The sequence below is a fragment of the Dromaius novaehollandiae genome, chromosome 4 (assembly GCF_036370855.1).
Source record: "Dromaius novaehollandiae isolate bDroNov1 chromosome 4, bDroNov1.hap1, whole genome shotgun sequence".
NCBI lineage: Eukaryota > Metazoa > Chordata > Aves > Casuariiformes > Dromaiidae > Dromaius > Dromaius novaehollandiae.
In genome coordinates, this window is record NC_088101.1 from 20636316 (window position 1) to 20924673 (window position 288358).

At 44.7% G+C, this 288358-nt stretch overlaps 1 protein-coding gene and 1 long non-coding RNA gene across 3 annotated transcripts; one reads left to right on the forward strand and one right to left on the reverse strand.

Moving 5' to 3' along the window:
* The first annotated feature begins 19410 nt into the window (after window positions 1–19410).
* LOC112988340 (uncharacterized) lies at window positions 19411–118811 on the forward strand. The gene is made up of 10 exons (XR_010388914.1): window positions 19411–19498; window positions 42792–42893; window positions 53900–54013; window positions 54384–54519; window positions 57533–57569; window positions 59540–59581; window positions 73307–74529; window positions 96246–103718; window positions 115522–115895; window positions 115981–118811. It is a non-coding gene; the product is annotated as an uncharacterized LOC112988340 (long non-coding RNA).
* Window positions 58891–106681, reverse strand: DKK2 (dickkopf WNT signaling pathway inhibitor 2). 2 transcript variants are annotated; one of them, XR_003260504.2, is made up of 5 exons: window positions 105711–106681; window positions 64167–64317; window positions 62775–62924; window positions 61931–62231; window positions 58891–60912 (listed from the first exon to the last, which is right to left on the reverse strand). XR_003260504.2 is itself a non-coding variant. In XM_026108718.2 (4 exons), exons 1-4 carry the CDS (start codon window positions 105966–105968, stop codon window positions 61981–61983), a joined length of 810 nt encoding a protein of 269 aa, XP_025964503.2. In that variant the 5' UTR covers window positions 105969–106680; the 3' UTR covers window positions 58891–61980. The 2 variants fall into 2 exon arrangements, 1 of the variants encoding a protein (XP_025964503.2); XM_026108718.2 differs by having other exon boundaries at window positions 58891–62231; window positions 105711–106680.
* Window positions 118812–288358: the final 169547 nt, after the last annotated feature.

The window sequence follows — 288358 nt, forward strand, 5'->3', positions numbered from 1 at the left end:
GAATGCATGCTAAACTTCTGCACCATATTTGCTATTTTTAAATATTTCTCCAAAATTCCCATAAAGGAGTACATAAAAGATTTTAACTTTTTCTTGAGCAAATTTCTAAGGACGTTTTGTTGGTTTTCCTGAGCAGGCTTGTAGGCAGAGTTCAGGACTTTACCTTGCATTAAAGTTATAGCATCAAGCATTGACATGATACTGCATTTTTGAAAAATAGAGGAAGTGTGCCAAATATAGTGGTGCAGAACAGAAATCTCTGCAATATGAATTCACCAGTTGGAAACTAAACTGCATTTGTGCAGCTCTGATGGAGAAACAATCCTTAAAAATGGAAAATAGTCTTTGTTCTTTTATTGCATTTAGTTTACAAGATGAACAAGAACCAACAGGGCAAATAGCGGTTCTTAAGTGATTCCATTTGCTTTTTATTCTACGAAAATACAAATCCTTTCCTTTGGGAGGATTTATACAGCCTCTTACCATTCCTAGAGCAGCTATATTGCACAGGATCTTACCTTGGCAAAATTTGCTGTGTCTTAGTCCAACAAGAAAATACAGGGTAAAGGCAAAATGAGTGATCTTTAGAGAATTTGATTCTGCAATTAATAGTCTTAATCTAAAAAACCCCAAATTTAGGACTTCTACTCTGAAATGAGAAGTTAAACTCATGTTAGGTGAGGGATTGTAGATCCACATTTTCTTTTTCTTTTCTTCGACAAACTTCCTTATTTAGGGGCCCAGCTTCTTTATTCTTTCTGCCAATCACATAACTGCAGGAATTCCACTGTTTTGAGACTTTTTAATTGGGAGCATCTGATGTGTGGTGTAAAATTCAGGCAAAATGGCAAATCTCCTTTGAATTACTGACCAGGATTTCACTTTTGAGGTGCTAAGTCTGGCCAGATTCTGTTGCTGATGTAAATTGCCCGCCCTGTTTAAAGGTTACTGGGGGATGGAAAAGCTAATAATGATATCTAGTCCAAACAAAACAAAGCTGATGCAAAAAAGCCACAGGTAGGGGATGAGGCTGATCTCTTCCTTTGAGGCTGTGCCACTTGTTTGGACATGCTGCCTTGAGGAATTATTGGGGCCTTTTCTGCTGTACCTTGAATGTATCGGAAAGACTATTATTTCTTTACCATTGTTCAGAATTGAAGCTGGCCAGGAGGCTGATGGTTTCTCTTAGGTGTGGATCTTGTTACTGTGATCCATGTGTATGATACCTTAAGACAAGATAACTCCGTGTAGAACATATCATAAACCTCTCCAAATGTAAGCTGGTAGTAGTATAGTTTATGAATAACATATGTTAATGGTGCTCTGTGATACATGTCATCTGCTTAAGGTTTGGGTGCTGTTTGAGTTGATGCTTTGTATTGGTTTGAAATCCGTTTCTTTAGAAATTTGATCATTTTTGAGGCCGTAAAGTAGCAAAGAGGTGGGTGTCAACAGAGTTTTACTCCTGTAAGTGTTATGTTCTTTGCAAAGTTCCCTATTAAACTCTTTTTTGAAGATGTTCTCAGCTCTTCTACAAGGAGCAATTTATCTGAGTTTGAAGAACCAGTGAGCATGTTACTGTTATTTATTTGTTGTATCCCAGTTGCAGAATAGGTTTTTTGAATTTCCACCAATTTGCTACACTCAAAATCTTGTTACAGGCAAAAAGAGCACACCTCATATGCAAAGTCAAGAATTTGCTGTTAGTACAATTAAAGTCATAATAATTTAATCAAAATATTATTATTCCATTTACAATAATACTGATACTTACCATTCAGATTACATACAGCAAAAATGATGTATACACAAATTTTCTAGTATCTACCCCTTTCACTAATGTTATACGTACCCTTCTAGTGGCCCTCTGGGTCCTAAGGTCACTGGTTTCAGTCTTGGCAGAAAGGCAGGTGTATGGTGAGTTGTCAGCATCCCAAGTATCCTGAGCCTTTCTTTGGGAGGAATATGATGTTGATATTGATGGTTTCTTCCTCCTCACTTTAGGATCCACTTGCAGTCATACTTATGTTTGCTAACATGATCTACACCTTACTCTTTTTTCATTGGTCTGTAACTCCATATTACATCTAAATTTACTGTATATGGTGGTCTTGGCATATGCTGGAGACTTGTACTTTGTTCTCTTGGTTACCCCTACAGCTGGTTTTACTCAGCTTCCAAGCTTGCATCCCTCTCGCCAGTAACGGACCTCTGGTTGCCAGTCACTTATAGCCCTGGGGCCTCTGGGGTCATCTTGTGCCAGTACTGTCAAGGCCTCTGCTGCCATCCCGTGCTGTGTTTTGTTTTAGGATCCAGGATAATTTATGCGTCACACAATAACTACTTGTTATTGCTATTTACTACATAAACATAAGCCTTACATCACACAATTATACAAAGCCAAGAAAAAAATAAAACCGGGTAGGTAATAGTCACCTTGTAGTCATTAGATAATTGCTGCTACAGCTAAACAAGCTAAATCACAGGCAGGCCAAGGCAACTCCGGAGAAAGACTGACAAGTCCTGAGGCCCACACTGTTAGTGCAATGCAAAACCTGTGGGCTGCTGCAAGCGGTGACAACTCCATTTTATTGGGCAGCAAGGCTACAATACAGAGTTGGCAAATGGCAGAAGACGGTGTCTGGGGTCTCTGAGAGGCAAAGCTGGGGAAAGTGCAGTGGGGGACTACTTGGGCGTGCGAGGGGTCAACACAGCATGAGGAAAGAAGGAAGGTGTTCTGCTTTAGTTTGCTTTTTGTATCTTCAGGCATGAAAGCATTAAGGATGTGAGTGTCGTCTTAACTGCAGAGGCTTTGCAGGTATGACTTCAGTTTTAGAGAGGAGGGTATTTGACATTCCTCAGTTTTTGGGATCTGGGTTAGCGGGATGCAGACCAAGGTGGGCAGCTTGGTTATGCGAATTACCAAAGGACAGCCAATTCCAGATGTTTTTAGAGGTTGTCTTTGGCGCACCTTGCTGACCCTGCCGCTAGCCACCACTTCTCGGAGTGCAAACCTCCTGTGTTTTCTGTAGGAGACAGCAGCAGCCCTGTGATCTGCTTGAGACTTCCTCACAGTGGAGGAGGGTGAGTGATCCCCACTGATCCTGTCCCACAGAACCAGTTTCACCAAGAAACGTGCTCTGTTGGGGTGGAATACTTCAAAGTTAAGCGAAGCAATCACTGATGGGAGAAGTGAGACTTGCAAAATACCACAAGTCTGTATGACCTCCGAGTATTATTGCTCTTTATCTGTTTTTTCATTTTGTATTTTGAACACAACATTGACACCATTGAAAACCTGATTAATATTTGCAGCACAGTGGAATACTCCTTCAAACACATGCCCCCTGCCACACACAGAGAGGACATTAACTGAGTAGGCCTTTTGCCAGATGATGCTACTTCATTGTGCTTAGCAGTAGTTCATGCTACATGATAGCACAAAGATGCAGCTCATTAAATGGAAATCCTGATTCCTGTTTCCTACTGATGATGGCAGAAAGATAAAATAACTAGAAGAGTTAGTGTTTCAGCTGCTAACAGAACTAAAGAAATCTGCCCTGAAATGGAAGATGAGAAGCTGTTTTGGGAACACAGCTGAAACGGGAGTTTCAAATTGAGTAGGAATGACAGCCTCTCCTGAAAATGCCCTTTTGGGAATGGTGAGAACGCATGCCTACTTGGTCAAACAAGTAGCTCTTGTAGGAAAACCTTTCAGGCTAAAGAATCTCCTTTTGTGTGCTAGGATCCCCTCTACTTCACATAAAAGAAAAAGATTGAGTAGAACATGAAGAGGCATTGATAGCAAAACAAAAGAAACTAGGTGTTATTAAGGCTTTGGGGATTGGCTTTAGAGAAAAAGCCCACTTGGAAATCTCTTCTGAACACCGCAAGCACATTCCTGAGCCAGCATGGAGAAACCAGTGCACAGAAAGGGCTCATAAATCTCTGTGCATGTTGCATGGGATTCTGAATGCTCCTTTTCTGTACTCCATGCTCACAAGGTGTGCAAGAGAGAAGCTGCATATCACATACATTTTTTCCATATGTTGTCCAGCATCTCTCTCAGGGGAAAAAAATCCCCTGAAAACTAGCTGACCATGTTGGTTAGAAAAATCACTTCAGCAACATTTCCATTGGTTTAATTAATCTGGTTTCCAGCACAACTTCAGCCAGAAGGTGGTTAGCCTGGAGTTATTGCAGCTGCTGTTAGAGGACAGCAATAGGAAAAGATTGTCGGTAGTTTGAACGCTAGCTTGGTATTTTGGAGACCTGGCTGAAACGACCTGTTCTGCCACAGACTTCTATGTGCCTCTATTCCCTGTCCGTAGAATGTGAACAATAGTACTTTTTTCGCGTCTGAGTTTTTGTGAGGAAAGATAAAGTTATTAAATATCCTGAAAATTTTGTTTGGAAAAGAAACCATAAAATAGGTTTGACTGGAAAATCTTTCCTTTATTATCTGGAAAAAAAATCTTTTTTTTTTTAACTTAGCAATGCTATTTTGTTTTGTTTTGTCTCCCTTCATCCTCCCCTCTCAACCAGCCGTTATATTGATAGAGTTACATCCAAAGTTTGTCTCACTACAAAGAACCTAGTAGGGCAGTGGGAGTCAAAAGTGTTAAGAAATCCAAGACATGGAATTCATCACCACTAAATTATAACCCTTTCAAGAATTACTTTGAGAAACATGGGAACTGATTAGACCCTTCTTTAATGAAGCAAATCAAAGATGATGAATTTTATAGGCGGTATTGAGCTAGTTGTCACTAATAATTAGATTCAGATAAGACTCTCGTCTTTAATGTTTCTTGACTATACTTGGATGAGTTGGGACATACAATGAAAGTGTAATTACAGTCTTTGATATTTTGGTAGGTGTCTCAATGCTTCCTGGAAGTAGTCCAACAGGTTGTTTGGCCAAGCGATTTGTGGGTTATTCAATTGCCTGTACAAATAAAGGAAGAAGGAGAAAACTTTAATTGTTCATGCAGTAAAAGGTCTCCTCACATGCATTTTATGATGTGATATTTTAAATGCATCTAAGGAAAAGTCAGTCTAATGAAAGAACAAATGCTTTTTTCCTTTTATGTGGATTGTGTTAGTTGCATGCTTATTGTATTTTGTAAAGTTGAGACTTTTTAATGCTAACTATTAAAGCATAAAGTCCAGTGGGTCTTGGGGGGGTGGGTCTGAACCCTTTAAGGAATACAGTCTGTGAAAATACATTCTGAGGGGATGTATGTTGTTGTTGTGCTGGTGTTAGTACTACTACCCTGGGATTGTACCACTGTACAGCAAATGTGAATCAGGCCTTTAGTGTCTTTAAAACAAGCATGCATAATTTTGGTCTGAATGTTTACGGTTTAGCAAGGTCATAAGCAGTCTTAAAACAAGGTATTGAATTTAGAGACACTTATAATTTCAGATTTCTCTATCATATTCACAATTAATAAAACTTCAAACTGAGAGGTGTGAACTAGGTCTGGTAAGCTGCAGAAAGGGAAAAAAGTGTTTTGGAGACTGGGAAGGACAAGGGCAAATATGAAACAGAAGTAGCCTTATACTTGCTGGGATCAGTAGAAAGGAGCAGAAAGTGTTGTCCCAGTCTCTTCTGTGGAAGTGCTATGAAGGAAGGGAAAGGGGAAGAAATTTCTCCCGTGGGTGAACTACCTTAGAATAGCACCAACGTACCTGGGAGGCAGAAGTCCCTGCTGACGCACTGAGTCAGTAGCTGTGACCATGTTGGGAAGGGCAGCGTCAGCTCTTTGGGGGTCACTAGATGGAGAGCTGGAGGGAAAACCCAGACTTAGTTACTGTTCATGTAGTTGCTGTAGTAGGTGGGAACTTGATCCACCTGAGTCCACCAAGTGTGAAACAATGTTCCAGAGACCTTTGTCCCTACCTTATTTTCCGTATACCTTGCTGAATAACCAGAGAGGAGGATGGAGCGAAGGCTCTCTGCTGCAAGGTGTTCTAGGGCTGCTTGTGATAGCTAGCATGCATGGATGAGAGCGGAGGAGTAAGGGTGCCGTGCACGTTGATCTCTCCTTTCCTTCTGATTGCCGTACCTCTCCCATATTGTCACTTGTACTGAAAGAGTAGTCAAATGCTGAAGTAGCTTGTTCAGTCAGGGTCATTTAATATGAATTTCTGCTCCTTGTTACAAGAAGCAGCTTAATCTGTCCGGTAAGTCCACTGATAGTAGAGTTAGTGCTGTTGTTCTGAATTACACCTGTTGAAAGCAGTTGCCCCATAATACTTAAACTCTAGGTTAGTAAGTTCTGGAGGTATTTCAGAATGATGTTTTACATTATCAAAATTAGATAATTTGTCAATTTAAACAAAATTGAATGACTTCATGGAAATCGGTCATAAACCTTCATTTGATCTCTGATTCACTGGATTTTTTTTATAGTAATTTTTGATAATTGACATGCCTGAGCTGTTCAGAACAACAGATACTTTCCCGCAGCAACTACAACATCAGTCTTGCAGTTTGGTGAGAGAATACAGCCTTGTACATTCCCCGCCTTAGGTTCGTCAGCAGCAGTTTGTAGCTTCAGGGGGCATGAACCATGCATCTGGGGCATTTGGTTACATTTTCATTCCAAAAGTCAGGAAATTTTCCAGATATGTTTGGTAAGAGAGCTAACCCTGGGTGGGTCTGTGCTAATGATGATTATTTTGATCTTTCCAGGGATTACTGATGCCTTTCAAAAGCCTAATGATACTATTTTAACTGGGGAACGTCTTGTTTTTTGCAATAATTGCCAGAGGATGGGAGGAAAGAAAGGGAAAGGAGGAGTGCCATTTGGAAATCTTCACAAATACTAAATTTCATATGGACTTAAGCTCAGTACACTAGAAGATCTTTTAAGTATTAGCACACAAAATTCAACCATCTGTTATGCAACTACAGCTTTAGTCTAATGAATTATCTATGGATTCAAACCATCCCTGGTTAATTAAAGTTACCAGCTTTAATTAAGATACATTAAAGCTAAAATTTTGTTCCCTGTCCTTAGCTAAAAATTCACGGCCTTCTCTTTCTCTTCCTCCCTGTCCCCGTTCTCCCTCTCCCATTCTACGTCTCCTATTTCAAATAAGTTTCAGATACAGTATTTGGAAAATCCATACACATTAAGTGAACTATCCTTGGGGTCATCCTCCTTCGATACTTCAAATTACTGTTATCTCAAACAGAGCCCAGATTTGAAGCTTTTTCTCCGTGGGTGGTGACGATGACAAATGTAAAGCATTCAGCTAAGATGCAGAGGGAAGAATTAGGAAGAGCAATATAAGAGTCAGTTGTGTCTGTAGAAATCACATCACTGGAAGGTATGTCAAATGTCAGTTATATAAGAAGAAAGTTACAAAGCTTCAAAAGGCTCTTAGATGTGAGAAACACAATCATTTTCAAGCATTGCATTTCAGTCAGTGTGTGTGGGGGGGGTTCGCATGAAAGACTAAAAATGAAATTAGTAGTTGTGTCATTTTTGTATGCATCACAGCTGATAAAAACAGGAACCCTTACAAAATTGCTACTGTTTTGCTGAATAAACTTATTAGGCCTTTTGTTAAATAAGATTGTGTAGTTAAGGAAAACCGCGTCTGCTATCATATTTTTATTTTGCTCATAACAATACTCTTGCTGTGCATAGTAACAGGATGACCTGAAACTGTTCGTTTGTGTGCACAAATGAGATGGCTGACGGGCAAGAAAAGCTCAACATTCAAACCAGTAATGCGGTCAAACAGAAAATGCAATTTCAAAGACAAGGCATTAACAGAGTGCTTATGGTATATAAAATAATTGAACTCGTAACAAAAAGAAAATATTATAGTAGGTGCAGTCACTAGCATTGTTTGCCTGTGTATGGGACTAGGGGTCTAATAAATGAGTAACTTTTTCTGTTTTCTCTTAACTGTGTATACAGTGCTGTCTATGCCAAATGCTTTTTATTTTCCTTCCCTTGTTGACTGGAAAATGGTAAATAATGCACCCTCTGGTAGGAGTTTCTGTTCACATGGATTTGCATAGCTCAGGAATCTTAGAAGTGAGCAAACATTCCTCTCACATCTGGAACGACTCTGAATTATCACCAGTAACGTCCCCGCTACAAATGGCTGGACAAGACAGCAAGGCACTGTGTCAGATTTAGTCCAATTCCTTCCGCATTTGAATGAACATGAACTAAAATACTGAGGTGGTTGCTGTTCCTTGAGCCCTATTTAAAACAAAAGCAGCCAGATTTGTAATAATGGCTAGTTTTTAGCTATGAGTTGGCTTGATTTTAGACTAGTTTCAAGAGAGCCTTATCCCCTGTGTTTATTCCCATACTTGATAGATAACGTATTCTGTAATAACAATGGTATTTACACTCTGGTGATGTTGTGCTAAAATGTGCCGGAGATCCCACGGCAGTGCTCGGTCGCAGTCGTTCAGTCGACAGGCTGAATGTGCTCCTTTCCAGATGAATACAAAATGTTCTCCTTTGGAGATGACTGCAGCCATGTCTAGCTTGTCTCCTAGCAGCTCTCCTGCCCTGCGAACAGGTGGCCAGCACATTGGTGCAAAATGTCCAGCCACGCTGCTGTCTTCAATTAGGAGCCAGCCGAAGCTGACTCACCCGTTCCTATGGAGCTCTTGTCAACCTGGCCGCTTGCAGCCCAAAGTGTTAATGTGTATTTACCGCAGTGCGGTTGTCAATCACTCACACCAACACCCTCATGGTAAGTATCTGCTCTTAAAGGGTTAGCGGCGGGGCTGTGGGGATGCGACTGCTTCCTCCAACCTGCGAAACTGGGGACTGCGATTTCGTTTCTTTGCATCTGTTCCTTTTATTTTCCATGGGCTGAGTAACAATTTACCACCCAAAGAGATGAAGGGGTATATCCCATGCTTGTTGTGTTTGGATACCAGCACAAAGATGAGATGGTCTGTGGTGAAGTCTTGTGGTTTAGGAAATCGTACTGCCTATTTTATTTTTCCAGCAGGGTAAATCAAAGAAATAAATAGAAAATAAGTAATTTTTTTAAATTTCATTTTCCATAACCAAGGTCATACTCGGAGTAGTTTATGAGCGTGCCTTAATACTGTGCCCCCCCGGCCCATGCGGTCTGCTGTTCTGTCCCGTTTCCAAGGGGCAGAGGAGTGAGGACTGGTTAGTTTTGAGGACTTTAAGCAATTCTCAGGCAGCCTCTCTACTACTGCTGCAACCCCTCGTTCCTGCGTAGATTCATCACAGCTGTTTGTGGCACAGCATTGGCCGCTGTTCGGGCCCTGTAGTGGAAAGCATGCCCATCTGCAGCCCAAAGGCAGCTTGGTCCCTCAACCTAATTCTTACGGGATTGTGGCTCTTGATTGCTGGGCTCCTGCCACAGAGGTGATTTAATACCTTTTGGGTCTTTGTGGACCAGGGTTGATGGAAGGTCAGATCCCAGCTCAGTGAGAAACATGCAAGTTTTTGCTTTGTTTTTTTCCCAGTTTAGGCTCTGGCAACCCTGATGCAATCCTCACCTTTTTTTTCCTCTCCTGTTCCCCACTTCTGGCTCTTACAGCCTTGTCTAGACTACAGATATGGATGGTGTGGGAATACTGGGCAAGTGTGCATGCACGTACATGCACACACACATTTTATGTCTTATAAACTTCATATTACCTATGTGGAGTACTCCTGCCTGAATGAATAGCGTTAAATCAAAACAGGCTGTGAGAGGGGAACAACAGGAAATGAAAGAATGGCTAAGATAAGGTATTCAGCTACCTCAACTGGTTTAATAAAAATGTTGCTGGTACCTCTCTCTTGGTATGCTTTGCCTTGCTTGTGTCCTTAGCTCGTGACACTGTTGCGACTGCAAAGCTCACTGGGAGGTGGATTTTTTGGGAGAGGGGTGCACAGAGACCGAAATGGTACCTGAGCGAGTGTCCTAACCCACTGACCCAGCCGGTACCACCACAGCCCGTAGACGGGCTGATTGCACATCATGCCTTCGTTCACAAGTGTCGTTTTTGCACAAGTGCTCACGCGGCTGTTGAGGTTGGAGGCGCTTGGGTCATCACCGCGTGCGCTGTGCTGCCGCCGGGGTTGCTCAGAGCGCAGGTGCTGGTCTACGGGTGCAGCAGTGTGCTTGTCTGCTGGGAGCAACCGTCAGTGTTTCTGCTAGCTTTGAGGTCCTGTCTACAGCACTGGTTGCACTTCTATGACACCTTTCCATTACTGGCTGCATGAGGAACAGAATTCGGATATTTTTTTGGTCTTGTCAGACCACTTAGCGCGTATGAACACAGAAGATACCGTCTTGTGGTTGTTTTACTTGATTAGTGTCTGCTCTTGTTATATCCCTGTAGATCTAAGTCTCTCAAAGATATAAAGGGTGAGATAATTTAGTGAATCTTAATTAAACAACCAGCGCATTTTCAAAAACAGATTTTTTTTTTCTTTAGTGATTTGTGCTTATGGTAAGGCTTGTGTCTCAGAGATGCTCCCACAGGAATGTAAGACTTTAGTAAGCCTCTGCATTTTCTGCTGCAAATGTAAAATGTGTTTCTTCAACTGACTTTGTCTTCTACAGAAGTTAAGCATGTTCTGTGCAAGGGTGGGAAAACCCAAATCCCGCTAACACAAAACATACCCTGCACACTCACTTGTTCCCCTGGCAGCACGAGGAGAGAGAGGGAGAATGAGCTGCATGTGACTGGTATTAGTCACACTCATTAACGTCCTGCTGGAAGGTGTATTGCTCTGAAGAGGCTGTTACAGGGAATTACACCCTCCCGCAGCAGGGCCGCTCACCCAAATACAGGGAGCTAGCTCTGCCCCATTGAGAGAAATAGTAGCAGAGCTAAACTAAGTAGTTGCAGAGTATTTAGGAGTAATGGACAAAAGTCAAAACGTTTGGAAGTCTTACTAGGTGCTAATTCTAGGCTTCCCCTTGGGTCCCGTTCTCCTCCTCTTGTGTTCTCCTTTTAGTAGAGCGTTTTTCTTTCTACGACCTCTTCTTTGCTTGGTCTTTTCCTTAATATCATTCGAGAGTCTCTGTCTCTCCCCTCCTTTGGATCTGCTTCATCCCAGTGTAAATTATTATTTTTTAGCTGCCCTCTTTGGTTTTCTGCAGAGCGCTGTTCTTTGTCTGGAGGTGTTTTTCCTCGGTTAGTAGGATGCCTTGCACAGTGGGGTCCTCTCCAGTGGTGGGGCTCCTGGGCTCAGCAGTAATGAAAATAATGAAGGCATGATACTTCATCACCATTTGCTTTTATGCTGTTGTCAGTAATTGGGTTGGTGTAATAGGCAAAATAGTAGACTAATTGCCATGTTTTGATACTTTGAGTCTGGTTTGTTACAATTATCTGGCAGAAGAGCTTGATTAATGCAGGTTATTTGGAAACCGCTTGGCTGGCAATAGAATCAGACCCGAAGAAGCCATCCTAATGGCACCCAGATGCTTCACAAAATCACTGGGCGATCTGAGTGTGCTTATGCAATCGTTTCTTCCATCTTAACTAGCCTGCGACTGAATACGTTCCTTAGTGAGCTGCGTCACTACGCAGCTATGTAAAAATTCTTGGAGCCGCAAAAGCCTTTTCCCTTGGTGTAATGAAAAATCACATGCACGTACAGCATAACCATGCTATAGGAAGGGCTGCTGGGCTGGATTCTCTAGTATGCTATGCTTGATTTGCCCCAAGTCAGGAAGGCAAAACTTGCTCTTTGCTTTGCCGTAGCCGGGTGAGCTGTGAGAGCTTTACAGCTGCTTTGCGTTCCCCAAGTGGTGTAAATTGGGCAGAGTGCATTAGTGTACTAATGAATCTAAATTTTTCAAGTGAATATAAAAGCAATTTTGTTGTGTTGGTTGTTTTGTGAAACATAAGCATGTTATTTGTTTTCAGCTGACAGGTTATAATCATCCAATAGGCTTGATTAGCACCTACTGTGGTGTAAGCATAGTAGTCTTTGGCAAGTAGGTGGAGCAGAAGATGAACTGATTTTAACTATATGGCTTTTCAGCTTGGTTTATATGCCACCATTCAGTATTTATTTGCTGTCCTTTAATGTGTATTTTGACTTGTAAGCAATTAATCTAGGTAATTAGTCAGAGGTCTAAATTTAATTCAGATTCACTTTCAATATTTTAAAATCTCTTGATCTGTGTGGCACTGCTCTCTGGAGTACCTCTGATTTTAAAGTTCATTTGTATGTTACAGCTGGGTTAAAATAAAGTTCAGTTCAGATAACTATGAAAATGTCTGAGCATGTCAGTGACATTGGTTTGCCATACCTTCCTGTCCTTCAGCACTGGCAGCACCCGAAGACTTCAGTGAGAAATTCATCTATGAAATATTGGTACGTTGGGGTTCAGAGTGACTGACTAGATTTATGTTCTCACGAGGGCTTAAACTGTCAGCGTGTATGTTGAGACTGTTCATTTATTTATTCATCTGGGTAAAGGCACCAAAACTATTTTGTTCTTGTTGTTCTGTTCTGAAAATAAGGGAAAAATCCCAGTGTGTTAGGATCTCACTTGGAAAAACAAGTATATACTATTGAACTGTTTCTGCATCCTTTGGGACTCTGAAGCCGCTACTAACCAAGCAGAATATTGTATGAGAAAGGGCTGCAAAATCAAACTCCATGTATGTGGGCTAGATACATATAGTATGAATAAAACAGAATGAACGTAAAAAGAAATGAAAGAGGGTAATGGTGAAGAAAAAAAAATGCCTGTACTTGCTAGGCTTGGCAGCGTAATTTTTGCAGAAGTTAAGAAGTGGAATGATAGAAAAGCTGTGATAGTAGGGCTGCTCTGTGGCTTTGTCCACAGACCGTGCTAGCTAGGTGTGAAAAGGCTTGACAGATCCCTGGAGATTTCCTGAGGACTCTCGGTTTTCTCAGCAGGAACACTACCGCTTTCTTACCCGGACCATGACTACATTTTTTTTGCAACTGTAAATATCAGCCAGCGCAAGAGTAAGTAACAGAGACAAGACGCAGGTCTCTTCAGGAGCCTGCTCCGCGGGGGGACTGCGAAAGTACGTCTTTTCCCTTTCTTTTTTGGCAAGCCCTTCTTAGCGTTCAGTAGTTTGCAGATGATGGGAGCAGAGGAGGTCCCCGCTGTGCTCGAAGGGTGTGGGCGACGGGGCCAAGTCTGGCGGGTCAGCGCGGTGCTGGGCCTCTGGGGGCTGGAGGAGGGCTGCTCACGTGGCGGTGGGCGGAAACACGCCTGTACCCCTTTGTGCCTGTGCCAACAACGTCCTCAAAAACTTTCCTCCTCCGCCGGTGTTAACTGTTTTGACTGCTTGCAGGAAAAAAATGAAGTCCCTTTAAACCTTTTTCTTTTTTCTTCTTTTCGAACGAGGCTGAGGAAGCCAAGTTGTTTTAACCTCCTAACTGTCTGTTCTTTTATTTGTTCTGGTAGCTCTGTTTTGGTTTAAATAAATGTTTTATGAGCTTGGCTGACCATGAGTGTACACAGGGTTCCAGATGAGGCCTTGCTGGTGTCTTGTACAAGGACACTAATGCTTGTCCCTGCTGGAAATACCTCAAGATGCATCCAGGGATTCCTTCTGCCATGTCCATAGTTAGATGGGATAAATGGCTGAGGGTCACCCTCTGTTTGGAAGATGTAACTAGCTCTTTCTATCCTCTGTTGTCTTCTTCTGAGGAGCTGTCGTAGTAGAAATATGTATTAATCCCCTTCCTGATTTTCTGCTCCTTTACATCCTCTTTATTACACCTATCCTTAAGATCACCCAATTCTTTTCCTGTAGGATACGCCAGCCCACTGCTGCATTAACGCTGTTGGCAATCTCGCTAGCATATTGTTCCTGTTTGTGAAAATGTCACTAAATGAAATCGGTGCGCTCCAAGACTGAGCCCTTGAGGAGCTGCACTAGTAATCTCCTTCTAGCCTGATAGTTTCAATACTTCCACAGTATTAGAAGTCCTCTTTGCTATCTCCTTTACAGTCCTGTTGCTAATCTCTGTCTTTACCAGTTGAATTAATAACTTCCGATATGGCACAATATCACATGCTTCAGTGAAGTCCAGCAGATTAGATTTTCTGTGTTCCTTTTATCTAGAAAATGAATTACCTTATCAGATAAGATAAGTACGCTAGCTGTTTGAAACACGTTTATGAGCTTGGCCGAGGAGCCAAAGGGACAGCATTACCATCTGTGGGATTATGACATACTGTCGTTAGAAAGTTCGTATTGATTTTTGGATAAGAACTGTGCTAATAAGCACCTTGAATAGAATACTATGAATTTTTTTTGTTGCTGGTGCCTAAACATTACCTGGAAACTGCTTTTATTATATTGTTAGATTTTATTCTTGCTAACACTGTTTAGCCACCTGAATTTCATTTTCATGGAGTTTTGCCTACTCCGTATTAAACCGGGATATCCAGTGGCAATCTGATAGTATCTACTGTGTGGGTGGAGGAGAAAAGTATGCAAAATGTTTAGAAGAGTTCTGTTTAGTTTACTGTGCAGCAGGAAAAAGTCTCTACTATTATTACTTGGACTATAAAATAACTACTAAAACCACTCAGCTGTATTCTTCTGATTTAGTTTCTCTGATACCCTTTATAAAAAAAGAAGGCCTGCAGCATACCTTTTGCATCATCTGGTCTAGTCATCACACCCTACAATTTACTACTTAAGTGGTTATTAACAGGCAGAGCAGTTACTTCTCATAAGGCTGCACAGTTTTTGCTGCTCAGTCTTTAAACAGGGAACATCAGTCTGTTTCTAAAGTCTCAGTAGGAGAAGTAAACTTATATAGAAGAATTGGAAGAAACAATTTCTACTGTGAATTTGGAATTCTTTAGTAGTTGCTTGCAGTTGTCAGCTTGGCAGTGACTGGGTATCTTACTGCACAGTCTAGGAAAACAAGTGTTTGTTCACATAGGTCTCAACACAGTTGTGTCAGTGTAATGCATGCAAATAAAGAAAATACTAAAAATATATTAATCCTTCTAGGGGTTTATAAAAAAAAAATGGAGAACATCCTGTCGCACTTCAAGTGAACAACATAAGAATCCCTGCAAATAAATGGCCACCAGGTATATTATGTGTCATAGCAGTAAAACCACAAATTAAAGTCACCTCTGTCGCCGTAAACCTTACATTTTTCTGTGACAAATATAATTATGCTTTGGCTTCTTAATGTCATTGTGATACTGCTAATGTCTAAGACTCAACAATGATTCTTCTTAAGAAGAGTAGTGCCAGTTATTACACTGGTGAAGATTAGTCTAGATAAATCAGGTTCAGTGATCATCTTTCACTTCTTCATCCATGATGAAGTGGTATAGTGTTGTCCAAGTTGCGGAATCCCTTTTCAAAAGACTGTCAGATTTCGCAACAACTTTCCAAGTTGTTTGAGTAGCATTCTCATTTTCATGGGAAAACACTAACAGTTTGTACAGAGAGCTTGGATGGGATGCAATAACATTATTCTTCCGAGTACAGCACTTACACTCTGTGTGCATCAGCTTCACCAGTGGGAGCATGGAAAGCTTCTTGTACAGGTGTTAAGTGTGAAACCCTATTTGGCTTTTACAGAAGTTCCCCCCACACCCACCTCCTGAGATTCAGAAGCTGACATCTGTTTTGGTTCCTTGACTGAGTGTTTGGTTGAGACAGAACCAGTCAAGAGTACCATTCTGTATCGTTTATTCCTAGTGATGGTTTATTGACTACAAAAGCACGTGCACTTGTCCGTGTGACTAAATGATAAAGTAATTAAATATCAAGCCATAGAAAACCATTAAACATGAGAAGATGTTTGTGGTAGACCTGCGTATCTGAGCTGCAAGGTATCTTTCTGTGCGTGTGTGTATGTATGCTTGTTACGGGGAATGGGGGGAAATTGTTCTTCTCTGGACAGGTTCCTTACCAGATGTTTCTTACTACATCAGATGATTGAGGCACCAAAGTACATCTGGCTATTAAAGTATCTTTATATGGTTGCATGATTTATTCAGGCAGCATGGTTGAAACTAGTGAGTTTAGAAAAATGTAAATAGCCCTTACTGATACCTGGATAGAGACAGTAAGCTTTGGAACTTTAATTAGACAACAGTGCTGTGCTGAACTATGTGGCTTGTTTGTTTATTTTTAAGGCTACTATATTCAAGCAGCCTTCTATTTACTTTCTGCTATTTTGGTATTTTTGCTTAGAGTCAAGGGACTTAAATAAACCCAGAGTCTCTGTGGGTTATAGTTATGTACTGTTTTATACATGCTGGAAAGCTATAAGCCTTCAGGCTGAGATAACTGCATAATAAACATATATTTTATGAAATAATACATTTTACACATGTTACTTTAAAAAAAAAAAAAAAAAAAAAAAAGCCAAAGTGTTCATCTCTGTCTGCCACAGCAGACCTCTATCAAAAATAAATTTAGACGATCTCCAGTTGTTTTCTCAGTTTTGGAAAAAGTATGGTTTTACTTAAGGTTTCCATAGGGCAGCGAGGACCACATTTAAATATGTTCAGTGAGTCTAATGACGCTATGAAATCCAACTCAAACAAATTGGCATTTAGGGGGAACAAAGGAGGTGTCATTGACAACACAGAAAGATCCTTAAAATTTAAGGCTTTGCTATTATGCCCGTCAGTTCATTGCTACTGATGAAATATTAGGTACAACGTTGTTTGGTGTATGCAAGGATGCAATGTACTACAATATTCTAGTACAATTATTGGGCATGTATTTAATCAGTAGAAAATACCTGTTTACAAAATGGCCCAAAAGTTGGTTCAATGTTCCTTTCAGTCTAAAACTTCTACCACGTCAGAGACCAAGTCCAGACTTGCAGGCATTCAAGTTCTTCAGCTTTGGTTAGCTGGTTAGAAGGCAAAATGCCAAGTCGTTGTCATCTCCTCTGAGTAATTTCTGGATACTGTTCCCTTTTTAATTTCTGGATAGTATCAATAAAATATCCTAATGACACAGTAATTACGTATGGCATATAACAGCATGCATGGCCTCTTTTATAGCACTGTTCCAGCTACAAGGGTGTTATTTTGCCTTGCTCTAGTAAAGGATTAAGTAGCAATGTAAACTTTTTATGTTACTGGGCATCTTAGCTAAAAATCATAGAAATGAGTAGCTGAAGTTTGTTCGTCTGAGCTAAGTTTCTCCTGTAGGTTCAGGTAAACCTCAGTGCAGCCGTTCAAATACAGATTTTGCTTGAAAGTACTTCTTTATAACCATAAATGGCTTGCAACTTTTTCTCTCCTAGCTGGTGGCTTAATATTGAAGAAGAAGAAATCTTTTCGATCCTAGTTGCTTTTGATATGATCTTTAGCCTTTGACATTAGTACTCACTTCTATTTCATTTCTCCTCCTCCTTTTTCTTCAATATGATTCTAAGAAAATCTGAGTTTTGAAAAGGATTTCCTGTCCTGCAGATTAAATTCTAATGAATAACTTGGAAGGTAATCTTTCCCTTAAAGAATGGTGCAATTTTACTCTTCAGAATTAAAATTTCGTTCCTCTCACACATCCTGGCCTCCAGTGCAGTCAATCTAGAACTATAAAAAGTAATTCAGACTGTCCAGAAAATTATGTTTGTCATTTTATGGCCAAAAGAGAAAAATAAAGTAACAACTGCAGAATATTTCATATTTTGACTAACATACTGTTCTGAAATAATGCCCAGTTCACAAATGGCAAAATGTATTTTGGCTGTCTCGTGCTGTCATTCTCTATGGATTGGGTTTCCTGGTTGTACTACTGTATTCACAATAAATCACCGCCTCCCTCTCGGTGAGGAGAACAGAGCTATTGTGAGAGATGCAGCCCAGCCTAGAGAGGAGAACATGGTTGGTAACTTCCACAAGGTGTAGTTAATGTTCATATGAACAAAATTAATATTTTACCAATATGAATTTGCTTCTAGGTTTTCATTCGTTATGCTTTTCACTGACCTATCGGTATTTTCCCATGGAAAGCTGATAGTTTTTGCAGGAATATATCCATTAGTTGGAAAAACAAACTTCTGTGAGAAAGAGTTTTAAGGCTGAATGAATGGTTTTGCATTGGAAATGTTGGTCTTTGTGAGTCAGTGACCAGAGTAGAAAGGTACGTTTTATGCGTTTTATGGTAGCTGTAGCTTCTGTACAAAGGTGGTCCCAACTTAAAGCAAAAGGATGACGAATACTCAGACAAAGCCATCTTGATCTATAGCCCACACAGTCCTTACAACAAGCATGATGTTACACTGACTACAGCATATGGCTTCATTAATTTTACTGAATGTTAGCATTCCCTGTTTTTTTTTTAATGCGACTTTCATGGTCCTTTTATTTTATTTGGATATACAAGTTTTCTCTGTTACTTCAGGTGAACAAATCAGTATGAACGTTTTAACAAAATAGAGCCAGAGATTCTTACAAAATCTGTGGCCAGATGGTATTGAGAAATCCAGAACTGTGCACATCACGGTTGCATCATAGCGTGCCACTGTGGTTTTGGGGCAAGTTCATTTCAGGGTGGAAACACCCTTAGGCTGAAATCCAAGCTTTGTAGTGTTTGTATTTCTTTTAAAAATATACTTTTATTTATACATGGAAAATAAACACCAAAACCTGTTAGTTTCTACTCATGTCAGTGTACTATTTAGTCTCTCTCTTCCTTTGCTCTTTAAATGATTTTTATTGCAACGTTATTTATCTCAACTGTTCTCATGTCATCCTGATTCCTGGGATAGCAGCTCTGGATGATCGTACTGTAAATCTGCATGCATGAAATCACTGAAAAAAACATTTTCCCAGCATATTGTTACTACAGAAGCATGCATATCCATTCCGTGCTTTTACTGTGGGACATCCAACGCTTGACTTTTTTTTCTTAATTCTGTAGCAATGTGATGAGTTTAGATTTGGTTCCTTTTACAGGAGGACTAGATGGCCTTGCACAAACATCTGTGCAGGAAAGCAGCATAGAAGTCGCTCTCCAAATTTGTATAGCTGTGTAAATCCCAACTCCCCTGATGTGCGACTATATTTATGCATGCAAATTGAGTATTTGGCCTTTTTTTGCACAGGAGCAAGCATTTGCTGCTGTAGCCAGTGCCGTATCTTAAAAAGTTATTTCAATCACACTGCTGAAAAGGGATGTGATCACCAGTATATTTACCTGCTGGCGTAATACGTCCCTAAGCTCATTAACTTTGCTGGTAAAATGTTTTAATGTAGACCAAGTTTCAGACAGGTAGACAGTTAGTGGTTGCTTTTAAACCACAGAAAGCACACAATCCTTCAGGTTAAAATCTATTCAAATGGCTTTGAAAATGCAAAATATGAATTAGTTCTAAGTAATTTATAGAATGTTCAATTTTGTTGAGGATGGTACAAATCCTGTAACGCTGATTTTGTTCTTTTTACAGTATTTATGTACACCTGGGATGGTTACTTACTCAAACGCTTGTGCTTTGGACTGAAAAAGTGACAGGCCAACAATGATTCGCGAAAGGCACAGGTAGGAAGTATTTGCACAGTCGTCCTGTACTGATGGCATTGCCGCGCCGGCCTAGATCATGACGGCTGATTTTCTCCTCCCTGGTCGTATCCTGCTAGAAAGGACCCTAGCTTGCAGTGTCCAACGACTGCCTTTGCGAGTGCAGCTTTGTCCTCTCCACTCTGAGTTTTAATCTTTCAGAAATGGAGAAACAGCACACTGCGCACAGGCGTGGGCTCAGTTTAAACAGTTCATTCATTTCATTTTGTAATAACCTGCTCGTGCCCTTGACATTTCCAGTGAATAGAGAATTGGGACATTATCAGTGACTAGCGAGGATGAAAGGAAATACTTCACCTCGGCTGTGGAAGCACCAACAGCTGTTATATTTTAGCTGTTATCTTTGGCCAGGGACCTATAACTGATCTCACAGCTGAGACAGGAACCATATGCATAAAGAAACTAGTTTTTAACCCTCTTGTAGCCAGTTACTCATGGGCGATTGCTGCATGTGCTAATGTGAGAGGCATTAACACTCCCTCATCAGGAAATGCCACCTGATGGGCAAAGGGTTAGTGACTAGATACCTTCAGTGTTTCTGATGATGGTGTGGGAAGAGATGCTTTCTTTGTGTGGTAACAAAAGATCTTATTCCAATTAACCAAATACCCGACATATGCTATATGTAGCTATACCTGCTTCTTTCTAGCTCTGTCTTTGGGTTCACCCAATGTTTCTTCTACTCTGTGGAGATTTATATGCAACAATAATATCAGATGAATTGACATCTTTAAATGAAATGAGGGGGAAAGGCAGTTATTTTAGTTATGATGTTACTTGGTGGATTAGCAGGTGCCTGGCATATTTGAGGTTGATAAATTGGTGATGTCAGGGTTTTAAAAATAAGAAAGTCATATGCAGAAGCCGTGAAACCTGTCACATTGATGTTGCTAGTAATTTCTGAGTGCTGACTGTCCGGTTGGCTGTGGAATTAAAAAAACGACAAGACTCCAATTTCAGAGACCCAGAGGAATGTTTTGTGTTTTTGTATGTTTTTGTGCTCCTATTGGGTGTTGATGATTTCCCACACCATTGAATTAAACAAACAAAATCTACACATCTTAAAATCATCCCCGTAACTGTCAGTCAAGGAGTTTTCCTTAGCTTTAACTTTTTAATGTCTAGCTGATGCTGTCAACCAACTGTACCATAAGAGCTCCCAGGAATTGATTAGGAAAAACAGAAACAAATGGAAAAAAAGAAAGCATTTGACAAGGCAAACATAATTATCATTGATGGGGTTTTTTGGTTACAGTTTAAGACCAGCATTGCATGCTGTCTTGAGGTGATTCCATACAAGCCTGGCTTAAATGGTCAGAGAAAAAATAAAAGCAAAAGCTTAAGGCAGGCCAAAGTAAATATTAATTTTGAAACTATGAGCTGATATCCACAATGAAATAAATTCTTTGGCAAGCAGCTGCAGTTTTGCTTTTAGCGTTCATGCTTATAGTGAATAGGGAAAGAAAGGATTTTTGGTAATTGGGATGAGAAGCAATGATATGAAACACACTCTAAAGAGATTTCGCGTGCAGTGAATTAAAAAGTAAACTTGCTGTACTTCTAGTGATATGATTGACACATTTTTTGGCTTGACCGTCTAATCTCTGTTTGCACAAATGCCAGATCAGATGCCTTATTTTTGGATGTTTGAAGCCCTTTGCTAGCTCTCATAGCTTCGAGAAAAAATTGAAATGCCAATGGATAATGTTGTTTCACTTGGAAGCTAATACAGAGTGTTCATAATATATTATTCCTTCATGTGCCTCTAGAAAATACCTTCTGCATTAAAATTTTACTCATTATATGCCCTGCGAAACTAGTGCTAGATAAAGCCTTAGCTTATGTAAAACTTGAAAAAAAACTTAAGGAAAAATGTGCTTCCCAGGTGTGTCCCTAGTAAAGCAATAAAACACATTAGTTGGCATGCTGAATTGCTTTTTGATGATCAAAATTCCTCCCTGGTTCCTAGTTTTCAGGAAATAAAGTAGACAATTTTAAATGATACAAGAGAATTCTGCTCCTGACATTCCTAGTGTAATGTCAACAGTAGTAGGGAGATGTGCTGGCCTTTCAAGTGGGCTGTTCATAGCCAGGTTCTGCTGACAGGACAATAACCAGATGAGAAAATGATTGCTTTAAAGTTGTATTTCAGTATCAGCCATCTATGCAATTTAATGCATCAAAGAAAATGGCATTTCTGTGGATCCTGGAAGTATTGAGGGCTCATGGGAAGGAAAGAAACAGAATCTGAGAAGAGGAAAAAAAAATGCAAAGAGCCTAAACGGTCAGTTTCCTGCTCCTCCATTTTGTTTTGTAGAGGTAAAGCAGAAATAACCTGTTCTGCTTAATGTTTCCTAACACTTCCTATTAGAAGACACTTTTAGTAGAAAATCTTTACTAAACTTCAGATTTCTGAGTTGAAGTTCCTGTCTTTTCTTCTTTTCTTCCCTTCCATCCGCCTTGCTCAAGAAGAAAATATCAGGAAAATTAATTCAATTCTTTTTCAAGATTGAATTAAGGTGAAAAAGCATTATTTGCTGAATTTGTTGAAATAACCAATACAGCTGTCTCACTGAAGTCTTTGAGGGCTTCCAGATCTTTGCAAGATGTCTAAAAATTTGTCCGGGCGGTTGCTTGTTGCCAAAGATAGACAGTTGTGAAAATTCCCTCAAATTTGGCAAAATCTCTGAAAATTTCAGTCAATGCACAGATTCTAGATGGATATATTCTTGTTAAAAATCTTCTGGAGTTTGCATGAAACATTTGGAAGCTGCTGAGTAGGGTTTTCCTAAAAGTGATCTTTTGGGATGCCCCTGGACATAGGAAACGAAAGCAGAACCGTCAGACGACTTCTCTGCTGATGCCCAGGCAGCCTGGCAGAGAAGGGGCAAAGTGCTGTATTTGAGCTCAGACAAGTACAGGAGGGCGGACAGAGACAGAGTCTCTGAACGGTAGGAATATTCTTTCTATTCCTACTAATGGCTGTATTTAAATGGCAGCAAATCTGTAATGCAAATGCAGTGTAAATGCAAATGTATGCATTTATAATTCAGCAAGGGGAGGGGACCCCTATGTAGAGGTATCGGTGTGGCAACATGTTCCTGCAAACCTTTGCTACCCTTGTAGTTGTAAATGCCTTTTATAAATGGATCTTACATAATTTAAAAGGTACTCTCATATACTGAGCAAGAAGTCTAGGGCTGAATTGTAAAGGGTACCTAAATCAATGGGAGTTAGGTTTTTTCGATTTTTTGCAATTCGCAATTTTCCCCCACCCTGATTAGTCCTAAATTTATGTTCAAGGAAGAGACAAGAATGTAATTTCAGCTTATGTTAAAACTAAATAAACAGTGTAACTGCTATTTCCAGTCTAGATTGTTCCCTTTTTTCACTGTGCCAATACGTCACTCAGCTAAGCTTTAGGATGGAAATAAGTAATCCATGATTCTAATTAACAGATTTATAAATCATTCTGTATGATGAAGCCGTTTGTAATTTTCCTGTCATATGCAGGAAGGTGTGCACAGTTGCCAGAAATGTATTACAAGCATAATGAAAACAAATATTCCAAAATGCTGAGAAATCAAACAATCTTATTAAAAATAACTTCAGTCACAGATCCAAAAAAGTAATTATTTGCACAGTTCTTACACCCCACAACACCTGAAAATTAGGTAATGTTTAACATATGTCAGATCGTAGGCCCAAAACCAAAGTCAATTGTTGAAGTCTTTGCCCTGGAGGAAAACGATAAATCAGACAGGATATTAAAAATGGCGACCGACTAAAGCTACTCAGAGATCAGGACCAGCAGAGGTACTTCTAGCTGATAAGGACTACTTGGCAAAGTGCACGTGAGTTGGCCAAAAGCACGTGGTAGAAGGACAGTTCATCATCTGGCTCCACCGCTCATGGAGCGCCTGTCGTTGTGCGCGTGCCGCTGTGTGTACAGAGGAAGCAGGCTTTGGAGAGAGGGGTGGGGTTTTATTTTTTTTCAGTTTATTAACTCCAAATAATCTCTTGCTGCAGTTCAGCCTATTGACTTTGAAACTGTTCTCCAGAAGTAAGTTCGTTAGAGGGCTGAAATATTTCCAGACTCTTTTGCTGCTGTTCTCTGTGATTCTCACTTTGAAGCTAGTGACCATCTATGTTGGAAACGTTAGATTGCTTTGCAAGAGAAGAATGAAAGAGAAAACGTGACTCAGCAGTCATTAGACCACATCTGGAGTACTGCGGCCCCTTTGGGGGCTCCAGGACAAGAGAGAGGGTGTTAAACTGGAGCGAGTTCAGCAGAGGGCCACCAAGGTGGTCAGCGGGGCACTGGAGCACGTGCCCTGGGAGGAGCAGTGGAGAGAGCTGGGCTTGCCGAGCCTCACAGCACCCCTGGTGCCTGCAAGGAAGCTACTGAGGAGATGCCGTCAGGCTCCTTAAGGAGGTGCATGGCAGGAGGGTGAGCGACAGCAGACATAAATTGAAATGGGGGGGAGGTTCCTACCTGACATAGCAAAAATGTTGTGACTGGGAGGACAGTCAGGCATTGGGCCAGGTTGCCCAAAGAGGTTTCTGAAGGAAACAAGACTGGAGAAAGCCTTGGGCAGCGGTGGGCCTGCTTTGAGCAGGAGGTTGCACTGGGTGGCTGACCTCCCAAAGTCCTTTCCAGCCTGAATGGCTCTCTGATCTTTAATGAGGACAGCAAGTAATGAGTGAGCAAAATGACGAGTAAAACTTACGTACCTTGCTAAATAGAAGTGGTTTTATTTGTTCATTTTACTTAGTAACCAAAAGTACAGAGTGACATAATTGAGTCTGACCATGGCAATTCCCAGGATACCACAAAAATTGTAGCTTGACAAAGTTTTACAGCATGTAACGTCCTGATGCCTTGCACTTGTGCAGAACTCCTATGCAGTGATCTCTAGCCCCACGCAGACTTGACTAATGAAGACTCAGGGCAGTCCTTTGAGGCAAGGATATATTGCTGCTAATTTCATTTTTGCAGATGCAGCCTGCAGAAAGTTATCTTGACTGAAGTTGTACTGGGTTAGGCTGTAAATTTTTTCAGGATCAGGGGAGCTGAAACGGATCAGGTGTACAGAGAGCACGAAACAGTGGTGCTCTCCACTGAACAAGCATGGAGAGTACTTTTTTTCTGCCTGTCTTGCAGCAGCTTATGCATTTGCTTTGTGCCTTTTTTACTGATGAATGAGTAGCGGATACAAAGCACGGGTGTCTCTGCTTCCTGCCCACTTTCCTTGCAGTTGGAAATAACAGGTATAACCTCTGCTCATTTCCCGCTGATACTTGGCACAGCCTGACCAGTACTGCGTGGAGGAAGGAGGAAAAATCAAGTCTCTCTGTCCTTTGGAGTCTCACATAGGAACTATTACAGGTTAGTCTAGAGTAGGTTAATGGCAGACCAGAGTCTTGTTTCCCAGTTGTGGGCTTTTGTTGCAAGAACAACTCGCATGTTATTGCTTGAGCAGCTACAGGTGTACATTTTTGTCTTTGCCTTAACACAATTTTGCTCTTACTCACTTGTAGCATAGATCTACTTTGGGCATAACATAGAAATGTGCCTCAGATACCAGTAGTGTAAGGATTTATAGGCTTATAATCTGTTTAGGTTATTTTGTTTCTATGGAATTGCTATCGCATGATATAGCATCATTATGGCATGACAGATTGTTTTGCCACTTTGGGAATTTTTTTGGTTGAATAGATCTGAGACTGGCATACTCATCTCTACACAAAAAAAGCTATTACCATAATAAAAACCTTAGCTACTTATCAGCCATCCTCTATGCCGTTAGATAATTTATTAACATGTGCCTCATAATACACAGCAATTTGAAACTCCTCTCACTTAGTTTTCTGATTAACTTTAAAGGGAGGAGTCAAGAAAGAGTTATTCCTGATTCATCCTCTGCATAAGCAACAGATATATCATTGCGGGTTTTTTCTACTCTGGCAGGCTTAGCCCCAGTATAATCTACCAGAAGTAAAAGAAGCACAACTCAAGCAGATGCTCCCATGCCGGTTCCCACAGACAAGCATGTGAGTCCACCTAAGACAGCATTCAAGGTGGTTTTTGGTTTGATTTGTTTTTTTAGCAAGTCCAGCACTGCAGGGAGAGGTAACATTAGATGAGCTTCTGTGGTTGGAAGAAACAGCTAGATCTTCTGGGAGACCGTAGTTGAGGGTATGGGTCAAGGTTAAAGCAGGAAAGTGAAAAGTGACTGGCTGAGAAATATTTTTCAGTCCTGATTTAGAGCACACAGAAGGCAAAATCAGCCTTGGCACTTGCTTGGGTAAAGGGCTACCACTATTTGCCTCTTCTCTTACCACTGGCAGGAAATGTGGGCTGTGTTCTGGCTTAGGTATCGTGGGCAGAATTGCTAACATGATTTTGGAGTCTGGATGATTCTGAGCTCATTAAAATAAACCTTGTGTTCAAATTTCAGCTTTGTTGGCCATTAAAATTATCTCAAGACATGGCCTGGAAATGACTTAAAAATCAAAAATAAACACGAAATTAATTCACAGGCTTAATTTTTTGAAGAACAAAATTGACTTTAAATGTGTAGATTTCTATTTGCAATCTGAGTGTCTTAATTTAAAGTGGATGGGTTCTTTGAAGCCTAATGGTTACAGCACAGGCTTTGGTCTCCAAATGCCTGCTTAGGCTAGTAGCAAGCAGATTGTTTCTTCTGCAGCTGGATCAACCCAAAACAGGCAGCACATGGAGCTGAATTTCACTCTTCCATGTCTCAAGTTAGTGTCCAAACCACCAGCTTATGTATATATTAAAAAAACTATACTGCAAAATAAAACCTCAAATGAACAACGTCCAATTAGGCAATGACTAAATGAAATGTAATTAGAAATGTTCCAGCTAGCTCTATTCACCAAAAGGTAATGCTGTGGTAGCGCTTTGTGAAATTATTAAACTCTTGCTGTGTTCCTAAACTGACCATAGAAAAGTGAACAAAATCTGTTAATTTCTCTCTGATTTCCTCAGTCAACTTCCTTTCCCTAAAAACAGCCAAATAATTTGCCTAGGGAGGTTTGGGGTTTTTTTTTTTTTTTTTTTTTTTTTAAAGATTTGCAACTACCTTTTTAAAGCGTAGCTTGTATGCTTGCTTATTGTCTGAGTTATTTTGGTAGTGCTTCTTGAGCAGGGGAAGAAATTGAGCAGATACCTTATACCTTATACTTTTTAAAATTCCACGTATTTTATAGATGTGTCGTGATTTGCATCAGTTTACTTTTTTGCGGTGAGGCAGGTAATCCATTGAAGTCAACGTAACAGCCCTGAAGTCTTATAAAATAGGCTTAGCCCCAGGTAGAATCAGGCCGGTGGTTTCTGTGGGTGGGCTGGCTGGAGTCAGGTGCGACCAGAGCAGAAGTCTGTGGGACTGCACCAGCCGAGCACTGTAGCTGTGTTCCCATCTCATCCTTTCCTTCCTCTTCTTTTCCTGATTATTCGGCTTAGCCTCAGGCTCTCGAGAAAAACCCTCATTCTCAGCACCAGATCTTGGTGCAGTGCTCTCACGGGGAATGTTACCATCTGGCGTCAGCAATTCGTGCAGTCCCAACTCTTGGAGCAGTTCGTATTTTCCAGAGACATGGGTGGCGGGATTTTCTGTGGCTGATTTCTTTTGTCTCTTTAAACGCTCATTCTTCATCGCGAGCCTCATGGGCAGCGGACTCTCCAGCCAAAGCGTGTAAACATGGAGGGGGGCTTTTCCACTAGTAAGCTTTTTACAATAGATGTCTATTATTCAAAATAAGGAAGGCAGTTTTATAAGGCCTGCGAGTGCACGTTTCCCAGCCTGCTTCTTCTTAAATTACCAGGAATGCAAAAATAACCAATAGTTTGACCTCTTAAATCACAAATTGGATAGGCTTACCATTAAAGTACATTGTAAATGTGTTTCCCATTATTTAGTTCATTTAGTTTGTTCTGCAGTGAGCTTGTGGATGTTTGGATTTTTTTTTTTTCATTCTTTACAGAAATCATTTGATAACTTTCCTTCCTGAAGTTTGATTAGGTCCTCTGGACCTACAATAAGAGAAACTGAAGACTGTTTAAAATGAAGGTTGGGTGAAGCTGTATTGTTAATACACTTTGTATAAAAACTAATGGCTGCTTACTGTAAGTAGGGGTATAATGAATAAATAAGATCTATCCATCTTTTGTATTCTGTGACTGGAGACAAAGATGACAATAGAAAACTGTCCCAAACTGCGACGTGCTGTATACAGTTTACCAGAGATCATTCTTCTGTAAAGGAAGGAAGTAATTTTCCTTGAAATTTCTGCAGAAGGTGGGATTTGTAAAAATTCTGAATATCAGTCTGATCCTGTTCCCATTTAAATCAATGCTAACGTTACACTCTTCTTGGAAATCCTCTCTGAGCAATGTAAGCCTGCATCTATTTTTATTGCATCCTGTAAAATATGTATTTCTCATCCTTGTACCTCTTCTTGATTTTTCTTCATTGTCTTTGTCTTTTAGTAGATCTCCATAACTCGTGATTAGCTTTTTAGGAAGCAGAGGTCCATCTGTTGCAGACATTTCTGTATAGGAGTAGTAGTGGAAGTGAAGGCAATACTCTGGTTTTACAAAGAGTTTGTAAAAAGCTTTGTACAAAGTATATACAAAACATTGCTGACTGACATTGGGTTTGTTTGAAAATGTTTTAGTACTCTTGTGCTTGGATCTTGGTTGAGGGCATAGCTACGAGGCTCCCCATTGATAAGGACAGTCATCACTTACTGACCATCTCACCTCTCATCCGGAGGAGTTTGGCTTTAGAAGGAGATAGGTGACTTCACCATAGCTATGATGTACTTAAAAAATACCTAACTCATGTAGCATAATACTGCCCAGTTGGCTAGAAGGGCATCACTGCAAAAGGCGACCCTCTGTTAGCCAACAGGGCTGTGCTTTGAAAGTTCAATGCATAAGACTGTACATAAAATTAAGTCCTGATTTCAAAGGATGAGAATAGTTTAGCTTTATTTTTCATCTGGGGGGGATATAAAGTGGCCTACAGTCAGGCAGAGGAAATGAAAGAGGGATGAGATAGACAACTGGAAGTGCAGGTGGTTTTACTGCTTTTGTGACGAAAATGTCTTCTGCCTTTGATTCCTTTAAGGGGAGTGTGCAGTACAGCAAACTTCTACTTTATTTCAGTGCAAGCAAAGGTAAAATGTGTTTCATTAAAATGATCTTCTAAATGTGTTTCATTAAAATAAGATTTTGAAAAATACCTAGATGATGACTAGATTCTTAAAGATAGTTTAAAGAAATGTGCGTAGCATTCTGTGAACAGATACAATGTCATCTGTAATTCTTTGGATATATTGCTTGTAATAGGCAATGTCATCCTCTTTTTAAAGTCTTATCAGTAAAGTCTATAGAATAACATTGTTATCAGCAACAGAACATTGTTCTAAAATGACTTTGTCAGTTGAATGAAAGGCATGACCAGAAATAGATGATATTTAACTACACAGCTGCTTTTAATGGAGATGTGCAAACAAAACTCACACAATTAATGTTCCCAAAATTTTGTTGGACTGCGTTTCTAACTTTTTTTAAGTTAACGTATTTATAGAAATTATAGAGCAGATAAACGTAAAAGGTTCAGAATTCCATTTAAAGTGGTTTCATAGGTTGAAAGGCTACTGGTATCTCGTGGAGCAGACCTTTTCCATGTGATCAGTCTGTGTCCCACTCAGTCTGAGATACTGGACTCAGGAGGCAAATCTCTGAGGTAGGTTGAGGAAAAAAACAGGTTGCGTACCTATACAGCACTGAAAGCTGGTTTGCCTTCACAGCCTTTTCATGGGGTTTTCTCTGTGTGCTTTTAGGCAAGTTGATTGATTTTTCTGTTTATCAGTAATTAGTGTTTGGCCTGTGAGCCCTTGTTACTCATTGTGATCCCACTGCTTGAGGTAGAGCAGTATACAGAACGGAAAGGCAATCTGTGAACCTCAGAATTTATCAACTTTGTGTAAGGCAGGGGAAAATGTATGAATACAGTAGAGGAGAGTAATAAAAGAATATTTGTCCGCAGGACAGCAAGTGGTCTCAGCATGCAAGCAACTTAACCCTTGTCAAATTGTTTTGGGAGAGCCATCTGTAAAAGAGGGATGTGAGCTGTGTGATACACATATACCGACATGCTGTGGAAAAAAAAGACTTTAGTGCAGCCTGGCTGTTCGCATAGTAAATCTTACTGGAGCACCCTTTTTGGTCTGTAACAGCTCAGACAAGAAGTAGAACTAGAGCTTGGTGGCAGCTGCTGAGGACGCGGTGTGTTGTACGCAAGCTTACGGCATACCTGTCTGTAGCCGTTTGTACAGCGTTCCAAGAACGCGGACAGTTGCCCACCTGTGTCCTCGCCAGACTTGCTCCCACGCTGAAAGAAAATGGTAAGTAGTGGAAAACCAAACGTGCACACAAGTACATGAATAGGTGGGTTAAACAAAGTCAGAAGTCATGAGGGTGTTGACTAAATACCTACACATACGTTAAAAAAAACCCCAACACACTAGGGCAAATGCTGCAAAAAGAAGTAAGGGCGTGGGAGAAGGGACGAGGTGGAATTTGCAGTGGGGAGCCCTAACTAAAGGCTTCAGGAATTAGGTTATTGCAGCATCTGAAGAAAAGAACAACTGGAAATGAGTTTTTAGATTTGCAGTGGGTAAGTGCCCTTCAAAGCATGGCACTGACTACATGGAAAGAGTAAAATAGGCAGACTGAGGGTTATCTGGTGAACTCGTGGACTCCTGTTTCAGCCCGACCAAATCAGTTTTGATAATGTCCCCGGTGAGCTCTGAAGTTTCTCTGTCAGTGGAAACGACAAGAGGAGGTGAGGGACCCTACAGCATCACCTGCCTTTACTTCCAGTGACGTATGCTGGTACACAGGGTCTTGCTGGACGGAGGGAGGCACAACCCACACTTTTGTCTCCCAAAGTGGTTCTAGCCAAATGTCTATCATTATCAATACAGCTGTCAGGCTGATCCTTATGGGTAAGCGCTGATGGTGGGTGTTCGTTTACTTTATGGAACTTGTGGGGGTTTTATTGCTGTTGGTTTTTTTTAAAGAAACTACTCAACAATTCCCTTTATAGCCAAGCAGCACATTAATGCATAGAGTAATAGTGCAATCAAATCCTTCTATGAGGCAGAGGAAAGCAATGCTTCTTTTTTCTAGGAATTTAGCAGCATCCACTAATCACGGTGATATATGCTAGGTTCATACGTCCTCCCAGAGAGAGGAGGCGAGGGAATAATAACAGATGCTAGGCTGGGTATCGGCCTCTTGTGATAATAAAAACAACATTGAAGGTTTCAAGCGGGGAAGGCCTAAATGCAGAAAGTGTTGGAAGATCTGCTTGAAGATTAGTCTTAAACCTCACATGGGGGAAAGGGAGGTGAACTCTTTTCCATAAATCATCCAGATAGTTAATTTGATATCAAACATGAACCTTAACATGTGTCATATAATCTGGTTTAATACACATGGGTCTTATTAAAATGGTGTGAGCCAAGGACTGTGCTGATTTAGACAAGTTCGAGCAAGGCAGAAAATGTACCTTACTTTAGAGTGCTCTCATTTACAAGCAGAGCGTAGGAAGTTTTTTGCAATTCTACTGGTTTTCCTCATCGAGGAGCTGACCCAGTGCCTGCTAGTGGTGTTGGAAAGACGCCTGTTGCTTTGCGAAGGGAGATGCATCCCCTCAGACGTTAGGAGTTACCTGGGGCCCGGCGATCAGGTGCCGAGGCTCCCGGCCTCGTCAGCGGGGAGAGGCACCCCCGGAGCTGCCACCGCGCTGCGTCCCTCCGGCCACCGGGCCCGAAGCCGGAGCCACCCGGCAGCGCGGCGCGGCTGCTTTGCCTTGGGGTGCAGCTGGGTGCTGGGAGCCCCCCTCTTTTCTTACGACAGGTCTCTCTCAAAGGGCTGGCACTTCAGGGCAGACGTAAGAGTACACTTAGGAGGTGCCAGCAGTTGCAGTGCCCTTGACAAGTTGACACAGGGAGGAAGAATCTTATTAAAATGCACAACAATTTATATCAGTGCCACTCCAGCAATTTTGGTGTCATTGCACCTGATTTGCAGTGCGTAAGTTGGGGTAAACTCTAGCACATCATGTTGGTTATTTTTTTTTTTTTCCCAATTAAGTAATTTGAAAATATAATTGGGGAACTAAAACAAAATAGATATGCCGGAAGTTGTGAGAAAGTGCTGAGTGAAAGAGGAGGACTCAATCTGCAAAATACTCTGAAGCGTGAAATGCACGTAAAAAAAATTCTAAAGATGTATCAGTTTGAAAAAATCACAACTGTAGCAGCTTAAAATGAGGTGAAATTGCAGAATACAGGAACTGCGGGAATCTTTGCGGGAAGAGAATTGCTGGTTGCAGTTGAATTGAGGAATGTTCAAGCTACCCTGCTCAAGTCAAAGGACAGACATAAACTTTTTTATACTTTGACATTTTACGGAATTCCTACGGGGATGCTCATTTAAACAAACAAAAAAAGTTGATGATTCTGGCACACTAGAAACGTCTTAATCTGACCTATGAGAAAAGATTCCTCAAGGAAGCTGGAAATGACAAAGATCTTAATTTAAATGCAGGAAAATTCTGAACTTCTGTGACCGAGGCACAGGGAACTCAACACTTTTAAAAACCATTTCTGTGTTAAAAATATGGATGATTTATTGCCATTGTTTAAACATAAGGAAACTTTAATCTTCTGGGATACCAAATAGTATTTCTGATTAATCAAAATTATTTTGAGGAATACAAATGCACAAAAAATACGGTTATGTCTGTAGGATATCCTTGATCAATAGTATCTTTGTACTGTTTGAAACTTATTATTATTTTTTTTTACTTCTCACATCTTTAAAATGTTTCGGTTGTTTCTATGATTTTTTTGTGGCATCTGCAAGACTGTTTCAGAAACGCTAATCACAGTGAATAAGCCTTTGTCTGGTGACAGCGTATGGTCCGAAACCTAGCTGAAGGAAGGGGTAGGCTTGCGTGGAGTTTAGCTGGAACTGAATCAGGCCCAAGGTATTGCAAAACTGAACCTTCAGCAAACACTCGATGGTGGTTTTGAACTGGGAGAAAAAATAAGAGCTATGTGGTGATATGTTTACTCAGGCAGAGTGGTTTGCTTTAGTCCGCAAAAGCAACTGTAACAGGAGTTTTCATGAAGCAAGGTATTAACATCAGGATTGTAACAATGCCTCATAAGTTTGTTGAAAGCTTGCATAAAAATCAGTTGTTTTGGGGGGGTTTTTTGTTTTTTGTTTTTTGTTTTTTGTTTTTTTTTTTGCAGAGTTATGAATAAGGGTTTAACTGTCCTACAAAAGGATTTGGATTTGCTTCAGTCTCATGATTTGCTTATCGCAGATAGTCTCACTAACATCATTCAGAGACCTTGCACAGTAAAAACTTAGTGTGGCCAAAGCTGCCAAAGACTGTCTGGGTCAAAAGACCTGAATGGCAGTGTTTGTATGAAGCAAATTTTTCATAATTTACATCTCTTCAAGTATTTTCACTGAAATGGAAACAAAAATAAGCCAAAGAGTTTATTCGAAGTTTATTGTACTTAGCCGGAGGGAAGGTCGCTGTCTGCAATAGCCGATTCAACAACCTGCATTTTCCTTAGAAGGGTCTGAATATGAAAACGTCAGAGCACGAGCAAATATATTAGGACATGTTAATTTTAGAAACTTTATTTCTTTGAAGTTATTAAAAAAATGGGAAAATTTACAAGTTGTCCTAGGTAGGAGAGAAAATTCATGTAGGAGATTAGTTTTTGAGGGAACATTGATGATTTAAAACAAACACGGGATGCTTAGTTTCCCTGAACGAAGGGGAAATCAAAGAGGAAACTCCTTTCCTTAGCTCTGTGGATCTTCGTTCAGCGTCATGAGCCTGCCTGCTGCCTCTCTCCACGTGTGCATGGTCTCTTTCTCTCTGCTTTCCTCATGGCCTGTCCAAAAAATATGCAGTCTTGGTCTCTTTAATTCTCTCTCAAATATTCTATTCAACAGTACCATATGCAACTCCCCCTCTAAATCAGTTTATCTGAGTGGCTTTGCAGATAATTTTTGTTTTTGAAAGAAGGGACATCTGCCTGTATTTTGGTTGAGAGATCTTTATTTCCTGAAAAAGCTTAATTCTTTTCCTTACCTGAAACCAAAGCAATGATTACACACAGCAAGGACAACAGAATTTTGACCAAAGCATGGAAAGCACAAAAGGTTGCAAAAATTAAACTAATGTGAAAAAGCAAAAAGTAGATTGAGAAGTTATAAGAATATATAAAACTTGCATAGAAATTCTTTCTTTTTAATGGAAGTGCTGTAGTATAAATTATTTCCAGTACCTCTAATTCAGCTTCTGGGAAATGTCTTTGGCTTGGAGAGCAGTGTTAAAATTCTTTGTAGTAAATTTTTAGTAATTAATGTCCCTATTATATGAAGCTCAGCAATTGTTAAAGTCATGTGTAGTGAAGATTTTATATGAACATAAAATTATAAAGTCATATGATATCTAGCAGTTGTAATTAATGTCCAGTATTTTTTGCTTTCTTACATGCTGCAGATATTTTATTTTACAGTGGCTGTTTGAGAAAATGAGCTGTGCAAATTTCACAACATGAGAAAAGTCTAAAACAGTAGTAGCCTGTTTGCAGAAAGTCTGTTCAGATGGTGGCTTTGGATTCTTATTTCATGTTGGTTGTCTACCAATGTAAGGCTATTAAGCAGAATAATTCTTACTATTTTTAGATGCGTAAGCATCTGGAGAAACAGATACACTGGATGAAATTCTGTCTCCCCTAGAATTAATCGCAAAATTCCCATTGATTTCACTGATGACAGGGTTTAGCTTATCTATCTTGTGCATGCTCTGTAGTTGACTAACTACATTGAACTAGAAAAAGAATGTGCATATTGCTGATTGGGAGAGAGAAAACCTCTATATGAGAAAAGTACAATTATAAGTTGATTTCATTAGAGCTGGCTACGGTGGGTTCTTGTTCCAGAGTACCTTACACAGGAGTTTGATTTGTATAGAAATTACATATTTTCCTGATTGTGCAAAACGGGCAATTAACTTCTAAATACATACCTTGTTCTTTGTATTTTGAAAGGAGTAATTATGTGCTTAACGTAATGCCCATGCTTAGTTGCACTAAGCCCATGTGCTTCAATTGAGTATAATTTTGAGCAATCAGAAATACTGCTCCAAAGTCCTTTATTTCAGTATCTTACTGAAAATGTGAGCTATATAGGAAAAGAATTTAAGTAGTTTACGTATGTGGTTTCTGTAAGTTTGTTACAGCGTGACTGTTGCTTACCACCCTAAAATACTTGCTTTTACTAGCAACTTGATAAAAAATAGCTGACTACATGCAGCTCAGTCGTTAAAAATGCTAATTGTCGTGAATGTCAAGATTTTCTGTTTGTAAATCCACACAAGAGCCATTTTGCAGTTATTTCGTAGGAGCAGTCAGTTCAAATATAAAAGCTTCAGGTCTGCAATCCTTAGGCAAATTAAAAATCATAGACTACGAAGTACATTAAATGCAAATGCAAAGTGTAAGGATTATTTTTATACAGAGTTTTATTCTTGCTTTTTTAAGTCGCAGTGGATAGGCTGTATTTTCAGGCATTCTTATATCAGCATCTTCCTTTCTGCACATTTTCCATGACTGTATTGAAAGAACTGTTCATACATTGCTCTTTTTTTTTTTTTAATGTGTAAAAACTGCTTTTAACACGCACACGCTTGTATGAACAGGCTAGTGCACAATTTGGGGGAGTCACGCTGCAGAAGCCATTCAAAAACTGTACCTCCTTTTGGAAAAGAGTTACTCAGGTACAATGTTTGCTTAAATGTGAAGAAAATCAACTCTGCAAGTCTAAGTTGATGATAGGGAGGGCAGAGAGACTGCTGCTTGTTAATTACTTCTAAATTTGGATTCACAGTGTTTAAAGATTTATCAAGTATTTCTTCTAAAATCGGGATAATTCAGTACTTTTATAGCAGGCTACTAACCTCATTGCATTTTCTTTCATACAGTTTCTTGCTAGTGCTGAAAAAAGGCATCTTAATATTTGACTTAATTACAGTAAAGTCTTGCATAAGACATTTTAACTGAGTTAATTCATTCTAAATGCAAATCTAAACAATCTGGGTAATTTCCTTTTAATATTTTTTAGTTACATATAATCAAAACAATGATTTCCCCCTCATAATTATGCTAGTGAACAATGCTGCTCTTGTATATACTTAAATATTTACTAGTTAGAGAGATTTAGACTTTTGTTATTTATACTGCACATGCTTTGTCTGAATTGTTTGTCTAAATGGCATGTGCATACAATTTTATATTTTTAAAGGGGTAAGCTGTGGCATACATATATCAGCATTTCAGTAAAGTTAACAGTTACTGGGTTCAAATTTGTTCAGCATGCAGAATAGGGAACGCTAGATTAATGCACAATTTTACTGTGGAAGTGAATGGCTAAGGTCTTTATCGAGTAAATCTGTTTCACACATTTCAACGCAGTGGCTCATTCTCTTTCCCCATCCCACCAACAATTTTATTCCTATTTCTAATCCTACATAGAATCTCCATTTATAACTTTTTGAACTTTGTTGATGACTCATAACTGATGGAAATTTTATTTAGCCTAAAATTATCATGTTGAGGGAATATCGTCAGCTTCCATCAGCTTAAGGCATAAAACTGCAGACCAGAAAGGCCTCAGCTGGGGAAGAAAACGTTCCTGTACTAATGTGGACAAATAACGTGTTCATATTTCTGCTTCTCTGATTTAACTGCAAAATGGGATTGATAACACTTACCTATCCCAAACTTTTTTTCAAATAGCACTGTATTAGAATATTAAAAGAAAAACACAACATTTAGTCCATTTGGCTTCAGGGTGTAGGCCCAGGTGGCAGCTCTGCAGACAGCACTTTGTTATGAAGCCCTCCTTTATGTGTGTTATGCTAAAGCACAAATGAGGCTTAGCAAAATCATCCGCTGGCCTACACAGTCAGCTCTCATTGCAGCACAGAGAACTGAAATCATCCCTTTTCTCTAGTTTTGGTAGTGCAATAACAAATAGCCTTTTCCTGTAGTTGTTTCTGCGTTGGGGTTGTTTGCAAATTTGGAACAAAAAGCTCTTTTTAGGATTTGGTCCAAACAGATACCAGATTATAATGTTGCTTTAAAAAAAAGGTATGTGTATATATATATATATTAAAATATATATATATATATATATTTTTTATATATATATATATATATATATAAATAAACAGTTGCCAAGTTTGAGAAAGAGCCTGGTTAAACCTACTTAAGTCCTCTCTCATATATCATTAGAGATTTCCCATTCAAAATCTCTCCATTAATGTTATTTATGGACCATTCAAAGTAATATTATTTTATGTTTGGGAGAAATAAAACTTTGGGGATTAAATATTTTACTTGTCAGTGTTCATTCCAGTAGATGTATTTTTCCCTGGCTAAATCCTGGAGTTCTTAAGATAATAGCTTGCACTTGTAAATGCTTGTATCTGTGGCCCTGATCTCTCTTTTCTCATCAAAAATGAAGTAATTATATTTCACAAACAGGTCAGCCAGGCAATCTTGGCTACATTGTCCCACCAGTTCTGCTTCAGTTTTGCTGTAACTTGGAACAGACTTTGTATGGTAAAGTGCAGGACACGGCTATGAAGAACTGACCCCTACCAGCGGGATACTGGCTGCGACTTCGTGAAAGCGAGGGTGGATTCTGCTCCGTTGCCTGCCAGTCGCTCTTGACCAAATCCTGTGAGAGCTCAGGTTCAGCTATGGGTGGGATGGTAGCGCTGAACACAATTCCTCCTGGTCTTCACAGATTTTAGAGTAACGATGGCAGGCCTAATTCCGGGAATCATCCTCCAGCTTGATACTGTTGTAGGAAAATCAGTTCTTCCAGCTCCAGCCCTTTCAATTACTTGCACCTTTGCCAGGGATTAACTTAGTGACAGTTTTGGTTGTGTTTTTTCCTCTCTCTGTGTTGCATAATGATTCTGTATTTCTGTCAGAGACTTCCTGAGCAGAAATGTGCATGCGTGTGGTACACAGCACAGGAACAGCAAACTTCTGGTATCTGACGTACACCGAACGCCTTGCACGTGCATGACACAACCTTTGCACGCGTAATCAAGGCGGTGCTCGTGAGCTAGCAAATCCAGCAAGGCGTTGAATCTATTGCATGCTCTGTGTGGTTGATTTTTGCATACCGGGGAAGCTTAGCACACCAGGCATGCCTCGGGCTCCCTGCACGTTGCAGAATACCTGCACGTGAGCCGTAATGCTCATCTGTACGTGAGCAGTGATGGTTTCTCTAGGACTTTGAGTCCAGCAGCCAATGTGCAGTAGTTCAGACTGGCTTGCCAGACATCTGCAAGCCCCAGAGAAGGAAGTCCTCCATCTGGGCAGTGAAAGGCTACCTCCAGGGAAGCCCAGGCAGAAGATAGCTCTGTCCCACACACACATCCACTAAGTAGGAAGCAGATAACGTGTGTCTTTTCTGTATGCGTACTGCCGTGGCACTGTATCATTGTTAGTTATGGTTGTGTCGAGTACCAGACCGGAGAGCGTGATGTCCGCCCGGCTTTTGGAACATGTGCACTTTTGGTCATGGATAAGGGCAAAATCATTTCTGGCAGCAAGAACATGCAGAAGTCTTTCTGCTTTGATGGTGTGCTGGTACGTTAACGCATTTGTTCACAACGGGAGTTAGGGAATCATTTGTCTCTTAGTCGAAGTAGGTTATGAAAATAATTAATTTCCCCTTCTCAATGTTTTTGAATGAAGTGGAAGTATCTCTACATGTGTACCAAAACCAGAAAACGAAGCAGACTGTATAAACAAGAACTTGTTAAAATTATAGCTCAGGAGAAGGAATATTGTTATTCTGCACTGGTGCCTTGTATTCTCATAAAGCTGTTTGTAGTGGAGGTAGCATTTGAGCCAGCAGCACTTCTCAGATACCTGGTCTGCAAAGCTGCAGATGACATCGGACTGTGGAGCAGTGCTGTCAGGCAGGATCTGGTTGAAATACACTACTAGAAGTTAGTGCAACTTGAAGAGGAAATCAGAAATATGTTGTCTCAAACTGGAGAGAACATCTGATCGGCAGTTATGTGCTGGAAATACCTTATACATGAACAATGAAGAGTCTTTCATATTGTATTAAACTTTTCATGGAAGACAAGTAGAGCAATTAGGGAAAAACTCTTTTTCAGAAACTCAAACATACACTCTTTCTTTGATTTTTTTTTTCTTTTTTTTCCTGAAAGGATTCAATAATGCCTTCTCTAAATAAATTCCTTCCAGGCTCCTTGATCCTAGAAGGGGAGCAACAGTACGCCTCCAATTTCAAGTTTAATCTCTTGTCCATTCTGTAGTACTACACATTTATCAAATAACAAGTAATGAGCAGGGCAGAAAAGCATTTCCAAGCCACATGTGTAAGCAGAGGAAGAAGGCAGTTTCTGGTTGATACCCATGATTAATCATGTAGTGCAAAGCACCTATATTCAAACTCCAAGAAAGTGTAGGTTACTGCACTGAAATGAAGTAAATCCGTGACAGAGCACTGTGCAGGGACAGACAAGTATAAATTCTAGGTTGATTCTATATTATGCAGGTTCCTGGGAGGAAAAACCATGCTTGAGCTGGATTGGGATCTTTCATCTGTATTTTTACTATATATAAAGCTTTTTTTTTTTTTCTGTGCATGCTGTGAATGTATTTTGCATCATGACATAATACATTTGCGTTGCTGTGGAAACACAATAATGTTATTTTCGTTGTCCTAGGAAACACAGAAACAACACCTGATAGTGACTGTCATACCAGTTTGGATGGATAATCATCTTCTCTTCTGTCCAACAAAAATCTTCTACTGTACCTGAAATAGCAGAGGTGGTTGTGATTACTATCATTTGGTTTAAGTATCCATTCACCCAAAATGGGCTAGGTACTCCATGCACAAAAATAATCAGTCTCTGCTGTAAGGGCTTTTCAGTCTATGGCACTGATCCAGCAAGTCACTTTTGCCCTTGCTTAACATCAAACCTGTGAGAAGTCCCACTGAAATCAAGGGGGCTGCTTATGTGCTTAACATTAACTACATGCGAAAGTGCTTTGCTGGACTGGTGCCGAACAAAAAGTAAACGAACACGGTCCTTGGTTCAGAATGTGCATTTGAGAACTTGAGAGAGCTCGTTGCTATCGATACTGCTTTTGAAATGGGAAGGGATGTATTAGCTGTTCGCGAGCTTCCATCTTTCCACCAACTCAATCGTGAAGGAAAGTATGATCATTTGGAGGAAAAAGAAATGCAAGGTGACAGGAGAAGACCTGAGGGGCAGCTGCACCTCGGGGAACGGAAGGCCTTGCACAACGGGCTTGTGCTTGTGGAAGCTGCTTTCTGGGTATTTTAGCAAATGTTCAGCTGCTGTCTCTTCTGCTCTTCTGTGAAAAAGAAAGCAACGGGCTAATGTCATTACTGCGTTACTTCATTATTAATGAAGCCCCTTGTGTAAATTCTAGCTTTTTGACCACATGCACAGTTACAGACAGAGCTTTGACTCTTTTTCCCTGTCTCTGTGAAATTTTGTTTTCAGAGAATCCTATGGGTGAATGATAAATATCTTTATTTTATAAAGCAACTTGCAGAGAGTAATTTTATAATACTGAATGCAAATGTCAAAGGCATAAACATAATTGTTCAGTAAGAACAACTTTATGCTCTATTATGCGTGGTTAAAAAAAAATTTCTTAGAACATAGATTTGTCCCTTATGCACACTTGCTCATATGTCTGTACATACGTAGCCATGTTCATTCTCATGTGAGCATATTTGAATGCCTGTGGCAAAAACAAAAACCAAGCATTTCAGCATGTAGGAATATTTGTAGTCTACATTTTTATATGGACCAAAAAAGTTGATAGGTTCAAGCGTTAGTCCAGTGCAATGATAAATTTTGACTCTCTGTAGATTGCTTAGCGCTGAAAGAAAAAATACTCTGGAATCCTCCTGGCCTTTTCCCCTAAGGACTTGACCCCAGTTACTCCCAGTTACTGGCTCCATATAGTACTGTCAGTAAGAATAACTGCTCTTTATTCTGTGTGAAGCTTTGCAGTTTACCCAAAGTGCAGTGCATGTGTGTGAGACAGGCAGCCAGGGAGGGAGAGGCAGCAAAGAGGAGTGGGTGGACTTGCACCTCAAGAAGTGGTTTCTTTTTCTTTCTGAAAGTCGCTTCCATTATTTTTTTTAGTGTTCCTTTCCCCACAACTGTTGTCATTTTTTTGCCTACTGTAAGACGAGCAAAGTGTGAAACTTGGGACTATGCAGTACCCAAGTATAATACTTGGGAAAAAATGTAAAGTGTCTCCGAGAGGAAATATTTCTCATTAGAAACAATATTATGGGGGGATTTGATTCAGGTAAGCCAGTTGATGTGGGAGAAGGAAGATAAAATGGAGAAAGCAGTTAATAAAGCCGGTAATTCTTACGTGTTTTATTTGGTGGAAGAAGGGCACAGTTGCCTAATTCTTCAGAGACGACGTGGGTGTGGTGGACATTTCTGGCTTCATGCTCGGTGGACGCAGCGTTGGGTGTCAACAGCACGCAGAACAGCACATCTGCATTTTCTGGCCTGGGATAGTTCATTTCATTACTACATCCGTTTGGGGGGAATAGAGAGAGAGTGAATCTGCTCCTTAGGGGATGAAATCCAATGAAACGCTTGTGCCAGAGTTGTTCTCTGTTCCGCATGTAAACTACATAACGCTCAAACCATCTAATCGAGAGCTGACTTCAGTTCTCCTCAGTATTAAGTCAATTTATGTAGATTTGTTCAATGATACATTTTAATTTTATGGTGTGAGGGTGAGAAAGTAATCTTCAGAGAAAAAGAGAAGGCGTTCAGTAAAAGCTGAGGATGTGTACCTCTCCTGTTATTTAAAGAGCGCTCCGAGGACACAGCAGCGGGGCCGTCGAGCCTCGGTGCCGGTGCTTCCTGCAGAGCCGGGGGACCGTCCAGGGGATGATTCAGACCATCTGAACCGAGGGCTTAGCTTCCTCCCAGCACTGTCAGGAGCCCGGCTTCCTAATGTGAGCACTTGGTTTAGATGCTTTAGAGGAAGCATGAATTCCTCTGCTGTTTCCAGACTGACGGCTCGCATCTGAAACTGGTGGATTTGCACATGTTGTAAATCAGTATAGCTCAGTATCAGGTTTGATTCTGGATGATGATTCGTAGTGCAGACTGATCAGTTTACCACTAAGCCTAAATTTATTGTTGGGCTTATAATGCATGCACAGAAGAGGAAATCCTGGCAGCCTTGAAGCTAAGGACAAAATTTGTGTTGACCTAATGGACTGTGTCCGTGGTGTGTAAGTTATGGGGCTTTAGTGAATGCTTCAGTTCCACAGAGATGAATTGAATCTCCTGTTGACTTCAGGGGGCTTGGGGGCTTGTGGCCCTAGAAGGTATTCACTCACTTTTCTCTCCTGACTTTCCTCAGTAGCTGCTGTCTGATTTGCTTTCTCTCTTTCATAGCTTAGCAACTTTAGTGTGCCATCCCACACGCTTCCTACGGCTTTCAGTTTGTCAAGCACCAAGGAGCTCTCTTTCTGTCAGTCAAATCTCTCTTAGAAGAGAGGTTTGCGTTTCTTCTGTGCAAAACTTTCCCAGTAAAACTGTTTCTATCTGAGCTATTATGCTCCTATCTCTTTGTTTTTCTGCATATCTGTCTAGCGTATGAAATGTGACTGTGACTTTGATTTCAGTGTCTCGACGCATAAATTTTTATCTTACATCTTTGTGAAATTAGGTATAGTTACATTTCCCTACACTCGTTATTTCTTGTTTCCTTGATTTTTAATGAGCAGCTACCAGTGAAGAGTCATAATGAACACAAACGTATCATCTGTAAAGAAATATTCTTCTCAAACAGGATTGATTGCCATTGCAGTCAAAGGAAATTATTGCTGTGATGTATTGGCACAGATCAAGATCCAAAGATTTTTATAATCTATCACTTTTATAATAGTGATAGATGGAGTCAAAACTAATGTTTAATATGGTAAGGCCTAATCTTCTCTATGACAGCTCTCTTTCTGCTTTGTGTTCTTTTCTAGACATTTCACCAGCAAAAAAGTTACTGACTAACCAAAACAAACTCAAGAACGCAGAGCCAAAAAGTGAGAGAAGAAAGAAAAAGTTTAGTCCCTAATAATAAGGTGAGATGGAAATACTTATGGATTCAATGATGATGACAGGATGATATGCCTATAGCCTACAGATCTTTCTGGCATACAACAGTGTAAGCTAGAATACAGAAATATAGCTAAAAAAAAAATTAGGTAAAAAAAAAGCATCTTGAGGAAACTGCCTTACAGGAAGATCTATTGATTCTTCCATATAAATGGAAAAAAGCACCCTACACTATTTAAGTATATGCTAAAGAAAATATAGAAACAAGTGAGGGATTAGAAGACCAGAAAACTCCTTTCTATCACAGAATTGAATTCTCCTTGCAGGTGATGCCTAACTCTGAATAAGCAGTCACATAAGGTTGCCTTTTTTCCTCCGTCTATGATTTAAGTTAGTTTTCCTGAAACAAAAGGTACTGCTTAGGCTTGTCATTACGGTTTTTCTCTGTGTATCAATAAAGTTTCCTTGTTTCCTTCATAGATCTGTTCCAGAAAACTGGTTCTCTAAAGGTTATTAAATATGGGGAAATTGCCAAGGATCATGGCATTACCATTTGATAACTTTATATCACTTCCATTTATGTTTAAAATTTTCCTCTCTTATTCCCAGCATTTCTTGAAATAATCTGTCTTAGCCAAACAATGTGTGTTCCTTGCAGTGGTCAGCTACTACTGCTGCAGTTGTTTTAATTAAGCACTATGTAATGTAGTTCATAAAATGCCTTTATTTCAAAGTAATTTAGTATAAACACTCTGGATGAAGTTCTGACCCCATTAAAGTCAGTGGCAAAACTCCCGCTGACTTCAGTAGGGTTAGGATTTCACCCTCTGTAATATTTTGCTTTTGTTTATCCTTTCAAGTAGATGGCAAGGACTTAAACACTGAAAACAGTCTAAGCACAACCCCCCCCCCCCAAAAATCTATTTTTAACGGATAAGCAAAGTGTGATACACAGTTCTGAGCTGCTGCCTAGGAGATTCAGGTCAGAAAAGTTTGGTACTTGTACTTTGTTCACCAGAATGACTGTACATCAACGTCACACTTGAGTACGTGCTGAAATTTTCTTTGGCCTCATGGAAGGATGCACATCCTTTGGGGGTATGTATATGCCCTTGAATTAAGGAAAATGACAAGTGTCTCTTGGGTAACTCACTTGAACTGAACAGTTGCCTCAGTTGCTTGCAAGGTTTCATAGCTTCTTTCTACACTGCCAAGTAGCACATCCATCCAATAGGAGTGGACCTGCAGAGCAGAACAGGCCTGAGGATCTGATGGCCACATTTTAGGGGGAGAGCAGTTACTCTGGGTAAGCTCTAGTTTGCTCCTGTAGACTGAATGAGCCCATTAGCAGTTGGAGTACATCCAACACCTTAGTTTCGTCCAAGAGGAATACAGTTTGTACCCTCCGAGGTTGTTTTCGGGCATGAACCAAAGCACAGAAAGTGCTTGAAAAGAACACTCCTGATCCAGACTATGTGATATACCTGTGTAGGAACACTAGTGTAAATTCATTCTTTTGCCTTAAAGAAGTATTTTCTGGTAGGATTTCTTTACTTCTATCTCGTCTTTCTTTTCTCATCAAATTACTGTTATCTTAGCCTCCCTTTCTGCTCTGTGAAATCTTTTCTTTGCCACTGCTGCATTATTCCACTGTTGTTCTTTGCTCAAACCATTTGTTTTAGTGTCTTATCCTTTCTTATAGAGCAAAAAAGGAGACATTTGTTCATACCATATGGCAGAAGATACGTGAGCTGTTTCATCATTGTTGATCATGCAAACAAATATTTTCAGTGTGTAGATTAGTCTTCTCTCTTCCTGTTATTAGAAAAGCATATTTTTGCACATGTTCACTGATTTGGGGGGATGATCGTCGCTAATGTGTACCAGAATGTGGTTAGATATAGATGAGACTTACTGATGAACTGTAACCAATTTGCAGACTTAAGTCTCACTAGCCCTTGTTGAGGACCAGGTTTTGTTTTAAAAATAAAGAAGGCGGATGGCTGCGCTAGGTAAACAGATATGAATGCAAGAGACCCTAGAACTCTACCGGATATTTGTTAAAATTTATATGGTTCGAATCTAAATGTGAGCACAACACAGAACAAAAAAGTGGATTTGTCATAAATTTTATTGGTGGTAAGCAAAGACAGCAAAGTAAAATGGAGGAAAAGATTATGCTTTGCACATATAAAAGCAAAGTTGTATGACAGATGATCGGAGAATATAAAAGACACTTTAGGAAGGATCTGCTGCTGAGAGAGAAGTTAAGCAGACAAACAGACCCTGGTATCTCAAGCGTGAAGACTGACAGGAGAGCCGTAGTCTTGGAGTTTCCCTGACTATCTCTGTCTTTTACAAGCTCGTGTTGTCTTCTGTCTTCCCACAAACTGCGAGTTAGTAAACCAAGTATTATATCACCCAAGGGAGAAGAAGTCTGAGATTATCTAAAATGAAGAAGAGAAGGGCCTGAATGAATTAACAGTGATGAGTTGAAGGCACAGTACTTACAGATGAGTTTTACAGTTGGGCTACTTAACAGCATAGACATGTATTTATGGCAATGCAACTAAAGGCATGATCACTTGGGGGTTCAGTGGGGTATTACTAATGGAAGTGTGCAGTGACAGTAAGTTGGCTTGGATCAAGTATTTCTCTTGCAGGTAATACAGACTGACATAGGTAACTCATTAGAATGATAACAAGCTTGTTAATTGGAGAGAAAGTTCAGAATATGGTGAAGTGCTGAAGGCAGAGGTCTACCATCTGCCCTTTCCCTCATGTTTTTTGGTACCTCAGTGTGCTCCAGCCCTCATGTTTTTTGGTACCTCAGTGTGCTCCAGCTAATAGCCAGGAAGCAGCTATTAGCTTATCATTATAGCTAAAATTAATATGGGATGAGGATAAACAATACACTGGGGGACTCATTATTTGTCTTCCAGATGCAGGGGGTGAAGAAAGTATGGATGTAACTGTGTGCCTCATAATACTCATATGCTGATGGCCATGATCCAGGCCCTGACTAATGGTTTTGAAATGCTGAGGACAGAAGTTAAACAGGCATCTAGAGCCAGGACCCCGCTAGGGAACCCCTGATTAGCACACAGAGGGCGAAAAGCAAGGGAAGCGCTGAAACTTGAAACCAGGCCAAGAGCATAAAACCCACAGGGCTTGTGGCTATTGCAGGTAATAACAAAGGGACTGTGTCCATGTGAGGGTAAAAGAGACCGTCCAAGGAAGGATAAATCAAGACACTGGAAGACTGGGAAAGCAGATTGAAGGGACTGGCAGGAGAGGGCTCTGCTACATGTTTTAGTAATGACTTGGGCATGGCACGGTGGCTGAGTAATGGATCTGCGCTGAGATTTGCCGATACAGGCGCCGTGGTCGTTGCTGCAGGGGAACGTGTAGAAGAGCGATGGCCGGTGCAAATGGAAGACCTGAAAAGCCATAAGTGCGTTTTCAGAAATTTAATGGGTAAGAACATTACAAAACCTGGCAAACACTGTTGGGAGTTAATTTTGTATCTTTATCGAAGGAAATTTCCCAGGTTTCCAGAATGTTGTGCTCTTCTCATACTGTCTAATTTTTCATTATGCATCTTTCTTTTTTTAACTTATAAGCAACTGAACGTAAATCAAAGATCTGTCCAACAATCTGGCAAATTCTGCTGTGGGGGACAAAAGCTCTGTTGCATTCTAATGATCTTTACCCCACAGAGCTCTAAAAAATAGGTTATTTTTAAGTTTCTGTAGTAGAAGTGTATGTGGATGAGCGCATCCCTGGCACAGCTGAGATCATCTGCTGTATTGCTATAATAATGTTACAAAGACTATCTAGATCTTGGTGTAACTATTCATTTTAAACGCTTCTGAGCATTGCAATTTGGGAGTTTGGGACAAATGGAAATCTGTGTTGTCTTCTGTTTTCTCGGGTTGTAAGAAAGTAAATATTGCAGCTGTACTTTCCAAGTAGAAGAAACTTTAGAAATAGAAGCATCTGATTAGGCCACGAGTGAAGACTTCTAGCCCGTGCTAGTATAGAAATCTGTCCCAGTTAAGTCAAATGACTGATCCAATGTTTCTACATGGCGAGACCGTGGTACTTTCTATTGGAATTCAGCTTGAGAAAGTGTCTCATCACAGTCAAACGCCCTTGGAGAGGAAGTTTCCCTGCTTTTCTTCTTGCAGAGATTTCGCTGTTGGTGTTATTTATGAGAGACCAACCAAAGCCAGGCCTGATCTGCTGGACAGTGTACAAATGATACAGTAAGAGACAATTTCCCTGCCTTGAAGAGAGATTATATACATAGACAAAATGGAAAGGAAAGGGAAAGGGGTAGAACATAGCGATCAATGTTGTGATGATAAATGACATGTTAATTCTACATTTTTGGCAGGGGAATATTACTTAGGGGATTAGATAGAAGGAAAAGGGGAGATTTGTGGGAAACAGAGCAGGCAAGGAGAGGAAGATAAGAAGGGCAGATGTGGAGTAAAGCAGAGGTGAAGGGACTTTGAGATGAGACTGGAACAACTTGGATCAAGCAGCCAATTGTCAAGGGCAGTTTAAGTCCAGTCAGAATCGAGAAAAATCTTTTTGCTATTGGCAGTCCCTGGTTTAGTTTTTTACAGCTGCTCTGCTGGCTTCAGTGTCTGGCTGTTGCCTCCTTGCAGCTTCTTTTCCAAAGCTTGTGTGGCTAAAGTCGGAGGAGAAATCCTCTGCGGGTCCCACATTGCCTCGGCAACGGGTTGTCCGAGTGCCTGGCTCTGGCACGCTGAAGGGCAGGGAAAGGGCTGGCTGCACCTGGGCTCCTTATGCTCCTTTTTCCTCAGGACAGGAGTCCTTGAGAAGCTGTTCTGATAGCTTGTGTGCCTTGCTTTTAAGTATATGGCAAGCATCTTGCACTTGAGTAAGCAGCGTGGCGTGGCATGGCATGCAGGATTTATGAGCGTTACAAAAGGAAATGGACTGTATGTCTGTTAATGATATGACAGGTACAAGTGTCACAACAACAGCATAGCTAATGTAAATGTCACAAGAAGAATATACTTAATGAAAACTTTTGAAAAGTTTAACTAAAGGGACAGGGGGAAAAGAAGGTAAGAGGTCAGCCTCTCTGAAAAGCTCACTTCTGATAAGTCCTCAGACGTTTCAGTCAAATGACAGATCAAAAGTGCCTGATATTTCAGGACTAAGCACTTCTGCATACATATCCCCAGCTGAAGTGTTTTGTCTCTGCCAAACATTTATTGTGTAGAAAAGAATACAGGGAAGTTTATTTTTCTAGAATTGTAATTTGAAATAGATTGTTGCAGTCATCTTACTGTGATCTCATTCAGATTCAAGATGAATTCAGTTTACTGTTCTATTGGAAGAAGTAGAGTAGAGGTCTAGCCCGTGACATTTCATGTGCAAGCTCTAATTCATTTAACTGTTTAAGAATTTTTTGATAAGTTCAAAATACAGATATTATTAGATTCTTATATCTGTATTCTTAGGTTTTAGCTAAGAACATGCCTTGCCTGAAAGCTTCTAAATACTGTAAAAATCTCTCCTTATCCTCCCTGTTGTCTAATATATTCCAGAAATTTTTAAATATATTGAAGTGGCCATCATGCCCTTCACCAGCCAGAACTGATTCCAAAATAATGTTTCACGCTTTGCGTCATTACAGATTTTTGAAACTTTCCTTTGGTTTTCCTAGGTCAGATACATTTGAAAAAGACAATGATGTGTGTTCTGAAGGGTGAAAATGTTGCAAGTATGGCCATACTTCTGTGTTAGAAAGATGATGTCAATGTTTGACAACGTTCAAAACAGTTGAAAGTTGTTTTGATGATGTAGGAACATGTCCTTAAGACCTCTCCTTGAAGAAGGAAATAATGAGGGAATAATGCTTTTTAATAGAAGTGAATAAAAAAGGAAAGTGATTTCTTGTTTTTGTTCAGTGGAAAGAGTGGTATAAATAGGAGTATGATGGTATGGCTGATTGAAAAACAAAATACAAAAGTTAATTCTACATGATATTCTTATCCCAAGAGGTAGGTAAATTGCCTCAGGAAATGAAATGAACTGTAGATTTTGTCCCTCTGTATGTGTCTAGTATTTTTAGGATTATTTTGAAGAAGGGTGAAAGTAATAGACATATGGCTTGGCTGCAAACGGTAAGGGACACTTCCAAATGAACTCTGTTACTGAATCTGTGAATCTGAATCGGTGACCTTGCAGCGCTCTGATGCAAGGGTCTGCTAAATGGACTTAAAGAAGGAAAGTTCTGTAAACTCAAGAGTATGTAAAGGATAATATACAAGAGTTTAGTCTCACGTTACTGCCCCAGCATGGCTTGGTCCAGCATTTGTCCTGGAGCTCTGGACTCTGTCAGCATATACCAGAAAATGACAAAAGCCTGTAGGCAGATGCAGTCCAACTTCCTCGAGGAAACACCTGAAAGGTCCTTCCATCATGAGGGCAGTGTTCCCAGCTCACGAATCTAAACATCCCTTCCGTCTTCACTTGAAAATCAACTGAACACCAGGAGGAAAACTGTCCTGAGGCAAAGCAACTCGCCAAAAATTAAGGATAAAGCAAATTCAAGTAGAAAGATCCCGAAAGTTTATCCTAAGCAGAAATCTTGCCCCTTAAAGGGAAGGAATGAAGTGGTAGTTCTGGGAGACTTCACTATTTGTAGTGGGCTGGTGTTCAGTAGCATAAGAAGGGAGAGGGGAGGGCTGCTTTTTCTGAGCAAAAGCATGACAGTCATATGCAAAAGATGTTTCTGTGTCTGATTTCCCAGGTTATGCTCCAAAGCAATGTAGTATTCACTGAATTTTTATGGGTGGCAAGTATTGGCTTCTTTGAGACCTCAATATATTTGCTATAATTTAATGAGTTCCCATATTATGAAGCGTACTTGTACCAATTTCTGTTTTCTGAGCTGGTAGATGAATGGCTCTTAATAAACATGTAGATCAGCCTGGCTTGAAGGGCACCAAATAGGTGTCATGTCATAGATTAATAGCTGTCATGGCGTAGGATAGTAAGGCCCTGTGTGCCCAGCGGGCTTGGGCAGGACTGAGACCCGTCTGCATTTGACACGGTTGCAGTTGCCTCTTTGACTGGTGAGACACGTGCCTGGTTTCTACTAAATGTTGCAAGCATTCGCTCTTCTTCCCCCAGGAGGAGGCAACGGGGTCTGTTGGACTGAATGTCTGAGCTTATTCATCACATCTCCTTGCGGGCTGTGTTGCCTTGGCTGTTAGTGAAATCACTCTGCTTTTCCAAGTGGGACGTGTTGCGCTCTGGAGCACCTGATCAGGGTCTTGGTAAGCATTGGAGTGCAAAGCTGGTTCCCTTCGCACGGAGACCACTCGCTGTGCGCCTTGCCTTCAGCAAGCTATGCCACCTTGCTCAGTGTGACCTGGCTTGAGCTGCAGGCCGTGGTCACAGCGTAAGCCAACGCACTGGTGCACAACCAGCTCCTTGGAGAGCCTACTTGTCAGGAGGAGAGGAGGAATGCATCTCTCCAGCTTATTTCCACGTTGGGCCTCCTTATAGCAAAACGAGGATTGCCAGTTGGACCAGAGCTGATCTGTGCTGGGAACTCTATTTCTCCGGGATTAGATCCAAGACCACCAACCACCGTGTGCGCAGAGCGTTTTACCATCACATCATCAGAATGAGCTGGAGGCCCTTTGCTCGCGGCTGGCCTCGGACCAGGGTGCTTCAGGTGAAAGGTCAGGGATTTTAAAATTACCTTGACAAAATGCCCTGTTCTTTCCCCCTTCCTAATTAATAGGCCTGTCTAGACCCTTTCCACAATCAACTCCTCCACCTTCTTAGCTGGCCAAAGCCTCCACCTGTCCTCGCTCCCTTCTCGCAGGCTGTTTTTAATTCACAGCCCTGCAGTCTCCGTTCCGTAGGCCTGGGCTTGGGTTGCTGCCTTTTCCAGGCAATGGATAAAAAAAAGAGATTGAAAAATGATTCCAGCATATGACTGTCACGCATCATTTATTTAGGCAAGGAAAAAAAAAAAAAAAAAAAAAAAAGAAGCTGACTGGAAGGTCCATCTACTGCTTGTTTGCCTTGTCTATCTGGGAAATGGAATTTAAATTACCGCATCGCTTTAGGAAGAGCTTGTAATCCCAGTATACTGAAGTCATCTGTTTTTCATGGGATGGGAACAGCAGATAATAAGAGTTTCTGCAGTAAACATGATGTCAAGTATGATGGCAAGATGTACTTTAAAGTATTGTTGTTATAGGTGGAAACGTACAGCCACAGAAGCAGCAGGTCTACCTTTCTGAGAGAAGACACTGAAGGCCTGTCATCAGCTTGCTTGCATTTGCGGGGTGCATTCCTACCAAGATACTCACAGCTTGAGTCATATTCTCACTGAGAAGAAGGGAAAACTTTCCAGAGCCCGTAGCGGGCTCACTTTTACCAAGAGTGTGAGATTTTTCACTATTGTTTTAGCACAGTATTTTCTTAGCCTCTTTTTGATCTGCATACTCCTAAAAAAAATGTTGCTGGGAAACTGCTGACCCTTCTGTTAAAAACTTCAACTTGCTGACAACGGGCTTGGGCTTTTTAGCTTTTGTCAACCGCTGAACAAAGCTCTCCAAACGTGGGGGTTTCGCGGACCACAAGTTTAATCTGTTGTAGTGTGAGGCAGGGTGGAGCCGTGTTCTCGTTTTGTTTTAAGAATCATTAGCAGAATGATCCCATCTGATGCTTGTGTTTCCAATTATGTATGGTAGTAAAAACAGTAAAGATAATAGAGCCCCAGTTGTGAAGTAGGATGCTGTTGTGCTAAGTGCTGTACCAATGCAGAACAAGTCAGTGCCAGCACCAAAGAGTTTACATTTTAAGTATAGGCAGATGGCTAGAGACAGACAGGCCGAGGGGGGAGAAGGGGTAAACAAAAACAAAAGGACAATGCTGGTGGTTTAACTGCTGTCAAAGATGCCTGTGGGTGTCCTGGTTGCTCACAGGGAGTCCCGTCCAAAAACGAAGGGTTCATGAGAGTGAAAACTCTGGTTGAAAATTTAATGAGCGCTCGGTGGGGGCTGGCATCGCCCGCCCGCGAGCAGGAGCTAGCGCGAGGCAGAAGGGCTGGGGAGGGCGCGGGAGGCCTCACGGGGACGGACGGCTTTCTGTGCCCTGCGTGAGGAACAGGACAAGTACCGGGCGCGATGAGAGGCACTTTGCGAAGGGCTCACTGGCGGGGTGCAAAAAACTACGCTGTGCTCGGGGTAGCTATGTGAAGCTTCAGTTAGGAATAGGGATCCTGCTCAGTCCTTGCTCTCTGGCTCTAGTTCTTCAAATAGTGCTCTTAGGCAGTAGTTGTTGACCTGCTCTTCTCTTCCTGTCTTCCATATGCTGCTTAAATCCCTCCCTTCTGTGCACCAAGGATACAACTCATCTGCCCTAGCTTCAGCCAGCTAAAAGTTATAGGTCTGTTGTAAACTCACGGTCTGGGCTCTCCCTTTAATCAGTGGCAAAACAGAGACAAGCAGCAGACAGACCTCTGCAGGAGCAGTTTCTAACATAAGTGGGTGAATTATTTTCTCAAAATATCTTGTCTAGATGACTAATTTCGTCAAGATGTCTAACTTTCAGACAGTTCAAATTAGCCAAAAGGAATCCTGGGCCAGGTCTTTAACTAAATCCCTCATTAAGTACCGGTACATTTGTGAGGCATTAAAAATAACATCTTTAAAAATGTAGTAAAGCTTCAGATTCCTAGAGATACCCAAAACTGCTATTTCAAGAGAGAATGTATTTTCTGCTTCTTGTACCAAATAGAAGAAGGAGAGTTACACTCCATTTCCCATTGCCAAGGCTGCTTTTATAAGCCTTGGAAATTATTTCTGTGTTGCAAACCTAGACAGGGAGAACCAGAGCCTACAGCTCTCAACACAACCTGAGGACATTTTATAAATGTTAAGGTTGCAAGGTTTTTTTGAGTTTTTTTTTTTTTTTTGGGGGGGGGGGCAGGGGTAAAGAAGGTGCAGCACAGAGAATGAACATTTTTTAGTAGAAAATGTATTTTTATCTAGAGCTGACAAAACATTTAATTCCACAATCAAAAACATCTTCTATTGCTAAATGGAAAGAGTGAAAGAAAAAAAATTTAAAACATCTTTTGCACAGGTTTTCTCACCAGCTCTAGTTCTGATGAGCTTTAAACTACAGCATTTATCTGAGTGTCTCCACAGATGCTAATCTGAATGTCAACAATGCTGATATGAGCGTTTAACTGCTAATCATTTCAGCATTTAACATGCATGTCCCAAAACCCCAAACTGTCTCACTGATTTCCCTAGATGCCCGCAGTCTCAAATGTCCTCAGTACAGCTGTCAAAAAACTCCTGGTACCTCTCTTCAGCTATTCTTTAATGCTAATATGTGCTTTCAGCAGAAAGTACCATGACACAAAGATTGTTGAGAAGATTGAAAAATGAGTGGTTTGCAGTGTAAAGTACCTTGATGAGGGGAAAATAGTAGGTACTAGATGTCTCTTACCTCTGGCAGAAAAACATCCAGATAAAAACCAATGGGGAAAAGCCAGATGCATGTAAATGGTGAACAAGCCATCTCCTCCCTCTTTTCTGGGTGACTTCAAATTGAGATGACTTTGAGGAGAATATTATTTGAGCTCATGCACAAAGCGTGCTTTAGTAAAATATTTATTACTGTTTAAAATGCATAACTGGGTGAAATATAGCAGCGTATCATGCACAGGAGTAACATGATGACCTAATGTTTCTTCATGACATGAAGATCTCTTAAGTTCTTCGATTAGGTTACCTTTTCTCAACCTTTCATTATTTTACAGCATTTCATCATCATCTTCATAACTATTTTCTTTCTAAAACAGCTAGTGAACATCCTCCCCAAGCCCAAATGTCCTCATCATGAATCTCTTTTCCTGCAACTGTTTTCCACTCCTATGGTATTCTTACTGCTGCTCTCCAGATTCTTCCCAACTCTGCAGTGAGCATTTTCTGGTTTTGCTCTTATTTTTCAGGAGAGCTGACCTGTGCTACATGGTGACACACGGACATTTGACAACATTACAGAAGGTCTGTGCCTCAGCTGTTCCCATCGACTTCTACAGGACGTTCTGTCTATCGGATCTTTGGTAAATCAGGCTCTATGTACCCAAAATGTCTATGTTTCAGACAGGTATTTTATGAAATATTCAGACTGTACTGAACCAAACAGGAATTTTAACATTTATCTCAACCTGTTCCAAAGTTCATCTCACATTCCCTTGACAGTTGGTCTACTTAATTTGTCAATGATCAATAGGTAATAGAAACAACTAATCAATACTGCTTTCTTCTACATTTTCTGCAGTTACTTTGGTTAAAATTCCTGAAAGATTCTGAAAATTCTAGCAGTCTGAATTATTAAAAATGGGGGGGAGGGCAAAAAAGCGACTTGGTAGCTAAACATGTAAATTAGTTTTGAACAGCTGGGTGAAAAACATCTTCCTATGTCGTTTCTAGGACATGTAAAATTACTGTAACGACACTTGCATATTCCAGCTGAGGATCTCAGTAAATACAAGATTGGTCAGTTATAAACAAACTTCTTTGCTCAGAGAGAGGAAGAGAATGCAAGGGAAGATGATGGTTATTAAAGGTAAGAAGTAATTTAAATAATTCAGTTTTCTGTTAAAATGTTCGTATGCAAAGCAAGATTTCTTCATATGAGCAGTTTCCTGTTTGCTTATTCAAAGAAATGGTTTCACCAACAGTGATAATGACCCTCAGTACAGAAATTATATGACCACAAGCTCAAATCTATCGTCTTGTGATGGGAAGTGCCCGTTTCTAACTGCTTATTTTCAAGAAATAATTATCATAACACAAACATGGTGAAATTCTATTACTGTAAATGCTGAAAGATGTACAGTAGTAGAATGTGTACCTTGGTGACAATTTTATAGTCTTGGTGTCACGCAAATATTTAGTTGAGTTGTATTAAAGTGTTTATGTATTTTTTAGTTTGAATCATTAAGGTAGTCACTGTTGAAACAATACAAGACAAGTGCTAGATGATTGCACTCAGTCAGTGGATAATTTTTAGTCTTTAGTGTTAAACCTTAGAGAGAAACTTTCTTTGATTTCTTTTGCTTTTTGAAGACGCACCACAGCTCTGTGCATTGCGTAATATGGTACATAATTGCAATTGTATAATGATACTTTTCTACAAGAGGTTTTAATAAATGAATCTCAAAATGTTTGAAAGCTGGTATTTGAATAAGCAGAGAATTCTGGATTCTGCTCTGAAGTGATCAAACCTTTTGAGTATAGGTTTTGAGCTACAAATTTCATGAAAACAGGCTCTGTAATGGGCATTATTGTTCTAAGATTCTGCTCATTGTCAGGCTGGAAATACTATGAGGATTGTATTTGGCATTTCCACATCTGACTGTGCTAGAAGTCCAGAGGTGCAGAGAAATCAAAAAGAATCTGACAAATCCATAGGTTATGGTACACGGAGGTCCTACTGGACTCTGTGGTAGCAGAGGGGAGGCCTTTGATTTTCTGCCTAGCTGCACTGTGGAAATAGGTAGGATAGGGCACACACTAGTCCTCGCAATTTTATGCCAGCACAAACTGAAAAACATTTAATATTTATAGTTATCCAGACAAATTTCTAATGGAGATCGTTTTTGACTTGCGGACTATTTCTCATATAAACACTGATCTCCACACAGATTAGAAGGAAGCTCCAGGATAAACAGCCCTAGCTTCCAAGTAATTCTAAAATTTTAATAGCTTAATCCAACAGTACCTCAAATTTAATATGATATTGACACTTAACAGTGTGCTGCGTTGAGAAAGACAGTATCACCCTCTTTTGAAGATATCTCAATAGAACAGGCGATCTTTAAGAGCACGTACATACAGATTTTTTTCGCCATCCGTTGTTCTAGGGAATTATTGCTATAAACAACCATAACTGCTCAGACAATGGGACAGGGATGTTCACCCAATCATTCTGAGGTGGAATTTTGTAAAGCTTTATGCAGTTATTGGAGTCATTAACATGGCGCAACCCAAAATACCTGGCAAATTGCTTCCAGAACTACATTATTCATTATTTTGTGTGTGTGTGTGTGTGTGTGTGTGTGTGTATACATATACATATATATTACATAGTTTTTAACTGCTTCATTAAAAATTTCAGTCATTCAGTTAAGGAAAAAAGTAGTGTCTCTGAGCTCTAGGCTTACAACTGTATTGAATTATTGCACGATCATTAGTTGATTAAAAAAAATTTGCAAATAATCTACAAAAATTTGCAAAAAATTAAAAATCCCTTGTGCAAACTATTGAGTGAATATCGATGAATGATATACCTATTCTCAGAAATCAGGAACAGTTTATAAGGAATAGCTTATAAGGAATAGAAAACAGGAATACCCATGCCGTAGCAATCAGACAGGTATGCTTTCCTAATTTGCTGACTACTGTTTGACCAACTTTGGTAACGGCAGTGGAGAGTTACCGTATGAGTCCTGCCAAGGACTCAAAGACTAAGGTGTGTGTCAGAAAGTCTTTCTGTGTTATTTATGTGTTCCTTCCTACTCTTTTTTTCTTTTTAGGAAAATGCTATTTAGAAACAGAAAAATGCCCGTGCTTTTTAAAATACTGATTTCCTCTAAAGGATTATTTCCTCTGCTTCAGGAGGTTGGCTTGCAGCAAGCCACCTCTAAATCAAGCCGGTACTCTAAAATAACAGAGTTCATTGGCAACAGACATTTGTAAATAAGTAATTGACCCTCATGCTATAACAATAAGCAGTTCCAAAAAATCCCAGGGAGCTGCCAGAATAAACAAGTTTGCAATGCTGTGTATCCATCATGGTCAGTCAGATCAGTGGTGCTCAGCATACTAGCTCTGGGACCAGCTGGAGTTCTGCAACAGCCGGCCCCTGCCTTCTTCTTTTCCGCCCTTCTCCGCAATCTTCCAGTAGGATCCTTAGTCCTGGGCGGACTGCTAGCTATGCTATAGTGCTGTTGGCTGCAGTTGTCGGGGGGGGGGGGGGGGGCATAGGTTTAACACCGATTTGGGGTTTTTGAGAGACCAGAAGCACTCATTCAGGCCTCCCTCTTTTGGGTGAGCGCTCCAAGGGTAACGTTTGGGAACGGCACAGACCATGGGCTCCCTTGCTCAGTCTCAGTTAATCAGGTGGGGTATAGCAAAAACAATACATCGGGGTTTCACAGTAGCATCTCTGTCCTTTGTAATTAAGTTTTGCAGTAGACCATTCCCCCCCTTTCCCCCCCATCCCCCATTTCAAGCTTCTTTTTCTCTGCTTTCTTCTTAATGCGTGCACTACTGCCTTAAGCAGGTCTGTAGCAGTAAGGTAAGAAGGGCCACAGCAGACCTTTGCCCCATTTCAGCAACTGGCAATAGGCATACTAAAGCTGAAGGCAAAACGACTGAGCATAAGGTAAGAATGGGCAAAGGCTCTCTGTTGAACTGTAAGCACACTTAGTTAGCAGTGGACGTGTTAAACACTGTATTAGACGACAAGGTGCCTGAGCAGAAAGTTTCTGTTAACTCAGTTTTAAGTAACATCTAATGATTTAAATGCGGGAGCACAGACCTCTAGACTAATGCTGGTCTTCTGTCTACTGCAGACTCTGAAAGATGCCATATGTCAGACTGATGGGCCAGGTAAGAGACTATAACTTTTTTTTATTAGTGTGAGTTAAAAACAAATTAAAATAGTTTTATTAATGATGGCTGTGTGTGGAGTGAGAGTGTCCAAAGCAACACTAACTGTATTCACTTTTCCTGGAACTACAGATGAGGTTGTTTGTTTTTCATTGTGGACAGTTATTTTCAGAACACATAGCTAAGATTTTTATTTTTTAATGCAGTCTTTTCTTCTACATAATTCTCTTAGAGATTAGTCAAATTTTTTGGAGGCTAGAGGCTAGTTCTCAAGACTCCTAAAAGCCTTGTAGTCATCCATCCCAGAGGCATGGCTTAAGAGTATTTGCTGCACAAGTTTCTGCTGGCTTTGACCTTGTGCATATCTTGTTTTAAAAATTTCATTTTTAAAATGGATTTCCTAAAAGGGAAGAAGACTTGAAAGGATGAAAAATACAGATTTGCTTTGATAAATTTAATTTTTCATTTGGAAGTGAGGATACAGGCCTCTAAAGCTGAAACAGAGAGCAGGTGTGTTGGTGACCACCTCTTCACCCCCCCCCCCCCCCCCACACACACACACACCCCAGTTTCTGCCCAAGAAGGGTCATAGTTTTTGCATTGAGACAAAGAGCAGAAAAGTCAGAAAATGCAGTAGATGACAGATAAGATTCCAGTGAACTGTGTTTTAGGTGTCTGGTACTGGCTGCAGGCTATTGAAAATGTAGTTATACAAGTAAGGGCATACATCTATTTTAATTGCTTTCATTAAAAAAAAATGTTTAAAATCATAAATACTAGGGGTAGCAAAAAACATAAACAGGACAAAGCAAATAGTATAGTAATAGATACACATCCATATATACTGTAAAGCAAATATATGCTGTTATAGAGTAGAAAGCCATTATTTTTATGAAAAGTGGTAAGTATTTCCAAAGAGATGTTGCACTGCTGAGTCTATTCCAGGTTAATAGCAAGAGTATTTTAATTGCTTAGCAATCTCTTTAGTACTTCTGCAATGACAGCAGATTTCTGACATGTCACTGAGCCCCCCCCCAAAAAAATCACTTCTTTGATGAATGAAACAGTGAGTAAAAGCAGTTATCCCCAAATTTAGCTGTTCTTTACCTTCAAATATTCACAAACTAATGTATATTTCTCCAAAATACTGAGTGGTGTCTATACAATCAAACTTCAGGCTTGTGAACTGCTTGCATGCTATTCAGTTCAGCTACATTGCTTAGTATTTGTGGTGCGTAAAGAATTGTCTGTAGGGTTTTTTTTCCAGAGTAAATCTCTGAAGACTTTGGCAGGCTCAAGCCCTGTTGAAGTCATTGGGAGCTGAAGTGCTCACAAATTTATTAGTGTCATTTAAAAGTGTTACACTCTTCAAAAAGGACTACACACCAAATATTGTAAATAATGGTAGCAAAACCTTTTCATTTTGTACAAACACTTGTGCTAAGGGGGGGCCCTTCCATTCTCCAACTGCGCATCTGTTTGGGCAGAGGCTTCCCAGAAGCAAGCAACGAACACACTGAGACCGTTGCTCAATAACCACAAATGTTATTTTGCAATATTCATCGAGATCTGCATGGGTTTTATTGGGATCAGAACTCAGCTGTTTTTATTAGCAATTTCTAGTGGTAATAGGTTCAGTTGTAACAAAATGCCATGCAATTTAAATACTAGCTTTGCCAAGTGTTGCGCATCCAGGGAATGTGTCCCAATTTCTTTCTTATTTAAGTTACTAGACTGAACATTATGCATCCAGCTGTGTTATTTTCAAAACTTATTCTTGAAAGCTTGGATGTAAATTCTCCCAAGAGATGCAAAGAGATAGTTGCCACTTAAGTCAGCTTTGTAGAAATGACACATAGAGATTTTTGAGATGAGCTTCATGTGTTTTTACCAAAACTCAGCTTACATAGTTCTTTGAAACACAAGTATGATCTTGTACAACTAAAGTATATGTGTGTTTTTTTCCATAGATGTGCATATCCTTCCAGGAAAAACTTACTCTTAAGCAGCAGGTAAGAAATATGGGTAAAATATTTAGGGAGGAATAGGAAGCAACATTTAATATATTTAATCTTATTATACATTTTTCTACATTAAAGTAAACAGGCTGCAAATATATTCTGCTACAAAGCTTTTTGTAAGAAATATCTCTATAAGAAAATACATCTTGTTAAACATTTCCTGTAAATAAATTATCCCAAATAACTAAGCTTTGTGAGAGGAGAAGGCAGGTAGGCTGAGGACAGGAAGAGCTAAAAATTGCTGAGAGGCCATTTCTGCAACCCTTCCACCCACCTGCTCACGCTGGGTATCATTTACTTGAATGCACAGTCCCAATGAAGACAATCAAGCTACTCTGCTGAGTATGTACTGTATCAGTGTAAATAACACTTGCAGAATTGACTCCTGTGGGTTTTTTTGTTTGTTTGTTTGAAGTATCTTGAGTTATGCTATTTCTGAGCCTTATTCCTGCTTCAGTTACTCTGGAAAAGCTCCTGTGAAATAACCAGAGTTGCACCGATAGGACTCTGAGATTAAAGTCTGACTGAGACCATTAAAGAATAGAGGACCCGCTCTGAGCAGTCCCTTTAAAACAGTAAAAACCAATTCCAATAGGGAAGAAGGCTTGTGAATTTCTCTTATTTAGACTCCTATGAAAGGTAAAGCCAGTATAGCTCAGGTCCGTGTTCTACTTAGGAAATCTAAGTCAGGTGGTATATAAAACCTATAGTTTTAAAACAACCACTGATGGAAACATATATCAGGGGGAAAAGGTGTCTTAGGTATGGGTGATCTGGCCTTAAAAACTACATACTGCTGTACCCAGCTCGCTCAGAGCTGATTAAACAGAAAAGTCTCTTGTATTACAAAACATGAAAATGGGTAATTATAAATGAGTAATTATAGGTTAGCAGGAGGTCAGTCATAGAATCAGACTTCTTTAAAGAAATAGCAATCTGTTTACCAATGTCTGTACAAAGGAGTATTTGCAAATAAGTAAAGTGAAAAAAATTTTAGAAGACCTGTGTGAGAAGTCAAAGGATGGAGACTGTCCTTTTTTTTTTTTTTTTTTTAAATCAGTACATGAACAACGTAGATTCGTTAACTGTTTCGTAGTCAATGTAATTCCATCATTCCTGGCAGAATAGCCCAGTCTGAGAAGGGACCAAGTTCAGGTTGCATACATGCTGGAGGCTAGTACACTGAGACATCACAGGATGTTTATGCCAAGTCGTTTGTGGTTGTACTGTCTTCTTGCATCCTTTTGTGCAGGAGAGGAGGTGCTCACAAGAGCCAGCGCCTCTTTCTTTGCTGCCTCTAAGGGACAAATCCATTTATGCTTCTGTGAAGTGCAATCATATTTGGCAGTATCAGCAAACGCTAGCCAATTGCTACTATTAGAAAGTAAAACTTCTGAGTTTGTAGCAGTACAGTCTAAACCCCCCAATGGGTGCCTACATCACCTGTTACAACAGCAACAGTGGTACAACTTTATAGCTCTTCAAGTATTTCATCAACACTCCACTCTCTCTTTTGGAAATATCTATAATGCAAGTATGTTTTGACAAAGAAAGTATATTTAGGACTAATGAGCAACTGCCTGTATATAATTCTGGATTCAGCATTCGCATATTTGCCTCATCTGTTCAAGCCAATGTATGCTAGCAGTAAACCAAGACAAATACAAGCGATTAAGTGCCATACTATGACATTGAACTACATAAAGCATTTCAGTTTACCTATATATAGGAAACAAAACCCTGTTTAAATGCTCCTGATTAGAGAAACGGCTGCTCTCTTGAAATCAGGAGATGGCAACTTTTCATCTCTTCCATGAGGGCCTGCAAAATTTAGCACTCTTGTCCTGCAGGAGTGCTCTCTTGCTGAAGTATCAGCCCTGAACAACAAAGGTGTGTGGACATTCACAGTAACTTTATTTCCATCTCTCACACCTGCAATGTGTAGTATTTTAGTAACCGATAATGTGTTGACAGACAAGTCTTCCTGGCAAGCACTGCTTCATTTGGGAGTACAATGTAGCAATGTATATAATTTATTGAGCAGTCATTGCCATGCTGGAAACACACCGCAGCCCTAACACTGAACCCCTGAAACATCACGGGACAACACTGCAAGGTAAGTGGCACTAATTTCCACTGTACTTGTTTGCATACTAGCATTTCCCACAAACTGCTGACATTATTTACAGAAGAGCTGCATAATGAGAAAACTTCAGCTGCACTTGCATTTACCACAGGCTTGAAAAGAAATGCATTTGGTGTGACTTCTACTCCTACCTAATTGTTACTTTAGCATTCTGTTTTCATTTGCAGTCCTCATTTCCCACCATGCTGTAATACCTGAAATACATAAAACCGCAGTCACTTAGTAACATCTTCCCAAACCTCATTCAGATTTTCTGACACACGTGAAGTCTTGATTTAGAAGAGGAGGTTGCATCCTTCCATACTTTGCAAGACAGCCCTTTAGCACAGTCACATCGTTGGAAGATCTCCAGTCCATGGGAGCCTTTCTTGCGCTGTTTGGTGCATACCTCTCCCTGATGCAATACAGGCTTGCAGATTTTGGTCCAGAAATGGCGAGCACAGCAGTGTCCCTCAATACAATCCGATGACCGTAGGCAGGGGTCTCCTTCGTGTCCTAAAAAGAGCAACCAAACTATTTCAGCTCATGGGAAAGAGTGAAAGCACAGATTCAGTGCAAAGGGATGCAAATGAAGCTCAGAAAAAACAGAGATGACATGCCCATCTGTAGCTATTTGAAGGACGTAAACGCAATGGAAGAGATGAATGTAGGAAGGTTCAAGAGGGAAACTGATAAGACCTGCCATAAGACTTAATAAGAAGCATTTCAGTTACAGGTTTGTAAGTAAAACGACAAGTGCATAACTACATGATTGCTACAAGGGGAGGATGGGTGTAATTTTGCACAATTGAAAAATAAATTTTCACTCCACCTTTACTACAGAAAAGAAAGCAAACACTAGTCCAAGCACAGGAATTGTTGGCAGATGTTACACCAGTTTTGAGCCATGCTCTGAACTCTCAAGATGGATTCATGAGCATGGCCATTCACAACCTCCCTAAATTCCCATGAAATTACTGTGTATTTCTGGTTTGCATTGCTGTATCTTGGCTTCATAACATGAAGGAACAAAGCAGTATACTGCAAAGATGATCTTACCTTTTATGTGCGACAGCTTGGACTGCGGCCTCCCTAAATTTTGCCATCCCAAATCCTTGCTAGCGTAATGACCATTCTTCTTGTTGCGTGGCCCTTCTAGAGCAGGGATGTGAGGTGTGAGGATGCTTTCAGTTACTGGTATGCAAATACCTGCAAGGAAAAGTCAGTCAGTCATAGATTTGAACAAGAGGAAAAGCAGCTGAAAGGCACACTCAGATGAGGATGGGGACCATGAAAGTGCGAGGGTGCTGGACTCAGCCCTCAGGTCCTCTCATTTCTAATTACAGCTCGGTCACTGATCCCAGGCACCTAACTGCACCATAACTGTGCTTCTCCTCAGATTCCCTGTTGTGCTGCTTTTAAAGTCTAAGCAGCTGGAGACTGCCTCTGAAATGTCCTGCTCCAGTCTCCACATGCGACTTCCTTATACAGTATGGGAATACAAACAGTAAGGTTATAAATCGCCAAGGAGTGATTTCAGTAGTTCACGGATTCATTAAGTCTCTTTTGCTTCCTGAAAAATATGGGTTCTCTGTGGTCTATCAGCAGATCAAACAACATTTAATGTAGTGCTTGAAAAGATACGTGATTTCAGTTGGTGACATCAGATGCTTCCCAGTCCCAACAGAAGAGGAAATCTAGTGGTACATATGACTTAGACAGTAATACACTTAAAGAAAATGAAGTGGGAAAATGTGTTAAAGATACACAAGAAAATACTACCTACAGTGCAAGACACTGGAGTAGTTTAAACCATAATTTCATGTATTCAGACATGGAATTACTTCAGGGAGGAAAAGGAGGAGGAGGGGGGAACAGGGGAACACAAGAGATTCAATAGCCTTTCACCTGGCATGGCTGTCAGATTCTGACTTCTGCGGGACCGTTGCAGCTCTTTCTCTCTTTTCCCCCTCTTTTCTCTCCTCGCCTTCCGTCCCCTCCCATCCCGTGCCAAGTATGGCACCCCCAATCCTGTATTAATACACTCATGAATCCAGTCAGTCTGATTTTACTCTCAAATGGCTTTTATTTCTGTTTGGCTAGGTCAGCATACAGCTGCCTGTTTTCAGCTACATACAGACATACAGTCTAAAATGGAGTCACAGATTAGACTGCTTTCCTATGCAGTTTTGAAAACCAGGCTTTATCTTCTTCTAGGAGTGTAAGTTCATCCAGAATCTTTTCTGCTTCAAGGAAAAAGTGCCAGGACAGGTGACACATATAGCTAATACTGTTTTCAGTATTTGAATGGTTTTTCACTTGATTTAGAAAAGGAAGTACAGTCACCCAGGAATAAATACCTTTGCTAAGAACATACAGAGAAATAAATGTATTTTCAGTAATATTAAATTGCTCATTTTACGGAGAGAAAGCAAGAAAAGGCTGAAGTACCGTTATTGCAGCGATTCCCAGGGCAGCACATGCCATCTCTGTGGCAACGCTTCTTCCTCCTCCTGCATATCATGCACGCAGATGTTGCTTGATGAGGACTGTGACAGTATCGCCCAACTTCACATTCTTTATCGTTGGTGCAAGGATAGGCCTGGTGGGTAAAAGGAAAGGTTTACAGTGAAGCGGTCCTTTGTACACAGCACATTTCTAAGAAACCAAACAAAGAAAACCTACAGGTGAGAGACCATTCATTGGGGCCAGGAGATGCAGGTAGGAATGCCTCACAGCACTTCCGAGCCAGCAGATAACAGTAACTTTAGCCAGCCCTGATGCCATAGAGCAGCCCTTAGGCTCAAGTTGCTGGCAAAGCTGTATCAGCCTAAAGAATCAGGGAGATAAAACCATGAGAGAGGTGGTTGTATCTATCTTTCCTTGCCTCAAACATATTTTGGCACAAGAGAACTTGTATTTTTGTGGACTCCAAGATATGTAGGCCTCTGGTTCACAGTCGAGAGCTTAAAAGTATGAAGTGAAGAACAAACGGAGGCAGAAAACTTTTCGCAGTCCATAAAAAGTCCTGAAACACACTCTGCAATAGGTAGCATTTAAATTTGCGTCCGAACTCCAAGCAGGCCTTTTTCTTTGAGAGCTGTCGAACACATTGATGGATAGTAAGTTCTGGTCATATAGTGAACGTTTATACCATATTGCTACAAGCTCCTTTGCAGTTGCGCCCCACTGACCTGCACCAGTTGGACTCTCTGAAAGCAACCAAACATCACTGATCAGCAGTTCCCCTGAATAACTTTTACTTCACTTACGGCCTTAGCATAATTTGCCACCTGCTAAGCAACATTCCCATGATATGTGGCACAGAGCATAGTGTACAGCGCAAACTCTCTTGCTTATTTACTCCCTGCAAGCAAAGAGACACTTGTACAGTTCTCCTATATTAATCAAAACCAGCATTATCTTACAGGAAAACCAACTTTAAAAAAAAAGGGGGTGGGGGGATTGGTGAAAACACTATACTCTCCCCTAAGGGGAGATTAAGAGAAGTTCATTCTTTAAAGACAACAAGACATGATGGTTTGGAGCAACATAATGACACGGCCATATTCCAGGATCCTTTTGCTGACTCCCACAGAGTTACAACCATGTTCCCTGTCTGCATCTAATTTTAGTGCCTACTAAATTAATCATAGATTTTTTCCATTCCTCAAAATTATACTTGAGGAATTTGTTTAGATAAAAAGATGAAAATAAATTTAGAGTGCTCTCTGGAAAATGTTGTTTACACTTTCTCAACTAATTTTATCCAGCAATTTTAATGAATCAAAGCATTGCTTTTACTGTTTTCAAAGCAACTCTTAAAATTATTTGCTTACCACAAACAAAAGCTCAATTGACTAATTTTCAATTTAGAATGATTAGTTTTTTAGTATCTTAAAAATCAAGCCTTGATTATATTGTTCTCAGAAAAGAAAAGCTTTGAGTTGAGAATCTGTTATAAAAATGTTGTTCTGGATGAAGAACTTGTTTCTTTTTTGTGCCATTCTGTTGAGAACTGCAGAAGAAACAAGAGACCTGATAATAAAAACAAGCAATCTCAACTTCCTTCTCAATCATCCAAGAAAGGCAGATCTTTTAGGTAGGAGCAGTGATAAGAGAAAAATGCAAACACTCACCTGTGTGGTACTCTTAAGGAATAAGTGTATTCTGGCACATCAGAACTAGATGAACTGCTCTCCCTCAACCTCACCACTGCTTTCACTCATTCTTTATAGCAAGAAATAATTAATAATGAGTAACAAAATATAATTATAAAGGGTAAGTTTCCTCTGACTTAAATGGGACCTCACTCAACTAGATACCTTGCAACAGAGAAAAGGACTTTATATAGACTTGTACATAGTTATACTGAGGGGAATGCAAATAAAAAACAGATGAACTAGCTAAAACCTGGAGATGAAGGCAGCTTAGACCCTTGTCTGTCATCAAGACCTTCACAAGCACATCTTTTTTTCCCAATATGGGCATGTGGTATACACCTGCAACTCGTCAGAAAAAGCCTACCTGCAGTTTTCTTTCAGTCCTGCAAATAGCTTAAGAAGAAGAGTTCTCTGATCCAGAGTGGTGCTAATGAATGCACTCACATACCACATGTAATCTCCATTTTATTTTTGGCTTTTTAGGCTGAATGATATTTAAAAGATACTTAAGATATGCACCTAATCGCCAACTCTCACCTCTGTCTCTAAAAATGAAAGTAGCAAAAGACTTTTTGACATTAAAAATCACCAAGGCAAGCGACATAACTCAGCCTCTAGTCCTACCCTAGAGCCCCATCCCAAATAGAGATGATGCTTTTGAAATGCAAAAATAAGCCAAAACATTCAGCTACTTCAGACAAATGACTGCAGCATATCCACAACTCAGGCTGTCTTGTGTGTAGCTCTGACAAGAACTGGCAAATCCGTGTGAAACCTCAAAAGACCACAGCTACCAGCCAGCTACATGAAAAGCCTCTTGTGAATACCTGATGCCATCAATTGCCTTGATGTTTCTTCTAAAACCACCATCCACTTGATACCCTAGTTACCAATCACAGGCAGCTTGAAGCAAAAATGTATATATATCCTTCTATCTGTCTCTGAGTCACAAGATATTCATTGGAATAACTCCTGCCTCCAGCAAAGTAATTTTATCTCTACACCGTGTTCAGTATTAAAACAGAAAAAAGAAAAAAAAAAAGGTTAGTGTTTACATAGCTTCAGCTAACAGAAGGGGAAAAAAATATATAAGTACATGATGTCCTGATGTCAGCAGTAGCTGACCCAATCTCTCTCTCTCTCTCTCTCTATATATATATATACACACACATACTTTAAAATACAGGATAAAGAAGACATGCATATAAAAATGTATGCTATCCACATAATAAATAAGGCTAGACTGTATTTCCTAGCGATTGGCTATGCATGACTTAAGGTGTTCAGAACCTCCTGCACCACGGAGTGCCTAAAACACAGTCTTTACGTTTAGAGAATTGCAGAGAACATCTCCTACATACAACATACAGATACAAATCAGTCCCAGATGGATAAGGAAAAAGCAAGCTGTAAATCAGCCTCTACTTCCCCAGCAACAATAACCAGTTCTACAAGGCAAATCATCCTTTCACATTCTTCAGCTATATGTATCACTGTCTGGTCGTAAATCTCTATCCACTAAACACAGCTTTGGTATTATGGGAAACCAGATGAAATTGAGATAAAATATGTAGCACTCCCTGAAGCTGCATTTAAGCAATCTTATTTAATTTTTTCACCCCCACATTACAGGCCATCAGATCACTAGTAGCATGGAGTAAACTAGCTTTGCCCATGATAATGAGCTGCATTTGCAGACTGTGTTGTCCAGTTCCAAGCATTGTTTGCTGAGCGCTTTTCTCTCAAGTCATTCCATTCTGTGGATTGTGAGGGCCCAAAAAATGTACAGCAAAAATGTATTTGATTTTATGCAATATTGGAAGATTCAAACTAGATATTTAAATAAGCGTTGGGCATTCTATGCCATGGTGTTCCCTGGGTCAGTCCACCAAGACTAACCTTTGCCAGTCAAGTCACAGAAACATGTAAATGTTAACTTTTTTTGAGCGAGAGAGAATATGACTCTCCATTCCTACCCTTCCTGAATTTATACTCAGAATGCCAAGAGCGTTTCTATAAAATACTCAAGGAAAATGATGAAGACACTAAGGAGGAAAGTTGTTGTTGGTGGGGTTTTTTTGTTTTTGTTTTTTAAGTAGTTGAACAAGTCCTTCTGGACTACTACTGGGTCTTTCACCTTGCCTTAACTTTGCAGACTAAGGAGGGGACCAACTGTTTAATGGCTAAGTCACTCACTTGATTTTAGCAGTGCACAGGCATAAGGTTTTATTTCTAGCTTTGTCAACCCCTGTTGGCAGAGGAGATCTATGCAGCACTTTTTTTTTTATGGCTTTCTGGATATTTTTGCTGGAGTGATTTACTCTCTTGCATATTTTGTATGATACTCTGAACCAAGGAGTCGCACCGCAGGCTGGAATACCAAGCAGACCATCATGCTATGGAGTCAATCAGCCCAAATCTCTCTGCCTGGCACTATAAAACACAGTGCAGAAGCACGCCAGCAGGGCAATGAGAAAGATGCTCTAATGCGCTGTAGAGTGAATAATCTGATGGCAGGCACACTTTACTGAGCGGTGGCAGATAAGGGTTTAAACTTCAGCTTCACCTCAAGCAGATGCTTGAAGACCATACTCCCAGCCAGTATCTCAGTCACTCGGCTTTCATTTACTCGTATTATGATGTCTCTCTTGATTTTATGTTGGAGCTGCTCCACACTCTACTAGCTAACTCTGCCAGAGGGAAGCAGAAAGAGCAACCGGCATTTTTACCTTAGCTGTGTCAGCACTCATCCAGCACATGCAGTCCTAGCCACTAGTTCAGTTGCTCTGATGATCTTTGTTACAGTCGCCTGCACCTAAGCCGTCACGGTGGGACACAGAGGAGCATCGCTGCTAGCTGAGCCCCCAGGCTGACGTGGTGTTCCCTCACCTCCTTGCTTTTGCCCCCAGAAGAGTCCTCCCACCGGCTGGCTTGCCAGAAGGCCAAGCTGAGCATACAGCTTGCTGCAGCAGCCCTCTGCAAGCACGCTAGGAGGTGAGCTCTGGCCCGCTCTTTGCCCTCAGCTGACAGCAGCTGCTTCTCCTGCCTCTTCCCTCTCATCCCACCCAGTTGTTCAGAGGAATTACGTGCTGATTTTACATTCTCCATCAGGATTCCTTCTCTCTTTGCATAAAGGATTAATCTATGGCCTGTAAAAGCTAAGGTTATGGGACTCCCTCACATAAGGCCTCCCAGAATTAATTATACACCACACACACCAGCAGGAGATTAAGCAACTGCTTGGGGCTGCCTTGCACTAGTTCTGTCATGTAGCTACTGGGCACCAACAGTCTCTTCAGCTTATATCCTGGTTTCTAATGCTCCAGAAGAATGATGGCAACAGCCAAAGGTGACACAAGTGTCATCAGTTCCCATGTCTCTCCTTTGCTTTGCATTAGCTGAGCAGGCCACACTGCTCACAATAAAAAAAAGAATTGAACCATAACACATTGAGGGATACCCAAACCTACATACCGTAGCCTACCGCCCATTAGAGAAGCTCAGCACCACCAGACATATGCTATACATGCTACCTGCCTTCCGCTGGCTCATGCAGCAGAGACCAGCTACAATGAAAAAGAAAGAATTCCATACTGGCCATACTGACTAAAGTAATTTTAAGAAAATGCAGGTTTTTTTTACATGCCAGGCAAGCAAGCATGCCTCAGGCTGTTTCTCCTTCAGCAGATTACCTATTTTTCCTATCCTGTTGGAGCACTTCCAGTTGCAACAACACTGCAAAGTACTAAGTAACACCTATACAAAAGGAATTCAGCAAATGGTAAGAAGTCAGGTTGTTCCCAGCACTGTCAGAAGGCCTCAAGTAATTGCTCCTTCACAGCCACAAGAAGGATCACAGAGAAGAAAAAAACATCACTGATGGACAGCATCACAGATTAGAAGAGTATTTTCCTTTACAAAATGTGAAGGAACACTACTCCAGACTCTACTACCAGTCTCTTACCAAATCTTGGAAAAGTTGATTAATAAAAATTCACAATTCCTACATATGAGTGAGAGAAACTGGACATCACACCCTATTTGGCTGGGTTCAAACAAGGTCCCTGCACCCAAAAAGAAAGCATCAACAACAGAACATCTAGATTAATGCTTAGATGGCCAGTAGCTCCCATGGCAATTTGTATAAAGAATTGACGGGAGGGACCACCTAAAATGCGAGTCCTCACATACAACAGGAGTAACAGGTCTACACTTACTAAGTCAACTGTTTCACTGCCCTTTCAACCTTACAAGCACATTTCATATTGCAAAGCTGAATCTGCAAGAAAAGGAGCACATGAGAGGTTGCTTAACCTGTGCAGGTCGCTTAATGTTTCACAGCTACCAGGCCCAATGAAGCAACCAACTGCCTCGACCATGGTGAGAGCTTCTACTTCCATCCTGCTGTGGACAGGACAGATCTGTCTTTCTGAGAAAGGAGTTGGTTCCCATAGAGCAAACATATGAAATAGCCACAGGGGTGCCAGGTCTGTTTTTGCTCTTCTCTCTCTCTGAAGAATTAGTTAATCCAAAGTAAAAGCATGCCAACAAATTAGGAAATGCAAACATACGCTTTAACCAAATAGCCCAATGTCAAGAATAATTACAAAGAATGCAAGTCATTGTTTGACTCCTCAGTTGGGCCTGATGCTGAGCTGGGACCTCAAAATTGTTTTGGTCTTTAGCAGAGCAACATTGATAGGACAGCTGAATGCAACGTGTGGCCTGTAGAGCTAGATGACTGTATCACACATGGGATTTCTCCTGCTTGCCTCTTTTGGAGATAGAACGAAGATCCTCTCTGTGAAGCTCAATGAGAAGCCCTAACGTGACCTCGCAGGACAGAGACTGTTGCAGCAATGGGTGTAAGAGCCCTTCATTCAGTACCACATGAATTAGACAAAACAAAGCAAACAAAAAGAAAAAAAGGCAAAGTTGCTTTTTCTTTAACTGTTCCTGAAAAGATGCTGCTTTTTTCCTGCAAGGTAGTTAAAAGGTTAGACCAATTTCTCATAGTTTCCCAAATGTTTTCAGACAAACCCATGGCTAACTGACAGATTTTGCCTAGCTTTGTTTTAGCTGCTAAGTAAACATGTAAAATAAGATGTGAATGGGAAATGACTATCATTTACTACTATTTTGTTTTTAATCCCAAATGAGAAAAGAGCTTATCAGGAGCCATCTGGAGCAATGCAGTTTTCCCACAGCACTGCTGATGTTGCTTTTTTCTATTCTTAGCTCAACACAAGCACAGATGATAGCGAGGGCTCTCACTGTGTGCAAGCAGAAAGCCCTAGTTAATTTATCCCACGGAGGAAATCATGCTGTGCTCCCAAACAGCTCCAGACAGGGATTCTGTCTCAGCCTGATCTCATCAGAAACTCTCAACTCTCAGCGACTGCTGCAGCACAGACCCTTCCTGAAAGCAAAACTCTCAGTAGTTACAACGAAGCAGATATATTCCATTCCGCTGCCATGTCAAGCTTAACAATTTAAAATTTTCTTACTGAGCCTCCTCCTTGTTAAAATAATACATCTCTGACCCACTTCACTGCCAGACTTGGTGAGAAAAGCATCATTTTCTGCCACTAGATTAGGCACAGGTACTTTCTTCTAGCAATAACTTACCTTTAGCTCTTCAACTTAAAACACTACAGCTGTTCATGAGGTCAGATTTGCAGAGTCACATAGCGCTACATTGTGGATACGTATATTGTAACCTCCAAAGAATATGCCTCTAAAATGTGTGGCTAATGGCCCCAGAAGCCTGCATTATTAAGACAATAAATACTCATGTTTGAAAGTAATACTCAATCCACTGCTAGACCACCAGGGGAAAAACATTTTTAAAACATGCAGTAGTCCAGCTTTCATGGTTTGCTAGAGCCAAAGAAAACTCAGATCTTAACAACCAAAAAACAAATCTTAGTGAGGTCTCTCTGAACCGACAGCCTGCAGGAACCACATGGGTACTGACTCAGGCTTTCCTCATCCTAACAAAAATGCTGTGAAAAACAACTTCCTATCCTCCAAATGACATGGCCTTGCCCTGGGCACCTGCACTCAAAGGGGGCGTGTGGCTGCAGGACCTAGAGGAGCTGCTGGCTGCGCAGAGCCTCCGCAGGGTCCGAGGGAGGAAGAAGAATCAAATGCCAGAAAATAAACAGAACTAGCTACCCTGTGTGATCTCCTGGCCACACTGTGGGTTTTGACTAGTATTTTAGGTTTCCAGCACAACTGTATCTCCTCTTATTCAGTAGCTTATAATTCAACACCTTTTCTTACAGAGCTACCTCCACTTTGTGTCCTCTTGGAAGGAGGTAAAATAGGGTTTGTTCAAATAGAACTCGGCTTCTGGAGGACACCTGGAGAAGGTAATCTGAGCGACTGCAAGCCTAACTTAAATTACTCTAAATTCACAGAAATGTAAATTTAAAGTGGATCAGTTACATTCCTATGCAGATACATTTGAATTAAATTACCCTTAATTTAGTGCATTTTACATCAGCTATGAAGTGTTCACTCATAGGTATAAGGCAGCTAATTTAACACACTTTATAAATTAATTCAGATTAATTCTCTCTACATCCCCACCCAGGTAAGACCCAGAATGAATTATATTTCCAAATGACTTGAAGGCCAGCACACTATGCCCAAAATACAGGCAGCCATGTATTGCCACCAAATAGTGTAAAACCATCACCCGGACTTAGTATATATCTATCTCATAGCTTCCCAGGAAGCACAGCTACAGATCTCCCTTTTTTACATCACACATTTATGGCAAATTATCAACCTTAGATTCAAACTGGCATCACTCTGCTGAATCCTGCCATTTCGAAGGAAACTGTTTCCTGCGCTGTGCATATTCTGCTTACATAGGTGCCCCTTCTTTACGTCGTGACCATGGGATTACATAGCAGTGCTTCCTTTTCAACACTCGGAGAAACCATGAGCCTCCTACACTCCAAACACCAACCTTGATTTTGAAGGAGACTTCCTGCTCCATAAAACTTATACCTTAAAAAAGACATTATTAAAGAAGGTTCAGAAGTTTGGGGAACAGTCATTTTGACCCCAGATTTTATGGGCTTTGTCTCAATACGTATGATTCACATTGTCTGGTGATCTATCAGCAGCAGCATTACAACAGAGAGCATCAAAACAACGTTAGGTCATCTTTGAAGTCAACAATGTAGTACTAAATGAATGTGACAGGAAGCCTCTAGGTCTTGATTTTATGTCATTTTTGAATGCGTCACCAAAGACTGCTCGAAGAATAAAGGTCTGTTAACATGCACTTTGTTCTATGTCCAGCCTTTTCAGCAGACTGCTCTTGTCCTTTTATCTCTGCCTTTTCCCCACCCCTTTTCTGATGGTTTTGCTTTTTAGTTTTGCCTCTAATTGGCTATTTATCATCTGTTCCAGAGTAAGATCCTTCTGGCTTTTTGATCAGCATGTTTACTGCGATGGATGAACAGTGGGTTGCCAAAAACAGTTTTCCCTCTGGATCTATTAACTCTAGAAGTATGTCTTTTTTATTCATCTAAGAATATTACCCAGATGGAAACAACTAGCAGATCCTATGGCACACAAAGCACCAGACATTAAACCACAGGTAGATACTCACACATTGTGGTTAGGAGTTTAATAACATTGCTGGGAACTGGCAATAAGTCACTGCTCTAACACCTGGGTGTGAACGTCCCCAAATCATGATGCATTTTCAGTATGTAGCTTTTATTTGGAACAATGTCTGCAAGCATGCATTCAGCAAGAAAGCTGAGATGACAGCTTCACCTTCTGTAACACAGCTACCAAAGAAATAATCTTCCTTCCAAACTTTCACATAATCTAGAGAAAGCAAACCAACTGGGTGAAATCCTGCCCTGTTGAAGTCAGTGCAAAAACTCCCTTTGTCCACTACAGTGCCTGGATTTCACACACTGAGAACGCTTCCAGGTTATAAAAATTCGTGCAGTGTTTGCAGTCCTCACCCTGGAAATGACTCCTTGCCATTCCTCACAGAACACACTTCGCATAGCAAAATGCACAGCATACCAGACATCATTTTTCAAAATGCAATTTCTCTGGCCCTCGTTTGTTAAAGGATCGCCCTGAAAACATGAATTAATGTCAGCTGGAGACAGCCAGATGCAGTATGCCTGAGAGGGAGGAACTGCACTCTACCTCAGCAGACTGCTGCCCGCAATCTTACGTTGTTACTGAACATCAGCATTATTGTCTGTCTCCCTGATGGTCATTTATTTGAGAACACCTGGTTAATAGGCCTCTTTCGATCCCCAGTTTTTTTCTGTGCATCAGAAACCACCACTGTCACCTCCAATTCGAAACACCTTCCCCTCTGTCCCCTCCTGCTCTACACGGCGCTCTCTGCGACGTAACGCGTGCGACTGTAACACTGCTGGCGAATTAAGAGGGGCGAGTCCTGAATCTCAAGCTCCAAAGCACCTACGGAGAATGGAAAGCACACGTCAGTAATGAGTCTGCCTAGCTTTAGTATCCGACCAAGCAACCAGCGCTGGCGCCTGCGCAGGCTCTCACTCTCCTGTTGCGTGAACCACAGAATTCAGACACCTGGCCACAAATGCTCATGGGTTTTAAAAAAAAAGGAAGAAGAAAAAAATATGGTGAGGTTTCTTCAGTTCTTACATTTGGGTCTGCGTGAGTGAGCCTGAAAAACAGGACAAGTCAATAATGCTTGATAATGCAGTGTGGAGTTTTCATCTGCGTAACGACAGGAAGAATTGCAATACAGGATCACTGCTTGTAATCCCCACTCACTGTAGGAGTAGATCTGCTTGTGTGAGAAGCACACAGTGCTCATCTAGTGGGACCACCTGTAAAAGCAGCTGTCCTGGGGGAAGGGCTTGGGTAACAGCCCCTGGAGGGCACAGGCAGCCTCTGCAAAGTGGTTAGTCATACTGCTTTCTGCTCAGCTAATTCCTCAGTGACAGTAAAAGCAAAATTGTAACAGTAGGCTATTAAGGAAAATCATCACACTTTACTTGAAGGAGGCTGAAGATGACAGGGAAGGGACCCTAACTGTGTCATTAAAAAATCATCATGCTCTTATTACACGATTAAGTGGAGCTGCCTACCCAACTTCCCCCTGTGGTAAATAGCCTAGCAATCAAGGTTTCAACACTGTTTACCCTTTTTTCTTTTAAAATGTTCCTAGCTCATTTTGCACAAACAAGAAAACACGAACGACACAGCAAGGCAAGAATAACTTATGAGTAAAACCAGATGAACACTAACATATTTACATAGTGTAATGACTTCACTATTAATTCAAACAAACCCAGGCCCCAATTCTCAGAAGAGCACGCTGAGCACATGCAGTCCAGGAGGCAAGAAGAGGGTGGCTTCAGACTACATTTCAGTCTGCAGCCCTTGAGTTAGTAGGGACTGATCCTAGCTTCAGTCTGCAATAGCCACCGAGGGACCATCTTTCATTCCAGAGCAGACCTTGTACTCCGACTACACCCTCTTCTCGCTCTTACAGGCCCCTTTCCATGCTCAGGCGAGACCGACAGAGTCAGAGGGGACAGGACAGTAGGTTTCCCAAAAACTTCTAATTCCCTTCATGCCGTAGAAATAGCAGAAAGAGGGGGGGGGAAAACCCCTCCAAATCTAAACCAGAGCCAGGTGCTCTACCTAGAGCAAAAACATGACAGTCATCTCTTGATGAAAGTACGAAAATAGAAAAATGTCCAGAGAGACAGGACTACCCCATGCAGTTTCTAGATGAAGCCAAAAAGAACATTATCCTATTCTGGTAGCTGTCAGCATACAATTACCTAGGATTCTGGCAGTTAAGGCTGAATTAGCTGTAATTCCGTTCTCCATCCTTACAATAAGTTGATTCTGCAGCTGAGGCTTGTATTTATCCTCTTTCCTGCTACATTTTAAGATATATGCTGGACTTATGCTTGCAAGCACGCTTTTCTTGTTTGAAAAATAATATTCTTTATGTGGAGTAATGGAATCTAGTCTTTGTTCTTGGATGTCTTGGACATTAATCAACATAAGTCGTTAAAAAGTTTAATCCCCTGTGCTTGGCACAACATCAGTCTGAGAGCAGTTTCTTTGTAACAGCCTTTGGAATAAATATCCATTAAAGATTTGTTTTCTCCTTATACTGGTCACCCACATTTTATAGCGGGTGGCCCTTTCGTCTATCCCGTTACTGTATTTCCACTTCTGAAGCTAAGCCAGATGCAGCAACGTGATACTAGTTTTTATTTCACGCATCTTTATTGTAACAAAACTTCCACGTATATCTGATACTCGTTAGGAAAGCTAAAGAAACAGGAACCATGGTAATATTGCACCACCTTCTTGACAACTTTTATTCTGCATATGTTGGATTCTCCAGGGTACTGCATGCTTCATTAGCAAGTATTTTTCACATTTAGGTGCCTCAGTGGGCAAACACAACAGTCAGCCCATATCTGAACTCCTCTTGTTGGTATTATTTGCATTATAACCATGCCCAGAAGCAATGTCTAGGTGCTGTGTTTTCCTGTAATACTGTATGATCACTACTTCAACTGCTATGTAGTCTACATAAGCAAGACCAAACAAGGGCAGAAAAGACTGTGTGTGTTTTGGGGGGAATTTTTTTTTTTTTTTTTTTTAAACACAGCACCAAGGTAGAGGAGATTAAATAGCTTGGCTATGCCAAGGCCACATAAGAAGTCCACAGTACAAGTAATTTTCTCCAGCCCCTGTCCAGCTAACTGTACAATTCTTCAAAATTTGTACCCTTCTTTTCAGATGTGCTAAATATACTTGAGTCTATACCTTTGACAATTACACCCTTTATACAGGGATAAAAATATGAATCAAGGTGACCACACTCACCAGCCAAGTGTGAAAAAAATGTAGACCTACTTTCTGATCTTACACATGGAAACAGAGCCTATAGTATTTAACAGTTCAGACATTTCTTAGACTATGGATGTGTCCCTTCACCATAATCACACAACCATGGTTTCCTTAAACACCACACTAAAAACAGCTGTTGACCATGGCATGTGATTATGGTGAAAGATGATTTCCTAGCTTATGTTTTGCTAGAATGTTTGCTGGAAAATACAGGAGGAGATCCTTATTATTTTCCTTGTATTTCACATGCTACAGAAAAAAAAAAGTAATAATAATAATAATTAGTTTAATTAAGGCTCTACCACCAAGGCAGATAAAAGTATCTATAACTAAGTCTTGGGTAGCTTAACTAGCAGCAATGGAACTATTCAAGTGCTTAATGTTATTTATATGTTTATGATCAGATCAGAACATGAGCATATTTGTAATGACTTGCTGTACATAACACATGATTCCCCTTTTAGGCGATGGATTATTTCCCTCCAGTTACATTGCAAAGAGGCAGAAAAGTAGACTAGACTGACATGAAGGAAAACACTTCATCATTATAAAGTAATGAAGTAACTCTAGATGGCTTTCCTCACTAGTTCCCACATCAACTAATTCCCTGTCATTTACCTGCTCTTCAAAATCTCCAGGAGACAAACCTGCACAAAACACTCTGCACTCAAAACAAATGAGATGATGCAAAATGGATAGATGAATAACTTCAAGCAGTAGACAGATAGAGATAGATGCTCTTTCAAACTCATCCATGGAAACAAGCACTTTAGCACTATACTTTGAAGAGCTCTCAGGCTCAAGGATTTCCCTTGCACAGAAGTGACAGTCAGGTCAGCAGTGATTAGACACCTACTCTGCTTAAAGAGTTGCAAAATCCACTAGCCAGCTCTTTGCATTTCCAGGTGTCTAAACACACCTGAGTCTTTACATGTTTTGAGAAAAATGCAACCTGTCACATCAGCCACTCAGTTCTGACACTTCAGACATTCCGATTTTCCTAAGTAGGAAATCTCCCTACAAACTGAGGCACTGACACAGCCTTGCAGCTACCTGTTGATTGCATCATTAATTCAGGAATTTTAGCTTCTTGGGAATCATGCAAAATTGTCACCAGGGTACAGTGAAGAGGGTCTTCCTTTGATAAACTGGTCTCTTGCTAACATTTCTAAATGTGTTACCAGTTTTTACTAGGGAGAGGAAGGAGAGGAGAAAGCACAAGACTGCTATAGCGCTCTGCTGCTACAGTTTAGTATTTTGATTCCTGTACAGACAAGTATGACTGGTAATGCCCCTCCCAAGAAACACTAAAATGTCATTTTCATTGCTATTAATTTTCACTAGTATCAGTGATAGCAAAAGGTATCAGCTACAGGTGCTAATTCAACCCATGCTGAGTGTGAATACCAAGGCTAACACACGCAGGCATAACCCCCTGCAAGCCCCCCATCCCTGCGGGGAAGGACGAGCTTCTGCAGCATCACACAGCTCCTCTTATGGGATGCTGCTGCTCTGAACACTCCCATTAATCTCAGAGTTTCTGCAGCCATGCTAAAGTTCTGTTATTACAAGTTAATCTTTTTGGACATATATTTACATGGAGCATTACAATGACTGGTTTTATTCCTGAAAACCTGCACTCAGTCTCTCTGGTGCAGTATTCTCATTTTAAATGAGCGCGCCTCATTTAAACGTGACATTTTCAGGATTTGGCCCAAGGGCAAATCAGTGCTCTGCCTTCAAGGGTTAACAATTAAAATGCATACTGTAAAGAAACAGCTTTGTCACTAAAGGAAAAACAAACATTTTCATCATTATAATAAAAATTATCAGTCAAAATTCTTGGTTTGAGGGCCTCAGGCTATCTTGTTGAGCTGCAATAATAGGGCATATGAATCAATACTTACAATAGTTAGCACAAGTTTTACACAGCATATAAGGTACTTATAAAGGTTTGATATGATTCAAGTATCTTTCTCCAGGTTCATTCAATGAAAGAAATTTTTGTCAATTAAACCAGTGCAATCATGCTGAAGTCTGTAGGTTGAATGTGTTAAAGAACATTGGGCTCACTGATACCAGCGTAGTTACAAACACAGAGAAGTCCCTCAGTAAGCATTATCATATAAACGAAACACACAGATACTACTACACTGCTATTTCAGTGTTTTTCTAGAATACCAGTGAGCATAAACACCCTGCTTCAGAACATCCCTCTCCAATTCTTTTTCTCATTTTTCCCCATTTTGCATTAATGAGATTTAGCACCCTTGACTATAAGATCGGGAAAAATAAAGGAAGAAATGCATATTAATGCAGTGAGTTTTTTTTTTTTTTTTAAATACAGGACAGTCTTCCCACACACACCTGCTTATAGTCATTCACCTCTATATTTTTCTCCTGTATTTTTAAGTCCTAGTTATAAAACTTGGCAACGAGTGATTGAAGGCACTGACGACTGTCAGTATTAGCAGTGCTACAATCTGTCACACCAAGAATAACCAGCTGTTTGCAGAGTAATGGCACAATAGAGACCATGCGCTAGGAGCAAAATAAAAATGACTATATGCACCTCAGTGCCCCTTCCGGCTATTTATACAAACCTATCCTGAGGCAGAGGAAAGGGAAATGTACCACTGACTTCAGTACAATTAGTGTTTCACCCCTCTTGCCTGTTTCTTTTCAGAGGCTGTTGCTATCTATGTTATGCAAATCCCATTTTCTTTCTGTCTTTCTGTGTTTCTTTTCAGTGTCGGCTTCTTTTTACTTATGGCTAAACCACAGTTGTTTGGCATATACCAAAAACTTCCAGTTAATTATCTTGAAGTCCCCAATGTACATATGGCCCTAGGCCTGTCTTTCATTTAAACAAACACACACACATACATACACACGTCTGAACAGAAAATAACTGCATGGTTTGCGGAGAGACGTGCAGTAGTACCCTTATCACTCTTATCGAGTGTAACCCAAGAAAGGCTTTTGAAAAGTTCAAAAGAAAAGCAGCAAACTGTTGTTTTAATGAGAACCCATTAAGCAGAACTTTGTTCATAACTCTCCCAGATCACTGTTTTCATTAGCAGGCTACATGGATAACAGCAGAGTTATTTGTACAGCGCTCCTTGGTTGGGTACATGTTCCCACCCTGCCAGAGTGCTTTCTGTTAGATGTTCAGCCTAGCACCGCTGTTATCTGTTCTGTGAGGAAAAAAAACCTGATGCAAATCAATGGAAATTTTGTGGCTGGCCACCAAAGGGGCTTTCCCAGCCAAAACCAGAACAAAGGTTTTAATTTATTTAGGAAATCAAAAGGCTAAAAGGCACAATCTTTCCATCTCTCCCTACAGCGAGGAGGCCCAACTGTGACATGTAAAGCCATGATTTCCCCGGATTCACAATGGATTTGCCCATTAAAGATTTATCACATGAGCAAAGAGTTGCAGAGATCGTAAATATACTGCAGCATAAAAATATTATGAAATATAAACTTAGGAATTAGTTGGAAGCATTCACTTTGAAGTTACTTCACAGCGACTCTGAGAAATTGATGCAAAATTCATGGAAACTCTTTTGTGCAGAGAAGATCTAGAGCGTGCATCAGTTTTTCTGAGACACCACATCCACGTGTCTCTGCACAGACCAAAGTCATGGTGTGAAAAAGTCCATCTTATACATCCAAAATGAAACTCTTCCAAAGCTTAAAATAATCTGCTTTTGTAGTTTAACCAAGTTTGTAAGCATTTAAGTCATTAGACACATTTGCAAGCCTAAAAAGATTTCAAAAGCCATCACTGCATGCAGGAAAGGCAGCGGAACAGACCTCCGTAAACTTGCCTTGTTTGCGTGCCCTTAGCAATACCAGTTTTCCTCCAGTTCAGAAGGAGCTACAGAACAGGACACAACAGAACGAACACCACAGGGAATAAATGAGATTACTTATCAGTCCTGAGCCGCCTTCTCTGCATAATTACAGCTACAACAGCGCTTACATTTCAGCTGCTCCATACAGCCACCAAACCTGTTCTAGTAAATGACCGAAGTACATTTAAGTTCAGTACATGCATTGTGCCATGGATCCTGATGGGTTTACTGATTACAGGTTTTGCCCTTCATGAGGGACTACGGGAGCTCTGTGCTTTGAATATCAGGCTGCTAGCTGCAGAACAGAAAAGGCCCTCACATTTTTCAGCCAAGCCCAGCGAACCAATCTGTGCCACCTACCGTCAGCTCTCACGTCGGGGCGCCACATCGCTCCTCCACGGGTTGCTGCTGGATGGATGCCTTCCCACTGCTGGTGCAGAACACGCACGCCTCAGGCTTTTCAGTCCTCTGCGTTCTGCCCAAGCTTAGGTCAAAAAGGAGGCCTAAAGTGGCTGATACAACTTTTGCCACTGTTGGGAGGAAGTAAACTTGAGCTTGCCCCCGGCGGGGTGTGAGCGCACCAGCTTGCAGTCGTGGGCACAGGGCTCGCGCTGGCAGGAGTGCACACACCAAACCAAGGTCACCGATACCACCGCCCTTAAAACGCAAAGCTGTGGTTAGAGTACAGTGATGCTTCATTTGCTCTCTTTCAGAGAGCTGCTGAATTCGAGGAGAGGAGGTGAGGAAAGGAACAGTTTAAGAAGGTTATTCAGGAAAAGTTTTGTTTTCAAGATTTAGGGAATTCATATTTGTTTTCTGAAGTGCGTTATTTCAAAACAAAAAAACCCGACAACTTTGTTAAGGAAGTTAAAACCTTACCCAAGAGTTTGCAAGAAACTGTACTACTGAAAGTATCGATGAGGACTCTCAAAGAAGAGCGGACAAGCAGCATACACAGGAAGAAAAAATTTTTGAAAATCTGCTTTTTTCTAACAGCTCTGGGAATAACGTATCAGCAAAAGGAACAACAACAAGAAGAAGAAAAGCTAGGAACCCAATTCTGGTACCTGACTGCTGACTGGTCTAAATCCATAAACAGGACTGCTGGCTTCTAGGGACAATTTCTTCCAAAAAACACTACTTAGTATGAATCAAACTACCATGCACAGATTCTGTATGAATGTTACCATGCTTGGTATTTCAAGGGAGGAAGACATATGTATGCTCTCATGCTTGAAAATTTACCATCTATTCTGCATGCACACCTTGAAACCTATGCACTTATCTACTGATGATAACATTTTAAAAATTCCTTCACTGATCTAGATATATGCACATGAATAGAGAGCAAGGATATAACAGGACAGTACTGCTGTATGACAAATAATAGCAAAATATAACATACAACTACATGATTTGCAAATATTGTTATAATTATACTTACAATTTCTATTGAGAGGCAGCAGCAAAACCTGTTACAGACAAGACCTGCACTTCTCTAAGCAAAGCAGAAATAGGACTTCCAGCAAAAATGCCAGAAGGGTTCAAATCTAGCTCTGTAGTGGATTTACAAAGAGCTGAATAAGGTCCAAAGTCTTTTAGGATATGTCAACAAATCAAACTTAAAACACTGCTATTCCTGCAAGGGATCTGTATGTACTTATATATTGCATATTGGTATACCTGCCATGTAAGAATTGGGTTTAGTTAACATAGTTAGGGAACTCTTCATTTAAATTTTATTTGCTCTCTCTTTTGAAAACAGCTTACTATTTTCTTTTTTTCTTTTATGGTCCACCAAATTACATGTGACCAAATGTACCTATTTAGTGAAAATGGGTTCCATTAGTATGTAATCTTATCCTTGCATTGTTTTCTTCTGAAGGAAAATAATGGAGAACAGGTGGTGATGCTTAGCATCAGGCTCCTGTTTCTAGAATTACAATCTACTGGGAGCCACCAGCAATCTCTGAAAGCTGTCATAAGCGCTCAGGAACTAGCATGATCCAGAGCACACTCAATACATTAAAGCTTCTTTTTGAAAATTTAAGTAGGTGTGACAGGAGAAAACTGGCTGAATGGCGCAGGGATTCTAAAGTGTCCCTGTAAAGGGTTGTGATTTCTGTCTGCATCCCACAATAAATAACTCAAGCTGGCCTCCATTTCCACAGCAGAAATTAGACGTTTAAAAAATTCAAATAGGTACCATATGCACGATAAACCTCTCTGGTTTAGTGTTCAAATGCTGCCGCATTCACGTTGTTGGAAAATACGGGATTTAGATTCTCCTAGAAGGATATTAAAAAAAAAAAAAGTTCCTTTAAATTTATTTATCCTTTTCTCAGTGCCACAAAAACAACTATGTAGATTAGTATCTCCTTGATTTAATTTTAAAATCTACTGATGTCTCACCACGCAAATAGATTCACCCCGTGGGTCACAACACTGCATGATAACTGGATATTTCTTTGTTTTATCAGTCCCATCCTTGTCTTACCAAACAGGAAGATGATTAGGAAGAATTCTACTTAAGCGATGACTGCACTTTCCAGCGTGGTCTCATGTACTGAATATGTGCAAACACCACCAGCTAGACAGCTGTAGACAAGCAAACAAGTGTTACAGCCATGTTTTAATATTTGGCTCCAAAGCTGAGGCGTACAACAGAGACAACACACATTTGCTGGGCAATTTTAACTAACATGCAATTTTACAAAAATGATCATTAAAATCTGGCTGAGATCCCTAATTACAGTTCTGTGTCAGATCTGCCACGATACTTACTTACATGAGGAACGGTTAATGCAGGTTTGTTTTGTGCCTTTGTAGTTCAAGAATGATAGGAATTAAGATAAAGGTATTTGCAGGGCCAGATTTTCTGTTGGTAGAATCTGGCAATGTTCCATCGATTTCAACAGGAATATGTCAAGTTACACCAAGTAGTTAGATCGTACTTTGCATTCCAGACTTCTTGCACAACTATCCAACACCAGTGTTATATTTATTTTTTACCACTGTTATATCTTTTGGGAGACCTTAGTCAAAGCGGTCACTGAAAGCTGGAATCAGCTGAAGCTAGGCTGACTTCAGCAGGCTTTGGGCCAGAGTATATGTGCTTTAGCCATCTCCAGTTCTCATCTATGTTAGCTTTACTCTAGAATAGCCTCTGAAGGAGCCAGTGTGATGAGCTCCAGTTATGTAGAAATCATATTCTGATTTAACAGTGCTCAGGAAATTCTTTTACTGCTTCTGTTTTTTCTCAAAGCCTTATTGCAGAGAGTATCCCCCATTCTCCCTGTACAGGGCTTTTCACTTGAAGCCCTGTGGCTATGACAAAAGACAATTAAAAAGTGCCCATTGTTTTGGAGATACTGCAGAATGACCTCCACCTTACAGAAGCAAGAAAAGCCCAGCCAATGAAACTGGAAGAGGTGGCAAAAGACAAAGGTATTAGGGGAAGGAAGAGGTCAAACATCTTTTTTCCTCTTGGTTTTGAAAGGCATCATGATATAATTACAAAGCTTTTCTCTTTAAACTTTTTTTTTTCCAGGATGAAAAATGCAACCGTTGTCACACTTGTTCTTAACCTGATAAGCGCTAGCTTTCTGCTGCAAAAATTCTTAGTCCTAATTAGTCTGTCTACCTGAAAGCAGGCTGCCAAAGTAAGTGCTTATGTTAAAATGCCCCATCCAGACCTACTCAAATCAGCTCCTAACTATATTTAGAATCAGCTGGATTCTGAATTTTCTTAATAGGGTAAATATTTCCCCCTTAATACTCCTGTTACCTCAATGCAACTAAAATAACTGAAATGTCTTCCAACTTGTGCATCACCAGCAAAATCGTTGACCGAAGGACAAACACTGAATTTTTGTTAATGGTGACGAAGAGTGATCCAGAAAAAGTGCACATCTTGGTCCCCGGAAAGGTTTCCTCTCCAGCAGATAGAATCCTCATCATCGTCCTATTTGTGAACTGACTAAATTTATTCATTGAGAAACAATACACATGAAAGCACATTATGCCATTTTAAAAGAAACCTGATTCAGAATAACGTTACTTTAATTCTAAATGTCAAACTTATCTTCAAAATGTATTTAGAAAAGAAAAAGTATTATGCTTTTATCAGTGAATAAGATTTAATAATTAAATTTAGAATCATAGAACAATTTCGGTTGGAAGGGACCTAATTTCTAGAAGGCTTTTTTCCAACAAGAATTGAGTATTTAGCGTCTTCATCAAACTTCTCAGAAACATGTTCTTCTATGGCACTTTTCCTTTTTCCAAGCAATATAAATTGCAAAAACAAGTTCCAAAAAGTACCAAAGACTATTGGTAACAACCAGAAACTAACTTAAAACCATCCTGTTTAATCCACATACCACAATTAGCATTAGTATGTGTGTGTGCGCGCACATGTATATGACTATAGTTTTAAGTCAGAGAAAATGTAAAAAAAATAAACAAAACCCCCCAAAATCATACAGTTGCAAAATAAGGCAAGTTATTACAGTGGAAATGCCATAGATACTTTCCTTATAGTACCATCACTAGAATTATTTGTTCCCTGGCTATAATATTTAAATAATTTTACAGCTAGAAATGCTTTAGTTACTTTTTGTGAATCATTTTCCACATTATGACTGATCACTTGCTAAGTCGATTAGCAACATAGTCTATTGCAACATAAATTCACCTTAGACCAGAGCACAAAGATACTGGATTTAGCTTAATAAATTCCACAAACTGACAATATTGTCTTGCTGAGGTTTAGGTTTTTTAGTATATGTGCTATAAATCCACTATTCCTTTGAATTTGGAGAACTTGCACAGGTGGAACAAAATTAATGCAATTCAGGGAGAATGAGGTTTTCCAAGTTAAAATAGCTTATGCTGATTTTTGTTTTTAGTAAAAAAAACTTTAGGTACTTAGCTTTCAAATATACATGGCTGCTTGAAGGGATGGCAGAAATAGACCACTGCTTTTTAATAGGATAATTATCTGTTAGGCTTGTTTTTACAAACGGAAAAGAATGTTGTACACTTCTTTCTTTTCTTTTATGCTAGAATAAAATACAAGGCATAATAATAATAATAATAATGAGTTCAGCTCCATGACAGACGCAAATGCTTTTCCTCATGGAAGGAAACTATCCAGGCAGTAATGCTGCACTTACCAAAGTAACAGCTGTATTAACACAAAAGATACGCAGGGAACAGAATACTTGATTTTTGTGAAAATCTCATTTTGTGCTTTATTTTTTGTTGCAATCGGTGCATAATGATTTCCCCATCTTCCTTCAAAGAAACTGTCAGTTTCAAAACCACGTGTTGCCAAGTGAACCTGTCCTGAATTACACTGTTCTGAACTAGCTCGGAGACACCACGTTAATATATGCATACTGTATGAAGGAGAGAGGTCACGGTGCCCTGATTTCAATAGTCCACTGATAAACGAAACTGTTTACTTTTTGCCTGGATTGGATTGCATTTTTCCATGTGCAGAACATTGCAGATCACCTTGTGGTGACACAGCTTGTAAACAAACTGCACTGCCCTACAGTTGACACAGTTGTTCAACCTTCTTGGTTTGCAAAATCTGGATCCAATTTTCAAATGAAAGATCATTTGCTGAACATTTATTTTTACTGTGGAATTACTTTACCAATGTTTGGTGAATAGGCTTTTTTCAACCTCAGATTATTTATTTATATTTTTATTCGCTTCAAAACGTTGGTGGACAATGTTTGTCTGCTAGAGGGGCACCACATGCCTCTGAACTGCCTGGTTTCTACTGCTGGAAAAGCACCTGGTCAGCAAGTATGCCTGTCTTGCAAACACAAACACCAGGTGAAGTGATCTTACGTATCTAAATGAACTGGGAATCACTGCCCCAGTTTCAGAGGTCTGATTCCGAGTCCAGGGAACTTAGATTTGCCTACACTTAAGGTTTACTAAAGTGAACAAGATAGTATCATGAAAAGACAGATGAGCTAGAACCAACCATGCCAGCATGGAAGCTGAGAAGGACGGAAGATGAATGCAGGAGTAACCTGCTGCTAGAAGAGCAAACGCAGGTCTGCAAAGCAAATACTCTTCGTATCTGCAATAAATTGTGATATAGGAAAAAGCTGCTGCTTAGAATCTATAAAAACTGAATATGACACATTTTTTTCATTGAAGGATTAAAAAGAAAAAAAATGGAGCAAGGCCCAGTAATATCTTGCAGTTTCCATTACTTCTTTTTTTTTCCTGTTTCTCCTTAAGAACTTAATGCACTCATTAAGTTCTGATTTTTCCAGGAATACTGGAGCCATAATATTCTGTCAAAAAACAGAGTTCCAAAGTGGAAAATATGTTAGGTTTGGATCTTTCAAAATCAAATATCTCCAAGGCAAGTTTGGAAAAATTACAGTTTAGAGGAATATTTATTCAAAAAGTACCATTTTCAACTGGTGTACTTCCTGTTAAACTTTATGACATTTAACACCATTCCGTATTAATTTCATGTGGTGTTTCTTCTCTGAAAATACTTGGTTTCCCATTGTGTAAATTTTTGGATTGGTCATCTGTGTTATCATCCTCCAAATACTTGAGCTCCTAAAAATATCATATATTTATCTCAGAGAAGAGCATTTCCATATAATGGGGAAATTCACGTTGTATACCATGGCTAGGTTTTGGAATCAGTGCCACAGAAACTGATCACTCAGTAGACCAAGTGTTCGTCTAAAAAAGATGAGCTTCCCACTAATAGGTGAATCAAGTGGTCTGTTTACACTTTTGAATGAGATGGTCCTCTGAATACAGCCCGCAGAGCAAGCTCCACTGCATTCAGTTTAACTTACACCCACGTAGCAATGGACCTTCTTAGAAAGATCATCTCTGCTGTTTCTCCACTGCTTTGTGCACTTCAGTCACAGGTGTCTGAATGACTCAGTTGTTCTTTTATTCCAGTTTAATTTCTGCATATGCACCCTTTAGCTAATAATACAACACTTCGCAGCTAATAAGAAATAACTCTAACTCTGTAAGAAGTCTTGCTGAATCACAAGAAGAGCTTTAGATAAGCCTGGATAGACATCCATTTGGGGAAAAGGAGAGGTAGGGGTCTGCTGGAAATCCAGGGAATTCTAATGCCTACTTCCTATTGCAAATTCAGCATCATAAGAACAGTTTCTAAATAGCCTGTGAAAATCTTGTCTTTTTAAAAAAATCTGTAACTAAGTCCATTGTATCCTATCTAAGCTAAGAAATGTCATCAAGAAAGAAAGAAAGAAAGAAAAATTCCCCAAACTGAAGTCTACATAGCTCTTACCAGTGCATTTCTATCAGCAATAGCAATGCTGCAGTAACAGGATGCAAAGAGCACATCAGTGTTTTTATTACCATGTCACACAGACCCCTATGGGCTTGAGTGGCTTGACAGCGCACAAGCTAGACAGGGCTTGCAGACTTCTCTGTGCACAAGCTCATTAATATACAAGGAGATAAATTATTGTTTTATTAGATGCCTGGTACTAACCCTGTTTTTCTTGAACACATTTGTGCTACCTTGGTCCACATACTCTAATTTTACAATTTATTTGGCAGCAATTCTTTGCTTTTAAATACACCATTTTGCAAAAGCACAATACCACTGTCCTGGTGAACCTTTTGATGAGTTTTTTTTTAAATGCTCAAGTGAAAATTGACATAGAAACCACCTAGATCTCTGACCGAAAAGCTGAGGCTTTCTCAGCATCCGCTCATCTCCACAAGCAATGGCCTTCTCCCACCTCTAAGTCCTCCTTATTTCTCCCTGCCATGGTGGAAATATTCCAACAGTAAACAGCTATAGGCTGAGCTGCTGCTCTCCAACCTGCCTCTGCTGCGTGCTTGTATTTGGTTCCTCGCTGTATTCCCTCCAGCCAGCTTAGCAATGCTTTCCTGCAGGGCAGGCAGGGATCCCCTTAGCATTTCACAACTTGGATTCTCATGCCCTTGAACTATTCAGCCTACGATAACTTCACTAAAACGTAATGAGTTTTGTTGCTGACAAGTCTCATAAGAGTACTGATATGTAGCCAAAATGTAAACATTAAGTGCCTACAATTAGACTAAATATGTGTCTGGATAGCTAGATAAGTGGGTTGATTTTCAAGTGACAGAGCACCCAGAACTTCCCACCTACAACCTATGGGAACTGCTGGCAGCCCAACTGGAAAAGTCAGGCTGTTTATCTAAAACTGTAGAAGGGACCCAACAGCTCCAAATTAGCCTTAAAAACAAACAAACAAAACAGAACAAAACCTTGTGGTGCTGGTAAATACTGTATCACACACCTGTTAAAAATGTAAAAACACTGGATGGTATGCTCAGATAATCAAAATGCCATATGCACAAAAACAGTAGAATAAGCAAGCACATACCATTAGTTGGGATTTTTTTCCCAGCTAATTTAGTGTTAAAATCGGAGCTTTTAACCAGTAGCCAAATTCAGGATAGCAAGTTCCTTCCTACCCCTGCTTTAAAGAGGAGAGCAGAATGGAGCCAGTCACATTCATCAAAAATCATGTACTACGTTAGCCACAAATGTCATAAAAATCATCAGGTCAGCCAACCAGTCACAAGAGATCACAGCTTGCTCTTAAGCCGAGACCCTTGGAGCACAGTGGCCGGGCAGCACACTCTCCTGTGAGCCCAGGCTGTTGGGAATCCAGGTTGGAGTATCAAGGTTAGCTGGAAGGGGAAGGAAAGAAACAAAACGCATGATACCGATCAGATTGCCAGAAAGGTACGAATTCTGGCCTGCTGTCAGCCTGGCTCATGAAGAGGATGTTTTTAGTTTACCTGTTTTATTTGCACACACGCTTAGCCCATCTCCCCTTAAAACTTCTCTTGGGCTCCGCTGAGCTCTAGAGGCTGGCTCCTCTTGGAAGTAGTTAGCTCTACTGGGAAGAAACAACAGTCGGCTAGTGTGAAGCAAATTTCTCAGCACATTTCTGCATGCTTAACAGCTGGAAAACAAAACACAGGTCTGAAAGTCTGCAGGTAGAATGTGCAAAATGGTAAAATAAGGGAGTTTGTTTACTCTAACATACGTATTAACCATGGCTCTAAACTGGTTGGGAGTTTACAGCTGGAAGAGGAGAGCATAGGGTTTTTTGTTGGTGGTGGGTTTTTTTACTGAATACATTCATTAAATCAGAACTGGTAGCAGGAGACTGCAGCTAGGCAGAGGGGCAGCGGTGACACAATGTTTTCAGGCTGTGCAAAGTCCCACTTTTGCCTGATGCTGGAGGGAGATCCAGTGAAGTCAGCATCAATGGAGGGAAAGATCTTCCAGTCGTTACAATGCAGTGACTTTTATTTAGGCTCCATTAAACCTCTAGTCAAATAGATTAGAAAGATTAAGTGGGAGACTCTTGGGTTGTTTGACTGTAATCTTTGCTCCCAGCTGCCTGTATCTAGATGGTCCAACCAACCCAAAGCCTCCCGGGTGTGTGAATGGCTTCAACCAAACGACAGCAACTTCAGGGGTGTTGGACTTTTCAGAAAGCTGTAAGATTGCCCTAAAAGCAGATGCAATAAAGAAATATAATTTGCACTAGTAAAGTATTCTATTAATGCATCAATGAAATACCGAGTATATTTAATGTATTTAAACTGAGAAAAATCTCAGTTTTGTCTCCCCAAGTTGTATATTTTCATCAGCTTGGAAAATATTTCACCAAAAAGCAACAGGCAGTATTGACTGCTTCTATTATGAATTTATGAGGAAGTGATACTTATTCTGCTGCAGGGTCCAATTTTGCTATGGAAAACTGACTTTAAAGGTAATTGTGCATACAAAAGGGCTGAAAGATCTGAGCAGAAAAAAGAAGGTGGATTCTAACAGTAAATTTAAGTCAATTTAAGCAAAGTTGCAGGATGTACTCATGAAACTTGTATAACATATGAAGATACTGAGCTCCATGTGTAACGACAATTTGGGATGGAATAATTTACTCCTGAGCACAAAAGAGTTAGAGGAAGTAGCAAAAGAAAAAAAAACCACTAAAAAACAACCCCCCTTCATTCTGAGTGATGAATAATTTGAAAAATCTGAACTCTTTTTGAAAGTACATGCTTCCTTTAGCTGACTGAATGGTAGCAAAATTCTTTGAGAAGTCTACCCTGACTTGTGTGTACTACATACTTTGTAAATCTCTCCAAAGCCTCTCTGTCTATTCCTTCGTTTTTCCACTTCCTTTTCGTTATAGTCATGTTTTCCATGCACTGCAGTGATCTCTTTGGAATATTTAACATGTAGCCTAGAAATCTCTCTGGATAACAAACCCACACTGAAGTTCATGAGGATATTCACTGATTTCAGTGGGCACTGGAGAGGATATGAAAATCAGTGCCTGCCATCCCAGATCCAATGCTCCAGTCCAATGAAGTACTTAAACATTTGCCTGACTAAAAGTTATATATGTGCATTCTAACTGAGCCAAACAAGACAATGGGAATTCTTACATGGAACCATAGGCTTAACTTTCTTCAACAACAAGCCGTGTAACAAGCTATTTTAGGTTATTTATGATGTTGATAAAAATAATGAATTATGAGAAATTACACAGTAACATAAAAGTTGCTAAGTGGGTCACAGCAAAGTGCCCAGGCAGTGTTCTGCTAGTTGCAAATACTCAGAGGAGTAAAAAAGTAACTACGGACTGAATTTTTTCCCTCATACATTCTCCCAGCTTCAGCAAACAGTAGCTTAGAGACATCAGAAGTTTTAGCATTATGTTTAGTATCTACCAGTACAATCTATCATCTGCACCCCTTTCTCTTCCCTATTTGAACAGTTTTACATATGGCTCCCTCAGCATCATGTGGCAAGGAGTTATACAATATGAAAAATTGTCTGTTTTGTTCTCAGTTCCTCATATTCTACCTGGCCTTTTTGTCCCCTCTCTGCTGCTGACTGATAGCTACAGCGACTCTCATTTACCAGTTATCCGTGTAGGTGCATAACATAACTGTGGTACATTATGTCACATACACTGCTTAATCCCTAGAGAAATGGAATTTTACTTGTGAGTTTATTTCTCATGTTCTCAGTCTACTGAAAATTGCTGCAACTCACTGTAGTCCAGTTTAGTTCTTACTGTTCTGCATATCTCTATTTCATTAAAAACTTATGTGCCTCGCTAATCCCCCATTTTCTGGACAACTTACCAATACGCTGAGCAGCACCAGTCTTGGGAAGATTCACGTGAAACTTCACTGGTAGCCTCTCTCCACTGCGAAAGCTGGCCGTCTATTCCTATTTATTTTTTCCTGTCTTGTAATGAGTTATTAACCTGAAATGCATCATCCCCTGGAAATTTAGTTTCTTTAAAGCTTTTTTACTTGAGCTGTTGCTCCGCTCACCTAAGTATTTGAAGAGCAGCGGCTAACTGTTTGCCAGAAACGCTGGCAAACGTTGTTTGATCTTGATCTGTTATTAGCCTGGTCAGAGTGTGCTGTTTTGACACATTAATGTTGTCTTCATAAATATGATTAAGGCTGAATATTAAAGCGTTGTTTTGTGAGATGGACTGGAAAGAAGGAGAAAACTTCAGCCTAGCACACATTATCAGGACAGCCAAATGTTTGATGATTTTTGTTCTGGAAAATATTCAGGTGAAACATGCTGTGAAAATAAACTTTAGAAGAAGCAAATGTTCACAAAATGTCTTCTAGTAGCTACCATTTAAATTAATTTCCTGCCAATGGAGTCATTTAGGACGGAAGAAGATCAAAAGTAAAAGCAGTGTGAAATTTTACTAACAAATAGTCGAAGTTTTCCCAACATCCAAGCACAAAGACTTCCAGCACAGTGAACAGCACCCGGAGCGGCAGAGCTCCCCGTCCTGCAGTGACACAGCCGTGTGGCGTCCCACCGACATCCCGTGGGCCGTGCTTGCCTGCTCGCACGGTTTCAGTCTCCGCTATCCCACCGCCACGGGAGCAGCACGAATCAGCCCGACGGAAACGCAGCCCTGCGCCACCTCGGCAGCCCTTCGAGCCCTCAAGCTGGTATCTCACACAAACCCTTCTACCCTTCAGTTGAGGGGTAAAGCTCAACCTTAAATGGCTGCACCTTCAAAGTCCTGTGTGCTAAACAAGATTCGGACCTGAATACTGACCAACAGCCAGAAGGAGCACTGGAGGTCGAACAGGGAAAGAGAGGAAATCGAATCCAGAAACTGAGTGTCAGTCTCTGTTGCACAATCTGTTTTCACAGAATCAGCTAAGTCTGAATTAGGGAATTCCAGTTTGGCTTTTGCTCCTACCGCTGCTATAGCCATGGTATCTGGGAAGTGACTTAGACACATCTCTGGAGAACAGCATGGGTCCAGTGCTTCCAAAAGGCCGAAGTCAATATGTTCATGTGTCGGACGCATGTGCCAGTGTAGCCGCCCCAGCTGCACAACACATGATGTGTCAACTGCTTTACATAGGGTGCGTCAGGAAAAGACTCATTAAAGAGCAACGTTACAGCTCAGCTTGCAACATCTCTGCATCCTTGTCCAGTTTTATACTGGAGAAAATTACATTATTTTAAGAAAAGGGTTATTCTGGATGGAGGCTGAAATCAGTACAAAAGGGCCAGATGAGCTGTATCTGGTACAATAAATACAGATACATTACAGATCTTTCACATCATTAAATCATTATTGAGGAATAATGCAGATTATTCCGATTAAAGCTTTCATGTAATAATAACAAACTATTTCAATGACCAAGTTCTGATTATTTTACATAGGTGATGAAAGACAAGAGCGAGGGAGCCTCAGCCTGGTGATTTCCTTTTAGCTGAAATTCCCTCCTGCCTGGAAAAGGCAATGACCCAGATCCCTAAAGGCATGCAGAACTGAATTCCCACGGAAATCCCTCAGTAGAGTTGGGACAAAATTTTCAAGGCTATTTAGGCACCTATCTGTACAAGTAATTGGGGCATAACCTTTGAGATGGCTTTCTGCGCAGAAGTGCACTTCGCCTCTTGGATAAGACAGGCCATGAGAGAGCACCTTTTGCAGAGTAAGGAAGCCAAGTGTGGCGCTTCTGGGCTGTGTGAGCTTGTGTCTGAGGCCACATTTCTTTGGTGTATCTGCTGGGAAACAGCACTGGAGGGAAGTGAGTTACATCACTTCAATGGGTGCTAAATTGTCACCATTAAGGACGTTCCCCTCAGTGGACCCGAAAGCTATTCCTGAATAACCGAAAATATCATCGTGTAGCTATTACAGAACATAACCTGTTGTGTCACGTTTCCCCCATCCTTGACCCATCAGTTCTGACTCTTTAACCATGAAATAGGTTACAGTGCACTGCATACCTGTTTGTACAATGTACATACTGACTTCTGTTTATCTAAGACCTTTACGCCAGTTAAGACTGTTATTTTACTCTTCCTCTGTTTGTTCCCATCCAAGGGGGATTTTGCAGGTAACTCATTGAGACAACAGCCCGACAGCAGATCCCTCAGTGTCCAGTGGTATCTTGGCTAGCCTGGCCTGTCTCTGGTACATGTCTGTTCTGAAGAACGAAGGATTTGCACAGTACTAATCCCTGTTACACAGACAATCTGCAGCCCACTTGCTGTTCCTTTTTGGCTTTATTTTTAACAGGGCCTTAAAACATATTTTTCCTTAAAATGACAACATTCTTTTCTGCCCTCTTTGTTCGTGGGGCTTTGTGCGCTCATAAACAGTTTGAGAGTTCCCTTCGCACCTGCGATGCACATGTGTGCCTGGAAGACTCTCTTATCTGTCTTTCGCTGATAACTTAGGAGGACAGTGTTTATGAAAAGGCACCATCCTTGCAACTGGGATAAACAAAACCAAACCCGAATCCAAGATCGATAGTTGTGATACAAAGGCCAGCATGTCTGGGGAAGGAGGGAACCCGAACCACTAAGCTCATTAGAAAGTGACCTGCCCAGAGATTGTGGGGTCTCTCTTAATTTTACACTCTGATATTTAAACTCTCCATAACCTGAATTCATTGAAATGCACCAGTAACAGAAATCCCCGCTTGCATTTCAAATAAACATCTACTGCTTGGACACCTCTCCCCAGGAAAGTTCTTAAACGTTTTGCAGATATTTATTAATGAAGCCATCCAAAATCCTTGGCAAGCAGAGGGGCAAATATATCCTTCCCATAAGAATAATGCATAAGAAAAAAAGCAGAGAAAAAGGCACCTAAAGCTTTGACTTTCAAACTCATTCTTCTAACTGCCAGGGAACTGTTTCCCCTTCACCACTTCAGCACATTGTTTCTGCTACACTTTTGAGTGAAATCCAAAGATAAAGAACACTCTTGTGCTTTTTGGCACCAACAAAAATGGTAATTTTGTCTTTTCATTTATCATTTATGCCTGTCTCTACTGCTTATGTCTAAGTAATGCTTTGACCAAGATTTTCATATGCACATAGACAATTAAACATGAAGGCTGAGAAAGCCCAACTTCCTATATCTAACATCCCTACAAAATTTTGCACTACCTAGCACATGTTATACATTCATGCAATACCACTGATTAGAAGCTCATATTCCCCATGTAGCAGAAGATACTCTTTCCCATTCCTTCTTCTCCTTCCCTCTACAATTATTGCCGCTTCTGTAGAGAAACGAAGGGACAGTGTCTTCCTTATCCCTCATGCTGGCCTCAAAGTGAGACTTCAGAGGCTGGGGGAGGGAAAGCCGACCTGTGACACCTTATCAAATTGCAAATCTTGCTCAAAGATGCATGGCAGCACCCTGGATCATCCCAAGCTTTTGCTCCATCCTTCCTTGTGCTTCCCCAACTCTGTGTTGCTTATCTGGAAAACTGTACCAAAAAAGCTTCCCAATTAACATACTCTGCTCTATGCTAAAGCTATGTTGCTCCTCAAAAGCAACTTGTTCAGAAAATACCCACCAAGAGACTTGTTTATACAGCAAGGAGTGGAATGACATACATTAAACTTCCCCATAGTGACTTCTTTTCTGGAAAGATTGCATTGTTTCCTCCTGCTGTTGGGTTATACTGTGCTCCTCAGGCAGTCCCACCAAAATCAACAAGTCCCCAAGGAAGGAAAGCCCTCAGTCAATACAGCAGAGTAGTTTGGAAGCAGTAAGGTTTGCTTGGTCTTTCAGCACTGGTACAAAATCTTAGAGAGATTTCCTTCTGCACAGAAAGCTCAATCATCTGCTTAGACAATGCCACAAACTACAATTTGATACTTAATAAATTGTCACAAAGCTCTAACACAAGTATTTACTTGGTCACTTATCCTTTTAGCGATAGAAAACAATTGAGACTGAAGTTCAGTTGCAATTTGTTGCAGCTGCTGTGCCAAGGACCCCCTTGGAAAGTAATTTCTAGAGGATTCTTGTTAAAAAGCCGTTTCCTTGGCATGCGGTGGAGGTGGGGGGTGTCTGGAAGATAGCAGCAGGGACCAAAACCAAGCACAGAAGTTTACGAGCATTTCCTGAAGAGCATTTTAAAAGCCCTGTACAAAAACGTTTTATCCAGCTCAGCAGTTTAGCCCTTCAACCAAAGTTTAAACCTAACTTTTGATAATTTTTCCTCAGTGAGCACACTGCCCCTAAGAAGACACGTGAGGCAACATCAGCGTGGGGTTCCCCATGGGGAGTGTCTGGAGAAAGGCTGACAACCTGCTGGTTTTCCTGGCCCTTCCACTGCTTCCAGTATTTCCACTGTTCAGGAGTGACTGACACTCTCTCTCCCTGCCATAGGAGCTGGTTGAATTTTTTTCTTATGAGTAATACACAATTGCAAATTAAGCTTTGCTGGATTCTGTTAATGCACAGTAACCGAGGGTCTAGAAGAACAATTTTCAATCTCGCTGGCCAATCCCATTATGTTTACCTCACTAATTAGGGCATGTGATTGGTTATATAAGTCATATGGTATCATTATTACTACCTGAGTGGATGATGAACTCAAATGTAAGAATGACAAGTCTGGTAAAACTTTCAGACTGCTAAATACATGAAACATCTGTGGTGCAGGATGTCTTCGCATTTACATGATGGCTTCCATCATCCCAGAGAGTTAATAAAATGATCCCCCCTGAAGAGAAGTATAATGATGCCAGGCTGTTTATCTCTAAACATTCATGAATTTATCATCAGATAACACACCAGCCGTGCCACCTTCTCCAGCCTGCCAGAGGGTCCCCCTGTTCTCTGAGCCGAACACAGGAGAGAGGCCAGCTTCCCTCCTTCCATTATTATTATTATTATCCCCTCATGTTACTCACCATAGGCGCTCTGCTCTCCTTGTGAATGCAGTATGTCAGCTACCTAATCACAGTTTGCAACACTTCCTTCAGTAAAGAATATCCTTGTCCTCTCTACCTCTGAGAGAGGAAATAGCCATTTTTGGAGATTTCTCTCCAAATGGCAATTCGCATGCTTGTCTGCTCATATGGCTACCCATTAGATAGGGATGGGAACTCTCTCACTTGACTTCTACTGGTGAAGAAGAAAACCTTCAAAACTAAGTTTTCATTCCTTGTTAGGAACAAACCAAAAGCCTCTATTTAACCATTTACACCCTCATGCAGGAAAGACGTGAGAAAAGAATGAATTCTCACACTTCTCTCATCTTTCGCACCTCCATGGAAAACACTGGAGTTGTCCGAGGCACCTTCCATTTGTGGTCTCCTCTTCCCCCTGCCCCCAAGAATGACAGGGGAAACAATGTACAAAAAGGAAGAAAGATTCTCCATCTGCTCCTCATCCTACCGAAGAGCAGAAGTAGGAGGCTCACAGCTCAGTCTCTGTATCTTGGATAACCTAAGGCCCCAACACAGAGAGACCCTTTCATGTCCAACCTTTCCTTTCTTAAGATAAGAAACACGAGGACCTCCTGAGCAAGTTCACGATGAACTGGACAGGAGCAGGCTCTGCTCTCTAGTTCTCAAGACAGAAGAGGCGAAACGAAGAAACATGGCAAGTCCTGCCCAGTCTGTGCTACCCTGCCAGGTCAGGCCAACAGAAACTTCGCAGAGCCATTTCTGACCCAGCTGCTGCTGAAGACACAATGGAGAGACAAGAGGTCTCCCGAGCCCAACCCTCCTAACGCCATCTCTTGTTTGCAACTCCATGTGGCAATAGACAGAAATTTTTCTCCTTTTAAACATATGCTCTGTAAAATCTCACCTTGAACAGAGGTCATATAAGCAAAAAGCACTTTTTGCGTTATACTCCACATCAACGCAGACCTGGTAAGCAGCTCAAAGAAAGCCTTCAGACATGCCAGTACATCTAGTGTCAAGAGAGGGTGGTAGAAACAGTTCTCATTACAGCTTGCAGCATTTGGAAGCCCAAATCCTCTTTTTAGCAGTGACTTCAGAAACAGCCTAAGTTAGCTGAGATGGGACTTAAGCTTTAAATGAGGACAGGACCTAGATTTCTATGACTCCCTCTAAGTTGACAGGAATACTTGCCACTGGCCACCCAGAGCACTGTGCCTGTACTCTGGGGAACACTAGTTTTGCTGTAAACAGCAACAAAAAAAAACACAAGTCATGGTGGTACATCTGTCACTGCCATTTTTTTTTTTTTTTGGCACAGCCTAAATTGTTCTGACACTTTTGAAAACATATTGAATTAACTTAACCACAGTTGGATTATGTTTAGCATTTTGCATTTCTGTTAGTGTTATTTACATACAATTTTTCCTCTCCCCCCCCTTCCAGAGACCTTGTTTTATGGCAGATTACCTAGCTTTAGGATCTTTGCAGGCTGTCCTGAACAGGTACACCATTTTGCGTAGGAGAACATGGTAAAAGAAACGATTCTGGACACTGCCCTGCTCTGTGAAAAAAATAAGGGAGTTTTTTCCCCATAAGATGCATTACTTTCAGTGATGAGATTCCAAGTATAAAGGCTTCCTGCTGCAAGGTAAACATATTTGGTTTGCAGTTCCATTTAAAAGATCTCCGCTTTAGACATTTAAGACTTGCAGGGAAGAGATCACACTGACAGCAAGTCGCTGTGAGCTGCCAAAATGCACAGAACTGAACCCTGCCCTCTCCTTCATTGGACTGGTGAGTATCCTTTTAAAAGCATGCACAGCCTGCTTCACGCTTACATGATGCACAGGGAATGAGGCAGAGGGCTTGCAGAGTGAAGCAACACCTCATTCTCAAGCATGTGCACAGCAGTCCACCTTCGCTTGCTGCTAGAAATGCTAAGAGAGGGCCATTTGCACTGCATATGTGCAACATGCAAGTCTCCAAGATTCATTACTGTGCATATGAAAATTCAATCATATCAAAGCTTAGGTTTTAAGAGAGTCCCAAGGGGCTGAACCTTGTGCTTATGCACTTTGAGGGGAAAGAATGAACAACTCTCAAGCTTTTTTTCTTTTTTTGTAGCATTGCCCTAGTCTTTACTTATAGTAAGAATAAAATATTTGCTACATGAATAAGCTCCATGTTCCTACTACATGTTTATATCCATTCAGTTCTGTATCAAAAGTTCTGTTTCTGTGTGGACACAAGTTTATAAATTGGAAATAAGGTCAATCCCAAGAAAACTGTAACGAAGATGAACAAACCAATTATTTTACCTGAAAACTGCTCTTCTTTGGTCATTTGGTATGACTGCATATATCCATTCATACTCTCTGTTTCTCTAAGGTATAACGTACAGACATCCCATTCCATCTATAACATGACATTATGTAGCTCATTCTGGAGCAGAGATTTTTGCAATAAACTTGAAGTCCCACAAATTCATCTGTTTTCATATTTCATTGTAATTTGAAAATTGCTTTGATTTCATGAAATTTTACATGAAAATAAATCTGCACTTCAGTCAAAAAGAGCAAAGTGATATTGAAGGAAAGTAGCAGTTGGGGGACACACATGATCTTTTTTGATGAAGTACAGGACGTGCAATGAAGAGATGAATATTCATGTTATCCAATAAAGGCTTTCCCAGCCAAAATTCATGTAAAAGCAAGCAAACAAAACCTTTTGAGGTTCTTGGCTTTTATGCAGGCCTTTCACATCCATGGATGTGAAGCTCTTAGAAGCTGGTTTCAGCCTAAAGGTACATAGCACTGAAAAAATGAGGAGTTCCAAAGCATTATCCTACGTTCTTAAAAATAATAATAATAATAAAAAAATCTAAATATGCATGGTGCTTTACTGATGGAACAAAAGCAGACAGTCAGTTGCTGTTCCCCTTTCCCCGTAGCGTTATGCACACCTACGCATCCTCACACCAGGAGTGTCTCATGGCTGGAGCACAGCTACGGCGATGAAGCTCCGGGCAGCCCTGGCCGGGCGTGTGGAGCGGCCACGTGCGGGCAGCAGCCGAGCGGAGGTGGCCGCGCTGGGCCTTGCCCATCGCACCGCAATTCCTGGACAGTTGCCACTGCTGCGCGTGTGTGGGGGGAGCACGAGCTCAGCAGGGACTTCTGCAGCAAGTCCAGGCAGGAAGAGGAGGTCTCTGCTTTTAAGGTATTATCCAAATCATCATTTTTATGTACATATAAAAACTTGTCTGGATATACTGTAAAAAGGCCCAGATACGCAAAACCCAAAGAGCAAAGGAACTCATGAAAAATGAAAAACAAAACAAAACAAAAACCCAAAAAACAAAACGCAGGAAGCTTTATGGGACTCCTCCTTTGCAGAATTAAATTCCTCCTGAACTGCATTTCCAGGGTGAGGCTTTTTTAAGTACAGCTCTAAAAGGACCGAGGCTTAACTGGCAAACTGTGAGATATGAAATGCTTGCAAGATACATCTGGTGTTGAGATAATTAAACTCAAAATTAAACCTGTGCTATATTTGCATCTGCAAAGCATCAGTTAATCAAACATAATGAGTTAATCAGACCCCTTTTCTGAGGGCAAAATAGTAACGTGCTTCACCGTGCTTTGTGTTTTCCATAGACGCCGCTGTCAGACTTCCCAGGCAGAAACCAACTCTCCCTGAGCATTTGCACAGCCAGCAGCGCATTAGAGGCCTGGAAATTTTCTAGGCACTGTTGCAACATTAATAGGAAATAATCATGGTAAAACCATTTTATAGGAGCTTTTGCTCTGTATTAAGAAGTCAAATAATAGCAATAATTAAGGGGGACACCACGCAAGACCCAGGGAAGGCGATAACACTCTGTGTCCCATTTTTGCAACCATGAGACAGGCTGCTTAGCTATTTAGCAAGACTGCTGCCAGTAAACCAGCGTGTCTCCCACATTCCTAACAGCAAACAACAAGAGCAAAGAACACATCCTCTGGTGGCCTCTGCAGATTTAGCAATTCCGTTTTGCTTTTTTTCTTAAAAATGCTGTTGCTGGATATAGTTTCTAGGTATTGTAATTAAATTATTTTTAATCTGGTGGAGAAATAATTTATACTGTCTTGGTTGCTAGCTATTTGAGATATTGTGGTTGCATTTTTGGTGTCTTTGGTACATTTTATTGTAACATTCTCAGGGCACTGCAGTCAATTACTACACATCATGCTGTTTTACTTGCTACAAAGCATCATCCAAGTATTTTCTAGCAAGTCCTTGTGGGTATCTGCGTCCTGTTCGAGAAACACATGCATGTCCATGCGCTGATAGGTAGGAGATCTGTGCCAACTCAGCCATTTTGATTAATGCTTTTTCGGTTTGGTTCCTATGGGCATAAACCTTCTAGCTCAAGGCGCGATAAAGTTAAAAAACGCATTTTTAAAAGTAAACCAAATGCGTTTGAAAACAAAGACTTAGCTGATGTCTGCCTGTCATGACTTCCCAGCGTTGTAATTTTTCCCAGCTTTTCACTCCTCTCTCCTTTTCCATTGCTCATTATCTCCTATTCACCCACGCAGCCGTGCGGATCCCCTCTCTCCCAGCCGTCCCAGTTCCTCCTGTCATCGTGGCTACCTCCCCATGGCGGCTGGAGGGGAAGTGGGAGGGACGGTCCCCGTGGGAAGCACAGACCCAACCAGCTACTCAGCAGTGAAAGAAAAGAGAAACAGGACTCGCTGGGTGAAAAGAGTCGAAAGAACGGCGTTTAGCCAGGATATAGGAAGGGTAGAAGAGAAGAAGTCCCACGGATTAAAGAAGGGAAAAGGCTGGAAATAAGTTTTGGTAGGTCTCAAGCTACCAGATCATTAAAGGCAATTGAGGAAGAGGTGACCCCAGCGCTGAGGAAGGGGACATGCTTCAGGGGAGAGAGAGGACTAAAATCCAGAGGCAAGGAAAGGAAAAAGATAGTGAAGTGAGTCAGAAATACTACACACCATCAAATGGAAAACGGTGGAAGGGCCACGACTTCCAATCACAGTTAAAATATGTGGGATTTTCCCTTTGCCATTGAGTCCCTATAGGTGAGAGAGAAGACCTTGTCCCAGCAGAGTGGAAGCAGTATCCGACACACAGAAAATTCATCATTGTTGCTCATCTGGCATTCTTCATTTATGACTCTATTCACTCTATTTTATTTATTTAGAGAGCTGATAAACCTGTAACAAGATCCTAGAGAAGGCAGAGTACTGAGGTATTAGCTGCTCCTTGAAGCCATTCCTCCAAAACAAGATTTTAAGGGAAGGTGATGGCAGCTAGTCTATAGCACCAACCCATGCTCTAACAGGCACTGTATGGTCCTATTTTTGAGCAATTTTCACCTCAGAAGATGCATGACTTCACTGAAAGCCTTGGGCTACAAACGATTGCTAAGCCTGATCCTGCTATTTCCTTTTGTGGGATGATGTAGGTAAGCAGACGCTGCAGAATCAGCCCCTTAAAGATAAAGGGAGGAACACGTCTCTCCGTACATCTGCCTATTTTTTCCCCTGTGGAAATGCTGTGATTCTTTGTGAAAATGGCAAAACATTAACAGTTTGTGGAAAGTGGAAACGGGAGTGACCGTGAAAGCACAGCTAGAATCTCACTGATTTAGCACATCAGTGCTGCTCATTCTCTGCTGATCCAAGGCAGTAAAGGGAATAAGAACAGAAAATAAATAATATTCCTCAGAAAGACATAAAAACGTAAGTCTTACTCAAATTCACATTTACCCTGGCTGTCCCTCCAGCAAGCTGGATCAGCTTGCTCTGCTCATATGAATATTTTCATTAATTTGAACTGGAACTTTGCCTGACAAAGGAGCGCAGGATCTTCCGTTTCTGGGCAGAAGCACTGTAACTACCAGCTGAAATATATCAACACTCCAGATAAGCCTTGAACTGCTGTATCTGTTGATTTATTGCTGATTAAAGACTTCCAAGTTGCTCCTAGTCCTGGTAATTTACACAACTGAAAATGTTATGTTAATGTATTTAGGAAACATTCGGAAAGCATGTTAGTCTACCAGACAAAATGAGTAAATAAGTTGCCGGCTAACGGCCCTTTCATCGGTCTTGGGGAGAGTCCTCTGATTTCCACTGCGTACATCAGCAGAGCGCTGAATGCACACCTTAGAGCTGTCATAACAGCAACATTCTATTAATTTTCCTTTAAGCTGCATGTCCTTGGTTCTTAATAAAAATAGTTCCTATCTGTAAATAAGACACTAAACTTGGCATTTAATAATACAAAAAAAAAAGGTATTCCCATTTTTCACACATTATAAATCACATGAAGGCAAAAGATCATTTTAGAAAGAAAAGCATAGGTAGCTCTATTCTTATAACAAACGACATACAAGACTTCAACGCAAAATCCTATAACCCCAACAAGCAAGTACTAATCTAATAAGAGCATAGCTTAAAAAAAATTGTTAAAATGTCACGTCTTAACCAGTTGAGGTGTGACCCTCACTGTTAAAAAATGGAGCGGCTTACCAACCCTTCAACTAGAATATCACCAAAGAGAAAGCATCATCAAAAGAGTAACTCGTTTTTTTCTTCTTTTTACTGCAGTTCTGTGTTAACTGTCTTGCTTCAAGGTGACAGTCAAATCTACATCTACAATCCCTGGGTGCAAATGTGAGATATTTTCACGGGCTACATTGGCATGAGGCTGACTGACAAGTGGGGATGGAGCTGCAGCGAGGGAGGGCGAAATCGGCCCCAAAAGCCACTGACAGGAGGTGAGGTTCGCTCCTCGGGCGCAAAAGTCACCGATTCTCCCAGGGGCTTTCGCTTGAGGAAGGGGGGTAAAAAGAGGCTCCCACGGGTGGAATTGTACGACATGGTACAAGCAGAGCGTCTCAAAGCCTGTGACAGCTCTTCTACCATGTGAATACTAGCAGTGCGATCTCTGACTTGAAGCACACCTTGTACGTTCGTACCAGTCACGGAGGAGTCCACTGCACGTAGTCCAGATTGGCAAGAAAGCGGCAAATCTTTCAAATGCAATTCGTGGGCAGTGCAACTTCCTTTCCAGGAACTAGGTGAATTATGATTGATCGTTTTCAACGTTTTATTTAATACACACTGAAGCGATATAGATGTTGTACACAGGGTAAGGTGGCAACAGTTCCTCACAGGACAAGTATAATACAGCATGACAGGGGCTGGACAATGCACAACCCCGCAAGGACCTGTGCTGAAACTCATGAGACTGAGGTAACACACAGTGGGAAAACGGGTACTACACTCTAGCTTTTTGTGGCTATATGGAAAACAAAAAAAAAACCTAAGAACGTATGAGAAAGCATAGCGTGCTCCTGTATTTCCTCAAGGTGATTTAGCATAGTAATTATTACAATGTGTACTAGGAAGGAGCACAGTACTTCAGAAATATGAAACTTTGCCACAGCATCCGTTACTAAACTTTGCTCAGAGGTAAGGAGAGGCAAGCAAATTCTGGATGAATTATAAAACAATTGAGTGGCAAGGGAGAGAAAGCTTGGAGGAGTTTAAAACCAAATTTCTCACACGCAAAACCCAAAACTACCACCATCGTTATTATGCATGCACACAAAACCAAATGATAATATCCAATTAGTAAAAGGCTAACGTGAAACGCTCTAGTGAATTCAGTGCATTGCTTGAATTTGCAGCTTCTTCGCTGCTTTAAGGAAAATCTAGGCAATGCCTTTAGGCATTCACTATTTTTTTGCCATTTTAGTGCTGAATGTTGGCAGCTCCCTTGCTGCTGCACTGTCTGTTGCTTATGAAAAGCAGCTATATTTGGAGGTACTAATAGTGCCCCATAATATAAAACCTGTATTTTCTGATGAAATTAGAATATACCTCTTTCAACACCATAATGCGCAGCATTCACACCAAGTTGAGACTTGATAGGGAAGCAGAAGACTGATGTCTTCAAATACTGGTTTATAGTTTACCTCAAAAATAGTTGAAAGAAGAACATTTTCTTCAGACCCCCAAGAATTCAAGCAGAATAAAAGGGAAAGGCGGCTGCATAATTCACAAGCAAGTTAGGGTCTTGTTTTCATAAGGTTTCTATAACCTTATCTTTCTTACTTCCACTCCAACTTTCTTCCCACATATCGAAGACTGTTATTCTCTGCTTATCTCAACTGGACACAATCAAGCAAAACTTCCACAACCACAAGAGCGTACACTGGACAAGAAACCTGGAATTTATTTTCTGTCATATTAATCAGATGAAAATGCCCTAAACTATACCACTGGGACAGCAAGCCTTTTCTTTCTCACCATTACTCTTTCACAGAGGAAGATATCAAAGAAGGGCTTTCTAGGTGTGATTTTTAAAAGCAAACTTGTTTTACCACTGCAAACAGTCTGCATTTTAGGCTCAAATTTTCCTTGCCTATTCAAATTCAATTGACTTAGTATCCGAAGAGTTAACAAGCAATTTCTTCCTTTATTTCCAGCAGTCCTTTGAAGGATTCCAAGGGCAAATGCTAAAGATCTTTTTCTTAGATTACTATTTCTTTTATCAATTATTAATCCTACAGAGAAAAACAGAACTTCCACTTGCCCAGCTCTTAATTCCTGTTTTACCATGATATTGTTCCAGACAACCCTGAAGAAGTAAATTTATTTAATTAATAAAGAAACGTTTTCAAAAGAACAGGAGAAGGGGACTAGCAATTAACTGCATATAGCAACAGATGGACAGACACTCATGCAATTAAGTGATGTCCTACCTCTCCTTGCCGGTGATAGTGCTTTGGAGGTTTTCCCATCTGTTCTAGCATTTTGCCCTTCTTACTGCTAGCAAGCGTTAGTCCCTGGTGGATGCCTGCAGATCTGTTGGTTGCCTGAGTTGGAGCCTCCCCCATCAGGGTGGACTTGATGGAGTTCACCTTGGAGCTGGAGCTGTCTAGCTGGGAGCTCTCCACGATCAGGACCGCGGCTAGTAAGAGGAGACAGCAGGAGCACTTATTCCACATCAGCACGATCATCTCCCCTCCCCCCAAAAGGATTATCTCTCTTTTTCTTTTCTTTTTTTTTTTAAAGCAAAGAAAACAAAAGAGCAAAAAAAAAGATTTTAAAAAAATCTCCCAAAGTTGTTAATAAAGCAATGGGTTTCAATGCCACACACTCAAGGAACTGCTGTTCTGAGAGACAGAGGGGGGAAAAAAAAATCCCCTAGGAAAAAAATTGTGTCAAGTCTATAGGCACTGAGCAACTATCGGGTCTGTGAAGTGATGGCTTTTTCCTCCAGGTTCTTGAGAAGTCCAGGAAATTCTTTAGTAACTGAGAGCAATGAACTACGAGGCAACTGCACCCAGGGCAGCTCCCCAGCAGCGCGGTCACCCAGCACGTTTGCTTAAGCTTCGGAGGAAGAGCGAGCGAGTTGCTTCCCCCCACTCCTCCTCTCGCGCCGCACAAGCCAGCAGAGAGGAAACTCAAACCAGATCCAATCCAAGCAGCACTGGTAAAAGCTGGGCTTAGTTTTCTTTCACTCACTCTCTCCCCCTCTTTACTTTTTATTCCCCTCCTCCTTTTTCTTTCTTTTGCCTCAGCCTCTGCAGCCAGCGGGGGCGAGGGCGCCCGTCCCCTCCTCCTGCAGTGCGGCCGCTGCTGGGCGAGGGGCCGCGGGCATCCGGCAGCGGTGCCGCAGGGCAGGGCGAGTCCCGGCTGGGCACCCCGGCCTGGCTGGCGGGGCAACGAGCGGACCCCCGCGTGGCCTCCTGCGCTGCCCCGCGCGCTCCCGCCGGCACACGGGGGGCTCTGGCGGTCTCTCGCTGCTCCCGTCTCTTGCTGCCCCCGGTATTTTATAGCCTCCCGCCGCGGGTCTCCCTTCCCTCCGCCCCCCGCTCGGAGGAGTGACACGCCGCGGACAACGCTCGCCTCCTCCATCCCCTCCACGCTGCTCCCACCGCGCCGGGGGCCGCGCTCCCCTCCCGCCTCGCCGCGGAGGCGGCCGCTGGAGCCCCTCTCCCGGGGGAGCACACCTCGGCCCGCACAGCCGCTCTGCTGTCCCGCCTGGAGGTAGCAGTGAGGTCTGGCCAGAGGGGGACGGGTCCCACCAGGCTTTCTGCACAGGCTCCCCGGACTCCCCTGCCCGAGTAAAGCACACATCAAAGCGCGCCAGCTCCCCAAAATACCGGCAAGTACAAAATACGCCAGCCCTGCAACGCTGCCAAAGCAGGGAGCTGGCATGCTGCTCCTGCCACATCTTATGTCCAAGCCAGCAAACTCCATTGCCTAAATACACCCAGCCACTAAAGGTGCACTTCAGTATTGCTAAATACGGCATGTCTCGATGCCACAGCGACACTAACAACTCTAGCGATTTACTTTGCATTTATCGTCTCAGCTTCTCTGGCATGTGATACATCCAGGTGCTGCCAGGTACGCCATAAGCTCTAAAGCAGGCACGTCTGCCCGCCACAGCACCAAACCAGGCTGCTTTGAGAAACAGGGACGGGGTGTAAAATTGGCAGGATTTGGCTATAGCCATCTCTCAGCTTTTTCCCGGTACCTGCGAAAGAGAGCACCCTGGGGCAATCGGGTACTGTAGCGGAGTAGCTACAACCCCTCTCTTTCCCTTGGGTGAGTGAAAGGAGGGGTGGAGGGAACAAAAAACACTGAGAGGAGCAGCTCTCTTGCTATCTCATATATTCATACACAAACAATAACATACCTGGGAACAGTAATGAGAATTTTCATGTCTTCTCCCTCTCCTGATGGACTGCTCCTCCTGCAAGCTATCAGTCCTTTTCACGTCTATCTCTGTAAATGGCAGAGGGGGTTAAAAAAAAAAAAAGCATAATTGCAATTTCCTTTCCCTTCTTACTTTTCAATTAGCAGTTGCGTGAGAGGAAGCTGCTAAGGCACAAGCACCGGGGGGAGGCGTGGAGCACCCTTTTTGGGGGGTCGGTGGCCACCCATGCTCCTGCTCTCTGTGAGCAGAAGCCTGCGCCCCCGGGAGGGACAGGGGATCTCCGCAGGGGCACGCCGTGTGCTGTGCTGCTTCGGGGCGATTTTTAAAATATTGTCCATCACGCGTTTGCTATCACTGTGCCCTATTTCGGTGTTCGTATTAAACAAAAAAGAGCCTCTTCTAAAGAATAGATTAATTCTATCTTTTTCCGCAGCTCAAACCTGAGGTCTGTTTGTAGGGACTTAACCCCATCTCACAGGGGAGAATTTTTTTTAGCATCTGTCTTATCTAATGATCTCTTTTCCTTAGGAGATTTTTATTACTGATTTTAGGAGATTTTATTACTGATTTGATAAAAAGACAAATCAGACTGCAAGACTGGATTTTAAACTGTTCTAGCATGGCATTTACTGTGACTCAAGCTTCAGATGAGCTTACACTTCATGGTTTTAAAGTTGAAAACAATTTTATTTGTACTTGAGTTCAGAAAATTAGGTGCAGAATTAAAATTTCACTTTTCCCCCTTACTCTGCTTTGCAAGGAGTAAGAAATGAAAACAAACTTAAATAAAATACTACTGTTCGCTTTCTTCGCACCATTTGCTTTCTCCATCTTTATGTAGCCTTGAGTAAATTAGAATCACTGTTCTGCCTTCATCTCTGGTAATTTCTGAAGACATCTGTAAGGAAATGTTTCTAAAAGATCAGAAAATGATTTGTAATTTCACAAGAAAGCGATAAAAGCCAGGCTTTTTGGTTGTTTTTGATCTGCTCACACACCTAGCCTCACCTAGTATTTCACTCTTCCCAAACCCAAAAGTGAATGCAAACATCTATCAGGGCCACAGGAAAAAAGCTCTATAGATCATTTCATAGAAAGCTGGCAGAGATCCATATAAGCACCACACACAGCGCGCGCGCACACAAAATCTCCAAAATCACTACAAACACGCAGTCAACCCCAGCACATACTAGGCAGCCTCATGCCCAAACGCAGGAGTACTGACATCCATCCACCCATTCAAGTATGAACAAGCTGAGACAGGAAAACACAAACCAGTAACAGCTCCCTCATTTATAACAAATCAGTGCTGCATTTCCTCTTCCTATTACTACAGACTGATGCAGTCATACTCCATTTTGTTTCTGGAGATAAAGATACTGCAGAGAACACTTATAATTCACATTTCTTACTGATATCCTCCACGCAAACCACAATCAATACGGCCTTAGCTGTAATCAAATTTTTAAAAACATCAAGTGGCAAATTCTGCTAGTTTATCGGACAACCAAATGCCATTTTCTCTCTGCTAAGACCTATGTTTGAACTGCGGGTGGGTCTGGACTATTGATCAAAATATACAGGAGGTTGTGTTAATTCACACTTACAACAGTCACCATCTCCAAAAAGCTTTATGTGAGTCAGAACACTATGGTCAATGTCCAGCTGGGCTCTATCAGCTGACTTGTTTGCTAACTTTGGTGACAGCAATAGCAAAACCTCCCAAATCGTAACTTTTTTGGATGTTATCCTCTTGTGCGCACTCAACAAATGCCTCCGCTCACTTGTCTTCTGTTTCACTGAGGACTGTAAGACCATATATTGTGTTAGTACTCAGCTACTACAGATAATCTCAAAGAAAAAAAAAGAAAAACCACATACAAACAAAACCTTGTGTTTCTTTTACACAGGAAGCAATAGAAATATATGAGGCAGTGAGGCCTCCACAAAACTCAGTTTGAATAAGGGAGGATCATAAAGAGAACAAAATAAACAGATGAGACACAGAGAGACTCCATGACAATAAAAAACATACAATATGATGATCTCATGCAAGTATCATCCAGCTCTACTCAAAATAAATGGATGTGTGGTGTTAAAGAGAAGGCACATACTACCTCTAAAAGGACTGGGCTGTAAGTCAAATCTGTTTAAATTGATTTTTAAAAATAACTAAATAAAACTTTTTAAATTAATAAACGTAAAGAGCGAGCCAAATTCCTTGATGGAAACAGCAGAGACCCCATAAATTCATCCCCTCTATAAATTTGAAAAAAACTAGGGAGTAGTGATTTTCAGATATTTAAGGACAGATGCCCAAACTCATTCTTTTAACCAGCCTGGATTCAGCTAAGCATGAAGTTAATCAGTCAGCTGGATTCAACTAAGTTTCAAGATATTAATCTAAAATTTGCTGGGAATGGAGCTGGGTGTCCGCCCAAAAGGGCAAGACCTCTTTGATAACTCACTTGTGTGGACTGCAGATAGCCTGCAGCACCTCTGAGGACATGGAAGGAGGTTTGGCTTTGCTATCCCTGATGGACCAATTCCCTCCGGCGGAAATAACAACCCACTTCACTGCAAGGTAACGGCTGTGAGAGCAGCGCCTTGCTCCAGATTAAAGGAGAGGTCAGGGGTGGATGGAGAAGACACTGAAGTCGTGCTTTGGTGTTGGGGGGACAGAGGGGGAAGCTCTTTCTTTTTTCCAACCAGAGCATGAAGGTAACTAAAAGATCTTGTGCTGCTACAAAAATTCTTGTGTAGAGGATAGACAATACTGCTGAGAAACAAGCTATTTGGTATTCTGTTTTTTTCCACTTTTAACCAGCATTCAGCCCATCCTTTGTATACTCCAAACAGGTCAAATCTGGTCAGGGGTTTTCTGTGCTACTCATTATAACAATTCCTACATGCTTAAAAGACAAATTTTTTCACAAAACCTACTTAAACAAAATGGTACTGAGGCAAAAATACCAAGAGGCACCCCCGTTTTTCAGATTCATGCCTACGCCACTACAACCTAGGTTTTCAGTGACGTGAATTTCTAGCACACATAAGTGCCAAGTGGGACCTACCAAAGGAACCAGCTAGCAAACCCCATGGGCATTAAGTGCTTAGCATGCATTGAGCACTTTTAAAAGTTCTGCTCAGTATTTTACCTAGAGACTGACATACTACTGAGGATCAGGCAGAGGGGGAGAGAAAGGTTAAAAAGCAACCACTGAGTTTGTGCCCCCAATTGGGGACGACTAAGGCTCACGTATTTTGTTTGTGGCCGGACATACAACTTCGAGCAATACAGTCTTTTGCCCAAAACCACGTTTTGCAACTAACTGTACAGAATAACAGGAGAAGCATTTCCCTGAAAACCACGGTCAGCAGCAAACACCATGAAACACAGGGGGTGATCGCTGCAAATCTCTCATAAAGTACTGTATTACTGGGACCGAACCTGCTCCTGACCGCAGCGTACATAACCATGAATCTTCCTGTGATCTGCAGCCAGCGAGGAGCCATCATTTCCAGCCCTTCCCGGGGAGCCTGCGGCGTGCCAGGAGATGACGAGGCAGCGCGCTCGAGGGGATGCGGTCACTCCGACCCTGGAGGCAGGTTATTTGGAGGTTCCCAGGCTTCAGCTGCTAATTCCTCCTGCAGGTTTCAAGGCAGCCGGATTTATGATCAATCACCCCGTGTCGGAGCTAGCTTGGGAGCGAGGCTTGAATCCTGGCCTGTCCCCAATGGGCGAGGACGGATTTGCTTCTCTCTCCAGTTTGGAAGTCGTGGGGCTAATGGGGCTGGTATGAATCCCAATTTTAGTTCTTCAATGAACAGTCAGCTCCGTCAAGTCCATCAAACACAAACAAATCTAGTTTTCAAAGAAAGCAGCCCAGTATGCAGAAAGAGAGGCTGCGCTGGTCACAACCCGCATGCAGTCACCTGCTAGGCAAGAGGACAAACATGCATCCGATCGGCAACTGCATTCACTGAGCCACAAGTACTAGATGCTCATTTAATCATTAAAATACATTTCAATACAAATATATGCATTTATACCTCTTTGGGGCTAAATCAGCTTGCTTTGTACAGGAAAAGTGGGTTGTCCTTTCTGTCTTACTTGCACCCATAAAGAGGAGAAACTCAACAGAGTAAAGCTTGCACTTATTTCTAAATCAGGTAGTCATATCTGATTTTATGTTGGAGACTTAAATGTTCCACACACATATTTCTGTTTTGGAAATGCTTTTGTGTTTCTTTTAATTACACTTGCTTATAAATTTAATGAAAAAAATTGAGTGGCCTTAAGCAAAACAAAACTTTTTGTAGAATTTTTCCAATTTCACTACTTATTTTTGCCAAAACCAAAAAAAGGCAAAAAAAAAAAAAAAAAAGCATTGATACTTTTCATTGAAAACTTCCCATATTTTAATTGCTTTTCTACTTTCTTTTTCTTTTTTTGTATAAAATTCCCCATCCCTTTTTTTTTTTGCCAGAGAGTTCAAATATATTCATTATAGTTATTTATTCATTTTTTTTCCGAGGGGGAGGGAGGAGGAAGGGGAGGGCTAGAGGGGAGAGGGAAGGCATGGAAAGGAAGAGTAACTCCCTCCCTCTAATCCCCATTTCTTTTTCCTTTTGCCTCTGAAAATTTTAAAAAGACAGCACATGTGGGAAAGCCACCATCTAGAAGAAATCAAGATAAAAAAATCAAAGTTCCACCTTCCAATAAAGGCAGGCAAGAAATTATTATAGTCAATTTAAGGACAAAAAGGAAATACAATAAAAATGGGGAGATCCTTTTCCTGACCTCCTCCAAAGGGCCAAAGTGATTAGCTATAAATGAAAAATATTATGAGCCAGATATTAATCCTGTGTATTTTACAGCATTTATACTGCAAGCCACTTGACTTCAATCGAACTGTCCTTGATTTACACCAGCTTTAGTTCAGTCTAAAGTAAGCCCTGTGTTTTTGTTTCTCTTAAATAAACAAAATTACCTGTTCTTCAAATTAAATCTGTTTTTAATACTATATAAAGCATTTTAGGATACTTGCTGTATGAAAGATATTCTATAACATAGAGGTGTATTGTTTTTTGTTATTATTTTTTCAGTTCACCAGCTGCACTGAATTTCCATCACCCCTTACAGCAACTCTCACAACTTGGATATGGCCAAATCTCCCTTAGCACAGCCCCTGGGGCCTACTCTCTGCTTTATTTAATTTCTTATTAAAAAATGCAATCAGGACCATCAAGCAATCCCTGGTTTTCCTAAGGCAGCAGCTCAACAATATGATGTTTTCTTAAAAAAGCAACGTTTAAGGAGCTCCTTCCTCCCCTCCACAGAAAAGTGTACAGCTACCATCTTCTTACCCCTATTCCCGATCACTCTGTTTGCACTGCATCACCTCTACTGTTGCAGTATGCTGCAAACATAGTGTAGCGACAGTGTACGGGGATAACGCTCTCCCGGCGGGAGCAGTTTAGCCACGGCATCACTCCTCGGGGCTGCCAGCACGCCCAGCAATTAGGGTAAACCAGCCCGCTGCGTGCCTCACGCAGCACTTGCTGGGTTGCCTCCACAACCCGTGGGAAGCCCGTCTCCCCAAAACCATCGGCACGGCCGCCGGCGCAATCGCTCCTTGGCCCAGCGCGGCCCCGGCCAGAGCAGGGAGCGTAACCACGGCCTCGAGAGAGGCGGGTGGGCAGCGTGCAATCCCAGGCACAGGGAAAGAAGAAATATCACATCCTTCAATTTCTATTTTTTGGGTCCAATTCCTAATGCCGCAGTCCTCATGATCAGGAAGGCAAGTGATGCAATTCAATGGTTTTGAAGTCCGTATTTATGATTTTTCTCCTGCTGTTTTTTTCAGAAAGATGAGCGCTGTTCTTGTTATTTCTCATAAATAACTCTCTTTCCTGATTAAAACAGTTCAGAATGGTGTCGCAGTTAATTAGTGACGCAGTGAGCAATGGGCTTGGTTGCTCACAGTTCAAGATTTGGATCAGCCCGTCTGACAACTATTAACCCTCCAGAGTGGGAATCACAGATTTCTTAGAAGAAAGGTGAAAGCAAAGGGAAGCACTCCTATCCCACGCAAGATGATAGCCATTGAAAACCTCACTTCAAAAGCAAAATATAATGTCTAGTTAATTTAAATTAAGTTACTCCATTATTTTCTCAACTACATCTTCAATGTGTCACTGAAATAAGAGCAGAATAGAACCGAGTCTGACCACGCTTGCAAAACAGTGTTTGAGCATGAACCAGAGAGAAAGAAGACCCAAATGGAAAGACTTCAGCAAAACTGGGGGAAGAGGTGGACCTCGGGCCTGGGACGCCACAGGTTAAACTCTCTCACCTCCCCGATCGGAAGAGACGTGAGCGAGCCAGCAGCACCGAGCAAGGGCAGCAGGAATGGCCACGCGGTGCTTCCTCCCGCCGCCCGTCCGTCTGTCGGCCCGCTGCTGACCACCCCCCGCTCTTCCGAGCCAGGGAATTCCTCCACACGCCTCCGAAGCCGCGCGAGGAAGATGTGTGCGAGCTATGCTGTGCATGCACAGCACAGCGACTTCCCAAAGATCCAAACACGCAAACCAAAACATGAATTCACAGCAGCACACAAAGCCAACTGTCCTGATATGGAAATAGCTGAAATTTCAGCTTTCCTCCCCCAGCTGCGTATGTTGAAGAGTTGTTAAAACAATAAAAAGACTTAAAATTAGCAAGTCTACATACACCCATTTTCTGTGCAGTATTCTTGGTAATATTAGAGCCAAGTTACTCAAACTTTCCAAAGAAAAATAACCTTAAGGAAAATTCCCTTCCCAAGAATGAAAGCAACAAAAACTCACGACGCTGAAAAGGGAACTAGAATGGAAACCGTTATGCAACCTTCGCTATAATAAGCACCGAAAAAGCTGCTTGTATTTATTGCGTTCCTTTCACGTTTGCTGATAAATGCAGCCACATCTGACTACTCTGCATCAATCATGGAAAAGCTGAAAACAGCAAAACGTAAAAGTATTTTCAATCATTTGCTTTGGTTTGCAAGCCTGTCTTAAGTGAATGTTGCTGGAGTAGGATGTTGCACCTACAGAGTCCTTCAGGCTGCAAAAATTCAATTTTAGGGAAAGAGTAGTGTCTCTGTTTAGCAAAAATGGGAGTTTGAGTGGGGTTTTTTTGCTTCCCTCTCTCTATGATTGCTCACTTTTATTTCTCATCTTTGTTTAAGAAAATGACTAAAATGTAAACTATAAAGAGTCTTCTAGAACATAACCTCCCCCCCCAACCACACAGTTTTTCGCCTGTATTGCTAGGGAATCAAGGGCTAATATGACACAGGGAGAAGTTCCTCATCAGTGACATAAGAATTTAGGCTAAATGATCAGTTCCTTAAATAGACTCAAAATCTGTCCTACTGACAAGATAATACGACTATTTGCTAAAATAAGCTGTTATTGATTATTTATGCACTCAAACATGGTTGTTCCCCCCCCCCAAAAAACTTTAGAAATAACTGTCCAAAATAAGGGACAATATCTATTATTTTAATGAAATAATGTTTTAAAGCTCATTTCTGATCAACTTAAATCCTTCTATCCTGCAATACTTGCTGTAATTGACAACATATAAATAAAGTAGATGTATAAATAAGAATTCATTTTTAAGTAAAAAGAATCAGAACTTTTTGTTTTGTAAATGGATTTCAAATCTGGGAATGTTTTTTCCTCTTTCATTTTTTCCTCTTTCATTTTTTCTTAAATGAAACAGTGTTTTTCCATTGAAATGCCATTTTGATGACTGCCTTCTGACCACCTATAAAGATCTGTTCATAACTTTGCAGGGGACATGATGTTTGAAGGGACTGAAGAGAAATAACTTTCTATATGCAACTTCTACAGAAGCGTGACAAGAACGAGCAAGTATCCCGGTCATCCAGAGCGGAGACGCAGAACCTCAGGCTAGGTCCAAAGCTCCTCAACCTGTTTGCTCAGGCCGTTGTTGAAAGTGGACAGAAAAAGAGGTTCAATCCATATCGTTTTAAAGACACTCTGTAAGGCTGGCAAACGAAGTGGCAGCAAAATCCAGAATTCTGAAGCTTTTTTTTTCCCTCTAAGAAGGCAAAATTAGGATAGCCATTCAATGAACTCTTCAGGCTGCATTCCTGGCTAAGTTACACATGTGAAGGAGAACAACTGTGAAGCTCAATAGTTACAGGTAAGAGCTGTCACTTCTCTCTTGCACATGTATTTTTACTTTCTACTTCCTAGTTCTGGTGGTAATTTTTCCATTTTTCTCTCAGGATAAGGAAAACACAAAAATGACCAGAAGGAAAGAAGGGGAGCCTATTCTCCTTGGTGCGTGGCCAAGTGAGATAAAGAGAAAGGAGCTTGCTTTGCCGCTCAAAACACAAATATTCCAGGGACCATCTAAATTTACTCCCACTCTGGAGTTTGGTTATCCAGTCCCATTCTGCTGCTTGGTAATTCAAAGACAATAACTATATAAACCTCAGCCTAAGCTTCCTTCCCAAAGCTTGGCTCTTCCTAGCGCTGTGCTCCAGGGCCTTCTCTGTCCCAGATTTCTCCAGCTGAAAGAGTTAACTGGACCCTTCTGCCAGCCTTACCCTGCCTAACTATTCTGGATCTTACTAAGAGAACATCGCACCTGAGGCTCGAGGGGAGCCTTGGCAGAAGGCTCCCACCAGGGGAATTCCTGCTTTAATTCTATTGACATCCGTGGAGCTACAAGAGAAGCAGGCCTGGTCCTTCGCCTCTCCTGCTATTATCCACAAAAGGCAGTTCTATTTTTCTGCATAACCAGTACCAGAATACTGAACGTATTGGCTGCCAAGAAATGCAGAACAAACAGACTTACATGTTTTTCCCTTTATTTCCATCATCTGACCTTTGCTTTTTATGTCTTAGGAGCAAGCTGCAACTTTATTTACATGTATAATCTAGATGAAATGCTAGTTTGTGCGTAGAAAGCTATGAAGTCTTTGATCTTTGAATTTGAAACATAATGAATTAAGGGAAACATTGAAAATGTTAGGTTTTCGGATGACTCTCATTTCATGTTTCTGATTCTTTCTACCCAGGCTAGATCTTTTTGGCTTCCCTTGAGGCGTGAAGCATTAGTTCATACTCCAAAATATTAACTTGCATCCTGACATGGTAGGTACTCTAATCACTCGTCAATTGAACAGCGACAGACTCTGCATCTCCACAGAAGCATTAGACTGCAACAAAAATGTGCAACCATCCACCTCAAAATTTTATCAAGTCCTAATAATTAGAGGGAAAATGAATGAATGAGTGAGTGAGTGAACATCCTGGGTAAAAAAAGGAGAACTTAGATAATGAGGAAGACAACAACAACAACAAAATAGGGAAAGGGAAAAGGTGCTAAGACAGAGTCAACAGAAAAAAATAAATTAGAGTAAGAACCTGGGAAATTTTTTTATGGTTAGTTCTTTTATAGGTTTTAACCCAAGGTTTCAAACCTACAGCTTATTATATATTGACTCTTTTCATCCCTAGTCTGATTAATTTCATTTTTAAAATCTCAAAATTTTGACTTTCAGATGTCTGCTCAGATTTGGCTCTGATTGCCAGTATACAAAGAACACCTCCCCTCTTTTACCCCATACGTTACGTCTGCACTACACAATCTTCCTGTTTCTATATATGGTATGAAAGTAAGTTGTTACTGAAACTGTGGTAGAAGGTTCTTAACCTTTCTCGGTCAGAAATATTTTGCAGTACTGAAACGTGGGAGGGGGGAGGAAGAAGAAAGAAAGAAAAATAAAACACTAACTTCCATATATGTTTTCTTACTAAAGCAAAGCATAATTTATCATGACAAAAATTTTCCAATTCCATATAAATGTAATAAAGACTCTTTCATATCCACATCTCCAAGCATTATAAACATACTATTCTGATAAAATCATATTATTTTTCCTGAAATTATGAGCGAGAGAGGTTTCTGTGTAGGGGTTCTGTATGCAACCAAAAGTAAATTAATATGGATTTACTGTTACAATACCTGCTTTTTTATTATTTTTTAAACCTGAAATATTTTCTAGCTACACTTCCCTCGCGTTATCTCCATCCCCAGTGGCAGATGATCATCAACCTAGCATCACCAGGGCAGGGGTGGGGAGCATCTCTGTGGAAATAGAGACGACCCCTTTCTCCCTCCCACCCCCAATTTGCAGGATATTATTCTGTGACCCAGCTAAAGGCTAAGAGACTGCTCATTTTCTTTGCTGCCACACACAACCCACCAACACAAAGTGGCTGGGAGGTGGAGCACCGCCGCTTCCCTGAAAGCCGCTGCGCGTCACCACGCATCCATTACCAAAGAGAAGACCTTCCCTCCAGAAAAAAGATCACGACGATCAAAAGCTCTCCTCCCTGCCACCTCCTCCCCCAGATTGACTTTAATATCAAAAAAATTACTGCTCAGTTCCTACATATTTAATTTAAAGAGTGTTGTTAGGAAAATTTGACTTGCCAATTACAGCAGCACCTGATAGCCTGTTTTTTCCACAGATGCCATGCCTGGTTTTGCATTGAAGGTTGCATTATTTTGTGAGTCCATTGACTTAACTGCCTGAGAGAATAAATTTAATCTACTCTAGTTGTAATTCTTCATACAATCACAGGAAATAGGAATAATTTGTCAATACTAAGCTTATAATGCGCTGTAGACAGCATTCACACCTATTTTTCTATAGTTCTGCTGTTCTTTTTAAGGTGAAGGAAGGTGATTAATGCTTCCACAAGACAAGCATGATAGCTGGGTATGTCGTACAGCAAATTCAGTTTAACTGCAGGTAGCGCTGAAATTAACTTGTCTTTTTTCAAAACGCTCCTGAGATGAGGAGAGCGTTCTCAATGAACAGTTCATTCTCAAAACCGAAAGAGAACAGGGAATGTCCCTGCGTCTTTTAAAAACTCTCCAAAGTGTTTAACAGACCTCCTGCCAGTTTGTCAGATACCGAGCTTCCCTAGACAAATGAAACTATCTCAGTTGCACGGTACTTGTAAAGCAAGAACGTATGTAACCTGTTTTCTCAAAACACACATGCTACAAATAAAGATATCAAGTGTACTGACATTTCTGCATTACAGCTTAAAATAACATCCTGTGCGATGCCTATATACTGCGCTGTTAGCTCAATTTTGGATTTTCCAAACACTGGGTTTGCTTTCAAAGAATAATGCTCCAGTTCCTGTACAATACAGGAATATACTGGCTCTTAAGCTGGGAAACAAAGTTAAGAATGTGTGGGTTTTGGCTTCAGAATTAGCCATGCTTTAGTAATCTAGTATACTAAACTGTTTCTTATTAATGTATCATGCAAATACTCTCCAGTCCTCCCGCAAGTCTGACACTTTCCCAACATATCAATAGCAAATGTTCTGTGAAATGCAACTTTTCTGATGTAGGCCACCCGGACTTTCATTGTGATCTCAACCCACCATCCAAATCTTAATGGCAGATGCAGATTAGGGTTCTCTTCTTTTTTTTTTTTAATAAGGGAAACAATATTGCAAAAAAAAAAATGTTTCTTGCTAGTTTGATACATCATGTTTGTTTTTCTTCAGTAAAGAGCCAGCTGCTTTTTTTTGTTATAACTGAACAGAGTTCAGCTTGTTGTGTTTACTGAGGTAGAACGTAAGGTAATTTAGGGGAAGCCCCTCATTAATGCAACTATTTCCCTTACAATATGATTTTGAAGCGCATCTACTTAAACCCAGCTGTTCCCTGTCTGAATACAGACAAGAGGGAGAATTTATCCAGCAAATTTTGTCGCATGACGAATGAGCTTCATGAAGGCCCTGAAATGTCCGTCTCTGTCTCCCAGAGCATATTTTGTTTAACGTTACTATTGCTGCGTCACCTAGCCGTGCCAGCCAGGACTAGATCCCTCCCTACGCGGTGGATGCGACTAAGTGAACACGTGGTAGTGTCATATCAAGACCTGAAAGCTATTTTTAAGCCAGAGAGCTGGGGAGCTAGCTGCGGAAGACAGCAGGTTAATCTGCCCCGCTATTCAAGTGGTTTTGTGGTTTACCCTGGGCTGACAGCTGCCCCCCCAGACTGCAGCCAGAACCAAGTCGGCTCTCCCCCCTCCCCATTTCAAGCCACCCCTGTACGCTCTACTGCAGTCTGCAGCGCAGACACCATCACGGAGCTTCTCGTCCAAACAGAATAGTTTAAAACTACATACGAAGGGTAAGGAAGGAAGATATAGTCATTTATTTTTCACATACTTAACACTTCACAACTTTTGCACTATAATTAAAACCATAGCGTTATCTAGTCTCTTTTGTCCCTAAGTGGTATCATCCTTCAGAGGCTTTTCAAAGGCACGGTGGCAAGGGGAACCTCAAGGAATCATTTTACAAAGGTGAAGCTTTTTCTCTCCCCTCTGTTCTTAACATTGCCTGCAGAGAGGCTCTATAGTTTTTCCCCAATAAAGCATACCGTTGGTTATCATTTCACAGCAGGAATAGAGCAGCAGAGGAAAAAAAGGCAGCATGAGCTGCGCAAGTACAACAGCCGTGCCTTGGTGGCTCAGTGGCCGAGCAGAGGAGGGAGCCCAGAGAAGTGAGAGCAGAGACATAAGAGTGGGCAAAGCGAAGGTCTCTGCAAGGTCGCCTAGGGCTAGATGCTGGTACCGCAGTGTGACAAGAAGAGATTCAAAGAGGGCAATGCCGCACTCAGAGACGCAGGTCACCAAGTCCATCATAGCAGCCATGCTTCAACTGAACTGCTTGCCAGAAAGCAGATGGCACGTTTCGGGCCACTCGTGGACAACACGAAAATGTCACCCCCTGCCTCTTTACACACCGATGGGAGATACAACTCCCTTGACACACGGTTAAGTTACGGAGACCCACTGCAGGGTTCTGCACTGCCAAGTCTCAGAGAATTACTGAACATTTTTGTCTCCGCCCTTTTAGATGTGGCTTTTGGTGCCAGAAGATAATCAAGAAAGATGCCTTGGAAAGGGACGGGCTACTGCCTGGCCAAGTTCCAGCTGCACCAGTAAGGGTTTGACCAAGAAAAAAAAAAAGCCTAAGTGAAGTAGTTCAGGACTTGACTCAGGACTTCCAAAGAAATGGCTTCTAAGATATTTATTTTGTTCTTAACCAATTGGTACAATAGCCAAAGTGTCGTTGGAGACAACACCAAACTGTTACACCTCCCCCCCCCTCCAGTTAAAGCAACTGAAAATATTTAGAAAATTCAGGAGATTTATGGGGTTGTTTATACAGCAGATGAAAACAACTGATCCAAATGCCTCTATATTTTAAAACTCCAAGGTAGAGGAATATTTTCTATATTAAAAATAACCAGGTCCTCTAGGTTCTGTTGCCTACAGAAAATTGAAATCCAAAATAATTGTTTTTAAAAAACTGATTTCCTTTAACATGTGTACAAGATTAAGTTGTTACAAATAGACATGCTAGGTATTCCAAAATATTTATAAGGAATACCAGAGTTGCTTATTCTGGCATCTTCCACAAGAAAGGGGATCAGTATGGTATCTGGGTTTTTTTCAGAAGAAACTTTAAGGAAAAGCAGTAAGAACAAAGAACTGGATAAAATGAATTCAGAGTAAATGGCAAAGCACACCTCTGCCCGAGTTCCTGAGTGAAGGAAAGGAACTATACGCACACTACAAGACTAATCTAAACTTCTCCTCTCCAAATGATGTATTCGAATCAGTAATTGAAATAAACAGGCTGCAATTCTAACATTTCCTATTTGCAGTGCAGCAATACCTGGTTTAATCCACTACATTCTCTTAAATTTTAATTTCCCTGTCTTCAAGTCTATACAATACAGCCACATGCCCTCTAGTGAGCCACCTAGCAACTGCATCTTGCTGCTTGGAGAGTCGCAATCTCATTTTAAGTCTGAGAGATGCTTCTTTGCACTCCCATGCACTACTTTTTCCCTCTCGCAAAGATATTTGATGTGTTTTGAGCTCAAGCCTTCTAAATCATGTAATTCCCAGTGGATCTCTACTTTGAGGACAGGAAATGAAATAATCTAATGTCCTGCAATAGGGAAAACAAATATCTACTCCAGTGAGCAACATTTAGAGCAAAGATAAACTCTGGAACTACATAAGTCCTGTTGCTCCAGCCAAATATCAAAGGCACGGCTCAGTGTTTCAAGAACTCTTTCATAAGAGTTTTCATATGACTTGGAAAAAAATCTCTTCACTTGAGAAATAAATGCACATGTTATTGATTTCAGAAGCGGTAATAATTATATTAATATGCACAGTACTGCTATGACTTTTCGGATCTGCTTTTCTGCATTTTGGAAATATGCTCACACCACCTATGTGCCACTTACTGAGGCACATTCCTTGTGAAGGATATCTGCACATCTGTGAATGTTTCCTACGATGAGAATCTGGGCAAGGGTCTTCTCTAGCATGCCCTTCAAGACTAGATCGTCCGAGTCCCGCAGGGTGAACAAATATCACGTCTGCTGAGGAAACGGTGCTCCCAGCAGGTTTATACCATGCTAATGCTTGGCTGATGGATATTCAACCTTCATCTTCAGTGGACTCTCATGAAATACATCAAGATATTTCATCGGCAGCTCCCACTTTAAAACGGTGCTCTCATTCTGGCTAGGTAACTCAGGTCTCAATCAGCAGCTCCACTGTTCGTGAGAGTAAAGTTTAGCATATACTTAAAGCTTTACAGGATCAGATTCAAACACAGGATTATTCAGAGCTTCCCACAGTTCTTTTTTGCTCATTTGTGTCCCTCTAATGCATCATTACCCACATCCTTGAAGTGACTTACTTTGTCATAATATGTAATGTTTTACATGATACTAATAAAGTCTGATTCATACAAAAAGAATAACTACTGTTGTTATTGCCAATGATATACAGTAATGTGTCCTATTCACTTTGTACAAGTTACAGATGCACAGAACATGTGATTCTTATTTTATCATAATGATTATCATTCTTCATAATTAATAAAAATTGCACTATAATTATTGTGAAAGAAACAAAAAAAGATAGAGAAGTATTAATCCTGTTTCTCTACATATGCTCAGAAAATGACATAATACATCAGAGGAATTAGCTGCTGACACACAGATTAAATATTACATTTGGAATGTCAGTCTCATCTGAAAAGTATAAAATGCCTTTTTGAAATGTTAATTGATTTTTTTTTTTGTGACAAATGAGGAATGGTTATATCCAAGTACAAGTGATTGTCATTCATTACTTTGCCATACTACCAACTTTAAAACCAAAAACAGCAGATCAAATGTCTTTTCCAATCTCTAGGCCTTGGTGCATTTTCCAGACAGTAAGTCTCCACGCATGCACTTACACGAAGTCCTTCTTCCGCTGAGCGAGCCTCAGCTATGCCTTAGCTGGTAGCTTAAACATATTTCAGCCTGCTTATACGGGCTCACCTAATTAAGAGGCGCATCAGTCCCCAAATTCCCTTTTCCATAGGGAATAGCTGCTGGATTGTAACTACGGTTTTAATGTAAATCAATCTCCTCTGTGGAGGAGTTTATGTAGGAGTCAGAACTGCTGTCTGAAAACCTCGTCATCCAAACTGGAGTAGGAGTTGGAATTTCTCCATGCTGGGCAACAACAAACGATCTTCATATGAAGATGGTTATCTGGACTCAGCGAGATAGCTAGTCCAGGGGAAATGATGACTGACGGTATAATGCAGTCTGGTTAGTAATGCAAGTGACATTTCAGAATTTGCAAAAGATTAAGTAATAACGTCTGGACTGGACCAGATCAAGACAAATCAGACTCCAGTGGGAACTTCAGCGGCTAAAAGAGCACTAAATAATCTCAGGAATCCATCTAAAGATTCAAGAGGAAAACAACCCCATCCTCTTGCTTACATCCTCTCGTTCTGGTTCACAGTTTTGTCTTTGGTTGATGCCTCTCTCTTTAGCCAATATTTAGTCTGCCTCTTTAGCCAATATTATTTATAATGTATTTTGTTCATATAAATCAATAAAAGGCTTTTGGTAGCAACAAAGTCCCATTCTTAGCAAATATGGTCCCCTTTCCATGCACAGTCTGTCATAACCAAAGGAAAAATGAAGTTTTACTATTCATATTAGAAGCCATAATAACAGGCAGATTTTTATCTCCAAAACTTTAATCAGAAGTAGAGATCAGTAGAAGGGGAGGTACAACTACACATACTTGGAAGAAGAAGTGTAACTTCTGGGGAAGGAACGCAGTCTCTTCTCTGCTGACAATGGTCTGCAGAATTTTCCACAGGTATTCCTACCAAACAAGAAAGCTTATCACCCTGCTTTTGGAAATCTTGCCAAGGCAGCCTTAACAGCTGGTGTGTGCACATATGATTTTTACAAATACGTATTTATTTTTAAAATGAGGCCTAATGTCTTACCTTCCCACTTCAGCAAGAAGCAGAGCTCTGGAATTCCTTGTTGTCTCCTCATCAGCCTCCCACTGTGAAACTGTTCTTTCCATGCTCTTGAGGCTTTACTCATGATTATAATCTCACCTAAACATATAATCAAGCAACATAGTATGTCAGAATAACTCCTTTATAAACCACTAAATAAAAAGGCATAGCAGCTACTATTCATCTCTCTGCCATATAAAACCTTGTACTCCATCTCTTCTCATTAATGTATCATTAAAATTCTTCCGATAAAAAAAAAATCACACTTTTACTGACAGAAAATCACTACTTTAATGATTCCTGGTAATCTGCTAGCACCTTTTACCTGCTGCTGTAAAACGCTTTCAGAGAGAGCAATAATTAGGTGCCAGAGTACCCTGCGCCAGGTAAGCATTATCATCTTGGTAACTAATTAACTCAACCTCAACTTCCAAAAAACAAGTTAGACACTTTTCTCTGAATGCCTGTGGTTTTTATTCATTCTTTGTTTGTCTGTGCCTAATTTAAAGAATTTGAGTGTAGGTTTCAGAGCTGCTGAACCTCTGCAGTTCACCCTACCTTGTAGGGTGTCGTTCCATAGCTTTGACAAGCAACACATCTAAGGAGAGCAATCATAAGTGCAAATCTGAGTTAGGGTTACATTTGGAGTCACAGTGGTAAGAAAGAACTCATAGCTTATCCTTTCCTCCTGAAATGATTATATTATGTTGCCCTCTGCATTTGATTTAGCCTTTATATGTATTTTAACTACTTGAAGGTGGATAGGGGTTTAGTTTCGAATCACCTGGTTCATAATAATAAATACATTTTTCATAAAATTAAGAGCAATGTTAGAACCTTTGCCCCCCCCCCCCAGCTCTTCCAGAAATTGTTTTGCTGCTTAGAGATGACACTGGCACAAGCTCACTCGCTGCCCTCCAAATAAGAGAGATCATAAAGATATGTGCGATGTGTCTCCACATTAGGACATAATAACCGTCCTATCGAAGTCTTACGGTGCAAGACAGGAACACCTCTGAAAACACCCTTCCAGGCCACAGAGGGTAACCAAACGTGTTTCAAGAAAAGTTAAGCAGAGTTCTGAAGACAGAACAAGAAAGCAGTCCACATACACAAAAACTGCACTGTATCATAAAGCCAGTCTATACCTCACATTCAGAATTAGCTGCCCTACTCTTACTCTGTCGAAGTACAGGCAAGCACGTGCTACCCACCTTCATTGAAAGGCAGCAATAAAGCTGCATGTGTCTCTGTGCAGCTTCAAAACAGATTTCGCATCATTGTTTTAAATAGCAAGAGGACTGTATGGAAAGATGTCTGTATTTTCTTAATAGCTGTAACCACACTACATAGCACATGTCAAAATTCTGAAAAGAGAACAGATTCCTGATGCTTTGTACAATGTATATAGTTTCTTTGCTTTGATGTCTCTGCTTCTTTATTGTATTAAATTATCTGGATTGAAAAAGACAAAAAAAGAAGGTTGTCTTTTGTCTTATTACTGAACTGTCAAACAGTATTTGAGCTAAGAGAACAGCCAGGGCCTCTAGGACAATTTAGGGAGCGGAAGAAGGAAAATAGTTCAGTATCCTGCCTATTTGCAGAGTTAGGTATTTTAGCCACAAAGATTTCAGGGGAATCACATTGTTCTAAAATTTACCGTGCGTGACTTTTCTTTTTAGGTTAAAAAAAAAAGTGATCCTACTCTACCGTTCCCTAAGGGAGTCCAGCACCTCTCTCCCACTACCTTATTCTGTAATTATTCTACCTCTGCTAGGTTCCTCGGAGGGCTCTTTTGCACTGCAAGGTGCAATGGTGATGGCAATTGTCTCTGGTCACTGCTCTGGACACGGGGGAGAGATTTCTTGCATGCATTTTCCTCTTAAAAATGAGCATGACAGAGAGAAAAAGACACATTTCTCTTTTTTTAATATCTAGGGAAGAATGCCTGCCAACAGGAATTATATTCCTTCCACTGACCTTTGTCTTTACCTGGAGCATCTTTAAAATCAACACCAGCTGTTGTGGAAGAGAATTCTGGTGCCCTAAACAGAGATTGATGACTTCAGGAGAAGGAATAAGCAAAAGGAACGCAGAAATCTTAGAGAGGAAAGATTCTCTTGCCATGGCAGAAGCTCTACATCAAATACAACTGTCTCTGCAGATGAGCTGAAAAAATGCTCCTTCAAATCAGTCATGCAACTGTAGATCTGGATAAAAGGAGTAGCCTTTTGAAGTCAAAGGCAAAACTCCAGATGACTTTGGCCTGGCCACAATTTCAGCTTTGGACTCAAATTCGAATACAAGTTTAGCAAATCGCCAGACATAATATGGTTCAGTTTACTATAAAATAGGCATAGGAGAGAGAAATGACTGCCAGATCGGCGTCCTATGGAAGGGAACCAAGGCCTCTCTCCTTTTGCTCTGGCTTATTCAGCAGGAGTTTCCACACGTTCTGCTTGCTATGCAATTCAATAAAAGAAGCAAATTCCAGTCCGTAGCCCTGAAAATAGACTTTCCTTTTGTTGAACTGAATGGTCCCTTTTATAAAAATGGTCCCTAAGTTCACGTATAAAGATCTGGGAGACTGGGATTTGCTGACCTGGCTTGAGATCATCTAGGCCTTGAGCATTCTGCCTGTAACATCAGAAACATTCAAATGCTAGCAGATTGTGATAAATTACTATTTTGAGGTCACAAGAGGGAGAATTAAGAGTTTAAATGGAAAAATGTTAGTGGAAGTGACATAAACTTACAGGTCTGCAATTGATCATATTTAATAAATGCTGCTCACATATTTCTTGATCTGGAGCCAGTGGTTAATATAAGCATGAAGAAATGCAAGCTCCTCCACCCTCCATGTGCTGCTTCTGAGCCATAAACAAAGCCTGACAAAGAGCGGAAATGGATAAGGTCAATATTTAGTACTCTATTACAAACTAAGCATAGGGAGTAGGCAGGAGAGTGCAAACTTCTTGGGGCAGTGCAGGGTAAATCAGCCCAGGGAGGGCGCGCCGTGCTGCAATGGTTAGACTGCTTCCTGTAGCTCAGGTATGCTCTGCTGCTCTCTAGTGCAAACAAAGCATACCTTTGTTTTCTACCTTTTTCAGTAAAATTATTGATATGTAAAATAAATAAAACTATAAAGATGACTGCTAGACATACAATATCCAGGAGGCTCCAGTGTTTTTCCCCTTGAACTCCAAAATTTATGAGAGCTTGATTTAAGACAGAAAATTCACATACAGAGAGTCATAAGGATGTAGACCAATTTTATGTGCTTCATATGCTCTACTTTGAGAGTCTACAAGCACAGTAGTAATGTCATTATTAACACTTGGAAACAAGCTCAGATTGCAAGCAAGATAGGGGAAGTCACTGAAAGTCGGTGGGATCAAGCAGAAAGAGAAACTAGCTTTGGCACCAAAGCCAATGTGCTGCAGACCTACACAGCAACGCTCCAGTTCCACAGCCTTTCTTCTGCTAGCAGCAGAGTCAATTTAGGCAACTCTTTCCTCTCACCCTCCTCTTCCTGTGCCTCCTCACAGCTGAGCCGGTCCATAGGACCATGTGGAAATCCACGTAAAGGAATTAATCTCACACAAATACAGCTATGCAAAAATATTGACAAAAATAATCTTACACAAATAAAGAGAGCTTTTTTAACCCAGAGCAGGTCCGTGACCTCATTTGCCGTGCCATATGACAGTGACCTCAGCAGTACTGTGGGCCAGCAGCGGACTGGAACAAACAGCTGGAGGCCGAAGGAGAAGCAGTGGAAAGGACAAGGGAAGCTGGCTGCAATCACTTGGGTTCTCAGTAAGATTAATACCTGTTTCCCTTTGATAAACCAAGGCACATGAACACCACTGAAAGCAGAGCTGGGAGTGCTGTGAAGGTCTGATGTTTAGCACTTCCTAGGAATCACCCAAGACCTGAAAAGTTGGAACCGCCCAGCTCTTACTTTAAGAGATGTTGGTTAGTGAGGGTTCCTCACACCAGCAGAGACTATTTTAATGTTAATCAATTCACTGGCCAGGCTACTCCTTTGCTCAAAATAAAGCATCTGATTACATGCTTTGCTAAGTCAGATCCCGGTCACAGTTGCGTGTGTAGACTGATACTACGCTTACTCCAGTACAGAAAAAGTTAAGGCAGGAAAAAGACTTGGACGAGTTTCTTCGGGTGTGTTAGACAAGCACCAGAACTGACTATACCTGAGTGATACCATTTGCCAGGCTGGCATTATTAGCAATTTTGTAGCCTGCTGTAGGAACAACTTCACCAACAGTAAGCACAATATTTAAATACTGAACATTAACTTTGGGGGGGGGTGCTACTAAAACAGAAAAATTTGACTAGACTTCCTTCTGAGGAGGCCAAGAATTATATAATTCCTTTATAGCGAGAAGCCTACTTAAACTAAGCCTGGAAAAAAAAGGTGCAGGTTTATTCTAATCTTCTTCCAAATGTCTTCTACTTCTAACTAGCTACAATTCAGACTGCACAGGCTTTCAAGTTAATGTAAAGATGTCTCTTGCCTCTAACACTGGAGAGGTCTTGACTTTATTTGGTATTGGAATATAGTCACCAACAGATTCACTGACATGAAGGAGTCATGTAAACACGGCCTCATAGCTCCATCTATAACTTCATTCTAACAGAAGCACTTGTGGTTTAACAAGCTTTTTATTTGCCATGGAAAACTGAAGGGCACTGTACAGCAGCTCACACAGAGAGTCTTGGTCATCCAAAGGTGCCTATACATCACCCAAAAAATTAATAGAGAAAGTCAACAAAGTGAGAAGTTGCTTAGCAGTCAAATCATGGTGCATCACTTCAAGCTCATGAAGCAGAATTTACAGCTGCAGTGTTCACCATTTAAAATCAGCCCTTAATAAAAGCAATTACTGAGAGGAAACCCTCCTCTTCTGCTATACTTAGGAGATGGACACAACAGCCATGGGGAAATTCCGAGCTGCAAAATCACCCGTGGTGGTTTTGGCCTCAGCCACATCCTGCTCCAAGGGACAGGACAGGAGCTGAGTGCTCTTGCAGAGAGGAAGCCAGGAGACAGCTGGGGAACACGCTGTTTTTTCTAACAGCTAAGAGAATGAACAGAAGTGACACCGCATGCATGTTCTAGCATGCACTTTTTTTTTTTAAACATGCAAACAGAAAAACTGCACAGCAACTCCCTTTGTAAAATCAAATATTGGGAAACAATACAAAAATATATTTGTCTCATGATTTATGAAACTGCAAAACAAGCAACGCCAGCAATCCTGCCCAAAATGTGGACCCAGCTCATGACAGGATGTACAGAACTATGGGAACTCATCTCTGCAGGAACCAAAGGCAAAAGGTGTGAGCCATGCCTTTAACCAAAGTAACACATGGCCTATTCCCTTCCTTCCACTCCTCTCCAAACTCAGTAACACCAGGACCTAACATGGAAGCATAATTCAGAGAGAAACAAGAAACACATTTGTTTACTTTTTGAAATATCTTGGGTATCACAGTTACAAATGATGCTTCAGGCTTAATGCCTGGGAATAGATGATTATTCTCAGCTATAAACTGGAAAACTGACCAGGGAAATTTGAATTCCATTCATGAAAGCAATGAATTAAGTGTTGTTAACCATTCGTTATTAACCCTCACTGAATCTTTCCATCTACAGGCATCCCTCTTCCTAACAGGATCCACCAACTGATGATTTCTGCTGTTTTCTGTGGCCTGTTAGGAGAGGGTTTTTTTCCTGTGTAACTGACCCGCTGTTTGTCCAGCTCTCTGGTGAGGAGTTCAGCATGGAAAACCATTCCTGAGACAACTTCATTCAAGACAACTTCTGTATCTCTCATTTGAAGTCTCCTGTTCTACAGTAACCACCTTGCCTAGCCTGCAAGGTAGACGTCTGTCTCTGGTAAATATCTGTCCTACCACTGATCAGTCATTTCCATGGCCATTGTTCATGCTCTACTATCCTCTTAAATAAACAGCTCCATCAAACATGCATAAAATGCAAACATCTTGTTGCTACTTTAAAGGGAAAGAAGAACACAGATTGAAGTATGGAGCATACATCAAAGTCTCTCCTACCTGTTAAGACCTTCCCAGATTTTTTTTCATTTTATACTTTGCTTTCTCCCTTCTCACTTTTTTTTTTTTTTTTTAATTTCAGTTGTACACTTTGGAATGGTGTTACTGCCCTGGCCTGTTTCTGTTCCTTCTACTCTACCACATCCTGACTTCAAAACACATCTCTTCAGGAAACCTTTCCTCTCACCTGTGGGCACTCAAAGGGCTACCTCCCCCAAAAAGCTTTTCTACATCTTGTTCTGAGATTCTGTCTCTTATTTTGACTCTGTTTTCACGGAGAACGATAGAGAATTATGACCTGGAATATGAATGTCAATGTGATTAGTAAATCCTGGTCGGCTTTTGTGACAGTGCAGCAAAGCATTCCTCCTTATTTCCCTGAGGACAAATTTTCCTTCGGAAAGGAAAACCTATCTTAATTATACTCTGTAAATTAAAATCTAATTCTTGGGACTGTGTATATGTTTAATAACAAAACCTATAGGAGCTACACAGGACCTATGCCCCAACAAGAGGGCATCGCTAACATCAAACCCTGAACTGTGTGGACTCCTCAGACTTACGTGCCAGGTTTTCTTTGATCATGAAAATGCAAATCCACACCTCGGGTTTAGCTCAACACACTTTATAAACTCCTTGGGAATGCCACATTCTGAAACCAAGGTATTTCTATAAAGTTAGTACTCAACAGCTGAGCGTTTGTAGGGCTGTTTTCAATTATAACATTAAGTCCCACAGTTTAAAGCCAAGACTCCTAATTTACAACAGTACTTGTTAATTTACAACACTGAGCTTGTATAACGTTTAAGTAAACACTGCACTTCTGGATGACAGAAAGCTAAACAATGAAATAAAACTTCAGAAACATATCTACTCCTGCAGTTTTCAAAGAGCTTCCAGTTCTCCAAACAAAAACAGCTCCCAGCTGCCCAGCAGTCATTTATAGTCAGGCCTCCTGTACTGCTAAATATGTAGAGAAAAAGAGACCAACAGCTCAAAATTTTTCATTTGTAAGATTCTTCCATCAATTCAGATTTCAAAGGTAAATTTTGCTTTTGTCCACTGTAGTTAAGTTTTGTTTTGTGAAGGGAGGGAAGTGGGGAGGAAAAAATAAACACTAAGGATAAACACAAAACATACTTTATTCTTACCACTTCAGAACTAATTCAATCCTCAAGTCTTTCTTCCAGTTAAACTAAACCCTGGCCTTTTCTGATGAGCATTCTAGCTGAAGAGGACTCCCTCATGTTTCAGCCTTCTGCAAACGTTAGTCAAGCTCCTCTTGCAACTTGCTCCTCTTGCTCCCTATCTTCCCATCAAAAAAATGTTTCAGCTACCCAATGTGTTTTTCTCTAAAATGTCTCTCCTTTTCTCACTCTTGCCAAGATCCCAAACCTAGGACAGGTCAAATAAGCCAAAATTGTGCAGAATGTCCTTTTTTCTGAAAAATGCCTTCAACATACTGTCTAAAAGTCTAAAATCAGAAGGCAGTGGAAATGTATTATTTTTCAATGAATTACTGCAGATGTCACAAGAGGCATATACTTGAAGAAAAAAAAATGTGAAAAATCTGAAAAAAACCTGAAAATCTTTTTTTTGACTAACTCCTCCGAAGAGCCTGCTGTTTCAAACACTTTACAGAGGAGGACCCCTTTTAAGGTCCTACTTGCTCTTCTCCTCAGATCTATAAAATTACAACTTCCAGAATGTTTGAGCTTTTTACTCAAAACAGCAGTTTGAAGAACATTTCAATACGGAAGCCCTAGAAGGGGCGAGAATGCAGAAAATGTGTTTCACAATAGCCTTCCATGGTACAGAGTATGAAGAAAGGACTTGGAGACTGGAAAAGCTGAGGCATGTTCAAAGAAGCTGAGAGCCTGAGGGTAGGTTTTGCAAAGCCTAAATAATGACTTGAATAACACTGGTAAGCCACAAAATAGGACCAAGAGCATCAAAAGCCTCTTAGGGAGAAAGCGGATAGGACAGTGGCCTCACAAGAGTTTTACGAATACGCTGTATCCAGGATCTATAATACCACACCAAATTTGGAGGTTTGAATACACACTATTGAGGGAAGAGGAAGAGGAGCAATCTACCAACAACGTTTATTCCTTTGGGAATATTTTGCATATTTGTGAGTAAAATGTTGTGTAACAACATAGGAAAATGCCCTCCAGTTTCTTCTCCAGGTTTCTGAAGCAATTAAGTTAGAAACATATACAGCCTAGTCCAGAACAAGGCTGAGAGCTACAATTCCCTCTCACATTAGTGGGATATTTGATTGTTCAGCATCCCACAGTTGGCCAAGTCTTTTCATAGCAGAAACTGCAGACAGTTCTATGCCTTGGGGGAGGAAGGGGGAGAAATTTGAGGTGGAAAACCTGAATAGCATTCTGCCTGAGTAGCCACTTAGCTACTGTCCTAAGATATAAATCCTGAAATTAATTGCTTGTTCATTTTTGAGGGCAAAATTCCAGGGACATCAATAGGCTTTGCCTAAGCAAGGACGTAAGTAAGGACATCGGGGGGTTAGCTATTACTGAAAAAGTTATTAAAAATAACAGGGTCCTCTCCAATAAAATCAAATACCACATGTAGCTTTAAATTTGGGGACTTTTGTCCTTTCTCATGTTCTAGAACAAAGAGGAAGATATACTGCATTGAGATCCCCTCACAAAATGCTGAGACTCATATTTAGGTATAACTCTGCAAGTAATAAAAACTAGCTGAATGCTGTTATTGGAATGCACAAACACTGGGACTACCCTGTGCTTAGAGAGCACTGCTCTGCTGGGGTCCCATCATTTATGACAAGTCAAAAAAACATGTTAAGCACTTTCAATTATGTTAAACTTCAATTCCAGGCATAGAGCTCTCACAAAGTCAAATATACCTGGTTGCTTGTGATGCTGTACACTCAGTATATGATGTACACATACTGTGTGATAAACAAACAAGAAAGCAGCTCAATTCTATGTTGAAAAACACCAGTAGTGGATATGCTGTATCACCTAAGATTCTATAGGGATTTCTTAATCCATTAATAGAAACTGCTGTGCACAGAACACAGATTTCGCAGAACAAAATGTTATTAAAAGCAAAGTTCAAAATAGAAATGGGTTATTTCATTCAAAACTAATATATGCTTTCTACTTACTAACATGAGACAAAGTGAATCCTCACCACAAACATAAAAGGATAGGAAGAGTATAACAGAAATGAAGAACGAGCACCAAGAGCTAAAATGAACACTGAGAAACGGGAAGTTTGAAGCAGAAGACATAAGGTGTAATGATAATGAATAAATATGTTAGTATTTTACAGAAATAAATTAAACTGGACTAAAAGATAAGTGCGAGTCACATCAAGCCAATCTGCTTCCCTTCTGTAACAGGATACATGCCCAGTGGGATAGCTGGGATAGCAGAGAAGCAGTAAATGCCATATAGTTTGAGCAGAGCAAGTCTTTTAATATTGCCTCCCTTGACATTTTCATGAGCCACGAAGGGGGACACAGACTAGATAAAACTGCTGTATTCACAGAGTTCTTACTAATGGCTCACTAATTGGAAATACATACATATGTATGTGTGTGCATGTATATATATGTTCCCAAAGAGTTTGTCCTCAATCAGGTATTTCCAGAATTTTAATAATGATTATAACTCTATCCACAATATTCATAAGTGTCCTAAGTGGAGAAGGGCTGCAAGGACACTGGAAAAGGGAATTATATATAATCTAGGTAAAAAAGGCCAGCCACACAGGGTTGTGATGAAAAGAATACAAATTGCATATTAATGTGCCTTTTTTCATTTAGCAGAAAAAGAAGGTGTCACCATACATCAGCATACAGCTGATGAAATCTATCTATAGTTAGACCACGCAGTTTAAGAAGACTAAAAAGAATTACCAGAAGAATGTATCCTATTTTTAATCAGTGAGAATTTGTAATAACCTATGGGGTTTCAAGCAGGGACTAGAGAAATGCAAACGTGAAAGCATAAACCACAGCTAAAATTATATAAATAAAATTGGTATAAAGCAGATATCTGTGTTCGCATGCTCTTTTTTTTTTTTTTTTTAGTTTGTTTATTTATTTCTTGCAAGTTCAGGAAGAAACTAAAGCAATGTATCTTCCAGTTCCAGTTACATTTCACCCAGAATTGCCCAATGGTCATTTGAAAGATACTGGCATTGGCTAATGGTTAGGAAGGGATGATATAACATTGCATAGGGATGCCACCAGCAGAACAGAGAAGAGGCTCAATATGAAGAGCATGGCACAATAAATTCCTTTTCTACCTCCTGCAGGGAGCAGGGTTTCCATCAGCCCAACCTCCCTCCTCATTTGCCCTCCCCACTGGGCTTAGAAAATCCTGTTAGTATGCAGAGTCCACATTCCTCCAGTATATCAAAGAGATATTAATACATTCCTAGCATGGCATTTGGGGAAAAAAAGTATGCCCAAGAGATGTAATTGCACTCCTACCTCTCTCCAAATGAAATACGGTCCATCTCTATCAGGTGATACACGCAACATATAGGAAGAAACGTACAGGGAATAAACACAATTCACAGCTCATGAAACTGGAACTTAAGATAGTTTGTTTCACTGATTTTTTTAAATTTACACCTCCTGAAAGCAACAATAAGCCTTGGACATCTGCACCAGTGTGGAGTCCCATGGACTTCAATGGGACTACGAGTGAGCTCAGGGCTCCCCTATGCCTGAACACTCAGAGATAAAAACATGCTCAAGTGTCCTGCTGGATCAAGCACCGACGGACTTTTAACTTGTACTAACTGACAGAAGAATGTCCTCTTGCAGTAAATCAAAATGGTTTTTGTATCACTATATAGATAATTTGGTTATCAACTATTGGATACAGGCCCAGATCTTGCACTGAGAGCTAAGAAGTACAAGGGTATGTCATCACAGTTTTCAGTGAAGCCATAAATCTGTTCAATTGCTGAGACTCTTGTAACACCAAACTGAAATGAACTGTGTATTCTAGCAAAATAAAACATTTTGTATAGATTACTTTTACAGTATGTTGCCTTACATTGTCATTTGCACCATAAATACCATATTTTGCTGTTCCATAAATTTGTATAATAATGCTTGAGGTCATGCGCAGAAATGAGTAAAATCTGGTTTAAGGAGGAGGTTTCACCCACACAGGCTACAAAATAAGGCACTGATACTGCACCTTTAAGATCTGTAGGAGCTTTTCTGTTGAACACAATACAAACATGATTTGTGCTTTAATGGGGTGGTTTTCTACAGTACCTAAAGATGCCTTAATTCCTGCAATACATGTTATGTCCCAGGACCGTATCTGGCGCTGGTCGGAAGCATTCTTCCTTTCCTGTCCCTCTAGTTTCTTTGGTAGTAACTGCTGGATCACACTGGTTTTCTATCTGTATTTCCACAGAACACAGTACGACAGAGGTGTCCATCTCAGACACAACAGGCATCTTTCCTTTTTTTTTTTTTTTTTTTTTTTTTTATCTTTAAGAGAACTCTTTTACATTGCAATAGCAGCCTTTTCTCAATAGAATGTAATGCTTTTTAGAAAACACAGAAATAGAAAAATGACTGGAAAAGTATAGAAAAGAATCACTAAAAGAATCAGTAAAACTGACGTAACTGCAGTATAACTTTCATGTTTCAATATTCCCCTCATAAACCAACTGTAAAAGCTTACTTGTTAACAGCAATTTTTCTAAAAATACACAGTATTTGCAAGTTACAAGCACACCAGCAAAGGAACTAGAGACAATCATAAGCAATCTTTTGACTTTGTGGACTCCTTAGTGATTTTCCATATTAAAAAAAAAAAAACTACATAACACTCATTAACTCTTTAAAGTAATAGTATTAAATCCACATTACTATATTTGACTCCTCTATCAAAATATATTCTAGATATATTCCACATCAAAATATACTTGCAGCATATATTCCAAAATATCCTCTACAAAAGAGCACAGCTGCTTGTTCCTTTTTACGAATTTCAAGTTAATGCTAAAAACATAATGGGGGAAGGGGGAAAAGAGGCACAGACAGCCAATGGAGAAAGTAGCCATGTATGACATGAGATTAGTCCAGTCATTTCTTTAGTACACCCCAGCCTGCACAAGAAAAGCCTTCCGAGGCTCCGCAATCAAAACTTAGGTCTATTTTCTCACTCAGAAAAACCTAGCACAACAAAATGACCTTTGCAATGTGACCCAAAGGACAACAAAGAAAGTTTTTGGCAAAATGATAAAAAGATTCAATTTCCATAGCTATGGCCCTCTAACTGAGTATGTCCCTTTTTGATTAAATCAACTATGAGATCATCTCCAGCACTGAGCAAACAACTGCTATATTGTCACGCCAGGAGTATGTTACTATTTGTACTAAGGCAGGAAGACTTTGTACTTAACACTTAATTTATTTTTATTTAAACATTACATAGCTCTAACATAAAACAACAAGAACCCAGTGCTGACGGGCGTGCTGAGCGCTGCGCTCCAGCGCGCCACGTCCCAAAATGGCTTTGGGGCTTCTCAAACGCACGTAACAGCCACAGTTCCTCCACTGAAGGAATGGGGAATTTCTGAGGCTACTTCTTCCCCAAGTATTCAAAACTAGCTGCAGACAAAAAAAATTTGCACTTAGTTCTCAAAATCAGTTGCTCTTCATGCTTTTCGTTATCTTGATTAAAATCTCCACTGGGACAGATATTTCTGAATAAAAGTGTCTTATTTCTGAATAAAGGGGTTTACATAGCACATTTGTTGAGAACTTCTCGCCTTCTGCTAAGAGACTGGCATAGGAGGTAGTACGACAGTCACTAAAAATCACTGATCGAAGCCAGTTTTATGGGGGTAAGGAGGAATCTGCTCCACAATCAAAAACAAGGTTTGGTGAGTAAGAAAAAGACAACCAGAATCTTAAAATCTTATACTGCATAGAACAAACAGCGTGCATGTACCTGAACTGGACTCCTCCTCGCTATATTTTTCCACTACTGCATACAGACCACAAAATCAGGGGTGGTATGATTCAAGAGCTGTATTAACCATTTTTTCCTACTGTTTGTTTCCAAGAAATGATGTTGCTGGTCAGAAAAGTTGGCACAAATAGGCAGCAATAATCCACAGCTTTACATGTAAAATCCTACCGTTTCTTAATTCTACAGTTGCTATTGGATCCAGATCTTACAAAAGGGCTAGAAAATCTGTTTCATGCTATTGTTTTCCATCAAATTCTCTCAAATATTAAATAATTTTCTTGTCCAGATCAAAGGATGTTTAAAGGAAAGGTTGAGGTGTCTGCAAGAAGCACTGTAATACAAGTTTCCAGCAAGTGCTATCAGAGTTGCTACTTACTAACGCTATGGCAAACATGTACAACTAAAAATGGGGAATTAAGCTAACATAATCTGCATCTTCATCCTACTATGGTTAAGGGAATGTTAGGGATACATGTCTCCTTTTTCTTAAGCTTGTTGTAACAATCAGCTATCCCCCTACCGCACAAGAAATGAGACTTTGCCTAAGAACAAACTGCCAGCAAGAATCCAAAGTAGCACACAAATCATTGAGCCTCTTATACCTCAGGTTCTCTGAAACTTAAATTTGGAAACTTAAAACCGTGACAACATTCACTTTGAAGAAAACCATGTTGATATTAAGATTTCGTTCAGATGAACAGCGTATCATACAGCTGGAAAAACCCAGTTCACAATCCAGTTATGAGAAGGGGATGAAAGATACTGCAGCTTGCCCAACTTGACAGAGCAGTAATGCAGCAGTATCAAAACAGCATCCAGGCCGTGATCAGGCACCATACCATAAGCAGTTCATGTCAGCTACCCCAAAGAAAGATTTGATTGCCTAAAAGTGTCCGGCTGGGTTTTCATAAGATGAAATATATACTGTCTTATCATCATTTCAGACCATTTCCAAATAATAAAGTAAAGGAGGAGAACCAAAGATGATGGAGGAATTGAAAGGGGACCAGTGATGATGTCAGTGTTGCAGACTGCACTATCTATACTCTTTCTATTTGATCCCTTTCCCATAAGTAATCTGGGTTGGCACAGAAAGGCTTTATGGTATTTCAAGTTGTGATACTTCAAAGCTCCACGCAGTAGCAATAGTAGAGCTTAAAAACAGTAACTTGGATCAACAGCTTTGGCTCAGGACAACACCACTGTCAGCCCACAGCATGCATCAGCAGTGAGGGATCTTAGGAACTGTCTTCCTTCTTACGTGGAAAGCCCCTTCCCAACTGCCTGATCATCTGCAGAAGATACTATCTAGAAATCTCCACCGAGCTGAAAACCAGTTTTAATTCCTGTTCTAATGGTGCCTTTTGTTGCAGGTTCACCTTGTCGCTGTGCAAACAGACTCACTTGTTCTACTTACCGCTCTACCTGGGTTGACCACTGAATTAATCACATACAAACAATAATTAGAATTGCTGGGGCAAAAAGCATAATACGGAAGTCTTTAATCAGAGCCTCACAAATCAGTAAAAGAAATGAGAAAACAAAAAAGTTCAGCTGAAAATATTCCTATTTCAAGTGTGAACTGTAACTAATTTAAAGTGCATGTTGGAAAGGAATGTATCATCTTGTTTGTGAAGAGCTCAAAGCCCAGGGCAGATAAATGGCTCCTCAGAGGGTGATTCTCAGGGATAGCCAGTAATTCCCTATTTTAATCCATCACAATCAATGACAGGAAATATATCAGAATAGTCAGCTCTCCCTTATACTCATTAGTTTTCATTAAATGGATTAAGCAGCTTAAACTAAATGTTGTGCTGATTCCCATTAGTAAACTGAAAGGAGATCCAAGGACGTTCTCTGCATAAGATTTCATGCCTAATTACAATTGATTCGATATAGGAACTGAAAAGCATCTTTGGGTTTTGAAATTAACCAAGTAAGCAGACAGCCTACTTCACTTTCAGAAAAAGACTGTAACCCAAATATTCAGTGCGCCCTTAAGCCAGACCTGCAGCTCTGTGAATAACAATTTTTGCATTATTTTTGAAAGTTTAGCATGTAAAATTCGTGGCAATGCTTGTGTCCTACCACATCTACGGATCCAAATTACGGTTTCCATCCTATACCATTGTTACCACAAGCAACTTTGAAGGATAACAACATGAAATATTGTGTAACACTTTATATCAGTCCGGATTACTTATGGAAAGGGACCAAATAAAATTGTCTCTTCTACACTTAGCCCATGTGCTTCCTATGAATGTTTTACAATCATTGCTGTCTCTTTTTTTTCCCCTACTGACAAGAACAAATTTTTGCAGAGGCACCTAGCCACAAGTTGGTACTTTGCACATTTCATATTATTCAGGAAAAATGAGGGAGAAGAAAAGCCCTTCTTTTGTTTGCTTTATGTCACAACAATGCAAATATGCTTCGATTTTACTGTAATATATCATTTCTGGTAGTAATATCAACCAAAGAACTGATTTTTGAAAAGACGCCCAAGCCTCACATGGAAAAGGGAGCTGTACCATTTCATACCTAAATTTGCAAGGAATATACTTAGGAAGAAAATACAGGAATGGCTCAAGAGTTAAATAGGCAGACAGATGATAATTTTCATTAAAAATGCGTGTCCACAACTTACTGCATTTAAAATAGTTTTCTCCACAAAAATAAATTTTTGCTAGGTCACAATGTAAGAGGAGCATTAATATATTTTTCTAAAGCAAACAGTAAGTTAACCATCTGCATGGTTAAGTTCTAGTGTCTGTTCCTTCCTGATTACCAACAGAAGTCATGATGAACTACATTTAAAAAAAAAAAAAAAGCAAGAATTTTGCTAAAACAGTGTTATGAAATTCTGCATAGTGTAAACAAAATTTAAGTTATAAAATAAAGGGAATGTGGAAGTCCAAAATTTGCCACTATGTCTTAAAAACGCCTACTGGCTCAATATCATAGTTTGAAATTCAAAAGGTGTTCCTAAACTGGCTTGAAGGAGCAGAGCCATGAAAGGCAAACGTGTACATGCCTCAGGGATAAAAGGTAATATCTTTCAAGTCTGCAAGCTAAAGATGACCAGCATTTACTATATTTAGATTTTTCCCCCTGCAAATAACGATTTTCCACCAAATTTACAATTTTACTTGACTCAAAGAGGGTACCCACCTGATACCTCATAGGAGGAACTGACCCTCAGTTCCCCCAGCAGTATCGCCACTCAGCAGTCTGGTTCTTCAGTATCATTCCCACTGTCTGCGAGAACGATAGCACGTTTGCAACAGGAACACGCTGTACAAGCCCGAGGGTTTGTTTACACTTTGGTACTTCCCCTTGGGACTGCACAGCTCTTTTGCAGCTCTTGCACATCCCTCTCCTTGGGCATGGATTACCATTCACTGGCCTATCTGCCAAGGGATCAGCATGCCAGACACCTTCCTGGCTTCTCCTCAGGCCTTTTCTTGCAGGGAGGAAGCAGCCAGGATCCAGCATTGCCAGCAGCTCCCGTTGACCCCAGCTGATGAGGATGTGGCTCTCCAGTTTTTCCACCCCACAGAAGCGCGGAGGGATACCTCGCTGCTCTTAACGCATCGCAGAGGGGCTACTCTTACACCATGTATTATCAGAAGATCTCAGCTTTCTCCTCACAACAGAGCCAAAACCTCATCCAAGGTAAGAGGAACCAGCTTTTTAACACCAGCAAGTCCCTGTTGGAGCCGGCGTGCTTTGCCGCCGGCCTCGGTGCGCTCGCACTCGTGCAGCCAACACTGGCACCTGGCGGTAGCCTGGGCGAACCACAGCGCTTCCCAGGGCACGGCCAGCAACGTGAAGTGAAATTACTTGTTTGAAGATGGTAGCTCACACCTGACCTGATCCCCAGTGGCAGGATGAGTAAATCTCTAATGGTGGCCATTAGCTGGAGTTTCATCAACAGACTTGAAAGCCCTGTGTGATCATAGATTTGTGTTTCTGGCACAAAACTTGAGTCAGTTCAAATAGTTTCTAGTGCAAACCTGGTATGAATGATTGACCTAAACTCCACGGAAAAAACTCTAAAGAGAGTATAGATGGACAGCGCTTCTGCATGTGGAAAACTGGACTCTGGAATTTGGATGATGTTGCATTTTGTCCTAGACTAGTCTTCCATACCAAAGCCAAGTCCTCTGGCTGATTTCATGTCATCAACATGGAAATGGCAAATGGCCACGAAGACAATTAACGGACTCGAGCATCTTTCATGTGACGAGAGGCTGAGAGAGCTGGGACTGTTTAGCCTGGGGAAGAGAACGCTTGGGGGGGGTGGGGGTGGATCTCATCCATGTTTATAAATAGCTGGTGGGAGTGTGTAAAGAGGACAGGGCCAGACTCTTCTCAGTGGTGCCCCGTGACAGGACGAGAGGCCACGGGCACAAACTAAAACACAGGAAGTTCCACTTGAACATAAGAACATACTGTGGAACAGGCTCCATCCTTGCAGATACTCAAAACCCGATCAGACACAGTCATGAGCAACCTGCTCTAGCCGACCCTGCTTCAGGACAGGATCAGATCAGGTGCCCTCCAACCCCAACTATTCTGTGATTCTATAACATAGAGCTATTCTGTTGACACAGATTTAGGCTGCAACCAAGTGCTCGCAGATTAGTACTGGCCTTTTCAATGAATTCCTAGCCAGCACTTAAAACAACTCCTTGTTTCTATTTCAATCTTTCATCAGCATAGGGCCCAGTCTAGCAAGATATGATGATGTCTCAAATGTTAGTGAATGTGGAAGTCAGTATGACTTAGATCTTGCACAATAGGGCCTCCTCTACTTGTTAAAAAAGAAAAAAAGAAAAAAAATAAGAGAGTTTGCATGTAACTGTCTAGGACACTGTATAAAATGACCCTATGCTAACACACGCAAACTACTGCAAAACTAAACAAAAGCAGAGTGCAAACCCAGTACACACATGTATTTAAATATGTACAAACCACACACCAAAAATCTCAGAAGGCCTTCTAGTCTTCCTTGTAATAAAATAAGAATGAAGAACAGTTGTCAGTCACCTCACAGAAAGAGCCTGCCTAACAGTGCAGTGTCTGAGATGACTTTCATATGCAAAGCAAGAATTCAATCTCTTCGCCTTATATAAAGGTATGTGCATGCACATATAACACATGCACATCATGTGTGCTTCATCTGTATTCACCTTCACTGAACATTCGGCGTGGATTTCCTTCTCTCCATGACGGAAAGCTGACCAGGTAACTGGGAGCCTCTACACTGATCTCAGCAAGCTTTACACAAGCCGCTCAAAAAGCACCAGGGACAGTTCAAATTCCAGAATTACATTGCTTCAAGTGGTTTCCAAGAAGACAAACAAGGAACGTTTTTTTTTCCCCGATCACAAAGCCTTCTGAACCTTCTGGGGAAGTCTTTGAACTTCCATTAAATGGTGATCTGTTTAACGTTTGGACCTGTCAAAGCAGAGGCAGTCGGATAAACCAGGCCAATGTTGATATGACTTGCTTCTGACACCTCTACAGTTCAATCACATCTCCCTGAGCTCCTCTGTAGATAATTATTAAATTAGACATTCAAAGAGAGGACTCACAAATAGCAATAAGGCAAATAAAGATAAGATACCCTTTTTTGAGGCATCCAAAAGGTTGCAGACTTAAAACAAAGAAGCTCTACGTGTTCCACTGCCTACTGTAAACATTAAACTCTTCAGGGCTGACACGTCTTTGGAGCTGAAAACTGTTGGCAAAACATTTCTTGTTTTTGTCTCAGTTTCTAAGAAAACGAGATATTGTTTCTGTATTAAAGTACTCTGAAATGAGTCAACTACAGCAGCGTAACCTGCCATATCCATTTGGTAACAATAGAACAGACATCAATTTTCAATCTTATCAGAAGTCACCAGTCCATAAGAATTAGTGGTGCCTACTGAATTTTATCCGGGGACATAACAGAAAACATCTGTTCTTTTACTTCACAGCAAATCGATAGATTAAATCAACATTCTCTTTTCTCCTTTATTCTGTTCATTAAAGGCATAGGTTTTCTTTCGTTTTTATTTCTTTTAATAACTTGCTTCTCCTTGCAAGTCAAATCCTAGTATAAATATAGAGATTTCTATGTCTCTTTCTGGGCTTAGCTGGGGAGACAGATCTCTATACCCTAGCAAAAGACAAGCCGAAATAATTATTTTTGAGGCACATATTTACAAAGAACTTGGTAAAATTATACTTAATATTTGGGTTGAGGCCCAGCAATACTAAAAACAGGTAAAAGTTACTAAAACTAAAACATACTAGAACAAATAATGTTTACTGCCTTTCTTTCAAGCCTATCATTCATGCTGCAAAATGTGGTGTTATTAATAAAAACACTCACCTCAGATCTCATACATTTCACCAAGGATTCTGTAACATCATGACTGCCAGCTATGACATGCTCTGTGAAGCCACCTAGATTGTAACATTTACTCAGATAACTCATGAATAGATTCGAAACTGCATTATGTTTGCGCATATTACATCATCCTACCAGTACCATGTATCAGGTTTCCACCAGGATATACCAAACAATACAGCTTAATACTCAGCTTCATATATTTATAAATGAAAAGCATTCTTCCCTTAAACAGCAGATGACAACAAGCAGTTCTGGCCTGAGAGGAGGATAGATTAAAGTCAAAATGGTCAAAAAACAGAGGGGAAAAACTGTTATTTTGACAACAGCATTGGAATTAAAAATTATCACTGAGATATCAGAACTGAGAATTTTTCTACTAGCAACAAAGTTAAATATATATATGGATTGAAGATTACCATTTTTTTCCCTGAAAAGATAGCTTCAGATAGTGATATTTAATATTAACCTGAAAACAAACTTATGTACACAGTTTGTGCCTTTTATCTTATATGTTCCTAACAATACTTGGAGATTCACATTCCTTATGCAGTCTAGGATGAAGCTGAAATGTGATGAAGTGTAAATGAACATACCTACTTTTCCCATCAGTAGGCAGACGTAAATAAAATACAGGAGAGGCATGCTCGACTGGAGTTGAAATGTTACATTCATGATACGCATTGCAAAGATGCTACGAGAAATGCATGGTAGTTATTTCTTTGTGAATGAGAAGTTGATAAATGTAAACAGAGGTAGTACGCGATATGAAGATATACATATATAAATATATAAAACACTTAAATCATCCTGGAAAGATGAACTACTGCCTGATCGAGACAACATGAATTCTATAAGCACACCTCAGAGTATGTTGTACATGTACCACAACAATTTGGGTCAAGGGTTCTGCCCCATGCCATGCTTGGCACTACCAACTTAAAAAGTCACAGTAAATCAAAACCCAGTTTGGCTCTGTGACTTGGAAAGACACAATACAGTGATCACAGAACCATGTCATTTGAGATTTTCCATCATATTAATGCAGAAACATTAGAGCCTTTTTACTGTGACTATTATTTTCAGTGAGCTGAAGTTGTGCGGGAACACTTTTCCACAGCTAGACAGCTTGAAGTGAGGATTAGGAAAAATTTGTTTGGGGAAAAGAGAGCTATTATTGGAACTTAACTGAATACGGTGTCAAGGCAAAGAGAGATTGAAACAAAGAAACATCTCTTAGGACAAGAGAAGTAGGGACAAGCAGAGAAGGAAAAAAAAATAGAGAAACAGTAATCCATGGCTAAACAAATGTTAGTTTTTAAGGGTGCAATGCTTGAGCAACCCAGACTTGGGATATCCTGCCAGTCAGGAAAGGGACAGATTTAACTATCCATCTGATGAATGACAGAACAGCAGTCAGTCTAAAAGTGAGATATTGTCGCTTTCTATCTTAGTTCCCATAAACAAAGCAAACTTTTTTCATTTCAGAGATTTCTCTTTGTTAGCTATTAAAACAATGATGCCTCACTTGCTACTGAACAAAAACAGTAAGAAATGGGAGGACCCAAGAAAGTTGAAACAAAATCCTATAAAAAAAATTAAACCTCAGACCTACCCAAATGTTGACATCAAATGTGTAAAAGTCATTGATAGCTCTCTGTCTCATTATGGGAAGCTGAGATTGATGAAATGCAGCTGTGTTCACAAATGGTGGCATACATCATCATTTCCACAGCATTCACATTAAATTACTTAGCAGCAATAGTGCCAGTGTAGATTATGGGATAACTCAGCCCTTTCTTTTAATCTCAGGCATCTGGGATTTCAGCATCAGATGAAGCTTTTTTCCTCCCCTTTTCTTTTTAGGCTAGAGAGACAAAGTAGTAATATCAAAAGCATTAGCATACCAAATCTCCTCTAAGGAGTATGTATTCACATCACACTCAGAAATCACTTTTCAAGTAATTCCTGAATTTTAATATATATTAATATCCAACCACAGGAGCACAGGAAAAGGGAGAGAGGCTTATACTAACATAAGGTTCAAAAAACATCCTGTAAAAGTATTGGCAGTTCAGAATCCTTCTATATGAACCCCAGCTGTGTGACTTGTGTATTTTCATTGCATTAAACAAACTAGGAGCACCATACACTCAGAAAGGCAGCTGATGTCACAGAAGGTCCAAATGATATTTTCTAACCAAAACTAGATGATACTTAAATGCAAAACCATTCTGTACCATATTAAGTTGATCCTGGAATTGTAACAGAGATGCTTAAACACAGAAACTTGAAGTACTGAGCAATTTAGCTGAAATACAGCTGATGTAATTAAAATTGGGCCGCTGCTTTATTTGTCAATTCCAGGATTCAAGGACAGGTTCTGTATTTAAAATAACTTTTATTTTGAAAGCAGACTGTAGAATTAATAAGTACTATGATTCTAATGTGTTTAAAAAAAAAAAAAGGCAGCAGCTGACTGTATTTAAACAGAAGGCTAGACTAACAAAAAGAAAACCCTGTATTTTCAAGTTACTGTTCTCCGAAATTAAGCTCACCATGATATCTAACAGAATACTAACACAAGAAAGCAGCAACACAGCCTCCTAAAGTTGGCAAGGGGCAACCAAGTTTAAACCACAGTATAAAGTGCGAATAATAACAGGAAACCCGGGACTTCCGGTGGACTAATCTCTACAAAATAGCAATAGCCTCAGGAAACAGTAAGAGTAAAGCCACTTGACCATGTTATTTATTTCATGAAAATATGTTCCAGAAAACCACCAACCCAGATATGTACACACTTTCGTGCCATAAAGATCCTTTATGTTCTACAAAATCTGAGGTTACCACCCCTCCATTTTACTGACCTTTGAGGTGATTGTTTTGTTCTTCCTTTTCTTCCTTGCTCCCCACCACCACCTTTTTTTTGGCCACACATGTTATAGTCACACTCTTTTCCTTTTATCAGCTCCTTTTACAAGCCCATTTTTGCAACCGTTTTAGGAAAGAACATTAAAAAGCTAATTAATATCAGTTTCAGTAATAAAGAAGTTAAATCATTTCTCCTACAGCGAATGAAAAATATCAAGGTCAAAGACGTTCAACACCTGAAACAGATTATGGTTTGCTTTTTGGTCACTTTCTTTGTGCACAAGGAGCTCACATTTATGATGTTCATCACAATATTCTAAGGGCATACACCTCAGCTGTCTCGAGCCTAGTAACTTTAAAACATTTCACATGAAATAGCTAAATATTTTGAAGCTCCATTCAGCATCATATATTTAATGCCCTCATTCACTTGACTGAAAAACAATTTGTCTAATTTCTTGAAACCTTTCCACTGTTACTGATGACACCAGATGACTCTGGTCTAACTGGTTACAGTTTGTATTATATTCCTCTCCACAAAAAGTAAAAATCAGTGCAAACAACAACTATAATTTTAACCTGAGATCTGACAGCACTGTCAGCTAGTTCTGTCTGTACACCATCTGACCTTCATCTTCTGTTTGAAATAAGAATATTTTGGTGCTCTGGTACATCTGCGAGGAAGCTCTAATAATTAATTCAACATAAGGGGATGACATTCCACCTCAAAGCATATCCCAACAAACATCCCTTCCAGCCTGGTAAAAAGAGATGGCCAGGATGCATCTACTTTGCAAAAACCATCACCTCAATAGAGGTAAAGGAACAAGGATATCTCAGAAAGAAATGAATATAACTATCGAGCGTATCTTATTTATTCCCCTTAGTTGACTAACATTAGCATAGCAATCTCCTATAACAGGGTAGGACTATTGAGGAAGAAACAACAAACGATTCTTTCAAGCCAGGTAAGATACCTCCACATAGGAAGACATCGTCCTCCTGAAAAGTATTCTGAATGCTTCTTTTTCACTCTTAAACAATAAAACAAAAATCATATGCTGCAACTAGTAATGCTTCATCCATCTTAACCTATGTCTCAGTCGTCCCAGGACATTCACAAACCCAAACGAACTCGGGGAGCCAAAACACACTATGGAGCTGAGCATTCCACCACTTCTTGAGAACATCAGCCCATTGTACATAGATGTACACAAAGAAAAATACAGCTGCGCACAGCTTCCCTCAGAGAGAGCAGCAGCAACTTAGACCATTTTTCAGACTGAATGATAAAGTTCCACACTCCTCGTTTCAGGCAGGTCACTACATGTTGCAATAACATTTCTGTTTTCTGTCCAGGCCAGGCATAGCTTTCTGTTTTAATTTCTATGTTTGGGGAAACATCTCTGTTCTGGGACCTTTGCTGCAGCAAATAGCTCAGTCTCAGCTCTGTCACATCAGCTGCATAATCACTTTGCCCTAACAAAAGAGGCACTTTGTGACTCTTCAAATGCTACATCTAATCAGGGGTCTCTAGGTTTGATTTAAGCAAGCATTAACTGAGCCATATTTCACTGTGGTAAAAAAGTTCAGCAGTCATATAGCTCTGTAGCAGTCCAGCACATGGCTGTTTTTAAGTGCCATTCCTTGTTCCACTGGTCAGATGCAGTTGCCAAGCCTGGGGAACAGTGATGTACAGCAATAGACTATATTTTCATTCTGAGCTCATTTTTGATCCTCTGGTGAGCTGTAGCAGAATGAATGTTTGCTGCTTCAGCTGGGCTGGGCCCAGAATCTAACACTGCACGTATGGATAAAGAAGGGCAGATTCTGTCCTGCTCCCATTTTTGCTGAGCTCCCATGCGCTGCTGAAAACAGCAGAATAAAATATTCAGCATCGTTGGCTCCCATTTTATACCTCACAGTCATTCCTTCCAGCCTTATATCTTCACTGCTGTTATCCTGAGGACTGAAGTCCTCACACCCAATTCTTTCCTATGTTTGACCACCCCAGCAGAAAAGTTCTTTAAAGAACTGCACAAAAAACACCTGGCAAACTACAAAGACCATCCACCTTTCCTCCCTCATAATCCCAATCACAGTGCCTGTCCGAAGAGATGCCCCTGCTCCCCAAGACCAAACATTTCCCTAAGAGGTTACTGTATCTCTTAAATAGCTATATTTTTAGCTCCATGTACGGTACTTACATGCCTCGGATGAGCACCGGACTCATAATACCTTCTCAGTACCTACTGTCCACAACTTGCTCAATCACAGAGCACAAAAAAGGGATACCTACTTGTGTTATTATTGCTATGACTGCCAAGTATTCTCTTCTGACCCCGTATTCCTGTACACCCTAAACTGTGTCTCTGAGATGTGTTTCAATCTATTTTACTCTTCCTTCTCAAAAAGCACTCTCTCAGCACAGAAACAGGTGACACCCCACAACATTTTTGATAGGCAAATACTTGCAGGAACAGCTTTCTGGGTGGGCCGTCTCCAAGATGGGAAAATCCCCAAGACTAGCTCCACAGAGGCCAGTGCTTACACAGGGAGCAAGACAGCAGCAATGGATATATTACAGTAACCGCGCTGGAAAAAGCCCCCCATCCCCTGAGCATCTGTTCTACACATGTGCAACAGATCTTCTTTGTCTCTTGTCCAGCAACATGCAAGTGAACCCAAGTTCCCCCAGGGAATGGAAGGCTACAAGAGAAGTCAGCATACAGATTTGTGCTGGAAGGATAAAAGATAACAGCCTGTCAAACTGCAGACCCATAAAGCTTAACACTTTCTTTCAAATTTGCTCTCACACTGATATCCACTGCCAGAATATAAGAAGTTTGTGACCCAAACTTACATCTACTGCTTCTTATCAAGAAATTTCAGACAGAAAAATGGAAAAAAGTATAAACAGAAAAATATAATTGGCCTCTATTTGTACTTAAAATAATGGCAAGATCTGCTCTACTTCTAACAATTACAACTGTGCAAAACTTAGCATGTAGATCCAGACAAATGTTTTCTTTGGTCAGAACTGACTTCATTATCTCCCCCCACCTTTCTCTTCAGCCCTCTCAGAAAGATTCAGTTCACTTAAATCCTGATAAATTCAAAGTATCAAGAGATCAGATCTTTCCTAGTTTGACAACCAAACCACCTAACTGTGTGAGTTTAATAAAATTTCATGCAGATTCAAAGAGTAACCCAAGGTCACTCAAAAAAGCATGAACTAAAGTGTGTTTCTTTTTTCTTTTTTTTTTTTTCCCCCAAGTTGGGGTGTCCCTATGGAAGCCCCATATGGAGATTCACAAGCTACTTGTGACAGAGCTGGCCTCAGAAATGTACAGTTAAGTCAGCACAAGGCAATACCTGAAAAAAGGAAGTCCTGCTGACAGCCAGAACAGGTTAGCAAAGGTACAGCACTATGATAACAAGCCCATGTTGTTTTCAGATCCAAAAGCCATAGCAAGACATCTAGTTGGTAGCATGTGTCTTTATCGGTCCCCCTGGAGTTAGCCCCAAGGACAAAGTGTAGGGAAAATGAACTCTTAGCTCAGTTTTCAGTTTGCAGCACATGCAAAAGCATTAGTATTTCAGACTTTACTTTGAGTAATTCACATAGTTCTTGTAAATAATTCTCCATTAGAGGAAAAACAGAAGGCCTTAAAACCATCCTTTGTCACTCTCCAAATACAAAGAATGCAAATGTGCATCTTGAAGGACATAAACCATGCACTGACATAAAAAACTTCAGTTACTTCACAAAAGATTCAGGAAAACTAATATGCACATATGATGTGTGAAAACAGTGGCCTAAATTTTTAACTTTATCTAGTAATTGAATTAATTTAGAATATAACTCTCTAGTGCTGCTTCAAGGAAGAACTACTCCCTTCATACCCTTTATCTCTCACTGCCTCCCACATGTCCTGACATCGTCTTCAGGGTTTCCAGGAGCCTGGCATGGGCAAACAGGACACCCCGAACGTGCTGGAAGGCATCCCTCTACTTACCTTGTTGACCCCTGGAGCCAGCCCTGCACAGCGCCGTGAGAACTGGGACAGAAGGTCAACTGCTTCCCTAAACACCCACTTCTGACAGAGAGGTGCAGTACTGGCTCCCACAAAAGGACCCATCCGTGACCCCGAGGGTCCACCTAGAGAAAGGAGCACAGCAAGTGTCTGACTTCCTTCATCTTGGGCGTTTGCTCATTGCAGCTCTCTTTTCACAAAGGCCACCCAGGAGCTCGCTAACAGGAAAGTCTATTAGTTGCTGCTCACCTGGTCTAAATTTTAGAAGGTGAACAAGAGGCTCCATAACCTATTTTAAATCCCCCGTGTTCTCCAGTCCCACAGACTATTCCATTATTGCATTTCTTGTTGAGTACACATCCACACTTTGATATTGTGCATGATGGAAATGCTCTTGGTTTTCTGGAACTCATTACAACCTTGATCCACTACTAACATACTGAAAAGCATGAAACAAGAGAAAGAGCCTTCCAACTGTCACCTTGGATTTGTCATCAGATGTTGAATATTATGGGAAAACTTTCGGGAGGTGAAATATATATCTTCTGAACTGACAAAATATGCAAAACTACACTTAATCATTTTTAACGTGCTCTCAGGTCCTTCTATATACCTTTTAGCTGTCACTGATTTGAAGTTAGCTATAGTAATCCTGTCAAATGGGTTTTAAGTTTTATCAAGGGTCAAAATCATACAAACAAAATTCCAATCATTTTGAAATTTTTACAGCGTGATAAAAAATGTATTTTACCAGTAAGACTGTGTCTGTGTATATGCCACATACTTGGCCCACAAGTGTATCTTTTAGTGCAGTGTGGACAGTTAAAGTTACTGGACCGTATAACCATATCAACATAAAATACAAATTCACTGCAAACAATCAATAAAATCCAATAGAATCTCTTAGGTCTGTTATGCCATGTATGGAAAAACATAATATAGTTCACCTACAGTAATATCAAGACTGCTCTCTGACTGAAGCTTGAAACACTGCCACTGGCTTTCACTCTGAAGTAAAACATAGGCATTACTGTAATTTAAAATGTGTTAATTTTAATATTTTCTTCTATGTTTTAATGTGTTGACCGAAACCCAACAGGGAATTTTTGACAGCTTCTGTGCAGACAGAATCACCAAAATAATTAAGTAACCTGTACAGTCAGTTGGAAAAACTTTGTAATACAGTAGCTATATAAAAATAGTCAATAATTGATTCAATAACTATTCCTCATGTAGTCTTTGTTAGTATAAAAAAAACCTGTAAAAATAATTTAATGCTGCAGGCCTTCTGATTTTAGCTAGTTTTCTGAGTTTAGGGGCACTAAAATCAACAGCCTCTGCCTCTCAGTAATAACAGTACAGGCCTATTTATCTACATGCTAATGCCATAACATTTGAAGACCCTGAGTCCTGGCTAAAATGAGTCCATCTGTTGTGCTCCGAGTAAGAAATACCCATAAAATACAGATGCAATAAGAGATGTATACTTGCAGTCTTATGCCTTGCAGTCTAGGAAAAAAAAAAAGCTAAACCTTCTGTCTTGGGAAGAAAAAAATCTAAGGCAAACCAACTAAGCACAAATGGCTTCATCTTTTGATGTTGCTGGATCAAGCATTCTTTGCTGGCATGTTCAGAATCAAAAGAAACATCCTGATAATGAGACATAGTGTTTTTGTGATCTTCTTTGATTTCCTGTATTAACATTAATGAAATAAAGAAGGCAACATATGAAGTCTAAGGTCTTCATTCTTGCATAGCACATTAAAAAAAAAGTTCTTTGCGACTGAAAGAAAAAAAAGAAATTGCTTATACTTCTCTTAGAAACCATATAAACTTGTTTTGTAATAATGCAGACCTATTTATTATGAAGTTTTATATTCTCTATTTACTTCCCTCATCTGTTCACATAAATGGAACATGAACAAAGATTCACATACATGTTCAGGCTATTTGCATTGCGTGCATCCCCAAAACAGGGTTTACCTGAAGCTGAAATGATACGTTGGTACATAATGGCCCATACACAACATGAATTTCACCTGTTGCTTAAATATTTATGATCCTTTTACAAAAGGAAGTCATCTTAACAACCCTCACATTCCCTAGCCTCCCTGAAAAATGTTTTGGGAAAAATAAAATCTGATTAGGATTGTATGTATAAACACACACGTTTTTCTTTTCCTGGGTATAAACAACGAAAATGATCTTTCCTCAAGAAAAATGGAGCTGGAATACAACTTTGGCATCTCCCACCGATCTACATATCATCTCTGAACTGATTCAGAGGATTCTCCATTTCTGCTTTTTGTTCATACTTGCAAATGTGAATAATACAACAGCTTCAATTTTAAGCACAGAAACGAAACACCATTAATTTGAAAACTGTTCCAACTAAGTATTTTTAGAAGCATTTCAAGTCCTCAGTTCTGTGAGGCACTTGAACTTGTGCATAACTTTAAGGGTATGAGTTAATACTATTGACTTCAAATGAGATTATCCACAAAACTGGAGTTTCAGGTATATGTAACTTCCTTCTGCTGCGAGTTATCATCACACCTTCTTTGGCTCCGGTTTAATAAGGTACAGTACGCATGTGCTTAAGGATGATACCTTGCTAAGTCAGCCCCAGAAGATAAATTTGGCCATAGCACGGAAATGTTTCTCATTTCTTCAGCTACACCGCAGAAAGAAATCAGTGTTTCATATGTAACTCTGAGAAAAGGCTCCGGACTACCACTGTCTTCTGGGAAAATAGTGTTGTGAGCATCCCAATAGCCATTCAGAACGCCACAGGAAAAATGGGCCACAAGCAGTTTTCCATCCCTCTTCTTTACACACGAACACACAAGCAGGACTCAAAGAGTCAGTAGCAACAGCTCCAAAAAACCTGTAATCTCTGTACTTCCCCACGGGACAGCCTAAACAGTTATACACAGAGGAAGTTTCCTTAGTCTCTTGCCTTCAACACCAGATCCATGAAATAACATCGGATACAACAATACAAACTGATCCACCACCGGTGTCAACAAACAATTGCTTTTCTCAAGTTAGGCAGAGCCTGAATTTAGAGCCTGAATTTACAGACACTTTGAGATGGTGACTGAAGGGCATATGACACGTATCCTATTACAAAACCTACCAGCGCAAAGTTACTCTCTCCAAACATTTAACTAACTCTCTCCAAAATTTTAATTAGCAAATGATTCTGTACCAGTTTGATCATTTACGTTGCTTAGCAATGATGTATTTGAGACATTATGAGGCACCCTAAAACTGGATTTGCCATCCTACTAAATCACTCCCTCATTTTCACTCCTCCTTGGTCTCCTGTCTATATCAACTTTGCAGCTACATAGGATTTTAGGTAGAGTACAGTCTTTGTAATGGGCAAGCTGAAAAAAAAAATACTTCTCTTTTTCCAATTACACAAAAGTTACTCCAACATAGGCTGTTACACTACAGCATAACAGAAATATTAACAGAAATGAGATATGAGAATAGATGTTAGCCATAAATTCACTGAACTTTAAAAAATTAAGGCAAAGTATGCCTTTAAAAGTCTGATACTTTTTTGTGTTACGTTCTCTGAGAAAAGTGTCCTTCACTTATATTGCAAAACATTTACTGTAGTAATAAATGTTATATGACCACTGACTGGCCCAGCACACACTGAAAAAGAGCATCATTCTTTGGACTTTCACTTATCTACTTCATTGCTCCTATTAAAGCCCTATTTTTTGGTATCTCATTTCTCAAAGCTTATGCCTGCATAAACATTCAAGCTTCTCATTAATATAGCTAAGCTTATTTCTTTTTATCTTAATATATTCAGTACCTCAGAAAGCGCCACAGCTGGAATGCAGCTCTTGGATATGATCATAAGTGCTTCAAGGGGAATGGGAGAGCTCAGCAAGCCTGACAGAAAAGATATTGCCACTGCCAGGGACCAAAGAGATTGTGACAAGATGGGAATACAAAAGTTAATATAGAAAAGGAAAGATAACTAAGAAAACCAGGGAGAAAACCAATGAGGTTCTAGTGGTAGGAAAGTTAAAATTCTTTGCTTTCTGAAAAACCACCATAGAGTGGATTCTACAGAGAAAAAGCCTTCCCAGGAGACAACTGAAGGCTGATAACCCACTGCAGGGCTCTGACAAAGAGATTCATTACAGAAACGTGAACCAACTTAGGCTGGTGTACACATACACACACACACACTTAGTTTTTGGCTTTCAGCCATACTGGAAGTAGTGAAATACCATAAGAAAATGTTTCTTGAAAAAGAAACATGATGTATCAGTTCTGTTCAAAGCAATATTAGCAAATCAGTGTAAATGAAATCAGCATTTGCCCCCAGTTGGTTCAGAGAGAACAAAGTTTTAAACTTATTAAGAAACTTCAAAGGCAATATGAAAAGGAAAAGGTCTCATGAAAAGGAATATTTACATGGAGTTTGACGTAGTTTGTGCCCATATACAAATATTTGTTCAGGGATTATCATTAATGAAAATTCTTCTTATTCGGTTCAGCTTTGGTAATGTACTTCAGTTTTCCTAAAGCTAGCAACGTCCAGCAAAAAAAGCTCTCCAGATGTTGTAGTGCTTTTATGGTGCGTACAGATGTCCTGTAGGTAAGGTCACCTCAAACATTTCAGTCAAGTATGCTCTGAGCCACATTGTTCTCATCCCAGTTGTATCCCTACACACAAAAAGCCTATCTTAATTGAAAGTTAAGCTTCACTGAGGTAAACAGTAAAAAGCAACGGAAAAAAAAACCCAGAAGATTTCATACATTCATACTTTACACAGTCCAAATACCAAAGCACTCTCATATTATGCTCACAGTTCCCAGTATGCACATATATAAATTCCCTCTAACACAATGATTCTCACACCTCTGTGAAAACTTCACATAATAAATACTACGTTTGAGAGCCAAGTGCAAGGACAAGCTCACCAAGACTGGTGAAGGACAGACAAGGCAGGACAGTCGTTCTGTCCCCTGAATGAATCAAGGTAACAACTTGTCAGTCAACAGCTCTTAGCAGAAGCAGGAAGCTGCAACTGGTACCGCCAAAAGTCCAGAGTCAACAGTAAATTTCATCTTTTGACAGGGAAACACTGAGCTTTAGGAGAAATTGGGTACAGACTACGATTCTGGAAGACCAAATATGCCTCTTTCCCTAGTCTCCCGCCAGTACAGTCTTTAAATGGATTTAGGGTACAGTATCCTCCAAATAGCAGTATATTCCTTGACCTTGTACTTTAACACATCTAAGTTTACTCATTATGGGTATGGCCCATATCCACTATGCCTGGATACTAGATTATGTCATTCTTTTGTCGATCAGCATCCTCCAAAGCGCAGATACATTTTTAAATTAGAAAGCAAGATAGACTAATACTGAAAATTGACCTCCCAAAAGTCTATGCAAATATAAATATTTTAGTCACTTGAAGATTTGACAAAACTCTGCATTAAAAAAAAGATCAAAAAGGCCATTTCCAGAGAGAAAGTGTGCTAGCAAGCAAAGTTATGCCCGTGATACTAAAGAAACCTGCACAAGCCAAATGTATCATATGAATTTGTTAAACATAGGTTATTAAATACGACACACAAAAATATGCAACTTAAAAAAAGAACAACAAAAAATGTTGTTTAAAAGAATGATCACAGATCTCCATAAAAACTTCCCTTACTTTCATCCAGATTAGCAATTGCAACTTCCTTGGGTTGGAGACCCTCAATAGTAACATAAAAATCTATACACTCAAAACATATCTGTCACAACAGGTCTCAATAGCTTTCAAGTACTATTTACTTTGGGATGAAATTCTTACTTCCTTAAAGTCTTTGGCAAAACTCCCAATGACTTTAACTGAGCCCAGAAGTCCATCTCCAGTAACAGTGCATCGGTTGGAAAGCAATAATCTAGATCTGAACAATAACCTAGATTGAGGACAAAACCAAAGCTGCTGGCAAAGACCTTCACCTCACTTGTAGGAGAAATTATAAATACTGCTATTCACATCATGACTCCAGAGATACCAGATGCACATATTAGTTTACCCTTTACCCTCCTAAGATAGGATAACTGAAATCTGAGTGAATCCCAGCCCTAACCAAGCGGTAAATGAAGAATGCAAAGCATCCCATCAGAAATACACTGTAACACCAGCAATGCTTACCCTCAGTGCATCTTGTACAGGATGGTAACTATTGGAATAAGCACTTAGTCAACAAAACAGTTAAAGCCTGGGAACCAGGTCCATCAAGAAGCTTTGGGAGCCTATGCAGGGGCCTCTCTCCCATCCAATTTCTGCATTGCCAAATCCAAGTGCTCCAGGTCATGAACCAGGTCCACCCAAACTGTGTGACTGGCTAAAATTAATCTAATTTTTCACCATAACACATTTTAATTTCTTCTTCCCTTTCCGGTTTGGAAACTGGAGTTAAATGGAAAATTCAAGTGGCATTTTTCATTGATACCACAGACTAGAAGTTTTTCTACCAAACATCTAGAAATGCTGTTTTGAAAGAAAATGCTAATGACAGAGTTAAAAAACAGAATCACTAAATATTACACAATCTAGCAAACAATCTGCAAGGATTACCAATTCTTCTTTTGAATGATTTTGGATGAAATCATCATTTAGGTCTGAGATTACACATTTTACAAGTTCTTAAACCAAAATACACAAACCACCAGCTTTAGCTGAATTTATATATCATTTAATCACAATCCAGGACTCTAAATTAATTTGAGAAGGCTGACAAACTACAAAAAACCCTAAGCCTCTGATTTTCATGCTGAGAATAAATGCATCTATGCTTTTTTTCCCCCTAGACTTACCTCAGAACTGTCTGGCTATCAAATTACAATCACTATCACAGTTTGAATGCCAACTCTAGTAAATAAGAAAAACTGCTGATATCAAACATGCATCTACTGGTAACAGCACTACAATTGCTTCACAAAAGGAAGAACCCTTGACAGAAGAGTGCCTTCTAGCACAACACTGGAGCAAAAGTTGAGTTACAGACGGTCTAGTGTCATCTACTCATTCACTGGAAACATTTTTTTGCAGCATTTGAGTTTTCCTTGATGACTCTTCACTCAAACTGTTCTGCTGCTGCTCTGCAGTGTAACATACAGAACGATAATCTATTAGAACTGACAATTCCTTTGTAAATGAAGCCAAACCACAAGACCAGAACACTATGATTGCATAGAATGGCAAGGAGTGACATGGTTTATTTACTGATTGATACTTCCCTATAGTAATAACACAAGCTTCCATCGGAGAACATCTGGAAACATTACAGTGCAATAGTTCTTCAAAATAATGAGGTCTATCAATCATTCATATGACCACTGGAATATGAAAGAGCTTCATGCTGTCTATAAAACAACCAGATTTGATGCTACTCATTCATGACTGGTGATTTCACTTTGGCCAGGACAAATAGGTATCTGCAGAGCAGCTGCTATAACCGTAATATAGAGTAACTTCTTTGAATGGATTAATCTGCCAAGACCAGAGGGTGCACAATATAGAGAGCAGTTCACGAAAGAAAAGAACGAAGCTACAACTACAAAGGTAAATAAGTCAAAGAGACTTAGCTTAATATGATTTATATGAATTATCAAATCTTGAGTACGACTTCAACCATCCAAATGCCAACAAAAATCAGAGCCATTGGTTGTTTAATTTTTTTTTTAAATAATGCCACTTCAAACAATACAGGTAAATCATGATATTATTTATCCTCTCAATACAAACTAGATAAGACTAAGGTGTAAAAAAAGATGTTATCATACAAAGTAAAACAAAGACAGACCTGAACAGAAGAGAGAGAATTCAGTTTTGTGAGAGCTTACTGCTCAGGAGTGGCAGTGTGATTTCGGAAAAGCAAATGCAAATGCTGACCTGAATGAGTTGCACTATTCATTCTAACCCCACTTCGTTCTGCAAAGAGAAGCAAACTGAACGGTCAAGTCTTCCCAGCTGTTTCCATTCCCAGTGTTGTGCAACTGCTCAATTCTGTAACACCTCTTGCTCACTGCACATGTTGCCCTGCATTCTGGAGAGCACAGACAGACAGTGCGTGAATGAGGAACTGGGAAAATGGGAGAATAGAGGAAACTTACTGCAGAAGACAATGGGGAAAAATGACATATATGGTGAAGAATTTTTGAAGTTGCAAAGAGGCCCAGAATAGAAGAAAAAGACATTTTTGTGTGGTAGGTTAAGAGGCTATGCATTGCTTCAGACAAGTAGAATACACTTGGCAATTCTAAGTTGAGAGTTTTCTAACGTCTATTAAAAAAAATTGGATTCAGTCTGATATTTCACAGATCAAATTCTCAACCCAAAACATTCAGACTTGGGCAACAAACATTAGACACCTCTATCCACATGTAGGCACCAAATCAAAGGTCTGAATTTGCCTTACAGTTCCTACCAAGTGAATTTTTTTCAAAATGCTGGACTTAAAGGTATCTGGAAACACAATTACTTGGATCCAGAATATGACTGACCACCTCTTTCCACACATTCTTCCAAGAAAGCTGAAACAAGGTGAGTAATTCTCACTTACTATCCAAAACGCAATTTCAAGAGACTCTTTTGTCTGGAACCCCAAGTTCAGTCAACTTTCAAGTTTGGTATAAAGCCCTTTACTATTTGGACAGTGCTTCCTCTACTGTTTAGCCTCTCCTTTTCTCACCAGTTTTCCATTCTTTGTTTTCCCCACTTTGTTTAGGTGGGGAGTAAAGAACTGGCTAGCCAGTCCCTCTTACAACATAAAGATAACTGAGGCAACTTTGGAGAGAAATCAAAGCTAGGGGAGAAATGCTCTGGCTTCTTCTGTCAAGCAACAATCCACCTTTTCAGCAACACTTGCTGGAAGACTACATCCCTCAACATCCCAACTATTTAGTCCTTTCTTTCAAAAAGTTATTCCAAGAGGGCCATAGAAGAAAATGAGAATCATACAGAACAGTGCAAAGTACAGCTGCTTAATGAAAATCTGGAGAACACAGAAACCTCAGAAGCATGAGGCAGACCAATGAACTAACCCGGTCACCAGAACTGAACACAGTCAGAGGGCCAGTTTGTCTATTTTTTTTTCCACCTGATTTGGGGGTGAAAGATCTTCTATCATCCCTTTATTCCATATTATATAATACTACTTCACTACTATCACTTTAGTGAAACCCAGCCAAGACTATGACATGACCTATCTTCTTTTATGTAAGAGGCAGCACTTCATGAGGCATGGCTTGGTTTGCACAAAAGCCAGCTCTGGACAAGGTACAGAAATCACAGAGCAAGAGGAGTCCAGAAGGCCAATTCTGACTTTTCAAGTCACAATGTTTTGTGACCACAGTTGATCAGCTTAAGAATTCATTGCTATCACCCAAGGTCTGTACTTTATGAAGCCTTTAGCTTTGACCTTGATGTGTAAATATACCTCCTCTTGTACTGGCTGGAGGATACTCACTCTCCTTTTTTACTTCAGCCAGAACAGAAGTGGAACTAAAAGGACCTTAGCTTGACACCAGCTGAACTTGCATCATGAGCCACACTCCCACCACCAGATGAAAGACTCAGCTGCCCTAATGTCAAGCTACCGATCAGCAAACAAGGGCAAAAACAGAATTTTCAGAAGAAGCATTGGTAGTAAATCTACTTCTCAAGCAAGTACCTGCTGTCCACGTTTGTGCCCCACAACTCAGTGCTTGGAAGTAGCTATTTACAAACAGAGAAAGATGAATTAGACTCATTTTTCACATTCAGTACAAGACAGTTTCTCAAGACCAGATTAATGAAAGAGGTGAATGCTGAGTCTAAGGCCAGATGGAACATTGCCCTCTCAGATCAATGTAGAAAAATGGTCTTTTGCCAAACAAATAAACTGAGGGGGGAAAAAGAAAGCAAGCCTATTTATACCAACCCTTCTAAGAAACATTTCCAAAAATACTTATTGACCTTATCCAGAGTGGAAAGTTTCAGAAGAAGCACGAGAGGTGTTTTATTTTAGCTTGGCATGAGTAGTGAAATTATAGGAATGATTTCTAAATGTGGCAAATGCAGCTGCTTCTCAAAGACACAGTTTAAGGGTTCTACATAAAGCCGTAAAACCCCTGAGAGACTTGTAAAGAGCTGGCATGGTTTCATATAAATCTAAGAACAATTTTTTTTATTTTTTTTTTTAAGAGCCAGTTGGATTCTGCTGTAACAGAGCTCAAGGCAACAACCATTTAGGCAACAGTGGGAAAACAGTGATCAATTGCTCCAAAGCATCATCATGTTCAAGGCTAGGCCCTCTAAAATTCCTATTAAATGACACCAATCCAAAGGTTTCAAATAATGAGATGAGAAAACTTGCCAAGGACTATAACTTCCCTTAGTTTTAGCAACTCACAGTTACCATACAGAAACGACAGGCAAAACAATTCAGAAGAAGCAGCAAAAAGTTTAATGCCTAATTAAACTTGCCAGGCTCCTTGTGACTAAAGGAAACATTCTCATTGGGTGTGAACTTTGGATGGGGAGAGAGATACCAAGGCTGGTTGTAAGCAGCAAACAGAGCTTTGAAATAGGCAGAGGTAATATTATACAGGCATTTTGCTGAATTTTAACTTTTCCCCACAGAGGGGAACATAACAGCCAGTGCAGGGATGGGAGAAAAGGCTAATACACAAGCAGAAAGTTTCTGTTTTCAGCATGACATTTTTCATTAAAAAACACAAGAAGGAAAGAAAAACTGAAAATAGCTCCATTACTGAAAACATTTTGGTCATTTGTGATGCTGAAGCAACCAAACATAATTCAGATCTGAGATATATCCTGAACCAGCACTCTTGTATAATTCAATAGAACCATTCATTCTGCCATTTTATAGAAAGATGTATGAAAAGATGGCGAGTCCAGCAAAATGTGAATGTCAGCAAAAGTCATCCCTGGCAAGTGGGAGGGGAGCCTAACCTCCTGCATGTAAGAGACTTCACTGAAAATACTCTCTTCTACATAAAACAAGTATGTTTTAGCTCAAGTATGTCAAACAAACCTACATTAAAATCGTCACATTTTCAGGCAGAGGTGTGAAATGACCAGAGGTGTGTCTTCAGACAAGACTGCATCCAGAAACAAATTATAAAGTAAGCACAGCATGGATTTATCACTAAGAAAAAGCACCAAGATGAAGAATGAACATGTTGCAGCTGTATTTCCAAGTACATTTCAAGTGTGTCTCACTTTGTATCAAGTCTTCAGGCCAAAACCTTACCCTCCTAACAACGGATTTACAATGTCGCTCATCAGCTGATTTTGAATACAAACAATTTGAAGCTTCACTTGTGAAAACACAAGAGCAGAAAAAATATTCTTAGAGTACTACAACTCTAACTTTTCTCGCTGTTATTTGCAGAAGTTCTTCCTTTGGTTTCAGCGAACACTGGAGCTGACCTAAAGTTTATGGGGAGTCATTGACTATCCTTCATTTCGAGAAAGTCTTTAATTTCCCTACTCTACAGAAACACAACACTATATAAAAATCAAAAGGATAATCTGCATGCCTCATTTTTTCTTAATAATTGAGGAAACAAGAGAAACTAATTAATCATTAATAAATTTAAAAGTACATTTTTCATTCCGAGAGTCCCTTCAGCAGTAAGGGTGTTGATTAACACAGATTAGGAATATCAGTGCTAAACTTGTCTACCACAACCCCAACAAGAATACTGAGCTTTTTATTCCCAACAAGTATGTGATTTTTCCCCTTAAAATTACATATCTTCAGATAAGAGGACAAGCAATCTAGCTATATTTTATGCTAACACTCAATCCCCAAATCACTGGCTCTGTTTTCAGTCTATTGGTTAGAGAATTAACCCTCTCCTGTTTTTCCTCAGAATGGATAATAAATAATTGTTCACACAATGTTGGTAATGATAACCCATTTCTCAGGCTCTGCCAAAATGAAGTATGTCTGCAATTTCCTATTTTCTGGGTGCTTTTTTTGTCTTGTCTCTCCAAAGCATCAGCATCAGCTTTCTTCACTGCTTTGTTTCACAGTTGAGACTCTGCCAAGATTCATCATTTCCTGCTTACACAGCAATCTAAACCAGACCTTCTAATCAGATTCTCTATTATGAATCCTTTTCCTTTGCACTTTTACCTAAGGCTCATGAGCTCTGAGAATTAGAAGAGAAGTGGTTTATTTCCATTTTCTCTTCTCATTTCCTTTCCTCTATCACATATTCAAATGTGATTTAAAGGTGAATATATACAATGATATGTAGATTAAACCTGAACTCGTATCATTTTTATGGTAAGGGCAGCGACTAAAATTAAGTTAGCCTCTTTGTACAAATTTCTAGTACAGGATCAGTTCAAACCACCAATACAGAAGTAACTTCTCTGCCGCAGATTCCAAACCAAAAGACCAAACCAGTATTTCACATGAAAGGGCTATTTTTTAAAACTGGGCCCTTGCTTTCTAAAGAGATTTTTTCCCAAATTGTTATTCCATCACAATTAAGAAAAGCATCTGAGCAATGTTATTTACACATTATTTCATTGTTACAAGAAATATCAAGAAACAGCAAAACTAAATTTAACAATTCCTAGACCCAAGCACCAAATTTTCTCTCAACGTTAATTCTTGAGCATGGAAGGGAAGAAGCTTGCTATACTCAACATGCAGTAATTTTCATGCACACAAAATAATAAAAAATCATTCAGAAAAAACCCTGCAGGTTCTTGTTATCTGCAGTAAAACATGGTAACAGTTCTACTGAGAATTTATTATATTACTCGTTAATGAATATGTATTAAAACAAGCTTGTTAACAGTAAAGACATCAAACTAGTGGATCCCTTGGCAAAGTGAAACCAGAAGAATATTTTTACTAACTGCAAACCGGTATCCCCATCATTAGCACAACAGGAACAGTAGATGTGATTTTTTTACCTACTGCTAGGATGTTAATCCAGAATATTTGTAACTAGTCATTTTACTAACTGCAGACAATGTGGGATTAACAGAAGAGAAATCTTCTAATATTTTTCATATTTTACAGTTACATGTTGGCAATTCCCTCCCTTACTAGCTTCCAAAAAATTAGCAATAATTTCAAAATTTCTTTTGTTTATGGTATTAGTAACTGAATGGCTTAGGTAATTGGCTAGAGCTCAGCCCACAACCTACTCAATTCAGAACAATGCTGGCTTATCAGTCACAGAAAGTCGCTGTTATCTGAAGGTTATCTTCCTTGTGATGTAGTTTGGTGGACTTGGAGACCTAGCAAAAAACAAACTGAGAGTAAATTCATACTATAGTCAAAACCAGACTACCTTCCACATAGAAATTACCAAACTAAATTTTAATCTCACTAATTTGGCTTCTTTCAGCTGCACAGTCACCAACAGGATGCTAGACCCAACCAAGAAACTGAGCAAGGAGTTTGGCGATACGTCTCAGATTGTGACATTGCTAAATGAGGAGCTTACAGGCTTTGTTGCTTTTATCCTTTATCATAAAGCACAAGGATTCAATTCCTTACATGTTTTACTCATTAATAGAACTGCTGCTGTTCCTAATAACTTTGCAACTGTTTCATGCTTTTCTTTTTCTCATTTTAAGAATTTTACATTCCTATCCTGCAGTAGGGAGTTTCACAGATTTTCTTCCCAACTTTTCTATTAAAAACAGTCCACAGTCAGAGGCAAGCACTTGAAAGCAGCTGAAAGGGGCTGAAGCCTAAATTATTCTCATGCCTCACACAGCTCAGGACTGCTGCAGGAGCTTAAAAGAGGCGGTGCTCGCTAAATAGCGATGGCTACAGAGAAGGCTTCCAAGACTCTCTCACCGACACCACATGAGTTCTAAAACAGAAAATCATTGTGTATCATGGACTCAATTCTATATTTTCATAGTTCACTCTTTAGCTCACCAAAGAAAACAAGATAATAACTGCACATTTTCAAAACGAATTTTGCTGAATACCTTCATTGTGCATTTATGAATAAGCAGCAGTTTTTCATTGAAACATCTCATGCTTCTGTTCTATTGCTACTGAATGCTCTTTGAACTATGGCCTCCTTGTTCGTAATCATTTCAGAAAAGCACAAAAATATTAACCTTGAATTTTCTCCTTGCCCCTTTTCCCACAGTTTATTAGAAATCAGTATTTTAAACAATTCACATTTTTATGGCATGTTGTAAAAGCATTCTACATGTGATCTCATAATACAATACACAGTAGGCAATACGTTAGTGGGGGCACGGCAGGGACATGAGACCAAAAAGTGGGGATTTGGTTACTGGAAGGCTGGTAAATACATTAGTAGGCATCACAAAACCTACAAATGGTATTGAGTTAGTGACCTTCTCAAGAGTGCATAGCTTCTAGCTCTTTCAAAGACAACCAAACTCCTCAAGATTTGCTAATGACAGAGGAAGGAAACTAGCCCTTTTTCTAAAAACATGACCTTCTCTATTGTTTGAACTGAATTCTCAATTCCTGCTGCTCATTCTTCTTTGGAATACGTAAGTTGTTAAACTGGAAGTTCTTGTCTGCATCTATATATCACCTTTGTAGGAGAACGGAAACAGCTGAATATTATACATATACAATCTTATCAAACCGAATTCCTTTTCTACATTTCCCATTAAGTGACACAAGACCTTCGAAGTGCTTAGAAATCCAAATAGTTCAACACAAAAGATTAGTGTCATAATGCATTGTTTATAAAAAAGAAAAATCAGGTGTAACAAATACACTTTACTGGCATAAAAAAAGTGTATGATTCTTGAAAGAATCTTTTTAAGTTCAAAGTCCAAATACATACCTGAAAAATCATTTGTATCTTCTGCAAGGTGTATGAGAAAATCATTCATTTATTAAAAAATTATTCTCTCTCATGTAAGCAAAAGCAGACCATTCTCACAATTCAATACATCTCTATTAAAATCAGCTGGCAAACACTGTTTTCAAATTACAATCTAAGTCCACAGAAATCCCACTGAAACTACAGCTTTAACAGGGAATAATTTAGCCCAGATTCATTCACTTGCTAAAAACAGTAGTGATTATATTTGAGAGATGCTAAAGACACACCATTATGCTGGTCTTTTTGTCTCCATTAGGCATTCTCACAGATGTTCATTTGAACATTATTGCTGGGCTGCCCTCAGACATTCCTGGCGCTATGTATTTCAGAACTTCCTGGAAAAACTAATTACTTGATTACAAGGTAATTATAAAAGCAAAACTTATCCACCTGATGAAAAAGATTTCTTTGGTACAAAGACACAGATTTCTCTGGTAAGATTAGTTCAATATGTCAAAGTAAAATGTCCTACAACATCTGCAGGACTGAGAGTAGACATTATCTGCTTGGAATTCAAAAAACTATAGTGTCATCTCTAAAGAACTCTCTAAAATTGATACTTCATTCAGTGATGAAACAATTTAAATTTGCCTAAGTAGACAATAGTTTAAAAGTAGTTTCTTCCATGGGTCAATTTGGTCAGTGGGAGGTCTTACGTTGATCTCTTGCTGTTTCCTGAACATAAGTATTTTTCCACAAACAGCGATCTACAATTAACAATGCTACATCCTTCATAATGTTGGACAGATTATTAAATTTCCCCAAAAGATGAATATAGGTCAAAATTTGTTCATGTCACTACATTTTCTTTGGCTGACAAGAAGCCCCATTAAAAGACACATGCAGTAAGAGAGACTGACCAGAAGTTGCCTGCAGAAAAACTAAAGAAATCATTTGATTAGGTATTAGCAGCTGCTAAAGAAAAGTACAGAAAATCCCAAAGAAAGGTCAGTGCCTCTGGGAAAAGTACAACCTGAATCTCTCCTATGCTGATGATGTGGAGCTCATAGGCTCACAGAATTATGACTTCTTCAGAATGTTTATAGCTCCATATGAACATATTGCACATATGAACAGCAGGAATAATAGTGGATGCTGATGCTCAAAATCCTTAGAAATTATAAGGCATTAAAGAAATGAGGCTGCAAGACTACTTAGACTTTGACAGACTCCCGTACTGCAGCCTCTCTCCAGCTCCTGTGGGCACAAAACACATTCAAAGTCCTATTCTCCACCATAAGTGGTTCAAAATTTGGTAAGATAAGGGAGTAGGAGGTCTAGAAATGTACCTGTGATATTAAGCAGCAGGGCAAAGCTGAACTGTAGGGATGGTTCCAGTCCTTACTAAATGGCAAGCAAAAATCTTTAAAACAAAGGTCTTAATTGAGGCACTGAACTGCAAAATATACTCTCCAAAGATCATTCCCAAGTAGCTTAATAAAAACTATACACTATTAGTGTCTGTATTTGTGACATTTGTCATTTATTTTTTCCCTGAACAGAATGTCAATAAGATGAATGTTTACGCGGACATTCATGAAAAACTGAAGGAGTGTTTTTGCAACATGGTGAAGTTCCTCAGTCCATGAGGACTTAAGTGCTTTAAGACTCCCCAGAAGAAGGCAGGGTGTCATGCTATCTTCACCTTTTTGTTTCTGTGGCACAAATTCTTCTCTGAGATCCCATCTTCTCCAAGACCCCAAGCCGAGACTAGTCCTGAGATACTTCAGTAATTCTAGCAGACTCTCTTTCAGAAACCTAAGCCAGAGGGAGAATATGGATTATTTTACTCTGGGCTGTTTAATCCTTTAGAGAGTGTTGCAAGTGTAACCAGACAGACGTACAAACAGCTTTACACAAGAAGATTCTAACACCATTTGTCTTTACTTACTATACTGCAGTGTTTTTCAGAGAGTCCCCAGAGGATCTGTAACCATCCAAAATACTTTGGTCTTTGTCCTCTGAAAGCAAGAGTTATTTCAGGCCAGCTCAGCTCACTGTCTTTGACCTTGGTGAACAAAACCACCTCCCATTATACAAGCCATGCCTGTATCTTCTCTCCTCCTGTTAACAGTATTCTTTAAATCTTCCCTAGTCCCCTTTACAACATCTGGCTCCTTTGTTCTGCCTTTATTAATTTTCCAGTACTTCAAGCCTCCTGCCTCCAGATAGAAAGAAAAAAAAACTGGTTTTCTCAGCCTACTGTCACAACCTCTTTTCCATCTCAACAACTAACTTCCAAAGTCTATCCCTGATCTGCAAGCAATGTGGGGAAGCCCTGGTCAGCAGGATTAGAAATACATTTGAAAGACAGCTTTTTTAAATACAAATTAAGAAATCTCGTAAGTCCATAAAATCGACCAGAATACACTAGGTAAACACAGATTGTATAAAGTTATCAGAATCATAAATATTTGGGGGAAAGTTCAGCCCAGAAATGCTTGTGCACCCTTGGGAAATGTCATTGATTTCCCTCCCAAAATTTACAGGAGTTTTATCCACTTGGGCATGAATTAACACCAGTTCATAACTAATGAATAGTGAAAGACAATATGAATAATTTGCAAACAACTTATAAGCCAAAAACTTGTTCAGGAAATGCTCTCTGAGCAATTTTAAAACAAGGAAGAAATTCATAAAAATCAAAATCTTACACTTAAATAGACCGCAAAACGGAAAAGGGCAACATTTGAATGCATTATTTGCTACAGATGGATCACTCTCTTCTTCATGAAGCTCTTGAAAGGCCTAGGGTAAACTGACCTATTGTGTCTTTTCAATTTCTCTCTCCGTTTCACAGAACAAGGGAACACTTGTATACATTATAAGAAAAAAAAGGAAAGGGAAAAGGGAAAAGGGAAAAGGGAAAAGGGAAAAGGGAAAAGGGAAAAGGGAAAAGGGAAAAGGGAAAAGGGAAAAGGGAAAAGGGAAAAGGGAAAAGGGAAAAGGGAAAAGGGAAAAGGGAAAAGGGAAAAGGGAAAAGGGAAAAGGGAAAAGGGAAAAGGGAAAACACTAGGGAAGATTTGAAAAGGAATGCTGAAAAAAGAGAAAAGAAACAAATGCAGAATATTTTCAAGACAGGCTGTACAGCAGTTTGCTAAGTGGAAACAGATACATTTCTGTAGGCACGCACCTGTGTTAACAACAATGTGACACAAAACTAAATACATGCACCTTGCTCAGTTTCTGCACCATATAGCTATAGAAAACAGTCAAATCAGGCACATGTGTCTAGCTGTGACATTGGAATGTGGACAGTGATGAATCCCAATGCATACAGTGTTCAGTCAACTTCTCAAAAATACATGTGGAAGAAACATGTATTTTTAATGTAACATAGTATTGTTGTACATTAAAAACATATTTCTAGCACTTACGATGTATTTTAGCTATAATGAACCTGCCACCTTTAAATAATACATCAACAATGTTTTATGGCATATAGGCTTTCTACAGAAGAAAACAAAATATATTCGACAAAGTGTCTCAACTATCTTCTTAGTCTCTCAGTACCTGGAGAAACAAGACGTAACTGTGACAGAGGTTTTTAATAGAACTCAAAGGGCACTAGACATTAAAATCCCACAGAAATTCAGTGGGAATTAGCTTCCTGATTCCCTTGAAAATACTTCTAAAGATTCAGGCATAATTACTATATTGCCAAATATTTTCAGGTATCACAGTGTTGTTCATACTTAAGCCAGTGGCCAAGTAATGACTTATGGCAGCAGCCCCTAAATTTTGGTCAGAGCAGGTTTGGGCCCAAAACAGCAATATGTAGGTAATAGTAAGCAGCTATACGTAACTAAAAGTGGAGAAAGCGCATTTTTATTTATTTTTTTAACTTTTAGGAAAAGTAGCTTCTGAAACAAGAATTTCTGTGCATTTCCAAAGAAAATCCTCCCAATACACAAATCCATAGAAAGATAATGTTCTTATTTTTTCCTCTTGGAGCAGAAGACAACAACCCCAGAAAAAAGCTATATGTTTCTCTGCAACAGGGAGAAAACCATTTGGGGCAGAGTCCATTTTTATAGAGATTAATGAAAGAGTGAACAGTGAAGTGTAAAATGGATTTGATGTTTTTATAAACAACATAGGCAGACAAAGGCATATATTCTGAATGATACTGACCATACGGTCCACCACCATTTCTTTTAGAGCTGCGAGAACACTTGAAGAATCAAAGACTGGGAATCACGTGAATAAGTGGCAAACTTGATCTCATAACACACATCTGTGAAGTAATGATCAAAAATAAACAAGGACAGCGAGAACTGAACACAAGCAGTTACGGTTCACTAATTAAACCTACATCTTTATAGCACCACATTTTGTCATTTACAAAGAAACCAGCTTCTGTTGTAGCTGATTGCTTAAAAAATTAAGAATAGAAAAAATAAATTGCTATGTAACTCTGTTCTTTATCTTTCTGAAAAAATATGATTTTCTCATTGTCAACATTCTTTTTCTGTGCAAGTCTTATATCATTTCATATCACTGAGATTTCTGATGGTCTTTTACCTTGCTACCTACCCAACGATATAAAGTGCCAATCCAAAAATAACAGACACAAAGGCCTAAACTTAATGAAAACTAGAACACTGACCATAAGTGAAAAACAGCTGATAATTTTTCTTCAGGGGAGAAGAATAGGAATTCAGGTTGTTGGTCAGATATGACTAGAAAAAAAAATTAACAGCCCTTCACCCCACTTTCCCATCTTAGAACATGCAACTTTTTTCATTAACATTTTAATTAAAAGAGCAAGCCAAAATGGACTGGATAATAAGCTTATCAAAAAGAATGCATTACTTTCTGAATACTCTGTACCAAGGAGTAATTTCTGCATGGGCTTTTTTCACTTGATTTCCTGCTGAGCTGGTGAACAGAATTAGAAATTCTGAAATCTAACCAGAAATTTTGGATACAAGCTCACCCACACTGCTCGATTAACTTCCTATGTGTTCTTTAGTGGGCAAAGTATAGAAGTTGACAACGTAAGTCTAATAATCTTGGGTGAACACAGATATAGACACCTACGGTCTGCAAGAAAGAATTTGACTTGCAATGTTCAAGAGGATTTTTCCAAGTAAAATATCCTGTGTTTTGCATTTCATTCCTTTACAGAAATATGGCTGTAAGATTATGTCTTTTCATACATAACTGTGTAATGGCTACATTATTGTACCAATTACACTATGTCAATGCATTTTTTCACATAAACAGTGTTGACAGAAATGTATACTGCAGCCCTGAGGCTGCAGAAATGTGCAAACTCCCAACTGGATATTTTGTTTTACCCACATTGCTGTTTGATAAATCTGTTATTTGGTTCCTTTTGCTGTCTGCCTCTAGTCTGTATTTGTACTTAAAGTAGAACCCTGGCCATTAAGGGACAATGTTATACAACAAAATTAGCAACCCAGGGAGGAAAGTAGTTTACATCAATAAGTTCTTTTGTATCACAGAAGTGTTTGATTGGAGGTACTTCATAAATCCTAGTTAAAATTTTAGTAGACTAAAACTAACTCTAAAAATAGATAAATCTTCTAGGAAAATGTAGTAAGAAAACAGAACGTCAATTCATTTTCTTTTTTATTGCTGCCTTGTTCGTGATGCAGGAAGCCTAACAAGCACAAGCCCACTATGTCAGTTCAACTGTAATCTCTTTTGTGTTTCAGTGAGATTGAGGATTACTAAAATGGATTTGGGGAGGGTTTTTTTTTTTAAACATTAGTTTACTTTTTTCTTATTTCTGTAGACTTAGGGGCCTGCAACTATCTCTTAAATCAATACAAGATTGCAAGCGAGTTCACTGAAAGTTGGATCAGAGCCCCTATCAAGAACTTCGCTTTGTTTTAATTTAGATTAAGAGAATTGGCTTTGAATTTGGTTTTATACATGGTTTTAGTGTTACAGAAATTAACATTAAAATGCTACGTTCAATTATGCTGCAGTATAAACTTAGCAGGTGACTTATAATTCAAGAAGCATTGGGATGCAGATGAGGCCCAAAGTCCAGCAGATCAGTATCCTAGCATTTATAGTCACCAGCACCTGACAGCTCAGACAGAGGTCCAGAGCCTAGAGGAAGGAACACAGGGTAACCTGTTGCCCACAGGACAGACCAGCTCAAATAAAGGCTCTGGGCACCTGCAAGTAACACAGTTCAGTGTCTACATCTTGTCTCTATCATCCCTAATCCAAAATTATGAGTTATGCAATGCAGATTGTTTACCATCTAAATTTTTTTCTCTCTCTCTCAAACTTAGGTATCTGAATCAAGACTAAAGAGAAGCTTTCACTCACAAAACCTAAAGCCTGCTCCTGCAGCAGATGCTTACAAATATTCTTTTAACAGATCTTGACATTTTTCTCATAAAAGAACAAAGCACTTAAAGTGGTTGCCGAAAAGGTGGAAAACCTACCCTAAATCCACCCATCCGCCTGAGAGGATTCAAACTTACACTTCCTACTTCCCAGCAACATGTCCTAATACATAAGTTGGGGGCCACTGAGAGAAAACATGCCATCCAGCTATCCTTACAAAGCTGGACCTCTGTCTAGGAAAAAATGCATCCAGAAGGTTGGCACACAAAAATAAAACCCAATGGCTGGGCATACAGCTAGAAGCACTGTTTCCTGGTCAAGGTTCATGCTCTTAGGACTATATCTGCTTTTCATCCATTTATTATTGTATACAAATTTATAAATAATCCTTGGAGCAGGGAACAGAACTTTCACAGTTATTAAAGTCAATTCAGATAATTCAGTATTTTTTTCATGTATAGAAATATCCAATTCCTTCTTGCCTCTCACTAAATTCCTGCCTTCCATGACTTAATGTGGTGGAGTTCCCAGTCCAACTGCACATTACTCTGGTATTTCTTTTCATCAGTTTTGCATTTGCTTCCTTGAAATTTCATCAATGTGCCCTTGTTGCACTGCTCTCTGAAACCTTTTGTATTGTTTTATTGCATCTCTTTTTAGCATCTTGTTTCTAAGGGAAACAATCCTAGTCTTTTCATTTTAATTTCTTTTATTTGCATGAGTAATTTTCCACAGCATGACTAGTACAAAGAACTATTCTAAATGATATGGCATAGTAGATTCTATAAAAGCATTTAATATTTTCCATATGATTCTTCACCCTTATACATTCTAGTGTACAGCACACATTTTCAAACACAGCTGCACACTAAACTGTCTACAGCAACATCTTGACGTCCCTAGGCCAATCAACATGCAATATTAATATGTATACTGAACACAGCTACATCATGTCGTAATTCTTTGGAGATTAGGAAATACTCAGTATTTTATCAGATTCACTAACGAATCTTTTTACGCCAATTTCTTACATGTTTAAAGTTTCCTATTACTTCTATATTCATCTCTTTAAAATTCATTCTTACCAGTATATATGGTACCACTACATTCCGTCCGCTGATCTCTGTCATCAAATTCAGTTGAAAAAAACATACTGTCAACCTATTCTATTGAATATAAATCTATTGGAAGATGTAAATGGAAGGGGAAGAATGGCCATTTAATTCTCTTCTATCTCCATGTTACATATTCACTCCATAGCAGAGTTTTGCTTTTAATCAGAAAGTTGTTCCAGAAGACAAAATAGCTGAATCACAGAAGTAATAAGACTGTGTTTCTTTTACAGTGGAAGCATATGAACTAGGAACACTTGAGGGATAAAAGAGAATGGTTTGTGTCACTCAGGAATTTTTCCATCATCAAATAAATTCCTTGGGAGCCATTGCTATTGTTTTTGCAGACCCTCCGCAACAGGACAACCAAACAAAGAATCAGTCCAGTAGATTATGTAAAACATATTCAGCTGAAATTTCATGTTCAAAGATATGAGAAAAACATGCACTCTAACATTCGATGGAAACTGGTGAAGAAAGCAGAATCCAGTACAAACAGGGAAGACCAATTAGTTACTCAGCTGGTGTTATCTGGCAAAGCTCCTTCAATAGGAGGTACTGACCTGATTGTCCAGAAGGTGTAAAATGAGGATATATCCGCAGAATTCAGAAAAAAAAATTTAGAAGCAATCAGCACTAAGTCAAGCCTCCACAGTCATAGGCCACCATGCAATAAATGTTTAGTCTACAAGGATCAAAATAAGCCCTATTCTGCACTTCTTTGTTATGTTCTTAGGTGGTGATCAATGAGAGTTCTGGGTTGGTTTGATAACTGTGAAATCTTTGTATTATTGCAACAGCTAGTTTTACAAACATTTGAGGAAAAGCTTAGAAGAAAGCAGAGAAGGATCTGTATGTCTCACTTCAGCTGCTAACACCAGTTCTCACAAAAAACAGCTGTTCTGAGCCAGAGTTTTAAAGGACATACCATTTCAGCTTCTTTAGGAATCATTCTTATAGTTACGCATACTATTTTTATATCATCTTAAAAACAGAAATAAACTTACATTTTTGCTACCATACTGTAGAGTTAAGACAGTGCCCAAATGTATTGTATAATTAGAACAACCATCATACATGCAAAGTTTCTAAACTCCCTGTCCAGAATGATGTCTCTGATTCTAATACATTCCTGAACTACCAGGAGAATTGTGAACTCTCTGGAAATCTACAGGAGGGATGTGTAAGAAAAAGGTACGTAGCCAACTGGTGGAATTTACAGAGCCAGAAATTCTACTGAACTTGGTAAAACGAAAACCCCAAGCAGCTATACCTCAAAACAGTACATAGGCTGTTTTGGACCCTAAAGAAGTCAATGATATGGGACAGAATTAAGGAACAGTAAGAACTTTTGGAAACACTATATTTGGATAAATTGCTAAAAACAGATTCTAACTCTGTTATCTTCTGTGTGGAGTAGTTATTTGACATACAGGTAAGATATTCAGCAAATTAATAAATGAAATAGATGAAAAAGTTTAAATGGAAAAATACGAGTTACGTCTAAGAAGATAAGCTGAATAGGATGTATTCAGTTAGATAAATGCCTAGACATGGTACAAAACTATGTTCAGTTTTACTTGAGCTACCCAGAACCATCTAGACTAGTCTTAAATCGTAACTAAGCAAGACACAACCGGTACAAGCTAAAATGCTGATGGCTTTGGTCCTGAGCTTTATCAAGTTACCATAATTATGGGACTATATCAGCAAAATGTCAGTTTTCTGATCTTTACTAGAACACATCCAAATGGGCTTGTGACATCCTCTGGCTGCTGCTTCCTGTGCCACTGTCCTGTTTCTGCCCTCCTAATAATTGCTGGCTTTCTTGTTTCTTTTCTCCCTCATTAACAGAGGCTCATGAAGCAGTTCTATTTCCAGGTAATAGTACTGTTACAGCACAGCGCTTTCCAAAATCAGGCCATTTATTTCAGAACCTAAATATGAGCCATAAAGTCTACCCTGAGACAATAACTTTTTCAAAATACCCTACGAGAGGTGGGCCTTAAGCAACAAAAGCCAAATTGGAATTTAATTTCACTAACACTTACAAATATATACAAGATTTTGATTTTCAGATCCAAGTCTAACAAAGTATTTGGTACAGAACATTAGGCCCATTTTGAAATTAAATGTTTATCAGGATTTTTTTTGTAAGGAAGCTCAAGTTTTTGTATCTGTACACAGCCTCCCTAAAATACTGATTTTTCATTGAATATTAGCAATCCATAAAATAAAGTGTACTGTAATCTCACTACTTTTCCCATGATAAAACAAGCATATAGTAATTTCACACGCTAAAAGTAACAAAAAGTCATGTTGCTTGATCAGAATAGAAAAATTATTCCTTAACAAAAATAGCCATTGATGAAATACAAAGGACGTGACAGCAAGAGCCCATTCAAAATGAGAACCTGAGGCTTGGAAGCTATATGCCATGCATAAAAGTAAGTAACCCTGTATTTTCTCCCTGGGAAAGATTTCCCACTGACTTCAGGGCAAGATTTTCACAAATCTGGGACAAACCTATACCACATGAATATTTTACATCTATCAAATGTTGATTGGCAAAAGCTTGTAGCTGTTCAAAAACTCTAGCAGTGAGCATCATGTTCTCAAGGTATCTCAGAGAGAGAATCTCTTCCAAGACAGACACTTCAACATAAGCTTTGCTGCACAACTTCTTTAGGGATCTAGGTGCTAGCAAAGGTGCCCCCAAATTGCTCACCCAATTAATTCCTCTCTGCTGTTTTAGCTCAAAATAGATACATGTTTTGATGAATAGCAGCCCTATGGTGTTACCGAGTTACAAATTTCTTATTTTTGGAACAAACGTTCCTGAGGAAATGAACCCCCTGGATTCCAGATTATGGCTCCTTAAAATGCATAGCTAGTGTGAACACAATATTGTTAGTGTAACAATAGAATTAATCCATTAGAAAATACTATTTCAAGTCATAACTTTCAAAGATGGCAAACTGTTGAAGGGTGTTTACTGTAACATACTAAAGGTCTGCATGAGAAAACAAGCAAGCAAAAAACCCTAAACTTCCACAGCCCTCCTTCAAATCAGCCTCACAGTTTGCCAAGCAAAGATCTCCAAAAGCAGAGTAATACTCCAAATAGTTTCCGCAAGTCTTGGCCTAAGTGGTCTCCTTCTGCCAGGAAAGATTACATAAAAATCTTGAGCCCTTCAGAATCTGTGTCAAAAGATGCTAAACAACAACACTAGAGCACTTTCAGTGGGAAGTGATGTGATAGCACCTGACAGGAGGAACAAAATCCACTGCTGATTTGAGATATCTGATGCACATTTCAGATAACTGGGAAAGTAGGCCAAGTCAGTTTGTATACTCAAGCTACATTCCCATGTCTTCTATTTTAAACCTGATCACTTCCTTATGGACCTTTCAGCTGGTCAGCTATTGTGTATTTAATGCAGCCTGGACTGCTCCCTTGTTCTATAACTTAATAAAATAATGCTCACTACCTCACTAGAAAACACCAGAGATTACACAACCTACTAATGCTTTTTAAATATAATGGATGTCAATCTGACAGAATAAGCTCCTATCCAGAATGATATTCTTGACAAGATTGTTTAAAAATTAATTTGCAATGCAAATCCTATTGCAAAGAAGCAAAAAGGCAAATAAAAAGTATCTTTACAAAAAAAGTACCAAAAAGACTCACCACCACCAATCACTCAGTCTCTAGGTGTTGTTTTCTTTTCCTACTGAGACAAAAATGTGTCAGACACCTGATCTAATGCTTCTACATAAAACATTTAATGGCTAAACATAGTTTGCTGTCCATCTGTTTCCAATTTATTGGATTACTTCCCTCCAGATCACTCTAAAATGGCTAAGAAATGTATTGTTATCTGTGGCCCAACATTGGTATGCCAGTATAGCTAAAGATACAACCAGCCAATATTCTCAGATGAGCACTTCCAGTTCTACCCGTTTTGTTCAGTCTTCAGCTGGAGTACCCTCAAAAATCTGGCTTTCTTGTATTCTCTCAGTTCTACACTGTTGTTATTTTTCCCAGTTCTTGCAATCCTTAATTAACCTATTTCCCACAGGCACCTCACTAATATTTTGAGGAAACATATACTGAGCTATACAGTTGGAGATCTAGATTCATTCAGTGGAGGCAATTGAAATCTTCAGTTAACAAAGATGACTGAAAGCTGAACCGGAGAAGGGAATATAGTTATCTGTAATGAACACTTCAAGAGCTGAATTTAGCTCAGCATCGTATATGCTTACAATTGCACTAATGCCTTCCAAGGTGTGGGAAGCTTTTTCAATAGAAAAACTCATGCCTAAAGAGAGAAATCAATGCTCTACACTCCACACGAGCGGAGACCACAACAAGAAAGCTCATTGGCAACTAGAGTTGTGAATACTACCTGACTTACGAGGTTTTGTGAATGGGCCTGGAGGATAGTGTATAGAACCAAAATAGGTTGCTTGAAAGACCTGTAGTATTTCCATCCCTGGAGGTTTTTAAGAACAGGCTAAATCGATAGGAAATGTTTTTATGTATAGCTAACCTTAATTTGGGACCAAGGAAAAATGGATCAAGATGCTTTATAGCACTATTTTCTACAATACTGTAATAGACGGAACATTTCAGTGTAAATACACTGAGCATGGACTTTAGCATGAGCAGTAGAGCCTGAAAATGCAATACAGTCTGAAGCATGCCAATTCTAATAATATAAAACTGACATTAACATATAAGTAAATATATGTTTTATTGGTATTCAGCAATATATACTAAGCTCCAGGAAGACCAACAATAACAACTGAGTGCCCTGCTCGTCCATCATTAGCATGGCCCAGCTTGTACTCCCGAGATCCTCGTGGCACACCAGACTAGGATGCTGCCCGAACTGACCTTTCTCCACTACCACTTCACATTCTCCCCACACAGGTACACATCATACTTAATACCTGCAAGACTATTGGAAAGAAGCAGTTCTGTTATCACAGCTCAAGCCATCCTACCCAGTAAGTCTCTCCTGTGCTAAGCCTGGCATCCAAGCAACAATTCGGCCCCACTGAACAGCTCTAGCGTGGAGTTCTTGGGCATCTGGAGCCCATTTCCAGAATCGTGACAGCAGTAGAAAACCCACTACATTTTCAAGAGTCTCCCTGGAATAATTACAAACAACCCAGCCATTCACGAGATAAACAGTCCCTAGTTCAATTACTAAACAATTACTGTTGCAATAACCAAATAGAAGAACAGAGATTTGTAAATAATATCTGAATCCCAGGAGATAAAAAGAAGGAAAACATCAGGTAAGTGTGTGAGGCTGGATCTCTACTCAGGGGAGCACCCGCATTTGTCCTTGGTGTTTCATTAATCACATACTCTGATGTATACTCATGCAACGAGATCTAGTTTTGTAGCTCTGAATTTGACATTTAGTAATGGAAAAGCAGAGACTTTCTTAATAAGTGAGGTGTCATTCTTCCCAAGTCTTCAAATGTCATATTTGCAGACAGAATGGTTCTTTGAAAAAACAAAATGGAGCAAAATAACAGCTGCAAGGGTAATGAAAACTTTTGGAGTGAAGCCATGACAATGTCCTTATTTTGCTAAAAATGTTTTGATGAATCATTATTGTTTTTAACTGCCAGTGGCATTGATAAAAATGATGTACTTTGAATAGCAAAGTTGATCTACCGTCTTTCATCAAGTACCAGATGTTTTAAAATATACTTAAGGTGTATCCTGTATGTAAGCTGTTTGCTGTAAGTTACAAAAATATGCAAGAAATAAAGGTATGCAAGCATCACAGTGCCAAGAAATTGTTTCCAAAAAAATGGAGACTTTTCCACATACTGGAGGTGGTATTCAGTCAAACTGGTACGTGAGTTAATCCAAAATAATAACATGAATTAATCAAAAGAATGCACCAAATAATTAGAGGTAGTTATGGAACTAGTCCCTTGACTACTCTAGATCATTTGACTCAGGCAGCATTAGAACAAGGAAATTATAGATGGATGGCCTTTGTGAACTAAATGGTCAGCACACCTGGTCATCTTCTGTACTACAGAAACTAAAGGACTGAATTAGATTCTTAAAAATGCAAATAGATTCTCCTTAACGCACAGGATGAAGTAATTCTTTTTTTTTTTTTTTTTTAAACAAAGAATAAGTGATTTAACCAAACTGTAGAAGACAAGATTCTGCTGAGGTTTTTGTTTTTGTTTTAAATGAAGCCCCACTTGGGTGCTGTTTTCATTTCATTTTCCATGTCTGGTATGCCATTGTAAGTTGCAGGTGGGTAATCACAAATATATATTTTTATAAACAAAAATGTTCTTAGTTATCTATTTTACATATGGGATTTGTCTGAGGGTTCATAAAACTACCCAAAGCTATTCAACAAAAAAAATGTTGTCTCATTCATTTTAAAATTCAAATCAAGAAAATCCCAATCTGATCTGGGAAAACCCACAAGGAGAAACACTAGCTTAATACAATAGTGGGGAAAACATACTTAGTATGAAACATATGAACAGATCACTTATCTTTCCAAAATATCTCACACGACATGAGCAGACTCTTAAATCACCTGAAACACTAATTCCATGTTTTCCACTTGGGCTCTGAAAAGTGGACAATACCAAGTATGCAAAGCTTTGTGCATGTAGCACGAAACAAAAATGTCATTCCCCAAATTGCACCCATATTTGCAAGTTACAAAGTTGACAGCTACAGTAAGAAAGAATAAAATGAAAAAGGCAACAGAATTTGTACAAGAGGACAATTTAAGATACCTCCCATTGTGTACTGAAAATTTTTCCTGGTGCAGCTTCAGTTTCAGCAGAGAGAAGAGAATCAGAAACAGCAGAACAGACCAAAGTCGTGAGAGCTGGCACGAGATGAAAGGCATGCAAATTTTGAAAAAAAAAAGGGGGGGGGGCTCCCAAGTCAATCACTATACCAGTAGAAGTTTATATTCTTGCTTCTCCTCTCTCATAGAAATAAATGCCTCACTTTCTGCCTTAAGCCCGTCTTTTAGACAAATTATATAGATAAATTATAGATAATTTATAGATAAATTATAATCAAAGGGTACAAATTAATGCTGTTATATTTTATTGAGGAGGAAGCAGTGCCTAGCAGAGAACCCAAGAATCTGAACAGGTCTATTCTTGGCTCTGTAATTGAACAGCTTTTGTATCACTATGTTACAATCCTTCAACCTTCCTTCCCTTTGGATGAAGCCTTAACTTGCCTGTATGATAGTGCTGTTCAGCCCACAAATGAAAGGCTACAGGTACAAATCAGGTATTAGTCATTTAAAATTTTACATGCTTAACTTCCAGAGTCAGCAGTTCTTAAAACGCTCCATACTGTTTTTTCTCTTGCATTAACGTCAGAGTTACCACAGAATACTATGGGAGCCGAGTTACATGAACGGAGAGCTTCTGGAAATACCTGACCTAACATATCACATATAACACTGTTATCAGTTTATAGGGCTATGCCATCCTAGAAGAAACTGGCCCATTATTCCACATGCTGGAGATAGACAAATTTCTCACTTCTTACCACCTAGCCTATGCTTCCTTTTTTCAAGGTAGCTGTGAATAACACAAACCTGCAGCTTTATCTGTGTAGAGTGTCCAAATTCCCATGTTATCTGGGCTGTCACTGCAATTTTCTCCTATGGGGAGAAAGAAAAGATACGTGAGTAGTGAAAGTGATTTTTCTCTGAGGTACTACCCTTAGGATTGCTTTGGTCAAACTCCTTGCCCCCCTAGTCTCTTATGGCCTCTCTAAAACTCAGCTCTTCATCCAGTTAAATATCAACAATAGCACCTCACTATCTCAAAACAGTCTTGGGAGGGCAAAAACACTAAAGATTGCACGTTAATTAACACAGTAATGGAAACCAAAAAGTTCCAAGATAGCTGCTTTGCATTTCATAGCAATAGGCTAAATTTTCTAAGCATTATTTCTTACCCTAAGCAGATTGTTTCAGATAACCATGCCCTACAACAGGCAGTAGAAAATATAACTTTGTTTTCTTTCCTAATCACACTCCTGTGCTCTGGAGAATAGCTAGGAAATGTTTTCTTAGTAATACTTCCCATTTGATATACCATTGTTAATCGAAGGACACACTATTTCATTATGTTCCTCTTCTTGGCAGCTTGCACAGTAATTGCACACAGTAGCTAGAGACAAGTGGACTAACAGTTTTGAAACTATGAAAGAGAAAGATGAGCACTTTATAAATTAATCTCTTCTTCTGGCAGTAGCGAACAACTGAAGTATTCATAAAAAAGCAGTTTTACACCAGTTCCATTTTGCTGCGAACTGAATAATGTCAACCCTTAATGAAGGGTTTTGTACTATTCAAATAGTAAACGAGCTCCAGCTCCTTCCTGGAGTTCATTATTCTATAAACTTTACTTTCATGGAGGTCCAAAGGAAAATAAAAGGATTTTTGAATAAGACATGCCAATTTCAGATGGAGATTAGAGTGTGCTTTATTCCACTGTTCCTTTTGTACACGACACTGGAGAATCAACTCCTAGATCAGTCTCAAAATGTGGTTTGTTAGTGAGGCTGGACTTCCTGTGGTATGTAGCATAGGAGTCATATGCCTGTGAGAGAAAAAAAGGAGAAAAAAATACCCAAAGAATGTGAACACAGAGGCTGTTTTTTCTTACTATAAAAGTCAGTTCTCTTGCACCTAGTTATTTTTCTGAACCAAAACTTCAGGAAGATCATACTACAGATTTTAACTGCAGGGGTTTTTTTTTTTTGGGGGGGGGGGGGGGGGGGAATACAGCTTTCTTGTTAAAATGCAGAAACTAGTTCTCATTCCAGTGTCCAGATAGGTAGATGTGTCAAGCGTTACAGCTGGTACTCTGAAAATTAACACGGGCACAGTTCTAACAATTGAATGTGTCCAATCAGTGAACTCCCGTGAATTACATTTCCAAAGCAATTACATATGTAAATGACTGCATATTCACTGGGAGAATGATGGTAAAGAATATTGCACAGTGAGGCCAAGCTTCTTTGCACAAATGAGCAGGGAACTTTGTTCAACTGCACATCTAAAAGCATGGCAAAAAAGAGAAGATTGATAGTATCTAAAAATATCAAGAAAGTAAAACTGTTCCTAATTGCTTTAGACAGCCTACATGAGACAAGAAAGGGTGCAGTATCTCTTTTCTTCAATGGCTAAGCCCCAATAGAATGAAAAAAAAATACTGTACACAGAACCAGAGATATAAAAGGAAGTGCTCAAAACAGGACACACAAGGTATAAGGTCTTCTCTGTATAAGGCTCCAGAACAGCACTCTGTTATAGCCTTCTGCAAGACAGAAGCTTAATCCTTGAGGATTTATTATTTTCTTCAGCACTTTCTTGCAAGTTCTATTTACACACACATAAAACTACGCCTTCAGGTACTTGAAAGAAAAACAGCACATAGCCTAAGGAAAGGAATAGTAAAATTCTAGAAACAGTTGTTTTGGGAGAAGCAATTATCTTCTTTTAGATGCAAGGTATGAAATCCAGGAAGGAGCTCCTCTATACCAAACCTGAGAATTTTTCTTCTTCCAGCTAGTGTAATTCACTTACTGGTTTATACAGCCATATCATCTTAACTTTCAGCCATCACAAGCAAGCATAACTTAGAACACTGTTTTGGACAATCCATAAAATAACACTTAATGCAAATGCAGTCCCAGGCACAATTTTCTGACCCATCTCAGGTACCCAGCAGCATCTCCACACAAGCTCGGAACTGTGCCTGAATTAACCCAGGCATCCTGAGAAGTAGGGTGTGTTAGCCTGGATAGAGTGCAGTGCTAATGCAGCTCTACCATTTTTGGTATAAAGCTACCTTATTCAGACCTAATTCGGGCATCTCTGCATAAGTCACATCCCTTGTACAAAAGGGGCGTACTATGTTCTGTGCTTGTGCATTATGAAGGCTTGATGGAATTCTGGAACTCCTAAAACCTACAAACAAAATAAATCAAAACAATAACTTTTTATTTAAATTGTTCATTTTGTTAATGCATTCTAAATTCCAGAGTGGGTTGGAACTTGGATCACCTCATCCCTGATTGTGCAAGATTATTTTTTCCATACACACTCAGTTTTTTCAAATCTGAGTTCAAAAAAAAAAAAAGAAAAAGAAAACCTCAAATGACACAGTTTTAATCAAGTGTTAGGGAAAACTATCCCACAGTCACCATTAGGACATTTTTTCCCCCTCAGATGTTCTGTCTAGAATGTTTCCCCTTTTGTCAATCCCACTATTCCCTGTTACAGTCCCCACCCCACTCCTTTTTTTTGTATGAGAGTTCCTCTTCCTCTCTGGAATTTACATGTAACAAATACAAGGCCAGCAAGGTCTGTCTTGGAAACTCTGTCCCTAACTTTCCACGTTCAGTTACTATTATCTTTCCTCATTAATATGTTCTTTCAGCCCCTTAAGCACACTTAATTCTTGATGGGCTGTGCTTGAGAGTAAAGATCAAAAAACTGCAAGGAAGAAAGATTTTCCGAGATAACATCAGATTTGTTCAGCTAATTCTGTAACTAGAACTCATCCAAAATTGTACTACAGGAATATTTTTATAGATAGGAGATCACCGGTTATGAGGAGTAACAAGCCACATCAAACAAAGCAATTTTATCCCCTTTGTTTGAAGCCTTTAATGCTAGCTACTTCAGATGATTTCCACGTGGCTGACACGTAGGACACTGCTGATGCATGGGCTGGAACCAAGACCTATGCAATGGGCGGCTTTGACAGCTGAAGGAGAGGGTCAGTGCCACAACAGTGAATGCTGGTATCTTAAAGATGAATCACGTAGTAACAGATATTCAGGAGACAGAGGAAGACTGAGCATCTGGAACGAGCAGATCAAATGACTGAGAGGGCTTAGAGGTGTGTGTGGGGGGGATATTAAAAGCACTGAATTTCAATGACGAGCCCATCTTAAGTCTGGTAAGGATTAATGAAATATCAGAAATTATAACACAGAAACTTAAACACAGTGTGCTTGTACTGTGCTGTGATGGAAGTGTTTAGATGCACCTGAAGCAGCCAGCTTTATCCTAGGCCAGGGCAGCAAAGACACACTAGTAAATGAGACTGAAGAAGCCTCAGAATACATTCAGCAGCCGAAGTCTACTCTGCTGCAGACCCACTGCTGTGCATATCTAAATAGGTTTAATTAGATAGCTTGACATGTCATAAGCTGTATTCATTCCTCTGATCACAGCAGGGCATATCCAACCCTAACTGAAGATGTAGATTGTTTGGGGTTTTCCCCCATAGAGTTTGAGAACTACATATGTCCCTTTAGAGAATTACATAAACCCATATATATATATATACACACACACAGACGTGTGTGTGTGTGTGTGTGTGTGTGTGTGTGTGTGTGTGTGTATGTACGTACATATGCATCTGTGTGTGTGAGTGTGTATATATGGATTTAGGGTTTTAATTTGTGATTGATCCATGAGATATCGGATTCAAAACTGAATCAGCATGCTTCATCTGGAGAAGTAGGTGTAGGGAATGAAAGGATTCAAAGTTCTAATACATGGTTATACTGAATAGATATCAAGAGCACTTCTGAAACCAGTATGTACTTTGTGCAAGCAGACAGAGATAGATTCACATTAAAACTAAAGGATACTAGTTTCGCTCTTTTTAATGAAGAAAAAAGTTCAAGAGCAATGCGCTGGGCATGCAGTGCATGCTCTTGTAACAGCTGTCCATTTCAGACTGAGATCTGGCTCACCTGTGAGAAGTAACAACTCCCAGTAAAATCACAATATACCCTTTGTGCACTGGTGAGCAAGAGCACAAGAAACCTTCTCACACTCCAGTTCTTTTCCTTGAACTCAAAGATCTTTGATGCCTCCAACTGAAACCTCTTAGAAATGCTAAGACTGCCAGAGAGAAAGTTGTGCCTTTTACATTTCTTATACAGTATTACACTTGGGCAATCTGATCTAGAGCTATTTTGCAAGAAGGCAGAATTTTTCTCCTGAGTAGAGATTCACCTGAGTGTGTCAGAGTACACTGCTACTGCAAGGTAGAGCCTGTGCCTGTAAAACATTAAGTCTCAGAATGAAGTATACAGTGTGCTGAATCTTTATTCCTTTTCCCAACCTGAAATCTCCATTAAAGGTAGTAATCATAGATAAGAGGATTGTACCTAGCAATGTACAATATAGTAAATTTTCCAAAAGTAAGTTCTTTTGAACTTTCCATCTAAAGTTCCCTCTCTCAGGGTACCATCCTCAGAGGTTCAGCCATATGAAGAGGATATTTCATGCTGAAGCATAGGTCAATAAAGGCAAAGGAACTTGAAGTCTTTATAAAATTTTGAAGGGTAAATTACTGAATTCACACTACTGATGTAGCAAGACATTACAGATACAGTCTCAAACGCATTAAATGTAATTTCTTTCTTACCTGCAATATATTATAAGAATTAGTAAAGCGTTCACTGGCTAAAGCAGAAATTTTAAACTACTGGTTTAACAAAATGGGAGGAAGAAACCAGTATATAATCTGGTTTCCAATCTTCCAAAACATTACTAAGAAAGTTAGAACACACCAAAATTAACCACAAGCAAAAGAAATACATGAGATGCAAGGTAGGACTATAGTCTTGCACAGGAACTAATCAGATCCATAAATAAAACAGGTGAGATTTGTGAGCATAGGAACATAGCCAATACATTTATTTACCAAGAACTAGAAAAAACACTTGAGAAGGAAATGTGCCAATAAATACATGACCATGGGGATGCTCTAACTTATGACAGCTGGCTGTTGTTCATAAGAGCTAAGGTCCAGTCCTGTAAATCTATCATATAATACTTGAATGCAATTACAGGCAGGAACAAAGAGTTTGAGAACCTCACCTGGAGTTGAAAACTATTGCTATAAATCTACAGAATGCTGTTATGACCTTTTCATGTATCGGGGTGGTATACAGGACTGCAGTGTTACGGGTTCATTTAAGAAAAGCTTTCTAATCTCATCCAGAGGTCCTGTACCAGTTCTTGTCAAAGAGCAATACTTAAAATGGCATTAAAATGAACTTGCACCTCCCTTTCTCCTGCGGGAGTAACCGGCAAAAAATGTCATAGCTTCAATAAACCTAAGGGCCAGCCCCATTTTACACTGGTGTAACCCTCCTACGTTCAGTGGCATATACAATCACAAATAAGATCAGACAAACCCTGTGGAGGATTCATAAAACAATCACTGACAACAGTAAACATTATCTGTCTCAGGGGTATCAATATGAAGCCATTCAGTAAAAGCACACATAACAACAAAATAATGCAGATTTTTCTCATTTGTGCTGAAAAGTAAGGCTTCGTAAGGCACCAAAAGAACAAATGGGCACTGCTGATAGTCAAGAAAGTAACAAAAAGAAAATGCAGGTGGAAGCCTCCAGGTCATGGGCATGCACAAAGCTGCAAGTGGGGAAACTCAAGAAGCAGGACAGTATTTTTGCAAAAACCTAGTTGAAGCTGTGAGTGACTCGTGCAGCATCACAGTCACACGTTAAAGTCTCCTTAATATAATTGTTTCTGTATTAATAAGATCCAGCCCAATTTCAGCAAAAGTTTTTTTTTTTCTTAATGCGACTTTGATTCAAAGCAATTGGAAAAAACACTGTGGTTTCTAGAACTATTTAGTCTAACCAAATGTGGGCAGATCCTGCCAATAAAGGAATGATTTAACTGAAATGAATTTCTATAATCAAAAATAAACTGGGCTAGGGAGCTCCAAACCAGTCTGAATGAAAGAGAACTTTAAAAACATTAATTATTTATTGCAGCACAGTTAAGTATTAATGCATCCTCTTTAAACTCCTTCCAGTCAATCACTTAAAAAACAACAAAACATGGGGTTAGAAGGGAAATAAAATGTAACGTCTGGCTGACTTCCCCTCTCTGTTATATCCAAACACTAGAAAGGCTCAAATAATTTACACAGACCTAACAAGACAGAAACTGGTCTTCCAAAACATCTGGCAAAACCCAGGTTTAGGCCAGACCTGAGCCCCTACTATAGGAACCCCTTCATGTGCTACCCTGCTGCCGCAAGTTTCAGGATGCTCTCTTAATCCAGTTCCATAGTACAAAGGGAGATAGGACCCATTCCACCACCCTGGAAGGAACCATAGAGGGACTAAAATAAAATAAAATTAAAAACCAACCAACCTCTCCAGGCATGCACATGAACACACTCCTCACTGTTCAGCCTCCCACACTGCACGGCTTGCTGTGAGTGGCTGCAGCTGAAAGCTGTTAAAGGAGACGGGGAACACCTGGCCCCACTCCACAGCTGAACCCTAACCAGTCATACCAAAAGCTGCCCCCAAAAGGCAGGGCACTCTGACTGAGCTGGAGTGCCAGGCCTTGGATGCTGCCCTACAAACATTTTGGGACAGTCTTTGGATAGCTAGAATAGGGCTTCCCCCTCGCATTTTCCTAACCGAAACCTGCAAGTCTTAGGAGTTAACCATTCCCAACACAGTGGCAGAAGAACAAGCAGAAAGGTTAAGTAGCTCAGTGCAGCAGGGTAATCGTTCTGATATTACCTGCTGGGAGACGTCACGCCACTCCAGCCCTCTTCCACCAAAGTTTCTCAGAACCAGCTGTTCGTTTGTAATCTGGTCAGCCTACTTCAGCTTGCTGGTTACATCACATTTGCAGGAGAAAATATCTTCAAAGCATTCTTCCCCCTGTGAGCTATTTGGCAAAAGGAGAATGATGACAACTCTTCCTCCTCTGGCTAGTCTGAGAAACCCTCTATTTCCTTTGCTCTTTAGATGTTCTGACCAAAAACCAAATTACATTTGAATTGCTCCAAACCTCTCTTCTTTCACCTGCAAAACTGGGATAAATCTAAAGTCTATAAAGACATTTACAAAGCATTTTCAAATACCTGTTTTAACATATATGCCGACACAACATTTCTAAATACATGTATTTCACAGATTACCCTATACTTTTAGTTCTTATGTGCTGGATCATGTGTCCCAGCAATGTTCCCAGTAACTGCCGATACCCTATAAATCTTTCCTCCCTCTCCAACACAAGCAGCAGCCAGCTTGACTTTCCAAAGTGAAGTTACAGCAAAAATGGCATCCAGGCCATGAACTTTTTACTAGCCCACCATTTATTGCTTCCACCAAATTCCTATTTTCTCTGTATGTATTTCTGAGAGAGATGTGTGAACAGCAAGTCCTCCAGCCAACTCAAAAGCCATCCTTTTTCCTTATCCCAAAGAACACTTCAAGCCTAGTCTTTCATTTGCTTTTGGCCTTGGGAACAAGCTAGCATTTTCTTCTACAAAGCACATTTTGAATGGTTGTTGACCTCTTCGAGGATACAGAGAGAGCACACTCAATTCCAAAGATCTTAGATGTAAAGCAGTGTGCCTACACTGAATAGCTGGGGATGCCGCTGGGCTGGAGGCTACAGTACAACAGAACAGGACTATTATTGCGCTTTGCCTCCACCTACTGCCTTCAGCAGGACCGTCCTCGTGTAAACCACTGCTTACCCCTAATCTGCTGTCTCACAAAATCAGAACGGAAAAGTTCTCCCTGACGTATCTGCTTCTGACTTCCTGTCACTGTCATTAGCATCTCCAAGACTCAACCAGATGGTCTAGAATAATGAAAAAGTTAATTAACAAGCGTGCAGAAATACAAAGCAATGCACCAAGAAAGCAAGAACTTAAAGCTAAACATGCTTGAATGAGGTCAAGTTTTGCTCCTTGGGCAGTAACACTAGGATTAGAACATTGAAACATCACCTGCAGCATAGTGGAAAAACGATTACCTTTTTTCATAGACTAATGTTTTCTGCTTCAGCCTACATGTTCAGTTTTCTAAGGCCATTTGCAAGCAACAGACCTCTACTTACCCTAAAGGCTTTTTTGACTTAAGAATTTCATTTGTTGAATCTCAATTAAAATTTACGATGACTTTGTCTTCCAGATCACACTGAAATTATCATTTCCTTCACTGGAAACACTGTAACGATAAAACAGAATACATTTTTCTTCAAATCCCATTTCTGGAAAATCAGTCCTGTTCCCAAATGTATAAGCATTCAGGCCACACTTTCATGTTAAGCACTAAGGACAAGTTAGATCTTTATAGATACACAAATGTTCACTAAGAAAGGAACAATTCCCCCCCAAATATGTCTCTGAAAAAAGTTTTTGTGCTATCTAATTACAAATTACCAATATTTACATAAGAGACCACACACAGGTGCCTAAAATTGGAGCTGACTTTGGACTTTCCATCTTTTTGGTGACATTTTGTCTGAACCAGACAAATGACTTTTATATTACCAGTAGGAGCTTCCACTCTAGTTTCAGGAAAAGATGTAAGTGCCCTTCACATAATCCTACGCTATCTCAAAATAGATTTTTAAAAGTGCATTTTGCAGGATGATTCATTCATTTATAATTTGATGCTGCAGCCTATTGCGATTTCTTTTTCTGAAATCTTTATTGTGATGATGATTATTATGAAAAAATTCCTTTGGAGATTTTGAATTTTTAGATTAATTTAATCTGAAGTGTTTACAGTATTTATTTTGCACTCTTTGCAAGTATCATAGCAAACATAAAGCTCCCTCAGCTACAGAGGTCTAAGCTTTTTCAGTCTGCAGAATCAGTCTTACAGTTTAGTCCATATAACACGTACACAAAGTAATCATTTTTATCTCATTCCTTCAAAGTCCAAAGTTTACATCTCATATAGTAAGACAGTTGTGTTATTTTTTCTTTCCCATAATCTGCACATATCTTTATAAAAATGAACAAATAACCATGCACTTGTACCAGATGCAACAAAGTAAATACATATACCTCTATTTATACTCAGTTTACTGTATATATTAGTCACAATCCACACATAGTCATCATAACCCTAAAATCCAGTAAATGCTTTAAACAAAATAAACTTAGTTTCAGGTCCACCTAGCCTATGTCTTTACATCAATTTTTCTTTGTTGTTGTAAAATTGTATTGTCATTTTCAACAAGTGTTTTTCCTCTTTCTTCTGCTCTACAAGAGACCCTAACAAGTACTAGTGAAAACTGAGTATGGATTAATTATTTCCCTTTTACAATATAACTAGCCACAAAGGAATAATTTGTAGACTTTGTGATTATACTCATTTTTAAGAGTACCTAACCCTGAAAAATGTTGCTGGCTCTGGAGTAGAAGTAAACAGGTATTTGCTAATTTCTGGAACAGCAGGGAAAGGAAGGTTAGCTTTGCTCCTTCAAAAGCACAGGTATAAATCACTGATATTTTACTTCTCACCAAAGAAAAGGTAGGAAACTCCACAGCATTCTAGACACAGAACTCATTATGAAGTATAACTAATCACTAGAGATTAACTGCAAAACTGTAGGGGTGAAAAAGCCCAAGAGCATGATTTTAAAATCAATGACATGAAAGTATGAGATAGATGAGATATTAAAACACAATCCATATCTAAATATTGCTTAAGAGGTTCTGTTGCTTGAGTGGGGGATGGGTTGATGAAGCATACAATACACTAACTATAAAATATGAGCCTTTTTTGACACTGAAACTGGAACAGACACAATTAGAAATAGGCAGCTGAGGGGTTCCCGTACAAACATTTAACGTATTGATATGCACCTCAAATATCAGGAATATCAATTGTAAAATAACATAACATTATTTACAGTTACAGCTATTTGCAAGTGTTAGTAGGAAATACTACTACATAATTTGGCTTTAAAGTTAGTTATTCCTTCAATATATGCCTTGGAAATATGCAGGATGTGACCTTGCAGTGATGTGATAAAAATCATAACAAATTTATCTATTTTATTACTTGTTTGGCCTTCACATACACAAGTCCATTTTCAAGGCAGAGAGAAGAGATAATAAGAGAAAATGATTTTCAAAGTTTAAGATTGGACTGATATTAAAAGATTAAAATGGACTGAAAATGCTCAAAATTATTGCTGACTATCATTTTGGGTCACCTTCCCTCCTTCTGCACACCCAAAATGTGTCTTCTGGCTGGCTTTGTTAGCAAACACATTATTTCTCCAGGAACTACCGGAGTGTTCATTGGATCAAAGCTAATCATAAACATCTGTGTTCCTGCAGATCTGGTATGTTCATGTTTTACTTTAGGTACATGAGTTATGACGTGAAACTCATACAAGGGCAGGATGATACATACAGCATCGAATATATTGATTTTAATGCATCTTTTCAAACATTTCCACATGACAGTTATTTAATGGACATTAGATTGAGAGGAAGGGATGAAAAAAAAGAGCGGCACCGTAAGTGATTTAAATATATTGACTTACTATTTCTAGTCTAGCCTCCTCTTGCATAGCCCTTCTTTATACTTAAGTAAGCCTGTGATACTGAACACCAAAAAGAATTCACGTATATACATTAAAGTGTATTTGTTGTTAACTCTGCCTGGACTTAGATTGTACTTTCTGATAAACAAAACAAGAAGAAATCAATCACGTCATTCCATTATTCTGAAATAAAATGTTTTTTAACAGGTTAAATACAGTAGAAATGGATCAAAAAGATTGCTTTCATATGAAATAAGTTGTTTTGCTCCTGTTGCAATAGTACATCTAAGTATATAAGACATCTGGATCCACAAGACTCATCTGAAATTAAACAAAATTTTAAAAAGGAGTAAAATTTGGAAGGAAACTGAGTTTTTCCAATTGTTTGAATCCCAAGCTGAAAACCTCTAACCCTGAAAACCACAAGGGAGTCAGCTGTTTTGGACTTTAGACTTACAAGCCTATTCCCCTCTGAAATATACAGATTTTACCTACTATCATTACAGCTCCCTAATAAGAGCTTTGCGAAATATTTTGGGTTTGTTTTTTTTTCTCATTGCAGGGGTACTAACTGAGTGAGTTGGAAAAGAATTTTACAGTTTGACAAGTCTCCTCCAGAAGACAATCAATAAAACATAGACAATTTTGGTTCACTCTGTAGCTACTGTATACTATACTACACACAAATTCCATATGGCCTACGAGGTGAAAATGAAGAAAGTGAGAGAATAAGCACTGATACTGCATGAAAAAATTACATCTAGTCACTTCAGTGAAGAATTTCTTTGACTCACCTAAACGGAAATATCTTGATTCTTCTCTTACTTTACAGCCCTTGTTATAACCATCGTCACATTGCGCTCACCAGAATTGCTCTCTGCTTACCTCCTGCTCACTGCCAGAACCTAGACTCCGGTCGTAACAACCGTCGCCTTTGTTGAAGCTGGACCCAGACCTGAGTTACAAGAGTCTTCTACTGATGTTTGTGTTTGCATATTACTATAACCTAGTCCGAATTAAAAGATAGTGAGATAATATCAATTTATTCCTCAACCAGTGGTATGACAGATCTAAAACTGAGTGAAGTAGGGCCTATAAACAAGCATTCAGCTCCCCTTCACATCATCCTTAGGCTGTCCAAAGACTAGCAGACTGTGACAGAACAGTATCTGTACAGGCTGACTGGAGACTCGGCATCCCAAGAGCCATACGGAGAAGCAGAGCCTTCCAGTGACCTGCAACAGCTAAGAAAGCTGACTGGTATTTGGCAAAGAAGTGAAACATACCTGAACCTACAGAATCAAAAGGGAATTTATAGCAATTACACGTGTGGAACCAGAGAGATCACTGTATCTTATGTGACAAAACCACTTGCCCAAGTTAGACCATGAAGGACGCTGGGGGAAATGTTCTTCTGCCTCATGGATGAGTGAAGAGTATGACACCTTGTGGCAGAGCGCAACTACCCTCCCCACTCCCTTATCTCAGGCCCTAGCTGACCACTAATAACTGACAGCGCTCAGGGCTGACCAGGAGGAACTAGGCGATACTGTTTGCAACGCAAGTGAAGCCAGAAGTAGGCATGAGATCAGCAAAAAAGGGTGTATTTTCCCCAAGACAGCATGAGGTCAGAAAAAAGTACATCTCCACACCAAATATTGTATGACCACGAGTCAAACTCCATGCCCATAAACGGCGCTGCAGCCTAGAGCCCATTGAGCTCTCCTGCACAGCAGCAGGCTGCATGAGAGTGAATCTCCACTTGATGTGGGATGCCTCTCAAGGTCACTCTCCTGGAGTTAAGAGAATCTCTGACAAGAAACCGTTGGAGTGGTAAGAAACTGAGACTTGGGCAATAACAAATGTGCAGTAAGATTCGCTTGCAATGACTACACTGTATAGCCCATCTTCAATAAATCTCTTTGCAATAAACCCAGAGATGATAATACCATAATACATAACCCACCTCCCTCCGTGACACACCTACGTGGGTTCCTATCACTACAAGAGCCACAAACATTGCTCTTTCCTGTCTTGAGTTAATCTCCTGCTCAGTCTGAAATGCTTTAGACAAAGTGGTTGGCCTTTAGAAAAAGGTTATTTGGGTGAAATATATCTTCCGTGATATACAGGAGGTTTGAAAAGATATTCTAAAACTTTCTTCTGAGTTGGAACTTCCTGAAATCCAAGCTACCTGACATGAATCCATGAGGCTCTATGTATGCAGTGCGTATTCATCTTTCTTTTTCGAGGTTGCTGCCAAATTGTGATTCTCCCTTCGTTCAGCCCATAGCATTACTCAGAATCCTTGTTGCTCTAAGATGGCACTAGATCCAGATAAATGACTTGAGGTGCTATTACAGCAGCTAGTAAGAAGAAAAGCTTGTGGTCACTAATTACTTAGAATCAAAAATGAAGCCATCTGGGAATGCAGCCTATGTACCAGCACTTGTCCTGAATATAGCCCATCTCAATGTTTTAGGTCAACCTCTGTTTAAATGATGTACATAATGTTCTACAGCTAAAATAGGAAGCTGTCTTGATAGGAGACAGCCAGCTTAAAAGAAGCCTAATGGACTTGCTTTCCCAGGCTGTTTTATATTGGAACAAATTCTGCAGAATCGATTTCTTAGATAGGATAGATGCTTTCCGTTTCCTCAGAGACGCTGATGGCATAATAATTTAGGCATTATTCAGTCCCTTGTGGACTGGGAGTGTAACAGAATCCAATAATGTGAGATCTATTAAGATTCTCAAAAAATCCTGAATTTTGATTTGTTTGAACTCTAATTGTGAATTCACTTGGGTTGAGATGACAATCTGTTTCCAATTCCTGTTCAGAATCGACACACGCGTTTTCATTTCCCCACCCAGAGTAAGATGCCACAGGGAGAGAGAAAAAAAATTAAAAAAAACAAGTGTCCCACATGGTGTACGAATTTAGGGATTGGAGGCTTGGCCACATTCCCACCTAAACTAAAAGAAGTAACAGCAAAATAACATCTACCGTGTTTGAGAAACTATGGAAGAAGCTGTAGGTAAGGATGTGATCTTTGGACTTTGGTCAGACATGAGGGTCTGGAAGCATAAGAAATGATGGCATTTTCAAAACGGAAGGTTTTGACTTCCATGTCCTACAGTGTGCAAGATAGATGCATAAGTGTGTAACATACCAGTTTATGACATGCAATGTACCAGAAAAGGCAACTTTACTAGATGCCTGTAGGGACTACAGGGACATGCAGGGTAGCAGAAACAGGTCAAGGATGAGAAGTTCTCTCTATATCTGGAGCTACAAAGGGGACTGCATCTCTGTATTTTGGGATGGGCTCAAGGTTTCTATGTCCCGAAAGCTCCAATAATTCATCCTAAGAAAAAGTTCAGAGACATCACTCCCTTCCCTGGTCTAAGAGAGAAAGCAGATCAAAGCAGTTCCTTTGTCGGCTGCTACCATTCCTAGCACTACTATTATGTAAGGAAACAACATGCCCCATGGGCCTTCACTTACAGAAACAACAGAAATCATTACCAATGACAATTACAGGATGCTTCAAACTACTCAGGAACAAAGATATACAACTAAATAACTAAAACCTAACCTCCTACACCCAGTATCTCTGGTCTTTTGTCAGAACATGCATTGCCGTATTTTTTTCCTAAGCTTGCAGTGCTGACTGGTACAAGAAGAAAGCCATCTGGACTAACAGTTTCTCTCAAAACCAAAAATCTCATTAACACTCATGCAAAATGGCAAAGTGACAACCAAAACTGGAGCACAGTAGCTACAACATAAGCTTTCTTGTATGATCTCCTGTGAGCAAGGACAATGTTACAGACATCATGAAAAGCAGAGTGCTAGGTGGTTACACAGGCCCCTGCCAAGAGCGCAACCAAGCAGTAGGTGATGATCTACTGTGAAAAAATTAGATTAAGTTTTATGGAGGACTGCCCCAGAGCAAAGCCTTTCCAAACCCCAGACAAGAGACAGAGGATATACCATGTCCACACTAACTCTGGGGAAAACGACACTGTGCTAACGGGTTTTGCTGAAATCAGATGAAATGGCAGGATAAATCTCCTGAAAGGAAAAGTTATTCTACTCTGCCCTGATAAGGGCTTAGTGATTAAACACACATCAGAACAACAACCACCGAGCTCTTGAATTGCCTTTTTGGAAATAAATTGAGGAAGCTGTGATTTACAGAGCTCCTGAAATTTGCTTGCTTGGGGTGCCTTTCTTTATTTTTTTAGGATAGTAAAAATTTAGTTTAATAAGTTGTCATGAAATAACATTTTCTTTTTTTCTGAATCTGGTATTACTTCACATTTTTGGGCTTTTAGATTTCTTTGGCCATATTTATCTCTTGCTTCCAAAACAATTACAGTCATACCTTATACTTCATACTGTCTTGTCTTGCAGCCTGGTATTTATACCCTCTATAGCCTAACCTTTTATACCAACAACTACTGAATTGTCTCTCTACCCTTTACTTCACTATATTACATGCAGTGGAACAGAGTAGATCCCAGAGATAATATAAGCTCAGTGAAAAAACAAACAAATGAAAACCTCCCAGCCTTTTTATTTGTTATGGGCCTCGTTTCACCTCTTATGTTACCTGCAATTATTTGCACATTTCTTAGATTTTGATTCAATACTGCATTAAGTCAGCCCCCTGATTCCCCCCCCCCCCCAGATAATTATAGTCTAATGAGTCTGATACACAGATATCTACAGAGCACCTCATATATACCTCATATGAAGAAATGGTTTCTACAAAGTTAGTTTTCTGCCAGTTTCTTTCTCTGAAGTGAGCACTGCTGTATATATACAACAGCATATTGCCTTGGTGGTTCAGGGAAAAGGGGTAGCTATTCATTAGGTCAGGTGTATCATCAACCTGCATCTTACATCCTAGTTTTACTATAGAGGACACAAGGTTCCAGAAGGACACTGTTAAGTCTCCTGGAGAGATTTGTATAAACTGAAACATTATGTTTGAGCATGGCAGCTCAGAACGCAACCTTCCTATTGTTCTAAGTGTCACAGTCCTGTGAAAGATAGTAAAGTGGACGAAAAGGTGCTCTGAAAAGTATGAGCATTTTAGTGATAAAATCTGGCTTATCAATAACACACAGACTGCAACTGCCTGATTTCAAAAGCCACTTGTACTAGCAGGAACAGGAAATAAATGGGATCTAACAGTCTCATAACATTGTATTTGCACTTAAGGCTTGGATGGAGAAATAACGCAATGGGGATTTCTTTCTAATCTACATATGAACTTTGATTAACTAAATTAAAGTCTTAAATATACGCTTTTCTAAGCAAGCTTGCAAATGGCGGACATTGGACACTGTCCACAGAGCCACTGTTGCTAATGCATTACAAAACAAAGCACTGGCGACAGAGGATGTCCTCGTAAAACATACCTCAAAGGCATCTGAACAACCAAAGCATTAGACGTGTTTTATGGAGTTTGGTTTTCTCTCTGCTCTCATGAATTGCAGCTATTCCTCTGCTGAAGGGCTTCCACCTCCAGAAATCATTTAAGTGGTCTCTTCTGAGTAAGCCAAGCTACAATCAGGGCAAACTATTTCCCCTCAGGTATTTCTCTTTTCTCCTCTTCTCTTTCTTTCCTCTCACACTTATCCTTACCTCTTGTTACATAAAAAACACATTTTGTGTTTAATAATTACAGAAGTTACCTTGGAAAATTGCCAGATGGTGCAAAAATACATATGCTATACTATGATAATACAGTGCTTTAGAATACAGTCTTCTTAAGCCGAGAATCACGCTTCTAATGTATCAACATTGTTGCTTGTTACGTATAAGCCAGAACCTAGTGTAAAGGGTGGTGGAGCATAATTCCCTTATACTGTGGATAAAAAGTGCAAAGATTCAGCTGTAATCACACCACAGCCCAGACCAAAAAGATGCACTGACGCTTCGGTTATACGATCAGAGCGCGAGAATCCTTGGGTGCGTAAAAAGAATACCATCGCCCCAATCCCAAAAGGTAAAATGCCCGTCGAGACAAAAAGGGATCTCTAGCCATAGATATTATCGATGGCGATGGACATCGATGTCTATCGACAGCTTTTCATGCAGAGCGAGAGGGCTCACTATCTCCACGTATCCTGGCCGAGCGATGCCTATGGAAACCAATCCTCCGGAAGGGCCCTCGATCCCAAAAACGGTCAATGTCGATAGGCCTCGCTGCCTCCCAAGAGCAACACGGCCCACACACCCAAAGCTCTGCATGCCTCGCCAGAGCGGCACCTACCGCTGCCTATCGATAGGCATCGATGTCCATCGGCATCGATATGATCGATGACGATGGACATCGATGCCTATCGATAGGTGCCGAATTGGACAGGCTTCGATGCCCCTCGATAGCCAGAGCTATCCATGGCGAGACACCTTGCATGCCTAACAAGAATGGGATCGGCCCCGTCCCAAAAGCCAAAAAAAGCTAAAATGCCCGTCGAGATCGACAGCTGTCGAGCGTACGCACGCCTCTCGATATCGATGCCTACCCCTGGCTACCCAGCTGTCGAGATCGACAGCTTTTCATGCAGAGCGAGAGGGCTCGCTATCTCCACGTGTCCTGGCCGCGCGATGCCTATGCAAACCAATCCTCCGGAAGGGCCCTCGATCCCAAAAACGGTCAATGTCGATAGGCCTCGCTGCCTCCCAAGAGCAGCACGGCCCACACACCCAAAGCTCTGCATGCCTCGCCAGAGCGGCACCTACCGCTGCCTATCGATAGGCATCGATGTCCATCGGCATCGATATTATCGATGACGATGGACATCGATGCCTATCGATAGGTGCCGAATTGGACAGGCTTCGATGCCCCTCGATAGCCAGAGCTATCCATGGCAAGACACCTTGCATGCCTAACAAGAATGGGATCGGCCCCGTCCCAAAAGCCAAAAAAAGCTAAAATGCCCGTCGAGATCGACAGCTGTCAATCGTACACATGCCTCTCGATATCGATGCCTACCCCTGGCTACCCAGCTGTCGAGATCGACAGCTTTTCATGCAGACCGAGAGGGCTCGCTATCTCCACGTGTCCTGGCCGCGCGATGCCTATGGAAACCAATCCTCCGGAAGGGCCCTCGATCCCAAAAACGGTCAATGTCGATAGGCCTCGCTGCCTCCCAAGAGCAGCACGGCCCACACACCCAAAGCTCTGCATGCCTCGCCAGAGCGGCACCTACCGCTGCCTATCGATAGGCATCGATGTCCATCGGCATCGATATGATCGATGACGATGGACATCGATGCCTATCGATAGGTGCCGAATTGGACAGGCTTCGATGCCCCTCGATAGCCAGAGCTATCCATGGCAAGACACCTTGCATGCCTAACAAGAATGGGATCGGCCCCGTCCCAAAAGCCAAAAAAAGCTAAAATGCCCGTCGAGATCGACAGCTGTCAATCGTACACACGCCTCTCGATATCGATGCCTACCCCTGGCTACCCAGCTGTCGAGATCGACAGCTTTTCATGCAGAGCGAGAGGGCTCGCTATCTCCACGTGTCCTGGCCGCGCGATGCCTATGCAAACCAATCCTCCGGAAGGGCCCTCGATCCCAAAAACGGTCAATGTCGATAGGCCTCGCCGCCTCCCAAGAGCAACACGGCCCACACACCCAAAGCTCTGCATGCCTGGCCAGAGCGGCACCTACCGCTGCCTATCGATAGACATCGATGTCCATCGGCATCGATATGATCGATGGCGATGGACATCGATGCCTATCGATAGGTGCCGAATTGGACAGGCTTCGATGCCCCTCGATAGCCAGAGCTATCCATGGCGAGACACCTTGCATGCCTAACAAGAATGGGATCGGCCCCGTCCCAAAAGCCAAAAAAAGCTAAAATGCCCGTCGAGATCGACAGCTGTCGAGCGTACGCACGCCTCTCGATATCGATGCCTACCCCTGGCTACCCAGCTGTCGAGATCGACAGCTTTTCATGCAGACCGAGAGGGCTCGCTATCTCCACGTGTCCTGGCCGCGCGATGCCTATGGAAACCAATCCTCCGGAAGGGCCCTCGATCCCAAAAACGGTCAATGTTGATAGGCCTCGCTGCCTCCCAAGAGCAGCACGGCCCACACACCCAAAGCTCTGCATGCCTGGCCAGAGCGGCACCTACCGCTGCCTATCGATAGGCATCGATGTCCATCGGCATCGATATTATCGATGACGATGGACATCGATGCCTATCGATAGGTGCCAAATTGGACAGGCTTCGATGCCCCTCGATCGCCAGAGCTATCCATGGCGAGACATCTTGCATGCCTAACAAGAATGGGATCGGCCCCGTCCCAAAAGCCAAAAAAAGCTAAAATGCCCGTCGAGATCGACACCTGTCGATCGTACGCACGCCTCTCGATATTGATGCCTACCCCTGGCTACCCAGCTGTCGAGATCGACAGCTTTTCATGCAGAGCGAGAGGGCTCGCTATCTCCACGTGTCCTGGCCGCGCGATGCCTATGCAAACCAATCCTCCGGAAGGGCCCTCGATCCCAAAAACGGTCAATGTCGATAGGCCTCGCTGCCTCCCAAGAGCAACACGGCCCACACACCCAAAGCTCTGCATGCCTCGCCAGAGCGGCACCTACCGCTGCCTATCGATAGACATTGATGTCCATCGGCATCGATATGATCGATGGCGATGGACATCGATGCCTATCGATAGGTGCCGAATTGGACAGGCTTCGATGCCCCTCGATAGCCAGAGCTATCCATGGCGAGACACCTTGCATGCCTAACAAGAATGGGATCGGCCCCGTCCCAAAAGCCAAAAAAAGCTAAAATGCCCGTCGAGATCGACAGCTGTCGATCGTACGCACGCCTCTCGATATCGATGCCTACCCCTGGCTACCCAGCTGTCGAGATCGACAGCTTTTCATGCAGACCGAGAGGGCTCGCTATCTCCACGTGTCCTGGCCGCGCGATGCCTATGGAAACCAATCCTCCGGAAGGGCCCTCGATCCCAAAAACGGTCAATGTCGATAGGCCTCGCTGCCTCCCAAGAGCAACACGGCCCACACACCCAAAGCTCTGCATGCCTCGCCAGAGCGGCACCTACCGCTGCCTATCGATAGGCATCGATGTCCATCGGCATCGATATGATCGATGACGATGGACATCGATGCCTATCGATAGGTGCCGAATTGGACAGGCTTCGATGCCCCTCGATAGCCAGAGCTATCCATGGCGAGACACCTTGCATGCCTAACAAGAATGGGATCGGCCCCGTCCCAAAAGCCAAAAAAAGCTAAAATGCCCGTCGAGATCGACAGCTGTCGAGCGTACGCACGCCTCTCGATATCAATGCCTACCCCTGGCTACCCAGCTGTCGAGATCGACAACTTTTCATGCAGAGCGAGAGGGCTCGCTATCTCCACGTGTCCTGGCCGCACGATGCCTATGGAAACCAATCCTCCGGAAGGGCCCTCGATCCCAAAAACGGTCAATGTCCATAGGCCTCGCTGCCTCCCAAGAGCAACACGGCCCACACACCCAAAGCTCTGCATGCCTCGCCAGAGCGGCACCTACCGCTGCCTATCGATAGGCATCGATGTCCATCGGCATCGATATGATCGATGACGATGGACATCGATGCCTATCGATAGGTGCCGAATTCGACAGGCTTCGATGCCCCTCGATAGCCAGAGCTACCCATGGCGAGACACCTTGCATGCCTAACAAGAATGGGATCGGCCCCGTCCCAAAAGCCAAAAAAAGCTAAAATGCCCGTCGAGATCGACAGCTGTCGATCGTACGCACGCCTCTCGATATCGATGCCTACCCCTGGCTACCCAGCTGTCGAGATCGACAGCTTTTCATGCAGACCGAGAGGGCTCACTATCTCCACGTGTCCTGGCCGCGCGATGCCTATGGAAACCAATCCTCCGGAAGGGCCCTCGATCCCAAAAACGGTCAATGTTGATAGGCCTCGCTGCCTCCCAAGAGCAGCACGGCCCACACAACCCAAAGCTCTGCATGCCTCGCCAGAGCGGCACCTACCGCTGCCTATCGATAGGCATCGATGTCCATCGGCATCGATATGATCGATGACGATGGACATCGATGCTTATCGATAGGTGCCGAATTGGACAGGCTTCGATGCCCCTCGATAGCCAGAGCTATCCATAGCAAGACACCTTGCATGCCTAACAAGAATGGGATCGGCCCCGTCCCAAAAGCCAAAAAAAGCTAAAATGCCCGTCGAGATCGACAGCTGTCGAGCGTACGCACGCCTCTCGATATCGATGCCTACCCCTGGCTACCCAGCTGTCGAGATCGACAGCTTTTCATGCAGAGCGAGAGGGCTCGCTATCTCCACGTGTCCTGGCCGCGCGATGCCTATGGAAACCAATCCTCCGGAAGGGCCCTCGATCCCAAAAACGGTCAATGTCGATAGGCCTCGCTGCCTCCCAAGAGCAGCACGGCCCACACACCCAAAGCTCTGCATGCCTCGCCAGAGCGGCACCTACCGCTGCCTATCGATAGACATCGATGTCCATCGGCATCGATATTATCGATGACGATGGACATCGATGCCTATCGATAGGTGCCGAATTGGACAGGCTTCGATGCCCCTCGATAGCCAGAGCTATCCATGGCGAGACACCTTGCATGCCTAACAAGAATGGGATCGGCCCCGTCCCAAAAGCCAAAAAAAGCTAAAATGCCCGTCGAGATCGACAGCTGTCGATCGTACACACGCCTCTCGATATCAATGCCTACCCCTGGCTACCCAGCTGTCGAGATCGACAGCTTTTCATGCAGACCGAGAGGGCTCACTATCTCCACGTGTCCTGGCCGCGCGATGCCTATGGAAACCAATCCTCCGGAAGGGCCCTCGATCCCAAAAACGGTCAATGTCGATAGGCCTCGCTGCCTCCCAAGAGCAGCACGGCCCACACACCCAAAGCTCTGCATGCCTCGCCAGAGCGGCACCTACCGCTGCCTATCGATAGGCATCGATGTCCATCGGCATCGATATGATCGATGACGATGGACATCGATGCCTATCGATAGGTGCCGAATTGGACAGGCTTCGATGCCCCTCGATAGCCAGAGCTATCCATGGCAAGACACCTTGCATGCCTAACAAGAATGGGATCGGCCCCGTCCCAAAAGCCAAAAAAAGCTAAAATGCCCGTCGAGATCGACAGCTGTCAATCGTACACACGCCTCTCGATATCGATGCCTACCCCTGGCTACCCAGCTGTCGAGATCGACAGCTTTTCATGCAGAGCGAGAGGGCTCGCTATCTCCACGTGTCCTGGCCGCGCGATGCCTATGGAAACCAATCCTCCGGAAGGGCCCTCGATCCCAAAAACGGTCAATGTCGATAGGCCTCGCTGCCTCCCAAGAGCAGCACGGCCCACACACCCAAAGCTCTGCATGCCTCGCCAGAGCGGCACCTACCGCTGCCTATCGATAGACATCGATGTCCATCGGCATCGATATTATCGATGACGATGGACATCGATGCCTATCGATAGCTGCCGAATTGGACAGGCTTCGATGCCCCTCGATAGCCAGAGCTATCCATGGCAAGACATCTTGCATGCCTAACAAGAATGGGATCGGCCCCGTCCCAAAAGCCAAAAAAAGCTAAAATGCCCGTCGAGATCGACAGCTGTCGATTGTACGCACGCCTCTCGATATCGATGCCTACCCCTGGCTACCCAGCTGTCGAGATCGACAGCTTTTCATGCAGACCGAGAGGGCTCACTATCTCCACGTGTCCTGGCCGCGCAATGCCTATGCAAACCAATCCTCCGGAAGGGCCCTCGATCCCAAAAACGGTCAATGTCCATAGGCCTCGCTGCCTCCCAAGAGCAACACGGCCCACACACCCAAAGCTCTGCATGCCTCGCCAGAGCGGCACCTACCGCTGCCTATCGATAGGCATCGATGTCCATCGGCATCGATATGATCGATGACGATGGACATCGATGCCTATCGATAGGTGCCGAATTGGACAGGCTTCGATGCCCCTCGATAGCCAGAGCTATCCATGGCAAGACACCTTGCATGCCTAACAAGAATGGGATCGGCCCCGTCCCAAAAGCCAAAAAAAGCTAAAATGCCCGTCGAGATCGACAGCTGTCAATCGTACACATGCCTCTCGATATCGATGCCTACCCCTGGCTACCCAGCTGTCGAGATCGACAGCTTTTCATGCAGAGCGAGAGGGCTCGCTATCTCCACGTGTCCTGGCCGCGCGACGCCTATGCAAACCAATCCTCCGGAAGGGCCCTCGATCCCAAAAACGGTCAATGTCGATAGGCCTCGCTGCCTCCCAAGAGCAACACGGCCCACACACCCAAAGCTCTGCATGCCTCGCCAGAGCGGCACCTACCGCTGCCTATCGATAGACATCGATGTCCATCGGCATCGATATGATCGATGGCGATGGACATCGATGCCTATCGATAGGTGCCGAATTGGACAGGCTTCGATGCCCCTCGATAGCCAGAGCTATCCATGGCGAGACACCTTGCATGCCTAACAAGAATGGGATCGGCCCCGTCCCAAAAGCCAAAAAAAGCTAAAATGCCCGTCGAGATCGACAGCTGTCGAGCGTACGCACGCCTCTCGATATCGATGCCTACCCCTGGCTACCCAGCTGTCGAGATCGACAGCTTTTCATGCAGAGCGAGAGGGCTCACTATCTCCACGTGTCCTGGCCGCGCGATGCCTATGGAAACCAATCCTCCGGAAGGGCCCTCGATCCCAAAAACGGTCAATGTCCATAGGCCTCGCTGCCTCCCAAGAGCAACACGGCCCACACACCCAAAGCTCTGCATGCCTCGCCAGAGCGGCACCTACCGCTGCCTATCGATAGGCATCGATGTCCATCGGCATCGATATTATCGATGACGATGGACATCGATGCCTATCGATAGGTGCCGAATTGGACAGGCTTCGATGCCCCTCGATCGCCAGAGCTATCCATGGCAAGACACCTTGCATGCCTAACAAGAATGGGATCGGCCCCGTCCCAAAAGCCAAAAAAAGCTAAAATGCCCGTCGAGATCGACAGCTGTCGAGCGTACGCACGCCTCTCGATATCGATGCCTACCCCTGGCTACCCAGCTGTCGAGATCGACAGCTTTTCATGCAGACCGAGAGGGCTCGCTATCTCCACGTGTCCTGGCCGCGCGATGCCTATGGAAACCAATCCTCCGGAAGGGCCCTCGATCCCAAAAACGGTCAATGTCGATAGGCCTCGCTGCCTCCCAAGAGCAGCACGGCCCACACACCCAAAGCTCTGCATGCCTGGCCAGAGCGGCACCTACCGCTGCCTATCGATAGGCATCGATGTCCATCGGCATCGATATGATCGATGACGATGGACATCGATGCCTATCGATAGGTGCCGAATTGGACAGGCTTCGATGCCCCTCGATAGCCAGAGCTATCCATGGCAAGACACCTTGCATGCCTAACAAGAATGGGATCGGCCCCGTCCCAAAAGCCAAAAAAAGCTAAAATGCCCGTCGAGATCGACAGCTGTCAATCGTACACACGCCTCTCGATATCAATGCCTACCCCTGGCTACCCAGCTGTCGAGATCGACAGCTTTTCATGCAGAGCGAGAGGGCTCGCTATCTCCACGTGTCCTGGCCGCGCGATGCCTATGCAAACCAATCCTCCGGAAGGGCCCTCGATCCCAAAAACGGTCAATGTCGATAGGCCTCGCCGCCTCCCAAGAGCAACACGGCCCACACACCCAAAGCTCTGCATGCCTGGCCAGAGCGGCACCTACCGCTGCCTATCGATAGACATCGATGTCCATCGGCATCGATATGATCGATGGCGATGGACATCGATGCCTATCGATAGGTGCCGAATTGGACAGGCTTCGATGCCCCTCGATAGCCAGAGCTATCCATGGCGAGACACCTTGCATGCCTAACAAGAATGGGATCGGCCCCGTCCCAAAAGCCAAAAAAAGCTAAAATGCCCGTCGAGATCGACAGCTGTCGATCGTACGCACGCCTCTCGATATCGATGCCTACCCCTGGCTACCCAGCTGTCGAGATCGACAGCTTTTCATGCAGAGCGAGAGGGCTCACTATCTCCACGTGTCCTGGCCGCGCGATGCCTATGGAAACCAATCCTCCGGAAGGGCCCTCGATCCCAAAAACGGTCAATGTCCATAGGCCTCGCTGCCTCCCAAGAGCAACACGGCCCACACACCCAAAGCTCTGCATGCCTCGCCAGAGCGGCACCTACCGCTGCCTATCGATAGGCATCGATGTCCATCGGCATCGATATTATCGATGACGATGGACATCGATGCCTATCGATAGGTGCCGAATTGGACAGGCTTCGATGCCCCTCGATCGCCAGAGCTATCCATGGCAAGACACCTTGCATGCCTAACAAGAATGGGATCGGCCCCGTCCCAAAAGCCAAAAAAAGCTAAAATGCCCGTCGAGATCGACAGCTGTCGAGCGTACGCACGCCTCTCGATATCGATGCCTACCCCTGGCTACCCAGCTGTCGAGATCGACAGCTTTTCATGCAGACCGAGAGGGCTCGCTATCTCCACGTGTCCTGGCCGCGCGATGCCTATGGAAACCAATCCTCCGGAAGGGCCCTCGATCCCAAAAACGGTCAATGTCGATAGGCCTCGCTGCCTCCCAAGAGCAGCACGGCCCACACACCCAAAGCTCTGCATGCCTGGCCAGAGCGGCACCTACCGCTGCCTATCGATAGGCATCGATGTCCATCGGCATCGATATGATCGATGACGATGGACATCGATGCCTATCGATAGGTGCCGAATTGGACAGGCTTCGATGCCCCTCGATAGCCAGAGCTATCCATGGCAAGACACCTTGCATGCCTAACAAGAATGGGATCGGCCCCGTCCCAAAAGCCAAAAAAAGCTAAAATGCCCGTCGAGATCGACAGCTGTCAATCGTACACACGCCTCTCGATATCGATGCCTACCCCTGGCTACCCAGCTGTCGAGATCGACAGCTTTTCATGCAGAGCGAGAGGGCTCGCTATCTCCACGTGTCCTGGCCGCGCGATGCCTATGCAAACCAATCCTCCGGAAGGGCCCTCGATCCCAAAAACGGTCAATGTCGATAGGCCTCGCCGCCTCCCAAGAGCAACACGGCCCACACACCCAAAGCTCTGCATGCCTGGCCAGAGCGGCACCTACCGCTGCCTATCGATAGACATCGATGTCCATCGGCATCGATATGATCGATGGCGATGGACATCGATGCCTATCGATAGGTGCCGAATTGGACAGGCTTCGATGCCCCTCGATAGCCAGAGCTATCCATGGCGAGACACCTTGCATGCCTAACAAGAATGGGATCGGCCCCGTCCCAAAAGCCAAAAAAAGCTAAAATGCCCGTCGAGATCGACAGCTGTCGAGCGTACGCACGCCTCTCGATATCGATGCCTACCCCTGGCTACCCAGCTGTCGAGATCGACAGCTTTTCATGCAGACCGAGAGGGCTCGCTATCTCCACGTGTCCTGGCCGCGCGATGCCTATGGAAACCAATCCTCCGGAAGGGCCCTCGATCCCAAAAACGGTCAATGTTGATAGGCCTCGCTGCCTCCCAAGAGCAGCACGGCCCACACACCCAAAGCTCTGCATGCCTGGCCAGAGCGGCACCTACCGCTGCCTATCGATAGGCATCGATGTCCATCGGCATCGATATTATCGATGACGATGGACATCGATGCCTATCGATAGGTGCCAAATTGGACAGGCTTCGATGCCCCTCGATCGCCAGAGCTATCCATGGCGAGACATCTTGCATGCCTAACAAGAATGGGATCGGCCCCGTCCCAAAAGCCAAAAAAAGCTAAAATGCCCGTCGAGATCGACAGCTGTCGATCGTACGCACGCCTCTCGATATTGATGCCTACCCCTGGCTACCCAGCTGTCGAGATCGACAGCTTTTCATGCAGAGCGAGAGGGCTCGCTATCTCCACGTGTCCTGGCCGCGCGATGCCTATGGAAACCAATCCTCCGGAAGGGCCCTCGATCCCAAAAACGGTCAATGTCCATAGGCCTCGCTGCCTCCCAAGAGCAACACGGCCCACACACCCAAAGCTCTGCATGCCTGGCCAGAGCGGCACCTACCGCTGCCTATCGATAGACATCGATGTCCATCGGCATCAATATGATCGATGGCGATGGACATCGATGCCTATCGATAGGTGCCGAATTGGACAGGCTTCGATGCCCCTCGATAGCCAGAGCTATCCATGGCGAGACACCTTGCATGCCTAACAAGAATGGGATCGGCCCCGTCCCAAAAGCCAAAAAAAGCTAAAATGACCGTTAAGATCGACAGCTGTCGATCGTACGCACGCCTCTCGATATCGATGCCTACCCCTGGCTACCCAGCTGTCGAGATCGACAGCTTTTCATGCAGACCGAGAGGGCTCGCTATCTCCACGTGTCCTGGCCGCGCGATGCCTATGGAAACCAATCCTCCGGAAGGGCCCTCGATCCCAAAAACGGTCAATGTCGATAGGCCTCGCTGCCTCCCAAGAGCAACACGGCCCACACACCCAAAGCTCTGCATGCCTCGCCAGAGCGGCACCTACCGCTGCCTATCGATAGACATCGATGTCCATCGGCATCGATATGATCGATGACGATGGACATCGATGCCTATCGATAGGTGCCGAATTGGACAGGCTTCGATGCCCCTCGATAGCCAGAGCTATCCATGGCGAGACACCTTGCATGCCTAACAAGAATGGGATCGGCCCCGTCCCAAAAGCCAAAAAAAGCTAAAATGCCCGTCAAGATCGACAGCTGTCGAGCGTACCCACGCCTCTCGATATCAATGCCTACCCCTGGCTACCCAGCTGTCGAGATCGACAGCTTTTCATGCAGACCGAGAGGGCTCACTATCTCCACGTGTCCTGGCCGCGCGATGCCTATGGAAACCAATCCTCCGGAAGGGCCCTCGATCCCAAAAACGGTCAATGTTGATAGGCCTCGCTGCCTCCCAAGAGCAGCACGGCCCACACAACCCAAAGCTCTGCATGCCTCGCCAGAGCGGCACCTACCGCTGCCTATCGATAGGCATCGATGTCCATCGGCATCGATATGATCGATGACGATGGACATCGATGCTTATCGATAGGTGCCGAATTGGACAGGCTTCGATGCCCCTCGATAGCCAGAGCTATCCATAGCAAGACACCTTGCATGCCTAACAAGAATGGGATCGGCCCCGTCCCAAAAGCCAAAAAAAGCTAAAATGCCCGTCGAGATCGACAGCTGTCGATCGTACGCACGCCTCTCGATATCGATGCCTACCCCTGGCTACCCAGCTGTCGAGATCGACAGCTTTTCATGCAGACCGAGAGGGCTCGCTATCTCCACGTGTCCTGGCCGCGCAATGCCTATGCAAACCAATCCTCCGGAAGGGCCCTCGATCCCAAAAACGGTCAATGTCCATAGGCCTCGCTGCCTCCCAAGAGCAACACGGCCCACACACCCAAAGCTCTGCATGCCTGGCCAGAGCGGCACCTACCGCTGCCTATCGATAGACATCGATGTCCATCGGCATCGATATGATCGATGGCGATGGACATCGATGCCTATCGATAGGTGCCGAATTGGACAGGCTTCGATGCCCCTCGATAGCCAGAGCTATCCATGGCGAGACACCTTGCATGCCTAACAAGAATGGGATCGGCCCCGTCCCAAAAGCCAAAAAAAGCTAAAATGCCCGTCGAGATCGACAGCTGTCGATCGTACGCACGCCTCTCGATATCGATGCCTACCCCTGGCTACCCAGCTGTCGAGATCGACAGCTTTTCATGCAGAGCGAGAGGGCTCACTATCTCCACGTGTCCTGGCCGCGCAATGCCTATGCAAACCAATCCTCCGGAAGGGCCCTCGATCCCAAAAACGGTCAATGTCCATAGGCCTCGCTGCCTCCCAAGAGCAACACGGCCCACACACCCAAAGCTCTGCATGCCTGGCCAGAGCGGCACCTACCGCTGCCTATCGATAGGCATCGATGTCCATCGGCATCGATATTATCGATGACGATGGACATCGATGCCTATCGATAGGTGCCGAATTGGACAGGCTTCGATGCCCCTCGATCGCCAGAGCTATCCATGGCAAGACACCTTGCATGCCTAACAAGAATGGGATCGGCCCCGTCCCAAAAGCCAAAAAAAGCTAAAATGCCCGTCGAGATCGACAGCTGTCGAGCGTACGCACGCCTCTCGATATCGATGCCTACCCCTGGCTACCCAGCTGTCGAGATCGACAGCTTTTCATGCAGACCGAGAGGGCTCGCTATCTCCACGTGTCCTGGCCGCGCGATGCCTATGGAAACCAATCCTCCGGAAGGGCCCTCGATCCCAAAAACGGTCAATGTCGATAGGCCTCGCTGCCTCCCAAGAGCAGCACGGCCCACACACCCAAAGCTCTGCATGCCTGGCCAGAGCGGCACCTACCGCTGCCTATCGATAGGCATCGATGTCCATCGGCATCGATATGATCGATGACGATGGACATCGATGCCTATCGATAGGTGCCGAATTGGACAGGCTTCGATGCCCCTCGATAGCCAGAGCTATCCATGGCAAGACACCTTGCATGCCTAACAAGAATGGGATCGGCCCCGTCCCAAAAGCCAAAAAAAGCTAAAATGCCCGTCGAGATCGACAGCTGTCAATCGTACACACGCCTCTCGATATCGATGCCTACCCCTGGCTACCCAGCTGTCGAGATCGACAGCTTTTCATGCAGAGCGAGAGGGCTCGCTATCTCCACGTGTCCTGGCCGTGCGATGCCTATGCAAACCAATCCTCCGGAAGGGCCCTCGATCCCAAAAACGGTCAATGTCGATAGGCCTCGCTGCCTCCCAAGAGCAACACGGCCCACACACCCAAAGCTCTGCATGCCTCGCCAGAGCGGCACCTACCGCTGCCTATCGATAGGCATCGATGTCCATCGGCATCGATATTATCGATGACGATGGACATCGATGCCTATCGATAGGTGCCGAATTGGACAGGCTTCGATGCCCCTCGATAGCCAGAGCTATCCATGGCAAGACACCTTGCATGCCTAACAAGAATGGGATCGGCCCCGTCCCAAAAGCCAAAAAAAGCTAAAATGCCCGTCGAGATCGACAGCTGTCGAGCGTACGCACGCCTCTCGATATCGATGCCTACCCCTGGCTACCCAGCTGTCGAGATCGACAGCTTTTCATGCAGACCGAGAGGGCTCGCTATCTCCACGTGTCCTGGCCGCGCGATGCCTATGGAAACCAATCCTCCGGAAGGGCCCTCGATCCCAAAAACGGTCAATGTCGATAGGCCTCGCTGCCTCCCAAGAGCAGCACGGCCCACACACCCAAAGCTCTGCATGCCTGGCCAGAGCGGCACCTACCGCTGCCTATCGATAGGCATCGATGTCCATCGGCATCGATATGATCGATGACGATGGACATCGATGCCTATCGATAGGTGCCGAATTGGACAGGCTTCGATGCCCCTCGATAGCCAGAGCTATCCATGGCAAGACACCTTGCATGCCTAACAAGAATGGGATCGGCCCCGTCCCAAAAGCCAAAAAAAGCTAAAATGCCCGTCGAGATCGACAGCTGTCAATCGTACACACGCCTCTCGATATCGATGCCTACCCCTGGCTACCCAGCTGTCGAGATCGACAGCTTTTCATGCAGAGCGAGAGGGCTCGCTATCTCCACGTGTCCTGGCCGCGCGATGCCTATGCAAACCAATCCTCCGGAAGGGCCCTCGATCCCAAAAACGGTCAATGTCGATAGGCCTCGCCGCCTCCCAAGAGCAACACGGCCCACACACCCAAAGCTCTGCATGCCTGGCCAGAGCGGCACCTACCGCTGCCTATCGATAGACATCGATGTCCATCGGCATCGATATGATCGATGGCGATGGACATCGATGCCTATCGATAGGTGCCGAATTGGACAGGCTTCGATGCCCCTCGATAGCCAGAGCTATCCATGGCGAGACACCTTGCATGCCTAACAAGAATGGGATCGGCCCCGTCCCAAAAGCCAAAAAAAGCTAAAATGCCCGTCGAGATCGACAGCTGTCGAGCGTACGCACGCCTCTCGATATCGATGCCTACCCCTGGCTACCCAGCTGTCGAGATCGACAGCTTTTCATGCAGACCGAGAGGGCTCGCTATCTCCACGTGTCCTGGCCGCGCGATGCCTATGGAAACCAATCCTCCGGAAGGGCCCTCGATCCCAAAAACGGTCAATGTTGATAGGCCTCGCTGCCTCCCAAGAGCAGCACGGCCCACACACCCAAAGCTCTGCATGCCTGGCCAGAGCGGCACCTACCGCTGCCTATCGATAGGCATCGATGTCCATCGGCATCGATATTATCGATGACGATGGACATCGATGCCTATCGATAGGTGCCAAATTGGACAGGCTTCGATGCCCCTCGATCGCCAGAGCTATCCATGGCGAGACATCTTGCATGCCTAACAAGAATGGGATCGGCCCCGTCCCAAAAGCCAAAAAAAGCTAAAATGCCCGTCGAGATCGACAGCTGTCGATCGTACGCACGCCTCTCGATATTGATGCCTACCCCTGGCTACCCAGCTGTCGAGATCGACAGCTTTTCATGCAGAGCGAGAGGGCTCGCTATCTCCACGTGTCCTGGCCGCGCGATGCCTATGGAAACCAATCCTCCGGAAGGGCCCTCGATCCCAAAAACGGTCAATGTCCATAGGCCTCGCTGCCTCCCAAGAGCAACACGGCCCACACACCCAAAGCTCTGCATGCCTGGCCAGAGCGGCACCTACCGCTGCCTATCGATAGACATCGATGTCCATCGGCATCAATATGATCGATGGCGATGGACATCGATGCCTATCGATAGGTGCCGAATTGGACAGGCTTCGATGCCCCTCGATAGCCAGAGCTATCCATGGCGAGACACCTTGCATGCCTAACAAGAATGGGATCGGCCCCGTCCCAAAAGCCAAAAAAAGCTAAAATGACCGTTAAGATCGACAGCTGTCGATCGTACGCACGCCTCTCGATATCGATGCCTACCCCTGGCTACCCAGCTGTCGAGATCGACAGCTTTTCATGCAGACCGAGAGGGCTCGCTATCTCCACGTGTCCTGGCCGCGCGATGCCTATGGAAACCAATCCTCCGGAAGGGCCCTCGATCCCAAAAACGGTCAATGTCGATAGGCCTCGCTGCCTCCCAAGAGCAACACGGCCCACACACCCAAAGCTCTGCATGCCTCGCCAGAGCGGCACCTACCGCTGCCTATCGATAGACATCGATGTCCATCGGCATCGATATGATCGATGACGATGGACATCGATGCCTATCGATAGGTGCCGAATTGGACAGGCTTCGATGCCCCTCGATAGCCAGAGCTATCCATGGCGAGACACCTTGCATGCCTAACAAGAATGGGATCGGCCCCGTCCCAAAAGCCAAAAAAAGCTAAAATGCCCGTCAAGATCGACAGCTGTCGAGCGTACCCACGCCTCTCGATATCAATGCCTACCCCTGGCTACCCAGCTGTCGAGATCGACAGCTTTTCATGCAGACCGAGAGGGCTCACTATCTCCACGTGTCCTGGCCGCGCGATGCCTATGGAAACCAATCCTCCGGAAGGGCCCTCGATCCCAAAAACGGTCAATGTTGATAGGCCTCGCTGCCTCCCAAGAGCAGCACGGCCCACACAACCCAAAGCTCTGCATGCCTCGCCAGAGCGGCACCTACCGCTGCCTATCGATAGGCATCGATGTCCATCGGCATCGATATGATCGATGACGATGGACATCGATGCTTATCGATAGGTGCCGAATTGGACAGGCTTCGATGCCCCTCGATAGCCAGAGCTATCCATAGCAAGACACCTTGCATGCCTAACAAGAATGGGATCGGCCCCGTCCCAAAAGCCAAAAAAAGCTAAAATGCCCGTCGAGATCGACAGCTGTCGATCGTACGCACGCCTCTCGATATCGATGCCTACCCCTGGCTACCCAGCTGTCGAGATCGACAGCTTTTCATGCAGACCGAGAGGGCTCGCTATCTCCACGTGTCCTGGCCGCGCAATGCCTATGCAAACCAATCCTCCGGAAGGGCCCTCGATCCCAAAAACGGTCAATGTCCATAGGCCTCGCTGCCTCCCAAGAGCAACACGGCCCACACACCCAAAGCTCTGCATGCCTGGCCAGAGCGGCACCTACCGCTGCCTATCGATAGACATCGATGTCCATCGGCATCGATATGATCGATGGCGATGGACATCGATGCCTATCGATAGGTGCCGAATTGGACAGGCTTCGATGCCCCTCGATAGCCAGAGCTATCCATGGCGAGACACCTTGCATGCCTAACAAGAATGGGATCGGCCCCGTCCCAAAAGCCAAAAAAAGCTAAAATGCCCGTCGAGATCGACAGCTGTCGATCGTACGCACGCCTCTCGATATCGATGCCTACCCCTGGCTACCCAGCTGTCGAGATCGACAGCTTTTCATGCAGAGCGAGAGGGCTCACTATCTCCACGTGTCCTGGCCGCGCAATGCCTATGCAAACCAATCCTCCGGAAGGGCCCTCGATCCCAAAAACGGTCAATGTCCATAGGCCTCGCTGCCTCCCAAGAGCAACACGGCCCACACACCCAAAGCTCTGCATGCCTGGCCAGAGCGGCACCTACCGCTGCCTATCGATAGGCATCGATGTCCATCGGCATCGATATTATCGATGACGATGGACATCGATGCCTATCGATAGGTGCCGAATTGGACAGGCTTCGATGCCCCTCGATCGCCAGAGCTATCCATGGCAAGACACCTTGCATGCCTAACAAGAATGGGATCGGCCCCGTCCCAAAAGCCAAAAAAAGCTAAAATGCCCGTCGAGATCGACAGCTGTCGAGCGTACGCACGCCTCTCGATATCGATGCCTACCCCTGGCTACCCAGCTGTCGAGATCGACAGCTTTTCATGCAGACCGAGAGGGCTCGCTATCTCCACGTGTCCTGGCCGCGCGATGCCTATGGAAACCAATCCTCCGGAAGGGCCCTCGATCCCAAAAACGGTCAATGTCGATAGGCCTCGCTGCCTCCCAAGAGCAGCACGGCCCACACACCCAAAGCTCTGCATGCCTGGCCAGAGCGGCACCTACCGCTGCCTATCGATAGGCATCGATGTCCATCGGCATCGATATGATCGATGACGATGGACATCGATGCCTATCGATAGGTGCCGAATTGGACAGGCTTCGATGCCCCTCGATAGCCAGAGCTATCCATGGCAAGACACCTTGCATGCCTAACAAGAATGGGATCGGCCCCGTCCCAAAAGCCAAAAAAAGCTAAAATGCCCGTCGAGATCGACAGCTGTCAATCGTACACACGCCTCTCGATATCGATGCCTACCCCTGGCTACCCAGCTGTCGAGATCGACAGCTTTTCATGCAGAGCGAGAGGGCTCGCTATCTCCACGTGTCCTGGCCGTGCGATGCCTATGGAAACCAATCCTCCGGAAGGGCCCTCGATCCCAAAAACGGTCAATGTCGATAGGCCTCGCTGCCTCCCAAGAGCAACACGGCCCACACACCCAAAGCTCTGCATGCCTCGCCAGAGCGGCACCTACCGCTGCCTATCGATAGGCATCGATGTCCATCGGCATCGATATTATCGATGACGATGGACATCGATGCCTATCGATAGGTGCCGAATTGGACAGGCTTCGATGCCCCTCGATAGCCAGAGCTATCCATGGCAAGACACCTTGCATGCCTAACAAGAATGGGATCGGCCCCGTCCCAAAAGCCAAAAAAAGCTAAAATGCCCGTCGAGATCGACAGCTGTCGATCGTACGCACGCCTCTCGATATCGATGCCTACCCCTGGCTACCCAGCTGTCGAGATCGACAGCTTTTCATGCAGAGCGAGAGGGCTCACTATCTCCACGTGTCCTGGCCGCGCGATGCCTATGGAAACCAATCCTCCGGAAGGGCCCTCGATCCCAAAAACGGTCAATGTCCATAGGCCTCGCTGCCTCCCAAGAGCAACACGGCCCACACACCCAAAGCTCTGCATGCCTGGCCAGAGCGGCACCTACCGCTGCCTATCGATAGGCATCGATGTCCATCGGCATCGATATTATCGATGACGATGGACATCGATGCCTATCGATAGGTGCCGAATTGGACAGGCTTCGATGCCCCTCGATCGCCAGAGCTATCCATGGCAAGACACCTTGCATGCCTAACAAGAATGGGATCGGCCCCGTCCCAAAAGCCAAAAAAAGCTAAAATGCCCGTCGAGATCGACAGCTGTCGAGCGTACGCACGCCTCTCGATATCGATGCCTACCCCTGGCTACCCAGCTGTCGAGATCGACAGCTTTTCATGCAGAGCGAGAGGGCTCGCTATCTCCACGTGTCCTGGCCGCGCGATGCCTATGCAAACCAATCCTCCGGAAGGGCCCTCGATCCCAAAAACGGTCAATGTCAATAGGCCTCGCTGCCTCCCAAGAGCAACACGGCCCACACACCCAAAGCTCTGCATGCCTCGCCAGAGCGGCACCTACCGCTGCCTATCGATAGACATCGATGTCCATCGGCATCGATATTATCGATGACGATGGACATCGATGCCTATCGATAGGTGCCGAATTGGACAGGCTTCGATGCCCCTCGATAGCCAGAGCTATCCATGGCGAGACATCTTGCATGCCTAACAAGAATGGGATCGGCCCCGTCCCAAAAGCCAAAAAAAGCTAAAATGCCCGTCGAGATCGACAGCTGTCGAGCGTACACACGCCTCTCGATATCGATGCCTACCCCTGGCTACCCAGCTGTCGAGATCGACAGCTTTTCATGCAGACCGAGAGGGCTCACTATCTCCACGTGTCCTGGCCGCGCGATGCCTATGGAAACCAATCCTCCGGAAGGGCCCTCGATCCCAAAAACGGTCAATGTCGATAGGCCTCGCTGCCTCCCAAGAGCAGCACGGCCCACACACCCAAAGCTCTGCATGCCTCGCCAGAGCGGCACCTACCGCTGCCTATCGATAGGCATCGATGTCCATCGGCATCGATATGATCGATGACGATGGACATCGATGCCTATCGATAGGTGCCGAATTGGACAGGCTTCGATGCCCCTCGATAGCCAGAGCTATCCATGGCGAGACACCTTGCATGCCTAACAAGAATGGGATCGGCCCCGTCCCAAAAGCCAAAAAAAGCTAAAATGCCCGTCGAGATCGACAGCTGTCGAGGGTACGCACGCCTCTCGATATCGATGCCTACCCCTGGCTACCCAGCTGTCGAGATCGACAGCTTTTCATGCAGAGCGAGAGGGCTCGCTATCTCCACGTGTCCTGGCCGCGCGATGCCTATGCAAACCAATCCTCCGGAAGGGCCCTCGATCCCAAAAACGGTCAATGTCGATAGGCCTCGGTGCCTCCCAAGAGCAACACGGCCCACACACCCAAAGCTCTGCATGCCTCGCCAGAGCGGCACCTACCGCTGCCTATCGATAGACATCGATGTCCATCGGCATCGATATTATCGATGACGATGGACATCGATGCCTATCGATAGGTGCCGAATTGGACAGGCTTCGATGCCCCTCGATAGCCAGAGCTATCCATGGCAAGACATCTTGCATGCCTAACAAGAATGGGATCGGCCCCGTCCCAAAAGCCAAAAAAAGCTAAAATGCCCGTCGAGATCGACAGCTGTCGATCGTACGCACGCCTCTCGATATCGATGCCTACCCCTGGCTACCCAGCTGTCGAGATCGACAGCTTTTCATGCAGACCGAGAGGGCTCACTATCTCCACGTGTCCTGGCCGCGCAATGCCTATGCAAACCAATCCTCCGGAAGGGCCCTCGATCCCAAAAACGGTCAACGTCGATAGGCCTCGCTGCCTCCCAAGAGCAACACGGCCCACACACCCAAAGCTCTGCATGCCTGGCCAGAGCGGCACCTACCGCTGCCTATCGATAGGCATCGATGTCCATCGGCATCGATATTATCGATGACGATGGACATCGATGCCTATCGATAGGTGCCGAATTGGACAGGCTTCGATGCCCCTCGATAGCCAGAGCTATCCATGGCGAGACATCTTGCATGCCTAACAAGAATGGGATCGGCCCCGTCCCAAAAGCCAAAAAAAGCTAAAATGCCCGTCGAGATCGACAGCTGTCGAGCGTACGCACGCCTCTCGATATCGATGCCTACCCCTGGCTACCCAGCTGTCGAGATCGACAGCTTTTCATGCAGACCGAGAGGGCTCACTATCTCCACGTGTCCTGGCCGCGCGATGCCTATGCAAACCAATCCTCCGGAAGGGCCCTCGATCCCAAAAACGGTCAATGTCGATAGGCCTCGCTGCCTCCCAAGAGCAGCACGGCCCACACACCCAAAGCTCTGCATGCCTGGCCAGAGCGGCACCTACCGCTGCCTATCGATAGGCATCGATGTCCATCGGCATCGATATGATCGATGACGATGGACATCGATGCCTATCGATAGGTGCCAAATTGGACAGGCTTCGATGCCCCTCGATAGCCAGAGCTATCCATGGCGAGACACCTTGCATGCCTAACAAGAATGGGATCGGCCCCGTCCCAAAAGCCAAAAAGAGCTAAAATGCCCGTTGAGATCGACAGCTGTCGAGCGTACACACACCTCTCGATATCGATGCCTACCCCTGGCTACCCAGCTGTCGAGATCGACAGCTTTTCATGCAGAGCGAGAGGGCTCGCTATCTCCACGTGTCCTAGCCGCGCGATGCCTATGGAAACCAGTCCTCCGGAAGGGCCCTCGATCCCAAAAATGGTCAATGTCGATAGGCCTCGCTGCCTCCCAAGAGCAACACGGCCCACACACCCAAAGCTCTGCATGCCTGGCCAGAGCGGCACCTACCGCTGCCTATCGATAGGCATCGATGTCCATCGGCATCGATATGATCGATGACGATGGACATGGATGCCTATCGATAGGTGCCGAATTGGACAGGCTTCGATGCCCCTCGATAGCCAGAGCTATCCATGGCAAGACACCTTGCATGCCTAACAAGAATGGGATCGGCCCCGTCCCAAAAGCCAAAAAAAGCTAAAATGCCCGTCGAGATCGACAGCTGTCGAGCGTACGCACGCCTCTCGATATCGATGCCTACCCCTGGCTACCCAGCTGTCGAGATCGACAGCTTTTCATGCAGACCGAGAGGGCTCGCTATCTCCACGTGTCCTGGCTGCGCGATGCCTATGCAAACCAATCCTCCGGAAGGGCCCTCGATCCCAAAAACGGTCAATGTCGATAGGCCTCGCTGCCTCCCAAGAGCAACACGGCCCACACACCCAAAGCTCTGCATGCCTCGCCAGAGCGGCACCTACCGCTGCCTATCGATAGACATCGATGTCCATCGGCATCGATATGATCGATGACGATGGACATCGATGCCTATCGATAGGTGCCGAATTGGACAGGCTTCGATGCCCCTCGATAGCCAGAGCTATCCATGGCGAGACATCTTGCATGCCTAACAAGAATGGGATCGGCCCCGTCCCAAAAGCCAAAAAAAGCTAAAATGCCCGTCGAGATCGACAGCTGTCGAGCGTACGCACGCCTCTCGATATCGATGCCTACCCCTGGCTACCCAGCTGTCGAGATCGACAGCTTTTCATGCAGAGCGAGAGGGCTCGCTATCTCCACGTGTCCTGGCCGCGCGATGCCTATGCAAACCAATCCTCCGGAAGGGCCCTCGATCCCAAAAACGGTCAATGTTGATAGGCCTCGCTGCCTCCCAAGAGCAACACGGCCCACACACCCAAAGCTCTGCATGCCTGGCCAGAGCGGCACCTACCGCTGCCTATCGATAGGCATCGATGTCCATCGGCATCGATATGATCGATGACGATGGACATCGATGCCTATCGATAGGTGCCGAATTGGACAGGCTTCGATGCCCCTCGATAGCCAGAGCTATCCATGGTGAGACACCTTGCATGCCTAACAAGAATGGGATCGGCCCCGTCCCAAAAGCCAAAAAAAGCTAAAATGCCCGTCGAGATCGACAGCTGTCGAGCGTACGCACGCCTCTCGATATCGATGCCTACCCCTGGCTACCCAGCTGTCGAGATCGACAGCTTTTCATGCAGAGCGAGAGGGCTCACTATGTCCACGTGTCCTGGCCGCGCGATGCCTATGCAAACCAATCCTCCGGAAGGGCCCTCGATCCCAAAAACGGTCAATGTCGATAGGCCTCGGTGCCTCCCAAGAGCAACACGGCCCACACACCCAAAGCTCTGCATGCCTGGCCAGAGCGGCACCTACCGCTGCCTATCGATAGGCATCGATGTCCATCGGCATCGATATGATCGATGACGATGGACATCGATGCCTATCGATAGGTGCCGAATTGGACAGGCTTCGATGCCCCTCGATAGCCAGAGCTATCCATGGCGAGACACCTTGCATGCCTAACAAGAATGGGATCGGCCCCGTCCCAAAAGCCAAAAAAAGCTAAAATGCCCGTCGAGATCGACAGCTGTCGAGCGTACGCACGCCTCTCGATATCGATGCCTACCCCTGGCTACCCAGCTGTCGAGATCGACAGCTTTTCATGCAGACCGAGAGGGCTCACTATCTCCACGTGTCCTGGCCGCGCGATGCCTATGCAAACCAATCCTCCGGAAGGGCCCTCGATCCCAAAAACGGTCAATGTCGATAGGCCTCGCTGCCTCCCAAGAGCAACACGGCCCACACACCCAAAGCTCTGCATGCCTGGCCAGAGCGGCACCTACCGCTGCCTATCGATAGGCATCGATGTCCATCGGCATCGATATGATCGATGACGATGGACATCGATGCCTATCGATAGGTGCCGAATTGGACAGGCTTCGATGCCCCTCGATAGCCAGAGCTATCCACGGCGAGACATCTTGCATGCCTAACAAGAATGGGATCGGCCCCGTCCCAAAAGCCAAAAAAAGCTAAAATGCCCGTCGAGATCGACAGCTGTCGAGCGTACGCACGCCTCTCGATATCGATGCCTACCCCTGGCTACCCAGCTGTCGAGATCGACAGCTTTTCATGCAGAGCGAGAGGGCTCGCTATCTCCACGTGTCCTGGCTGCGCGATGCCTATGCAAACCAATCCTCCGGAAGGGCCCTCGATCCCAAAAACGGTCAATGTCGATAGGCCTCGCTGCCTCCCAAGAGCAACACGGCCCACACACCCAAAGCTCTGCATGCCTCGCCAGAGCGGCACCTACCGCTGCCTATCGATAGACATCGATGTCCATCGGCATCGATATGATCGATGACGATGGACATCGATGCCTATCGATAGGTGCCGAATTGGACAGGCTTCGATGCCCCTCGATAGCCAGAGCTATCCATGGCGAGACATCTTGCATGCCTAACAAGAATGGGATCGGCCCCGTCCCAAAAGCCAAAAAAAGCTAAAATGCCCGTCGAGATCGACAGCTGTCGAGCGTACGCACGCCTCTCGATATCAATGCCTACCCCTGGCTACCCAGCTGTCGAGATCGACAGCTTTTCATGCAGACCGAGAGGGCTCACTATCTCCACGTGTCCTGGCCGCGCGATGCCTATGCAAACCAATCCTCCAGAAGGGCCCTCGATCCCAAAAACGGTCAATGTCGATAGGCCTCGCTGCCTCCCAAGAGCAACACGGCCCACACACCCAAAGCTCTGCATGCCTGGCCAGAGCGGCACCTACCGCTGCCTATCGATAGGCATCGATGTCCATCGGCATCGATATGATCGATGACGATGGACATCGATGCCTATCGATAGGTGCCGAATTGGACAGGCTTCGATGCCCCTCGATAGCCAGAGCTATCCATGGCGAGACATCTTGCATGCCTAACAAGAATGGGATCGGCCCCGTCCCAAAAGCCAAAAAAAGCTAAAATGCCCGTCGAGATCGACAGCTGTCGAGCGTACGCATGCCTCTCGATATCGATGCCTACCCCTGGCTACCCAGCTGTCGAGATCGACAGCTTTTCATGCAGACCGAGAGGGCTCGCTATCTCCACGTGTCCTGGCCGCGCGATGCCTATGCAAACCAATCCTCCGGAAGGGCCCTCGATCCCAAAAATGGTCAATGTCGATAGGCCTCGGTACCTCCCAAGAGCAGCACGGCCCACACACCCAAAGCTCTGCATGCCTGGCCAGAGCGGCACCTACCGCTGCCTATCAATAGGCATCGATGTCCATCGGCATCGATATTATCGATGACGATGGACATCGCTGCCTATCGATAGGTGCCGAATTGGACAGGCTTCGATGCCCCTCGATAGCCAGAGCTATCCATGGCGAGACATCTTGCATGCCTAACAAGAATGGGATCGGCCCCGTCCCAAAAGCCAAAAAAAGCTAAAATGCCCGTCGAGATCGACAGCTGTCGAGCGTACGCACGCCTCTCGATATCAATGGCTACCCCTGGCTACCCAGCTGTCGAGATCGACAGCTTTTCATGCAGACCGAGAGGGCTCGCTATCTCCACGTGTCCTGGCCGCGCGATGCCTATGGAAACCAATCCTCCGGAAGGGCCCTCGATCCCAAAAACGGTCAATGTCGATAGGCCTCGCTGCCTCCCAAGAGCAACACGGCCCACACACCCAAAGCTCTGCATGCCTCGCCAGAGCGGCACCTACCGCTGCCTATCGATAGGCATCGATGTCCATCGGCATCGATATGATCGATGACGATGGACATCGATGCCTATCGATAGGTGCCGAATTGGACAGGCTTCGATGCCCCTCGATAGCCAGAGCTATCCATGGCGAGACATCTTGCATGCCTAACAAGAATGGGATCGGCCCCGTCCCAAAAGCCAAAAAAAGCTAAAATGCCCGTCGAGATCGACAGCTGTCGAGCGTACGCACGCCTCTCGATATCGATGCCTACCCCTGGCTACCCAGCTGTCGAGATCGACAGCTTTTCATGCAGACCGAGAGGGCTCGCTATCTCCACGTGTCCTGGCCGCGCAATGCCTATGCAAACCAATCCTCCGGAAGGGCCCTCGATCCCAAAAACGGTCAATGTCGATAGGCCTCGCTGCCTCCCAAGAGCAACACGGCCCACACACCCAAAGCTCTGCATGCCTCGCCAGAGCGGCACCTACCGCTGCCTATCGATAGGCATCGATGTCCATCGGCATCGATATTATCGATGACGATGGACATCGATGCCTATCGATAGGTGCCGAATTGGACAGGTTTCGATGCCCCTCGATAGCCAGAGCTATCCATGGCGAGACATCTTGCATGCCTAACAAGAATGGGATCGGCCCCGTCCCAAAAGCCAAAAAAAGCTAAAATGCCCGTCGAGATCGACAGCTGTCGAGCGTACGCACGCCTCTCGATATCGATGCCTACCCCTGGCTACCCAGCTGTCGAGATCGACAGCTTTTCATGCAGACCGAGAGGGCTCGCTATCTCCACGTGTCCTGGCCGCGCGATGCCTATGCAAACCAATCCTCCGGAAGGGCCCTCGATCCCAAAAACGGTCAATGTCGATAGGCCTCGCTGCCTCCCAAGAGCAACACGGCCCACACACCCAAAGCTCTGCATGCCTGGCCAGAGCGGCACCTACCGCTGCCTATCGATAGGCATCGATGTCCATCGGCATCGATATTATCGATGACGATGGACATCGATGCCTATCGATAGGTGCCGAATTGGACAGGCTTCGATGCCCCTCGATAGCCAGAGCTATCCATGGCGAGACATCTTGCATGCCTAACAAGAATGGGATCGGCCCCGTCCCAAAAGCCAAAAAAAGCTAAAATGCCCGTCGAGATCGACAGCTGTCGAGCGTACGCACGCCTCTCGATATCGATGCCTACCCCTGGCTACCCAGCTGTCGAGATCGACAGCTTTTCATGCAGACCGAGAGGGCTCACTATCTCCACGTGTCCTGGCCGCGCGATGCCTATGCAAACCAATCCTCCGGAAGGGCCCTCGATCCCAAAAACGGTCAATGTCGATAGGCCTCGCTGCCTCCCAAGAGCAACACGGCCCACACACCCAAAGCTCTGCATGCCTGGCCAGAGCGGCACCTACCGCTGCCTATCGATAGGCATCGATGTCCATCGGCATCGATATGATCGATGACGATGGACATCGATGCCTATCGATAGGTGCCGAATTGGACAGGCTTCGATGCCCCTCGATAGCCAGAGCTATCCATGGCGAGACATCTTGCATGCCTAACAAGAATGGGATCGGCCCCGTCCCAAAAGCCAAAAAAAGCTAAAATGCCCGTCGAGATCGACAGCTGTCGAGCGTACGCACGCCTCTCGATATCGATGCCTACCCCTGGCTACCCAGCTGTCGAGATCGACAGCTTTTCATGCAGACCGAGAGGGCTCGCTATCTCCACGTGTCCTGGCCGCGCGATGCCTATGCAAACCAATCCTCCAGAAGGGCCCTCGATCCCAAAAACGGTCAATGTCGATAGGCCTCGCTGCCTCCCAAGAGCAACACGGCCCACACACCCAAAGCTCTGCATGCCTCGCCAGAGCGGCACCTACCGCTGCCTATCGATAGGCATCGATGTCCATCGGCATCGATATGATCGATGACGATGGACATCGATGCCTATCGATAGGTGCCAAATTGGACAGGCTTCGATGCCCCTCGATAGCCAGAGCTATCCATGGCGAGACATCTTGCATGCCTAACAAGAATGGGATCGGCCCCGTCCCAAAAGCCAAAAAAAGCTAAAATGCCCGTCGAGATCGACAGCTGTCAATCGTACGCACGCCTCTCGATATCGATGCCTACCCCTGGCTACCCAGCTGTCGAGATCGACAGCTTTTCATGCAGACCGAGAGGGCTCGCTATCTCCACGTGTCCTGGCCGCGCGATGCCTATGCAAACCAATCCTCCGGAAGGGCCCTCGATCCCAAAAACGGTCAATGTCGATAGGTCTCGCTGCCTCCCAAGAGCAGCACGGCCCACACACCCAAAGCTCTGCATGCCTCGCCAGAGCGGCACCTACCGCTGCCTATCGATAGGCATCGATGTCCATCGGCATCGATATGATCGATGACGATGGACATCGATGCCTATCGATAGGTGCCGAATTGGACAGGCTTCGATGCCCCTCGATAGCCAGAGCTATCCATGGCGAGACATCTTGCATGCCTAACAAGAATGGGATCGGCCCCGTCCCAAAAGCCAAAAAAAGCTAAAATGCCCGTCGAGATCGACAGCTGTCGAGCGTACGCACGCCTCTCGATATCGATGCCTATCCCTGGCTACCCAGCTGTCGAGATCGACAGCTTTTCATGCAGACCGAGAGGGCTCGCTATCTCCACGTGTCCTGGCCGCGCGATGCCTATGCAAACCAATCCTCCGGAAGGGCCCTCGATCCCAAAAACGGTCAACGTCGATAGGCCTCGCTGCCTCCCAAGAGCAACACGGCCCACACACCCAAAGCTCTGCATGCCTCGCCAGAGCGGCACCTACCGCTGCCTATCGATAGGCATCGATGTCCATCGGCATCGATATGATCGATGACGATGGACATCGATGCCTATCGATAGGTGCCGAATTGGACAGGCTTCGATGCCCCTCGATAGCCAGAGCTATCCATGGCGAGACATCTTGCATGCCTAACAAGAATGGGATCGGCCCCGTCCCAAAAGCCAAAAAAAGCTAAAATGCCCGTCGAGATCGACAGCTGTCGAGCGTACGCACGCCTCTCGATATCAATGCCTACCCCTGGCTACCCAGCTGTCGAGATCGACAGCTTTTCATGCAGACCGAGAGGGCTCGCTATCTCCACGTGTCCTGGCCGCGCGATGCCTATGCAAACCAATCCTCCGGAAGGGCCCTCGATCCCAAAAACGGTCAATGTCGATAGGCCTCGCTGCCTCCCAAGAGCAACACGGCCCACACACCCAAAGCTCTGCATGCCTCGCCAGAGCGGCACCTACCGCTGCCTATCGATAAGTGCCGAATTGGACAGGCTTCGATGCCCCTCGATAGCCAGAGCTATCCATGGCGAGACATCTTGCATGCCTAACAAGAATGGGATCAGCCCCGTCCCAAAAGCCAAAAAAAGCTAAAATGCCCGTCGAGATCGACAGCTGTCAATCGTACGCACGCCTCTCGATATCGATGCCTACCCCTGGCTACCCAGCTGTCGAGATCGACAGCTTTTCATGCAGAGCGAGAGGGCTCGCTATCTCCACGTGTCCTGGCCGCGCGATGCCTATGGAAACCAATCCTCCGGAAGGGCCCTCGATCCCAAAAACGGTCAATGTCGATAGGCCTCGCTGCCTCCCAAGAGCAGCACGGCCCACACACCCAAAGCTCTGCATGCCTGGCCAGAGCGGCACCTACCGCTGCCTATCGATAGGCATCGATGTCCATCGGCATCGATATTATCGATGACGATGGACATCGATGCCTATCGATAGGTGCCGAATTGGACAGGCTTCGATGCCCCTCGATAGCCAGAGCTATCCATGGCGAGACATCTTGCATGCCTAACAAGAATGGGATCGGCCCCGTCCCAAAAGCCAAAAAGAGCTAAAATGCCCGTCGAGATCGACAGCTGTCGAGCGTACGCACGCCTCTCGATATCGATGCCTACCCCTGGCTACCCAGCTGTCGAGATCGACAGCTTTTCATGCAGACCGAGAGGGCTCGCTATCTCCACGTGTCCTGGCCGCGCGATGCCTATGCAAACCAATCCTCCGGAAGGGCCCTCGATCCCAAAAACGGTCAATGTCGATAGGCCTCGCTGCCTCCCAAGAGCAACACGGCCCACACACCCAAAGCTCTGCATGCCTCGCCAGAGCGGCACCTACCGCTGCCTATCGATAGGTGCCGAATTGGACAGGCTTCGATGCCCCTCGATAGCCAGAGCTATCCATGGCGAGACATCTTGCATGCCTAACAAGAATGGGATCGGCCCCGTCCCAAAAGCCAAAAAAAGCTAAAATGCCCGTCGAGATCGACAGCTGTCAATCGTACGCACGCCTCTCGATATCGATGCCTACCCCTGGCTACCCAGCTGTCGAGATCGACAGCTTTTCATGCAGACCGAGAGGGCTCACTATCTCCACGTGTCCTGGCCGCGCGATGCCTATGGAAACCAATCCTCCGGAAGGGCCCTCGATCCCAAAAACGGTCAATGTCGATAGGCCTCGCTGCCTCCCAAGAGCAGCACGGCCCACACACCCAAAGCTCTGCATACCTGGCCAGAGCGGCACCTACCGCTGCCTATCGATAGGCATCGATGTCCATCGGCATCGATATTATCGATGACGATGGACATCGATGCCTATTGATAGGTGCCGAATTGGACAGGCTTCGATGCCCCTCGATAGCCAGAGCTATCCATGGCGAGACATCTTGCATGCCTAACAAGAATGGGATCGGCCCCGTCCCAAAAGCCAAAAAAAGCTAAAATGCCCGTCGAGATCGACAGCTGTCGAGCGTACGCACGCCTCTCGATATCGATGCCTACCCCTGGCTACCCAGCTGTCGAGATCGACAGCTTTTCATGCAGACCGAGAGGGCTCGCTATCTCCACGTGTCCTGGCCGCGCGATGCCTATGCAAACCAATCCTCCGGAAGGGCCCTCGATCCCAAAAACGGTCAATGTGGATAGGCCTCGCTGCCTCCCAAGAGCAACACGGCCCACACACCCAAAGCTCTGCATGCCTGGCCAGAGCGGCACCTACCGCTGCCTATCGATAGGCATCGATGTCCATCGGCATCCATATGATCGATGACGATGGACATCGATGCCTATCGATAGGTGCCAAATTGGACAGGCTTCGATGCCCCTCGATAGCCAGAGCTATCCATGGCGAGACATCTTGCATGCCTAACAAGAATGGGATCGGCCCCGTCCCAAAAGCCAAAAAAAGCTAAAATGCCCGTCGAGATCGACAGCTGTCAATCGTACGCACGCCTCTCGATATCGATGCCTACCCCTGGCTACCCAGCTGTCGAGATCGACAGCTTTTCATGCAGACCGAGAGGGCTCGCTATCTCCACGTGTCCTGGCCGCGCGATGCCTATGCAAACCAATCCTCCGGAAGGGCCCTCGATCCCAAAAACGGTCAATGTCGATAGGCCTCGCTGCCTCCCAAGAGCAACACGGCCCACACACCCAAAGCTCTGCATGCCTCGCCAGAGCGGCACCTACCGCTGCCTATCGATAGGCATCGATGTCCATCGGCATCGATATGATCGATGACGATGGACATCGATGCCTATCGATAGGTGCCGAATTGGACAGGCTTCGATGCCCCTCGATAGCCAGAGCTATCCATGGCGAGACATCTTGCATGCCTAACAAGAATGGGATCGGCCCCGTCCCAAAAGCCAAAAAAAGCTAAAATGCCCGTCGAGATCGACAGCTGTCGAGCGTACGCACGCCTCTCGATATCGATGCCTACCCCTGGCTACCCAGCTGTCGAGATCGACAGCTTTTCATGCAGACCGAGAGGGCTCGCTATCTCCACGTGTCCTGGCCGCGCGATGCCTATGCAAACCAATCCTCCGGAAGGGCCCTCGATCCCAAAAACGGTCAATGTGGATAGGCCTCGCTGCCTCCCAAGAGCAACACGGCCCACACACCCAAAGCTCTGCATGCCTGGCCAGAGCGGCACCTACCGCTGCCTATCGATAGGCATCGATGTCCATCGGCATCGATATGATCGATGACGATGGACATCGATGCCTATCGATAGGTGCCAAATTGGACAGGCTTCGATGCCCCTCGATAGCCAGAGCTATCCATGGCGAGACATCTTGCATGCCTAACAAGAATGGGATCGGCCCCGTCCCAAAAGCCAAAAAAAGCTAAAATGCCCGTCGAGATCGACAGCTGTCAATCGTACGCACGCCTCTCGATATCGATGCCTACCCCTGGCTACCCAGCTGTCGAGATCGACAGCTTTTCATGCAGACCGAGAGGGCTCGCTATCTCCACGTGTCCTGGCCGCGCGATGCCTATGCAAACCAATCCTCCGGAAGGGCCCTCGATCCCAAAAACGGTCAATGTCGATAGGCCTCGCTGCCTCCCAAGAGCAACACGGCCCACACACCCAAAGCTCTGCATGCCTCGCCAGAGCGGCACCTACCGCTGCCTATCGATAGGTGCCGAATTGGACAGGCTTCGATGCCCCTCGATAGCCAGAGCTATCCATGGCGAGACATCTTGCATGCCTAACAAGAATGGGATCGGCCCCGTCCCAAAAGCCAAAAAAAGCTAAAATGCCCGTCGAGATCGACAGCTGTCAATCGTACGCACGCCTCTCGATATCGATGCCTACCCCTGGCTACCCAGCTGTCGAGATCGACAGCTTTTCATGCAGACCGAGAGGGCTCGCTATCTCCACGTGTCCTGGCCGCGCGATGCCTATGCAAACCAATCCTCCGGAAGGGCCCTCGATCCCAAAAACGGTCAATGTTGATAGGCCTCGCTGCCTCCCAAGAGCAGCACGGCCCACACACCCAAAGCTCTGCATGCCTGGCCAGAGCGGCACCTACCGCTGCCTATCGATAGGCATCGATGTCCATCGGCATCGATAATATCGATGCCGATGGACATCGATGCCTATCGATAGGTGCCGAATTGGACAGGCTTCGATGCCCCTCGATAGCCAGAGCTATCCATGGCGAGACATCTTGCATGCCTAACAAGAATGGGATCGGCCCCGTCCCAAAAGCCAAAAAAAGCTAAAATGCCCGTCGAGATCGACAGCTGTCGAGCGTACGCACGCCTCTCGATATCGATGCCTACCCCTGGCTACCCAGCTGTCGAGATCGACAGCTTTTCATGCAGAGCGAGAGGGCTCGCTATCTCCACGTGTCCTGGCCGCGCGATGCCTATGCAAACCAATCCTCCGGAAGGGCCCTCGATCCCAAAAACGGTCAATGTGGATAGGCCTCGCTGCCTCCCAAGAGCAACACGGCCCACACACCCAAAGCTCTGCATGCCTGGCCAGAGCGGCACCTACCGCTGCCTATCGATAGACATCGATGTCCATCGGCATCGATATTATCGATGACGATGGACATGGATGCCTATCGATAGGTGCCGAATTGGACAGGCTTCGATGCCCCTCGATAGCCAGAGCTATCCATGGCGAGACATCTTGCATGCCTAACAAGAATGGGATCGGCCCCGTCCCAAAAGCCAAAAAAAGCTAAAATGCCCGTCGAGATCGACAGCTGTCGAGCGTACGCACGCCTCTCGATATCGATGCCTACCCCTGGCTACCCAGCTGTCGAGATCGACAGCTTTTCATGCAGACCGAGAGGGCTCGCTATCTCCACGTGTCCTGGCCACGCGATGCCTATGCAAACCAATCCTCCGGAAGGGCCCTCGATCCCAAAAACGGTCAATGTGGATAGGCCTCGCTGCCTCCCAAGAGCAACACGGCCCACACACCCAAAGCTCTGCATGCCTGGCCAGAGCGGCACCTACCGCTGCCTATCGATAGGCATCGATGTCCATCGGCATCGATATTATCGATGACGATGGACATCGATGCCTATCGATAGGTGCCGAATTGGACAGGCTTCGATGCCCCTCGATAGCCAGAGCTATCCATGGTGAGACACCTTGCATGCCTAACAAGAATGGGATCGGCCCCGTCCCAAAAGCCAAAAAAAGCTAAAATGCCCGTCGAGATCGACAGCTGTCAATCGTACACATGCCTCTCGATATCGATGCCTACCCCTGGCTACCCAGCTGTCGAGATCGACAGCTTTTCATGCAGACCGAGAGGGCTCGCTATCTCCACGTGTCCTGGCCGCGCGATGCCTATGCAAACCAATCCTCCAGAAGGGCCCTCGATCCCAAAAACGGTCAATGTGGATAGGCCTCGCTGCCTCCCAAGAGCAACACGGCCCACACACCCAAAGCTCTGCATGCCTGGCCAGAGCGGCACCTACCGCTGCCTATCGATAGGCATCGATGTCCATCGGCATCGATATGATCGATGACGATGGACATCGATGCCTATCGATAGGTGCCAAATTGGACAGGCTTCGATGCCCCTCGATAGCCAGAGCTATCCATGGCGAGACATCTTGCATGCCTAACAAGAATGGGATCGGCCCCGTCCCAAAAGCCAAAAAAAGCTAAAATGCCCGTCGAGATCGACAGCTGTCAATCGTACGCACGCCTCTCGATATCGATGCCTACCCCTGGCTACCCAGCTGTCGAGATCGACAGCTTTTCATGCAGACCGAGAGGGCTCGCTATCTCCACGTGTCCTGGCCGCGCAATGCCTATGCAAACCAATCCTCCGGAAGGGCCCTCGATCCCAAAAACGGTCAATGTCGATAGGCCTCGCTGCCTCCCAAGAGCAACACGGCCCACACACCCAAAGCTCTGCATGCCTCGCCAGAGCGGCACCTACCGCTGCCTATCGATAGGCATCGATGTCCATCGGCATCGATATGATCGATGACGATGGACATGGATGCCTATCGATAGGTGCCGAATTGGACAGGCTTCGATGCCCCTCGATAGCCAGAGCTATCCATGGCGAGACATCTTGCATGCCTAACAAGAATGGGATCGGCCCCGTCCCAAAAGCCAAAAAAAGCTAAAATGCCCGTCGAGATCGACAGCTGTCGAGCGTACGCACGCCTCTCGATATCGATGCCTATCCCTGGCTACCCAGCTGTCGAGATCGACAGCTTTTCATGCAGACCGAGAGGGCTCGCTATCTCCACATGTCCTGGCCGCGCGATGCCTATGCAAACCAATCCTCCGGAAGGGCCCTCGATCCCAAAAACGGTCAATGTCGATAGGCCTCGCTGCCTCCCAAGAGCAGCACGGCCCACACACCCAAAGCTCTGCATGCCTGGCCAGAGCGGCACCTACCGCTGCCTATCGATAGGCATCGATGTCCATCGGCATCGATATGATCGATGACGATGGACATCGATGCCTATCGATAGGTGCCGAATTGGACAGGCTTCGATGCCCCTCGATAGCCAGAGCTATCCATGGCGAGACACCTTGCATGCCTAACAAGAATGGGATCGGCCCCGTCCCAAAAGCCAAAAAAAGCTAAAATGCCCGTCGAGATCGACAGCTGTCGAGCGTACGCACGCCTCTCGATATCGATGCCTACCCCTGGCTACCCAGCTGTCGAGATCGACAGCTTTTCATGCAGAGCGAGAGGGCTCGCTATCTCCACGTGTCCTGGCCGCGCGATGCCTATGCAAACCAATCCTCCGGAAGGGCCCTCGATCCCAAAAACGGTCAACGTCGATAGGCCTCGCTGCCTCCCAAGAGCAACACGGCCCACACACCCAAAGCTCTGCATGCCTCGCCAGAGCGGCACCTACCGCTGCCTATCGATAGGCATCGATGTCCATCGGCATCGATATGATCGATGACGATGGACATCGATGCCTATCGATAGGTGCCGAATTGGACAGGCTTCGATGCCCCTCGATAGCCAGAGCTATCCATGGCGAGACATCTTGCATGCCTAACAAGAATGGGATCGGCCCCGTCCCAAAAGCCAAAAAAAGCTAAAATGCCCGTCGAGATCGACAGCTGTCGAGCGTACGCACGCCTCTCGATATCAATGCCTACCCCTGGCTACCCAGCTGTCGAGATCGACAGCTTTTCATGCAGAGCGAGAGGGCTCGCTATCTCCACGTGTCCTGGCCACGCGATGCCTATGGAAACCAATCCTCCGGAAGGGCCCTCGATCCCAAAAACGGTCAATGTGGATAGGCCTCGCTGCCTCCCAAGAGCAACACGGCCCACACACCCAAAGCTCTGCATGCCTGGCCAGAGCGGCACCTACCGCTGCCTATCGATAGACATCGATGTCCATCGGCATCGATATTATCGATGACGATGGACATGGATGCCTATCGATAGGTGCCGAATTGGACAGGCTTCGATGCCCCTCGATAGCCAGAGCTATCCATGGCGAGACATCTTGCATGCCTAACAAGAATGGGATCGGCCCCGTCCCAAAAGCCAAAAAAAGCTAAAATGCCCGTTGAGATCGACAGCTGTCAATCGTACACATGCCTCTCGATATCGATGCCTACCCCTGGCTACCCAGCTGTCGAGATCGACAGCTTTTCATGCAGACCGAGAGGGCTCGCTATCTCCACGTGTCCTGGCCGCGCGATGCCTATGCAAACCAATCCTCCGGAAGGGCCCTCGATCCCAAAAACGGTCAATGTCGATAGGCCTCGGTGCCTCCCAAGAGCAACACGGCCCACACACCCAAAGCTCTGCATGCCTGGCCAGAGCGGCACCTACCGCTGCCTATCGATAGGCATCGATGTCCATCGGCATCGATATGATCGATGACGATGGACATCGATGCCTATCGATAGGTGCCGAATTGGACAGGCTTCGATGCCCCTCGATAGCCAGAGCTATCCATGGCGAGACACCTTGCATGCCTAACAAGAATGGGATCGGCCCCGTCCCAAAAGCCAAAAAAAGCTAAAATGCCCGTCGAGATCGACAGCTGTCGAGCGTACGCACGCCTCTCGATATCGATGCCTACCCCTGGCTACCCAGCTGTCGAGATCGACAGCTTTTCATGCAGAGCGAGAGGGCTCGCTATCTCCACGTGTCCTGGCCGCGCGATGCCTATGCAAACCAATCCTCCGGAAGGGCCCTCGATCCCAAAAACGGTCAACGTCGATAGGCCTCGCTGCCTCCCAAGAGCAACACGGCCCACACACCCAAAGCTCTGCATGCCTCGCCAGAGCGGCACCTACCGCTGCCTATCGATAGGCATCGATGTCCATCGGCATCGATATGATCGATGACGATGGACATCGATGCCTATCGATAGGTGCCGAATTGGACAGGCTTCGATGCCCCTCGATAGCCAGAGCTATCCATGGCGAGACATCTTGCATGCCTAACAAGAATGGGATCGGCCCCGTCCCAAAAGCCAAAAAAAGCTAAAATGCCCGTCGAGATCGACAGCTGTCGAGCGTACGCACGCCTCTCGATATCAATGCCTACCCCTGGCTACCCAGCTGTCGAGATCGACAGCTTTTCATGCAGAGCGAGAGGGCTCGCTATCTCCACGTGTCCTGGCCGCGCGATGCCTATGCAAACCAATCCTCCGGAAGGGCCCTCGATCCCAAAAACGGTCAATGTCGATAGGCCTCGGTGCCTCCCAAGAGCAACACGGCCCACACACCCAAAGCTCTGCATGCCTCGCCAGAGCGGCACCTACCGCTGCCTATCGATAGGCATCGATGTCCATCGGCATCGATATGATCGATGACGATGGACATCGATGCCTATCGATAGGTGCCGAATTGGACAGGCTTCGATGCCCCTCGATAGCCAGAGCTATCCATGGCGAGACATCTTGCATGCCTAACAAGAATGGGATCGGCCCCGTCCCAAAAGCCAAAAAAAGCTAAAATGCCCGTCGAGATCGACAGCTGTCGAGCGTACGCACGCCTCTCGATATCGATGCCTACCCCTGGCTACCCAGCTGTCGAGATCGACAGCTTTTCATGCAGAGCGAGAGGGCTCGCTATCTCCACGTGTCCTGGCCGCGCGATGCCTATGCAAACCAATCCTCCGGAAGGGCCCTCGATCCCAAAAACGGTCAACGTCGATAGGCCTCGCTGCCTCCCAAGAGCAACACGGCCCACACACCCAAAGCTCTGCATGCCTCGCCAGAGCGGCACCTACCGCTGCCTATCGATAGGCATCGATGTCCATCGGCATCGATATGATCGATGACGATGGACATCGATGCCTATCGATAGGTGCCGAATTGGACAGGCTTCGATGCCCCTCGATAGCCAGAGCTATCCATGGCGAGACACCTTGCATGCCTAACAAGAATGGGATCGGCCCCGTCCCAAAAGCCAAAAAAAGCTAAAATGCCCGTCGAGATCGACAGCTGTCGAGCGTACGCACGCCTCTCGATATCAATGCCTACCCCTGGCTACCCAGCTGTCGAGATCGACAGCTTTTCATGCAGACCGAGAGGGCTCGCTATCTCCACGTGTCCTGGCCGCGCGATGCCTATGCAAACCAATCCTCCGGAAGGGCCCTCGATCCCAAAAACGGTCAATGTCGATAGGCCTCGGTGCCTCCCAAGAGCAACACGGCCCACACACCCAAAGCTCTGCATGCCTGGCCAGAGCGGCACCTACCGCTGCCTATCGATAGGCATCGATGTCCATCGGCATCGATATTATCGATGACGATGGACATCGATGCCTATCGATAGGTGCCGAATTGGACAGGCTTCGATGCCCCTCGATAGCCAGAGCTATCCATGGCGAGACATCTTGCATGCCTAACAAGAATGGGATCGGCCCCGTCCCAAAAGCCAAAAAAAGCTAAAATGCCCGTCGAGATCGACAGCTGTCGAGCGTACGCACGCCTCTCGATATCGATGCCTACCCCGGCTACCCAGCTGTCGAGATCGACAGCTTTTCATGCAGACCGAGAGGGCTCGCTATCTCCACGTGTCCTGGCTGCGCGATGCCTATGCAAACCAATCCTCCGGAAGGGCCCTCGATCCCAAAAACGGTCAATGTTGATAGGCCTCGGTGCCTCCCAAGAGCAGCACGGCCCACACACCCAAAGCTCTGCATGCCTCGCCAGAGCGGCACCTACCGCTGCCTATCGATAGGCATCGATGTCCATCGGCATCGATATGATCGATGACGATGGACATCGATGCCTATCGATAGGTGCCGAATTGGAGAGGCTTCGATGCCCCTCGATAGCCAGAGCTATCCATGGCGAGACACCTTGCATGCCTAACAAGAATGGGATCGGCCCCGTCCCAAAAGCCAAAAAAAGCTAAAATGCCCGTCGAGATCGACAGCTGTCGAGCGTACGCACGCCTCTCGATATCGATGCCTACCCCTGGCTACCCAGCTGTCGAGATCGACAGCTTTTCATGCAGACCGAGAGGGCTCGCTATCTCCACGTGTCCTGGCCGCGCGATGCCTATGCAAACCAATCCTCCGGAAGGGCCCTCGATCCCAAAAACGGTCAATGTCGATAGGCCTCGCTGCCTCCCAAGAGCAACACGGCCCACACACCCAAAGCTCTGCATGCCTGGCCAGAGCGGCACCTACCGCTGCCTATCGATAGGCATCGATGTCCATCGGCATCGATATTATCGATGACGATGGACATCGATGCCTATCGATAGGTGCCGAATTGGACAGGCTTCGATGCCCCTCGATAGCCAGAGCTATCCATGGCGAGACATCTTGCATGCCTAACAAGAATGGGATCGGCCCCGTCCCAAAAGCCAAAAAAAGCTAAAATGCCCGTCGAGATCGACAGCTGTCGAGCGTACGCACGCCTCTCGATATCGATGCCTACCCCGGCTACCCAGCTGTCGAGATCGACAGCTTTTCATGCAGACCGAGAGGGCTCGCTATCTCCACGTGTCCTGGCTGCGCGATGCCTATGCAAACCAATCCTCCGGAAGGGCCCTCGATCCCAAAAACGGTCAATGTTGATAGGCCTCGGTGCCTCCCAAGAGCAGCACGGCCCACACACCCAAAGCTCTGCATGCCTCGCCAGAGCGGCACCTACCGCTGCCTATCGATAGGCATCGATGTCCATCGGCATCGATATGATCGATGACGATGGACATCGATGCCTATCGATAGGTGCCGAATTGGACAGGCTTCGATGCCCCTCGATAGCCAGAGCTATCCATGGCGAGACACCTTGCATGCCTAACAAGAATGGGATCGGCCCCGTCCCAAAAGCCAAAAAAAGCTAAAATGCCCGTCGAGATCGACAGCTGTCGAGCGTACGCACGCCTCTCGATATCAATGCCTACCCCTGGCTACCCAGCTGTCGAGATCGACAGCTTTTCATGCAGACCGAGAGGGCTCGCTATCTCCACGTGTCCTGGCCGCGCGATGCCTATGCAAACCAATCCTCCGGAAGGGCCCTCGATCCCAAAAACGGTCAATGTCGATAGGCCTCGCTGCCTCCCAAGAGCAACACGGCCCACACACCCAAAGCTCTGCATGCCTGGCCAGAGCGGCACCTACCGCTGCCTATCGATAGGCATCGATGTCCATCGGCATCGATATTATCGATGACGATGGACATCGATGCCTATCGATAGGTGCCGAATTGGACAGGCTTCGATGCCCCTCGATAGCCAGAGCTATCCATGGCGAGACATCTTGCATGCCTAACAAGAATGGGATCGGCCCCGTCCCAAAAGCCAAAAAAAGCTAAAATGCCCGTCGAGATCGACAGCTGTCGAGCGTACGCACGCCTCTCGATATCGATGCCTACCCCGGCTACCCAGCTGTCGAGATCGACAGCTTTTCATGCAGACCGAGAGGGCTCGCTATCTCCACGTGTCCTGGCTGCGCGATGCCTATGCAAACCAATCCTCCGGAAGGGCCCTCGATCCCAAAAACGGTCAATGTTGATAGGCCTCGGTGCCTCCCAAGAGCAGCACGGCCCACACACCCAAAGCTCTGCATGCCTCGCCAGAGCGGCACCTACCGCTGCCTATCGATAGGCATCGATGTCCATCGGCATCGATATGATCGATGACGATGGACATCGATGCCTATCGATAGGTGCCGAATTGGACAGGCTTCGATGCCCCTCGATAGCCAGAGCTATCCATGGCGAGACACCTTGCATGCCTAACAAGAATGGGATCGGCCCCGTCCCAAAAGCCAAAAAAAGCTAAAATGCCCGTCGAGATCGACAGCTGTCGAGCGTACGCACGCCTCTCGATATCAATGCCTACCCCTGGCTACCCAGCTGTCGAGATCGACAGCTTTTCATGCAGACCGAGAGGGCTCACTATCTCCACGTGTCCTGGCCGCGCGATGCCTATGCAAACCAATCCTCCGGAAGGGCCCTCGATCCCAAAAACGGTCAATGTCGATAGGCCTCGCTGCCTCCCAAGAGCAACACGGCCCACACACCCAAAGCTCTGCATGCCTCGCCAGAGCGGCACCTACCGCTGCCTATCGATAGGCATCGATGTCCATCGGCATCGATATGATCGATGACGATGGACATCGATGCCTATCGATAGGTGCCGAATTGGACAGGCTTCGATGCCCCTCGATAGCCAGAGCTATCCATGGCGAGACATCTTGCATGCCTAACAAGAATGGGATCGGCCCCGTCCCAAAAGCCAAAAAAAGCTAAAATGCCCGTCGAGATCGACAGCTGTCGAGCGTACGCACGCCTCTCGATATCGATGCCTATCCCTGGCTACCCAGCTGTCGAGATCGACAGCTTTTCATGCAGACCGAGAGGGCTCGCTATCTCCACGTGTCCTGGCCGCGCGATGCCTATGCGAACCAATCCTCCGGAAGGGCCCTCGATCCCAAAAACGGTCAATGTCGATAGGCCTCGCTGCCTCCCAAGAGCAACACGGCCCACACACCCAAAGCTCTGCATGCCTCGCCAGAGCGGCACCTACCGCTGCCTATCGATAGACATCGATGTCCATCGGCATCGATATTATCGATGACTATGGACATCGATGCCTATCGATAGGTGCCGAATTGGACAGGCTTCGATGCCCCTCGATAGCCAGAGCTATCCATGGCGAGACATCTTGCATGCCTAACAAGAATGGGATCGGCCCCGTCCCAAAAGCCAAAAAAAGCTAAAATGCCCGTCGAGATCGACAGCTGTCAATCGTACGCACGCCTCTCGATATCGATGCCTACCCCTGGCTACCCAGCTGTCGAGATCGACAGCTTTTCATGCAGACCGAGAGGGCTCGCTATCTCCACGTGTCCTGGCCGCGCGATGCCTATGGAAACCAATCCTCCGGAAGGGCCCTCGATCCCAAAAACGGTCAATGTCGATAGGCCTCGCTGCCTCCCAAGAGCAACACGGCCCACACACCCAAAGCTCTGCATGCCTGGCCAGAGCGGCACCTACCGCTGCCTATCGATAGGCATCGATGTCCATCGGCATCGATATGATCGATGACGATGGACATCGATGCCTATCGATAGGTGCCGAATTGGACAGGCTTCGATGCCCCTCGATAGCCAGAGCTATCCATGGCGAGACATCTTGCATGCCTAACAAGAATGGGATCGGCCCCGTCCCAAAAGCCAAAAAAAGCTAAAATGCCCGTCGAGATCGACAGCTGTCGAGCGTACGCACGCCTCTCGATATCGATGCCTACCCCTGGCTACCCAGCTGTCGAGATCGACAGCTTTTCATGCAGACCGAGAGGGCTCACTATCTCCACGTGTCCTGGCCGCGCGATGCCTATGCAAACCAATCCTCCGGAAGGGCCCTCGATCCCAAAAACGGTCAATGTCGATAGGCCTCGCTGCCTCCCAAGAGCAACACGGCCCACACACCCAAAGCTCTGCATGCCTGGCCAGAGCGGCACCTACCGCTGCCTATCGATAGGCATCGATGTCCATCGGCATCGATATGATCGATGACGATGGACATCGATGCCTATCGATAGGTGCCGAATTGGACAGGCTTCGATGCCCCTCGATAGCCAGAGCTATCCATGGCGAGACACCTTGCATGCCTAACAAGAATGGGATCGGCCCCGTCCCAAAAGCCAAAAAAAGCTAAAATGCCCGTCGAGATCGACAGCTGTCGAGCGTACGCACGCCTCTCGATATCGATGCCTACCCCTGGCTACCCAGCTGTCGAGATCGACAGCTTTTCATGCAGACCGAGAGGGCTCGCTATCTCCACGTGTCCTGGCTGCGCGATGCCTATGCGAACCAATCCTCCGGAAGGGCCCTCGATCCCAAAAACGGTCAATGTGGATAGGCCTCGCTGCCTCCCAAGAGCAACACGGCCCACACACCCAAAGCTCTGCATGCCTCGCCAGAGCGGCACCTACCGCTGCCTATCGATAGACATCGATGTCCATCGGCATCGATATTATCGATGACTATGGACATCGATGCCTATCGATAGGTGCCGAATTGGACAGGTTTCGATGCCCCTCGATAGCCAGAGCTATCCATGGCGAGACATCTTGCATGCCTAACAAGAATGGGATCGGCCCCGTCCCAAAAGCCAAAAAAAGCTAAAATGCCCGTCGAGATCGACAGCTGTCAATCGTACGCACGCCTCTCGATATCGATGCCTACCCCTGGCTACCCAGCTGTCGAGATCGACAGCTTTTCATGCAGACCGAGAGGGCTCGCTATCTCCACGTGTCCTGGCCGCGCGATGCCTATGCAAACCAATCCTCCGGAAGGGCCCTCGATCCCAAAAACGGTCAATGTCGATAGGCCTCGCTGCCTCCCAAGAGCAACACGGCCCACACACCCAAAGCTCTGCATGCCTCGCCAGAGCGGCACCTACCGCTGCCTATCGATAGGCATCGATGTCCATCGGCATCGATATGATCGATGACGATGGACATCGATGCCTATCGATAGGTGCCGAATTGGACAGGCTTCGATGCCCCTCGATAGCCAGAGCTATCCATGGCGAGACATCTTGCATGCCTAACAAGAATGGGATCGGCCCCGTCCCAAAAGCCAAAAAAAGCTAAAATGCCCGTCGAGATCGACAGCTGTCGAGCGTACGCACGCCTCTCGATATCGATGCCTACCCCTGGCTACCCAGCTGTCGAGATCGACAGCTTTTCATGCAGACCGAGAGGGCTCACTATCTCCACGTGTCCTGGCCGCGCGATGCCTATGCAAACCAATCCTCCGGAAGGGCCCTCGATCCCAAAAACGGTCAATGTCGATAGGCCTCGGTGCCTCCCAAGAGCAACACGGCCCACACACCCAAAGCTCTGCATGCCTGGCCAGAGCGGCACCTACCGCTGCCTATCGATAGGCATCGATGTCCATCGGCATCGATATGATCGATGACGATGGACATCGATGCCTATCGATAGGTGCCGAATTGGACAGGCTTCGATGCCCCTCGATAGCCAGAGCTATCCATGGCGAGACATCTTGCATGCCTAACAAGAATGGGATCGGCCCCGTCCCAAAAGCCAAAAAAAGCTAAAATGCCCGTCGAGATCGACAGCTGTCGAGCGTACGCACGCCTCTCGATATCGATGCCTACCCCTGGCTACCCAGCTGTCGAGATCGACAGCTTTTCATGCAGACCGAGAGGGCTCGCTATCTCCACGTGTCCTGGCCGCGCGATGCCTATGCAAACCAATCCTCCGGAAGGGCCCTCGATCCCAAAAACGGTCAATGTTGATAGGCCTCGCTGCCTCCCAAGAGCAACACGGCCCACACACCCAAAGCTCTGCATGCCTGGCCAGAGCGGCACCTACCGCTGCCTATCGATAGGCATCGATGTCCATCGGCATCGATATGATCGATGACGATGGACATCGATGCCTATCGATAGGTGCCGAATTGGACAGGCTTCGATGCCCCTCGATAGCCAGAGCTATCCATGGTGAGACACCTTGCATGCCTAACAAGAATGGGATCGGCCCCGTCCCAAAAGCCAAAAAAAGCTAAAATGCCCGTCGAGATCGACAGCTGTCGAGCGTACGCACGCCTCTCGATATCGATGCCTACCCCTGGCTACCCAGCTGTCGAGATCGACAGCTTTTCATGCAGACCGAGAGGGCTCACTATCTCCACGTGTCCTGGCCGCGCGATGCCTATGCAAACCAATCCTCCGGAAGGGCCCTCGATCCCAAAAACGGTCAATGTCGATAGGCCTCGCTGCCTCCCAAGAGCAACACGGCCCACACACCCAAAGCTCTGCATGCCTGGCCAGAGCGGCACCTACCGCTGCCTATCGATAGGCATCGATGTCCATCGGCATCGATATGATCGATGACGATGGACATCGATGCCTATCGATAGGTGCCGAATTGGACAGGCTTCGATGCCCCTCGATAGCCAGAGCTATCCACGGCGAGACATCTTGCATGCCTAACAAGAATGGGATCGGCCCCGTCCCAAAAGCCAAAAAAAGCTAAAATGCCCGTCGAGATCGACAGCTGTCGAGCGTACGCACGCCTCTCGATATCGATGCCTACCCCTGGCTACCCAGCTGTCGAGATCGACAGCTTTTCATGCAGACCGAGAGGGCTCGCTATCTCCACGTGTCCTGGCCGCGCGATGCCTATGCAAACCAATCCTCCGGAAGGGCCCTCGATCCCAAAAACGGTCAATGTCGATAGGCCTCGCTGCCTCCCAAGAGCAACACGGCCCACACACCCAAAGCTCTGCATGCCTCGCCAGAGCGGCACCTACCGCTGCCTATCGATAGACATCGATGTCCATCGGCATCGATATGATCGATGACGATGGACATCGATGCCTATCGATAGGTGCCGAATTGGACAGGCTTCGATGCCCCTCGATAGCCAGAGCTATCCATGGCGAGACATCTTGCATGCCTAACAAGAATGGGATCGGCCCCGTCCCAAAAGCCAAAAAAAGCTAAAATGCCCGTCGAGATCGACAGCTGTCGAGCGTACGCATGCCTCTCGATATCGATGCCTACCCCTGGCTACCCAGCTGTCGAGATCGACAGCTTTTCATGCAGACCGAGAGGGCTCGCTATCTCCACGTGTCCTGGCCGCACGATGCCTATGCAAACCAATCCTCCGGAAGGGCCCTCGATCCCAAAAATGGTCAATGTCGATAGGCCTCGGTACCTCCCAAGAGCAGCACGGCCCACACACCCAAAGCTCTGCATGCCTCGCCAGAGCGGCACCTACCGCTGCCTATCAATAGGCATCGATGTCCATCGGCATCGATATTATCGATGACGATGGACATCGCTGCCTATCGATAGGTGCCGAATTGGACAGGCTTCGATGCCCCTCGATAGCCAGAGCTATCCATGGCGAGACACCTTGCATGCCTAACAAGAATGGGATCGGCCCCGTCCCAAAAGCCAAAAAAAGCTAAAATGCCCGTCGAGATCGACAGCTGTCGAGCGTACGCACGCCTCTCGATATCGATGCCTACCCCTGGCTACCCAGCTGTCGAGATCGACAGCTTTTCATGCAGACCGAGAGGGCTCGCTATCTCCACGTGTCCTGGCCGCGCGATGCCTATGCAAACCAATCCTCCAGAAGGGCCCTCGATCCCAAAAACGGTCAATGTCGATAGGCCTCGCTGCCTCCCAAGAGCAACACGGCCCACACACCCAAAGCTCTGCATGCCTCGCCAGAGCGGCACCTACCGCTGCCTATCGATAGGCATCGATGTCCATCGGCATCGATATGATCGATGACGATGGACATCGATGCCTATCGATAGGTGCCGAATTGGACAGGCTTCGATGCCCCTCGATAGCCAGAGCTATCCATGGCGAGACATCTTGCATGCCTAACAAGAATGGGATCGGCCCCGTCCCAAAAGCCAAAAAAAGCTAAAATGCCCGTCGAGATCGACAGCTGTCAATCGTACGCACGCCTCTCGATATCGATGCCTACCCCTGGCTACCCAGCTGTCGAGATCGACAGCTTTTCATGCAGACCGAGAGGGCTCGCTATCTCCACGTGTCCTGGCCGCGCGATGCCTATGCAAACCAATCCTCCGGAAGGGCCCTCGATCCCAAAAACGGTCAATGTCGATAGGTCTCGCTGCCTCCCAAGAGCAGCACGGCCCACACACCCAAAGCTCTGCATGCCTCGCCAGAGCGGCACCTACCGCTGCCTATCGATAGGCATCGATGTCCATCGGCATCGATATGATCGATGACGATGGACATCGATGCCTATCGATAGGTGCCGAATTGGACAGGCTTCGATGCCCCTCGATAGCCAGAGCTATCCATGGCGAGACATCTTGCATGCCTAACAAGAATGGGATCGGCCCCGTCCCAAAAGCCAAAAAAAGCTAAAATGCCCGTCGAGATCGACAGCTGTCGAGCGTACGCACGCCTCTCGATATCGATGCCTATCCCTGGCTACCCAGCTGTCGAGATCGACAGCTTTTCATGCAGAGCGAGAGGGCTCGCTATCTCCACGTGTCCTGGCCGCGCGATGCCTATGCAAACCAATCCTCCGGAAGGGCCCTCGATCCCAAAAACGGTCAACGTCGATAGGCCTCGCTGCCTCCCAAGAGCAACACGGCCCACACACCCAAAGCTCTGCATGCCTCGCCAGAGCGGCACCTACCGCTGCCTATCGATAGGCATCGATGTCCATCGGCATCGATATTATCGATGACGATGGACATCGATGCCTATCGATAGGTGCCGAATTGGACAGGCTTCGATGCCCCTCGATAGCCAGAGCTATCCATGGCGAGACATCTTGCATGCCTAACAAGAATGGGATCGGCCCCGTCCCAAAAGCCAAAAAAAGCTAAAATGCCCGTCGAGATCGACAGCTGTCGAGCATACGCACGCCTCTCGATATCAATGCCTACCCCTGGCTACCCAGCTGTCGAGATCGACAGCTTTTCATGCAGACCGAGAGGGCTCGCTATCTCCACGTGTCCTGGCCGCGCGATGCCTATGCAAACCAATCCTCCGGAAGGGCCCTCGATCCCAAAAACGGTCAATGTCGATAGGCCTCGCTGCCTCCCAAGAGCAACACGGCCCACACACCCAAAGCTCTGCATGCCTCGCCAGAGCGGCACCTACCGCTGCCTATCGATAAGTGCCGAATTGGACAGGCTTCGATGCCCCTCGATAGCCAGAGCTATCCATGGCGAGACATCTTGCATGCCTAACAAGAATGGGATCGGCCCCGTCCCAAAAGCCAAAAAAAGCTAAAATGCCCGTCGAGATCGACAGCTGTCAATCGTACGCACGCCTCTCGATATCGATGCCTACCCCTGGCTACCCAGCTGTCGAGATCGACAGCTTTTCATGCAGACCGAGAGGGCTCGCTATCTCCACGTGTCCTGGCCGCGCGATGCCTATGCAAACCAATCCTCCGGAAGGGCCCTCGATCCCAAAAACGGTCAATGTCGATAGGTCTCGCTGCCTCCCAAGAGCAGCACGGCCCACACACTCAAAGCTCTGCATGCCTCGCCAGAGCGGCACCTACCGCTGCCTATCGATAGGCATCGATGTCCATCGGCATCGATATGATCGATGACGATGGACATCGATGCCTATCGATAGGTGCCGAATTGGACAGGCTTCGATGCCCCTCGATAGCCAGAGCTATCCATGGCGAGACATCTTGCATGCCTAACAAGAATGGGATCGGCCCCGTCCCAAAAGCCAAAAAAAGCTAAAATGCCCGTCGAGATCGACAGCTGTCGAGCGTACGCACGCCTCTCGATATCGATGCCTATCCCTGGCTACCCAGCTGTCGAGATCGACAGCTTTTCATGCAGAGCGAGAGGGCTCGCTATCTCCACGTGTCCTGGCCGCGCGATGCCTATGCAAACCAATCCTCCGGAAGGGCCCTCGATCCCAAAAACGGTCAACGTCGATAGGCCTCGCTGCCTCCCAAGAGCAACACGGCCCACACACCCAAAGCTCTGCATGCCTCGCCAGAGCGGCACCTACCGCTGCCTATCGATAGGCATCGATGTCCATCGGCATCGATATTATCGATGACGATGGACATCGATGCCTATCGATAGGTGCCGAATTGGACAGGCTTCGATGCCCCTCGATAGCCAGAGCTATCCATGGCGAGACATCTTGCATGCCTAACAAGAATGGGATCGGCCCCGTCCCAAAAGCCAAAAAAAGCTAAAATGCCCGTCGAGATCGACAGCTGTCGAGCATACGCACGCCTCTCGATATCAATGCCTACCCCTGGCTACCCAGCTGTCGAGATCGACAGCTTTTCATGCAGACCGAGAGGGCTCGCTATCTCCACGTGTCCTGGCCGCGCGATGCCTATGCAAACCAATCCTCCGGAAGGGCCCTCGATCCCAAAAACGGTCAATGTCGATAGGCCTCGCTGCCTCCCAAGAGCAACACGGCCCACACAACCAAAGCTCTGCATGCCTCGCCAGAGCGGCACCTACCGCTGCCTATCGATAAGTGCCGAATTGGACAGGCTTCGATGCCCCTCGATAGCCAGAGCTATCCATGGCGAGACATCTTGCATGCCTAACAAGAATGGGATCGGCCCCGTCCCAAAAGCCAAAAAAAGCTAAAATGCCCGTCGAGATCGACAGCTGTCGAGCGTACGCACGCCTCTCGATATCGATGCCTACCCCTGGCTACCCAGCTGTCGAGATCGACAGCTTTTCATGCAGAGCGAGAGGGCTCGCTATCTCCACGTGTCCTGGCCGCGCGATGCCTATGGAAACCAATCCTCCGGAAGGGCCCTCGATCCCAAAAACGGTCAATGTCGATAGGCCTCGCTGCCTCCCAAGAGCAGCACGGCCCACACACCCAAAGCTCTGCATGCCTGGCCAGAGCGGCACCTACCGCTGCCTATCGATAGGCATCGATGTCCATCGGCATCGATATTATCGATGACGATGGACATCGATGCCTATCGATAGGTGCCGAATTGGACAGGCTTCGATGCCCCTCGATAGCCAGAGCTATCCATGGCGAGACATCTTGCATGCCTAACAAGAATGGGATCGGCCCCGTCCCAAAAGCCAAAAAGAGCTAAAATGCCCGTCGAGATCGACAGCTGTCGAGCGTACGCACGCCTCTCGATATCGATGCCTACCCCTGGCTACCCAGCTGTCGAGATCGACAGCTTTTCATGCAGAGCGAGAGGGCTCGCTATCTCCACGTGTCCTGGCCGCGCGATGCCTATGCAAACCAATCCTCCGGAAGGGCCCTCGATCCCAAAAACGGTCAACGTCGATAGGCCTCGCTGCCTCCCAAGAGCAACACGGCCCACACACCCAAAGCTCTGCATGTCTCGCCAGAGCGGCACCTACCGCTGCCTATCGATAGGTGCCGAATTGGACAGGCTTCGATGCCCCTCGATAGCCAGAGCTATCCATGGCGAGACATCTTGCATGCCTAACAAGAATGGGATCGGCCCCGTCCCAAAAGCCAAAAAAAGCTAAAATGCCCGTCGAGATCGACAGCTGTCAATCGTACGCACGCCTCTCGATATCGATGCCTACCCCTGGCTACCCAGCTGTCGAGATCGACAGCTTTTCATGCAGACCGAGAGGGCTCACTATCTCCACGTGTCCTGGCCGCGCGATGCCTATGCAAACCAATCCTCCGGAAGGGCCCTCGATCCCAAAAACGGTCAATGTCGATAGGCCTCGCTGCCTCCCAAGAGCAGCACGGCCCACACACCCAAAGCTCTGCATGCCTGGCCAGAGCGGCACCTACCGCTGCCTATCGATAGGCATCGATGTCCATCGGCATCGATATTATCGATGACGATGGACATCGATGCCTATCGATAGGTGCCGAATTGGACAGGCTTCGATGCCCCTCGATAGCCAGAGCTATCCACGGCGAGACATCTTGCATGCCTAACAAGAATGGGATCGGCCCCGTCCCAAAAGCCAAAAAAAGCTAAAATGCCCGTCGAGATCGACAGCTGTCGAGCGTACGCACGCCTCTCGATATCGATGCCTACCCCTGGCTACCCAGCTGTTGAGATCGACAGCTTTTCATGCAGACCGAGAGGGCTCGCTATCTCCACGTGTCCTGGCCGCGCGATGCCTATGCAAACCAATCCTCCGGAAGGGCCCTCGATCCCAAAAACGGTCAATGTGGATAGGCCTCGCTGCCTCCCAAGAGCAACACGGCCCACACACCCAAAGCTCTGCATGCCTGGCCAGAGCGGCACCTACCGCTGCCTATCGATAGGCATCGATGTCCATCGGCATCCATATGATCGACGACGATGGACATCGATGCCTATCGATAGGTGCCAAATTGGACAGGCTTCGATGCCCCTCGATAGCCAGAGCTATCCATGGCGAGACATCTTGCATGCCTAACAAGAATGGGATCGGCCCCGTCCCAAAAGCCAAAAAAAGCTAAAATGCCCGTCGAGATCGACAGCTGTCAATCGTACGCACGCCTCTCGATATCGATGCCTACCCCTGGCTACCCAGCTGTCGAGATCGACAGCTTTTCATGCAGACCGAGAGGGCTCGCTATCTCCACGTGTCCTGGCCGCGCGATGCCTATGCAAACCAATCCTCCGGAAGGGCCCTCGATCCCAAAAACGGTCAATGTCGATAGGCCTCGCTGCCTCCCAAGAGCAACACGGCCCACACACCCAAAGCTCTGCATGCCTCGCCAGAGCGGCACCTACCGCTGCCTATCGATAGGCATCGATGTCCATCGGCATCGATATGATCGATGACGATGGACATCGATGCCTATCGATAGGTGCCGAATTGGACAGGCTTCGATGCCCCTCGATAGCCAGAGCTATCCATGGCGAGACATCTTGCATGCCTAACAAGAATGGGATCGGCCCCGTCCCAAAAGCCAAAAAAAGCTAAAATGCCCGTCGAGATCGACAGCTGTCGAGCGTACGCACGCCTCTCGATATCGATGCCTACCCCTGGCTACCCAGCTGTCGAGATCGACAGCTTTTCATGCAGAGCGAGAGGGCTCGCTATCTCCACGTGTCCTGGCCGCGCGATGCCTATGCAAACCAATCCTCCGGAAGGGCCCTCGATCCCAAAAACGGTCAATGTGGATAGGCCTCGCTGCCTCCCAAGAGCAACACGGCCCACACACCCAAAGCTCTGCATGCCTGGCCAGAGCGGCACCTACCGCTGCCTATCGATAGGCATCGATGTCCATCGGCATCGATATTATCGATGACGATGGACATCGATGCCTATCGATAGGTGCCGAATTGGACAGGCTTCGATGCCCCTCGATAGCCAGAGCTATCCATGGCGAGACATCTTGCATGCCTAACAAGAATGGGATCGGCCCCGTCCCAAAAGCCAAAAAAAGCTAAAATGCCCGTCGAGATCGACAGCTGTCGAGCGTACGCACGCCTCTCGATATCGATGCCTACCCCTGGCTACCCAGCTGTCGAGATCGACAGCTTTTCATGCAGACCGAGAGGGCTCGCTATCTCCACGTGTCCTGGCCGCGCGATGCCTATGCAAACCAATCCTCCGGAAGGGCCCTCGATCCCAAAAACGGTCAATGTCGATAGGCCTCGCTGCCTCCCAAGAGCAACACGGCCCACACACCCAAAGCTCTGCATGCCTGGCCAGAGCGGCACCTACCGCTGCCTATCGATAGGCATCGATGTCCATCGGCATCGATATTATCGATGACGATGGACATCGATGCCTATCGATAGGTGCCGAATTGGACAGGCTTCGATGCCCCTCGATAGCCAGAGCTATCCATGGCAAGACACCTTGCATGCCTAACAAGAATGGGATCGGCCCCGTCCCAAAAGCCAAAAAAAGCTAAAATGCCCGTTGAGATCGACAGCTGTCAATCGTACACATGCCTCTCGATATCGATGCCTACCCCTGGCTACCCAGCTGTCGAGATCGACAGCTTTTCATGCAGACCGAGAGGGCTCGCTATCTCCACGTGTCCTGGCCGCGCGATGCCTATGCAAACCAATCCTCCAGAAGGGCCCTCGATCCCAAAAACGGTCAATGTGGATAGGCCTCGCTGCCTCCCAAGAGCAACACGGCCCACACACCCAAAGCTCTGCATGCCTGGCCAGAGCGGCACCTACCGCTGCCTATCGATAGGCATCGATGTCCATCGGCATCGATATGATCGATGACGATGGACATCGATGCCTATCGATAGGTGCCAAATTGGACAGGCTTCGATGCCCCTCGATAGCCAGAGCTATCCATGGCGAGACATCTTGCATGCCTAACAAGAATGGGATCGGCCCCGTCCCAAAAGCCAAAAAAAGCTAAAATGCCCGTCGAGATCGACAGCTGTCAATCGTACGCACGCCTCTCGATATCGATGCCTACCCCTGGCTACCCAGCTGTCGAGATCGACAGCTTTTCATGCAGACCGAGAGGGCTCGCTATCTCCACGTGTCCTGGCCGCGCGATGCCTATGCAAACCAATCCTCCGGAAGGGCCCTCGATCCCAAAAACGGTCAATGTCGATAGGCCTCGCTGCCTCCCAAGAGCAACACGGCCCACACACCCAAAGCTCTGCATGCCTCGCCAGAGCGGCACCTACCGCTGCCTATCGATAGGCATCGATGTCCATCGGCATCGATATGATCGATGACGATGGACATCGATGCCTATCGATAGGTGCCGAATTGGACAGGCTTCGATGCCCCTCGATAGCCAGAGCTATCCATGGCGAGACATCTTGCATGCCTAACAAGAATGGGATCGGCCCCGTCCCAAAAGCCAAAAAAAGCTAAAATGCCCGTCGAGATCGACAGCTGTCGAGCGTACGCACGCCTCTCGATATCGATGCCTATCCCTGGCTACCCAGCTGTCGAGATCGACAGCTTTTCATGCAGACCGAGAGGGCTCGCTATCTCCACATGTCCTGGCCGCGCGATGCCTATGCAAACCAATCCTCCGGAAGGGCCCTCGATCCCAAAAACGGTCAATGTCGATAGGCCTCGCTGCCTCCCAAGAGCAGCACGGCCCACACACCCAAAGCTCTGCATGCCTCGCCAGAGCGGCACCTACCGCTGCCTATCGATAGGCATCGATGTCCATCGGCATCGATATGATCGATGACGATGGACATCGATGCCTATCGATAGGTGCCGAATTGGACAGGCTTCGATGCCCCTCGATAGCCAGAGCTATCCATGGCGAGACACCTTGCATGCCTAACAAGAATGGGATCGGCCCCGTCCCAAAAGCCAAAAAAAGCTAAAATGCCCGTCGAGATCGACAGCTGTCGAGCGTACGCACGCCTCTCGATATCGATGCCTACCCCTGGCTACCCAGCTGTCGAGATCGACAGCTTTTCATGCAGAGCGAGAGGGCTCGCTATCTCCACGTGTCCTGGCCGCGCGATGCCTATGCAAACCAATCCTCCGGAAGGGCCCTCGATCCCAAAAACGGTCAACGTCGATAGGCCTCGCTGCCTCCCAAGAGCAACACGGCCCACACACCCAAAGCTCTGCATGCCTCGCCAGAGCGGCACCTACCGCTGCCTATCGATAGGCATCGATGTCCATCGGCATCGATATTATCGATGACGATGGACATCGATGCCTATCGATAGGTGCCGAATTGGACAGGCTTCGATGCCCCTCGATAGCCAGAGCTATCCATGGCGAGACATCTTGCATGCCTAACAAGAATGGGATCGGCCCCGTCCCAAAAGCCAAAAAAAGCTAAAATGCCCGTCGAGATCGACAGCTGTCGAGCGTACGCACGCCTCTCGATATCGATGCCTACCCCTGGCTACCCAGCTGTCGAGATCGACAGCTTTTCATGCAGACCGAGAGGGCTCACTATCTCCACGTGTCCTGGCCACGCGATGCCTATGGAAACCAATCCTCCGGAAGGGCCCTCGATCCCAAAAACGGTCAATGTGGATAGGCCTCGCTGCCTCCCAAGAGCAACACGGCCCACACACCCAAAGCTCTGCATGCCTGGCCAGAGCGGCACCTACCGCTGCCTATCGATAGGCATCGATGTCCATCGGCATCCATATGATCGACGACGATGGACATCGATGCCTATCGATAGGTGCCAAATTGGACAGGCTTCGATGCCCCTCGATAGCCAGAGCTATCCATGGCGAGACATCTTGCATGCCTAACAAGAATGGGATCGGCCCCGTCCCAAAAGCCAAAAAAAGCTAAAATGCCCGTCGAGATCGACAGCTGTCGAGCGTACGCACGCCTCTCGATATCGATGCCTACCCCTGGCTACCCAGCTGTCGAGATCGACAGCTTTTCATGCAGACCGAGAGGGCTCGCTATCTCCACGTGTCCTGGCCACGCGATGCCTATGCAAACCAATCCTCCGGAAGGGCCCTCGATCCCAAAAACGGTCAATGTCGATAGGCCTCGCTGCCTCCCAAGAGCAACACGGCCCACACACCCAAAGCTCTGCATGCCTCGCCAGAGCGGCACCTACCGCTGCCTATCGATAGGCATCGATGTCCATCGGCATCCATATGATCGATGACGATGGACATCGATGCCTATCGATAGGTGCCGAATTGGACAGGCTTCGATGCCCCTCGATAGCCAGAGCTATCCATGGCAAGACACCTTGCATGCCTAACAAGAATGGGATCGGCCCCGTCCCAAAAGCCAAAAAAAGCTAAAATGCCCGTTGAGATCGACAGCTGTCAATCGTACACATGCCTCTCGATATCGATGCCTACCCCTGGCTACCCAGCTGTCGAGATCGACAGCTTTTCATGCAGACCGAGAGGGCTCGCTATCTCCACGTGTCCTGGCCGCGCGATGCCTATGCAAACCAATCCTCCAGAAGGGCCCTCGATCCCAAAAACGGTCAATGTGGATAGGCCTCGCTGCCTCCCAAGAGCAACACGGCCCACACACCCAAAGCTCTGCATGCCTGGCCAGAGCGGCACCTACCGCTGCCTATCGATAGGCATCGATGTCCATCGGCATCGATATGATCGATGACGATGGACATCGATGCCTATCGATAGGTGCCAAATTGGACAGGCTTCGATGCCCCTCGATAGCCAGAGCTATCCATGGCGAGACATCTTGCATGCCTAACAAGAATGGGATCGGCCCCGTCCCAAAAGCCAAAAAAAGCTAAAATGCCCGTCGAGATCGACAGCTGTCAATCGTACGCACGCCTCTCGATATCGATGCCTACCCCTGGCTACCCAGCTGTCGAGATCGACAGCTTTTCATGCAGACCGAGAGGGCTCGCTATCTCCACGTGTCCTGGCCGCGCGATGCCTATGCAAACCAATCCTCCGGAAGGGCCCTCGATCCCAAAAACGGTCAATGTCGATAGGCCTCGCTGCCTCCCAAGAGCAACACGGCCCACACACCCAAAGCTCTGCATGCCTCGCCAGAGCGGCACCTACCGCTGCCTATCGATAGGCATCGATGTCCATCGGCATCGATATGATCGATGACGATGGACATCGATGCCTATCGATAGGTGCCGAATTGGACAGGCTTCGATGCCCCTCGATAGCCAGAGCTATCCATGGCGAGACATCTTGCATGCCTAACAAGAATGGGATCGGCCCCGTCCCAAAAGCCAAAAAAAGCTAAAATGCCCGTCGAGATCGACAGCTGTCGAGCGTACGCACGCCTCTCGATATCGATGCCTATCCCTGGCTACCCAGCTGTCGAGATCGACAGCTTTTCATGCAGACCGAGAGGGCTCGCTATCTCCACATGTCCTGGCCGCGCGATGCCTATGCAAACCAATCCTCCGGAAGGGCCCTCGATCCCAAAAACGGTCAATGTCGATAGGCCTCGCTGCCTCCCAAGAGCAGCACGGCCCACACACCCAAAGCTCTGCATGCCTCGCCAGAGCGGCACCTACCGCTGCCTATCGATAGGCATCGATGTCCATCGGCATCGATATGATCGATGACGATGGACATCGATGCCTATCGATAGGTGCCGAATTGGACAGGCTTCGATGCCCCTCGATAGCCAGAGCTATCCATGGCGAGACACCTTGCATGCCTAACAAGAATGGGATCGGCCCCGTCCCAAAAGCCAAAAAAAGCTAAAATGCCCGTCGAGATCGACAGCTGTCGAGCGTACGCACGCCTCTCGATATCGATGCCTACCCCTGGCTACCCAGCTGTCGAGATCGACAGCTTTTCATGCAGAGCGAGAGGGCTCGCTATCTCCACGTGTCCTGGCCGCGCGATGCCTATGCAAACCAATCCTCCGGAAGGGCCCTCGATCCCAAAAACGGTCAACGTCGATAGGCCTCGCTGCCTCCCAAGAGCAACACGGCCCACACACCCAAAGCTCTGCATGCCTCGCCAGAGCGGCACCTACCGCTGCCTATCGATAGGCATCGATGTCCATCGGCATCGATATTATCGATGACGATGGACATCGATGCCTATCGATAGGTGCCGAATTGGACAGGCTTCGATGCCCCTCGATAGCCAGAGCTATCCATGGCGAGACATCTTGCATGCCTAACAAGAATGGGATCGGCCCCGTCCCAAAAGCCAAAAAAAGCTAAAATGCCCGTCGAGATCGACAGCTGTCGAGCGTACGCACGCCTCTCGATATCGATGCCTACCCCTGGCTACCCAGCTGTCGAGATCGACAGCTTTTCATGCAGACCGAGAGGGCTCACTATCTCCACGTGTCCTGGCCACGCGATGCCTATGGAAACCAATCCTCCGGAAGGGCCCTCGATCCCAAAAACGGTCAATGTGGATAGGCCTCGCTGCCTCCCAAGAGCAACACGGCCCACACACCCAAAGCTCTGCATGCCTGGCCAGAGCGGCACCTACCGCTGCCTATCGATAGGCATCGATGTCCATCGGCATCGATATTATCGATGACGATGGACATGGATGCCTATCGATAGGTGCCGAATTGGACAGGCTTCGATGCCCCTCGATAGCCAGAGCTATCCATGGCGAGACATCTTGCATGCCTAACAAGAATGGGATCGGCCCCGTCCCAAAAGCCAAAAAAAGCTAAAATGCCCGTCGAGATCGACAGCTGTCGAGCGTACGCACGCCTCTCGATATCGATGCCTACCCCTGGCTACCCAGCTGTCGAGATCGACAGCTTTTCATGCAGACCGAGAGGGCTCGCTATCTCCACGTGTCCTGGCCACGCGATGCCTATGCAAACCAATCCTCCGGAAGGGCCCTCGATCCCAAAAACGGTCAATGTCGATAGGCCTCGCTGCCTCCCAAGAGCAACACGGCCCACACACCCAAAGCTCTGCATGCCTCGCCAGAGCGGCACCTACCGCTGCCTATCGATAGGCATCGATGTCCATCGGCATCGATATTATCGATGACGATGGACATCGATGCCTATCGATAGGTGCCGAATTGGACAGGCTTCGATGCCCCTCGATAGCCAGAGCTATCCATGGCAAGACACCTTGCATGCCTAACAAGAATGGGATCGGCCCCGTCCCAAAAGCCAAAAAAAGCTAAAATGCCCGTTGAGATCGACAGCTGTCAATCGTACACATGCCTCTCGATATCGATGCCTACCCCTGGCTACCCAGCTGTCGAGATCGACAGCTTTTCATGCAGACCGAGAGGGCTCGCTATCTCCACGTGTCCTGGCCGCGCGATGCCTATGCAAACCAATCCTCCAGAAGGGCCCTCGATCCCAAAAACGGTCAATGTGGATAGGCCTCGCTGCCTCCCAAGAGCAACACGGCCCACACACCCAAAGCTCTGCATGCCTGGCCAGAGCGGCACCTACCGCTGCCTATCGATAGGCATCGATGTCCATCGGCATCGATATGATCGATGACGATGGACATCGATGCCTATCGATAGGTGCCAAATTGGACAGGCTTCGATGCCCCTCGATAGCCAGAGCTATCCATGGCGAGACATCTTGCATGCCTAACAAGAATGGGATCGGCCCCGTCCCAAAAGCCAAAAAAAGCTAAAATGCCCGTCGAGATCGACAGCTGTCAATCGTACGCACGCCTCTCGATATCGATGCCTACCCCTGGCTACCCAGCTGTCGAGATCGACAGCTTTTCATGCAGACCGAGAGGGCTCGCTATCTCCACGTGTCCTGGCCGCGCGATGCCTATGCAAACCAATCCTCCGGAAGGGCCCTCGATCCCAAAAACGGTCAATGTCGATAGGCCTCGCTGCCTCCCAAGAGCAACACGGCCCACACACCCAAAGCTCTGCATGCCTCGCCAGAGCGGCACCTACCGCTGCCTATCGATAGGCATCGATGTCCATCGGCATCGATATGATCGATGACGATGGACATCGATGCCTATCGATAGGTGCCGAATTGGACAGGCTTCGATGCCCCTCGATAGCCAGAGCTATCCATGGCGAGACATCTTGCATGCCTAACAAGAATGGGATCGGCCCCGTCCCAAAAGCCAAAAAAAGCTAAAATGCCCGTCGAGATCGACAGCTGTCGAGCGTACGCACGCCTCTCGATATCGATGCCTATCCCTGGCTACCCAGCTGTCGAGATCGACAGCTTTTCATGCAGACCGAGAGGGCTCGCTATCTCCACATGTCCTGGCCGCGCGATGCCTATGCAAACCAATCCTCCGGAAGGGCCCTCGATCCCAAAAACGGTCAATGTCGATAGGCCTCGCTGCCTCCCAAGAGCAGCACGGCCCACACACCCAAAGCTCTGCATGCCTCGCCAGAGCGGCACCTACCGCTGCCTATCGATAGGCATCGATGTCCATCGGCATCGATATGATCGATGACGATGGACATCGATGCCTATCGATAGGTGCCGAATTGGACAGGCTTCGATGCCCCTCGATAGCCAGAGCTATCCATGGCGAGACACCTTGCATGCCTAACAAGAATGGGATCGGCCCCGTCCCAAAAGCCAAAAAAAGCTAAAATGCCCGTCGAGATCGACAGCTGTCGAGCGTACGCACGCCTCTCGATATCAATGCCTACCCCTGGCTACCCAGCTGTCGAGATCGACAGCTTTTCATGCAGACCGAGAGGGCTCGCTATCTCCACGTGTCCTGGCCGCGCGATGCCTATGCAAACCAATCCTCCGGAAGGGCCCTCGATCCCAAAAACGGTCAATGTGGATAGGCCTCGCTGCCTCCCAAGAGCAACACGGCCCACACACCCAAAGCTCTGCATGCCTGGCCAGAGCGGCACCTACCGCTGCCTATCGATAGACATCGATGTCCATCGGCATCGATATTATCGATGACTATGGACATCGATGCCTATCGATAGGTGCCGAATTGGACAGGCTTCGATGCCCCTCGATAGCCAGAGCTATCCATGGCGAGACATCTTGCATGCCTAACAAGAATGGGATCGGCCCCGTCCCAAAAGCCAAAAAAAGCTAAAATGCCCGTCGAGATCGACAGCTGTCAATCGTACGCACGCCTCTCGATATCGATGCCTACCCCTGGCTACCCAGCTGTCGAGATCGACAGCTTTTCATGCAGACCGAGAGGGCTCGCTATCTCCACGTGTCCTGGCCGCGCGATGCCTATGCAAACCAATCCTCCGGAAGGGCCCTCGATCCCAAAAACGGTCAATGTCGATAGGCCTCGCTGCCTCCCAAGAGCAACACGGCCCACACACCCAAAGCTCTGCATGCCTCGCCAGAGCGGCACCTACCGCTGCCTATCGATAGGCATCGATGTCCATCGGCATCGATATGATCGATGACGATGGACATCGATGCCTATCGATAGGTGCCGAATTGGACAGGCTTCGATGCCCCTCGATAGCCAGAGCTATCCATGGCGAGACACCTTGCATGCCTAACAAGAATGGGATCGGCCCCGTCCCAAAAGCCAAAAAAAGCTAAAATGCCCGTCGAGATCGACAGCTGTCAATCGTACGCACGCCTCTCGATATCGATGCCTACCCCTGGCTACCCAGCTGTCGAGATCGACAGCTTTTCATGCAGACCGAGAGGGCTCGCTATCTCCACGTGTCCTGGCCGCGCAATGCCTATGGAAACCAATCCTCCGGAAGGGCCCTCGATCCCAAAAACGGTCAATGTTGATAGGCCTCGGTGCCTCCCAAGAGCAGCACGGCCCACACACCCAAAGCTCTGCATGCCTCGCCAGAGCGGCACCTACCACTGCCTATCGATAGGCATCGATGTCCATCGGCATCGATATGATCGATGACGATGGACATCGATGCCTATCGATAGGTGCCAAATTGGACAGGCTTCGATGCCCCTCGATAGCCAGAGCTATCCATGGCGAGACACCTTGCATGCCTAACAAGAATGGGATCGGCCCCGTCCCAAAAGCCAAAAAAAGCTAAAATGCCCGTCGAGATCGACAGCTGTCGAGCGTACGCACGCCTCTCGATATCAATGCCTACCCCTGGCTACCCAGCTGTCGAGATCGACAGCTTTTCATGCAGACCGAGAGGGCTCGCTATCTCCACGTGTCCTGGCCGCGCGATGCCTATGCAAACCAATCCTCCGGAAGGGCCCTCGATCCCAAAAACGGTCAATGTCGATAGGCCTCGCTGCCTCCCAAGAGCAACACGGCCCACACACCCAAAGCTCTGCATGCCTGGCCAGAGCGGCACCTACCGCTGCCTATCGATAGACATCGATGTCCATCGGCATCGATATTATCGATGACGATGGACATCGATGCCTATCGATAGGTGCCGAATTGGACAGGCTTCGATGCCCCTCGATAGCCAGAGCTATCCATGGCGAGACATCTTGCATGCCTAACAAGAATGGGATCGGCCCCGTCCCAAAAGCCAAAAAAAGCTAAAATGCCCGTCGAGATCGACAGCTGTCGAGCGTACGCACGCCTCTCGATATCGATGCCTACCCCTGGCTACCCAGCTGTCGAGATCGACAGCTTTTCATGCAGACCGAGAGGGCTCGCTATCTCCACGTGTCCTGGCCGCGCGATGCCTATGCAAACCAATCCTCCGGAAGGGCCCTCGATCCCAAAAACTGTCAATGTCGATAGGCCTCGCTGCCTCCCAAGAGCAACACGGCCCACACACCCAAAGCTCTGCATGCCTGGCCAGAGTGGCACCTACCGCTGCCTATCGATAGGTGCCGAATTGGACAGGCTTCGATGCCCCTCGATAGCCAGAGCTATCCATGGCGAGACATCTTGCATGCCTAACAAGAATGGGATCGGCCCCGTCCCAAAAGCCAAAAAAAGCTAAAATGCCCGTCGAGATCGACAGCTGTCGAGCGTACGCACGCCTCTCGATATCGATGCCTACCCCTGGCTACCCAGCTGTCGAGATCGACAGCTTTTCATGCAGAGCGAGAGGGCTCACTATCTCCACGTGTCCTGGCCGCGCGATGCCTATGCAAACCAATCCTCCGGAAGGGCCCTCGATCCCAAAAACTGTCAATGTCGATAGGCCTCGCTGCCTCCCAAGAGCAACACGGCCCACACACCCAAAGCTCTGCATGCCTCGCCAGAGCGGCACCTACCGCTGCCTATCGATAGGTGCCGAATTGGACAGGCTTCGATGCCCCTCGATAGCCAGAGCTATCCATGGCGAGACATCTTGCATGCCTAACAAGAATGGGATCGGCCCCGTCCCAAAAGCCAAAAAAAGCTAAAATGCCCGTCGAGATCGACAGCTGTCGAGCGTACGCACGCCTCTCGATATCGATGCCTACCCCTGGCTACCCAGCTGTCGAGATCGACAGCTTTTCATGCAGAGCGAGAGGGCTCACTATCTCCACGTGTCCTGGCCGCGCGATGCCTATGCAAACCAATCCTCCGGAAGGGCCCTCGATCCCAAAAACGGTCAATGTCGATAGGCCTCGCTGCCTCCCAAGAGCAACACGGCCCACACACCCAAAGCTCTGCATGCCTGGCCAGAGCGGCACCTACCGCTGCCTATCGATAGACATCGATGTCCATCGGCATCGATATGATCGATGACGATGGACATCGATGCCTATCGATAGGTGCCGAATTGGACAGGCTTCGATGCCCCTCGATAGCCAGAGCTATCCATGGCGAGACATCTTGCATGCCTAACAAGAATGGGATCGGCCCCGTCCCAAAAGCCAAAAAAAGCTAAAATGCCCGTCGAGATCGACAGCTGTCGAGCGTACGCACGCCTCTCGATATCGATGCCTACCCCTGGCTACCCAGCTGTCGAGATCGACAGCTTTTCATGCAGACCGAGAGGGCTCACTATCTCCACGTGTCCTGGCCGCGCGATGCCTATGCAAACCAATCCTCCGGAAGGGCCCTCGATCCCAAAAACGGTCAATGTCGATAGGCCTCGCTGCCTCCCAAGAGCAACACGGCCCACACACCCAAAGCTCTGCATGCCTGGCCAGAGCGGCACCTACCGCTGCCTATCGATAGACATCGATGTCCATCGGCATCGATATGATCGATGACGATGGACATCGATGCCTATCGATAGGTGCCGAATTGGACAGGCTTCGATGCCCCTCGATAGCCAGAGCTATCCATGGTGAGACATCTTGCATGCCTAACAAGAATGGGATCGGCCCCGTCCCAAAAGCCAAAAAAAGCTAAAATGCCCGTCGAGATCGACAGCTGTCGAGCGTACGCACGCCTCTCGATATCGATGCCTACCCCTGGCTACCCAGCTGTCGAGATCGACAGCTTTTCATGCAGACCGAGAGGGCTCGCTATCTCCACGTGTCCTGGCCGCGCGATGCCTATGCAAACCAATCCTCCGGAAGGGCCCTCGATCCCAAAAACGGTCAATGTCGATAGGCCTCGCTGCCTCCCAAGAGCAACACGGCCCACACACCCAAAGCTCTGCATGCCTGGCCAGAGCGGCACCTACCGCTGCCTATCGATAGGCATCGATGTCCATCAGCATCGATATGATCGATGACGATGGACATCGATGCCTATCGATAGGTGCCGAATTGGACAGGCTTCGATGCCCCTCGATAGCCAGAGCTATCCATGGCGAGACATCTTGCATGCCTAACAAGAATGGGATCGGCCCCGTCCCAAAAGCCAAAAAAAGCTAAAATGCCCGTCGAGATCGACAGCTGTCAATCGTACGCACGCCTCTCGATATCGATGCCTATCCCTGGCTACCCAGCTGTCGAGATCGACAGCTTTTCATGCAGACCGAGAGGGCTCACTATCTCCACGTGTCCTGGCCGCGCGATGCCTATGGAAACCAATCCTCCGGAAGGGCCCTCGATCCCAAAAACGGTCAATGTCGATAGGCCTCGCTGCCTCCCAAGAGCAACACGGCCCACACACCCAAAGCTCTGCATGCCTCGCCAGAGCGGCACCTACCGCTGCCTATCGATAGGCATCGATGTCCATCGGCATCGATATTATCGATGACGATGGACATCGATGCCTATCGATAGGTGCCGAATTGGACAGGCTTCGATGCCCCTCGATAGCCAGAGCTATCCATGGCGAGACATCTTGCATGCCTAACAAGAATGGGATCGGCCCCGTCCCAAAAGCCAAAAAAAGCTAAAATGCCCGTCGAGATCGACAGCTGTCAATCGTACGCACGCCTCTCGATATCGATGCCTACCCCTGGCTACCCAGCTGTCGAGATCGACAGCTTTTCATGCAGAGCGAGAGGGCTCACTATCTCCACGTGTCCTGGCCGCGCGATGCCTATGGAAACCAATCCTCCGGAAGGGCCCTCGATCCCAAAAACGGTCAATGTCGATAGGCCTCGGTGCCTCCCAAGAGCAACACGGCCCACACACCCAAAGCTCTGCATGCCTGGCCAGAGCGGCACCTACCGCTGCCTATCGATAGGCATCGATGTCCATCGGCATCGATATGATCGATGACGATGGACATCGATGCCTATCGATAGGTGCCGAATTGGACAGGCTTCGATGCGCCTCGATAGCCAGAGCTATCCATGGCGAGACACCTTGCATGCCTAACAAGAATGGGATCGGCCCCGTCCCAAAAGCCAAAAAAAGCTAAAATGCCCGTCGAGATCGACAGCTGTCGAGCGTACGCACGCCTCTCGATATCGATGCCTACCCCTGGCTACCCAGCTGTCGAGATCGACAGCTTTTCATGCAGACCGAGAGGGCTCGCTATCTCCACGTGTCCTGGCCGCGCGATGCCTATGGAAACCAATCCTCCGGAAGGGCCCTCGATCCCAAAAACGGTCAATGTCGATAGGCCTCACTGCCTCCCAAGAGCAGCACGGCCCACACACCCAAAGCTCTGCATGCCTGGCCAGAGCGGCACCTACCGCTGCCTATCGATAGGCATCGATGTCCATCGGCATCGATATTATCGATGACGATGGACATCGATGCCTATCGATAGGTGCCGAATTGGACAGGCTTCGATGCCCCTCGATAGCCAGAGCTATCCATGGCAAGACATCTTGCATGCCTAACAAGAATGGGATCGGCCCCGTCCCAAAAGCCAAAAAAAGCTAAAATGCCCGTCGAGATCGACAGCTGTCGATCGTACGCACGCCTCTCGATATCGATGCCTACCCCTGGCTACCCAGCTGTCGAGATCGACAGCTTTTCATGCAGACCGAGAGGGCTCACTATCTCCACGTGTCCTGGCCGAGCGATGCCTATGCAAACCAATCCTCCGGAAGGGCCCTCGATCCCAAAAACGGTCAATGTTGATAGGCCTCGGTGCCTCCCAAGAGCAGCACGGCCCACACACCCAAAGCTCTGCATGCCTCGCCAGAGCGGCACCTACCGCTGCCTATCGATAGGCATCGATGTCCATCGGCATCGATATTATCGATGACGATGGACATCGATGCCTATCGATAGGTGCCGAATTGGACAGGCTTCGATGCCCCTCGATAGCCAGAGCTATCCATGGCGAGACACCTTGCATGCCTAACAAGAATGGGATCGGCCCCGTCCCAAAAGCCAAAAAAAGCTAAAATGCCCGTCGAGATCGACAGCTGTCGAGCGTACGCACGCCTCTCGATATCGATGCCTATCCCTGGCTACCCAGCTGTCGAGATCGACAGCTTTTCATGCAGAGCGAGAGGGCTCCCTATCTCCACGTGTCCTGGCCGCGCGATGCCTATGCGAACCAATCCTCCGGAAGGGCCCTCGATCCCAAAAACGGTCAATGTCGATAGGCCTCGCTGCCTCCCAAGAGCAACACGGCCCACACACCCAAAGCTCTGCATGCCTGGCCAGAGCGGCACCTACCGCTGCCTATCGATAGGCATCGATGTCCATCGGCATCGATATTATCGATGACGATGGACATCGATGCCTATCGATAGGTGCCGAATTGGACAGGCTTCGATGCCCCTCGATAGCCAGAGCTATCCATGGCGAGACATCTTGCATGCCTAACAAGAATGGGATCGGCCCCGTCCCAAAAGCCAAAAAAAGCTAAAATGCCCGTCGAGATTGACAGCTGTCGAGCGTACGCACGCCTCTCGATATCGATGCCTACCCCTGGCTACCCAGCTGTCGAGATCGACAGCTTTTCATGCAGACCGAGAGGGCTCGCTATCTCCACGTGTCCTGGCCGCGCGATGCCTTTGCAAACCAATCCTCCGGAAGGGCCCTCGATCCCAAAAACGGTCAATGTCGATAGGCCTCGCTGCCTCCCAAGAGCAACACGGCCCACACACCCAAAGCTCTGCATGCCTGGCCAGAGCGGCACCTACCGCTGCCTATCGATAGGCATCGATGTCCATCGGCATCGATATGATCGATGACGATGGACATCGATGCCTATCGATAGGTGCCGAATTGGACAGGCTTCGATGCCCCTCGATAGCCAGAGCTATCCATGGCGAGACATCTTGCATGCCTAACAAGAATGGGATCGGCCCCGTCCCAAAAGCCAAAAAAAGCTAAAATGCCCGTCGAGATCGACAGCTGTCAATCGTACGCACGCCTCTCGATATCGATGCCTACCCCTGGCTACCCAGCTGTCGAGATCGACAGCTTTTCATGCAGACCGAGAGGGCTCGCTATCTCCACGTGTCCTGGCCGCGCGATGCCTATGCAAACCAATCCTCCGGAAGGGCCCTCGATCCCAAAAACGGTCAATGTTGATAGGCCTCGGTGCCTCCCAAGAGCAGCACGGCCCACACACCCAAAGCTCTGCATGCCTCGCCAGAGCGGCACCTACCACTGCCTATCGATAGGCATCGATGTCCATCGGCATCGATATGATCGATGACGATGGACATCGATGCCTATCGATAGGTGCCAAATTGGACAGGCTTCGATGCCCCTCGATAGCCAGAGCTATCCATGGCGAGACACCTTGCATGCCTAACAAGAATGGGATCGGCCCCGTCCCAAAAGCCAAAAAAAGCTAAAATGCCCGTCGAGATCGACAGCTGTCGAGCGTACGCACGCCTCTCGATATCAATGCCTACCCCTGGCTACCCAGCTGTCGAGATCGACAGCTTTTCATGCAGACCGAGAGGGCTCGCTATCTCCACGTGTCCTGGCCGCGCGATGCCTATGCAAACCAATCCTCCGGAAGGGCCCTCGATCCCAAAAACGGTCAATGTCGATAGGCCTCGCTGCCTCCCAAGAGCAACACGGCCCACACACCCAAAGCTCTGCATGCCTGGCCAGAGCGGCACCTACCGCTGCCTATCGATAGACATCGATGTCCATCGGCATCGATATTATCGATGACGATGGACATCGATGCCTATCGATAGGTGCCGAATTGGACAGGCTTCGATGCCCCTCGATAGCCAGAGCTATCCATGGCGAGACATCTTGCATGCCTAACAAGAATGGGATCGGCCCCGTCCCAAAAGCCAAAAAAAGCTAAAATGCCCGTCGAGATCGACAGCTGTCGAGCGTACGCACGCCTCTCGATATCGATGCCTACCCCTGGCTACCCAGCTGTCGAGATCGACAGCTTTTCATGCAGACCGAGAGGGCTCGCTATCTCCACGTGTCCTGGCCGCGCGATGCCTATGCAAACCAATCCTCCGGAAGGGCCCTCGATCCCAAAAACTGTCAATGTCGATAGGCCTCGCTGCCTCCCAAGAGCAACACGGCCCACACACCCAAAGCTCTGCATGCCTGGCCAGAGCGGCACCTACCGCTGCCTATCGATAGGTGCCGAATTGGACAGGCTTCGATGCCCCTCGATAGCCAGAGCTATCCATGGCGAGACATCTTGCATGCCTAACAAGAATGGGATCGGCCCCGTCCCAAAAGCCAAAAAAAGCTAAAATGCCCGTCGAGATCGACAGCTGTCGAGCGTACGCACGCCTCTCGATATCGATGCCTACCCCTGGCTACCCAGCTGTCGAGATCGACAGCTTTTCATGCAGAGCGAGAGGGCTCACTATCTCCACGTGTCCTGGCCGCGCGATGCCTATGCAAACCAATCCTCCGGAAGGGCCCTCGATCCCAAAAACTGTCAATGTCGATAGGCCTCGCTGCCTCCCAAGAGCAACACGGCCCACACACCCAAAGCTCTGCATGCCTCGCCAGAGCGGCACCTACCGCTGCCTATCGATAGGTGCCGAATTGGACAGGCTTCGATGCCCCTCGATAGCCAGAGCTATCCATGGCGAGACATCTTGCATGCCTAACAAGAATGGGATCGGCCCCGTCCCAAAAGCCAAAAAAAGCTAAAATGCCCGTCGAGATCGACAGCTGTCGAGCGTACGCACGCCTCTCGATATCGATGCCTACCCCTGGCTACCCAGCTGTCGAGATCGACAGCTTTTCATGCAGAGCGAGAGGGCTCACTATCTCCACGTGTCCTGGCCGCGCGATGCCTATGCAAACCAATCCTCCGGAAGGGCCCTCGATCCCAAAAACGGTCAATGTCGATAGGCCTCGCTGCCTCCCAAGAGCAACACGGCCCACACACCCAAAGCTCTGCATGCCTGGCCAGAGCGGCACCTACCGCTGCCTATCGATAGACATCGATGTCCATCGGCATCGATATGATCGATGACGATGGACATCGATGCCTATCGATAGGTGCCGAATTGGACAGGCTTCGATGCCCCTCGATAGCCAGAGCTATCCATGGCGAGACATCTTGCATGCCTAACAAGAATGGGATCGGCCCCGTCCCAAAAGCCAAAAAAAGCTAAAATGCCCGTCGAGATCGACAGCTGTCGAGCGTACGCACGCCTCTCGATATCGATGCCTACCCCTGGCTACCCAGCTGTCGAGATCGACAGCTTTTCATGCAGACCGAGAGGGCTCACTATCTCCACGTGTCCTGGCCGCGCGATGCCTATGCAAACCAATCCTCCGGAAGGGCCCTCGATCCCAAAAACGGTCAATGTCGATAGGCCTCGCTGCCTCCCAAGAGCAACACGGCCCACACACCCAAAGCTCTGCATGCCTGGCCAGAGCGGCACCTACCGCTGCCTATCGATAGACATCGATGTCCATCGGCATCGATATGATCGATGACGATGGACATCGATGCCTATCGATAGGTGCCGAATTGGACAGGCTTCGATGCCCCTCGATAGCCAGAGCTATCCATGGTGAGACATCTTGCATGCCTAACAAGAATGGGATCGGCCCCGTCCCAAAAGCCAAAAAAAGCTAAAATGCCCGTCGAGATCGACAGCTGTCGAGCGTACGCACGCCTCTCGATATCGATGCCTACCCCTGGCTACCCAGCTGTCGAGATCGACAGCTTTTCATGCAGACCGAGAGGGCTCGCTATCTCCACGTGTCCTGGCCGCGCGATGCCTATGCAAACCAATCCTCCGGAAGGGCCCTCGATCCCAAAAACGGTCAATGTCGATAGGCCTCGCTGCCTCCCAAGAGCAACACGGCCCACACACCCAAAGCTCTGCATGCCTGGCCAGAGCGGCACCTACCGCTGCCTATCGATAGGCATCGATGTCCATCAGCATCGATATGATCGATGACGATGGACATCGATGCCTATCGATAGGTGCCGAATTGGACAGGCTTCGATGCCCCTCGATAGCCAGAGCTATCCATGGCGAGACATCTTGCATGCCTAACAAGAATGGGATCGGCCCCGTCCCAAAAGCCAAAAAAAGCTAAAATGCCCGTCGAGATCGACAGCTGTCAATCGTACGCACGCCTCTCGATATCGATGCCTATCCCTGGCTACCCAGCTGTCGAGATCGACAGCTTTTCATGCAGACCGAGAGGGCTCACTATCTCCACGTGTCCTGGCCGCGCGATGCCTATGGAAACCAATCCTCCGGAAGGGCCCTCGATCCCAAAAACGGTCAATGTCGATAGGCCTCGCTGCCTCCCAAGAGCAACACGGCCCACACACCCAAAGCTCTGCATGCCTCGCCAGAGCGGCACCTACCGCTGCCTATCGATAGGCATCGATGTCCATCGGCATCGATATTATCGATGACGATGGACATCGATGCCTATCGATAGGTGCCGAATTGGACAGGCTTCGATGCCCCTCGATAGCCAGAGCTATCCATGGCGAGACATCTTGCATGCCTAACAAGAATGGGATCGGCCCCGTCCCAAAAGCCAAAAAAAGCTAAAATGCCCGTCGAGATCGACAGCTGTCAATCGTACGCACGCCTCTCGATATCGATGCCTACCCCTGGCTACCCAGCTGTCGAGATCGACAGCTTTTCATGCAGAGCGAGAGGGCTCACTATCTCCACGTGTCCTGGCCGCGCGATGCCTATGGAAACCAATCCTCCGGAAGGGCCCTCGATCCCAAAAACGGTCAATGTCGATAGGCCTCGGTGCCTCCCAAGAGCAACACGGCCCACACACCCAAAGCTCTGCATGCCTGGCCAGAGCGGCACCTACCGCTGCCTATCGATAGGCATCGATGTCCATCGGCATCGATATGATCGATGACGATGGACATCGATGCCTATCGATAGGTGCCGAATTGGACAGGCTTCGATGCGCCTCGATAGCCAGAGCTATCCATGGCGAGACACCTTGCATGCCTAACAAGAATGGGATCGGCCCCGTCCCAAAAGCCAAAAAAAGCTAAAATGCCCGTCGAGATCGACAGCTGTCGAGCGTACGCACGCCTCTCGATATCGATGCCTACCCCTGGCTACCCAGCTGTCGAGATCGACAGCTTTTCATGCAGACCGAGAGGGCTCGCTATCTCCACGTGTCCTGGCCGCGCGATGCCTATGGAAACCAATCCTCCGGAAGGGCCCTCGATCCCAAAAACGGTCAATGTCGATAGGCCTCACTGCCTCCCAAGAGCAGCACGGCCCACACACCCAAAGCTCTGCATGCCTGGCCAGAGCGGCACCTACCGCTGCCTATCGATAGGCATCGATGTCCATCGGCATCGATATTATCGATGACGATGGACATCGATGCCTATCGATAGGTGCCGAATTGGACAGGCTTCGATGCCCCTCGATAGCCAGAGCTATCCATGGCAAGACATCTTGCATGCCTAACAAGAATGGGATCGGCCCCGTCCCAAAAGCCAAAAAAAGCTAAAATGCCCGTCGAGATCGACAGCTGTCGATCGTACGCACGCCTCTCGATATCGATGCCTACCCCTGGCTACCCAGCTGTCGAGATCGACAGCTTTTCATGCAGACCGAGAGGGCTCACTATCTCCACGTGTCCTGGCCGAGCGATGCCTATGCAAACCAATCCTCCGGAAGGGCCCTCGATCCCAAAAACGGTCAATGTTGATAGGCCTCACTGCCTCCCAAGAGCAGCACGGCCCACACACCCAAAGCTCTGCATGCCTCGCCAGAGCGGCACCTACCGCTGCCTATCGATAGGCATCGATGTCCATCGGCATCGATATTATCGATGACGATGGACATCGATGCCTATCGATAGGTGCCGAATTGGACAGGCTTCGATGCCCCTCGATAGCCAGAGCTATCCATGGCGAGACACCTTGCATGCCTAACAAGAATGGGATCGGCCCCGTCCCAAAAGCCAAAAAAAGCTAAAATGCCCGTCGAGATCGACAGCTGTCGAGCGTACGCACGCCTCTCGATATCGATGCCTATCCCTGGCTACCCAGCTGTCGAGATCGACAGCTTTTCATGCAGAGCGAGAGGGCTCCCTATCTCCACGTGTCCTGGCCGCGCGATGCCTATGCGAACCAATCCTCCGGAAGGGCCCTCGATCCCAAAAACGGTCAATGTCGATAGGCCTCGCTGCCTCCCAAGAGCAACACGGCCCACACACCCAAAGCTCTGCATGCCTGGCCAGAGCGGCACCTACCGCTGCCTATCGATAGGCATCGATGTCCATCGGCATCGATATTATCGATGACGATGGACATCGATGCCTATCGATAGGTGCCGAATTGGACAGGCTTCGATGCCCCTCGATAGCCAGAGCTATCCATGGCGAGACATCTTGCATGCCTAACAAGAATGGGATCGGCCCCGTCCCAAAAGCCAAAAAAAGCTAAAATGCCCGTCGAGATCGACAGCTGTCGAGCGTACGCACGCCTCTCGATATCGATGCCTACCCCTGGCTACCCAGCTGTCGAGATCGACAGCTTTTCATGCAGACCGAGAGGGCTCGCTATCTCCACGTGTCCTGGCCGCGCGATGCCTTTGCAAACCAATCCTCCGGAAGGGCCCTCGATCCCAAAAACGGTCAATGTCGATAGGCCTCGCTGCCTCCCAAGAGCAACACGGCCCACACACCCAAAGCTCTGCATGCCTGGCCAGAGCGGCACCTACCGCTGCCTATCGATAGGCATCGATGTCCATCGGCATCGATATGATCGATGACGATGGACATCGATGCCTATCGATAGGTGCCGAATTGGACAGGCTTCGATGCCCCTCGATAGCCAGAGCTATCCATGGCGAGACATCTTGCATGCCTAACAAGAATGGGATCGGCCCCGTCCCAAAAGCCAAAAAAAGCTAAAATGCCCGTCGAGATCGACAGCTGTCGAGCGTACGCACGCCTCTCGATATCGATGCCTACCCCTGGCTACCCAGCTGTCGAGATCGACAGCTTTTCATGCAGACCGAGAGGGCTCGCTATCTCCACGTGTCCTGGCCGCGCGATGCCTATGCAAACCAATCCTCCGGAAGGGCCCTCGATCCCAAAAACGGTCAATGTCGATAGGCCTCGCTGCCTCCCAAGAGCAACACGGCCCACACACCCAAAGCTCTGCATGCCTCGCCAGAGCGGCACCTACCGCTGCCTATCGATAGGCATCGATGTCCATCGGCATCGATATGATCGATGACGATGGACATCGATGCCTATCGATAGGTGCCGAATTGGACAGGCTTCGATGCCCCTCGATAGCCAGAGCTATCCATGGCGAGACATCTTGCATGCCTAACAAGAATGGGATCGGCCCCGTCCCAAAAGCCAAAAAAAGCTAAAATGCCCGTCGAGATCGACAGCTGTCGAGCGTACGCACGCCTCTCGATATCGATGCCTACCCCTGGCTACCCAGCTGTCGAGATCGACAGCTTTTCATGCAGACCGAGAGGGCTCGCTATCTCCACGTGTCCTGGCCGCGCGATGCCTATGCAAACCAATCCTCCGGAAGGGCCCTCGATCCCAAAAACGGTCAATGTCGATAGGCCTCGCTGCCTCCCAAGAGCAACACGGCCCACACACCCAAAGCTCTGCATGCCTCGCCAGAGCGGCACCTACCGCTGCCTATCGATAGGCATCGATGTCCATCGGCATCGATATGATCGATGACGATGGACATCGATGCCTATCGATAGGTGCCAAATTGGACAGGCTTCGATGCCCCTCGATAGCCAGAGCTATCCATGGCAAGACATCTTGCATGCCTAACAAGAATGGGATCGGCCCCGTCCCAAAAGCCAAAAAAAGCTAAAATGCCCGTCGAGATCGACAGCTGTCGAGCGTACGCACGCCTCTCGATATCGATGCCTACCCCTGGCTACCCAGCTGTCGAGATCGACAGCTTTTCATGCAGACCGAGAGGGCTCACTATCTCCACGTGTCCTGGCCGCGCGATGCCTATGGAAACCAATCCTCCGGAAGGGCCCTCGATCCCAAAAACGGTCAATGTCGATAGGCCTCGCTGCCTCCCAAGAGCAACACGGCCCACACACCCAAAGCTCTGCATGCCTCGCCAGAGCGGCACCTACCGCTGCCTATCGATAGGCATCGATGTCCATCGGCATCGATATTATCGATGACGATGGACATCGATGCCTATCGATAGGTGCCGAATTGGACAGGCTTCGATGCCCCTCGATAGCCAGAGCTATCCATGGCGAGACATCTTGCATGCCTAACAAGAATGGGATCGGCCCCGTCCCAAAAGCCAAAAAAAGCTAAAATGCCTGTCGAGATCGACAGCTGTCGAGCGTACGCACGCCTCTCGATATCGATGCCTACCCCTGGCTACCCAGCTGTCGAGATCGACAGCTTTTCATGCAGAGCGAGAGGGCTCGCTATCTCCACGTGTCCTGGCCGCGCGATGCCTATGCAAACCAATCCTCCGGAAGGGCCCTCGATCCCAAAAACGGTCAATGTCGATAGGCCTCGCTGCCTCCCAAGAGCAACACGGCCCACACACCCAAAGCTCTGCATGCCTCGCCAGAGCGGCACCTACCGCTGCCTATCGATAGGCATCGATGTCCATCGGCATCGATATGATCGATGACGATGGACATCGATGCCTATCGATAGGTGCCAAATTGGACAGGCTTCGATGCCCCTCGATAGCCAGAGCTATCCATGGCGAGACATCTTGCATGCCTAACAAGAATGGGATCGGCCCCGTCCCAAAAGCCAAAAAAAGCTAAAATGCCCGTCGAGATCGACAGCTGTCGATCGTACGCACGCCTCTCGATATCGATGCCTATCCCTGGCTACCCAGCTGTCGAGATCGACAGCTTTTCATGCAGACCGAGAGGGCTCGCTATCTCCACGTGTCCTGGCCGCGCGATGCCTATGCGAACCAATCCTCCGGAAGGGCCCTCGATCCCAAAAACGGTCAATGTCGATAGGCCTCGCTGCCTCCCAAGAGCAACACGGCCCACACACCCAAAGCTCTGCATGCCTGGCCAGAGCGGCACCTACCGCTGCCTATCGATAGACATCGATGTCCATCGGCATCGATATTATCGATGACGATGGACATCGATGCCTATCGATAGGTGCCAAATTGGACAGGCTTCGATGCCCCTCGATAGCCAGAGCTATCCATGGCGAGACATCTTGCATGCCTAACAAGAATGGGATCGGCCCCGTCCCAAAAGCCAAAAAAAGCTAAAATGCCCGTCGAGATCGACAGCTGTCGAGCGTACGCACGCCTCTCGATATCGATGCCTACCCCTGGCTACCCAGCTGTCGAGATCGACAGCTTTTCATGCAGACCGAGAGGGCTCGCTATCTCCACGTGTCCTGGCCACGCGATGCCTATGCAAACCAATCCTCCGGAAGGGCCCTCGATCCCAAAAACGGTCAATGTCGATAGGCCTCGCTGCCTCCCAAGAGCAGCACGGCCCACACACCCAAAGCTCTGCATGCCTCGCCAGAGCGGCACCTACCGCTGCCTATCGATAGGCATCGATGTCCATCGGCATCGATATGATCGATGACGATGGACATCGATGCCTATCGATAGGTGCCGAATTGGACAGGCTTCGATGCGCCTCGATAGCCAGAGCTATCCATGGCGAGACACCTTGCATGCCTAACAAGAATGGGATCGGCCCCGTCCCAAAAGCCAAAAAAAGCTAAAATGCCCGTCGAGATCGACAGCTGTCGAGCGTACGCACGCCTCTCGATATCGATGCCTACCCCTGGCTACCCAGCTGTCGAGATCGACAGCTTTTCATGCAGACCGAGAGGGCTCGCTATCTCCACGTGTCCTGGCCGCGCGATGCCTATGGAAACCAATCCTCCGGAAGGGCCCTCGATCCCAAAAACGGTCAATGTCGATAGGCCTCACTGCCTCCCAAGAGCAGCACGGCCCACACACCCAAAGCTCTGCATGCCTGGCCAGAGCGGCACCTACCGCTGCCTATCGATAGGCATCGATGTCCATCGGCATCGATATTATCGATGACGATGGACATCGATGCCTATCGATAGGTGCCGAATTGGACAGGCTTCGATGCCCCTCGATAGCCAGAGCTATCCATGGCAAGACATCTTGCATGCCTAACAAGAATGGGATCGGCCCCGTCCCAAAAGCCAAAAAAAGCTAAAATGCCCGTCGAGATCGACAGCTGTCGATCGTACGCACGCCTCTCGATATCGATGCCTACCCCTGGCTACCCAGCTGTCGAGATCGACAGCTTTTCATGCAGACCGAGAGGGCTCACTATCTCCACGTGTCCTGGCCGAGCGATGCCTATGCAAACCAATCCTCCGGAAGGGCCCTCGATCCCAAAAACGGTCAATGTTGATAGGCCTCGGTGCCTCCCAAGAGCAGCACGGCCCACACACCCAAAGCTCTGCATGCCTCGCCAGAGCGGCACCTACCGCTGCCTATCGATAGGCATCGATGTCCATCGGCATCGATATTATCGATGACGATGGACATCGATGCCTATCGATAGGTGCCGAATTGGACAGGCTTCGATGCCCCTCGATAGCCAGAGCTATCCATGGCGAGACACCTTGCATGCCTAACAAGAATGGGATCGGCCCCGTCCCAAAAGCCAAAAAAAGCTAAAATGCCCGTCGAGATCGACAGCTGTCGAGCGTACGCACGCCTCTCGATATCGATGCCTATCCCTGGCTACCCAGCTGTCGAGATCGACAGCTTTTCATGCAGAGCGAGAGGGCTCCCTATCTCCACGTGTCCTGGCCGCGCGATGCCTATGCGAACCAATCCTCCGGAAGGGCCCTCGATCCCAAAAACGGTCAATGTCGATAGGCCTCGCTGCCTCCCAAGAGCAACACGGCCCACACACCCAAAGCTCTGCATGCCTGGCCAGAGCGGCACCTACCGCTGCCTATCGATAGGCATCGATGTCCATCGGCATCGATATTATCGATGACGATGGACATCGATGCCTATCGATAGGTGCCGAATTGGACAGGCTTCGATGCCCCTCGATAGCCAGAGCTATCCATGGCGAGACATCTTGCATGCCTAACAAGAATGGGATCGGCCCCGTCCCAAAAGCCAAAAAAAGCTAAAATGCCCGTCGAGATCGACAGCTGTCGAGCGTACGCACGCCTCTCGATATCGATGCCTACCCCTGGCTACCCAGCTGTCGAGATCGACAGCTTTTCATGCAGACCGAGAGGGCTCGCTATCTCCACGTGTCCTGGCCGCGCGATGCCTTTGCAAACCAATCCTCCGGAAGGGCCCTCGATCCCAAAAACGGTCAATGTCGATAGGCCTCGCTGCCTCCCAAGAGCAACACGGCCCACACACCCAAAGCTCTGCATGCCTGGCCAGAGCGGCACCTACCGCTGCCTATCGATAGGCATCGATGTCCATCGGCATCGATATGATCGATGACGATGGACATCGATGCCTATCGATAGGTGCCGAATTGGACAGGCTTCGATGCCCCTCGATAGCCAGAGCTATCCATGGCGAGACATCTTGCATGCCTAACAAGAATGGGATCGGCCCCGTCCCAAAAGCCAAAAAAAGCTAAAATGCCCGTCGAGATCGACAGCTGTCGAGCGTACGCACGCCTCTCGATATCGATGCCTACCCCTGGCTACCCAGCTGTCGAGATCGACAGCTTTTCATGCAGACCGAGAGGGCTCGCTATCTCCACGTGTCCTGGCCGCGCGATGCCTATGCAAACCAATCCTCCGGAAGGGCCCTCGATCCCAAAAACGGTCAATGTCGATAGGCCTCGCTGCCTCCCAAGAGCAACACGGCCCACACACCCAAAGCTCTGCATGCCTCGCCAGAGCGGCACCTACCGCTGCCTATCGATAGGCATCGATGTCCATCGGCATCGATATGATCGATGACGATGGACATCGATGCCTATCGATAGGTGCCGAATTGGACAGGCTTCGATGCCCCTCGATAGCCAGAGCTATCCATGGCGAGACATCTTGCATGCCTAACAAGAATGGGATCGGCCCCGTCCCAAAAGCCAAAAAAAGCTAAAATGCCCGTCGAGATCGACAGCTGTCGAGCGTACGCACGCCTCTCGATATCGATGCCTACCCCTGGCTACCCAGCTGTCGAGATCGACAGCTTTTCATGCAGACCGAGAGGGCTCGCTATCTCCACGTGTCCTGGCCGCGCGATGCCTATGGAAACCAATCCTCCGGAAGGGCCCTCGATCCCAAAAACGGTCAATGTCGATAGGCCTCGCTGCCTCCCAAGAGCAACACGGCCCACACACCCAAAGCTCTGCATGCCTGGCCAGAGCGGCACCTACCGCTGCCTATCGATAGACATCGATGTCCATCGGCATCGATATTATCGATGCCTATCGATAGGTGCCGAATTGGACAGGCTTCGATGCCCCTCGATAGCCAGAGCTATCCATGGCGAGACATCTTGCATGCCTAACAAGAATGGGATCGGCCCCGTCCCAAAAGCCAAAAAAAGCTAAAATGCCCGTCGAGATCGACAGCTGTCAATCGTACGCACGCCTCTCGATATCGATGCCTACCCCTGGCTACCCAGCTGTCGAGATCGACAGCTTTTCATGCAGAGCGAGAGGGCTCACTATCTCCACGTGTCCTGGCCGTGCGATGCCTATGCAAACCAATCCTCCGGAAGGGCCCTCGATCCCAAAAACGGTCAATGTCGATAGGCCTCGCTGCCTCCCAAGAGCAACACGGCCCACACACCCAAAGCTCTGCATGCCTGGCCAGAGCGGCACCTACCGCTGCCTATCGATAGGCATCGATGTCCATCGGCATCGATATGATCGATGACGATGGACATCGATGCCTATCGATAGGTGCCGAATTGGACAGGCTTCGATGCCCCTCGATAGCCAGAGCTATCCATGGCGAGACACCTTGCATGCCTAACAAGAATGGGATCGGCCCCGTCCCAAAAGCCAAAAAAAGCTAAAATGCCCGTCGAGATCGACAGCTGTCGAGCGTACGCACGCCTCTCGATATCGATGCCTACCCCTGGCTACCCAGCTGTCGAGATCGACAGCTTTTCATGCAGACCGAGAGGGCTCGCTATCTCCACGTGTCCTGGCCGCGCGATGCCTATGCAAACCAATCCTCCGGAAGGGCCCTCGATCCCAAAAACGGTCAATGTCGATAGGCCTCGCTGCCTCCCAAGAGCAACACGGCCCACACACCCAAAGCTCTGCATGCCTGGCCAGAGCGGCACCTACCGCTGCCTATCGATAGACATCGATGTCCATCGGCATCGATATGATCGATGACGATGGACATCGATGCCTATCGATAGGTGCCGAATTGGACAGGCTTCGATGCCCCTCGATAGCCAGAGCTATCCATGGCGAGACACCTTGCATGCCTAACAAGAATGGGATCGGCCCCGTCCCAAAAGCAAAAGAAAGCTAAAATGCCCGTCGAGATCGACAGCTGTCGAGCGTACGCACGCCTCTCGATATCGATGCCTACCCCTGGCTACCCAGCTGTCGAGATCGACAGCTTTTCATGCAGAGCGAGAGGGCTCGCTATCTCCACGTGTCCTGGCCGCGCAATGCCTATGCAAACCAATCCTCCGGAAGGGCCCTCGATCCCAAAAACGGTCAATGTCGATAGGCCTCGCTGCCTCCCAAGAGCAACACGGCCCACACACCCAAAGCTCTGCATGCCTCGCCAGAGCGGCACCTACCGCTGCCTATCGATAGGCATCGATGTCCATCGGCATCGATATGATCGATGACGATGGACATCGATGCCTATCGATAGGTGCCAAATTGGACAGGCTTCGATGCCCCTCGATAGCCAGAGCTATCCATGGCGAGACATCTTGCATGCCTAACAAGAATGGGATCGGCCCCGTCCCAAAAGCCAAAAAAAGCTAAAATGCCCGTCGAGATCGACAGCTGTCGAGCGTACGCACGCCTCTCGATATCGATGCCTACCCCTGGCTACCCAGCTGTCGAGATCGACAGCTTTTCATGCAGAGCGAGAGGGCTCGCTATCTCCACGTGTCCTGGCCACGCGATGCCTATGCAAACCAATCCTCCGGAAGGGCCCTCGATCCCAAAAACGGTCAATGTCGATAGGCCTCGCTGCCTCCCAAGAGCAGCACGGCCCACACACCCAAAGCTCTGCATGCCTGGCCAGAGCGGCACCTACCGCTGCCTATCGATAGGCATCGATGTCCATCGGCATCGATATTATCGATGACGATGGACATCGATGCCTATCGATAGGTGCCGAATTGGACAGGCTTCGATGCCCCTCGATAGCCAGAGCTATCCATGGCGAGACACCTTGCATGCCTAACAAGAATGGGATCGGCCCCGTCCCAAAAGCCAAAAAAAGCTAAAATGCCCGTCGAGATCGACAGCTGTCGATCGTACGCACGCCTCTCGATATCGATGCCTACCCCTGGCTACCCAGCTGTCGAGATCGACAGCTTTTCATGCAGAGCGAGAGGGCTCGCTATCTCCACGTGTCCTGGCCGCGCGATGCCTATGCAAACCAATCCTCCGGAAGGGCCCTCGATCCCAAAAACGGTCAATGTTGATAGGCCTCGGTGCCTCCCAAGAGCAGCACGGCCCACACACCCAAAGCTCTGCATGCCTGGCCAGAGCGGCACCTACCGCTGCCTATCGATAGGCATCGATGTCCATCGGCATCGATATTATCGATGACGATGGACATCGATGCCTATCGATAGGTGCCGAATTGGACAGGCTTCGATGCCCCTCGATAGCCAGAGCTATCCATGGCGAGACATCTTGCATGCCTAACAAGAATGGGATCGGCCCCGTCCCAAAAGCCAAAAAAAGCTAAAATGCCCGTCGAGATCGACAGCTGTCGAGCGTACGCACGCCTCTCGATATCAATGCCTACCCCTGGCTACCCAGCTGTCGAGATCGACAGCTTTTCATGCAGAGCGAGAGGGCTCGCTATCTCCACGTGTCCTGGCCGCGCGATGCCTATGCAAACCAATCCTCCGGAAGGGCCCTCGATCCCAAAAACGGTCAATGTCGATAGGCCTCGCTGCCTCCCAAGAGCAACACGGCCCACACACCCAAAGCTCTGCATGCCTCGCCAGAGCGGCACCTACCGCTGCCTATCGATAGGCATCGATGTCCATCGGCATCGATATTATCGATGACGATGGACATCGATGCCTATCGATAGGTGCCGAATTGGACAGGTTTCGATGCCCCTCGATAGCCAGAGCTATCCATGGCGAGACATCTTGCATGCCTAACAAGAATGGGATCGGCCCCGTCCCAAAAGCCAAAAAAAGCTAAAATGCCCGTCGAGATCGACAGCTGTCGAGCGTACGCACGCCTCTCGATATCGATGCCTACCCCTGGCTACCCAGCTGTCGAGATCGACAGCTTTTTATGCAGACCGAGAGGGCTCGCTATCTCCACGTGTCCTGGCCGCGCGATGCCTATGCAAACCAATCCTCCGGAAGGGCCCTCGATCCCAAAAACGGTCAATGTGGATAGGCCTCGCTGCCTCCCAAGAGCAACACGGCCCACACACCCAAAGCTCTGCATGCCTGGCCAGAGCGGCACCTACCGCTGCCTATCGATAGACATCGATGTCCATCGGCATCGATATTATCGATGCCTATCGATAGGTGCCGAATTGGACAGGCTTCGATGCCCCTCGATAGCCAGAGCTATCCATGGCGAGACATCTTGCATGCCTAACAAGAATGGGATCGGCCCCGTCCCAAAAGCCAAAAAAAGCTAAAATGCCCGTCGAGATCGACAGCTGTCGAGCGTACGCACGCCTCTCGATATCGATGCCTACCCCTGGCTACCCAGCTGTCGAGATCGACAGCTTTTCATGCAGACCGAGAGGGCTCGCTATCTCCACGTGTCCTGGCCGCGCAATGCCTATGCAAACCAATCCTCCGGAAGGGCCCTCGATCCCAAAAACGGTCAATGTCGATAGGCCTCGCTGCCTCCCAAGAGCAACACGGCCCACACACCCAAAGCTCTGCATGCCTGGCCAGAGCGGCACCTACCGCTGCCTATCGATAGGCATCGATGTCCATCGGCATCGATATGATCGATGACGATGGACATCGATGCCTATCGATAGGTGCCGAATTGGACAGGCTTCGATGCCCCTCGATAGCCAGAGCTATCCATGGCGAGACACCTTGCATGCCTAACAAGAATGGGATCGGCCCCGTCCCAAAAGCCAAAAAAAGCTAAAATGCCCGTCGAGATCGACAGCTGTCGAGCGTACGCACGCCTCTCGATATCGATGCCTACCCCTGGCTACCCAGCTGTCGAGATCGACAGCTTTTCATGCAGACCGAGAGGGCTCGCTATCTCCACGTGTCCTGGCCGCGCGATGCCTATGCAAACCAATCCTCCGGAAGGGCCCTCGATCCCAAAAACGGTCAATGTCGATAGGCCTCGCTGCCTCCCAAGAGCAACACGGCCCACACACCCAAAGCTCTGCATGCCTGGCCAGAGCGGCACCTACCGCTGCCTATCGATAGACATCGATGTCCATCGGCATCGATATGATCGATGACGATGGACATCGATGCCTATCGATAGGTGCCGAATTGGACAGGCTTCGATGCCCCTCGATAGCCAGAGCTATCCATGGCGAGACACCTTGCATGCCTAACAAGAATGGGATCGGCCCCGTCCCAAAAGCAAAAGAAAGCTAAAATGCCCGTCGAGATCGACAGCTGTCGAGCGTACGCACGCCTCTCGATATCGATGCCTACCCCTGGCTACCCAGCTGTCGAGATCGACAGCTTTTCATGCAGAGCGAGAGGGCTCGCTATCTCCACGTGTCCTGGCCGCGCAATGCCTATGCAAACCAATCCTCCGGAAGGGCCCTCGATCCCAAAAACGGTCAATGTCGATAGGCCTCGCTGCCTCCCAAGAGCAACACGGCCCACACACCCAAAGCTCTGCATGCCTCGCCAGAGCGGCACCTACCGCTGCCTATCGATAGACATCGATGTCCATCGGCATCGATATGATCGATGACGATGGACATCGATGCCTATCGATAGGTGCCGAATTGGACAGGCTTCGATGCCCCTCGATAGCCAGAGCTATCCATGGCGAGACACCTTGCATGCCTAACAAGAATGGGATCGGCCCCGTCCCAAAAGCCAAAAAAAGCTAAAATGCCCGTCGAGATCGACAGCTGTCGAGCGTACGCACGCCTCTCGATATCGATGCCTACCCCTGGCTACCCAGCTGTCGAGATCGACAGCTTTTCATGCAGACCGAGAGGGCTCGCTATCTCCACGTGTCCTGGCCGCGCGATGCCTATGCAAACCAATCCTCCGGAAGGGCCCTTGATCCCAAAAACGGTCAATGTCGATAGGCCTCGCTGCCTCCCAAGAGCAACACGGCCCACACACCCAAAGCTCTGCATGCCTCGCCAGAGCGGCACCTACCGCTGCCTATCGATAGACATCGATGTCCATCGGCATCGATATGATCGATGACGATGGACATCGATGCCTATCGATAGGTGCCGAATTGGACAGGCTTCGATGCCCCTCGATAGCCAGAGCTATCCATGGCGAGACACCTTGCATGCCTAACAAGAATGGGATCGGCCCCGTCCCAAAAGCCAAAAAAAGCTAAAATGCCCGTCGAGATCGACAGCTGTCGAGCGTACGCACGCCTCTCGATATCGATGCCTACCCCTGGCTACCCAGCTGTCGAGATCGACAGCTTTTCATGCAGACCGAGAGGGCTCGCTATCTCCACGTGTCCTGGCCGCGCGATGCCTATGCAAACCAATCCTCCGGAAGGGCCCTCGATCCCAAAAACGGTCAATGTCCATAGGCCTCGCTGCCTCCCAAGAGCAACACGGCCCACACACCCAAAGCTCTGCATGCCTGGCCAGAGCGGCACCTACCGCTGCCTATCGATAGACATCGATGTCCATCGGCATCGATATGATCGATGACGATGGACATCGATGCCTATCGATAGGTGCCGAATTGGACAGGCTTCGATGCCCCTCGATAGCCAGAGCTATCCATGGCGAGACACCTTGCATGCCTAACAAGAATGGGATCGGCCCCGTCCCAAAAGCCAAAAAAAGCTAAAATGCCCGTCGAGATCGACAGCTGTCGAGCGTACGCACGCCTCTCGATATCGATGCCTACCCCTGGCTACCCAGCTGTCGAGATCGACAGCTTTTCATGCAGACCGAGAGGGCTCGCTATCTCCACGTGTCCTGGCCGCGCGATGCCTATGCAAACCAATCCTCCGGAAGGGCCCTCGATCCCAAAAACGGTCAATGTCGATAGGCCTCGCTGCCTCCCAAGAGCAACACGGCCCACACACCCAAAGCTCTGCATGCCTCGCCAGAGCGGCACCTACCGCTGCCTATCGATAGGCATCGATGTCCATCGGCATCGATATGATCGATGACGATGGACATCGATGCCTATCGATAGGTGCCGAATTGGACAGGCTTCGATGCCCCTCGATAGCCAGAGCTATCCATGGCGAGACACCTTGCATGCCTAACAAGAATGGGATCGGCCCCGTCCCAAAAGCCAAAAAAAGCTAAAATGCCCGTCGAGATCGACAGCTGTCGAGCGTACGCACGCCTCTCGATATCGATGCCTACCCCTGGCTACCCAGCTGTCGAGATCGACAGCTTTTCATGCAGAGCGAGAGGGCTCGCTATCTCCACGTGTCCTGGCCGCGCGATGCCTATGCAAACCAATCCTCCGGAAGGGCCCTCGATCCCAAAAACGGTCAACGTCGATAGGCCTCGCTGCCTCCCAAGAGCAGCACGGCCCACACACCCAAAGCTCTGCATGCCTGGCCAGAGCGGCCCCTCGATATTCTTCATATGGAAATACTAGGTTTGTTTCTCTCCTACTCTGCATTCTGTACAGATATTACCCCTTCTTCCAAGAAGGTGTAATATATTAACTTTTCAAAAGCAGTGGTATTTAAAACCTATTTGTCCGAAGAATACGCCATGAATCAATGAGATCTGTTATCTTTTAAAGACATTCTGAAGACAGCTGCTGCCCAGCAGAGGACTTTTCCCAGAGTTGTAATAGTCAGTTAATGATGTAAATACAACTACAGAATACATAACCCAAAAGACTGAGTTCAGACAAACAAGCGACATAATATATTGATCACCTGCCAGTACATTCAGTGAGTTGAGCAGTCCTTCATACTGAAGGGACTGAAAAGGAAATGAAATAAATCCATGTGTGGCCATCCTTTGTTATCAGTTGTGCATCTCCTGTTCATAATGGCTTTTGCATATGGGGGATTCTTAGAATAAGTGTTAATAAATTCCAACCTAAATATAAAACCTGTACCAAGGAACAAATAGTATATTATGGTATACAATTGAAAATTTTAGTCTACCACAAATCCCAGAAGCACACATTCCCCAAACGAATGCTTTCCAGCAAATACCAAACAAAAATAACTTTTCAACAGAACAGGTCTCTGGAGCGTAGCAAAATACCAGCCCTGTTACGACAGTCATGCAGGAGAAAGTTAGTAAATAGTTCATCAAAAACGCCAACTTTTTCTGTGGCCTTAGCCAATAACCATCATGCCTGGGTGGTGTAGAAAAGAACAACATTATTTTCATCTTCTGGATGTGACAAATTCCTCTGTTCTCTAGATTAAATGAAATAAAGCCCTTTACTGCATCTGGTGTAATGAAGTTATGCTATTACCCCTTTCCAGTCCAGATGAGGCAATCAGAAATGAACACTTTTCCCTTACAGCTGCTGCTGTTGCTTCTTTTGATCAAAATTGCTCTGTGTTCTTGGTGACCGTAAATCTGAAGGCAGAAATGTTTTTAGGAGACAGAATAGACGTGCATCACCCTCTTTGGTAAGCATTCAAGGCTTTCTCTACTCTTGGGAGTTGCAGAAAACTTCTGCATGCTTCAAGATCTCAGATGTTATTCCTTATTGAAGGGATTTTCCACAACAAAATGTACAGGCATATCATGGACGTTATTCAACCCAAGTGAATTCACAATTAGAGTTCAAACAAATCAAAATTCAGGATTTTTTGAGAATCTTAATAGATCTCACATTATTGGATTCTATTACACTCCCAGTCCACAAGGGACTGAATAATGCCTAAATTATTATGCCATCAGCGTCTCTGAGGAAACGGAAAGCATCTATCCTATCTAAGAAATCGATTCTGCAGAATTTGTTCCAATATAAAACAGCCTGGGAAAGCAAGTCCATTAGGCTTCTTTTAAGCTGGCTGTCTCCTATCAAGACAGCTTCCTATTTTAGCTGTAGAACATTATGTACATCATTTAAACAGAGGTTGACCTAAAACATTGAGATGGGCTATATTCAGGACAAGTGCTGGTACATAGGCTGCATTCCCAGATGGCTTCATTTTTGATTCTAAGTAATTAGTGACCACAAGCTTTTCTTCTTACTAGCTGCTGTAATAGCACCTCAAGTCATTTATCTGGATCTAGTGCCATCTTAGAGCAACAAGGATTCTGAGTAATGCTATGGGCTGAACGAAGGGAGAATCACAATTTGGCAGCAACCTCGAAAAAGAAAGATGAATACGCACTGCATACATAGAGCCTCATGGATTCATGTCAGGTAGCTTGGATTTCAGGAAGTTCCAACTCAGAAGAAAGTTTTAGAATATCTTTTCAAACCTCCTGTATATCACGGAAGATATATTTCACCCAAATAACCTTTTTCTAAAGGCCAACCACTTTGTCTAAAGCATTTCAGACTGAGCAGGAGATTAACTCAAGACAGGAAAGAGCAATGTTTGTGGCTCTTGTAGTGATAGGAACCCACGTAGGTGTGTCACGGAGGGAGGTGGGTTATGTATTATGGTATTATCATCTCTGGGTTTATTGCAAAGAGATTTATTGAAGATGGGCTATACAGTGTAGTCATTGCAAGCGAATCTTACTGCACATTTGTTATTGCCCAAGTCTCAGTTTCTTACCACTCCAACGGTTTCTTGTCAGAGATTCTCTTAACTCCAGGAGAGTGACCTTGAGAGGCATCCCACATCAAGTGGAGATTCACTCTCATGCAGCCTGCTGCTGTGCAGGAGAGCTCAATGGGCTCTAGGCTGCAGCGCCGTTTATGGGCATGGAGTTTGACTCGTGGTCATACAATATTTGGTGTGGAGATGTACTTTTTTCTGACCTCATGCTGTCTTGGGGAAAATACACCCCTTTTTGCTGATCTCATGCCTACTTCTGGCTTCACTTAGGTTGAATAACGTCCATGATGGTCAATGTCGATAGGCCTCGGTGCCTCCCAAGAGCAACACGGCCCACACACTAAAAGCTCTGCATGCCTCGCGAGATCGGCAGCTACCGCTGCCTATTGATAGGCTTTTAAACTATTTTTATCAGAAGACATTATTGTCCCAAGGGCAACTTACACAGTTTATACACAACCTCTGGCTTAAAATTGCAATAGCACTAAACAAAAAATGCATTTCAGGTATTCAAGCGCCACCTGCTGTGAATAAGGGGCAATACACATTGATGGAAGTTAACCTTGGCATTTTTCACTCTGAAATATGTGTTTCCTTTCTGAATGCACAAATATACATATGAGCATGGAGTTGGGCAAGATGACCTCCTGAGGTCTTGTCCAACCTAAATTATTCTATGATTCTATGAACAAACTACCAAAGCAACAGTATTCCAAAAATGACCATTCCGCACCATTTTTGCCCCCTATCAGTGCTATAAATCCTACCCTACATTTGAAACTGTTTATCCCTTCTCTTATACTATTATGGCTACCAAGGATTTTGAAACCAGAATCTAGTAAACAATTGATGACATATGAGCCAAAAAAGATTAAGGTGACTATCTGCCATACATTGCAGCCCTTGGAGACTAACTTCTGATGGATACCATCTATACGCAAACGCTATTTCTGGACAGGAAAACTTTAATTCTAATCTCTGGCTGTCATGCCTCAAACTTGGCTACCAGTTTTCTAAGTGAATGGAGCATCTTTGTTTCAAAGAAATTACTCATCTTTTCAGCTGGGACAATTGAAGTTATTCCACCCTGAGAATGCATTTTGTTTCAGCCAAGGACCTGAATGAACCCAAAGAAGATGACCCATTACAGAATCAGAAAAATTGAAGTATTCTGCAGAGACAGCATTAATGCTACCTACATGCTTCAGTCTCAAGACAAGTCAGGTTTAGAAAATGCAAAGCACTTTAGTTTCTCTGTTGCTAGGATCGTCAACATTAAACATGTCATGAGGAAGAGCGTAATCCCTGCTAGAGGCCAGACAGTTGGCATGCACCTTAGCTGAAAAGGGGAAAACAAAAACATCCTAGAATCTGGAAAAGTGGGTCATTATCTGGAAGAATGATTCATTCCTGACACAGGTAACAATAAAAATGCTAATACATAGCCCCCGTGTTCCAATGAAAAAGAGAACTGCATAGAGATTGTCAATGGAGAAAACCATCAGGCAGAAGGTAAGTCCAAATCAGTGACAGAAAGAAGAGCAGTCTGCCTGGTGGCAGACATATTCTGGAAGAGGCTCTCCCAGGGCTGTAATGTGCTAGTTCACATTACTCTAGTTCATGTGACATAGTGAGGGAGAGGAAGTGGAACCAAAGGATATCAGAGTAAGGAGTAAGTTGGGATGGGAATTCCAGTGGCCCTACAAGCAGCAGAGAGCAGCTGCTGCAATGGTGATGATAAATTGTTTTAACCACCCAGAAGTAACTGAAAGAGTTGACTCTAGACCCATTTTGATTTTGCTAACAGATACACTCCTAATTCTTTAATTTGTTGCCAATGGACCAGTCCCTAAACACAAACACTGACTTCTTACAGCTGCTCCCCTGTAGGCAAGGGTAGTGGAGTAACACATGCCCTTAGTGTAAAAATAATTCCTGCTCAGAGAGCCAGTACTCTATCCACTTACCTCTCGTTTTCACCTCAGATCTTATTTTGAGGGGAGAAGCACTGTATTCACCTTGTATCAGTCCCCTACCATGGATAAATTTCATTCTGTAAACACATAAAAATGAAAATGACTAACACAAACAAGGTCCCACAAATCTGCTTCATGTCCTATGCATGTAGAAGCTGCTTTCACAGCTGCTTTGGAAAACATTGTTTTCCCCTTTAGGACATGAAGAAAACACCTACCTGGCTTACTGATTCTCAAATCCAACAAGATACAGACAACTCTCCAGGGGTTGCAGTAGCAGCTCTGGCTAATGATAGCAGACATGAGGAACTCGGTGGCCTACCTGCTGATGAGCTCATCCAGCAAACTACTCATGGTTATCGCAGATGTTAAAGCTTTACCATCACATTTGTTCTCCCATCCCAGAAGCAAGCTCACACACAGCGGAAGTCTGGGGAACAACGTGGCACTGATACATTCAGAGTGTGCAGGATGTCCAGAGGCCTGCTACCATGCTACTTATCAGTGTCCTCATACTAGCGTTTTGTATGCTTGGGTGACATATTGCATAGCTGCAATAGTGAGGAAACAAAAAAGAAAATGCTTATTTTTGATTAATTTAATCAAGAAAAACAATTATCATTACTACCTTTAGTGCTTTCACTCTGAAAATATTTTAAACACTCTCAACAGGCGCTTTTTCAACTGATGAGCTCAGATTCCTTATGTAACTTCACAGCTAGAACATTTTAAAAGCCTTACAAAATAGGGAGATGGTGGAAGGAACCTAAAAACAGATACTGGGTTACAAATAGAGGTAAAGAGTTCAGAATTTCTTACTTCTATTTAATTATTTTCAGGTGGGTCTGTCTTCTTTACAATTCACTTTCCACAGATATTCTAGCAAGAAGTTTAATAGCACAAATGACCACTGAAACAAGAATTTCTAAAAAAGGAGCACACAAAGTGCACCTAATGTATTTTAAAGTGGCAGTTCCAAACATTTATGCTGAAAAACCGATTTTAAGATTTGCTCTGAATACCACCGAAGTCTGTGGAGATCCTTACGAGGGGTCCAAAATCATGCCACAGAAACACTGTGGGTAGTTCATGCTAATATTATTCCGAACCACAGTAATGGTCAGATGCTTCATTTGTGGTCCATGGACTTCTTAAGCAAGGGATCATATACAAAAACAACAACAAAAAGTCCCTTGCATTAATGAAAAAAAATTTTCATCTGAAATGTATTTTGAATATTCAATACAAATTGCTTCTGAAAAAGGTACATGGCTAGCAACTCTGCAGAAACCGTTTGGTGAATAAATACTCCATAATGAATAAATTCTAGGAAACTACAACCAGAAAAGCACCTAACTGACCAGCTAATTTTTTCTTCATGGTTTGTTCATTCATCTCTCCTCAGCAGGTACTTCAGAGGCAAGCTGCCATGGCTGGTATTGATTCATCTGATTAATGAATGTCCCTTCACCTACTAATCAACCAATGAAATAAAATCTCCCTGGTACAATGAAAACGTTTATACACGTTATAGTAAATTAAATGGAGATTTTAATGGTTCAAACAATAATGTAATTACATTATCATATGTCACAATCCACTATGGGGAAGGTTTTGTTACCATCCCAAGGACAAGATTAAGACCCTAAAACCAGTCAAATATCGTACCACCTTTTAACTTTATTTTCAATGGAGTGGGGAGAAAAGGTGGGGAAAGGCAAAGGGGAGAGAGGAACAACGGTAAGGAGAAAAGATAGAGAAAGTTAGAAAAACAGAAAAGAAACTAGCCACCGCCACTCTGCTGACTTCACTCTACAGCTGCAGCCCTCGCAAACAACCCCCCCCCCCCCCGTCTGCACTTTTTATAGGTTCTTGCCCCGCCTCCGGGAGGTGCTTCCTCACTCCCCATGCAGATTAGCTGTCGTGCGCAGTCCGCCCTCTCGGAACCTTCCAGAAACGGGCTGGGGGGGGGGGGGCCCTCTGGGGGTCTCCTGCTCATGCGCAGATGGCAAATGAGTACGTGCGGTGCGTGCCAGACGTGCTGTTCCGCTAGAGGCGGCCTTCTGCCCTTTTCGCGCCCTTTCCCGCCCCCGCCTCGTGCAGGTGCACGAGGCTGTTTACCTCGCGGACGGCTCCCGGGGGCGCCGGCGCGGCATTGCCCGACGCGCCTTGGCGGCGGCGGCTCTGCAGCAGCAGCAGCAGCAGCAGCAGCAATGTCGAGACAAAACCGCATTTAGTACCGGTTCTCTACACCATACCATAGTTTTAATATAACTAGCTCCATCTTCAAATAATTTTGAAAATAAAATGAGATAGAGTTCTCGTACTACAGCTGGTAAAAGAACAAATCTACTCCTCCCATACTAGGTCAGGACCTTCAGGGCTTAAGCATGATACAGAACGTATTATATATCAGCTAAGCATGATACAGAAGTCAAGCCATAAATCCAATGCAATAGGATGTTTTAGCATTGAAAACACCCCTAGATTTGTCATCAACCATAGTGTACTTCAGCAGAGTCATCTCAAAATCTTCATTTTAAAGTGTTCTTTCAATAAGGTGGGACATCACAGATCGGAGATAAAAAAGACATTACTGTTTTTAAATCAAAACATTTTAAAGAAGGAAAATTATATAGAAAATTAATTTGCTACATATGTTTTATACATACAACATAAAAGGGTTTCTACAACAACATATGGAAAGTATCTGAACCAGTAGGACGATGATCTTCATAAATGACTCCAGGTTCCAGCTTTCAATTTTGTCTTGTTCCCTCTCCCATGGGATATCCACTGTATCTCATACAAAATAATGCTTGTGTGTGCACAGTACTCCATATCTACCTTTGCAGGGAATGATGTCATATCAACAGAGAGAAAGCATGTAAAATGAAGAGTAAACACATTTTTACATGACTCTGACCAGATGGACCCACATATTCCACTTTTTGTCACTTCCCTTTGGCTTAAGGGAATACATTTTTATTTGTACATGATTTTTTAAGGATACTAATCAAAACTTTGAGGAATTCTTCTTTAGGCTCAATTTATGCAGCAGTGCACTGTGGGTGGCAATGGCCCACGCAGTGCCATACAGGAGAAGAATGTGGGACAGAAATCCTGATTCCCTAACTTCAGCTACATGAAGGCTTTAGGTTCATGCAAGCCAAAATACAACTACTTATAAATACAATAAAAATTTATGGGATTTTGATCAAATGCCTGTTACTATTCAGTTAAGACAACTGCCTGTGGCTAGTCCTAGCTTTCTGTTCTGGTCACAGATATGTTACGTGGAGAAATGTGGTCTATAGCATCAGTTGTTTGTTTTGTCTTCAATACACATAGTCTTCCCTTAAAAATAACATAAAAAGGGAGTATATAACAGTGCATGCTCTGATTTTACCTCCTGTTTTTAGCAAAGGAATACCTGTTCATCCTGTTTGAATAGTCTCAAATGACCACCTCAAACTAACACAGCTTTGCCCAGCAACTTTAGACTATAACAATGTAGCTTTAAATTATCTATTGAGTATGTTCTGTTTCTTCTCTAGAGCTTTTCTTTCCACAAAGATCTTCAGAGA

Bases quoted from the DNA above. Each gene is read 5' to 3' on its own strand.
- DKK2 (XM_026108718.2), bottom strand. From the start codon at position 105,968: ATGATCGTGCTGATGTGGAATAAGTGCTCCTGCTGTCTCCTCTTACTA. The intron at 64,318-105,710 runs GTAGGACATCAC...TTTACCCACCAG, and splicing joins ACTATCACCGGCAAGGAGAG to GCCTATCCTTGCACCAACGA. The intron at 62,925-64,166 runs GTACTTCAGCCT...TTTTCCTTGCAG, and splicing joins TGGGAATCGCTGCAATAACG to GTATTTGCATACCAGTAACT.